Source organism: Neovison vison, chromosome 13 (assembly GCF_020171115.1).
Source record: "Neovison vison isolate M4711 chromosome 13, ASM_NN_V1, whole genome shotgun sequence".
Taxonomy (NCBI): Eukaryota; Metazoa; Chordata; class Mammalia; order Carnivora; family Mustelidae; genus Neogale; species Neogale vison.
In genome coordinates, this window is record NC_058103.1 from 97179113 (window position 1) to 97466167 (window position 287055).

The 287055-nt window shown below is 41.5% G+C and overlaps 10 protein-coding genes and 2 non-coding genes across 22 annotated transcripts in view; 2 read left to right on the forward strand and 10 right to left on the reverse strand.

Annotated features, from left to right (window-relative positions):
• Positions 1 to 15046: 15046 nt before the first annotated feature.
• On the forward strand, positions 15047 to 54300 carry RPGRIP1 (RPGR interacting protein 1). Of its 5 annotated transcripts, XM_044232073.1 has the most exons (15): positions 15047 to 15287; positions 17112 to 17272; positions 17687 to 17830; positions 18297 to 18447; positions 21125 to 21577; positions 21740 to 21891; positions 22336 to 22678; positions 23924 to 24108; positions 24385 to 24588; positions 26533 to 26671; positions 36503 to 36600; positions 40613 to 40805; positions 48069 to 48153; positions 50957 to 51087; positions 53932 to 54300. In XM_044232073.1, the coding sequence occupies exons 1-15, from the start codon at positions 15047 to 15049 to the stop codon at positions 54042 to 54044; spliced, it is 2793 nt and encodes a 930-aa protein (XP_044088008.1). In that variant the 3' UTR covers positions 54045 to 54300. The 5 variants fall into 5 exon arrangements, with proteins under 5 accessions (XP_044088008.1, XP_044088009.1, XP_044088011.1 ...); XM_044232074.1 differs by lacking the exons at positions 21740 to 21891; positions 22336 to 22678 and having other exon boundaries at positions 21125 to 21232; XM_044232076.1 differs by lacking the exons at positions 21125 to 21577; positions 21740 to 21891; positions 22336 to 22678.
• LOC122894366 (splicing factor 3B subunit 6-like) lies at positions 25359 to 25736 on the reverse strand. Its single transcript, XM_044232078.1, has one exon. It carries the CDS (start codon positions 25734 to 25736, stop codon positions 25359 to 25361), a length of 378 nt encoding a protein of 125 aa, XP_044088013.1.
• A 31-nt stretch (positions 54301 to 54331) lies between the features above and the next one.
• Positions 54332 to 93675, reverse strand: SUPT16H (SPT16 homolog, facilitates chromatin remodeling subunit). The gene is made up of 26 exons (XM_044232072.1): positions 93499 to 93675; positions 78723 to 78815; positions 76946 to 77116; positions 75517 to 75669; positions 74788 to 74934; positions 73760 to 73911; positions 72782 to 72954; positions 71296 to 71386; positions 70222 to 70295; positions 69973 to 70085; positions 68572 to 68637; positions 68359 to 68454; positions 68151 to 68266; positions 67906 to 68059; positions 67351 to 67478; positions 66709 to 66844; positions 66481 to 66607; positions 66111 to 66229; positions 65372 to 65497; positions 64901 to 65013; positions 64505 to 64580; positions 63692 to 63861; positions 57152 to 57281; positions 56379 to 56508; positions 56173 to 56250; positions 54332 to 55680 (listed from the first exon to the last, which is right to left on the reverse strand). The coding sequence occupies exons 1-26, from the start codon at positions 93562 to 93564 to the stop codon at positions 55535 to 55537; spliced, it is 3144 nt and encodes a 1047-aa protein (XP_044088007.1). The 5' UTR covers positions 93565 to 93675; the 3' UTR covers positions 54332 to 55534.
• A 1102-nt stretch (positions 93676 to 94777) lies between these two features.
• CHD8 (chromodomain helicase DNA binding protein 8) lies at positions 94778 to 157691 on the reverse strand. 5 transcript variants are annotated; one of them, XM_044231283.1, is made up of 38 exons: positions 157591 to 157691; positions 136905 to 136952; positions 134665 to 135027; positions 133560 to 133945; positions 132114 to 132228; positions 125699 to 125881; positions 125549 to 125617; positions 125139 to 125194; positions 124550 to 124667; positions 120654 to 120737; positions 116935 to 117072; positions 115616 to 115737; positions 115229 to 115472; positions 113999 to 114175; positions 112833 to 112976; positions 112338 to 112593; positions 111173 to 111383; positions 110730 to 110925; positions 110059 to 110226; positions 109687 to 109866; positions 109002 to 109112; positions 108460 to 108656; positions 108060 to 108259; positions 107799 to 107979; positions 107620 to 107709; positions 107232 to 107335; positions 105766 to 105895; positions 104576 to 104651; positions 104052 to 104106; positions 103666 to 103873; positions 103027 to 103235; positions 102216 to 102935; positions 101842 to 101993; positions 101258 to 101560; positions 99791 to 99904; positions 99426 to 99605; positions 98914 to 99030; positions 94778 to 95757 (listed from the first exon to the last, which is right to left on the reverse strand). In XM_044231283.1, the coding sequence occupies exons 2-38, from the start codon at positions 136908 to 136910 to the stop codon at positions 95191 to 95193; spliced, it is 6930 nt and encodes a 2309-aa protein (XP_044087218.1). In that variant the 5' UTR covers positions 136911 to 136952; positions 157591 to 157691; the 3' UTR covers positions 94778 to 95190. The 5 variants fall into 5 exon arrangements, with proteins under 5 accessions (XP_044087218.1, XP_044087216.1, XP_044087214.1 ...); XM_044231281.1 differs by having other exon boundaries at positions 107799 to 107955; positions 135895 to 136952; XM_044231279.1 differs by having other exon boundaries at positions 135895 to 136952.
• On the reverse strand, positions 100105 to 100191 carry LOC122894731. The gene has a single exon (XR_006381805.1). It is a non-coding gene; the product is annotated as a small nucleolar RNA U6-53/MBII-28 (small nucleolar RNA).
• Positions 105188 to 105297, reverse strand: LOC122894730. The gene has a single exon (XR_006381804.1). It is a non-coding gene; the product is annotated as a small nucleolar RNA U6-53/MBII-28 (small nucleolar RNA).
• Positions 157692 to 160573: 2882 nt separating the features above from the next.
• RAB2B (RAB2B, member RAS oncogene family) lies at positions 160574 to 178835 on the reverse strand. Its single transcript, XM_044230491.1, has 8 exons — positions 178717 to 178835; positions 178419 to 178490; positions 175165 to 175232; positions 168006 to 168088; positions 167698 to 167790; positions 163859 to 163970; positions 163194 to 163262; positions 160574 to 162190 (listed from the first exon to the last, which is right to left on the reverse strand). Exons 1-8 carry the CDS (start codon positions 178760 to 178762, stop codon positions 162083 to 162085), a joined length of 651 nt encoding a protein of 216 aa, XP_044086426.1. The 5' UTR covers positions 178763 to 178835; the 3' UTR covers positions 160574 to 162082.
• A 232-nt stretch (positions 178836 to 179067) lies between these two features.
• On the forward strand, positions 179068 to 196127 carry TOX4 (TOX high mobility group box family member 4). The gene is made up of 9 exons (XM_044230488.1): positions 179068 to 179163; positions 179371 to 179439; positions 187413 to 187655; positions 188537 to 188797; positions 189149 to 189379; positions 191527 to 191607; positions 192107 to 192850; positions 194579 to 194742; positions 195396 to 196127. Exons 1-9 carry the CDS (start codon positions 179158 to 179160, stop codon positions 195454 to 195456), a joined length of 1860 nt encoding a protein of 619 aa, XP_044086423.1. The 5' UTR covers positions 179068 to 179157; the 3' UTR covers positions 195457 to 196127.
• Positions 196128 to 196564: 437 nt separating this feature from the next.
• METTL3 (methyltransferase 3, N6-adenosine-methyltransferase complex catalytic subunit) lies at positions 196565 to 216606 on the reverse strand. 2 transcript variants are annotated; one of them, XM_044230489.1, is made up of 11 exons: positions 216358 to 216606; positions 201946 to 202163; positions 201435 to 201839; positions 200079 to 200254; positions 199040 to 199256; positions 198626 to 198813; positions 198216 to 198254; positions 197912 to 198020; positions 197722 to 197787; positions 197462 to 197574; positions 196565 to 196831 (listed from the first exon to the last, which is right to left on the reverse strand). In XM_044230489.1, the coding sequence occupies exons 1-11, from the start codon at positions 216455 to 216457 to the stop codon at positions 196720 to 196722; spliced, it is 1743 nt and encodes a 580-aa protein (XP_044086424.1). In that variant the 5' UTR covers positions 216458 to 216606; the 3' UTR covers positions 196565 to 196719. The 2 variants fall into 2 exon arrangements, with proteins under 2 accessions (XP_044086424.1, XP_044086425.1); XM_044230490.1 differs by lacking the exon at positions 216358 to 216606 and adding an exon at positions 216015 to 216034.
• Positions 216607 to 225630: 9024 nt separating this feature from the next.
• On the reverse strand, positions 225631 to 239572 carry SALL2 (spalt like transcription factor 2). Of its 2 annotated transcripts, none has more exons than XM_044230614.1 (3): positions 239212 to 239572; positions 227412 to 230254; positions 225631 to 226949 (listed from the first exon to the last, which is right to left on the reverse strand). In XM_044230614.1, the coding sequence occupies exons 1-3, from the start codon at positions 239282 to 239284 to the stop codon at positions 226542 to 226544; spliced, it is 3324 nt and encodes a 1107-aa protein (XP_044086549.1). In that variant the 5' UTR covers positions 239285 to 239572; the 3' UTR covers positions 225631 to 226541. The 2 variants fall into 2 exon arrangements, with proteins under 2 accessions (XP_044086549.1, XP_044086550.1); XM_044230615.1 differs by lacking the exon at positions 239212 to 239572 and adding an exon at positions 230643 to 230821.
• Positions 239573 to 272683: 33111 nt separating this feature from the next.
• LOC122894641 (olfactory receptor 10G3) lies at positions 272684 to 273625 on the reverse strand. Its single transcript, XM_044232404.1, has one exon. It carries the CDS (start codon positions 273623 to 273625, stop codon positions 272684 to 272686), a length of 942 nt encoding a protein of 313 aa, XP_044088339.1.
• Positions 273626 to 287031: 13406 nt separating this feature from the next.
• LOC122894642 (olfactory receptor 10G2) overlaps positions 287032 to 287055 on the reverse strand; it is a 957-nt gene continuing 933 nt past the window's right edge. The window contains exon 1 of the mRNA XM_044232405.1: positions 287032 to 287055. This exon is cut by the window's right edge and continues 933 nt beyond it. Within this exon, the coding sequence (XP_044088340.1) occupies positions 287032 to 287055 (24 nt within the window).

Sequence of the window (287055 nt, forward strand, 5' to 3'; positions counted from 1 at the left end):
GCCCTCTTCAAAGTGGAGATTCTTTTGCATTGTGGAGAACTCAAGAATCTGGCCAAAGCAGAAGGTTGCATAGGCCAAAAAATCTTACTTCTTGGTTGATAATCAAAAAGAAACCCTCAGATTCAAATTAAAACCACATTGAGATATCACCTTACACCAGTTAGAATGGCCAAAATTAACAAAACAGGAAACAACATGTGTTGGAGAGGATGTGGAGAAAGGGGAACCCTCTTACACTGTTGGTGGGAATGCAAGTTGGTGCAGCCTCTTTGGAGAACAGTGTGGAGATTCCTCAAGAAATTAAAAATAGAGCTTCCCTATGACCCTGCAATTGCACTCCTGGGTATTTACCCCAAGGATACAGATGTCGTGAAAAGAAGGGCCATCTGTACCCCAATGTTTATAGCAGCAATGGCCACGGTCGCCAAACTATGGAAAGAAACAAGATGCCCTTCAACAGACGAATGGATAAGGAAGATGTGGTCCATATACACTATGGAGTATTATGCCTCCATCAGAAAGGATGAATACCCAACTTTTGTAGCAACATGGATGGGACTGGAAGAGATTATGCTGAGTGAAATAAGTCAAGCAGAGAGAGTCAATTATCATATGGTTTCACTTATTTGTGGAGCATAACAAATAGCATGGAGGACAAGGGGCGTTAGAGAGGAGAAGAGAGTTGGGGTAAATTGGAAGGGGAGGTAAACCACGAGAGACTATGGACTCTGAAAAACAATCTGAGGGGTTTGAAGTGGCGGGGGAGTGGGAGGTTGGGGTACCAGGTGGTGGGTATTATGGAGGGCACGGATTGCATGGAGCACTGGGTGTGGTGAAAAAATAATGAATACTGTTTTTCTGCAAATAAATAAGTTGGAAAAAAAATAAATTAAAAAAAAAAAAAGAAACCCTCGAGATTATAAATATTTAAGTGCCTAAATTAGATTCCATCCTCCTGACCCCACTGGCTTTGGGCAAATTACCTGGCTATATTTTCATATACCTGGCTATATAATTCATGACTTGATTTCTCTATCTGGATATAATGATATGTAATAATAGCTAATTCCTACAGTGCTTACAACACACAGCAATGCTCTAAACACTTTACATATATTGACTTATTTAATCCTCATAACAATCGAATGAGGCAGGTACTACTTTTATCTTTATTCATAGATGAGGAAACTAAGCACAAAAGGTGAACAACATGCTGAAAGCCACATAGATAATATGTCAGAATTGGCAGGCAGGGGTCACAGAATCTGATGGCAAGGATTGAAAGCATTATTTTAAGTCAAAATGACCTATTGTAGGTCAAAATGACAAATAATGGGAGTGCCTGGCTAGCTCAGTCTGTAGAGCCTGCAATTCTTGATCTTGGGTTTGTGAGTTTGGATGTAGAGATTACTTGGGAAAAAAAAGATGACAAACAGTGATTGACTATCCACTATAAGTAAGGCTAGATATATATTAAGTGCTACTGAGGTGTATACTAGGGGCTGTGGAGGAGTAACCCTTAAAGTTGGGTGCATATACAGGGGTGTGCAGACAAGTGGGATGGGAAAAGTAAATATTAAAATTTCTTCCTATATTTAATTATTTCCCCTTTAAAAATCAGTCTTTTTTTTAAAGATTTTATTTATTTATTTATGTCACAGAGAGAGAGAGAAAGCAAGAGAGGGACCACAAGCAGAGGGAGCAGGAAAGAGAGAAGCAGGCTTCCTGCTGGGGAGCCCGAAGTGGGGCTCAATCACAGGACCCTATTAGAAGGCAGACGCTTAACAACTGAGCCGCCCAGGAGCCCCTAAAAATTAGTCTTTTTATGTTGTAATATGAGCACAGTTTATTAGGACAGAAGTAAATGCATATAATTTAAAAATAGATGTATAAATAAATATATTGAGGAGTGCCCCAAACATTTTTTACTAAGATGATTATGTAATCATTGCAATAGAATGGACAAAGAGGGACACCACAGTGTTCCCTGCCCTCCAAGAACTAATTGTGGATAGAAAATTGATTTTAAAGTATACATAACAGATCACAGTAGATAAATTTATATCACAGATCAGTTCATGATGATGTATCACCAAATCAACTGTAGAAATAATAACATAATTCACAGAAGGAGGAGCCATTCCCACTATCTCTACTTTTGCTCCTAGGATGAGGACAGCATTACTCCGGCTGACATCGATGGGCAGGAACAAGAGGGCAGAGGTGGCAGAGGCAGAGCAGCCTGCCAGACTACGGCGGAATGCAGGGTGGTGGCAACCCCCCACCAAGCACCACCGCCTCCTGATGCATGGGCTGCAACTGCAGTTCCAGCGTGTTGTCCCCCCTGCTCCCCAACGCTCCCAGCCCTGGGTCCCTGTGGGACACAGACAGCTCCGCACTGCTGGTGCGCCAGCGCTGGAGAAACCCAAGATGGGTGAGGTTCAGAACCAAGTTTCCAACAGTGCTGAAACCCGGGAAGGATTGATGTGTCAGCCCCATTTTCCTCCTCACTGCTTTATTTCACCCATCACCTCATTTTGTCCTTTTCTTCCCAGTGCTTTCTCCCTCCCTAAAATCTTGTTGTCCTGGGTGGTTTGCCAGGTTCAAAATTCTCACTTCAGCATGAAGTACTGCTGAGGAGAGAATCGGACAAGCAAAACAGGAATTTTGCTGCTTAAGTTCTGCGGTGGGCCTAGAAAGTAGATTAGAATTGACATTGATGTCCCCACATCAGTGTGAAAGGCAGCGATCTTAAGACAGGTCTCTCTCTAGAGAGCCCATGGGATCCTGGGCTAAGTGGCTGTGCCTCTAAAACTGGTCTTTTTGCTTTTGGGGGGAAGTAGACTCCTTAAGAAACTATGATCACAGCTAGGTCTCCTTCCAAGAAAAGTGCTCATAAGACATAGTCAAAACTTGGCATACAATTCCACCAGACTAGGGATGTCCAAAGTCCATTTCTGAAGTCCAGGCCTAGAAGTCAGGCTATAAGTGAGCAATTGCAATTTCTCTTCTTCTTATATTCTAAATGGCTGAGAGTCTCTGGCTGATGGAAACCCAACATTGAATTAAATAAAATGTTCTGTGTAAATTTCCTTCAGCTAGCCCACCTACCGCATTGGAATGGGGTGTCTCTACTCTGGGGATTCAGTGTTAGCTTTGTTTCATATGATTCTATATTCTATTTTCAAACTTCCTACTGGAGCCAAGCAAATCTTTGCAAAAACAGCTAAAAGTAGAAAAATTAAGTAAGTCTAAGTTCCATTTCAGTTTGACTTCAGCATTATTGAGTACCAGTTACATACCAGATGCCAGAGATAATGACGCATTAGACACACAGTCCCTTTCTTCTTTGCACCTTTCTTCTTTCTGTTTATACTCTCTTACTTGGCAGATTGTGGTACCGCTGGCTTAGTAACTCTGTAGTTGTATATCTTTGCAAGAGTGGACTGAGAACCTCTCCTCTGGGATTAGTGATCTTTATGAGGATTTCCCCCAGGTCTCAAGGCTCTCTACTTTTAGCAGTTGGTGTTCTGGAGAAATTCTGTTGCAGAGTCTGCATCTTCTGTCTAAACTTTTAGGGCCTACTGACAGGCTGAGCTACACAGCCCCTCCCACATTCAAGAACCATGAGACAAATGGGAAGACCAGAGGTGAAATATCCAGTGAACTGTGAGTTCTTTTCATTTATCCTGCACTGTTACACTTTCAGCTTTAATTGGAAATACATCATTTAGGGAACAAGTGAATGTTGGCATTTTCAAGTCTTCCCAACATAATCAGAGAAGACGAAAGTGCACCCTTGGTCAAATGTCAACTTTATTTGCTTAAAAATGGGAAATAATCGGGGCGCCTGAGTGGCTCAGTCAGATATGACTCTGCCTTCAGCTCAGGTCATGATCCTAGGGTCCTGGGATTGAGCACTGGCTCCCTGCTCAGTGAGAAGCCTGCTTCTCTCTCTCTCACTTCCCCTGCTTGTGTTCCCTCTCTCTCTGTGTCAAATAAATAAAATCTTTAAAAAAAATTAGAAAAATAGGAAATAACCATCTGTCTTTGAAGGAAAGACAAATAAGACCCTCTCCTTAATTGAAGGTATTCCCTCTCTTTCCCTTCCTATTTTTCTCCCTTAGGTCATAATTCATTTATATTTCTGTTTGACACTTGAAAGCTGTATTTGGTAAGATTATCTGTCACACATATCAAAATTACTAACTCCTCTAATTTGTCTTCATCCATGTGAGAACTCAGTTCTAAACCCCTGAAAGAGCAGTTTCTATTTCTTCTTTTTTGTGTGTAATGTTCTTAATTATAAGAGTGTAATTTCTTTCAGCAAAGTCGTAATTACTACTAAACTCATTGGTCTGTGCATGCCTAACTGTGCTCATATTATGACCAGCAATACTATGCTAGTGGAAGAACAACCCAAGTCTCCTGAGAAAATGTGGTCCAAAGACGAAGATTTTGAACAGAGAAGCTGTTTGGAGTGTGCTCAGAAGGCCACAGAACTTCGGTAAGAGTGTGGCATTCCATGCCTCAAGCCATATGAGCTGAAAAAGTAAGAGATTCTTATTTGTATCTTTACTCTGCCAGAGGAAAGGAGAATGCTTGGGATTCAATTCAGTCTTAAATTCAATCTGAGAAATAGATGTGGATTCCCATGTGGGTTAAGAAATGATGCCCCTAAAGAGAATGTTTATGTGTATTAGAAGATCTACTGTTTTATATCATAGAAGGAAAGCTTTTTTTTTAAAGATTTTGTTTATTTGAGAGAGAGAGAGAGAGAAAGAGCATGAGAAGGGTGAGGGTCAGAGGGAGAAGCAGACTCCCTGCCAAGCAGGGAACTCGATGAAGGACTCCATCCTGCGACTCCTAGATAATGATCCGAGCCAAAGGCAGTCACCTAGCCAACTAAGCCACCCAGGCGCCTAGAAGGAAAACTTTTTCATCCTCATCATCAGATAGGCATTCTAAGCACTCACTGAGCATCAGTTTTTAGAGAATATTTTTTAATAGTGACTTTATTTTTTAGAGAAGTTTTAGATTCACAGCAATACTGAGCAGAAAGTACAGAGACTTCCCATATACTGCTCATCCCCACACACCACACATTCTCAACATCCCATACCACAGTGGTATTTTTGTGACAGTGGCTGAACCCATACTGACACATCATTATCACCCAAAGTCCATAGCTTACCATGGGGTTCACTCCTGGTGTTGCACGTTCTGTGGGTTTGGACAGATGTATAAACATGTATCCACCATTGTAGTATCATAGAGAGTGGGTTCATTGCCCTAGACATCCTCTGTGCTCTGCCTTCTTATCCCTCTCTACCACCTTACCTCTGGCACCACTGATCTTTATGATTTTGCCTTGGCCGGAATGTCATATAGTTGGAAAAATACACTATACAGTCTTTTCAGATTGGCTTCTTTCACTTAGCAATATGCATTCAAGTTTCCTCCATGTCTTTTCATGGCTTGATAGCTCATTTCCCTTAGCAATGAATAACTTTCCATTGGATGTACCACAGTTCATCCATTCACCTACAAATGACGTTTTGATTACTTGCAACTTTTGGCCGTTATGAATGAAACTGTTGTAAATATTCGTGTTCAAACATAGTTTTCAATCTGGAGACCTTTTAAAACCAAGAAGACTAGAGGATTGGTGGGTGGAAGGGGTTGGTTAAATGGGTGATGGGTATTAAGGAGGGCACTTGTTGTGATGACTATGAATGTTGTATGTAAGGGAAGAATCACTAAATTCTGCACCTGAAACCAATATTACTCCGCATGTTACCTAACTGGAATTTAGATTAAAAATTGGGGGAAAAATAAAAGAAATTTTCTATTCCAAAAAAGACAATATTGAGAAAATAAATGATATGTGAGGTAATACAATATCAAACTACCACACAAAAATAATTAAATAAAATAAAAATCTCATGTATCTTATAATAATACAGATTATTTCATGTAAACAGATCCTGAAAATTAAAAAACAAACAAATCCACAGAAACCTGGACCCCACCCCAGAGATTCCTTTTCAATTATTTGGGGGTGGACTTCAAGCAGTATAGGTTGTAAAGATTTCCCCAGATGATTCTAATAAGCAGCTAAGACTGGGAATCACTGAGATAGAGCCTAATGAACCCAAATCCACCTCAATACTTAGAAATAATAAAGAAAATGTGGTCTCCTAGGTTGAGAAATAATAATCTTCCCCTGTGTTTCCGTCCATATCCATACCTTTCTGGTTTCTCTAAGGAGGATAGGACCCAGACTCAGCTGGACTTTATGAGGTTGAGAAATTGTGAACACCATAATTTTAAAAATTACTATTATGTTTTCTCATAACACAGACTTTAAGGTTGGTGGTGTCTCTGTTGAATCCCAGCTCTTATGAGGGGAAATGGGAGAGAGGAGATTATTTATTGGAGTGTACATTTGCTTCCTACTTCTGGTATGCTGTGGGTGAGATAGAAAGGCAAGAGGCGAGAGGAAGATACTCTTATTTGGTGCAGTATTGAGAGGGGAGATGTTTAATTCTGTCCATTCACAGAATGTCTTAACACTGTTTTCTTTCTTCAGAGCTTCCATTAAGGAGAATATAGAGCTGATTCGGCTTAAGAAGCTCTTACATGAAAGGAATACCTCATTGGTAGCAACAAAAGCACAGTTAACAGAAGTTCAAGAGGTGAGCTGCCAGGACAAGCCAGTGTGGGATGGCCTGGAATACCCTCAAATCTCAGACCTCTGGTGTCCTTGGTTGTTTGAGAAGCCCTGCTGGGCCCAATCAGGCATCCAGTTCCAGTGGGAACTGTCTGTTGCCAGTTTGGGGGGGGAAAGAGAGTATTATTTTCTCCATTGCATACATGGAAGACCACAACTAAGAGCAATTAAACTGTCACACAACTTATAGGGAATATTCAAATCCAAGTCTTGCAATTCCAAGTCCATTCTTCTTCCAATACTCCATTACCTCTCTTTTAGGAAGAAGGCTCAAGCTCTGCCTTCTAAGGTAGAATTAAGTGGGGTTAACCTGAACCAGAGTTAAGGTCCCAGCCAAGGGTCATACCAGAATGTAATTAAGGTGAGAAGCCAAGAGCAGGCCCAGGGGAAGGGAAGGAGACTAGTCTTTACTGAGGACTCTCCATGTGCTGGACTCTGTCCAGTTGCTTACAGTCATGATCTCATTTAAGCCTGACAACAGCCCTCAATGTAAGTACATTTAACGAATGAGGAAACTGAGACTCAAAGAAGTTAAGTAACCTGCGTAAGTCATAAAAATATTTATGTGCGCAAAGCAGGCTTTGAGTCCAGTTTTATCTGGCACCAAGGCTTATGATCTTTTCTCATTACCACATAAGAGAAACTCATATATGAATGGTGGAAATGGGGCATCAAGGGTCTAAGTGATAGATCAGCACCATTCTTTTATTGACTAAATATGTATGGAGTACCAGGAACTGCGCAAAGCACTGGGACACAAAGATTACAAAGTAAAACAGCTCCTACCTTCAAGGAACTCACCAGAGCAAGAGAACAAGATGTAAACAAATACAGCTATCCAAGCACAGGGTAGTGGCAGGAACACAAGAGACACGAGAACACAGAAGTCAGCTCTTCCAGAGAATGAGGTGCAGGATCCAGAAAGGGTTCATAAAGGAATATACTCATGAGCCAAATATTGGGATAATGAAAGATTAGCAGGTGTTAATAAGTGTGCAAGAGAGGGGAGGGTTTTCCAGGAGAGGAGAGGTATAAGCCAGGCCACAGAGGTGAAAAACATGAGGGACTGGATCATGGAAGCCTTATCAGGATTTTAGACTTTATCTATAGACAGTGGGAAGCTGTAGAAAGGTTTGAAACAAGTTGATAACATGATCAGTTTTTTCCCCAAAGAGATTACTTTGCCTTTTTTTTTTAAAGGCTTTTTATGATTTATTTGACAGAGAGAAACCACAAGTAGATGGAGAGGCAGGCAGAGAGAGAGAGGGAAGCAGACTCCCTGCCGAGCAAGAGCCGGATGCGGGACTCAATCCCAGGACCCCGAGATCATGACCCGAGCCGAAGGCAGCGGCCCAACCCACTGAGCCACCCAGGCGCCCCACTTTGCCTTTTTTTTTTTAATGTTTGAAGTTTTTTGAAATACATTTTAATAAAGAAATGGTACTTTAAAAAATAATGATTATATGGCACCTGGGTGGCGCAGTGGGTTAAGCCTCTGTCTTCGGCTCATGATCCCAGGGTTCTGGGATTGAGCCCCGCATCGGGCTCTCTGCTCAGCAGGGAGCCTGCTTCCTCCTCTCTCTGACTGCCTCTCTGCCTACATGTAATCTCTGTCTGTCAAATGAATGAATAAAATCTTTAAAAAAAATAATGATTAACTCTGGGGCACCTGGGTGACTCAGTCAGTTAAGTTTGCCTTCGGCTCAGGTCATGATCCCAGGGTCCTGGGATCAAGCCCCACATCGGGCTTCCTGCTCAGCAGGAGGCCTGCTTCTCCCTCTACCACTCTCCCTGCTTGTATTCCCCTTGCTGTCTCTTTCTCTGTCAAATAAATAAATAAAATCTTTTAAAAAAATAATGATTAACTCTGAGTAGTAGAGTTATAGAGGACTGATATAGCCTTTATATTTTTCTGAAATTTTCAACTTATTGAAAATCACAAAACCAGAAGGAAAGATCATCTGGCAGTGGAGTGAATAGTACAGGTTGGCTGATACACATAAAGTGATCAGGTAAAAGATGACTGCAGTGGTCCGAAAGAGACAGATGAGGGTCCCAACCAAGGCAGTGAGAGAGGCCCACAGAGAAAGGACTATATTGGGAACTTCCAGGAAGTAGAAGAATGGACTTCATCACCAAAAGGGTGGAGGAAAAGGGGAAATGAAAGATGATTTCTGGGTCTCTGCATGAGCAAGAAGATGATGGTGGTATGTTTCATTTGATTGGCTGCAGTAGCACTGCCCTGGTTACTTCTGTTCTAATGGGAGCAAAAGGCATCTTCACAAGGTCAACCACCAAACCTGTTTCAGAGAGAACTATGCACATGCTTTTATTCTTTTGACTTGGTTAATTTTGGTAGCACTTACAGAATGTGGAAACATGGGAAGGAAGATAATATAAAATTGTATGGACAAACAGCAACATTTGTAGGATTACATTTTTTTTAAAAACCCCATCTACTCCTTCATCACATTAAAGGAAAAAAGGAAGCAAGCCATTCTGAATCCTTACCCATGTTAGTTGTAGTGGTAGAGATGAGCTAAAATGGGGAGTAATCACCCACAATTGTTTAAAATGTACGTTTTACGATTTGTTTTTCTCCAACAGTTTGCCTTTTTAGTCATCCTTTCTCTTGATCCCTTAGCATTAAATGTAGTGGTCAGTAGCACAGACTTTGAGTCAGACAAGCTGAGGTAAAATACTGCCTCTGTCTCTTGATAGCACTGTGACTGAGCAAGTGACTTAACTCTCTGAGTTTTGTGTTTCATTTTTTTTAAAGATTTTATTTATTTATTTGACAGACAGAGATTACAAGTAGGCAAGAGAGGCAGGCAGGGAAGAGAGAGGAGGAAGCAGGCTCTCCGCGGAGCAGAGAGCCCGATGTGGGGCTCAATCCCAGGACCGTGGGATCGTGACCTGAGCCAAAAGCAGAGGCTTTAACCCACTGAGCCACCCAGGCACCCCTGGTGTCTCATTTTTAAGGTTTCAGTAATAACTATTTCTCAAATATGCTGTGAGAATTAAATGAGATAAAATATGTGAAATCATTAAAATGAGCATAATGTAACAGATAATGAAACACACAGTACTGCTCAGCCCATAATAGCTTTTGTAGTTAGTTTGATTAGTATTGCTTTTTCTTTCCTTTTTTTTTCCTTTTTTAACAATTTATTTATTTATTTGACAGAGAGTGCAAGCAAGGCAAGCAGAGGAGTAGCAGGCAGAGGGAGAGGGAGAAGCAGACTCCCAACTGAGCAGAGAGCCTGATGCAGGGCTCAATCCCAAGACCCTGAGTTCATAACTTAAGTGAAGGCAGATGTTTAACCCACTGAGCCACTCAGGTACCCCAAGTGTTGCCTTTTCTGTTTCTAAAACTGGAGAGAAAACTTTTCTTTTTAAAGATTTTATTTATTTCACAGAGAGAGACACAGCGAGAGAGGGAACACAAGCAAAGGAAGTGTAAGAGGGAGAAGCAGGTTTCCCTCTGAGCAGGGAGCCCAAAGTAGGGCTCGATCCCAGGACCCTGGGATCATGACCTGAACCAAAGGCAGATCCTTAACAACTGAGCCACCCAGGCGCTCCTGGAAAGAAAACTTCCTGAAGCATGCTGAGTAAAGGACTGCACCTACTCTGAAAATAAATATTTTTCTTGGATATTCCACCAAATGCAAAACAAATGTGAATAAATGGCCCTTCATGCTTTTTAAAAGAAATTGCATCATCTGTTATGTTCACAAACCTCCTGACAAGCTAGGGTAGGAAAAAGTAGCAGCAATTAGTAAACAAGTATACAAATTGACTTGATTTATGAGAATTTTTAAATATCTCTTAAACTAACCATTTAAACATTTGTATTACAGAGATAAATATCAAAACAAATATCAAGTTGATAAATCAGTGGAACAATATGTATTTCTTTCTTTCAGGCATACGAAACTCTGCTCCAGAAGGTACAGAAGATTCCCTGAATCTCTATTTCTTAGTCGTAAGAGGAATAAAACCCAATGAAATTAGTATTAATCTTTAAATACCATAACACCAGAATTTAGCCAAGTAAATCGAAGTTATTATGACCTAAAATTTCTATTAAGACAAATGTCCTATTACCATGATTAGAAGATATTTATTGTGGCATTTTCATTCAGCTGAAATCTCAGGTCTGAAATACATGGCATAGTATTTTTCAGCCTATTCCTAGAGAGAATTATATAGTATTTGTTCAGAAATTCCTAGGAGTATTCCTCTAGCATGTATGAGGTGATGAAATATAACAAATTATTGCATACCTTCTCTGATGTTCTTAAATGTTCAGCACCATTCACTCCTGTGAGTGGGGTGCAGGTGAAGCCAGGTGAATGACCATGATTAAAAGTTACTAAGTCAGAGTTCCCAGCATGAACAGCCACAGCTATTCCTCGCCAGAGATGTTCACCAGAAAAAATGCATACTTAACTTCTTGAGTGAACATGTCACTTTGTTAGGTGCAAAGGGAAGAGTGTATCACCCTATGAAACGTTCAGATAGCTTAGAACACAAAGGCAGCTACGAAAAGTTCACTTCACTTAGAGCCAGTGTTCAATTTGGACCTTGGGAAAATTTATGCTCCAGCTATGCATCATAGTTTCCTGGAGTGGAAAATCCTCACTAACAGGGAAACAATTATTCCTGAGAAATACTAGAGTGATAGACAACGCCAATCTACAGTGCAAAGGCACTGTGCTATTAATCAAAGTCATTCTTCTTGAGATCCACTAGGGAATGCTAGAGTTGCTGGTATCTTGAGACCATTTTTGCTGAATGATATGACCATTCCCAGAGCAACTTTCCTTTTGCCCCAGAATCAGGGAATCCTGAGTACAGCCCATGATGCCCTCCTTGGGCAAGTGAATGAGCTCAGGGCAGAACTGAAGGAGCAGAGCAAGAAGGCTGTGAGCTTCAAGAGCCAATTGGAAGATGTGTCCATCCTGCAGATAACACTGAAGGAGGTAAATAACAATACTAATTGAAAGGTGGCATCCATTATAAGTTACAATCCAATTTCATAGGTGTTAAAAAGTGTATTTTACCAACACTATGGCTATTTCATTTTTTCAAGTGAGAAAAATGAGGCTCCAGGTGGCTAAGTAATTTGCTCAAGATTACACCATTAGGGGGAAAACGGGTTTATAGTTGTGTCTGTTCTCCAAAGTTTTTGCTGTATTATAATGTTCTGCTGCTGCTTTAACAGTAGAAACCCAGACACCTTGAAAATGTGCTTCAGAGAATCCTCATTATTTCCAATAAAATTTCTATCACAGCAGTTGCTTCAACTCTTACTAGTTGAATGGCTCCTCATAGACGTGAGACATGAACATAGAAAGCTTCCTATCCAAGCCCCACTCTGCTACAGAAAGGGGAGACATTTTCAAGTGATAGTGTTACAATTTTATCTCAGGCACTCTATTGTGATTCTTAGTTTCAGGAGAGAGTTGAAGATTTGGAAAAAGAACGAAACCTGCTGAATGACAATTATGAAAAACTCTTAGAAAAGTGAGTACCAAGTTTGGGTCCCAGAGCACTATTTGTTATAAAAGACAATTATAGAAAAGTGCCCTCACATTCTAAAATAATGTCTAGTGTGGGTAAGGGAATGCTGGTACTCAATACTGTTAGTGGGAATATAAAGTGGCACAGTCTATTTGGAAGGGAATTCAGTGCTATCTATAGAAATGTGAAACATGCATAAACATGTATTTGCAAAAATAATGTATGATAAGAATGTTAATTACTACATTGTTACTAATAGTAAAAAAAAAAGTGGAAACATCCAAATTTCCTTTGATAGGTATTGATTAAATAAATAATGTTGCATCCCCACATTAAATACTATGATAGTGTTAAAAATGAGGTAGACTTATATGTCTAAGATAGATTATTAAAAGAAAAGTTGTAACAGAATATATTAACTCTGACTTAGTTTATGGGGGATTTGTGTGTGTGTGTGTGTGTGAGAGAGAGAGAGAGAGAGAGAGAGAGAATCAGCAAACCCCTCATGAGATGAAAGGATTAGAGTAGGGTGAAGAGGCACTTTCACTTTTACTTTACTTTTACTTTTACTTCTGTATCTTTTTAATTTTTTCACAACAAGCATATATTAATTTATTAATTTTGCAATTTAAAATACCTGGAAGTTGGGGCACCTGGGTGGCTCTGTTGGTTAAGCATCTGCCTGTGGTTTAGGTCATGATCCCACGGTTTTGGGATTGAGCCCTGTGTTAAGCTCTCTGCTCACTGGGGAGCCTGCTTCTTTCTCGCCCTCTGCCTGCCACTCCCCGTTTGTGCTTTGTGCTCTCTCTATCTATGTCAGATAAATAAATAAATAAAATCTTTAAAAATAAATACCTGGAAGTTTAGGGGCACCTAGGTGGTACAGTTGGTTATCTACTTGGTTATCTTGTCTCATGATCTCAGGGTCATGAGATTGAGCCCCACATCAGGCTCCAAGCTCAGCCCAAAGTCTGCTAAAGACTCTGTCTCCCTCTCTCTCTGTCCTCCCCAGCCCCTCTCAAATAAATAAATCTTTTTCTTAAAAAAAATTTATGTATTTATTTGACAGAGAAAGAAATCACAAGTAGGCAGAGCAGCAGGCAGGGAGGGGGGAGGAAGCAGGCTCCCTGCTGAGCCAAGAGACTGATGTGGAGCTTAATCCCAGGACCCTGAGACCACTACTCGAGCTGAAGCCAGAGGCTTAACCCACCAAGCCACCCAGATGCCCCTTTAAATCTTTAAAAATAAAATAACATAAAATACCTGGAAGTTTAAAAAATAGTTAAACGTGGCCTTCTGACTCAGTTAAAGGCAGTAGGAGATAGATTTGGGAGATTGGTATGGGAGCCTTCTGGGAATATCTGATGCTCTTCAACCCAGAGAAACGAAGTGGTGTAGGGATTATCCACTTTGAAGACTCTGTGTAACAAAACATTACTATTAGCTTCTTCACTTAATCACTCAGAATGTTTTCTGCTTGGATCATCATGTAATATATGGCTAGGAAGTGCCAAGAACTTTTTTTTTAAGTGGGCTACACATCCACCGTGGGGCCCATTGTAGGGCTCAAACTCATGACACTGGGGAGATCAAGAGTTGAAGACTTAATAGACTGAGCCACCCAGGCTCTCTGAGAACTCTTACTACTAGCTGAAGCAAGTTGTTTTTATTTTTTTATTTTTTAAGATTTGATTTGTCAGAGAAAGAGATTGAGAGAGTGAGCAAGCACAAGCAGGGAGAGCAACAAGCAGAGGGAGAAGCAGACTCCCTGCTTGGCAGGGAGCCCAATGTGGGACTCGATCCCAGGAGCCTGGGACCATGACCTGAGCTGAAGGCAGATGCTTTAACCAACTGAGCCACTCAGGTGCCCAGCAAGTTGTTTTTAGACCACATTTATTCAAATGAAAAATAGGAAAAGACCTCTGCGGAAATAATAGCTTGATTATCAATGTCACTTCACTTACGTAAATTATCAAAGACAGATTGTGTGTGTTTTACACTCAAAATGGGCCGGCTCTGACATCTAGTTACAGTGCTGTGTGGGGGTACAGCCATTGAAAAGGTTAGTTCCTGCCCTTCAGTGTAGTAATCTATAATCTAGTTCAAAGGCAAGTATTCTCTAAACCAGCCATTGGTGAAGGTATATAGAAGAATAGAGTAGGGAAAAGAGTAGTATTTTGTTCCTCATTTCTCTGAAAGTTTTTTTGTTTTTTTTTTTGTTTTTTTTTTTTTTTTTAGAATTTATCCATTTATTTGACAGAGAGAAATCACAAGTAGATGGAGAGGCAGGCAGAGAGAGAGAGAGGGAAGCAGGCTCCCCGCTGAGTAGAGAGCCCAATGCGGGACTCGATCCCAGGACCCCGAGATCATGACCTGAGCCGAAGGCAGCGGCTTAACCCACTGAGCCACCCAGGCGCCCCTCTCTGAAAGTTTAAGTAACCTCTGCACCCAGCATGGGGCTTGAACTTACAACCCCTCAATCAAGAGTCATGTGCTCTTCCGGGTGATCCAGCCAGGTGCCCCTGTTCCTCGTTTTTAATTCAGCAGGCCCGAGAATGTCTTGGTACACAGTACCTGAAGAAAACCCTCATGCTGGAGAAGTTCCTTGGGAGATAGATGGGATTTGGGTTGTTTGCTCAGTGGGATATCTGAGACCCAAACAGAAGTGATACTAAAGAACTCCTCAATAGGGCCCAAAAGTTCCAAGGCAGTTGGTAAATGACAGTTACAGAGAAAGCGGGGACAGAAAAACATGTAGGGGAATGAATGATGCGCTAGGCCCAGGAGATGCTGAAACTGTGTAATAAAGCCATCATATCACATACCTTTGAGTATTTATCTGACAGCTCTCTCCTCGCTCCTTACTTGCTTCCCATTTTCAGCATGTTGGACAGCAGTAATCAGCCTCACTGGAGCACTGAGCTCGCTGGAGAACAGCTACAGCAGAAAGTCTGTCAGTTGCAGGACCAGCTGGACGCTGAGCTGGAGGAGAAGAGAAAAGTCTTACTTCAGCTGTCCAGAGAGAAAGGTAGGTCATGCTGTGAAGACCTTTTCTCAAGTGAGGCATCTTCTACGTCTGGTGTGGGAGAAGGGAACTTGGGTCAGCATTTCTCCAATCCCCTCACCTGATCCTGTTTTTGTGTGGATCAGGGATAACTAGAATAAGAACATTGGCAATCAGATCAGATTTAAATCAAGAAAGCATGACATCTACCTCACATGCAGAGGTTTTTATATGTAAAGTTTTCATTTGAGAGGATGACTACTCTTAATTTTATTGTTTTTATTTATTTACTTGCTTTCTAAGAGAGAGAGAGAGTGAGAGAGAGCGAGCGCCAGGACAGAGGGGGAGGGAGAGAGAGAATCTTAAGCAGGCTTTGTGCCCAGCACAGAGCCTGAAGCTGGGCTCGATCTCACGACTCTGAGGTCTTGACCTGAGCCAAAATCAAGATTAGAATGGGTGCTCAACCAACTGAGCCACCCAGGTGCTCCTTAGATGTATTGTTTTTAGACATTCACTTTATTTATGACAGTGCCTTTTATTCTTACTAATTATTTTAGAGGTGAGTGGGAATCTTGCTTTTTGATTTATTTTGTTTTAACACCTGTTGTCTCAAACTGCAAAGCAAATTACTGCTCCTGGTTACCATTTCCATTTCCCCCATCTTAACTCTGAGATCATGGTAGATAGTTATGCTGAAGATTTTTAAATACTGTCAAAGAGACCTTTGTCTTACTTCTTTTTGCTAGGCTGGACCTTGATATCTAGTCATATCAAAGTTAGGTTTCATTAGATTCTAGTATATTCGCATGGAAGAGTGAAAGAAAAGAAATATGACATCAAGAAAAATAGAGATAGGAACCATAAAGGGATAAAACCCAGAAGCACATGCTAAGGACCTTGTAGTATGTATGAGATACAAGTGAAGTATTGTAAAGACCTTGGGATAATCTAAACTACCCCCTCTAATGCATGCTAATGAAGTGATCACACTAAACAATGATCACCTTCCTTCCCTGAAACACCCATACTCATCCACCCAAACACATGCATGCAGATATGCCCAAATGCCCATTCTCCCTCCTCCAGGTCAGGGTGGGAGTGAGAGAGGTGCCACAGGAAGCCAGTAGCATGGAGTCAGAATGGAGCTGGGGAGGAGTTGGAGAGATAACGGTTTGGCTGGTACTAGCAAAAAGTTTGCACTGTAGGGTCACCTGGGTGGCTCATTCAGTTAAGCATCTGTGTTTGGCTCAGGTCATGTTCTCAGGGTCTTAGATCAAGCCCTGGGTCAGGCTCTCTGCTTAGTGGGGGAGTCTGCTTCTCCCTTCCCTTCTTCCTCTCTTCCCCACCTCATTCTCTCTCTCGCTCTCTCAAATAAGTTAATAAATGAACTGTTTAAAAAAAGAAAAAAGAAAGAAAAGAAATTTCACATTGTAGAACTGCATGCCTGAATCAGTTGGTAGAGTATGCAAATCTTAATCTTACAGTTGTGAGTTCAAGCCCCACACTGGGTGTGGCGCCTACTTAAAATTAAAAAAAAAAAAAAAAAAGTTTCACTAACCCAGTGAAGTGGCTTTGTTTGCTGCTGCTGGTGGTTTTGGTGTGTTGTTTTTCTTTACAGTTCTGCAGGTGTTTTATGTTTTGTTTTTGGAGTCCAGTGTCAGCTCAGTTTTCTGGGTCAATAAAGCTGGAACCCCTTTGTAGAAATAAGATGGAATTGGCTTCTCTAAAGGTAAATTTATAAAATAAATTAAACATGAGTGGGAAATTTAATTTGCACTTGGTCCAGCTTTAAGCGTGATTACTGCAAGTACAGAGTTTCAACTTTCTGGATGGATTTTTCTCCTCCAGCTCAAAACAGGGATCTGCAGCTTGAAGTCACCAATCTGCTTCAGAAGCATAAGCAGGAAGTAGAGATCCTCCAAAATAAAGAGACAATTTCTCAGTCTCCTGACAGGCAATCTGAATCAGCCACTCACCCAGCTCTATTCCAAGAGACCACTCCAACAGAGGTAAGAGCCTGTCTAATCAAGTAAGTCCCTAAACAGAGGGATCCCCTTTATAGTGGGATCTCTGGCAAATATCCCTGGAAGAGATGATGCTTGAGGGCAGTCTTCGGAAGGCTGTGAGATAGCTTCATGAGCTCCACACGTTTTTGCCACCCTTTACCGCTCACAGCATTTAGAATGCTTTTTCAGACGAGGACTTGAAATGATCTGCTGAAGAGCAAACTGCCATTAGAGGCTATGTAACTTATTGGGACTACTGAACATGAGCAACTAGGGGAGAAAGCCCTTGTGAAGGGACACAGCCCCCTCTTACTCCTGCTGCTGGTATTTTATTATCACCGACAACTGCTTTGAGAATAGTTATTCCCATGCCTCTCATATTTCTACTCCCTTTTACCCATGCTTTTCTCACGATAGCCCTGTGAACCAAAAAACCAAGAAGAAAAGAAACTGTCCCAGATGTTAAGTGAGTTGCAGGTATCGCATGCGGAGACCGTGCTGGAACTAGAAAAGACCAGAGACATGCTCATTCTGCAGCGCAAAATCAACGTGTGCTATCAGGTGCAAGAAAAGGTGGTACAGGAAGGGGGTAGATAAATGGGTACTTGGGGACCACTTCCATGCTGGGAATGAGGTGAGGCCCGAGTTTCCAGGGCTGTTGCGAGGCGGTATGCTGCCATGTGCAACACAGAATGTGCCGTCGTCTTTTGAGGCACTTGAGGACTCGTGCTTGCCCATGGCGCCTTGGCAGTAGAAGCCGGTGAAGGGGCCAGCTAATGAAAATGGCAGGTATGACTCTTCTGGGTTCCAGTTTCCCCAGAATCAGGAAACTACTATCCTATGGCACCAATAGCACAAATGGTCCAGGAGAAGTATGTGGTGACCCCAGGATTTTTTCTAGTGGTTCAATTTGTCCTGTTAATGAGATAGTGGAGTCTCCCTTTACCCGAACAAGTGCCACCTTTTTATCTGGGCCCTTTGGTGCTGGGCCACTTGGATAGAAAGTTCAGACGTCATTTTGTTTCAGGAGGAACTGGAGGCGATGATGACAAAAGCCGATAATGAAAATAAAGATCACAGAGAAAAAATGGAGAGGTTGAATCAACTGCTAGACCTCAAGAACAATCGTATCAATCAGCTGGAAGGTATTTTGAGAAGCCATGGCCTCCCGCTATCCGGCAAGTCTTAGTCCTTTGTTCGCATCTTGGACCCGTCATATAGCTAATGCCTGTGCTGCTTCTGTGCACCTGCCTGGAAGGCGGCCCTTTGCGTCTCGGCATAAGACGTTTCCCTCCTGTTCTTTGTCCTGCCGTCTTTGGTGTTTTCAGACATGGTTAACGGCTTCTTTTCCTCTTTCGTGTCAGCGTCTTCCTCTGATTCCTCTGGAGAGTTTCAATAGGGTCTAGCAATTGCTGAATCTGTTTTGAGAGTGGAGAGCATATCACTGTCAGCTCCCAGGGTGGTATAACACACTCCCTCTCTCAAGATTTTTTCCTCAACCCAGGCCAATATAGAGCTTTATCATTCGTCTTTCATCATTCTTTTCTGTGGCTTGTCTCTAAAAGTCTCTGAATTCTTTGTTGCAGTTTGAGGATATTGACGTGACAGGGCAGCTGGCCGGACACTTACGCAAATTTCAAAGTGTGGTACTTCCTTCATTTAGTAGAGTCACTGTTGACCAGGAGCTGGTCTCAGTCTCACCTGTCAAGAATACTGGCTTTGTTATTAGACTCAATTTTCAGAGACCTGACTCACACTAACCAAATTCACCAAAGATCGATATTTAAATCAGAATGTTCATTTATTATTTTATAATAGTGGTTATTTCATTGCTGCCATGAGAATATCTAGAACTACTGTTCAGGGCAGCCCTCTCTCTGGAAAGCAGAATCAGGAAGCAGCTCACTTTGTGAGCGTGGAACTAGAGTAAATGGAGATGGGTCATGCTGGGTCATGATTTATCCATTCCAGGGCGAGTCTGTTAAAAAGTCACTGCCATGAGGGACACCTGGGTAGCTCAGTCAGTTAAGCGGCTGCCTTCAGCTCGGGTCATGATCCCAGGATCCTGGGATCGGGTCCCACATTGGGCTCCCTGGTCAGTGGAGAGACGGCTTCTCCCTCTCCCTCTGCCTGCCACTCCGCCTACTTGTGCTCTCTCTCTGTCAAATAAATAAATAAAATCTTAAAAAAAAAAAAGTCACTGCCATGTAACAAAGGAAATCCTCCCTTGGATTGAAATTCTCATGTCTTTCACATTCAGGGTCTTTCTCCTGGGACAGTGCAGGATAAATACTCTTTATCTACATCTGAAGACTCGTTTGCTTTAACTTATAGTTCTTTCATTCCTGGTAAGATCTAAGAGTTTTTCATATGTTTACCAGTTATTTTATTGTGTCTTTTGAGGATTGCCTGTTTCTGTCCTTTACCTGTTTCTTGATAGCATTTTATTCATTTGTAGAATTTCCTTATATGCTAAAATTATTAGCCTTGGGTCACGTACTGCAAAACTTTAAGTCTAGTTTAGTTATGTTAAGAACATCAGTTAAGAAACCATTAATCTAATCTTTGTGTTCCATTTATTTTGGGCAGGAAAACATTCTGATGTATTCAGAATAGTAGTATTCAGTAGTATTTTTATTCTACTACATTAACTCTTAATATAGGAATTTCATCATTGACACATTGTGATGATTCAGATACTCCCCACTTTGAAGCAGAGTATATATCAGAGTTTCTGACTGGTGGATATGGGAGGTAATGCACAGATTTGGTAGACTGCCTTACATATCTTTTCATCCCTTTGCCAATATTTTCAACCTATTTCCAGGAAGTTTCCTCTCCAACTTTTTACTCCATTACTCTTTACTTAAGTGGATTTTTTTCTTTTCTTTTTTTGACCACCTTATGTTGGAACCAAATTCTTTTTTTTTTCTTTTCTTTTTTTTTTTAAATTTTATTTATTTGACAGACAGAGATCACAAGTAGGCAGAGAGGCAGGCAGAGAGAGAGGAGGAAGCAGGCTCCCTGCTGAGCAGAGAGCCCAATGCGGGGCTCGATCCCAGGACCCTGGGATCATGACCTGAGCCAAAAGCAGAGGCTTTAACCCACTGAGCCATCCAGGCGCCCCTGGAACCAAATTCTTAAGAGAATGAAGATTCTTTTTTTTTTTTTTTTTTTAAGATTTTTATGTGTTTATTTGACAGAGATCACAAGGAGACAGAGAGGCAGGCAGAGAGAGACAGGGAGGCAGGTTCCCTACTGAGCAGAGAGCCCAATGTGGGGCTCCATCCCAGGACCCCAGGATCATGACCTGAGCTGAAGGCAGAGGGTTTAACACACTGAGCCACCCAGGCACCCCCAGAATGAAGATTCTTGTGACTGCTCTGGCTAGCAGGGAAATCATTTCTTGGTAGAGCCCAATGTCATGTAGGAGGCACTATGACTATAACTTGGTATTCTCTTGATCACTCACATCCCAGATTTTTGGAATTACTCCTATTTTGTGTTTCTGGTGCTTCTCTGTTGGAATTAACAATTCATAGAACCTTGATGTTAGATAAAACAATGACATGTAGATGAAAGTGTGCCTCCAGTGTTTTCCTGAACTTAGCATTTACTTTCCAATCATTCATTTTGTACCTTATCTCTAAAGCAGGGCATGAGTTAGTTGACCGTCAGAATTCAAAGCTCCTGGTTGCCATTCTTTTGCTTTTCCTTTTGAATTACATGGTGTCTCAAAATCATCAACAATGTGGACTTTCATCATGATTTTTATTCTCCTTCTGTCCAACTTATTTTACCCTAAGGAAGAGCTCTCTATGCTTTAATGGATGGGCAGTTTTCTTTTCCCTCTAGAACAGCTCAGAGATGTGGCTTATGGCACCCGACAGTTGTCCTTATGTCTGGAAACACTGCCAAGTCATGGAGATGAGGAGAAAGTGGACATTTCTCTGCTGCATCAGAGTGAAAATCTTTTTGAACTACACATCCACCAGGCTTTCCTGACATCTGCTGCCCTGGCTCAGGCTGGAGACACTCAACCTACCACTTTCTGCACCTATTCCTTCTATGATTTTGAAACACACTGTACCCCACTAGCTGTGGGGCCACAGCCCCTCTATGACTTCACCTCCCAGTATGTGGTGGAAACAGATTCTCTTTTTTTGAACTACCTTCATGGGGCTTCAGCCCGGCTTGATCTATACCAGGCCATAGCCAGTGAGCACCACACTCTTGCAGCTGCATGGATTTGCTTTGAGAGGGTACTGGAGACTGTGGAGAAGGTCCATGGCTCTACCACACTTACTGGTAAGTGCTGTCAGCTTCCCACAGCTCCCAGAACTAATGTAGAATTTCCCAGAGTCTATAGCTGCTCTTCTGGTGGTTTCCCATTTTCTTCCTCTGCTTTTATTCTTAATCCTTGCCACACCATCCGTATCCTCCATGCCTTTCATACCTTCTGCTATGCAGGAGCCAGTGGAGAAGACTTTGGAGTGTTAGAATACTGGATGAGGCTGCGCTTCCCCATAGGACCCAGCCTACAAGCAGGCAATAAGCGGAAGAAAGCTCAGGCCTACCTGTCATCCAGTGTGCTTGGAGTCTGGGAGGCCCGGGAGGATAAGGTGAGAAGAAGGATGTGCTCAAGCATCTCAGAGGAGCCACAGCCAAGCAGTTCATAAGAATATCTCAGTCTTCCACTCTTAATAAGTATTTGCTGAATGTGAATGAAGGAGAAAAACTGTCACAACCAGTCCAGATTCTTTCCTTGGTCAGGCTTGGGTTTGAAATGAAATCATATGCTTGGAGCTAGCTTCCTCCCCCTGCTGTGAACAAAATAGCTTCCCTATTGCATTCTCTAAGATAAGTCTTGAGGGCCAGCACCTCTCTCAAATAACTATCTGCCAGAGCTAGTTTGCAGGCAGGTGAAAGTCATTAGGTTTCTCTGTGACCCAGTCAGAATTCAACAGTTCCTTAGGTATAGGCTCTTCCTCATCAAGGGTGCTGGGGTTCAGCTACAACTCTTTCAGCTTGCCCTTTTCCTTCATCCAAGACCAACATCTTTCCAGTCCAGATTGGAGACTTGGAAGCATCAGAATGAGCTGCGGGTGGAAATCATCAGATGCTACGGCCTTCGGAGTCGGCGGCTGGGAACCCAGCCCAGTCCATACGTCATGTACCGCTTCTTCACTTTTTCTGACCATGACACTGCCATCATTCCAGCTAGTAACAATCCCTACTTCAGAGACCAAGCTCGATTCCCAGTGCTTGTGACCTCTGATCTGGATAAGTATCTGAGGCGGGAGGCTCTGTCTGTGTACGTTTTTGATGATGAAGACTCAGAGCCTGGCTCGTACCTTGGCCGGGTCCAAGTGCCCTTGCTTCCCCTTGCACAGAACAAATCCATTAAAGGTGGGAGTTCAAGGTTATTACATCTCTCTTTTCTCTGCCCAGTGTTGTCTTCCTATCTTACTTTTCTTTGATTACTTGCTTGCAACAGTCTCTTTAAAAACCTGCTGAGAGAGGACTTTAGAATATGGTCAAGAGCAACAGAGCAGAAGACCTGGTGCCTCACTGATCCTATGGAAACATTGGCTGCTTCTGTTTTTTGTTTGTTTGTTTGTTTGTTTGTTTTAGCAGCAAAAGCAAGATTCTTAAGTGGATAGAGCCACCAACCTAAAGTCCATTTATCCATCTCTGAAAAAACCTTGTCTGACTCTAGTGATTCCTAGTATTTGTGTTTACTTAAGGCCTGTTATTTCTTAGCCCATGATGAGATAGAGACTATAAGCTATGTCCTTAATACTCTCCCATCATTTTCTTGCTTCTTTTAAGCACAAATTAGACTTTCATGCCACATCATGAAAAATTTCTTGAACATTTTTTCCACCAATATGGAGCTGACATGAACTTAGGAAGGGTCGACTCTCTGGTTCCAGTATTGGGAGGGTGAGGCAGGGGTATTGGTGCTCTCATTACCAAGTATGGATGGGTATAGCCAGTATCAACTATGTTTAACAAGCTTCTGGATGTTCCAGAAAGTGTGTGAGGAGGCCTCCCTCCTTCCAATACCATAAGAACTAAAAAACAAAACAAAACAAAACAAACCAACACCTTTGCTCACAACTCATTCTTTACCAAAAAGATGAGGCAGTATGGACCATCTGTTAAACTGATCAGTATTACAAATCAGAAGCCTAGCATTTAGAAAAAGCTGTTTTGCTGAAATTTTCTTGGTTTTTGTTATTTTAGAAATAGGGACTACTTAAGTGTAGATAATGGTTTCTTTGGTCTACCTAAGACTTAGCAAGCATTAGGTAACAGTAATAATAATGCAGACATGTTTATTGGCTGGGTGACTGATGACAAGCAAGATATACCTTTCCATATGTCTTTTGACTATCACTTCCTAAAACCTGGAGCTACCCATCTTCCCCTACAAATATTCTTTTTTTTCCCCTACAAATATTCTAAGTGAATATTAATATTCACTGCTATTTTATGTTACTTCTGGGTGTATTATCATCATGCTTATGTAATAGATATTAATGACAAACAAAATATGATAAAATTCAAAATTGGGGAATAGATAATGTGCTGGTAAATTCTTGCCTGCTTCATGTGATCAGATCTTATTAATGTCTGTGTGCCTCTCAGGTGATTTTAACCTCACTGACCCTGTGGGGAACCCCAATGGATTTGTTGAGGCACAACTGGATTGGAAGTCTTTCTACCTACCACCAGAGAGCTTCCTGAAACCAGAAGCTCAGCCTGAGGAGAAAAACACCAAGAACAGTGTAGAGATATCATCTGAAGAGGAAAAGCCTTCATTTTCTCCCCAGGTAGCAGATCTCCACCAGTCCTGTGGAGCATTTTTGAGGAAAGCAGTATTAAAATTGTAGTAAAGAAATGCCTTCTGTGTAATGTCACATGTTTGGCAAACTTATTCTGCATCCCTCATAGTGCCATGAGCCTACCGAGGAAGAAAAACCCTGGGTTTTATTGTTGGGAGGAGAGAGAGATGGCATCTCTCAGCTCTGTGGCAGGAGAGACATGAAGTCTCATGCTAGGCTGTTAAACCCTCATCTTGTAAGGCTGTCTCTGATCCTTCTATTTAGGACCAGATGGCATTTGCTGAAATTCCCATTGAAGCTGGCCAGTATCAAGCCAAGCGAAAACCTCCACAGGTAGGAGAAAGAAAGGAAAGGGAACACCAGGTTGCAAGCTACTCAAGAAGAAAACATGGCAAAAGAACAGGCGTCCAAGGGAAGAACAGAATGGAATATCTTAGTCGTAACATCTTAACCGGAAATACACTACAAGTAAGGCCTTAAAAACTCTATAGAATTAAAGTATGGGTTTTAGGGTCCCCAGATATATTATTCTCAGGTAGAAGCAGATACCCAAAATAAGCGGTAATCATGGTTTTTTTTGTGGCCAGCATATCTTTCCTCAAACACAAATAGCTTAATTAAATTCTGAGCTATTCATTTCAGTGTAATTTAGTTTAACAGCTTATGGACCTGCAGTTTATACTGAGAATTTTACCAGTCTACTCAACTATAGTCAAAGTAAGTTAAAGAGCAAGTAGTTATTGAACAACTACTATATGCCTGATACTGTCTTTTCTTCATAGGAAACTGGAGTAAAGTTACTATGTAACACCTAAAAGTATATGAGATTGTAAATATGTATTTTATGATTAAATAAAATGATTATATATTATAATGTATACTGTATTGGTTGCATAATTACATTTATATATAATTATTTTATGAAATGATTATAATTATACAATATATATATACAGTTGACCCTTGAACAACATGGATTTGAGCTACGTAGATCCACTTATACATGAGGGTTTTTTTCAATAAATACAGTATTATGAATGTATTTTACTTCCTTATGACTTTTTTCCCAATTTTTTTATAAGTTACAAGTTTATTCCCATAACATATTCTAACACACATCAAAGTTTCAAGCAGGTCCTTTTGAATCTCAAATAAGAAATTACAACATTCAGCTTTAATTAAAAATAGGAAAAGGGGGAAGATGGTCATTTGGTCTAAAATGAAAATGCAGAAAATGTTTATTTTGGTTGATCTGTGTTGATACCATATTTCTCCTTGAGAATCTTCAGCTGCTCTTCCTTTTTTTGTGTGTTCATCTTCTGAAATGTCCTGTTGGCATTATAGTACAAGACCACCAGGTATCTGTTATAAACATTGAATCCTGAAGGGTTATCACATGCATTCTTGGCATCAAATGTACCTCCATAGACCACATAAGCTGTCCCTCTAGTTTTGGGTGTGTTTCCCACTTGGGTTTGATGAATAGGACCATATTTCCCAAATAAGTCATATATTTCTTCAGCTGTGATTTTGTATGGTGAATTTCTTATATATAAAGCCCAGTTTACTTCAAGTGGAAGTCGAATGTTCTCCCCCTTCGCTGCTTGCATTGCCATCTTGGTGGGCTGATAAGGTTGCCGCAGCAAACACTAGCATTCCTCTGGACACCTCTGGATCTCTCTCTACTCTTTTTTTTTCCCCCAAATTTTTATTTAAACTCTAGTTAGTTAACATGTGATTTTGGTTTCAGGAGTAGAATTTGGTGATTTATCACTTACATGTAACACCCAGTACTCATTGCCACAAGTGGACTTCTTAATACCCATCACCCATCTTCCTCTCTCCATCAACCCTTATTGTTTCTCTTTTGTTTGTTCTCTATTGTTAAGAGTCTCTTGTGGTGTCCTTCCCTCTCTTTCTTTCCCTTCCCATACGTTCATCTTTTTGTTTCTTAAATTCCACATATGAGTGAAATCATATGGTATTTGTCTTTCTCTAACTGACTGACTTCACTTAATATAATACACTCCAGCTCCATCTACATGTGGCAGATGGCAAGATTTAGTTCTTTTAATGGCTGAGTGATACTCTATTGTATATATAAACCACATCTTTATCCATTCATCAGTCAGCTCTTTCCATAGTTTGGCTATTCCTGATAATCCTTATGATTTTCTTAATAACATTTTTCTCTATCTTCCTTTTTTGTAAGAATATAGTATATAATGCATATAACATACAGAATGCATTAATCAACTATTTATGTTATTGGTAAGGTTTCTGATCAACAGTCAATTATTAGTAGTTCAGTTTAGAATGGGGGCCAGAAGTTATATACAGATTTTTGGTGCCCTTAACCTCCATGTTGTTCAAGGGCCAACTGTAATTTTATTTGTTGTCTTTATTCTAAAGCAGGTGAACTACACTGAATGGAAGTTCTCAGGGCTTAAGAGCTCCAGAGATGATGGTTTAAAAAATCAGCAGAAGGAAGAGGAAATGACATCATCCCACTCAGCAATGCTGCAGAAAGAAGCCCTAAATCCTATAAATGGTATTGTCTTTTTAAAATCTAATTTCCTGTTTAATCACTAGATTATTTTCTCAAGACAATTATTAATTATTTTCATCTTGCATTGATAAACTTTTCATGGAAAATGAGTACTGAAGACCCTAGGCTTAGTTTTACATTACAAGTGTGCGGGTTAGGCCAACCAAGTCTGGAGTTCTCAAAGTAGCTTTATGTATATTTCAAGTTAGTTAATTTGCCAGTTTAGTTACCTAGCAAGTATTTCTTGTGTGTTATAGTTACAAAGAAATAGGAAAAAGAGTATGGTTGGCTTATTTGTGATGTTGATCCAAATTTTTTTAATTAAGGCAAAGCTTTTTTGTGTTACAGTGAAAGGTAGACATGGTTTCAGGTTATAGTATGGGCAAACTCATAATTCAGACCAACTCCTGCATTGATGAAAACCAAAAAGGTGAAGTTAATATATTTTTTAAAGATCTTAACATTTCTTAAAAGCATTAAATAGTCCATAAGAGAGGGAAGAATTACCTAGCTCAATCAGGAAGATGACCGAAGCTCAGAGAAGTGAGCTGGTACTGCTTCAGCTCTGAGACATTTCCAGTCTCAAAGAAGTAGTGGAGAGACAGAACCATGCTTTTGGTGGACTTTTGGGGTGGAGAAACAGGATGTAGTCTGAATCTGGTGTCTGCACAGCATAGGAAGATGTCTACCGTGGGCAGAATTGCCCACTTTGGTCTAGGACTCAGAAGTCAGCACCATGCTGAGTCTCTTATGTTCTGAGAGGTAGCACTGTGCTCTGGGCACTTGCAGGGCTAGAGAGACAAGGGCTGACCCAGTGCCCACCAGGACTCCAGATACCAGAATTATCAGACAGTGCTTGCTAGCTTCATGGAGATAAAAGCTGAACTTTAAAATGTTAACAAAGAACTGGAGCTATGAAAAAAATTGAGATCATAAGTTTTTTTAAAAAATGTTGTCTTTAAAGAATTTCAAACTTATGTAAGAGCTGCATGACTAGGACAGAAAAATTCATATACATACAAATTCACACAAATTCACCAACTTCTAGCATTTTTCCCACTTTCCGCTTTATCTTTTAAGCATTGGAGAATAAGTTGTTCATCTCACCTCCCCTTACTGCTATATTTCAGCAAGGAAAAGGAAATTTTTTTAAAGATTTTATTTATTTATTTGACAGAGAGAGAGAGAGAGAGATCACAAGTAGGTAGAGAGGCAGGCAGAGAGAGGGGGAAGCTGGCTCACCGCTGAGCAGAGAGCCAAATGCGGGGCTCGATCCCAGGACCCTGAGATCATGACCTGAGGCGAAGGCAGAGGCTTAACCCACTGAGCCACCCAGGCACCCCAGGAAAAGGAAATTATATGAGCACATTCAAGTTATCAAGTTTGCAAACTTATCATAGATACATAGTACCTGATGTCCAGTCCATTCTCAGAATTTTCTGGTTGTACCAACGATGTCCATTATTACCAGTCTTTTCCCCCCTTATCTAACCCAGGGTCATACATTGCATTTGGTTATGTCTCTTCAGTTTCCTTTAATATAGAACAGTTCCTCATCTTCATCTTTCCTGACAAATGACATTTTTGAAGAGTATAGGTGAGCTGTTCTGTAGAATGTTCCTCAATTTGGATTTCTCTGATGTTTCTTTGTAATTAGGTTCAGGTTATGAATTTTTTTATAGGAATACCACAAAAGTGATATTGTGTTCTCCTCATTCTATCATATTGGGAGGTACATGGTGTCAGTTTGTCCCATTATTGGTGATGTTAACTTTTATCACTTGGTAAAGAAAGCATCTGCCAGATTTTTTCAAAAGTTGTCATTTTTACCTCTAATTATTAAGTAATCTATGAGAAGATATTTTGAGACTATATTAATATCTTTTTCCTCATCAAATGTCACTTGATAATTTTGGCATTCATTTATGGTCTTTTTGCCCAAATCACAAAGACTTTACAAAAATATGTTGCAAAATTGTAAGTGAATCAGTAGAAATTATAGAACTGGGAAGCCTGGGTGGCTCAGTAGGTTGGGCAGCTGCCTTCAGCTCAGGTCATGATCACAGGGTTCCTGGATCAGGCCCCAAGTTGGGCTCCCTGCTGACTGGGAAGTCCACTTCTCCCTCTCCATCTGCCTCTCCCCTGACTCATATTCACTCTCTCTGTCAAATAAATAAATAAATTCTTTTAAAAAAAGAAATTATAGAACTGTTCAATACAGAAATTTATCAGAGGAATAGATGTGTCAGAAACAGATTAGATACAACTGAAGTGAAAATTGTTAAAAATATTCTGAATAAAGCAAGGAGAGACAACAAGGTGGAAAATACAAAAGAGGAGAAGACAGCATAAAGGGTAAAATGAAGAGGTCTAAACTATATTTAATAAAATGTAGAAGAGAAAGAAGGGGGCAGAGGCGATATTTAAAGTAATAATGACTTAGATTTTTCTAGAACTAATAGAAAGGTTCAGTGAAATGAAATTCAATGAAAGTAGGATAAGTTAAAAAAAAAAAAACAGATATGGCGTGCCTGGCTGGCTCAACTGGTGGAGCATGTCCTTCTTTTTTTTTTTTTTTTAATTTTTTTTTTTAAGATTGATTTTATTTATTTGACAGAGAGAGATCACAAGTAGGCAGAGAGGCAGGCAGAGAGAGAGAGAGAGAGAGAGGAGGAAGCAGGCTCCCTGCTGAGCAGAGAGCCCGATGCAGGACTCGATTCCAGGACCCTGAGATCATGACCTGAGCCGAAGGCAGTGGCTTAACCCACTGAGCCACCCAGGTGCCCCGGAGCATGTCCTTCTTGACCAGAGTTATGGGTTCAAGCCCCATGTTGTGTGTAAGAATTAGTTAAAAATACTGAAATTTAAATTTAAAAAATTCAGATCTAAACATATCAGAGTCAAAATGCAGAAAGTAAAATCAAATAGAAAATGTTAAAAGCATCCATCTAAAAGAAAACAACAGGGGCACTTGGGTGGCTCAGTCAGTTAAGTGTTGAACTCTATCTCCTTTTTAAAAAGATTTTATTTATTTATTTGCTAGAGAGAGAGCACATGAGAGTACAAGCAGGAGGAGCAGCAGGCAGAGGGAGAAGCAGGCTCCCTGCCAAGCATGGAGCCTGATGTGGGACTTAATCCCAGGACACTGGGATCATGACCTGAGCTGAAGGCAACCACTTAACCAACTGAGCCACCCAGGCATTCCACTGTCCAACTCTTGATCTTAGCTCAGGTCTTGATCTCAGGGTCATAAGTTCAAGCCCTGTGTTGGGCTCCACCTCCTTGCTGGGTGTGGAGCCTACTTAAAAAAATTTTTTTAAATAAAAAATAAATAAAAGAAGAAGATAGCCATGGGTCTCTTGGTAAGATGGATAACCGATTTGTCAATAGTTGAAACTATGGCCATAAATCAATGGCAAGATGCCTTCAGTATGCCAAAAGAAAGTAATTAACTGCCAACAAAGAATTCTTTACATGACAAAAATATTCTTCCAGAATGAAAACAGAATAGACATTTAACGACAAACCAAAAGGGAGAGTTTGCTTCCAAGCTACATTTTAAGGTTCTTCTTTAGGCTGAAGGAAAGTTATCCTGGGAAGAAACACAAAGATGCAACAAGGAATGAAAAGCCAAGAATATGGGTTAGTTTAAATGACTGTATAAAGCAAAAATATCAGCTTGTGGGGCTTAAAATATGGAAAGAACCCAGGTGTCCATCAACAAATGAATGAATAAAGAAGATATGTTATATCTATATATCTATATATAGATATATATATAGGAATATTATGCAGCCATCAAAAATGAAATCTAACCATTTGCAATGACATGGATAGAACTAGAGAGTATTATGCTAGGTATAGTAAGTCAATCAGAGAAAGACGATTATCATATGATCTCACTGATATGTGGAATTTGAGAAACAAGGCAGAGGATCATAGGGGAAGAGAGGAAAAAATGAAAAAAGAAGAAACCAGAGAGGGAGACAAAGCATAAGAGACTCGTTAATCTCAGGAAACAAACTGGGGGTTGTTTGAGTGGAGGTGGGTGGGAGGGATGGGATTGCTGGGGGATGGACACTGGGGAGTGTATGTATTGTGGTGAGTGCTGTGTATTGTATAAGACTGATGATTCACAGACTTGTACTCCTGAAACAAATTATACATTATATGTTAATGATAATAATAATAATAATAACAAAAGAACAGGTATGGCAGCCTCCAGTTGATGATCAAAACTGAAGAGATCTTCTTGCCACAGTTTACTATGAGGTGATAATCTGCAGTGACAACCTCTGTAAGAAAAATCAAACCCAAAGAAAGAAATAATAAAGATAAGAGGAGAAATCAATGAAACAGAAAAGGAATAGAGAAAATCAATGAAGCCAACTTAGTTTGAAAAGATCAACAAATTTGATAAGCCTTAAAAAGAAAGGAAAACAACAACAAAAATTTCATAAGCTTTTATCTAGAATAACTATACTAATTAAGATCCAACAAGAAATTGCTCAGTAATTTGAATAGAAGTTTACAGAGTTTTGACTATAACAGGAGATTGAAATGGGTGGAGGTGGGTGACGATTGACTAATAAGAAGTAAAAAGAACTCTAAAAAATACAAGAAGAGCAGATTTAAAGAGCATCCATTAATCCCCAGAGCTGAGACAGAATACCTAAAGAAGAGATAGGTGTAGGAGACAACTCCTTTCAGAGCTGAAATCCAGACTTCTCTGGAGGGAGTGAAGTCATATTTTATTGAATGGCACAGAAGTGTGCTCTGCGTGTACATCAGAACTCCCAAGAAACTGTGAAGTTGACCTCTGGAACACTGCAAGTAAACCATTCTCAAAGAGGTTCCATGCCAGTGGCATTTCACTGCAAAGCTACTTTGGCTGGAGGATTATGGGGGAGGGAAGGTTATACCAGGAGAACTGCTCACAGGGAGGTCCCATGTACTGCAGGCCCCTGGAAACTGCTAGAACTGGTTGGTGCAGAAACCATGTGCTACTAGGAATGTGTTCTGCAGGAAACTGTTGAGCTGCTGAAGGCACTAAGTTACAGAAGCCTGTTGTAGGAGCAAAGTCCTCTTCTGCAGGACTCTGCTTATGTACTGGAACCAGGAAGAGAAACATTTTCCTCCTCCAGTGTTTCTTTTGTGCTGTCTACTGACATAATGTAACATGGTGCCAGCTGGCAAAGAAGAAAAATTTATAGGGTCCAACTCTATCATTGCAGAGCAGGTGACGTAGTTTTTATTTTGAGCTGAGAAGCAATTAATTGATATTGCTGATCAAGAAAAAAAAGAGCAAAGACACAAATGAGCAAAATCCAGAATCAATGTGAAGCCACTCTAGACTCTACAATAAATGGATTATAAAATGATATTATGAATAACTTTACAAGTTACTAGAAAGATACAAGTTACTAGAACTGACTCAAGAAGAAATAGAAGATCCGTGTTGACATATGAAAAGTACAGACGAGGGGACGCCTGGGTGGCTCAGTTGATTGGGCAGGTGCCTTTGGCTCAGGTCATGATCCCAGCGTCCTGGGATCGAGTCCCACATCAGGATCCTTGCTCGGCAGGGAGCCTGCTTCTCCCTCTGCCTCTGCCTGCCTCTCTGTCTGCCTGTGCTCACTCTCTCTCCCTCTCTCTCTGACAAATAAATAAATAAAATCTTTAAAAAAAATGAAAGTACAGACAAGAATTAGTCATTTTAAATCTTCCCAAATAAAAAAGTTCAGTTCCAGATGACTTCACTGATGAAGTCTATCAATATTTAAGGAAGAAAAAATGCTGATTCCTTCATAGTCTCTTTCTGAGAATAGTAGAGCAAGGGAAACTTTCTAACCAATTTGGTTATAAAGTGGTATTGTCTTAATAAAATCGGTTATAAAGTGGTATTGTATTAATACCAAAGCAAGCCAAAAACATAAAAAGAAAAGACAACTATAGACCACTATTCAATATGAACATAGAGGCAGTATCCTAAATGAGATATTAACAAACCAATCCAACAAAATATAAAAATAGTAAAAGGTTTGCTCACCATGATCAACTGAGATTTATTCCTGGAATGCAAATTTAGTTTAACAGGAGAAAATTGATTTAATACACTGTATTAATAGAATAATTTGATCTCAATAGAGAAAAAAGCCTATCACAAAATCCAACTCCCATTCTTACTTGTTGTTGAAGATTTTTAAATTATTTATTTATTTATTAAGATTTTATTTATTTATGTGACAGAAAGAGATAGTGAGAGAGGGAACACAAGCTGGGGGAGCAGGAGAGGGAGAAGCAGGCTTCCACCGAGCAGGGAGCCCGGTGCAGGGCTCAATCCCAGGACCCTGGGATCATGACTTGAGCCAAAGACTTAACTTAACAACTGAGCCACCTAGGCACCCCTTATTTGCTTATTTAGAGAGAAAAAGAGTGTGGGCAAGGGGAGGGGCAGAAGGAGAGGAAGAGAGAGAATCTCAAGGAGACTTCTACATTGAGGGCAGAGCCCAATGCAGGATCAATCCCACAACCGTGAAATCATGACCAGAGCTGAAACCAAGAGTTGGTTGTTCAACTGACTGAGCCACCCAGGGGCCTCCCATCTCCTATTCTTGATAAGAACTCTCACCAAACTAGGTGGAAGAGAATTGCTTGAAACTAATAAAGAATAATAAAACCTGTAGCGAACATCTTATCGTGTGGTAAAAGACGAATGCTTTTTTCCCTTAACATTGAGTACAAGGAAAGTATGTCTGCTTTCACTACCATGTCTGAACATTGTAGTAGAGATTTCAATCATTGTAATAAGGCACAAAAAACAAAGTAAAGTCATACCAATAGGAAAGAAAGAAGTAGTACTGCCTTTATTTGCAATTGACATGATTTTGTATTTAAAAAATCATAAGAAACGCACAAAAATTTTTTAAAAGCTAAAAGCAAGTGAACAACATTACAGGATATAAATCAAGATACTAAAATCAATTATATTTCCATATGGTATCAATGCACACCTTAAAATGAAATTTTTAAAAAGTACCATTCCAAAAGAATAAAATATTTAGGAATAAATTTAACAAAAGAAATGCAGGACCCGTATACAGAAAACTACAAAAGTTCTAGAGAGAAATTAAGTTTAAAATAAATGTGAGAAATGTACCATGTTTATGGACTGGACCACTCATAATTGTTAAGATGGCAGTTCTCACCCAGATTTATATAGAAATGCAAAGAATTTAGAATAACCAAAACAACTTTGTGAAGGAAGAAAGTTGAAATTTTTATACTACCTGATTTCAAAACTTAACTATAAATATACAGTAATTCAGACAGTATGGTATTAGCATAAAGATAGACTTACAGACCAGTGGAACAGAATTGTGAATCAAGAAATAAACATTAAGGGCGCCTGGGTGGCTCAGTTGGTTAAGTGACTGCCTTCAACTCAGGTTGTGATCCTGGAGTCCCAGGACTGGGTCGTACATCAGGCTTCCTGCTCGGTGGGGAGTCTGCTTCTCCCGCTGACCTTTCTCCACTCATGACTCTCATTCTCTCTCAAATAAACAAATGAAATCTTAAAAAAAAAAAAAGGAAAAGAAATAAACATTTACATTTATGGTCAATTGATTTTCCACAAAGGTTCCAGGACAATTTAACATCTGATCTTTCCATAAGTGGTACTAAGACAATTAGATATCCACATAGAAGGAAAAAAAAAAAAACAACTTAGACCACATCATATACAAAAGTTAACCAAAATACATCATAAATCTAAATATTAGACCAAAACTATAGCATCTAAAAGAAAAATAGGATAATAAACTATTTGATCTTATTAAACAAAGATTACTGAGATATGACATCAGAAGCATGATCCATACAATTAAAAATTGATAAATTGGACTTCAGCAAGATAAAAAATGCATGCTCTTCAAAGGACACCATTAAGAAAATTAAAAGATCAGCTACAGATGAGGAGAAAATATTTGTAAATCACATTTATGATAAAGGACTTGTATCCATATTCTGTAAGGAAGTCTTACAACTCAATAAAAAAACAACTAAATTTAAAATGATCAGTAAAGGGGCATCTGGGTGGCTCAGTCAGTTAAGCTTTTGGCTCTTGATCTCAGCTCAGGTCTTGATCTCAGGATTGTGAATTTAAGCCCTGCATGGGCTCCACGCTAAGTGTGGAGCCTACTTTAAAAACTAAATAAATAAAAAATAAATGATCAATAGATTTGAATCGACATTCACTAAGAATATTCTCTTATTTTTAAAGATTTTATTTATTTATTTGACACAGAGAGAGAGACATCGAGAGAGGCAACACAAGCAGGGGGAGTGGGAGAGGGAGAAGCAGGCTTCCTGCTGAGCAGGGAGCCCGATGTAGGACTCAATCCCAGGACCCTGGGATCATGACCTGAGCCAAAGGCAGATGCTTAATGACTGAGCCACCCAGGCGCCCCTCACTAAGAATATTCTTGAATGGCTAATAAACATACAAAAAGATGCTCAACAGCATTAGTTATGAGGAAAATGTAAAATAATATAGCAGTGAGATACCAGTACACACCAGCTAGAACTGATATATTCCAGAGGTCGACTGTACTATGTGTTAGTGAAGATGTGAAAAAATTGGAACCTCATACATTACTGATGGAATGTAAAACAGTACAACTCCTTTGAAAAATAAAAACAGAATGTACTAGTCATAAAGAAAATATTGATAGTTGACTTGGTTTTTTTTTTTAAGATCTTATTAGAGTGCGAATGTGCATGCATGGGGGGGTGGGGGAGGTGCAGAGGGAGAGGGAGAAGCAGGTTCCCTGCTGAGCAGGGAGCAGGAGGCAGGGCTTGATCCCAGGACCGGGGATCATGACCTGACTGAGCCACCCAGGTATCCCAAAGTTGACTACTTTAAAAGTAAGAATTTCTGTTTAGTCAAAGATTAAGCAGGCAAACTACAGAATGGAAATGATCTTTGCAACACATGTAAGAAACAAAAGGCTCAAATTCAAAAAATATACAGAACCCCTACAAATCAATTAGAAAAAGACAACCCTATAGAAACATGAGCAAAAGATCTGAAAGTCATCCTACAAAAGGGAATTTCAAATGTTTAATAAAAAATATTAGAAATATTAGGGTTACATAATGAGAGCATGTGGAACGGGGGGTATTGTTTGAGCCTGTCTGGAAAATACAATCTGCCATACCCTGATTACACTGCTTTTTTTTTGACTTGGTCATTTTCTCCAGTCCCTACCAAAGGACCAACTTTTTATTTTCTTTCCTGCCATTCTTCCTTTCTCTTTCTTTCTTCCATTCTTCCTTCCTTCCTTCCTTTCCTTTCCTTTCTTCCTCCCTCTCTCTCCCTTTCTTTTTCTCTCTCCCTTCTTTCCTTCCTTCCTTTGTTCCTTCCTTCTCTCCTTTTCTCTCTCCCTTTTTTCTTCCTCCCTTCCTTCTCTCTCTTTTTTTCTTTCTCTCTCTCTCCCTTCCTTCCTTTTCTTTCTTTCTCTTTTCCTTTCATCTTTTCTCTTCCCCTGCTTCCCTCCCTCCCTCCCTCCCTTTCTCTTTTCTCTCTCTCTCTTTTTCTCTTTCTCTCTCTCTCTCTTTTCTTTTTTCTTCTTTTCTTTCTTTCCAAAAGTGAACTCCTTGTTTGGGAAGCTTCTGAATAAGTGAATCTTCGTAAAAGAGGATTTGGTTCTTAGTAAATGAAGCCAAAACCCAGGTACTCAAAACCAGTGGCTAGAGAATAGATTGAAGAGGTAGGTAGAGGGCTAGATAGGGTGCTTGGAAATAGTTCTGTAACTGCAGCCTTTTCTCTTGTAGATAAAGAATCCTGTGAACAGGCTTCTGAAGTCAGTGAAGCACAAACTACAGATAGTGATGAAATAGTGACACCGGTATCTCTGAAATGTCCTAAGGCAGTAAGTACACCGGGGTAATCATTGAGTGTGAGACAAGGTTGTAAATAATGATACTGTGCATAACAGCCACATAGGTGAAAATAATTAATTTTTTTTAAAGATTTTATTTATTTAGGGGCACCTGGGTGGCTCAGTGGGTTGGGCCGCTGCCTTCGGCTCAGGTCGTGGTCTCAGGGTCCTGGGATCGAGCCCCGCATCGGGCTCCCTGCTCGGCAGGGAGCCCGCTTCCTCCTCGGCAGGGAGCCTGCTTCCTCCTCTCTCTCTGCCTGCCTCTCTGCCTCTCTTGTGATCTCTCTCTGTCAAATAAATAAATAAATAAATAAATAAATAAATAAAATTTTTAAAAAAAAGATTTTATTTATTTATTTGTCAGAGCGCACAAGCAGGGGGAGAGGCAGGCAGAGGGAGAAGCAAGCTCCCTGCTGAGCAAGGAGCTCACGTGGGACTCCATCCCAGGACCCGGGACCATGACCTGAGCTGAAGGCAGACACATAACCAACTGAGCCATCCAGGCACCCCAGTGATGCAATTTTAATGAACCTGATGGGAAATTAAATTTATTTAGTTAAATTTACATTGTGAATGAATAGAAGTCTCTTGATACAGTCTCTGATGAAAGGATCACTATCTTGGTTTGGTATAAATGAGGACTTGCTTCAGTAATTCTCCTTTACTTGGATCCCTTGCCTGCCTTCTTCACTGTGTGCTACAATTCATCTCCAGCCTGAGTGATGCCCATTTTCTCAATCCACCCAAGGAGAGCAGGTTTACCTTGGTAGGTAGAGGCTGGAAATGAGGAAAGGATTACTTGTGGAAAAGCTCAGAAAGATCAGTCCGTTTCTGAAGTTTTTGACCTAATCTTTAAAACCTGAAATTGCTGGGGCACCTGGGTGGTTCAGTGGGTGAAGCATCTGTCTTCAGCTTAGGTCATGATCCCAGGGTCCTAGGGTCGAGCCCTGCTGGAGTCTCTGCTTTGAGTCTACTTCTTTCTCTGCCTCTGCTCCATCTGCCCCTGCCCCCCTTCTTGTGCTCTTGCGCTCGCACGCGCTCTCTCTCACTCCCTTTCTCTCGCAAATAAATAAATAAATAAATAAAATCTTTCTTTAAAATAAGGGGCACCTGGGTGGCTCAGTGGGTTAAGCCTCTGCCTTCAGCTCAGGTCGTGATCTCAGGGTCTTGGGATTGAGCCCCAAATCAGGCTCTCTGCTCAGGGAAGCCTGCTTCCTCCAATCTCTCTCTCTCTGCCTGCCTCTCTGCCTACTTGTGATCTCTGTCAAATAAATAAAATCTTTAAAAAAATTAATAAAACCTGAAATTGCAATTATTTATTAAACATTACAGCCTCAGGTCTCTTGTGGAACTAACTGGGGATACACACACACACACACACACACACAGATAGATAGATAGATAGATAGATAGATAGAGATAGAGATATATAACTAAATATATACAGATATATTTAACAATCATTGTATTAGAATCTTGTGGGGTTACAAGTGAGGTAGGAAACAATCTCTCTGTTGATCCACTAGAATGCTCCCTGACACGTTGTAGGTGCTCAATAAATATTTGTTGAATGAGTAGCTGAATGAAAGATTGAAATTTGATTGAGGATTATGAACTTCATTAGAAACAATATAAGTGTTGTGTGACCTAGAATCAAGTGGTTAGATTATGTGATAGAAAACTCTTAAGGTTTGTGAGGATTCAGAAAAGTGAAATCATTCCTGCTTTTGTAGAGGTCAGGAAACTCTTTCTTGAAAGTTGGAACTTGTACTGAGGATTTTTAGGCAACTAAACTATGTTGGAGTGGGGAGAAGCCACTCAAAATCAGTAGCCTTAAGCAATTAAGATAGCAAATACTTAAGTCTATTTTCTTCTGAACTTTTATCTCTCATATCTTTCTTCAGCCATTACATAATTAGTATCTTGAGAAATGCTTATAAGATGGATCAGAGCCATGAGATGTTGGAACAGGAGTATAACACCTTTGAGATCATGAAGGAGAAGAAGATTAATTAATGTGTCCAGGATATAGATATACTTAGCAAAAGAGCTGATCTCCAGCCAAAGTTTCTAAATCAAGCCACCTCTCAGATGAACTTGAAAAGCAGTTAGCTGGTCAGAAAGTTTTTTAACTACACTCAGACATTACATTTAAAATATTATTCATAATTAGAGGCTCTTAAATAAGATCTCTTTCTGGAAAAACCTTGTGGACCCAAGAATGCTATTTGAGAAACTAAATATGAAAACTGAGCTTACTTGGGTGCATGGGTGGCTCAGTCGGTTAAGCATCCGACTCTTGGTTTCAGCTCAGGTCATGATCTCAGGGTCGTGAGACTGAGCCCACGCCGGGCTCTGTGCTAAGTGCAGAGTCTGCCTGAGGTTCTCTCTCTCCTTCTCCCTCTGCTCTCCCCTCTACTCACATACTCTTTCTCTAAAATAAATAAATAAAATCTTTTTTAAAATTAAAAAAATTACAACAGTGGGATTAGGGAACTTTCTAGTGTGATGGTTCTGTATCTTGATTAGGGAGTTGATTACACACTTGCATATATTTGTCAAAACTGTACATTTAGGTTTTGTATTTTACTGTGTATAAATGATACATAAATGTTAAAAGTTAGAGGGACACCTTGGTGGCTCAGTTGGTTAAGCGTCTGAGCTTTGGCTCAAGTCATGATCTTGGGGTCCTGGGATGGAGCCCCACATTGGGCTCCCTGCTCCGAGGAGCCGGCTTCTCCCTCTCCTTCTGCCCCTATGCCCCTTCACCCCCTGCTGTGTGCTCACATGCTCTATCTCAAATAAAGAAATAAAATCTTTTTAAAAAACTAAAAAATAAAAGTTAATAAAAGTTAAATAAAAAGTTAAATAAAAGTTAAATAAAAAGTTAAATAAAAGTTAAACAGATCGTCAGGAACCACCTTAGGCAATGTGATTTAAGAGTGACTCTTATATTATTTAAATGTCAGTCACTATAAGTCACTACATGTGCCCACTATAATCCTATATAAACAAAAGCTTTGAGAAACAGGACTTACCTTTATCATTTGCCATGAACTCTCCTGTTTTCTGTTCTATTCCATTCCATTCTATCCTAGCCTATCTTGTTCTTTCACTTAAAAAAAAAATGCTAGTGAAACCCACCTAACTGACCCATAAATGTCAAAACCCACATTTTGGAAAAATGCTAGTTTTCATGTTGGGGATTTTAGGAGGGCTGTGCGAGGGCTGTTGAGAGGGCATCAAGTAGCTTTCAAGAGTCACCCAGGTTGTTCTGAAGTAGATCTGTTGAGAAATACTGCCTCCTGGGCTTCCTAGGAGAAGGCCCAGGAGCTCCGCCTGCTTCCTAAAAGAGGTGAAGGTGGGAGTGGGGGTAGATCTTTGAGAAGTGAGAACATTGGCCTGGCAACCCAGAGAACAGGAGAGAACCCCCAGATGCCAAGGGAGCACTGTGCCGGTTGGGGCCATCCCGGATTGACCCCTTACTATGTCATGACAGGACTTGCTGCCACACTGGGGAAAGGGAGGACTTCACATTGCCCTCAGCTTCTGTCTTGAAACTCGAGAGATGTCTGCCCTCCCCCTGGTGTCTCTAATGCAAAATGGACCCAGACACAGTCCAAAGAGAGGATGGTGGTTGTGGAAGTAACTGCAGCAGGGCTGGAAGGACTGGCATTGCCATGGAAGGACTGCTGGAGCAGCCTGCTCTGGGGCCAGCACTTGGTGGATGTAGGAAGCTCTGGGTAGCAGTTGACCAGTAAACTGAATCTCAAGGATATGGGAGATGGGGGCAGCCCTCATAGGTCCCCTCCCTCTACTGGAGCTCTGAGCTATTGCTCAGTAAACTTAACTTTGCTGCCCATCAAATTAAAAAAAAAAAAAGACTACGTTAGATGGAATATGGCTATGATTGCTCTCTGAGGGAGTAACATGTTCATTAGATGGAGTAGGAACACTAGGAGGATCGCTAACCTATAGGATAAATAAATATTTTCCTTGTCAGGGTTCGGAGAAGATGTGTATTGAAATCGTCTCCCTGGCCTTCTACCCAGAGGCCGAAGTGATGTGTGATGAAAATGTAAAGCAGGTGTATGTAGAGTACAAGTTCTACGGCCTACCCTTGTCAGAGACGGAGACCCCAGTGTCCCTGAGGAAGCCCAGGGCAGGAGAAGAGATCCACTTTCACTTCAGCAAAGGTGAGACATCCTTGTGCTTGGCCGGGAGAGGGGTCTGAGGGGTCAGAACTGCTCTGCACTTCCAGTGGGGTGGATGCAACCATTTTATTTATCAAAGTGATATATGCATATGGTTTTACTTAAGCTTTTTGTTTTTTTATTATTTTTTAATTAAGTTTTTAATTTTAATTCCAGTATAGTTAACATACAGCGTTGTATTAGTTTCGGACATACAACATAGTGCTTCCACAACTGTAACATTACTTGGTGCTCATCAAGATGAGCATCCTGTTAATCCTCATCACCTGTGTCCCCCGTGCCCCCTGGCCACCTCCCCTACAGTAACCCTCTGTTCTCTATACTGAGGAGTATGATTTTTTGGTTTGTCTTTTTTTTTTTTGTCTTTTTGTTTTATTTCTTAAATTCTACACATAAGCGAAATTATGTTCTATTTGTCTTCCCCTGACTGACTGACATCACTTAGTCTTATACTCTGTAGATCCATCCACAGTGGCTGCACCAGTTTGCATTCCCGCCAGCAGGGCAAGAGGGTTCCTTTTTCTCCCCATCCTTGCCAACACTTGTTTCTTTTTCTTTAGCCATTCTGACAGTTATGAGATGGTATCTTACTGTGGTTTTGATTTGCGTCTCCCTGATAATGAGTGATTTTGAGCATCTTTTCCTGTGTCTGTTGGCCACCTGGATGTCTACTCTGGAGAATGTTCGTGTCTTCTGCCCCATTTTTAAATTAGTTTGTTTATTTTTTGAGTGTTGAGTTGTATCAGTTCCTTGTGTATTTTGGATACTAACCCCATACTGGGTATGTCGGTTGTAAATACCATCTTCCGTTCAGTAGGTTGCCTTGTAGTTTTGTTGATTACTTCCTTCACTGTGCAGAAGATTTTTATTTTGATGTAGTTCCAGTAATTTATTTTTGCTTTTATTTCACTTGCCTTAGGAGACATCTAGAAAGAAGTTGTTATGGCTGATGTATGAGAAATTAGTGCCCATGCTCTCTTCTAGGATTTTTATAGTTTCAGGTCTCACATTTAAGTCTTTAGTCCATTTTGAGTTTATTTGTGTGTATGATATAAGAAGGTGGTCCAGATTCACTCTTTATTTATTTTGGTGGGGCACGAGTTGGGGAGAGGGGAAGGCGGGAAGGGAGAAACAGAATCCCCACTGAATGTACACCCTGACGCCAGGACCCCGGGATCATGACCTGAGCCAAAGGCAGACGCTTAACCAACTGAGCCACCCAGGCACCCCAACCAGATTCACTCTTTAAAATGTAGCTGTTCTGTTTTCACAACACCGTTTGTTAGAGAAACTTTTTCCCATTGCATATTTTTGCCCTTGTTTGTCAAAAATTAATCGGTCATATAATCGTGGGTTTGTTTCTGGACTCTCTGTTCTGTTCTGTTGATCTGTGTGTCTGTTTTTGTGCCAATACCATACTGTTTTGATTACTTTGACTTTGCAGTATAGCTTGAAATCTGGGAAATTGTGAAACTTCTAGCTTTGTTTTTCTTTCAAGGTCTTTTGTGGCTCCATACAAATTTTAGGAATATTTGTTCTAGTTCTGTGAAGAATGCTGTTGGCATTTTGGTAAGGATTGCATTAAATCTGTAGATTGCTTTGGTTAGTGTAGACATTTTAACAATATTTGTTCTTCCAATCAATGAGCATAGAATATCTTTCCGTTTGTTTGTGTTACCTTCAATTTCATCATTGTTTTATAGTTTTCAAAGTACAGGTTTTCACCTCCTTGGTTAAGTTTATTCCTGGGTATTTTATTATATTTGTTGCAATTGTAAATGGGATTGCTTTCTTAATTTCTTTTTCTGTTGCTTCATTATTACTGTATAGAAATGCAACCAGGGGTACATAGGTGGCTGAATCAGTTAACTGACTCTTAATCCCACCTCAGGTCTTGATCTCAGGGTTGTGGTTTCAAGTCTAGTGTGGAGCCTACTTAAAATAAAAATAATAATAATAAAGAAATGCAACAGACTTCTGTATATTGATTTTATATTCTGTGACCTTACTAAATTCATTTATCAGTTCTAGTAGGTTTTTTTGGTAGAATCTTTAGGGTTTTCTATATATGGTATTATGCCATCCACAAAATAGTGAAAATTTTACTTCTTTCTTACCAGTTTGGATGCTTTTTATTCCTTTTTCTTATCTGATTGAGGGCTAGGACTTCTAGTACTGTGTTGAATAAAAACATCCTCCTCTTATTCCTGGTCTTAGAGGAAAGCTCTCAGTTTTCCATTAAGTATGTTAGCTCTTCATTTTTGGTTTTTCATATATGGCCTTTATTATGTTGAGGAATGTTCCCCCTTAAACCTACTTTCTTGAGGGGTTTTATCATGAATGGATATTGTACTTTGTCAAATGCTTTTCCTCCATTTATTGAAATGATCTCATTGATGTGTGATATATCACATTGATCGATTTACAGATATTGAAATACCTTTGTATCCTGGAAATAAATCCCACTTGATCATTTAAAAGTACTGTTGGATTTGGTTGCTAATATTTTGTTGAGGATTGTTGCATCTATGTTTATCAGAGATAGTGGCCTATAGTTCTCTTTATCTGATTTTGGCTTCAGGGTAATGCCTGCCTCATAGAATGAGTTTTGAAGTTTTCCTGCCTCTTCGATTTTTTGGAATAATTTGAGAAGACTAGGTATTAACGCTTCTTCAGATGTTTGGTAAAATTCACTTGTGAAGCCGTCTGGTCCTGGACTTTGAGAATTTTTTTTGTTTCTAATTCAATTTCATTTCTGGTAATCGGTCTGTTCAAATTTTCTATTTCTTCCTGAATCAGTTTTGGGAGGTTATATGTTTCTAGGAATTTGTCCATTTCTTCTGGGTGGTCCAATCCGTTGGCATGTAATTCCTCATAATATTCTCTTACAGTCCTTTGAATTTCTGTGGTGTCAGTTGTTTTTTCTCTTTCATTTCTGGTTTTGTTTATTTGACTCCCCCTGCCTTTTTGATGAGTCTAGCTAAAGGGTTATCAATTTTGTTCATCTTTTCAAATAACCAGGTCCTGGTTTCATTGATTTGTTCTATTGGTTTTTAAAGTTTCCATTTTTTTAGTTTCTGCTCTAATCTTTATTATTTCCTTCGTTCTACTGGTTTTGGGTTTTGTTTGTTCTTTTTTTTTAGTTCCTTTAGGTATAATGTTAGGTGGTTTTTTTTTTTTTTTTAAAGATTTTATTTATTTATTTGAGAGAGAGACAGTGAGAAAGAGCATGAGCGAGGAGAAGGTCAGAGAGTGAAGCAGACTCCCCATGGAGCTGGGAGCCTGATGTGGGACTCGATCCTGGGACTCCAGGATCACGCCCTGAGCCGAAGGCAGTCGTCCAACCAACTGCGCCACCCAGGCGTCCCTGTTAGGTGGTTTTTTGAAATTTTTCTTGCTTCTTGAGTTAGGCCTGTATTCTTATAAATTTCCCCCTTAGGATAGCTTTTGCTGCATCCCAAAGGTTTTGGACCAGTGTATTTTCATTTGTTCCCATGTATTTTTTTATTTCCTCTTTGATTTCTGGGTTGACCCATTCATCGTTTAGTAGCATGTTATTTAATCCCCAAGTAGCATGTTATTTAATCCCCATGTAGTTGTGCTCTCTCCAGATTTTTTCTTGTGGCTGATTTCTAATTCGTAGCACTGTGATCAGAAAAGATACATGGTGGGGCACCTGGGTGGCAAAACTGGTTGGACATCAAACTTTCAGTTTCAGCTCAGGTTATGATCTTGAGGTGTCAGGCTCTGCACTTAGTGTGGAGTCTGCTTGGGTTTCTCTCTTCCTCTTCCTCGGTCCCTTCCACTTGTATATTTCTCTCTCTGAGGTAAATAAATCTTAAAAAAAAAAAAAAGATACATGGTATGACTGATCTTTTTGAATTTGTTGAGACTTGTTTTGTGGCCTAAAATGTGATCTATTCAGGAGACTGTCCCATGTGCAGTTGAAAAGAATGTGTATTCTGCTGTTTTAGGATGGAATGTTCCAAATATATCTGTTAAATCCATCTGGTCCAATGTGTTATTCAAAGCCACTGTTTACTTGTTGATTTTCTGTTTGGATGATCTGTCCATTGATATAAGTAGGGTTATACGTATGGTTTTAAAATATCAAATAGGCCTAGAAAAATTTTTAATTAAAATGAAACAGTCCCTTTTTTCATCCCTTCTACACAAATCACTCCTGTTTCCCTCCCCATTCTCTGTGGTCCACCACACCCTTTTCACTTTTTCTGCTATTTCTTTTTATTTAACTCTATGTTTCTGAATAATGCTTCTGTTGCAGCTTCCTGACTCACCAATTTTAGATATTATCTGCTGACTTCCTATCGTGACACACAAAATTTCTCTCTCTTATGCTGTACCCATGTTTCCTTCTTCCCATAGAGTTGGATCATAACTTTTATTTAATCCAATCTTAATTGTTTCTATTATTATGGATATGTAAATATTAATTCTTCAGAACCAAGTAGTATGCCATAGTTAAAATCCTTTTTTTGTCTCAATTTTTCATTTGCACTATCTTCATTATGCCCACTGTAGTTCTTTTCACATCCTCCAACAGTCTTTCCAAGTTTTCAAACAATCAAACCTGTCAAAGAATGTATCAATTTTTTTTTCCCTTGAAGACCTCTCTTCAACCCACCATTCAGCTATTATCATGCTGCTGCATTTGGAGAATTTGATTTAATTCTCTCATACTGGGTTTCTTATCTCCTGGGTTCTCTGTCATCCACTGATTCACTTTTATATTTTAATGGGTCATATTTTCCAGTAGCTTTTAAATAAAGCATACACTGGGGGGTGGCTGGGTGGCTCAGTGGGTTAAGCCTCTGCCTTCAGCTCAGGTCATGATCCTAGGGTCCTGGGATGGAGCCCGGCATTGGGCTCTCTGCTCAGCAGGGAGCCTGCTTCCCCTTCTCTCTTTGCCTGCCTCTCTGCCTACTTGTGATCTCTCTCTGTCAAATGAATAAATTATTTAAAAAAAAAAGCATACATCGGTAGTACATTGTGATCATCTTGCATGAAATCTATTCTACCCATATAGCCTAATGATAATTAGACCAAGTATAGAAGTGTATTCTGAAAACATTTTTATCCAGAATTTCGAGGCAGTTGGTCCATGATCTTTGCCAGGAGTCTAACCTTTGTATGAAAACTACCTCTACCTGTCCAGAAAACTTGAGCATTTGATCTTTTTCCTTAGTATTCTTAAATTTTAGAATAATGTGTATATTTTTCCTGTAATTGTTCTAGCCATTCAGGGGTTCTGAGCTCATGGTTTTTAGTTCTGGGAATTTTCATTGCATTTCTTTGATAATTTTGTCCCCAGGATTTTCTCATTTTCTTAGTAGAGTTTTTTGATCTTCCAAATTAATCCTCTGATTTTCTCATTTTCTTTTTAAAGATTTTATTTATTTATTTGACAGAGACAGCAAGAGAGGGAACACAAGCAGAGGGTGTGGGAGAGGAAGAAGCAGGCTTCCCGCTGAGCAGGCAGCCCGAGTGGGGCTTGGTCCCTGGAGCCCCAGATCATGTCCTGAGCTGAAGGCAGACGTTTAATAACTCAGCCACCCAGACGCCCCTCATTTTTTCATTTTCTTCGTATAATCCCACTTCTAGCCTTTCTATTTTGGGAAAATTTCCTTAATTTTTTAAAGATTTTATTTTTCAGTATGGCTCAGTCAGTTAAGCATCTGACTCTTGATTTTGGCTGAGAACATGATCTCAAGGCTGTGAGACTGAGCTCCACATCAGGCTCCACACTGGGTATGGATCTTTTTTTAAAAAAATATTTTATTTATTTATTTGACAGAGAGAGAGAGATCACAAGTAGGCAGAGAGGCAGGCCAAGGGAGATGGAGAAGCAGGCTCCCCGCTGAGCAGAGAGCCCACGCGGGGAGCCCAGGACCTGAGCCCAAGACAGAGGCTTAACCTGCTGAGCCACCCAGGTGCCCTGGGCATGGATCTTGCTGAAGATTCTCTCTCTCTCTCTCTCCTTTTGCTCCTTACCCCCACTCCTCTCTCTAAATAAATAAATAAATAAATATATATATATATATATATATATATATATATAGTTTGTTTTGTTTTGTTTTGTTTTAAGTCATCTCTACATCCAGTGTGGGACTGGAGCTCTAACTTACAGCCCCAAGATCAAGAGTTACCTGCTCTACCAAGTGAGCCAGCCAGGCACCCCTTAATAGGTGTAGTCTTTTTTTTTTTTTTTTTTCTTTTAAGTAAACTCTACCCTCAGCCTGGGCTCAAACTCACAAGCCTTGATCAAGAACTTCTACCAACTGACCAAGCCAGGTAGTCCCTCAGATTTCCTTAGTCTTAACTTCCAGTCATTGAAAATTTGTCTTGGATTTCTAAGAGCTGTTTGTTGTTGTCTATTCCTTCTCCCCGACCCCTTAAGTATATCCTGTCCTTATATGAGGTAGAAGTTTATTTCTTACTTAAATAAAATGAATTCTGAGGGGGGACAGTCCAGGGCTGAGAGTATGCGATCCTACCAGGGTCCAAACTCCTATCCTGCCCTCCGATCAACCTAGCGCCTGTCTTCCATCCTTTTGGTGAGCCTGTCACCCTTCATGGTTCCCGGGGAGAAGGAAGGATGCTTCCTAGTTGAGCCTGTTAAGCATACATAACACAATAGCCAGAACCTATCGTGCTGCAGCCAAAGCTAGCTAAGTAAGAGGCTGGAAAACATATGCTAATGTATTTGAGCCTGCAGCGTTCCCATGTATAAATAAGGAGGAAGGGAGAGGGTGTGTGTTGAGACAGGCACCTTGAGTTGAACCTGCTACAAAACTCAAACCTCTGCATGGCCATAAGAAATCAGTCTCCTGGGATTTTTCCAGCTTTAGAGTGGTGGGAGCACGTTTATCTTGGCACAATGGCCGAACAGCTTTCCAGGAAGATTGTAAGGCTTCTTTTTTATCAGGGTCAACTAACTTTTTCTTAAAGGGCCAGGTAGTAAATATTTTAGGCTTTGTGGACCAGATGGTTTCTGTCACAGCTATTCAGCTCTGTCACTGTAGTTGGAAAGCAACCATAGATAATATGTAAACAAATAGGTGTTGGCTGTATTCAGTAAAAACTTCATTTACCAAAACAGGTGGCCGGCCGTGAGCCCTCGATAGCCAATCTCTCTTTTCTGTCATGGTTTTATGTATGCCACTTATGAAGGTCTTAGTGCCCATATAGCAACAGTGTATGATTCTTCTCTTATCCTTACTGCAGTGATAGACCTGGACCCACTGGAACAAAAAGGCCGAAGGCAGTTTCTGTTCGCCATGCTGAAGAAACAAGATCCAGAGCAAGGACGGTAAGCATCTGCATTCCACTTTGAAAGCAGGGAGATATTATCCACCCAGGAATTCAGTTTGGTTTTGCACTGATATTGAATATTCTAATAACTTCTTTTGTATTAACTTACTGGATGGATTTCTCATCTCCTTGAGGCTAATTCATGTTTGCAGCCACCTGATAAACTAGATGAATCGCATCGGTGTAGTTCCTCTCTCACCCGTGCCAGCCCCTGATGACACTGTTTTTGTGACAGCAAATACTTGAATACTGACAGTGCTCTGTAAGGAATGGACAAAACCCTTTGACATTCTCAGATAATTTATATCTCACACAGTACCATTGCTAGCTTACCAAATATTACGTCTTTATGATAGTAATTTCATATTTAGTTTTTTTTTTCTTTAAGATTTTATTTATTTGACAGATAGAGATCACAAGTAGGCAGAAAGGCAGGCAGAGGTGGTGGGAAGCAGGCTCCCCACCGAGCAGAGAGCCCGCTGTGGGGCTCGATCCCAAGACCCTGGGATCATGACCTGAGCCAAAGGCAGAGTCTTTAACCGACCGAGCCACTCAGGTGCCCCCATATTTAATTTTTTTAAAGAAAACTCCCAGCATGGAGCCCAAGGCAAGGCTTAAACTCATGACCCAGAGATCTAGACCGGAGCTGAGATCAAGTGCTGGATGCTTCATTGACCCTAAACATGACCCTACATGTTTAGACTTTTAAAATTATTTCTTTACAGGATTACTTTGACATAACTGAAGTAAATTCAAGACGTACTATCAATTTTAGGGATGTGTCCCTGTTATTCCTTTGGTGTGAAGAAGCCTCGATTTAGAAGCTCCCAATGAAATGTACAGGACATAGTTATACTAAGAAAATTATTCACCATTCAGCTGAAATTTGAAATTCAAATTTAAGTGGGCATCTCTTTGAATTTTTTTTTTGCTTTTGGCAAGATCTAGCAATGTTGCCTCCTTTTTAAGTTTGTGGGTAAGAAATAATACAGGGCTGGTGTTTTAGCCCAATAAATTTGTTTAATTGGCATTTACTTTGTCTCCAGTTAGTCATAGAAAGGACTGAAGAGGGAGCCACATAAATAAATAGTGCATCTGACTTCAGTGTCACTGTGTACTTAAACAGATAGAAGCTGACTGGTAACTTTTGAAAATGTAAAGCATTTTGTTTGTTTCCCTTCTGCATCAGTGTTGAATTTAGTTATTTTCCGTTTTTCTCTCAGCATTCCTGGAATACTTTCTTCCTTCATTTCCTTACAGTGGTAGCTTTTCCCCTTTTCTTTTTGTAACCTTCTATTCAATTTTAGATTTCGATTGATGTACAGCAGACAGAACATTGGTTTTTTAATCAGAGAAGCCTGGTTTTGAATCCTGGCTCTTCCACTTACTAGCTCTGTGAATTTTGAATATCACTTGGCTTGAGGGCTTCTGTAAGGATACAACTGAAATAATTAATGTAGTTTATCTAAAGCATCTTGGGGGGCACCTGGGTGGTTGGCTCAGTCAGTTAGGCATCTGATACTTGCCCTCAGCTCAGGTCTTGATCTCAGAGTTGTGAATGAATGAATGAAAAAACGAATGAATGAATGTATGCATTTGGTATTGTGCCCTGTACCTAGAAAGGTGAAAATTGTTCAGGTAGTTAGCACCGTCCCTTTGCATTGTTGTAGTTCTCAGTAAGGATACAGAAGCATCATCACAAGTGGATATTACTTTGTGAGCTAAGAATGGGTCACTTTCAGAAGAATTTCTTCTTTTTAGCTTCATTCTGTTTAGCTGTGATTTTAAGTCCTATTTTTAGTCCTATTCTTGTTCACTTAGCACTATTAGCCACCAGTATTGCTTTTAAAAAAATTAATAGGGATACAGAATGTCCAGAATAGGCAAACCCAGAGAGACAGAAAGTCAACTGGTGGTCTCCTGGAGACTAAAACACACTGTGTTCTCACTAAATTTACTAAAACACACTGAATTGTACACTTTAAAATGGTTAAGATGATGAATTTATGTGTGCATTTTATCTCAAAAAAATCGAGTAGGTACTAGTTTCTAGATTGTCGTATCCTTCTTCGCTGAGTTGAGTCAGGAGAATAATGAGTGCAGTGGACTCCGGGCTGCTCGTGGGCGCTATGCCCTGCACTCTGGTGCCGTCTCCAGACATACAACTCATAGGAATACACTTTTTGTATGTTTTGTAATTCTGTACTCCTTCTGTTTTCCTTTGCTCTGGCTTGATACCCAACTTTTATTTAGAAATCTAAGAACTCTTCTAATTCTCCTATAATCTTGATTTTTGTGCAACACCTTCACTGTCCATGACAAATCTTTCATCAGAATTGTAAGCTACCTTAGAAGCATCCTATATGAATAGGTTTCTTTTTAAAAGATTTTATTTATTTATTTGACAGAGAGAAGCAGAAGTTAGAAGGAGAGGGAGAAGCAGGCTCCCTGCTGATCAGGGAGGCTGATGCAGGGTCTAGATCCCAGGACCCACGGATCACCACCTGAGTGAAGGCAAACACTTAACCACTTAACCTACTGAGCCACCCCTATCTGAACAGGTTTGAGACAGCTTGATCAACTGTATCATCTCGAGTCTTAGTTCCCTCTTTTCCAGACCTGTCATTTCTTTAAAATACACCAGTGCCTTCTCTTTTGCCATTACAGTTATGTAAGATGAAGACCAGGGAAAACTGATTCAGGGAAAACACTGTATAATTTATGATTACCTTTATCATTATATATGTATTTTAAACCTTACAGCATCAGCAGTACTGAGTTAAATGGAATTTTTCCTTTAGTTTAAAGTTTACAGTGGTAAGTGATCCTCTGGACGATGAAAAGAAAGAATGTCAAGAAGTAGGATATGCGTTTCTGGAACTGTGGCAGATCATGGAATCAGGAAGAGACGGTGTAGAGCAAGAGCTAGAGAGTGAGTAATAAACGTTCATGCTTCGGTTTCACTTTTTTTCTAAGGAAATCAGCCTAATCACAAATTCTCTTCCGATTTTACCTTCAGTATATAATTACCACTATGAAGGTGATGATACAAACTGGATCCAAATCCAGTTTGTATATTTAATATTGAAATAACTGTAGCTGTATTTATTTCTAGATCGAGCATGAGTAGTCAGTTGTATATTTTACCCCATGTGTCTCATGACAACCAGAATACAATCTTTTATGAAAATCTCCAGTGTTTGAAATAGGGGTATTTTGAAAAGACCAATTCTTTTAATTTCAAATTTCAACATCAGAATTTCTGATTTATCGCAAGCATATAAGGTTTGTAAAGGCAGCAAACACCCTCCGCTTTTTTTTTTTTTTTTTGAAGAATGATTTATTTGACAGACGGAGATCACAGGTAGGCAGAGAGGCAGGCAGAGAGAGGGGAAGGGAATCAGGTTCCCTGCTAGCAGAGATCCAGATGTGGGGCTTGATCCCAGGACCCCGGAATCATGACCTAAGCCGAAGGCAGAGGCTTTAACCCACTGAGCCACCCAGGTTCCCCAACACCCTCTCGTTTTAATGTGCGACCCTTCCCCTAGTCTCTTCAACACTCAGTCACCTACTCCCTCACCCACCTCATGGTATTTGTTACTGAGTTTTTTGGGGTGAGGTTTTTTTTTTTTAGTTACCAAATCTTAACCATCCTGCTTCAGAAGTGTTTGACTACATCCCCACTTCCACCCCATTTCCATCTGCTACAGTGTTTCTTTACAGAAAGTTTGATCACCACCTTCTTCTTAAATCTGTTTTTAACATTGTTTGCTGCAAGACTGGCATGCTTGAAAAATATCAGCGTTTGGAGGCTGTTCTGTCCAGTCCCACTGCTCTCAATCCTGTGTGTCTGGGATTTCACATTTACCTTATCTGCAAGGCTGTAGTAGGGTCTGAAAATTACCCACTAGACCAAAGGCTTTCAAACTGCCAGTCCTTACCAACCAAATAATGGATGGTGAAATTAAATTAGTAAGTCATGACCAGAACTGAGGGGGAAAAAACTGTAGAAAATATGAGTGCTCTGCACACAGATTTTGTGACACTTTCTTATGTACATGTGTACTGAGTCATGATATAAAATTATAATGAGATTTGAGGGATACTGTTTAGCCAGGGGCTAAAGAGTTCAAACTAGCTGGTAGATAAGATTCTTCATTTTATTCCTCTAGTACCTTACCAGCTGAGGTACTGGGCAAGTCATGTAACCTCTCTATGCAGGTTTCCTCAACTGCAAAAGGAGAATAGCGTTGCTCCCTCACAGGCTTGTCCAGAGGATTGTGAAATTGCTTACGTGAAGGCTTGTGGGAGAGAAATATTTAGGACAGGGCTGGCTCCCTGGCACAGGGCAAGTGCGGTCTCTGTCACCTGTTTTTTAACTTGTACTCCCAAGTTGGATGCCTATCCCCATTCCCCAGACATGCTGCACTCTTCCTGGCTTCAGTGCCCTTTGTAGAGAAGAAACATCCCCTGAAGCCTTTTCTGGTCAGGACTTCAACATTTCTAAAGCCAACGAATATGTCTCAATTATTTTGATTTTTTTAATCATCAAAAGAAAAATTTATAGTAATTTATTTTGGCTGCCCTTCCTTCCACTCAGGCTTTAATCATGTTGGCCTGATTTCAAAGACAAAACACTGCTTTCTATCCCTGCAGCTCTCTTTTCTCTTAGCACTTTCAAACTGCTCCTTAAAATATTTTCTGTTCTGGCTATGCCTACACTGTTCAGTTAAGATCAGGTTTTCGGGGTGCCTGGATGGCTCAGTGGTTTAAAGCCTCTGCCTTCAGCGCAGGTCATGATCCCAGGATCCTGGGATCAAGCCTCACATGGGCTCTCTGCTCAGCAGGGGACGGCTTCCCCCCTCTCTCTGCCTGCTTCTGTGCCTACTTGTGATCTCTGTCAAATAAATAAAATCTTTATTAAAAAACTAATGATCAAAAAAAACCAACAAATGATCAAGTTTTCATCCAAATGCTTTATTGACTCTGTTCTTACCAATTTTCCTAACTGCCCAATCCAGTTGGTTTCCTTATTCATCCTACTTGACCTTTCTTAATCTCTAAAATTATTGCTCATTCTCCTTTTTAAATGCCATTCTCAGGCACCTGGGTGGCTCGGTTGGTTGGATATCTGCCTTTGGCTCGGGTCATGATTCCAGGGTCCAGAGATCGAGTCCCACATCAGGCTCCCTGCTCAGCAGGGAGTCTGCTTCTCCCTCTTCCCTGGGGTGCACACTCTCTCAATCAAATAAAGGAGTAACATCTTTAAGGGGAAAAAATACATACATGCATGCCATTCTTCCATTTTTACACCATTTGACTTTCCATATCACTCTATGGGGGATCCTTCTGTTTCTTCACAGGGTCTTCCACCTGGAATGCTTAACAATGGAGCCACGAAAGGCAGCCCGTATTTATACAGAGCTTCACTTCTGCCACTTCTTGTAGCTTTCTAAACTTGTCATGTTCTCATGTCTTGGCCTGTGCTTATGATACCTTAAAAGACTTAGCTCAGGGACTGTCTCTAGAAAGCCTTTTCCGATTCCTCCATCCTGACTTAGGTGCCACTTCTGTGTGTTCCCAAAGTACCCAGAGTTTTCATCAGAGCACTTCGCATACTGTACTGTGCTCTCCCTTCTTTTCCGCTAGACTGTGCCCCCTGTGAGGGAATGACTTTTAGTATCACCATCCCCACACACAGCACATGGCAGTTAGGTAAGTGTTTTCTAATTGAACAGTGCTGCCACCTGACCTGTTTGCTTTCCTCTCCCAACAGTTGTCAGCCCTGGAGATCAGGTCACCCAAATAGGAAGGCTGAAGGTGTCCCTTCAAGCTGCTGCCGCCCTCCAGGCTATTTACAAGGAGATGACAGAAGATACGCTTTCATGATGGAGCAAGTACTAGTCCATTCTAAACTTTCTGAGGGAACCATAGTAAAAAGTCTCTTATAAAGTAACTTGCTATACCATGAATTTGGTTTACTGTGCTGTCTGGTATCTCTCAACCTAATGACAAAAGCTTAGAAGGATGAAAGCCAATTTCTGTGACCCTCCCCCGACAAAGGCATTATTCTCTAACTTCTCAACTCTCTCCCAATTGAGAAGCAGGCCTGCTTTCAGGAACTGCAAAAGAATGTTCACAAAAGTGAGTTTACAAAAACGAAACAACCACCAAAAAAAAAAAAAAAACCACAGTTTATTTATCTTTTAGTTCTTCCAAAATTGAAAATATCAAGTCCTACTGCTAAGGAGAAAAAACAAACAAACAAATAAAATCCGAAGCCCCTCCCGCCCTCTTCTCTTAAAGTCACAGAACACAGAAGGAACTGCAGTGGGACAGGTGAGTGCAGAGAACCAGGAGGGGGAGGATGGCGAGATAAACTCCCCAAATACTTAAAAAGCTGTTCAACAGAAACTGTGATAAATACACGACAATGCAAGACCAGTAAAAATAAGGAGCAGCAGTGACGAGAGGCTGTGTTGTAGACGTGGCCTCCCTTCCTCTTCTCTTTTCTCATCGGTATTCTAGGCCCCAGGCATGACCTGCCCCTTCCAGATCTCAATGTTGATTCCTCTGAGCCTCCTTCTAGGTTTCACTAGAAGTAGTACGTGAGGCACAACCATTCTTCCTCAGATACATCAGAAAAGAAACAGTGGTAATTTTACTCCTACCATGGTACCATGGGTGAATTTGTGAGGAGGAGGAAACCGAGCCAGGGAGTGCCACTGCTTCTTAGGTCGTCCAAGGCAAGGCAGCAGACACACCTCTATCTGTGTGAAGCCAAAAAGCAGGAAACTCAGACGGAGTTACCAGCTGGATCGGCCTCACTAGCTCAGGTGGTATGATTTATCACAACTTTTAGCAAATTCCAACAACCTTTTCTTGAGTACTGCAAAGATGGGACGTAAAGAGATGTGAGGAAGGTCATGGCAGTAGGGTAGAATGGAGGCTCGGATCTGCTGGTCAAGAACCAAGGTACAGGTAGTTAGGGGTCACCTGGTACCAATGTCTTGGAAATACAGCTCTGAGACATCAGAGAATAAGATGTCAGAAGCCATCGATGTCCTGGCAGAAGGTGGCAGGAAGAGAGAGGAATGAAACGGTACTTATTAACAGTGGAAGCCTCTGCCCTTCTTCAAGAACACCTCCTCCCTCGCCATCTGGATGGGGCCACTGGCACGTGTCCTGGTGGGCCTGGAATTCCCCGAGTAGATTGGTCCACACAAATGGCCCCCTAAACCCATAAACACAAATGGCCAAACTTCAAAAGGAAAAAAAAAAAAAAAAAAAAAAAAAAGGAAAAATACAGTTTCTATGTCATGTAAAATTTGTAGGGGTTGGCTGGATAAAGAATGGAACTGAGGACCAAAGTTCAGAAGTTACTTCCTCTTTTTCTTGGGAGGTGCAGAGCTGTGTCTGGAACCACGGTTAGAGCCACGGCCTGAACTGTGCACAGACGCCTTCCTCTTCCGGCTCATACTTCGACTCTGTTCTTCTTCTTCCTCGTAACGACTTTCACGGTCCGCTAAATAGGAGAAAGGCATTACTAGTTAGTGACAGGTTAGCATTGATACCCAATAGTACATGACAGTATGCACCACTACAATGTGCACTCTGCCATCAAACTTAGGTTTTAATCTGTTAGTCACTTCTTGGTTGTGTAATTTGGGGCAAGTACTTAACTTTTCTGAGCCTTGTATGATGGAAAATTATTTTATGATTAAACTATTACAGGACTTAGACGTGGAAACTGGATGGCCTAATTCTGGAGCCTTTCCATGGCTATCCCAGCTATGGGTCCATGTGAAGAAAGCATCCGTTACAGAGTCACGCCACTTGGAAGAGTGTGGACGCATTCCAGAGTTTATCTGCTCCTCTGATGAGGCTGCAGCTATAACTCCACATGAGTTTTATAGTGTTCTTTTGTTATTCGTATTAGGCAAATAACATTTCAAAATACTAAAATCTGCTAAAAATTTGCGCCTCAAAAATAAGCAACAAACAACAAAAAATTTACCTTTTCGGGCTTCTTCCTCCAGTTCATCCCAATCCTTTCCACTCTCTTCTTCACTGCCCAATGATTCCTTGGAATAGTCTAAAATAAAATTGATTAAGCATTAGTCTTCAGATAGGAATGGAATGCCAGAATTCTTTCCTCCTTTTTGAGTTTCCAAAAATGACAGCAGGTTAGAAAGCCAAGAAAAATTTTTCCTATAGACTAACCTGATTCTTCAGCTTCTGATGAATAATCTTCATCACTATCCTCCTCCTCCTCTTCATAGTCATCCTCTGAAGGATTAAAAGTCTCATCCTCGATTTCAGACTCTGAATCCCCTTCCTCAGCATCACTCCCCTGGTGAGTCAGACAGCATAATACTATTTATTGGATTTTTTTTCTTTTACATTCACTTGATTAATGAATTAATTTAACCCACTTGGCACACCAACATTATTTCTTTTTTACATGAAAAAAAAAAAAAAAAGCCCTAAAACCCTGAGTGAACAAAAGAAACAGAAGGGCTAAATTACTGGTAAAGTGCAATTAGACAAATATCTAATTCTATTTCTTAAATATTCACTTCACCCTTCCTTACCCAGGAAAATTAACCACAAAAATACGCTTGTAATACTGCATTATGCAGAGATGGAAGAACCACTTCTTAGAGAACAATTTTTGCAAAATGCCCTCAAGTTATACCTGAAACTGATATTATGCTATATGTTAATTATACTTCAAATTTTAAAAAAAGTTAAAATGCGCTGAAGAATTTCTTCCCAATACCAAGAAAGAATAATTCTGCAATTTCAAAGAAATCTGAGTGACTACCAATCCCTAATTTATCATCTACCTGTAAAACTACCCTGGAGAAACAACACAGGAAGACCAAGCTCCCACTCGGTTTGGTCCCTTTGGTGTTACTTACATGGCATTTCCTAGCCGCCCGATGGTAATGGGCACCACCATGTACCAGAAAAGAAACCCCACACTCACGCACCTCACCCTCAGGCTCTAGGAAAGACCAGCCACCTTGTTCGAAGAAGCCCTCGGGGTCGTCGACAATGGTCTTCATGATCTTAGTCCAGTTGAGGGACTGTACTCCTTCTGTGTACTTTAGGTCACAGGAACTGAGAAACGGGACAGTATGAAGTCAAAATCAATTCTCTGTATTTTCTGAGAAAGTACTGTGTCATCTGTTCATAAGCATCTCTGAATGCAGGTAACCTTTTTCTAAATATAGGATAGCTGACATTCTTTTGCACTATGCCACCAGAACAGACCTTGTAGCTGACATCTGGTCTGCTAGAACCAGCCCTCACCACAGAGCAGCATTCCAACAGAGAACTGAAGCAAGCTTTGTCTCTCGAACAAAGCTCATGTTTTTGTTTTCCATTTTCTTTCTTAAGTACCGACTTCCCTATCCTCCTTTAGCTTTTTCTCCTCCTCAACTATGTTTTTCCCTCCCTGACTCTTATTTGCACGTAGTTTCAACTTATAACCATTTCTATGATTCTTACTTTCCAGCTCTAATCACTTGCACCACTGCAGTTGAGAAACAGTCCTGGCCTTCCGGCCCCGATCCCGCACTGCTTTCTTATGTACTGCTTATTTGGTGCAAGGTCTATTTGAAGATAGGGATACGTTTTTTGTTTGTTTATTACCTAAAAAGTGCCTTGTATTAAGACATTTAAATGACTTTCTTTTACCTACTTCTGTTGAGAAGAGCTCAATCAATTCAAGTGGGCAGGAAGGAAGAGAAAAGGAAACCAAAGAAATAACAACAGCGAGGATCACAACAAGAAACCTTTGACACAAAACCTATCTGCGAACCACTACCATAAGTTCGTCATAGGCACTGGTATCGTATATGCTGTAATTTGTGCTTCTAGCCATGGTGGAATAAAATGGACTAGATTTACCCCTTCACTTTAAACAACTAGAAAGCCAAATGAGATATGAAACAGCTTTCAGGGTGCCTGGTGGCTCAGTTGATTAAGCCACTGCCTTCAGCTCAGGTCATGATCCCGGAGTCCTGGGATGGAGTCCCTCATCGGGCTCCCAGCTCCATGGGGAGTCTGCTCCTCCCTCTGACCTTCTCTCCTCTCATGCTCTCTCTCATTCTCTCTCTCTCTCAAATAAATAAATAAAATCTTTTAAAAAAACAAACAAGAAAAGAAACAGCTTTCAAATACTGGGTGAAAAGCAGCACAGGATTATAAAGGAGGAAACATATAGGGTTCTGATTTATAACTGCCTAAGTTTTCTGTCTGGAGGCAGTTCCCAGGCTGCTATGCAGGGAAGGGGAACCCAATCAGAACTGAGAGAAGTATTTGAGGAGGCTGAGACAGCTATAATTTTGAGGCAGGAGTACTGGAGGAGAGTGAAAGATTTCTAGAAATGTGAAGAGGGATCCCCTCCAATCTGTGGCTGAGAACATATCTCCACATGTATGAGAGAAAGCTAAGTAGAGCTGGGCAAAGCAGCACTGGAAAGCAGTAGGCCAGAAAATTCCCAGATCTCATGCTGAGCTGGAAATAGTTCCTGTTCCCACCAGCTTCAATGGAAAGACCCTATGACAAACAGTGAATCAGAGTCCTCAAAAGAGTACTGTCCCAGCAACAGGGTAAATTAGTCCTAGAGAAAACGTTATTCTGAACCAGCACTGGTGACATTTGAGAACAACTTCTGAAAGACCGAGTGGTATCCAAGTCATTCAACTATACCTACAATGACATCTAGAAAAAAAGTTAAAACCTAGCACACAAAAATGTGCAGCCACACAGTTTGGCAGTTGATCACAAAATATCAGCCAGGCAAAAAGGCAGAAGAAAAAAATCAGCCAGTGGAACAGACCCAGAAAATACAAAGATGGTGGATGGAAGTATCAGATAATGATGTTTAAAAAGTTATTATAAATGAAGGGAGAGAGAAACTTGAAGGTGCTGAGAGTGAAGAAACGTGTAATTAGTCTCAGAAAAAAAAGAGGGGGCAAAAATATTTGAAGAGTAATGGCCCCATTTGTCCTCTCTATAGCTCTAGAAAAAGAAAAAAAAATGGATAAAACATTTCTAAATATGATGAAAACCACATACCCCACAAATCTGAGAAGCCCAATGCACACTAAGCAGAATAATCATTTAAAACACAGCAAAGTACCTAATAATCAAACTGCTAAAAACCAATGATACAAATAGAAAATAAATACCCTGAGGAAAAAAGGCAATCTGTACAGAGGTACAAAGAGAGCAGACATCTGAGCAGAAGCAGGTAAGCTGGAAGACGATGGAGCACCATCTTGTAAATATTAAAAAAAAGACTCAACTTACAATTCTATATCCAGCAAAAAACACCTTTCTACAATGAAAGGGAAATAAAGACTTTAAAGAAAAAGCTGAGAGAATCTGTCATCAGAAAACCTGTGCCTCAAATGCTAAGAAGAAGAAGGTTTACGTAGCAAAGAAAAATTAAAGCAGACAGAAGGTTGGAACCACACAATGGAGTGAAGAGCACCAGGAATGGTAAATACATGAGTAAATATTGAAGACTTTTCCCCTCATTTTATAAATTAGGAAATAACTGCTTTGGGGCAAGAGCCTGGCTCAGTCAGAAGAGCATGCAACTCTTGCTCCTGGGGTCGTGAGTTGGGAGTCCCATGTTGGGTGTAGAAATTACTAAAAAAAAAAAAATAAAATCAACAACAACAAAAAAATCACAAAACAAAACAAACCCAAACCAAAAAAACCCCCAAAAGACTTTAATATATAATCATAAAATTAATCCAAAAGGGAGCATAAAAAGAGGAGAAAAGCAATGAACAGAGGAGAAAAACCAAGAGCAAGAAAGCAGACTTAAACCCAACCATACTGATAGTTAATGATAAATGTAAATGGACTCTTTTCACCAACCCAATTAAGAGTAGAATAGATTAAACAAGTAAGACCCAGATATATGTTGTCTCCAATAAAGCCACTTTGAACACAGTCAAGAGTAAAAAGGACAAAAAAAAGACACGTCATACAAACACTGACCAAAAAGCTTCTAAAGCTGTAAGTCCATAGTAATGAAACACCAAGTAGATTATGAAACAAGGGTTAAGCCACTGCCTTCAGCTCAGGTCATGATCCCGGAGTCCTGGGATCAAGTCCCGTTATTTTTCAGGATGGAAAAATAAATAAATAAAATTAAACTGCTAGGCAAACTAACAAAAGAAAGAAACAAAAATGATCAATATTAGGAATGAAAGGGAACATCTTTATAAACTGTACAAATACTAAAACTGGTAACTTAGATTAAGATGACCAGTTCATTGAAAGACACGAGAGGGTTCTAAAATTTACATAAAACAGTCAATGTAATATATATATTTTTAAGATCTGTCAGGAGTGGGGGGGAGGGCATGACACAGGACCAGAGGAGAGCAGCAGGCAGAGGGAGAAGTAGGCTCCCTGCTGAGCACGGAGCCTGATGAGGAATTTGACCCCAGGACCCTGCAATCACGATACAAGCCAAAGGCAGAAACTTAACCAACTGGGCCTCCCAGGAGTCCCTAATACAGCCAATTTTGAAAAGGAACATATCTGGAAGACTTATACTACCCGATTTCAAGACTTACTATAAAGCTACAATAATTATGACGATGGTATAAGGACACACAAACGCCAATGCAACAGAACATTATCCAGAAATAAACCCTTTCCTACATGGTTGATTTCTTTTTTTTAATAAGATGCCAAGATAATTCAGTAACTAGGGGATAATCTCATCACATGTTACTAGAGTAACTGGCTGTATGTAGGCAAAGTATGAACCTCGATCCTATACTACGGTAAAAAAATTAGCTCCAAATAGATCACAGACCTAAACAGGAGACCTGAATCTATAAAACTCTAGGAGAAAACAGAAAACATTTGACTTCGGGTTAGTCCATTTATTAGATAAGATGTAAAAAGCACAAATTACAATAGAAAGATTAGATCTAACAGGTTTCGTGAGAATTTTGCACTAGTCTTTACTAGTTTCTTTAGTCTTTAAACGACACTTGAGAAAATGAAGAGGCACAGAAACTACTGAAAGAAAATATATTCAAAGGGTGCCTGGGTGGCTCAGTCGGTTAAGCGGCTGACTCTTGCTTTTGGTTCAAGTCATGATCTCAGGGTCCTGGGACTGAGCCCCGTGTTAGGCTCTGAGCTCAGTGGGGAGTCTGCCTGAGGATGCTCTTTCCCTCTCCCCAGACTCACACTTTCTCTAAAATAAGTAAGTCTTAAAAAAAAAAAAAAAAAAGGAGAAACCATATACAAAACCTGTATTTAAGAATATATATCCAGGGGCGCCTGGGTGGCTCAGTGGGTTAAGGCCTCTGCCTTCGGCTCAGGTCATGATCCCAGGAGGGATTGAGCCTGGAGTCGAGCTCTCTGCTTGGCGGTGAGCCTGCTTCCTCCTCTCTCTCTGCCTGCCTCTCTATGTACTTGTGATCTCTGTCAAATAAATAAATAAAATATTTTAAAAAAAAAAGAAAAATATATATATATCCAGTCTAAAGAATTTTTAAAATTTATAATTTAAAAAAGATTTTATTTATTTGACAGAGAGAGAACGTGCCCGTGCACATGCACAAGTTGGGGGAGAGGCACAGGGACAGGGAGAATCTTAAGCAGACTACATGCTTACTTACCACAGAGCGTGACATGGCTGAATCTGATGACCCTGAGTGGAACTCAAGAGAGTCGGATGCTTAGCTGAGTGAGTCACCCAGGTGTCCCTATCCAGTGTAAAGAATTCTTACAACTCAAACAAGCAATCTCCTTTTTAACATCAGCAAAAAATACAAAGTTACTTCCTCCAAGACACAGAATGACATATGAAAACATGTTCAACATCATGGGTCATCACAGAAATGCACAGAAATTGCATAGAAATGCAAATTGAGGGGCGCCTGGGTGGCTCAGTGGGTTAAAGCCTCTGCCTTCGGCTCGGGTCATGGTCCCAGGGTCCTGGGATCGAGCCCCACATCGGGCTCTCTGCTCCTCAGGGAGCCTGCTTCCTCCCCTCTCTCTCTGCCTGCCTCTTTGCCTGCTTGTGATCTCTGTCTGTCAAATAAATAAATAAAATCTTTAAAAAAAAAAAAAAAAAAAGAAATGCAAATTGAAACCATAATGAGACAGCACTACACACTGAACAGCTAACATTATAAAAAGAGACAAAAGCAAGTGTTGATCACGATGCACAGCAACAGTTCTAACATAATGCAGCCTTCTACGGGTTTTCTAGAAAGTGATTTGGTAGTTTCTTACAAAGTTATTAAGTAGAACACAGACTTAACCAAACCATACAACCCAGCAGTGCCACACTTAGGTCATCTACCCAAGAAATGAAAACCGACGTTTACACTTTAAAGACCTTATATAATGTTTACAGCGGCTGTTCATAAGAGCCCCCATATGGAAACAACTCAAATGTCTACTAAGTGGTAGTTCCGGTATAGAGTATCCGTGAAGTGGAATACACAATAATAAAAAGGATACACTCAACAACTTTCAAAATTTCAGTATCATTGAGTTAAGTAAAGGATGCAAGATACAAAGGTTACATACTGTAGGCTTCCATTTATGTGAAATTCTAGAAGAAGCCAAGTGTACAGAGATAGAAACCAGAGGTAAGATTGTGGGAAGGGGAATGACTATAAAGGAACCTTCAGAAGTGAAGAAGTCTTCTATATCCTGATTATGATGGTAGATTCAAGACTGTATCCATTTGCTAGATCAGATCACATACTTAAATTGGTGAATTTTATTACATGTAAGTTTTCCCTCAATAAAACTTGTTTTTTAAAAAGTCATATACATTTACACTTACTATTTGTGACATTACACCACTACCTACCTGCATGTTTCTTAGGAAAATCCTCAGGGAAAACACAAATTTGTATCTTTCTCATAACTTAATTTCTAAACTCTCTCAACCCACTTCTTAAGAGGAGGTTTACACTTACAGCACTTCCCATTCACAGGTAATGGGGGTGGGGGTGGCAGGCAGAGCAAGCTATACTCAAGGCTAACCAAGCCTCACCCTTTACACCTAGAGAGTAACATCTCCCGGACACAGAGTTCTCATATTTCCATGAGCAATTTTTTTAGCTAAAGTGTGTAAATATGGACGTCAAAGCCTAAAGTAAAAAGATCTCATCTATCTCATCGTTCAATAAAAATGAGAGAACTGGTAAGAGATATACCTCCCTTTTTATAATTAAATTATTTCACACGTGTTTAGATTTTTTTATACAGCTATCGAAGAGTCAAAAAAAATCTCTGACTTTGATTCTGTATGTGTAACTATACATCAACTACTGTTGGAATTTCAGGAAAAAGTTATTAACTCTATCCAATAAGATTTCAATTTTTTAAGTCCTGGGATATAACTCAACCCAAAGGCAGGTTTACTCTCAAGTACACCAGCAGATGTTATATACAACACACCACACTCATATTCTGTAATACAGGGCTCACAGGGTAAATGGGAGACTGCTGGCCAATTTACTTACTTCAACCATTCCTTGATGGGGTCTAGGGAGGCTACAGGAATGGCGTTGATCATCGTGACTTTCTTGCTGTAGTCCTTGTACACTATCACCATATCAAAGTTCTTCAGGTGAAACTGAACCCGCTCAAAGTGAATCAGCTCCACTTCATCCAAGGTCACCACAAAAGGTGGCTGTTAGGGAGAAACTGGATCACTACCACATAAATCCCCTAAAGCACCAGGCGTTTCAAATTCTGTCAGAATCTTTTTTTTTTTTTTTTAAGATTTTATTTGAGAGAGATTGAGCACTCCTGCTTTTTTTTTTTTTTTTTTTTTTTGTGAAAGACTAAAAGGAATATAACATGCTGAGAAGTCCCGGTAAAAGGATTTTTAAGATCAAAATCTTTCCTCAGAGAGAAAAAATTTAAGGAAACTATGAAGAGACTATTTAAAAACCTAAAGAGACTTTTGAAGAATCTTTTGTTTAGTAATTTATGTCTAACAAAATTATCGGGGCACCTGGGTGGCTCAGTCAGTTAGGTAAGTGTCCATCTGACGATTTTGGCTCAGGTCATAACCTCAGGGCTGTGAGATCGAGCTTGATGTCGCACTGGGTGTGGGGCCTGCTTAATTTTCTCTCTCCCTCTGTCCCTCCCTGCTCTAAAGTTAAAAAAAAAAAAAAAAAAAGTAACTTTCAAAAAATGAAAATCATCAGAAATAAAAAGGACCTAGTTTTCAAAATACCTATCTTAAAAAAAAAAAAATCAAAATACCTATCCTTCTGCTTTCTTTTCTCTAACAATTTTCTTACTGAAAGGAGGTAAGAAATACTCACCCACTCTGTAGCATTTACCAGCGCACTACTAGTGGGCTGAAGGAGGCAAGTACTCCTGTAAGGAGCGCCATTAAATCTGAAAAAGAGTAAGAAAAAAGACTCACATAAGATTGGGCCCATTGCAGGAGAAATTTGCTGCCACAATACACTTCTTTCCTTTCCCCATTCCAAACCCAGCTCCAGCATGCATACTGGAGTCATTTACAGTCATTTACAGGGGTGAGCCACTCACCCCAGCCCTAAAAATGTTCAAGAGGGAACCGATGTCTCAAAGGTTTTCAATCAAAGGAAAAAGGGAATGGTCTGTTATGCTGAGTTATTATTAAGGAAGAATAACTAATTTTTCTAATAGGTAGACAGCAACATTTCAGGCCAAAAGATGAGGAAATATGTTACCCCAAGTCCCTAAAAGGCACTTCAAATTCCAGTTCCTCCTTAGTTAGAGCCTCTACTTTCTCAATGAAATTTTTAAAGGCTGTTTTCAGTTTGTGCCTCATTTCCCGTTCCATCTGTATAAGAAAAAAAAAAAAAATACTAATTAACCATAGGCAGCACTTTACTTGTTAACAGTACATCCCTTCAAAAAGTCCAAAGTGCTTCTACAGTCCTTAATTCTCATACCCACGATGCCGACGCGGATGCTGTCCTAGAGGCCATTATAACCGTAACTACACAGCCAAGGCTGCAACTGATGCCTAATCCACAAACCATGGGCGCTGGGCCATCCCCACAAATACTCGAGTGGTTCCACAGAAAAGTTCAGGGGTGGTTCATAAAATACAATGACTACTGAACTCAGATCTGAACCACAAGCTACCTTAGTACCCTGCAAAAAAAAAAAACAAACAAACAGGAAATCTCATAGACCTGCTCAGCATAGAGGTCATCTCGGTCATGCATGTGCTGATGTTTGCCCAAGTCCGTGGTAATCTCTCCCACTTCCGTATAGAATTGCACATCTGTGTGCCGCTTCTTCCCAAACATGATGGCATTCTGCAGGCAGAGCAGAAAGCACAAGAAAGAAATCAGAAAACTCAAAAGAAGCAGACAACAACAAACAAGATGAAAAAAGAAATAATACCTATGCTGGAAACCATGGCATTTATGTAAATATAATTAAAACATTCCTGGTGTCATCATAAATAATGACACCTGAGAATGTGAAAGTCTATGAATTTCAAAAAGTACTATTTACTCTGCTCAGCAGGGAGCCTGCTTCCTCTTCTCTCTCTCTCTGCCTACTTGTGATCTCTCTCACTGTCGAATAAATAAATAAAATCTTTAAAAAAAAAAAAGTACTATTTATTACAACGGACTTCAGAGATTAGGCTGGAAATAAACTGCGTCTAAGGAACATTTTTCTACTTCAGAAACAGGAATCTGGAGAAAATCTTCTGTTTGGTGGTCATTAGGTATCACACCAAAGGAACGTACATGTTGAGCACCTTCTAGATTTTAGACACGGTGAACTTTATAAACCTTGTAACATTCAATCCTCTTAATAATCTTATGTGACAGGTGATATTATTCATCACTATTTTAAAGGAAAGAGGGTGACACAAAGATCTTGCCCAAGATCCGACAGCTAGTAAGGAGACAGGTGTACCTTGAGGTGAAAGTGCAAGACAATAATCATCTCTCCATCACACGGTTGAAACAAAGCATGCTTGATGTTATTGTACAGGATGTCCACTTTGTCTCCCCGAACAGAAGTGAAGCGGAAGCCTGGGGACAAACGAACGAAGCTAAGCATCAAGCAGCAGCATGAGGTGAGGACAGAAGACACTGCATTTTTTCTGGCTGATTTGCACAGGGTCAGAGAAAATGCCAAAAACTACAGAGGCCTTTCCTTTCCTTGTGCCCATGGAACAATGTCAATAGATTCCTCTCAGCGTTTCTCTGACATACTGTATTATCTAATCGTCTACAAACGTGCCCCAGAGACAAAGCCCAGACCCACGAGAGATTATCCATACCATTGACATGGGCCTCCAGTGAACCCTGCATCCTCTTTTGGGCAATGTTTGGGCGAATGTATAGATCTTTCAGTTTGGGATTACTCCGGTTGAGATTGATCACCAGGGAGTCCTGTTTCACAATGCCCTAAGTAGAATGAGAATCAGTGTGAATCCTCACGTAATCTGCTGTGTCTGCCAAACCCACACGTTTCCTGTTGCAGAAAGGTGCTTTGTGTGCAAGCTCACCTCCTTCTCCTTCTCTTCTGCTTCCCGGGTCTTATAGCGCTTCTGTACTTCTTTTATAATTCGGAATGCATTCTGGAGGTTCAAGGCTGGTACTGTCTGTTCTCCAGGAGCCTTCATATTTGAAGCTCGATATGTACTGTTAAAAAGGGGAAGCCAGAACATATCTAAGTTTCTTTATCAGGATGGGTAACTTGCACTCTTTACTCTATTTTTAACGGACTGAGTATCTTTCAGGATAAAAAAGTACCAGTGAATAGTAGGACAATGTCTGGAAAGCTGAAAAACATCTCCCCTTCTCTCTGAAACAGAAACTATTATAGATGGCTAATCCACTGGGTGGGAAATCACACTTATTTTTCAAATCTGGCATAGTCAATTATTCCATTCCATACCATGAAGGAATGAACTCCAATGAGGCACGCATTTCCTTATTTATAATTCTACTACAAAACATATATAATCAGTTTAACATATTTTCATGAGGACTCCAAATTGGGTTCCATCCTCAAAACATTACAAAGCTAGCAGGATGATTCTAAATAGGTACCACCAAGGGGGGACACAGCAGAGACAACGAAACATTTCTGAGAGTGCCACTCCAACCAGCAGGGATTTGGGGATGGTTTTTTCCTGGGGACTCACATTTCCTTGACGAAAGTGGCTTCTGGGTTAGGAAAGATGTTGCCCTCATTCCTGCCCAGAGCACTGCCTGGGCAATAGAAGTTGATTCGCAAGTAAGTATAATCTCCTTCCACGGACATGCTTATATTCTGCTCAAAGAAAGGAAAAGCATTAACAAAACAAACAGATTTCTTTCCAAATTAAGGATTAGTAGCTATGGGGACATAAAGTTAAGTTGCAAGTTACAAGCTGACTGCTAAACCTACCCTGTAAATCTTGATCTAGCTCTAATGACCTGTACCTTATTTTTTTTATAAGACCAAATGTATGCTTCCAAAAGAATCACTAACCTCCAAGCACCTGGAGCCACGTGTCCAACTACATGTTAAAAAATGCTTATTGCAAATGGTATTTCTAGACTAGATCACTGAACTTTCTAGCAAAGTGAAAACTGGCAAGGAAGGAGAGGGACAGCAGGGGAAGGGGAGAGACAGTGCAGTCCAAAAAAGAGTATGTGGAGAGCACAATCACTAGTTTCAGAAACAGTCTGGATGGAGCCTGACTCAACATTCATACCTTAATTGTGGCAATGTGAAAAGGCGTCGCGATACCGAACACAGGCATTATCACAGTTTCGTATTTCTTATCAATATAGATCTTCATTTCCCGAATATGTGGTTCCTTAGGCATCAAAGATGGGTTTTTATAGGACACGTTAGATTTGCGAGCTCTGGAGTGGGGATAAAAAATTTTTGTAAGAAATTTCCATAAAACCATATATGAACCTAAGACAACCTTGCTCCCCAATGTAAACTCTTTACTTCTGAATCTGTTGTTCTCCTTTCTGTTCTGTCAGTCGCCTCTTTGCTTCCTCATTCAGTTGAGCAGCCAGTTCCTTTTGATGTGCTCTTCGTTTCTCTTCTGCAGTCATCTCATTCTGGAGAAAGAAAAGTGTCAGTCCAAAAATGGGCCCTCGATACAAACCACAGGACAGACAGAGATCAATGCAGGCTGAAACCATAAACTCACTCGTGTCCTTTCTGTAAGTAATGCTGCCCGAGAACCTCTTCCCAACAGGTCCTCGGCTTCATCTTTCTCCTCCTCTTCCTCTTCTTCATCCTCGTTCTATGGGCAAAAAAAAAATCATACTCAGAAATTCCAGTTTTAATCTTCTCAGGCAACATAATTTTCGCCTTTTTACAGTGCCAAATTTCCTACACCACTTATCTTCCTTTTTCCTACCTTTAGAAAAATCCCCACATTCTTCACTTTCTTCTTCACAGAAGTGAGAACAGTAGCTGGGCCATCCTGGAATAAAAGGAAGAAGTCAGACATTCATAAGAGCATTTAAATGAGGCACTTTCACTTTCTAGCCTAGTATATAGGAAAGCAGTGCTTTGAAACTTCTGGATACTAAAATCTTTGACAATGAATATATACAGATTTTATTTTCCCAACCTCATGAGGAACTATAATTTGGCAGACAACACTGAGATAATGATTAAGAATACAGGCTTGATTTGAAACCTGGCTCAGTCACTTCCTAGTGGTGATATCTGGCTATTGACTGCTACTGCTCTGTGTCCCATTTTTTTTTTTTTTAATCTGAGGGCAGAGTATCTACTTCGTAGGGTATTATAATTCGATGAACTACTGCATAAAAGTCTTTATATAATAAGATATCAATAGTATTTGCTATTAAGGAATCAGTTCTGCTAAGTGAAAACAAAAACAAAAAACAGTTACAAAAGGCCACAAAAGCCTAGAACAAGCAAACCCTTAGAAAGTGGTTTAGTCATTACCTAGGTTTGGGGGGCTAGTGTACCAGGTTTCTTTCAGAGGCAATAAAAATGTTCTAAAATTAGATTGTAATGATGGTTGCACAACAGAAAATCACTAAAAATCACTAAATTACATACTTATAGTAGGTGAATTATATGGCATATAAACTGTAACTCAATAGAGCTGTTGTTAAAGTAAAAAGAAGAATCAGTTCCTGTTATTATCATGATTAGGGTTCAAGTCACAAAGTAATGAATGGCTTAGTTTATTTTCTTTAAAAGATTTTATTTATTTTTAAAATTTATTTATTTGACAGACAGAGATCACAAGTAGGCAGAGAGGCAGGCAGAGAGAGAGAGAGAGGAGGAAGCAGGCTCCCTGTGGAGCAGAGAGCCCGATGCGGGGCTCAATCCCAGGACCCTCTGACCATGACCTGAGCCGAAGGCAGAGGATTTAACCCCACTAAGCCACCCAGGCGCCCCTTGTTTATTTATTTATTTGACAGACAGGGATCACAACTAGGCAGAGAGGCAGGCAGAGAGAGAGAGGGGTAAGCAAACTCCCTGCTGAGCAGAAAGCCCGATGCAGAGCTCGATCCCAGGACCCTGAGATCGTGAGTAAGCCGAAGGCAGAGGCTTAACCGACTGAGCCACCCAGGCGCCCCATGAATGGCTTAGTTTAAATCACTCCCTGTATTTGGGACGACAATATCTATTCCTAGGTATATTAGGTCACTGTCACAGATCTCTCCCTTCAGCTAGCATTTGACAAACATTTTCAAGAAAAAAAACCCCGAAGAGTACAAAATGTATCTTCAATGTCAGTTCACAAACATTCAAAAGTTGAAGAAGCAATACATACCTCATCCACAAGCACTGTGTCACCAATGAAGAGAGCATAGGTTTTCTCTTCTGGTTTCTTCCCTTCCTTGTTAGTCAGATCAGAGAATCCCAAATTGATGCTGAAAACCATCCCTATAACAGCAAAAAGCAATCAGTGTCTAACTGTGAGAGAATGGAAAAGGGTAGAGTTTACACAAAAGAGGGGGAAATAAAGCTATAGGAAACTATTCAAAAAGGTATTTTCCTACTGCATGCCTGCAAAACTCACCTTTTTTCAGTTTGTACTGATTTTTACTATTAATTACTAAAGAGCCTTCACGGAATTCGATTCCCATTCCGAACCTAAAAAGAGAAATGAAGAGAAACTATAGCAAATAGACTAAAAGATCTCTAACGTGGATCGAGTACAATATATTCTATTTCAATTTTCAGGATAAGGCAGGCAAACATGTTGAGTGATCTGCCTCTGCTCATCAGTCATTTAAGGAGCAGGATTCAAGGATAGTCTTTGGGCTAACAATATGCTGAAAAGAATTTCCTAATTAAGTGCCTCATGTAACATTTATTACATCAAACCTTCTTTATTTTAATTTACTCACTCATACTTAAATTTTATTATTCTACCATGAAATCAAATTAAGAGTCTTCCTATAAACAACTTGACAGACCATTAATGGGTATATTACCAAGGCTGTAATGTTAGATTGAGCAAGGCGACTGTTAATGGGAATGTTGGTAACAAGGATACAGTAAGTCACCTGGGCCAGGACTTGGTACAGGTTGATATATTTCCTCTTGTCCATCAGAGAAATCCGGAAAGAAACTATGTATCCCAGACTAGTTTCCATCTAAAGAAACTGACCACAGCCTTTGTTTCCTGAAATGTCTTTGGTTCTGTAAGATGTTCTTAAGTATTTCTAAGTGTTCAATGTCAAATACACCTAAGAAATACTTAATTAAATAAAAATTGAAAAACAATGTAAATAGTAGAACATCTCAGAGTATTTCATTTACAAACGTGAGCTGAGGTGTTCTGAGACAGGAAATAGTCAGTAATATATCCTAACACTAATAATTTAAGCCTAGAACAACCTATTGGTATCTACTACACCAGTCTGTAAAAATCTCCACCCCACCCCTGGGAGTAGAAATGGAATCTTTCTCACATTCTCTGATAACACTATGTTTGGCATCTAAGTTCAATATTTAACAGTCCATGAATGTTGGATATTTATATGTTGGTTCACCATAAATGGTGAATCAATCTAAGAATATTTTGCCTGACCATGGCCAGTCATGAAAATTGTCTCAGAGTGACAATGTACATTTTCACAAATCTTACCCGAGATTTTTGGTAATTTTGTTCAGCAGCTCTGGTTTCTGCTTTTTAACCACGTCCATGACAGCATTATACACATCACATATCTTTACACCTAATGACAAGACAGAGAGAAAACGTATCTTTCAAGGAAAAAAAAAAGGTTTGATTTGGTTTGGTTTATCAACAGTTTTTCTCCTGTCCCCTAAAGCCAAGTTTCTCAAAGTGTGAACTAAGAATTTCAGCTGTGGCGTGCCTGAGTGGCTCAGTAGCTCTTAATTTTGGCTCAGGTCATGGGAATCAAGCCCTATATGGGGCTCCGTGCTCAGAGTGGAGTCTGCTTGTCTCTCTCACTCCTCACCTGCCCCTCCCTACATGTGCTTATGCGTGCTCTCTCTCTCAAATAAAAAAAATTTTTTTAAAGATTTGAGAGAGTGTGTGCATGTATGTGCATGAGCAGAAGGGAGAGAGAATCTCAGGCAGACTCTGCACTGAACATGGAGCCCAACCTGGGCTTATGACCCAAGATCAAGACCTGAGCTGAAACCAAGAGTTGCACGCTTAACTGACTATACCACTCAGGTGCCCCTAAATAAAAACCTTAAAAAAAAAAAAAAAGACAGCTGCAGGAATGGTAGGGATTAGAAATTTGCATTTTTAAAAACAATTCACCTAGTCATTATTATACTATTTGAGAATCACTGACTCAGGAGAACTATGGGATGCTAGATAGTCTCAGTGAAATAATTTAAGAGTAGATAAATGGCACGATATAAAATACACATTTTGAAAAACAGGACTACTGAAGGGGTAAATTACTATTAGAAGAACTCTGGCCTTAATTTTTCACTATTTAGGATATGAACAGACATTTCAAGCCAGAACAGTCTAGATATGGTAGCCTCAAAGGGGTCTTTATCTTCACCAAGCTACATGTGACTATGATTTCCAAAAGGATTTCTCAAGATTGACTTGAGATCATGAGGAAGAGCGTCTAGAAGAGATGAGGTGGGCTTACAAAGTAGCTTAAAGGTGGAACACATAAAGTCCCAGTTAGCTAACTGAAGTACGGAATTTCAAGACAAAAGAGGTGTGGTGTCAAGCACTTTGCTGCCTTTTGAGGTCGACAATTGCTTGCTTAGCAGAGCTGCTATTAGTTCTGAGACTATGATCCCTGTATCCATTTGATGTAGAATTAGCAATATACATTCTGTTGCAGAGGTATTATTTCTCAAAACCTTCTAAAGGAAAGTAATAAGGCCAAGGTATTTTAAGAGGATCTGGACACAAAGGCCCAACCAGTCACAGAAGTTTTTTGTAAACACCAATTAACACCAATGTAACTACTCATGCCTAAAAGGAGACTTAAGAATGGAATGGTAGCATGGTTCAAGGTTGGTAAAATCTGATTCTATTTTTAGTACAAGAGCCTCAGGGACAGAAATGCACATAAACACTAGAAACACTTTTGTTACATCATTTCCAAACCTTCTTTTCTAAGGCACCTCACCATGTCTTAATTCCTTTAGCAGTTCCTCTTGAAGTTGGAGCAAAAAATTGTAATTTTCTTGAACTTCCTGAGAAGGGTCAACCATCAAAGTGCGAACAAGGTTGGAGCAGTAAGATTTGAAGCGAATACCCATGGCACAAGTGATGGCCCCAAAATGCATGTGATTCTTGTCACTAGAGACCAAAGGAAGAAAGCATTTCATTATGAAAACTAACCAAGTCCTTAGTATTCCTGCCATACAACACCTGTAATCACTACCTTTTCCTGCTATATCCCAAAGATGAAGCAAGAAGGACCTAAACTTTTTTTTTAAAAAATAAACAAAGCAGGTTATAGAGGAGTAAAATTGGTGACCAAAATGCAGGATAAAAATTCAGAGAGTATGTGAGTTATGGTATCCTAAAGAGACAAAGAATATACCAAAATCTACCATCACAGTTTAACAGTACAGGGGTAAGGCATCACTTATCCACCAGCCACAATGAAATGTAGTATTCATTATGAATTAGTCCCTTCGGCCTGACCAGGAAAAACAGCATTCCCTACAGTATTTTTAAAAATTAGAAGAATTACATTATGGCATATCTAATAAGATCCTAATGGTTTTTCTCAACATGCTTTGCATTTTTTCTTGGTATTTTTAATCATCTGGAAAAGCAAAATCAAAGCTCAAGTAAGAAATGAGTACCAATGTGAAATAAAATAGAAGTAAGGACGGACGCCTGGCTGGCTCAGTCTGTGGAGTGTGTGACTCTTAAAATCTCCCGATTTTGAGTTTGAACCCCACACTGGGTACAGAGATTACTTAAAAATAAAACCTTAAAAAAGAAAAAAAAAACGCAGAGAATAATGTAGAAGGCAGACTAATGGTTATTCTGTCTCTTTCCACTTTTCTGAATTCCAGAATGAGTCCAAGAAAAAAAACGGGCTAGAAGTTGAAATACTCTGGTTGTAATATTTTGAAGTTCTCACACTTACCTCACCACACTGAACTTGAGATTATAGTTGCCACCACTTTGAATGATAGGAGGGTAACACATTTCCACCGTAGAAGGGTCTGCCCCAGCTAGGTATTTTTTCTCTTCAATGGCCTTTTCCACAGATTCAGCCAGTTTGCTGTGTCGAACTTTCTGTAAGAATGCCCAGAAATAAAACAGTATTTAAAACAGTCATCAAACAATGGCTAACAGTTTTGGGTTTGTGGATATTATTGTCTGAAGACAACATATATCCTGGTATCACTCAGGATGCTGAAAAAGTCTTATGAAATGGTTTACGTGTGAGATAACACAGTGGTATGCCTGCAAAGCTGATTTTGACACAGTATGTGAAATTCACAGCCATACGAAGAATTCTCAAATAAAATAATGAATAACCTCAAGAAGCTATAGTGTAGGTTTACCGTTACTTTGAAAGAAAGCTGGCAGGGCGCCTAGGTGGCTCAGTTGAGTGTTCAACTCTTGGTTTCAGCTCAGGTCAGATCTCCAGTTGAGACTGAGCCCTGCAAAAAGGCTTCCCGCTCAGCGGAGAGACTGCTTGGGATTCCCTCTCTCTTCCTCTGCCCCCCCCCACTGCATGCACAGGTGCACGTGAACGGTCACTCTCACTCAAATAAAGAGATCTGAAAGGAAGGAAGGAAGGAGAGAGAGAGGAGAGGTAGAGAAAGGACAGGAGAGAAGAGAAAGAGGGGCACCTGAGTGGCTCAGGCGTTAAGTGCCTGCCTTTGGCTCAGGTCATGATCCCAGGGTCCTGGAATTGAGCCTGCTCCTCCCTCTCCCACTCCCTCTGCTTGTGTTCCCTCTCTCACTGTTTCTGTCAAATAAATAAATAAAATCTTAAAAAAAAAAAAAAAAAGGAAAGAAAAGAGCTGGCACAATTACACACCACCAATTTATGTACCAAAGGCCTAATTTCAAAGGCAGCTGAACATGCACCAAAAAACACTGCACAGTAGGGACTTACTTCTCCTTCATGAAAACCGTAAAGACTTGCCCCTCTCCATTTACCTCATCTGCATCAACTATTTCCATGACTCGTTCCTTGAAGAATTTGTTGAAGACCTCAGAGGTGATGCTAGCTGCTTTCTTCATTAGGTTGAGCTCCCCATCCTCCTTTACAGCAATGGTATAGGCCACAACTGCACTGATATCTATCTGCAAAGTGTAAGAGTTTCTAACATGTAAATAGAGAATTGCTAAAGAAACGCATCTCTCCCAATTTGAGTATCATCAGTGAAGATATCTGGTTATTTAGCAAATATTATTTATTCATAATTTATTCAAAAATCACTTATTCATCAGTAGTTTACAAAATACTGAAATACTCTTTTTCTGGACTGAATAAACATTTAAAATAGCTCTTTACCAGGTCACAGTGTGTACTCTAATAGGTACTACATTAATGAATCATTTAAATGTAAATGTAAATGCTCCTCTCTAAAGGATTTTATAAAGGCTGAAGAAGGAAAATAGGCAGGACAACAGGGAGGAAAAAAATATATTTTCTGGATAAGAGATTTTCCTGTTTCTCTCTGAAAAAGCTGAACTATCTTCCCAATGTCTCACTCCTGACTGAAAAGTCAAATTGGCTTACTGCTCAGCCAAACAGAATGAAAAATAGAAATGTGAAGGAATACAGTTTTCCCAAAACAAATACTTTGTACTAATGTTATGAAAGCCTGTCACACTTTTGGTCTTCCCAATTCCCAATTTGCTTGTTTCCGGGAGTATTCTTACTTTGTCAAAGCCCTCTTTGTTGAGGCAGTCATTCCAGTTCTTCATGAACTCTCCAGGGAATTTGTCTTTGCTGAACACTCCAATCTTCTTGCCATTCTTGCTTTCTTTAATGGCTTCAATCATTTTGTCAAAGCTGCTCTTATTGCTCTCATTCTATCAGTGCCACAAAGAAAAAAAGGAGTTAATTAGTTTTAGAATTAGATATCTATGTTCTACTAGTAATAGGCAGAGACAAATATCTGGAACCACAGAAAGAATAAATTCTCTTCTCATGCCCCATCTACTTCCTTAGGACAGACTATAACACACTAAAAGTTAACACAAAATTTCTTTGGATATTTTTACATACTGAAGTGCCAGGTAAGTTGATAAGACTGTTCTTTTTCTGGGCGCCCGAGTGGCTCAGTTGGTTAGGAGAGTGCCTTCGTCTCAGGTCCTGATCCTGAAGTCCCAGGATAAAGTCCTGCATTATATTCCCTGCTCTGCAGGAAGTCTGCTTCTCCCTCTGCCTGTTCCTCCCCGCTATCGTGCATGTGCTCTCTCTCTCTCCCCCTCTCTCTCTCAAATAAAATCTAAAAAAAGACTATTCTTTTTCTTCATGAATAGCTAAAACACAAGATGAACAATATTCTGAGAAAAAATGCCAGACAGGAAGTATGACAAAAAAGATCACATGTGGGGCACCTGGGTGGCACAACTGGTTAAGCATCTGTCCCTTGGTTTTGGCTCAGGTAATACTCTGGGTCATGAGATTGAGTTGGGCGTCAGGCTCTGCACTCAGCTCAGAGTCTGCTTAAGACTCTCTCTCACGCTCCCTCTGCCCCTCCCCTACCACAGCACACGCACACATGGGTGCCTGTATGCATGCTTACATGCTCTCTCAGACAGACCTTAAAAAAAATAAATCACATGTGATAAAAACTGAAAAGGAGGTATATCTCAGTTTCCTTAAGGATTATTTAAAGTTATTTAATCTACGGGCACCCAGCTGGCTGAGTCAGTACAGCACGTGACAATCTCGAGGCTGTGAGTTCGAGCCCCACACTGGAGGCAGTGATTACTTAAAAAGATGTTACTTATTTTAATGAAAGTACTAAGATGAAAACAAAAGTGATAACTTAAAAAAAAGTTACTTATTCTAATGAAGGTACTAAGGTGAAAACAAGCTAACAGTGTCCTCGAGAAAGGACAGATAACATGAGTGTTCAACAGACTCTCACAGCCCTGCATGTTTTGCTGCAGAGCTGACAAGGTTACTGAACCTTTTTTTCTCCTAACAAACACAACAAAGATGCGACAGAATTTTGTAATTACAACCACAGTCAGCTAAAATCTTCCTCTGTGTTCTTTTAAATTCCTAGAGGGCATTTCTGTTCATCACTTTTAAACATTCTTTCACATTTATGACACATCCTTTATTGGTTCTGACCTTTTCCCGTATCAGCAGTGTGATGGCAGGGGCTCCATTAGCATTCTCATTGCCCTTAGTGTTGGCAATCTGTTTTAAAAACTCCACTTTCTTCTTGCTGGCCATAAAGATGATTTTGTCATCACAGAAAACCATGATGGTATCAGTTAGTTCATAACCAAAGAGCCATGTCTACAGGAAAAGATAACATGTGATTAACAGTATTTATAGGTTAAAAAAAATTAATGTACTTATTCAGAAACATTTATAAAATAAGGTATCTGGAATTAGCTTCAAAATAACGTAGAGATGTGGATACAAATGAAACTGGCCAAGAGCTGGCAATTTATTGGAAAATGGGTACGTGGGAGTCCAATATATTATTTTATCGACTTTGATGTTTGAAATAGTCCATAATAAAGACCATCAGTGCATTTGGATAATTTGTGTTTATAGGAACTATACTGTGGTTTAGTAGGACAGAAATGCATAAAAGAAGGGACAAAGTAGCAAATCAGGGAACTGCACATTCTAACTCCCCCAAAGACTGCTAGTTACCTACCAATTATTCATTTCTTCTCCTCAGAAAGACAGGATTGTCAGCTGGGCACAAGACTGCAAGAAGACTATTTCCCATCCTTTCTTGCAGCTAAGTATGGCCATTAAGTTCTGGCCAATACGTTTTAAGTAGGAGTATTCTATGGGACTTCAAGCAAGTCTCTTTATAAAGGGAACGAGGTCTCCATTTTTTTCCCTTTCTGCATTCTTTCTCTTAGCAAATTTTAAACCATGGTATGGACTCTGTGTATTGCAGAGTAAAGACCGGAAAAACCTTGAGTCCCTGAAGACTAATGAAAAGAGAAAGAACTGGGCTGCCTGGGAGGCTCAGTCAGTTAGGTGTCTGACTTCAGCTAAAATCACGATCTCAGGGTCCTCAGATCTAGCCATGTGTCCAGCTCCACTCTCAGTGTGGAATATGCCTCTTCCACTCTCTCTCTGCCTCTCTCCCCACTCATGCTCCCTCCTTCTCTCTCTGTGAAATAAAATCTTTAAAAAAATAAAAGAGAAAGAACTGTTTTTGCTTAATTCAGTCAGATTTTTTTTTGTTAAATCCCAATTTAAAGACTTCTTTCTTTATGTTCCATGCACTCTCCAGTATGCTTTTATGTTCCTTTTTAAAAGTATAGTTGTTTCTTTTTATTTAAGAATGTGTTTTTTGGGGCGCCTGGGTGGCTCAGTGGGCTAAGCCACTGCCTTCGGCTCAGGTCATGATCTCAGGGTCCTGGGATCGAGTCCCGCATCAGGCTCTCTGCTCAGCGGGGAGCCTGCTTCCCTCTATCTCTCTCTCTCTGCCTGCCGCTCCGTCTACTTGTGATCTCTCTCTGTCAAATAAATAAATAAAATCTTTAAAAAAAGAAAAAAAGAATGTGTTTTTTGGGCGCCTGGGTGGCTCAGTGGGTTAAGCTGCTGCCTTCGGCTCAGGTCATGATCTCAGGGTCCTGGGATCGAGTCCCGCGTCAGGCTCTCTGCTCAGCAGGGAGCCTGCTTCCTCCTCTTTCTCCCTCTACCTGCCTCTCTGCCTACTTGTGATCTCTCTCTGTCAAATAAATAAATAAAATCTTTAAAAAAAAAAAAAAAAAAAAGAATGTTTTTTGTTTTTTTTGGTCCACTCAGTACTGAGTACTTGTGACTTGGGATTGAGGAATTAAACTTTTAATGTGGCTAGTGACCACCGCACTGAACAGTGCTGTCAATGATTCAGGGACTCTCAGGGCTAAGACTGCCATAAATCCCTTACCTGTAAGGCAGTTGATTTGGCATAAACAATTTCTTCATCAACACCCACTGATACAACAATGGCATCAACGTTGGCATATTCATCTTCTCCTTTCTGGAAAGCAGAGTAAGTAATTTGGTCATTTTCTTTCTATCCTTGTAAAACTGGAATACAGACCTCAAGTATTTACTCAACAGAAATGCCAACTTTAAGGTACATGTCCGCTTGGCAGTCATTAGTTACTCTATTAAATAGTTTTATTGAAATAGAATTCATACACAATACAATTCATCCATTTAAAGTGTGCTGTTCAATGGTTTTAGTGTACTCAGAGTTACGAAACCATCACAATCTAATTTTAGAACATTTTCATCTCCCCAAAAAGAAACCCACGAGCAATATATTATACATCTCCTCCCAGACAACCATTAATCTAATCTGTTTCCACAGATTTGTCCATCCTGGACATTTCATATGCATAGGCTTTGTGTCTGGCTTCTTTCACTTGACATGCTGTCAGGGTTCACCCATGTTGTAGCAGGTGACAGTACTTTGTCCTTTCTGTCACTGAGTAACAAACTACCCTATGGATCTACCACACAGTATCTATTCATCAACTGCTGGACATCTGGGCTGTTGCCCTTTTTTAGCTATTATGAATAATGGTGCTATCAACACTCATGTACTTCTGTGTAGACATACCTGAGTATGTATCTAGGTGAAGAACTGCTAGGTCATATGTTTAATTCTATGTTTAACTTTTTGAGGTTAACAGTTTAACCAGACTATTTTCCAAAGTGTACCACTTTATATTCTCAACAGCAATCTATCAGGGTTCCAAATTCTCCGTATTATGACCAACATTTGTTGACTTTTTTAATCAGAGCCATCCATTGGGTGCGAAGTAGTAACTCACTGTAGTTTTTATTTGCATTTCCCTGACAACTAATGATGCTGAGCATTTTTTCATATGATTAGACCATTTGCCTACCTTTAAGTGTCTATTCAGATTCTTTGCCCATTCTATAAATGAATTACTGCTTTATCATTAACTTGTAAGAGTTCCTTTTATACCCAGACATAAGTTTCTTGTCAGACAGGACTTGCAAAATTTTCCCATTCAGGGGGTTCTTTAAACTTTCAGAATGCTGGTGTCCTTAGAAACACAAACATTTTTAATTTTGAAGGAGTCCAAATTATTTTCTTGTGCTTTTTCATCTCATACCTAAGAAGGCTTTGTCTAATGCGAGGACAATCCAAAGATTTACCTGTATTTCCGTAATAGTTTTACAGTTTTAGCTCTGATATTTAGATCTCATGGTTAATTTTGAGTTAAATTTTTTGAATGGTGTGGGGAAGGGGCCTAAGTTCATTTTTTTGCATAGGGATATCCAGTTTGAAAAGACTGTTCTTTCCCCCATTGATCTGTCCCAATCGAAAACCAAATTATGTATTCTGAAAAAGCAAATGATACTGGGGCATGCAGGTGGCTCAGTCAGTTGAAAGTCTTCGTTTTGGCTCAGGTCAAGATCCCAGGGTCAGGAAATCAAGGAAACCAAGGAAATCAAGTCCTAAGTTGGGCCCCCATACTCAGCAAGGAGTCTGCTTGAGGTTCTCTTTCTCCTTCTACTGCCCCACTTGATACACTCTCTTTCTCTTTAATACATACATAAATCTAAAAAAAAAAAAAATCAAGTGATACAAATGTGGATATTTGTTTCTGGATTCTCAATTCTATTCCATGATCTATGTGCCTATTCTTACACTAATAGCATGTTATTTTGATTACTGCAGCTTTGTAACCAGTTTTGAAATTGAGAAGTGTGAATTCTCCAACCATTAGCTACTCTTCAATAGCTCTACAAGACTGAAACACTGGTAATAATGGGCTAGAAGGTCAAATCTCTAACTTCCCCTATAAAGTCAAGAGAGACATCTACTAAGACTCTTCACACGTCAAGGCTTCTGGTTGCCAGTAAGAATCCAAATATAATGCCAATTGAGGTTTCTGTTCAATTTCTCTACCATAACAAAATACTTAAGACAAAGAAATTACCACAGAGAAATTGTAGGCATTCCCTCACTGATTCTCAGTGAGAAGGTATTTTCCTTCAGGTTGGTAAAGTTTTATCATTAGTTCTCATTGATGATGCAAAAGCAATGGTAGTTAACCTACTGCCTTAGCATGAATCAAGGCAGTGGAACCAAAATAATTATTCACTACTGCACACTCATGGAAAGGGGGGGAAGGGCAGTTTCTCTAAGAATGTCCTTGATGCAACAATAATGATTAATAGTAAGAAATCCCAACCCTTGAGCATGTCTTTCCAATATTGTGTAAAGAAATGGGAAATACACACAAAACACTTCTATCTGTAAACTGAAGTACAATGGTTGTCTTAAGGAAAATTTTACAATTATCTGAATAACAAGTTGAGGGAGCCATTTAAGCAGACATGGGTATCCAGCATACATTTTCTTGAAAATTAATGAAGTGAGCCTGCTGTTCCAAGGAACATAAATGATGTCTTATGTAGTCAATGATAAATATTTTAGTTTTCAAGCAAAAATTAGAATTCTGAAACAGTTGACTTGCCACTGTGAACTTAGCTTCCCTACTTAAAACTTTCCTGGTAAAATTAGTGGTGATATTAACAAACATGATTCTTTGATACCATATAATGAAATGTGTAACATTTAGAAGATCTGCACAACTGAGAGAACCAATGCATGATGTCACAAAGTCATCCATGGCGGGGAGGGTGGCTCAGTGGGTTGAGCCTCTGCCTTCAGGCTCAGGTCATGCTCTCTGGGTCCTGGGATCAAGCCCCACATTGGGATCTCTGCTCGGCTCTCTGCTCAGTGGGGAGCCTGCTATCCCCTCTCTCTGCCTGCCTCTCTGCCTACCTGTGATCTCTGTCAGATAAATAATTGAAATCTTAAAAAAAAAAAGTCATCCATGGGTAAAGGATTAAAGGTACAATAACCTGAGTATAAAAAGTGTTAATGTTGTGGTTTCAAATTTTAAATTACAATTAATTTTTGAAAGATTACCACTTCTCAAGTTTTAATGTAGTAACAAAGTATATTCATAATTACCTAAAAAGATTATTAAAATATCCCCCCCTTCGAGCTTCACATATGTATGAGGCCAGATTTTCTCTCTATACTTGATGCAACCAATACAAAGAAAGGATTTTTGGGGTAATGAATAATTTAAGAATCTAAGGGTTCTGCTATCAGAGTCTGAGAACCACTATGCTATATGATTCCTGTGCCATAGCACATTAACACTACTCTTTGCCTTAAACATTCTCTCTTCTCAATTTTGCTACGTATGCACCAATTCTTCAATAAATATAGATTTTTGTGGCAAAAATATTACCACTACCTTGATAATCTCCCAAAATTAGCAACAGGCACTTGCCTATATTTAATGCTTATGGCTTCTAGATACAGATGTAAACCCCTCTCCAGTATCTGTCTGCAAAAAATAACACTGAAATTAGTCAAAAGTCTATTGTATTTTTTTACTTGAAGTCTTGGTCTAGTCAAAATTTTTCTACAAAGAAAAAGTTATTAACATGTATAAAAATTGAAAATACACAGTAATACATTTCTTAAAAGTATATAAAGAATGTAATCATGTAACTTAATCACTAACAGTATGAGTAAATCATCCAAAGGGATCTCAATAAAACTGAAAATAGGGAGAGAAAAAGGGCCCACATATTCAGCTTTTTCAAGTAGATGCAGAAACAAACTCAACCATCCCCAGGATTTCAATCCAAATAAAATGCCTAGTTTTCCACTGCCAGTTACAAAGGTGAGAGGACGAATCCTAATTTCTCTTGAAACCCTGCTGCTCTGACCATTTCATCAAAGCTCTTGATTGATTCTTCACAAAACCAGTGAGCTCTAACCCAGGAAAGAAATGTAGTAACAGGAGATTTTAGATATTTAAAGATAAAGAATTCAGAGAAAAATTTTCTCAAAATGTGAAACAATGAAAAGGATTATAATAAAACCAAGTATCTTAGCAAAATCTGGGATACAGTTTCATATTTCAAACCTTATGAGTACAAATGCTTTAATATAGATCACATCTGAAAATAGTCTTCTGAAACTATGGGAGACTTTAAGTTATTTGCTTATAAAACGTGCGTCAGTTACCTGAAGTAATATAACACATACTATTGTAAAATATTTATATATATATAATATGTTTCCAGATTAAATTATGTCTGAAGGGGTGCTTGGGCAGCTCAGTTGGTTAAGCATCTGCCTTTGGCTCAGGTCATGATGCCAGGGTCCTGGGATGGAGCCCGGGAGCCTGCTTCTTCTCCCTCCGCTGCTTGTGCTCTCTTGCTCTGTCAAATAAATAAAATCTTAAAAAAAAAAAAAATTACGCCTGGAATATTAGAGTGGAGTGGGGTAGCTGAAAAAAGGAAAAAGAAGAAAAATGCTACAAGGCTAACAGTCCTATGTCCAACTCCAACTGCCAGCCTGGCTACTGGAGGAAGCTGGCTCTTAACCCTGTGCTGCTCCGAAATGGTCCCAGATTCCTACCTGATCTCTTCTGCTTGGGCTGATCTTCAGAACTCAGACTTGAGCCCTTGTCGAATCTGGACTTGTGATCCCTGTGCTCCCCTTTCTAGATGAACCATCTTGCACAGATTCTCAACATCCACCAAACACTTTCTGTCTCCAAATTCTGCCACCTTCCAGTCTGTTTGGTACACTTGACAGCCAAGCCTTGCTGAAATGAGTGTTTCAGGTGGGAATAATAGTATTTACTGAGCAGCCACTTTTTTTATGTGACTTGCATTTATTTATTACCTGTAACCCTCACAATAAAACCTGACATGTAGCAGGCATGACCATATTCAAAATCCCAATCAACACCTAGCACACTTAAAACTCCCACACAAATATACTAGCAGTCCTCACACTCATGATGATTTAGACTTTTTTAAAAAGTGCGGAAAACCTAATTAAAATATACATATTAAAGGTAAAATAAATAGTTTTTATTAGCACACATTTATAGAGTATCAGATAGAGTTATACTTTTCCTACCATCTCTATCTCTTTCAGTTAACTAATCAGATGAGGATTTCATTAGGATCCTAAAGATAAAATTGAATCCCTCTGGAAGGTTTCTGATTTTTATCTATAAAGAGACACACGGTCATTTGACAAACTTCTCAGGTAAGATGTTAGTACTGGTGACTTCTTAAATTTAACAAATTTCTTCAGCAACTGCAAGCAATAGGTATCAAGGTCGGCCTACTATATTTAGAGATACACTAATGCCTATGGTAAGGGCTCACTCTGAAAACACACTGCCTGGGTTTGAATACCTGATTCCACCACTTACTGTGACCTAACCTCTCTATGTTCCACTCTCCTCAATCATAAATATTGCTGTCAGAATTAAATGAGCTAATATAAATATAAATTGTTATATTTATATATAAATATTTGTTTATATGTTTAATATATAAATATTAAAAACAAAATACAAAGTGCTTTGAACAGTGCTTAGGTCACAGCTGCTACTATGTATCTGTCATCATTATTATACAAATAATAGACCAAATATAGACCAAAAAGGCTATTCGTTAAAAATTTTACTGCATACCACACCACTACAGTTACTGGTGTCAAAAATTAGCTGTCAACTGCATTAGTACAGCAGCAGAACAGACTTTCTGAAAGTGTGTACAACTCATATAGGAGATGATTTTAAGTGATCACAGATGTGGCTTTAAGTATTCAATTACCTAGCAAAAAAAAGTTACCTATTTTTCTCTTTAAATCTACTTGATCATATCAAGACCCTACCTGTTTAAGAAGATAATTACAAATGACGCATCTGTATAGTGTTAATATCCAAAATGTATAAAGAACTTACTCAACTCAACACACAAAACAAATAATCTGATTAAAAAAGGACAGATGAACCAACATTCTTCTAAACACATACAGATGGCCAACAGACACATGAAAAGATGTTCCACATCACTGATCATAAGGGAAATGCAAACCAAAACTACAATGAGCTATCATCTCACACTTGTCATAATGACTAAAATCAAAATTACAAGAGACAACCAGTGTTGGCAGATGTGGAGAAAAAGGAACACTGCTGGTGGGAATGCAAACTGGTGCAGCCACTGTGGAAAACAGTATGGAGTTCCTCAAAAAGTTTAAAAATAGAACTATACCCTATGATTCAGTAATTGTGCCACTGGGTGTCTACCTCCTCCCCAAAATACAAAAACACTTATTTGAAAGAATATATGCACCCCTATGTTTACTGCATTATACAGAATAACCAAATTATGGAAGCAGCCCAAGTGTCCATCAATAGATGAATGGATAAAGAAGATGCGGTGTGTGTGTGTATGTGTGTGTGTGTGTGTGTATGCACACAATAGAATATTATTCAGCTGTTTAAAAAAAAAGAATGAAATCTTGCCATTTGCAATGACATGGAGAGAGCCAGAGAGTATAATGCTAAGTGAAATAAGTCAAGAGAAAGACAAATACCACATGATTTCACTGGTATGTGGAATGTGAGAAACAAAACAAGCAAACAAAGGAAAAAGACAAATCCAGATATAGACTTAAAAAAAAAAACAAACCTCTAAGATTTTATTTATTCATTTGAGAGACAGAATGAGAGAGAGAGAGAGAACACAAGAGGGAGGAAGGTCAGAAGTAGAAACAGACTCCCCACTGAGCAGGAAGCCGGACGCAGGACTCAATTCCAGGACTCCAGGATCATGACCTGAGCTGAAGGCAGCTGCCCAATCAACTGAGCCTCCCAGGAGCCCCAGACTCTTTTATTGTTTTTTAAGATTTTATATATTTACTTGACAGAGAGAAAGTGAGAAAGCACAAGCAAGGGGAGTGGGAGAGGGAGAAGCAGAGAAGGGAACCAAGACTCTGAGATCACGACTTGAGCCAAAGGCAGCTGCTTAACCGACTAAGCCACCCAGGCTCCCCTAGACTCTCTCTCTCTTTTTTTTTTTTTTAAAGATTTTATTTATTTGTCAGAGAGAGAGAGCACAGGCAGACAGAGTGGCAGGCAGAGGGAGAAGCAAGCTCACCGCTGAGCAAGGAGCCCGATGTGGGACTCCATCCCAGGCCAATGGGATCATGACCTGAGCCGAAGGCAGCTGCCTAACCAACTGAGCCACCCAGGCATCCCTCCCCTAGACTCTTAACTATAGAGAACAAACTGACAGTTACCAGAGGGGAGGTGGCTGGGGGATGGGTAAAATAGTTGATGAGGATGAAGAGTGCACTTACTTTGAAGAGCAGAGTTAACATAGAGAAGAACTGAGTCACTGTATTATACATCTGAAACTAATATAATAACTGTATGTTAACTACACTGGAATTAAAATTAAAAATTTAAAAAATAAAATTTTCTTTAAAAAGATTATATTTTTAATGCTAGTCCTTAACACCTGCTACAATTTAGTAACGCTATTGCTCTTACATTATCTTTATTTTTTAACATCTACTTTTTATTTTTGGAAAGTGACAGTATTTTCAATCATAGTGATGGAAAGTATCCTTTTTGAATACATTTAGGTTTAAAGAGATCAACAGTTTTTTGGAAGATGAAAAGAGGACAAAGAGTGGGAACTGACTAAGCAGAACTGTGGTAATGACACCCCAAGAATGCCTGACAAGCATTCTCACTGGTAAGTTATCAGTAGATACGCATATCTCAAAGAGCCCCAGTGAGCTCAGAACTTAGGAGGCACCAAGGATCAGGGAAAGGGAACAGGGTACATTGTACTTGGATGAGTTCAGGACTACAGAAAGTCTGGTCAGTAAGCTTAACAAAAGGACAATACCCTAATCTACTTAACCTCCACCCAGGATTCCTGGAAGTCCTGAGACAACACCTAATGCCTCTGCAAAAATGGGCTCAAAAAGTCTACAGACTTGGGGCGCCTGGGTATCAAGTGGATTAAAGCCTCTGCCTTTGGCTCAGATCATGGTCCCAAGGTCCTGGGATCGAGCCCCGCGTCGGGCTCTCTACTCAGTGGGGAGCCTGCTTCCTCCTCCTCTCTCTCTCTCTCTCCTCCTGCCTCTCCCCCTACTTGAGATCTCTACCAAATAAATAAATAAAATCTTTGGGGGAAAAAGAAAAGGTCTACAGACTCAAATATTAGGTCCAGGAGAAGGCAAGTACTAATTTTTAGAGAATTAAATGAAAGTCTGTATTTTGAATGACCGTAATTGGGAACAAATGTCCCAAAGAAAAGAATTGAGAGGATTTTTCTTTATACATCCTCACTGAATTCAGAGAGAACACTTCAGATACTGACATTTGGGAGTTCTCCATGGAATAAGCAAGCCTATTCACGCTACAGTCACCCCTAACTAGTTGAGAGGCCCCATTCATACAGAGCTGCCAACAGTTTGTTATGATCTTTTTTTTTTTTTTTTTTGGTAAGATCTTATTTACATACTTGTCACACAGACAGAAAGCACTTGCATGCGCAGGAGGAGCAGCAGGCAATGGGAAAGGGAGAAGCAGGCTCCCCACTGGGCAGTGAGCTCAGATGTGGGGTTCAATCACTGCAGGATCATGACCTGAGCCAAAGGCAGATGCTTAACAACTCAGCCACCCAGGCGCCCCAGTTATAGTCTTATTCTTAATACAGATGAGTAGCCAAGCCTTATTTTGGTTTCTGTGAAGTCTCCAACACATAAGAGAGAAAGCAAGGAAACTCAGAGGAAACAGAGAGGACAGAGGACAGAAGATAAAAATTAAAACACCTCCTATAAAATAAATAAATACAGCACATCCATGAAACAACAACAATAACAACAAAAAAAAAGAGGACATGAAAGAACTCCTAGAAATTAAAAATAGCTGAAAAAATTGTTAAAAATTCAACAGAAAGTGGGAAAATAAAGTTAAGAAATAATACTTCAAATGGAAGACAAAGAAATAGGAAATTAAACCGAAAAATAATGAACAAACTCAAGCCAAGAGACCTAAACCTCCAGAATGGGAATTCCAGGGGAAAGAATGAGACCACTGAGGAAATGGAGCAAAGAAAGTAACCGACAATGAACAATTCTACCATTGAAGGGCACTGAGTCCTGGCCCCCTACTTCCCAACTCAATGCAAGGAGGGAGGGGGGAAAAAAAGACTCCTACCAAAGCAGTGACATTTCAAAACCCAAGGGATGAAGAGATGATTCTAAATGTTTCAGAGAGAACAGGCCATATACATTGGAACAGGAAAGAGACCCATCTGCCTTCTGAAAAACAATACTGAAAAAAGTCTGAAGACTGACAAACAATAGCTTCAAAATTCTGAGCTGAATTCTGAGATTATCAACCTTGAATTTTATTCTCACTGAGCTATATTCCTAATCAAAAGTGAAGACAGTAAAACTTTTTAAGACACACAACAGCTCAGGAAACATATATTCTCTATATCCTTTCTCAAGAAGCTCTTAGAGGAAATACTTTAACAAAGAAAAAACAAATCAAAATAAGGGTTGTAAGACATAGTGGACCCAACATTGGAAAATCCCAAGTTCAATGGGCCTGGAGTACAACCTGCACAGACAGAACAATATGATGTAAGGCTGCAGGAGGGGAATGGTGTTGGTGGTTAAAAAAACACAGAATTAGGGACACCTGGGTGGCTCAGTGGGTTAGGCCTCTGCTTTTGGCTTAGGTCATGATCTCAGAGTCATGGGATTGAGCCCCACATCGGGCTCTCTGCTCAGTGGGGAGGCTGCTTCCCCTTCTCTCTCTCTGCCTACTTGTGATCTGTCAAATAAATAAATAAAATCTTTAAAAAAAAGAAAAACCACAGAATTAATAAAACACCTGACAAGTGTGAGAATTTTAAAACAAAAAATAGGCAACATTATGAAAGAACTGCAGGAAAAATTGGGGCTAGGGATATTTAAAAAAGGAGAAAAAGTTTAGCAATCATTAGCATCAGGAAAAATGAAAAACTGTAGAGAAAAGGAGATTATACTCTATTAACTTCATCTACATGAGCATAAAAATGTAAATGGATTACTGATTTTTTAAAAATTTTTTAAAAGATTTTATTTATTTATCTGACAAAGAGAGAGAGAGATCACACGTAGGCAGAGAGGCAGGCAGAGAGAGAGGGGGAAGCAGGCTCCCTGCTGAGTAGAGAGCCCAATGTGGGGCTTGATCCCAGGACCGAGACCAGACCTGGGCCGAAAGCAGAGGCTTATCCCACTGAGCCACCCAGGTGCCCACTGATTTTGTTTTTTTAAGATTTTATTTATTTGACACAGAGAGAGGGAGATCACAAGTAGGCAGAGAGGCAGGCAGAGAGAGAGGGGGAAGACAGGCTCTATGCAGGGTTCGATCCCAGGACCCTGAAATCCTAATCTGAGCTGAAGGCAGAGGCTTAACCCACTAAGCCACCCAGGCGCCCCCTGACTACTGATTTTAATAAAAGTTGTGAAAAAAACTTATCAAGGGGGTGGATATGTGATAAAGCAAGTATAATAAAATGTTAATTGTTAACCTAGGTGGTGGGTACACAGGTGTTCACTATAAAATTCTTTCACTTTTCTGTATGTTGGAAGTTTTTCATATCCATGTGTGAGGAAGAGATTTAGAAAGTACTAAGAAAGAAGTTAGACTAAGTGTGATGGATACAGGGATAAAAAATGAAAATAAGAAAGTGGGTAGCCAGAGTAGACTATAAAAGTTGAGCATGCAAGAATAAATGAATCCCAACCTGCCTAGGCATTTACTTCCATTTAGCCCTTCTCTTCCTGAAGTCGAGAGACCAGTGCATTGCTTAAACCTGTCTCTACCTCAGGATAATAAAAGAGCCATGAAGAATGGAGATGGGTGGAAGTAACCCATTACCTTTGCCCAAAGTAGTCTGGGTACTGCCTGTATTTTAAAGAAACTTCCTCAGCCACAGACAGTAACTGCCTAGCTTTGGAGAGCAATCCAGAACATGAAACTTGTCCATGACAAAAACAGCTGAGTCAGAAACCGGTAACTGAGAGAAGGACTGACACTACAGCATACAGTTTTCTCCACGGGCACAAACTTTTTAGGGTAAGAGCCACCCACCATTTCAATTCTGACCGGTGGCATACAGACACATGAATGAATGCACTGGATCAGCATTCCTTTTCAAAACAGCTGCAAATTCTGACAGTTCACAGAATTCTTTTGGGATAAAAGACAAATGACTAAAGCCGAGGTTTACTCATAGCAAGATGCACCAAGAGGTAGGTCTCAAATGGGTATGCCTGGATATTGCTTCCACTGGTTCTCAAAAAGCTGGAACTTGGGGTATCTGGGTGGCTCAGTCAGTTAGGCATCTGCTCAGGTCATGATCCTGGGGTGCTGGGATGGAGCCCCATCTCTCAGCGGAGAGTCTGCTTCTCCCTCTCTCTCTACCCCTCCCCGTGCTTGTGCTGTCAAACTAAAAAAAAAAAAAAAAGAAAAGAAAAAAAAGAAAAAAGAAATCTTAAAAAAAAAAGCCAAAAAACCTGAAACTGCAGAACGGTGACTAACCTCCTTCACCTCATACCCCATGCAGTACTAATCATAATACCTGGTTAAAAATGATGACAATGCTGAGAAGGCTGAGAGCCCTGAGTAAGGACCAGTTAAGAGGCCAGAGAAGCCCATAGCACACTCTCATGACCTACTACTACTACCTGGAGTTTTCTAACAGAATGGACAGGTGCACCACAAACCCTTTCTGCTTGCAGCAGTTCTAATTTAACAAATAAGAGGCAGGACTGGACCAGACTCAAACATCCAGGTATAGTCATAAGACAGTAATAATTTCTGGTCACTGCAGAAATCCCGATTGTTTGTTTGTTTTTTTTAACTTTATTTGTCAGAGAGAGAGAGGGAGAGAGAGACAGTGCGAGCAAGCACAGGCAGACAGAGCAGCAGGCAGAGACAGAGGGAGAAGCAGGCTTCCTGCCAAGCTAGGAGCCCGATGTGGGACTCGATCCCAGGACACTGGGATCATATGACCTGAGCCAAAGGCAGCTGCTTAACCAACTGAGCCACCCAGGCATCCCGAGATCTCCTGATTTTTGACTGAGCCTTTTTTCTCATCTCTCGAATGACACTATTTCTCGTTGATGTTTTAAAATTTCTATTCAAACAGAAGTATGTGATGCTACAACTACTTTTAGGACATAAGTTATAAAAATTGTTAATTAAGAAGTAGTATCTTACTGGGACGCCTAGGTGGCTCATTCAGTTAAGTGTCTGACTTTATTTTGGCTCGGGTCATCATCTCAAGGTTGTGAGACTAAGCCAGGAGACAGGCTCTGCCCAGGGCATGGAGTCTGAGATTCTGTCTCTCCCTCTCCCCTCACTCATGCCCATGTGCCCTCACTCAAATACATAAAATCTTTAAAAAAAAAAAAAAAAAAAAAAGGTAAAGTACTTTCAATAGCCTCACAATATGTATCTAACCCAATCTGCAGATAAGTGAGATAGAGTCACATTAACTCCTGTTCTTACTTAAAAAACAAAACAAGGCTAATTTTTTGGTTTTCTTCTGCCCTGTGAGGCTGAAGAGAGTTGGAGCTACCACACAACCACACAGTTCTGAAAACCTTATGCTTGAAGGTATCTAAAACTAAAAAGTAGATATGGCACCCAACTAATTCTCTAGTTTGTGAATTTTTGTCATAATGGATAGTTCTTTGAAGATGGGTATAACAATGCAAAGCTTGGAACTTATACAGCTAACTTCAAGTTATTCCCTTATCTCAACGCTAGTTTTCTATTAAAAAAGGAGAAAGTGTAAAAAATAACTGTATTATGCACCTATATATTCCACTTTCTGCTACAGCACAAAGAATAAGCAAACAGAATTTACCTCATACCCTAGACAACCATGATCTATACTTATGCAGATCAGAACAGAAGTACTGTAACCTGGAAAAGCTGTGCATGCAGAAAGAAATTCTACAGGTGGGCTCTGGGCATAGTTATTAAAATTTACAGTTTCAAGAAAGCAGAAGGTTTCCTCAAATAATATTTCATAATAATTAGCCACAAATTTTCCATTTTATATGGATCTTGCTCATAACTCAAACACCATTATCATCTAACATACCTCTTCAAATGATTTAAGTAGGAGGGCCTAGATAAATTTTAATGATTTTTGAGAAACAAAAAATTAGGGCCAATAATTTAACTTCCCTGAATTTAAAGACTTTTATATTTTATATTAATTTTGCTAAACTGTCTTCAGCCCTCAAGTGTTTCCTAGTCTCATGTTTTGTATTTATCTATCATGTAAGGGAACTCTGAGCTCTAAATTAATCTCGGCTTTTGTGAATGGTCTAGAGAAGATGAAGAATAACTTGTTAACTGAATCACCATAAGTAGAAACAACCTCCACATCAAAGATGCATGATTTCAGGGCCTGGGGGTGGAAGAGAGGGCTTCTGATTAGTGTACATTTGTACTTATTAACCTCTAGAAAATAATGCAGCTTTTAGAAAGAATTTTTCTAACGTGGATTATGTTAAAATGTAAAAATCTAACAGGAAAAAAAATGTAAAAATGGAACAGGGAAAGAAACTGAAATATTCGTTAGAAATTAACCAGTACAAAATTTTTAAAATTAAAACTTATTCTCAGTATTTATCTGTATAAAGTCCTTACTTTTCTTTTTCATAAAATGCAACAAAGAATCAATTTTATTTTCAGTTATCTAATGCATTTATCTTCAAAAGATGAAACAGACACACGAATCTTTAATATGAATGGCAGGGATCTCACCAACTTTAATAGCTTGGTTTTTAGTAGAGAGTCTCTTTGAAATGCAATTTACAATGCTAAAATCAGAACTGATCATTTTTGTCAGAACGTTTTTCAGGTTTTATAAGTCTTTATTAGTTTTAGTTTCCCTGGATGACAGAGTTCAGAGGCCAGATTTAAGCTAGACAGCACAGCCTGCACCACAGGAGGCAATCAAATACATGAATTGATAAACTACTATCGTAAAAATAAATTTTAACCGTGGACGTCTTTCAAGCGGCAAGATTACCCTATCTTTAAAATACTGGATTGCAACAGCTCTTTTTCTCAACACGTGCCCTGGATACTCTACCGAGGAGGAAAACTAACCAGGTTTTAGGCATCACATCGTTTTTGCATTACTAAAGCTTGCAGGTTTTCAGCATTAGGTTTCTGTGCTACCCACGTCACGGCCTAGAACATGAGACGGTTGCGCGTGATTAGTTTTTTTTTTTTTAACTCCAGCACAAGCCCCGCAAATGATAAATACGAAAAGCCCGATTCACATCCTACCAGCCCCTCCATCCACCCTTTTCGAAGAAGGTTGTAATTCTGGCGGGACCTGGGGCGCAGTACTCGGATTCTGGAAGGACAGAGCGAGTGCGTGGGTGTGTATTAACACTGCAGGAGGAGGGCGGCAAGACGTGATCACAGAGTGGGAGGGAAGGATGATGCCTCTTCTGAAGCGGGAAGAGACTGTGAGAGGAGGCTGTTATGCATGACGGGGGCCAGCACGCGGGGAAGATGGTGGTGGCCGCAGGGCAGAGTGTTTGCGGGGGATTCCCTGTTCCGGGGCGGCGCTGGGGGCGGCCTGCGGTGAATGGTCCTGCAGCAACTAAAGGGGCGCGACACTGGACCCGGGAATTCCCGACGGAAAAGGAAAAAAGGGCGCCGAGAAATGGGGTTATTATGGGATGGCAGAGGGGGGCTCCCTAGGGAAAATTACGGGATCTATCTCACCCGCCAATTGCTGTACAGTCTCTTCACTCGCCGGTAATAAGCGTCTTTGTCCAGAGTCACAGCCATAGCCACAGACGCCGCTCCTACTCGGGTTCCGAGAATCACGCGAGGTCCCGGATCCGCCACCAGCTCTCGGCCCCGGAATCCCGCACTCTCCCAGTGACCCGGAAGTATCGACCTCAAAGATGCCCTTTCCGCTTCCGGGTCCCGACAGCGCCTGGGGGATTTTTGTTTTGTTTTTTAAAACCTCTCTCGGGAGGTTAAGGGTTTGAGAGGAAGAAAGACGGTGGGGGAAATCAACAAAATGTGCAACAGAAAATGGGTCTACATTTTCGCGGGGTTTTCTTGTCAACTTAGCAACAGCCGCACGCGAGGAGACGTCGTCACGTGACGCTCCGCCCACCCCCTACTCTCAGCCTTACTGCGGTTTCTAGGAGCTCGGATTTCAGGCCGAGGCGGCGGCTGGGCACGGTGAAGGAGGCGGGAGGCCTGCCTTGCCTGCCCCGCCCCACACAAGCCGCCGCGCGCCGCTGCTAGGGCCCCACCCACCGACAAATGAGTGGGTAGCGGAAAGAGCGGGATCTGACGTGGGACTGGAGTGGGAACTTCGGGTGCATTCCGCTTCTACATGGTAGGGAAGCAAAAGCTGCTGCTGCTCCAGGACTAGAAGGATCTTGGTGGCGAGGACAGAGCGAGCACTAACCAGGGAGGAAAAGTCCACAAAACTATTTGCCTCAGAAAGGGAAATAAAATGCCCAGGCTTCATCTGCGCGCTGGGATGGCAGGGGAGGAGTCTTAGGAAACAAATGGCTTGAAGGGCTTCACACACCCAGACTGCCCGTCACTCCCTTCCCACCCCACCCCCAGCCCCAGCCCCCGTCCAATTCTTGACACCGTTCCTTCCAGTCTCTCCCCTTGTCAAAGTTCATTAACTGATAACATTCTTATGGCTACCCCAAAGTACCGTTATTTCGGTTAATTCCAAACAAAATGTACATGGTTCCTTGAAGAAATTCTTCCTTCTCGTTTCTTCCGAGAACTTGGGAGTTTGAATCTGGAACATTTGCATCCTCTTACACAATTCCCTTGCCTTTAGCAAGCTGGATCGACTACACTTATATATCCTTTAATGGGAGTACAGATGACTTGTCTGTCCTATCCAAGGTAACTGCATTTACAATAATGAGCTTTAGGAAAGTAGTATTGAAATTACCCATTATGAATTCAAAATTAACCTTTATATTGGGTTTTAGCAAATATAGAACAAGGGAAGAGTGGAAAAGGATTAACTTAAATTTATTAATGCCAAGGGGAAGGAAGGTAACAGTTCCTGACCCTCCAGCTGTATCCACAGTTCGGCCAGGAACAGGCTCTGCCAGAGGCTAGGGCCAGCGCTACATAGTCTGTGGTTAATGGAGGGGTTTAGGGAGGGGTGAGCACATCAGCTGCTCTAGTCTCCTTTCCTTCCCCAGAAATGAGGAAGTGGTCATGTATTATTTTAGGAGTTCCCCCTGCCCACCCAATCCTCTCAAATTTGGAAGCAATCAGGTACAAGTTTTTTTCTTCCTTTTCACCTCCTGGAGTCCTGGGTCTCCCCACATCTCCCCTGCCCCTCCCACTTTTCCATAGTCCAAGGGCCAGAGTAATTGAAAATACAGCAGCCACCCAAGCAATGGGGACCATGCTGGGGCTTCAGTCATCAGCATCTTCGCTTGAGTCTGAGTTGGCTGGCATCATAGGATCATCAATGAGTGAGAAGTCCCTTTCTGAGCTATCATAGCCCTGAGATAAATCATCATCATCATCTTCATCCTCATCGTCCTCGTCTTCCTCAGGTTGCAGTGGTGGCAACCTCAAGGCAGTACCAGAGGTGGTAGTGGCTGGTGAAGAAGGGTAGCCAGGGGCTCTCAGGCCTGGATGGTGATGGTGGTGATGGTGGGGGTGGGGGTGGTGGTGGTGGTGATGAAGCATGGTGCTGGAGTCTACATGGGGGGATGATGCTGCACCACCCATCACAAACGGCATAAAAGGCAAAGATGCAGAAGTGGCACTGCTGTGACCCAGGGATGACACAGACTGCAGGCCACTACTGCTGTGTTGGAAGGTATTATGCAGAGAAAGGGCCCCAGTGCCTCCGCCCTGCATCAGGGCCATCATCTTTGAAAGGTCTGGTCGCATTCTGCGGGCCCGCTTCTTGCTGCTGTCTGGTGTAATAGGCCCTGGCAAAACCCGGTTGAACACAGTTTCAGCATGGTGACCCTAGGAGGAAGGAGCAGAAGATAGTAAAAACAAAGAAAGGAAAAAAGCAAACTAGAAGACAATAGAATCCTAGCTTGCAAGTGCTTTTCCACTGAATATCTTTAGGATAAGCAAAGCAAGCATAGTCAACAGGAAGAGGAAATACTGGATTTTACTGCTGGAAACATTCCAGCTAAAGCTAAAATGGAGATTGATACTGACATTTATGTGAACCAGAGTTTTGCTTTTTTCCATGACTACATTGTACCTTTACTCCATCCAGCCATTTCACAGATGCTTACCTTTGTTAACAAGGAGATTGGGCAAGCCAGTGAATGAATCAGTATTTGCACAGTATACTTTACTGATGGCAGGTTGTTCACATGATCTTACCATATGAAGCACAACACAACTATATTGACATTTACAAAACTATTACAGCACAGCAGATTGTGGTAAACTAAAGACAAGTCAGGTTAAGACTTCTTTCTGGATGTCTAGAACAACAAAAAGATTGTGGGTAGCTCCTCACGAAACTTAAGTGTTTTTCACATTGATTAAAAAACAAACATATCTGTTGAATTTTAAGCTTCTAAATGTTCTGTCTGTAAATTTTATTATTTTTATTTTTTAGAAAGAAAGAGAATCCAAGCGGGCAGGGAGGGGCAGGGAGGAGAGAGAATCTCAAGCAGATCCCACACCCAGTGTGAGCCTAACACAGGGCTCAAACTCATGACTCTGAGATCAATACCGGAGCTAAAATCAAGAGTCAGGCATTAACTGGGCTGAGCCACCCACACACCTCTGAATATTCTGGCTGTAAATTCTGACTAAGTATACCGAAGCTGGAACTTACTACTGTAGTGCCTCTGCTTTGCTAGACCTAAGTATAATACTGGGTACCAAGGCATGAAACTCAGACATTTGGTAACCATGTCTCTGGATGCTATTTACCAATCTAAGCTTAATACCTGACATGTGAATATACCTTCTTGATTTGGAAAAAGAAACATCTCAAAACATTGTATTTATACAGACTTTTAAACTATAACAGTAACAGCACCTAAACTCCTGCAGGTACCAATAATAATACACCATTAATTCTGTCTGCATTAAGAATTCCATACTGGGGGGGGCGCCTGGGTGGCTCAGTGGGTTAAACCTCTGCCTTCCGCTCAGGTTGTGATCTCAGGGTCCTGGGATCGAGCCCCGCATCGGGCTCTCTGCTCAGCAGGGAGCCTGCTTCCTCCTCTCTCTCTGCCTGCCTCTCTGCCTACTTGTGATCTCTCTCTGTGTCAAATAAATAAATAAAATCTTGGGAAAAAAAAAAAAAAGAATTCCATACTGGGGTGCCTGGGTGGCACAGTCAGTTAAGTATCCAGCTCTTGGTTTTGGACCAGGTTGTGATCTCAGGATCGTGAGATCGAGCCCTCTAATGGGCGGTGGGCTCAAGAACAGAGTCTGCTTGAGATGCTTTCCCCCTTTATACCTCCCCCTACTCCCACTCTCCCTCTCTTTCAAATAAGTCTTTAAAAAAAAAAATCCTATAATAGTCATATTATGATTTTGTGATGCCCTAGGATCTTTTCTTTCTTAGATTTATCAACAGACTATAAAAAAGTAGCAAATACCTGAGGCAAAAACAGGTAATACTGGAAGGAAACCCTTTTTTTTTTTTTTTTAATTCATTTGACAGAGACAGATCATAAGTAGGCAGAGAGACAGTCAGAGAGAGAGAGTGGAGGAAGCAGGCTCCCTGCTGAGCAGAGAGCCCGATGCGGGACTCGATCCCAGGACCCTGAGATCATGACCTGAGCTGAAGGCAGCAGCTTAACCCACTGAGCCACCCAGGCGCCCAAGAAAACCCTTTTTTATAGGCTCCTCTAGAATGTTAAATTCAAGACAGAGAAGATACCAGTCTTCCAGCCATCAGCCTCCCATATCAATCACTCTGCTTATTATACTCTTGGTCCCATGGAGGATATGAGGAAAAGTTAAAATATTCTTCTATGGTAACAATATTTATATGAAACCACCTCCACAATGTAAACATAATAAGACTCATAAATGCATCTCACAAATAACTATAATATACAAAGTAACAATCTCAATTGGTTAAATGCACAAGATATATATTGTCTATTTGGAAATAAATTTTGTTAAAGACATACCATGTGGTTTTACATATATATATATTATATACATGTGTAAAGATGAATATAAAAGGTCCAATGGTAGATAAGTGCAAATCATTTTTTTTTTTTTTTAAAGATTTTATTTGACAGAGAAAGAACACAAGCAGGGAGAGTAGCAGACAGAGGGAGAGGGAGCAGAAGGCTCTCTACAAAGCAGGGAACCAGATGTGGGGCTCGATCCCAGGATGCCGAGACCATGACCGAAGCCAAAGGCAGACGCCCAACCATCTGAGCCACCCAGGTGCCCCATAAATGCTAATCATTTTAAATGACTGCTTACAAAACCCTGATTTAGTATGTTTAAAAAAGACAACTACTGACCAAAGTAAGGCAAACATAACAAAGAGAAACTTTTATAGTCAGATTCTGGTGCAAAGGATTATGGGTACCTTGTCTACCAAATGGCCTATAACTGGGATAAAAGCCTAAGTACAGTTGAAAATAATGGAATAACCAAAGTTATTATTATAAACTATAAAACATGTTTTCCTGTCCTTTTTCCGTTACTGGTGTTATTATCAGTGATTCTCAACTTTCTCCATGTTGGGAAACGCTATGACTATGACTAGTCCTTGTTATGTCCCACGTCACTTCTAAATGTACAGCATCATAAAACTTTTAAGAGATTATCTGCTCCTATACCCTCAGCTTTTCAAGATGTACAAACTGAGAAATTTAAAGGATCTGCCAAAAATCCCTTAGCCAGTCAGAGAAGGCCTTGACTGTTCCAACACTTCTTACTAATTTTATGTTTTAATATGCTTAAAGTGCTAAAGTTACTTTTTAGAAGTTTATGCTCTTTTATATACGATGATGCCAAGAACTGTAAAAACACCAGTAAGAAATGACTCTAGTTTCCTGACTGGTGGACTGACGTATATTTTTGCATACACTGGTCCAAAAGTAAGTAACAGAACACAAAATTAGTTCTCCAGTCACATCTAATGTGGGAACAGAGCAGTAATGCCTCAGTCTCACTCACCTTTTTCCCATTCCTAGAGTTAGCCGTCTGTACTGGTTCCATTCCCAAACAGTTCAATTCTGCCTTATTATTTTTTTTACATCTCTGCCACTTCTGTTTTCTGCGATCCTCCATATACTGAAATAGAAAAGTATTAGTTATCCTAAAGGAAAAAAATCTCCCCGGAGTAATTATTAAGGTACTAATATTTAGTTTGACAACAAATGCTTATTGCATGGATAAATAAAGGATTAGTCCTACTGGAAAACTGCCATTAGCAGATCTCTCCCCCCCAAAATTAGGTGGTTATATAATAGTTCAAGAATAAATATCTGCCTACTATTTAGTTTAATAAGTGCTTTAACATTATTTTATTTTGATCCTCACACAACTCTGTGAGTTAGGAAGACTGAGTATTATAGTATTTGACAGACGCAGAAAAAAATGACATACTATGGCATGCTTCTGCCCTCACGCAGCTTAAATACCAAGGGAATGACTTTAAAATCTTGCTGGATGGAACTGCCACTCACCGCTAGAAATCGGGGATCGACAGCGAACTCTGGATGACCCTGTAACCACATCTCCAGTTCAGCCCGGCGAGGGGCATCCTCACCCACCAGCAAAGTACCATCCACCTTATTGATGACAGGGATCCGGGTCTCCAGGTCCACATCAAGGTGATTAGGCTCTTCCATGCACTCCACCTCCAGCTGCAAACCCAGAATCCACCCCCATGAGCACATACTCTTTTGTGGGGCAAGGAGGGAGGGGGAGCAGAGCCAATGGTAGCCATAAAGTAATTCTAGTATCTTCTAGTCCCTTAATCCCAACTTCCTTCATCAATTAGTGAGAATAAAAAACCTAATCATCATGTTAAAGACTCTCTCCCACTCACCTCAACTAGCTTCTTTCTGTTTCCCTTCTTCTTATGAAACAGAGGATGTCCATCTCCCATTACTCCATTAGCCATCAACTTGTGCTTCTGGAATGTTAACTTCAATCCTTCCTCCTAAGAAGACAACCCACCCACCCAAGATGTCATATGGCACATGTTTTTAAAGTAAATATTAAGCTTTGGGGATCTTAGGGTAAGGGTCATCCTCTGGCTCAATGATGAGAAGGAAGGCCATCTGACTTAAGGGTAGAAATTAAAAATGTATCTAAACTTACATACTTTTTCCACAGAAAGATTTTGTTTCTTGACCTAGTGCTCCTCAGGTAGACATTAGGAAAGAATTATCTCAACAACACCCCATACCTGTGTCTCAATATTAGCATGGCAACTCATCACAGGGGCAAAATCCTGATAATTCCTATCACATACTAGTTTAAGAAATTTCTCTTGGGGGTGACTGGGTGGCTCAGTTAAAAGTCTAAAGGTCCAACTCTTGATCTCAGATTAGTTCTTCATCTCAGGGTTGTGAGATCAAGTCCCATTTTTGGGCTCCACGCAGGGTGTGGAGCCTACAAGAAAGAAAGAAAGAAAAAGAAAGGAAGGAAGGAAAGAAAATTTTCTTGTTGAGTACTTAAGGACCAGCTAATAGAGTTTCAATATGGAAGATGATCAGGAAAAATAAATGAAATTTCCCATTATTAAATAAATAACACTAATTTAACTTCACTAAGAATAACTTATTATTAACTTTGTAAGGTCCATAATACCTAGGTATCATTTTTAACAGCTTTCCCACAATTTGATTTCAATCTTTAAAACTAGGTTTCTAGGATCTAGAAACAAGCCACCCAAAAGAAGTTTTGTATCAATTAAATTTTTCAAAAATATGGGTTCTTTTAATCTAGTCCTTAGGAAATACAAGATCCATTCCTTTACTGCAATGACTTTTCTTCAAAGGAGCTTTGTGAACTCTAATTTTTCTCCCCTCTCCTTTCTATTTTTGCTTACTTACTTTATTTACTTAAATTTATTTATTTAATTTTAAGTCACCTCTACACAAACAGGGGGTTCAAACTTAAAACCCCAAGATCAAGAGTTGCATGCTCTGGGGTGCCTGGGTGGCTCAGTGGGTTAAGCCTCTGCCTTCAGCTCAGGTCATGATCCCAGGGTCCTGGGATTGAGCCCCACATCGGGCTCTCTGCCTCTCTGCTCAGCGGGGAGCCTGCTTCCTGCCACCCCCCACCCCCCACCTGCCTCTCTGCCTAATTGGGATCTCTGACAAATTAATAAAATCTTCAAAAAAAAAAAAAAGAGTGCATGCTCAACTGACTAAGCCAGCTAGGCACCCCAACTCCCTTTTCATTTTTAAAGTTAACTAACCAAACAAGTTTAATATCCCCTTAGTGAAGCAGTTTGCAAAACTCCAGTCTCCTTCCCCACTTCCCAGTGCCTAAATGCTGAGCTTACATCTTTAATCTGAACTGTAAACTCCTTTTCATCCATGCCTCTGCGAAGTTTCGTGAACTGAGCTGCTGCTGTGGTGACTGCGGACACTTCCTCCTCTGCCATGGAAGCTGCGCTGCTACTTCGTGGTGTGGGAACTGGAGAGTCACCATATTCTCCTGGAGTCAATGAGGGACTATCTAGCAAGTGGTTGCTTGGCCCCAAAATTCCTCCTGTTACCATTTCCTGGCTCCGGCGGCTAGAAGGCCACTTCCCTGAGAGTACAGCCTGGCAGACGAGGTCAATACGGTTTATAAGCACACGATCCTGAGTGGGTAGAAAAGAAATCAATACTGGTTTTAGGGCCTGGGTACCAGTTATGTGATTCTGTGACAAACAATAGCACCATCATTAGGAAAATGGGTAAAAATCACAAGGCAGAAGGAGGGAAGTAATAGTATCAGATCCCTAAGTCAAACAGGAAGAGTTTCATGAAAAAAACGTGCTGCACTAAATATAATTAAGGAAAACCAGAACAATCTGTCTCCTGTTCCTGGTTTTTGTTACAGTATATTGCCAGACTCTATGTCCAGGAACAAGGCTGTTACCTTGGGCCACTCAGAAGCTCTTTGTCTTTCTTGTAGCAGCAGCAGCTCAGGGGTCATTTGTTCTCCATCTTCATTTGGGAATCCATCTTGGGACATAGTGAGGGACAGAAGACTCTCTTCATCATAGAGCTTTGAGCGGGACCGGTCAGCAGCTAGAGACCATACAGAATGTGAGCAAAGGTGGAAGAATAAAGTTATTATGTGGACTTTAAATAAAGGCCCAAAGAATAACAGATCTATTGTGGTGTTCTATCAAATCGAAATCCAAATCTCTCCCATAGGATGCATTTAGAAAACAGGGGAAATAGCTGGGTGAGGGGGGTGGGAGGGTGGGAAATAGGGAAAAGGGCCAATAGCCTGTCACATGCACTCACTTAGCTTTTCTTCCTTCTCGTCCTCACTCTCATCAGTGCTGGAGCTGGAGCTGGATGAGGATGAGGAAGAAGAGGATGATGGTGACAGCTTGCTCAAGTCCAGTTCAGAGTCTGAATCATCCTCATCCTCCAGTTTGACTGGTGGAACATTCCGGGAAACCAGAGGGGTGGTATCAGAGGGGGCTACTCGCATCTCATAGTCTTGTGGGGTTGGTCGGCTCCTGGCCACCACCTCATGCTCTAGTTTTAAAGTCAGACTCTCCAGACTGGGGACCTGGGCAGCTGTCTCCTCGGGTGGCTTTTCAACAGGAGCATCTGGGCGCAGGGGCAGTGGTGAGGCAGTGCTCGAGGTATACTGCTGGTGGAGCAGTGGCGTAGAGCAGCGTGACAGGGATGGAGCTGGTGCTCCTGCCTGATGGTTCTGCATATAATTCATACGGGCAGCCAGAAAAGAGAAGTCTGGGTCCTGCATGATGTTGCAGTCTGTTTGGCTCACCCCATGGCGGGCTGCCCCTCGTAGAAGCTCCCCATCATGCCGAACAGGCTCCCACCATTTGGGCAATTCAGGACCTGGAGGCTGACATAATGCCAGCCGATCTTCCAGAAGGGGATGGCATAAAACTTGTTCCCGTAAGCGCCGAAGTAATTCAATACGGTAGAGAGTCCGTGAGGCCCTCTCCTCAGTGATGGGCTCAATGAACAGATTAGGGTCCGGGGGCTCTGTAAGAGATAGGGGAGGGAGGAGAAATGAACCACGTTAGTTCTGTTGCCATCCATCCCCACTCACACAAGACTCTCTAGTCTTGCTTACCATCTCCAGCTGCTGGGGGAAGGCGGCACACTTGGCGACACATGGCCACAAATCCATGGAAGTACTTCGTAAGGCTTTCGTCTGTTTTTTTGTCCAGTCGGGCAAATGTACGGAAGCGATCCCAATGAAACTGCATGGTATCGGGGTCATACTCCACACCAAAGGTAGACACTACTCGATAGAAATCAGTTTGTTCACGCCTTGTCCATCTAAAGGGAAGAGGAGTCAGGCAGCAGAGAGCAGAAAAACACAGGGAAACTGGTTACTTCTTACTGTGAAAAAGAATACCTGAATAAACAAAAAATTGAAAGATGGGGCAAAAAACCACAAACCAAAACCAAAAATAACCCAGAAAACAGTAGAAGAGATAGTTAAGAGGTACTCCATAACATGTAAGATTTTAAGAATAGCCAGCTAAGGGAAAAAATACATGGGCAATAAAATCAATGAGAATGGCCATGTAAGAGACCTTCCAAGGAGCTGTGGTTTTTTTGTTGCAGAGGAGTAACAACTAAAGGCAAAAAAGATGTTCCCTCAGTAGGGAAGTCCAAATAAAGCCTTCCTAAGATGCTTTTCAATATAGGACCCATAGCCAAAGGCAAGCCTAAAGCTCAGCCCAAATTCCCAGTCATACTTTACCGTTGCTGTTTCTCCCGCCGTGCAATTTCTTTTAGCTTGAAGGCTGCCTCACAACGCCGCCGTCTCCGGTCCCCTCGTTCTGCAGCCTCTATCTTCATCTGTTCTCTCTTGTAGCTGCGCTGATAAGCTGTTACTAGGCGCCGAAGCCTAGCTGTCAGAGCAGAGCCTGGAGGCCAGAAGAGATGGCCTGGCTGCTGGGTCACCTGGGCTGTGGGAAGCAAAGCAGAATGAATAGGAAGTACAAGAAAGGCAGTAGAGATAACACCAGTATTTCAACCCAGCCCAAAAAAAAGCTCTTAGAAATCCCAGGATAGGACAGAATTCAGTAAATAATTCCCCAAACCACCACCCCACACAAAATTGTACTAGTTGACCTAGAAGTTTACCTTCATCTCCATCAATCACTGAGATCTCCTCATCCATCATCATCAAGGGATCACCCTAGAGAAGGAGATCCACCCCACAGGATGGAGGGGGGAGGGAAAGGGGGGGAAGTTGGCACTCTGAAATCACTTTCTTATGTGTGTCCTTCTATGGCACCAAAGGGATTAAGAAAAACGTCTAATGAACCCTCACAAAAAAATGGAAGCAACCAACTAAAGGAGTAAGAAAGTAGAACCTGAAAAAATCAGTTTGCTGTTAATGGCTTGAAAATAAAGGGGCTCGGGAATTTAGCAGTCAAATAATGTACTTCAACATCCAGCTTGATCCCACCTCCTCCACAAAGCCATCCCTGGTCTCCCCCAGCTGGTGTTAACAATCCTTTCCATGAATACTTTATATTCTCAAATAGTAGTTACTTTCCATCTTATATTATAAATTAATCAATATACTTCAGAATCCAGGGAATAAAAGAATACTTAACTATTTAGTAATAGAGCAAAGCTACACTCAAATGAGAATTCCTCACCTCATCATCTTGGTCCTTCGGGGGACCCTGGAGTGGTTTATATTCAGGATCTTCGCAATCCTTATCAAAGTCAACCCTAAAATTGTCCAAAGGCATGAAAAAAAAACAACAAAACAAGAATGTATCTTCTTTCACTAAGAGGAATTTAGGATGAAGATGTGGCCAAACATACAATCCAGGATGGAACCACAGTTTTCCTTCATGCTCAAAGGAATGGCAGGCCAGGTGCTAAGCTCCGAGTAAAGTTAGGTAGAGCATCCAACAAGACGAAGAATGAGAAGAAACTGACAAAGTGCCATTCTAAACTGGTTGAATCTGAAATGAAATACCTTGGCCAGAATCCTTCCTTTCTTTTCATAACCCTTTTCATTGTTTACCTATTCTTCCCCTCTTTCTTATTTACTATTATTGTACATTTGAATAGTCCATGTTTGCTTGTTTTATTTTGCTCTACTGAGTAGAAGAGTGACATAATAAATGATTTGTGATGAATAACCGAACCAATTTCCTTTGAGGGTCCTGCACTAAGCAAACCAAGACTTGATCATCAAAGAGAAATCTCTCAACTGCAGAGTGCATGGGTATTCATGAACTAAGCCAAATATTTCACATGCCCCTCAGGTCTCCACATGAGAAGTTTTGTTAAACTCACTGGCACCCAAGCTAAGGCAACATTGCCCTACTTGGTGACTCAGTATTAGCATGGCAACTCATCATTGAGGCATGTATCCAGACAGAATATATGCCTATTATGTGTCAGCCACCATTGGAAGATGATAAACCAGGGCTAAAATATCCTGAGGCTCTACCACATAAGTGACACAGGAGAGTGCATGGCTAATTATCTTTCAAGACAACCAGTTAGTTGTCCTTTCAGCTACTGTGGCTGTACAGATAAATATTGCCCAAAAAAACCAACAACAAAAAAAACTGAACAGAATATCAAATAAGGGAGTAACATTCTTTTTCACCCTTGGTTGCATCTTTGGCAAATGTGTTGTTTTAGCCTAGTTTATGGAGTCCTTTCCGCTGGTCCCATTCTTTGTTAATAATCTATCATTAATGAGTATAACCATCATTAAGAATACCGATGGGTTTAGTTAAGAATTATGTTATCTCTATGTATAAGTGACTAAGAGCCTTCAAAGGGTAGACTCAGAACATCAAGAGAACTAAACACCAATGCTTACCCTTCTACTATGTCAGAGAAATTATCCAACACTCGGTGTTCTGCTGCAATGGCTTTGTCATCTGGTCGACCAGCCTTTTCCAAGAAGCATAAGGCTGGGTCCGCTCTCATAGTATTGTATTTCTCATAGCCTAAAAAAAAAAAAAAAAGACCATAAGCCAAAGAAAAGATTAACTTCGCCTAAAGTGTGCTGGAATAATTCAAATATATGAGCTACTTTACTCATAATGCAAAATATTAACTTGGACAGCTGATGGGTTTTATTACTATATTGAATAGATCTATAGCAATTACAAAGTTTTATCACTAGTTGTGAAAGATAGGAATTTGATCAGAATATTTATAGAATGGTGGCAGATTTACATAGCCACTTAACCAGTAATTCTTCTGTTATCATTCATACTACACAGTTGGGCAAATGAAAAAAGTAAAATAATTTAGGGCCAAGCCACACATTTTCAAATAAAGGATAAGAAACACCTACAAACAAACAGGCAATGACTATGTGATGAATACTGAATGAATGAATGAGTGAATGAACACAATTCAGAATGTGTGGACTCTTCTAAACCTCCTTGTCTCAAAAGTAAATTTTTTTTCTACGATTTTATTTATTTGACAGAGAGAGATATAGCAAGAGAGGGAACACAAGCAGGGGGATGGGAGAGGGAGAAGCAGGCTTCCTGCCGAGCAGGCAGCCTGATGCCGGGTTGATCCCAGGATCCCGAGATCATGACCCAAGCCAAAGGTGGATACTTAATAACTGAGGGACCCAGGTGCCCCTCAAAAGTAAATTTAAGACTAGAAAATGTTCAGTTTTTCTTATCCATCAAAGTTCAGGAAAACATGTGGTTCAAGTGCCATTATTTTTATTTTATAGAAATAAATAAAGAAGTATCTTAAAAAAGAAATGATATTCGAATTCACTAAATCACTGAGCTGGAAGATGGTTAGCACTCCCTGCTTTTAATACCTAGGATTTGTTATTAAGCTAGACTGAAAAGGGAGTACTCCCGCTTTTTGTACTTTATTTTTTATCTCACTGTAGTTCACACTTCCATCAGAATCCGTGTTGAATATTTAGACAAACAGGACACTACATAAATAGAACACTTTCACACAAATTAAGCATAGTTATTATTAATAAAAGTGGGCATGTATTACCTCCCCTGATTTGTGAAACCTTAAATGAGATGCATAACATACAGACTGTTAACACAGGTTAGAGAACAGATGGGAAACACCCCACCTTAGGATTTAACTATCCATCTGGCCTTTCTAAACATCTATTTATAGGAACTAATTGCTTTGCTGTGGATATTTAAGAACTAGTTTCCTATTCAAACATAATTTTATTAAAGATCAATCAGAGAACTCAAGTTATTGGCCATGAGCGTTTTGCTACGTGTTCCATCTGTGGAAATCAGTCCACAATAGGAAAGGAATAAGCTAAGGAAAGGTACCCACCATGCTTAAAGACTCCAATGAGCAGGGACTTGTCAGCCTCACTGTCCCACCATGTTGTTGGAACCTCCAGCTGATCCACTACTGGGAACCATATGTCAATCTCACTAAAGGTATAAAAGAGCAGAAACAGCAAAGCAATGAAGGATTAAAATGACAATCCTTGGAAAGATTATTATAGGTATCTTCTTTTATCCAGTAATTTAAAATGCTCCTGGATCTACCAAATTCCTTCCACGAGTATCAAGCATAGGATCAAAGACCTAATACACAGATCTTAATTACCAGTTATTCCAAAGATAGTACAGACTGAAAAAAGTAAACCAATCTTTTCTGGAATAAGGCAGGGCATAAAGAGAAATACATAAAGAAAAATACAGCATAACTGTACCTGGCAATGGCACCCCCTAACACCTTCTCTGCCTGGTCTCCAATAACCTCCTGCCTCAGATAATACAGCATTCGTACACGCAATAGCACCCTAAAAGGGAGGAAGAAAAGCTGGCTCAGTAATAATGCAGAAACTCTGAGGTGGAAAATGCTTTGGTCTTTGTTAATTTCTATCCTTACTTGTTACACTGATGTTTTAAATGCTTCTTATAACTCTCATCTTGGAACAGAGTATCAGGATTATATTTCCGGATCCAATCTGCCTTATGGATATCAAAAGTGCTTTGTGACTTTACTTTTTTCCCCTTGCGTCCACGGGGCACAGGGATAGACAGACCTGCGAAAGGGGAGAAATTGAAGACTTGGATTGAGAAAAACCCTTGGACCTGAAAAAGATTAGGTAACCAATAGAAATCTGAAAAGTAAAGAGTTGATAATTACCTGAATGATTCTGCAATTCTTTTGTCTTGCCATTTTCGGCAGGGCTAATCAAGTCCCAAATGAAGCCTTTGATATTTTCATCCCCACGATAGTGCAGAAGACAGTATACAAGGATGGCCCGGCAAATTGTCTCCACATCTCGTTCAGTCATACGTCGCTTGAAACGTCCATGAGACAAAATATCTCGCCACCGTCCCCAACTAGAAAAACAGAAAACTGTAAGAATATTTTCCTGGGGACTCCCAAAAGGTAGGAGACAAAAACATCTGGGGAAAAACATGGTAACAGAATAAAGCTTTTCCCATTATTCCCTCTTTGGTCACAGCCTCCAATCTGAAAGGCAAATAGAGTGTCCATCAGGATGGAAATACACTACCTCTAATGGCAAGGTGATTCTTACCCATACACCAATAGGTGCTTTTCTACCCGAAAGCAGTCAGTGCGCCCATAGGTATGATGACGGTCATGTCGGCGAGAGCGTGGACGCTCGTCATCTTCACTTTCCAAATCAGAGAATTCCACTAGGTCATCATCTTTCAGAGTGCTGAAGTGGCGGGTCTGTTTTCGTACTCTAGGTGTGTCAATCACCAAATTATTCTACACAGAGAACAGAAGGAGAAGAGTAACTCTCTTCATGACAAGGCCATGGGAAAGGAATTAACACAATTATGGACTGAAATAGCCTTGTATATAACATTTGTAGATACTCTAAGAGAGATTTTTTTAGGACAGGCAAAATATATGACTCAGAAACGAAGTTAAGTGGTAGATATCCAAGCAGTTTTCTGGGGCTTCCCATAGAGAAAGTTTTTACAATGGCTCTTATATACAATATACCATCAAAATCCAAGGTCAGCATCAAAGAATCAGAGCTGCTACAAAGTCTCCTGAAAGTAATGTGTCTTCTATAATACTTCCTCCCTAAAAGAAAAGGAAGCCTACCTTGCTATTAAGTAGATCCATGTCCAGGTCAGCCTTTTTGGCCCACTTCTGCCAAAAGTTGGGGTCATCCAGAGAAATATCAGTCCTATTTTCAGAAGCAACAAAGCTTGCCTAGTGAGAACAAAGGAACAAAGTAAAGTTAACTACAATACTTTTCTGAGCAGTGGGAAACCAGTAACTATATTTTAAAAATATATCTCGGGTGCCTGGGTGGCTCAGTGGGTTAAGTCGCTGCCTTTGGCTCAGGTCATGATCTCAGGGTCCTGGGATCGAGGCCTGCATCGGGCTCTCTGCTCAGCAGGGAGCCTGCTTCCTCCTCTCTCTCTGCCTGCCTCTCTGCCTGCTTGTGATCTCTCTCTGTCAAATAAATAAATAAAATCTTTAAAAAAAAAAAAATAAAAATAAAAATATATCTCAATTCTAGGGGCGCCTGGGAGGCTCAGTTGTTAAGCATCTGCCTTCGGCTCAGGTCATAATCCCAGGGTCCTGGGATCGAGCCCTGTGTGGGGTTCGCTGCTCTGCGGGAAGCTGGTTTCTCCCTCTCCCACTCCCCCTACTTGTGTTCCATTTCTGGATGTCTCTCTCTCTGTCAAATAAATAAAATCCTTAAGAAAAAAATAATTTAAATTCTAGGAGACTGCAGTCTCTACCCCCTTTTCCTTAATTTGGCACAGACAGAACATACCTTGGCAAAGGTCGAACCCTTTCCTTCAGACTCAATGGTGATGGTTGTGGTTCGTCTTAACAAGATTTGGTCAATGTCTTCTTCACAAAACTTGGAGCCCTCATCATCTTCTTCCATTATGGCTGCATATGCCCCCTTTCGTAAGAGATCTTCAATCTCTTTCTTGGAGAACTGTTGGATCTGCAAAATCAAATAGAAAAATGAAAAAGCTAACAAGAGAATACTATCTATATAATAACTTAGTTCATTATGTTTTAAGAAATATTTTAAGAAATCCAAAGAAGGTGGTCATATTCCTGTGCAAAAACCAGCTTTCTCTCCCTCTATCACTATGACCAGCTACAAACATATCTATAGATTAAGAGGACTCACTCCAGTTATGTTGCCATCTCGACCACTCATGGACTGAAGCACAGCCTTATCCAATCCCAACTTGAGGCTAGCCTTATCAAACATCTCTCTCTCATAAGAATTACGAGTGATGAGACGGTACACCTTCACAGCTTTGCTCTGCCCAATTCGATGACACCGTGCCTGGGCCTGTTGAAAAAGAAATGGAAAGAAAGGGCAAAGATGACATAAAATTGGGGCGGGGGGCAGTGGCAGGAAGAGACCTGTGATTCAAAATACCAATTCCTATCTACAAAGAAGACATGAGATCAACTCAAAACCAAAAGTCAATTTTAAGATGAAATTATTGTCCCACCAAGTACACCAGGGGTCTGTAAGCTATAGGCTGCACAGCCACTGTGCATTTGGTGATATTTAACCCTACCCACTCATCTATATATGGTCTATGGCTGCTTTTGTACTCCAAGAGTAGAGATGAATAGTTACAACAGAAACTGTATGGTTCCCAAAGCCCAAAAGATCTACTATCTGTCCCTTTATGGAAAAAATTTGCTGACCTCTCATGGAGACTGCCACCCTTAAACTAAGGAAACAATTCCATACTCTTTGATGTACAAGTCTAACAGATCCTGATCCTGTTGCAAAACCACTTACTTTAGGTAGTTAGCCCTTAAGACAAAGATTTCCTCTACCTGCAGGTCATTTTGTGGATTCCAATCTGAATCAAAGATAATGCAGGTATCAGCAGCTGTGAGATTAATACCAAGTCCACCAGCCCGGGTACACAGTAAGAAGACAAAGCGGTCCGAGTCAGGCTTGCTGAAGCGGTCAATAGCTGCCTGTCGAAGGTTACCTCTGACTCGCCCATCAATACGCTCGTATAGGTACCTGTATGGCAGTTACAGAAAAAAATTTAACTAACTTAGTTAAGCAGAAAAAGAAACCGAAAAAGCAAATTAGGATCAATATCAGTAATTCCATCTCTCCAGCTGACCAAAGACCTAAACAGAAAGTTGAGAATCTTAAGTACTCCTTTTATCCTGGTCCTGGCCAATTTAATTAAACCTAGATCCTCCTACTCTACAGTTTTACGAAGCTACAGTAAACATAAGGCAAGGGATGACACTTTTCTCACCTCCTCTGGATTAAATAATCCTCTAGGATATCTAGGCAGCGTACCATCTGGGAGAAGATCAGAACCTTATGGCCACCAGCTTTAAGTTTTGGAAGTAACTTGTCAATAAGAACCAATTTGCCAGCTGAACGAACCATGGCCTGCAAGTGGAAGTCATGAGGTATAATATGGCAAGCTTCTCGAAATTCTGTTAGGATTTTTTCTTCTGCACCTACCAAAAGAAAAATCAAACTTGATGGTGAGATGGGAAGCAAAGAAAAGTAATCTGACTTGAAATAAACATTTTCCTCACAGAGAATTTCAGCACCCAAAAAATCCTAAATCGTCTTCAACTGTGTTATACAAAATACTGCAAATAAGTTAGACTTAAGATTGTAATTGGATAAAACATCTATAACAACGAGGACTAGGACAGTACATGCAAACAACTATCATCACCCTACTGGCATCCAAAACAGGAACTACAAAATGGAGTACCGATGAGGACATTTATCCAGAACACAGAATGACTTGAGTTCTTGTTCATGACATTCTACACAGCAAATCCCATAGATTATGCAGGATCAAGGGGGAAGGACTAGAGAAAAAGATTCCACATAAGAATTGTTTGGTTTTTTTTTAGAAGCGGGGTGCTTGAGGGTGCCTGGTGGCTCAGCTAGGTGTCTTTTCTTTGGCTCAGGTTATAATCCCGGGGTTCTAGGATCAAGCCACGAATCGGGTTCCCTCCTCAGCAGGGAGTCTGCTTCTCCCTCTCTCTCTGCCCTTCCCATGCTCCCCCTCATGCTTGCTTTCTTTCTCTCTCTCTCAAATGAATAAAGTTTTAAATAAATAAGTAAGTAAGGGGAGCTTGGGTGGCTCAGCTGGTTAAGTGTCCAACTCTTGATTTTGGCTCAGGTCATGACTGCAGCAGGTCATAAGACTGAGCCACACATCAGGCTCTTCACTCAGCGGGAAGTCTGCTACTCTCCCTCTCCCCAGCACAGGTGTGCTCTCTGTCTCTCTCTCAAAATTCTTTAAAAAAAAATCTTAAAGTCTTAAAATTGTTTTATAAGAAGAATCCCCTTCCCTCCCAAATCAGTCAACATATCCACTGTTCCTCAGGGCTATTATTTGCAAGTAAATGCATGTGATATAGAAATGTAGGTATTGTCCAGAACTCTCTCACCATTGATGAGATACGGGTGGTTGCAGCATTTGCGCAACTCCATCATTGTATTGAGTAGATTAGGCATGTTTGTATGACCTGCCCCTTTGGAAAGGAAGGAGAAATTCTTCTCCAGAATAGCCCGGTAATATTTCTTCTGGATGTTGGTCAACTCTACTTCTATGATAGTTTCCTGTTTGGGTGCCAGATTCTTTTCCACATCCTCTTTGAGTCTTCTGAGCATCATTGGCTTGAGAATGGCCTGTAGCTTTTGAACCTGTGCCAATACAGGAGAGAAAATAAATAAAAACTATTAGACAAACATTCCCACATTACATGGAAACATGAAGGAATACAATGAGAGCTTTCCATTATCTGAAAAATGTGGATTTTGTACAATGCCACAAATGACGTAGGCCCAAGGTTATAAGGAGTTCAGAGAGGTCCTTGTAATCCACGGCAACAAAGGTGTGCCTAGTACAAACATTACCTTTCTTGTCCAGATAGACTTCCTACCTGCTCCTCTGTCTTGAGATCCCCAAAATCCTTGAGGAACTCTGATTCTGAAGGAAACTGTGAAGGTTCCAAGAAATGAAGCAAGCTGAACAGTTCCTCCACAGTATTTTGCAATGGCGTTCCTGTGAGTAGCACTTTGTGTTCCTAGAAATGGAGAAAACAAAAATATGGTAAAACTCAAAAATATAAAGGACTTCTGGGGTTTTCTCTTAGGTATAAAACTTTAGTTTTAATTTCATTATCTATAAAATTATGGGAATGGACCAGATTACGATCTTTTCTTTCACTTGCTCCCTCTTCTGATAAACACAAAACATTAAAAACAAAAACAAAAACAAAAAACCAAAGCCTTGATATTATTTAATAAGAATTTAAATATTAAGATTATAAGCAAATAAAGAAATATTCAAACATATGGGGTTTTTTTCCAATTACATAGGCCTTTCCACACTCAACTCCCCACAGATATCCTAATATGTCCCCCTCTAGGGAATGTACCTGTGCTGGATTAAATATGGCCATTAATTCTTTGTAGTTCCTCCTATCAAGGTTCACCCCTTGAATCTGGGCTTGCCTTGTGGCTTGCTCTGACAAAGAGAATGTAGCAGAAGTGATATTGTGTGAGTTTCAGAGCGTATACCTCAAAGGCCTTGCAACTTCTGCCTTTGCCCTTTCTGGATACTACCCTGACTCTACCATGTCAAGAAGCAAAGTCTGGCCTACTAGAGGATGACAGGTCATATGGTAGATGACCCAGGAGCCCACCAATTGCCAGCAGCAGCCACATTACTGACTACAGGCAAGACCATAAAAGGGATGGCCTAGCTGTGCCCAGCCCAAGTTGCTGACCTAGAGAATCATAAAAAATAACAGTTGTTGTTTTAAGCCAAGTTTTAGGGTATTCATTATGTCGCACTAGGTAACTAATATTGTATCCCACCTCTCCACCTGATTAAGAACTGCTAACATACAACTATCTTCTAATTCTAAAGTTTATAGGACTTTTATATGACTTTCAGGTGTCCATTCCCATAGGCCATACCCACCACCCAATAGTAAGATTCTAAAGTTTTTTCTCTGCTAAAATTGTTACATTAATTCCACAGGGAATTAGGATTATTTTAATTCCAGGTGTTTCCACCCATAAGTCAACATAAAGAACTCACCAGGTCCATGTGCTTGAGGCTATCAAGCAGCTTGCAATTACGGTTCTTTAGCCGATGGGCCTCATCAATGATGACACAACGCCATTCAATCTCACGAAGCTCAGGACAGTCTGACAAAATCATCTCAAAAGTGGTGATCAAGGCATCAAACTTGTATGCGCCTGGGATGAGGCGCCCCTAAGCATGAAGGCAATAAAGTTAAAAAAGGCCTAATGTCCCCTAAGTGAGGACCTCTTCTGCATTAACACATTCTCTTTTCTATATTCAAGCAGGCTTAGTAGGAAATACAAACAGCACCACCACCCATCTCTGCTGCTGTGTATTTTCCTGATAAATAGTGCCAAATCACTGAATCTAAGATACAATGTTTCTTCAAGCTATCAGTTTCTTGGGAAAATGACAGACCTCACTGTATAAAGCTGGACACTTTCGACTCTGCTGTGTGCCTAGCTCATTTATCTCAGATCTAGATCTTTTGGTAGTTAACACTGAAATCCACAAATATTGGGCACTGTTGAGATATACAAGACAAGACTGAAAGTGAAACAGGTAATACCGTTACTGTCTAAAAATGGACAGGAGAGGGGTGACTGGGTGGCTCAGTGGGTTAAACCTCTGCCTTCGGCTGAGATCATGATCTCAGGGTCCTGGGATCAAGTCCCGCATCGGGTTCTCTGCTCAGCAGGGAGCCTGCTTCCCCCCCACTCCCCGCCACTGCCTGCCTCTCTGCCTATTGTGATCTCTCTCTGTCAAATAAATAAATAAAATCTCAAAAAAAAATTTTTTTTAAAACAGACAGGAGAATTGAATCAGTTTAACAAAATTAAAAGCACAAATGTGACTAACAAAGGATGAATGATTCAAATTTTTATTTTCAAATTTGTATAGAACAAAGGAACTAATCTGAATGAAAAATTTTAGTCTTTAAAGAAAAGAGAGGAAGTGGCTTAAGTTCATCACCTCAATACTTCTTGATGAAAACTCAATGCCAATAAAATTCTATTTAAAATGCATGTATTCATAAATAGAACTTCCACTGAATCAAAATGTCCACTGGATCAAAAGAACAAAAGTCAAAGAAAAAATTCCCTGTGCAATCTAAACAAAATGCCATTAAGTCACTTCAGAAAATCTCAATACTAGTCTTTTATTCATATAAAAGCCTCTAAAATACCAGGTACCTTGGCCTACTCTCTCTGAACCATTACATTCCCATGAACTACAACTCACCCGTGAATCTTTGCAGTACATTTCATATTGCTGAATCATCTGACGGCTGGCCAGACTGCCATGGTATACAATAGTGTTCATTTCTGTCCATGTATTGAATTCTCGCTCCCAGTTAGTAATTGTGGACAGTGGGGCAATGACTAGGAAGGGGCCATGGATGCCCACATTATAAACCTCCTGCAAGAAGGCAATGGACTGGATAGTTTTTCCTAGTCCCATCTCATCAGCCAGGATACAGTTCTGCCTGAAGATTCATCATGGAAAAAGAAAAGCATGTCAAAAGATACATCTTTTTAAAAAATACGTAAAAAGGAACTATTTCAACAGGAAAGAGATAAAAATAATTCCAGGCAAGCCTACATTTCATGAGCCTACTCTTTTCTGTACCTGTTATACCAATTAAAGAGCAGCCAGTTGACCCCTTCCAACTGATATTCCCGTAACTGGTTTCTGTTTTTATACTCATGTGACAGCTCCAACTTCTTCCAAGCACTTGCCTGTGGACGATTCTACAAAAGAGAAAATTTGAATAAATGGGGTGAAGACACTAAAAAAATTAGGCAAACTAACTAGGGAGTTCTAGGAGCCAAAATCGATTTAAAAACATTTAAAATACATCCAAATTCATGAATTCATAATAAAGTTTAAACTAAAATAAAGTTTAAGAAACTTAATAAAAGAGGAAAACCAAAACCACTGGTCACTTTTGGAGAATGCAAGAGAACTACTTCATTATTTTGATATCTGGGAAATAAAGAAAGAAAACAAAGCATTTATCTTCTTTTCCTATATCATCTGTACCTCAGAGGAACCAAACAGTACATGAATCATTATTTCCTTTTATAGGAGATTCTAGCTAATAAGTAAAAACATGATATAATTAAAATAACATCATTTTGAAATCCTTAAAGAAAAGGCCGAGGCAATGATCATAAATGACTAATAATATCACAAAAGACAACCTGATAGAATCACCTATGAAATAGATTTAGTGTCTCCCTTCCCCATTTGATCAAGCCTTTAAAAGAGTGATACTAACGGAACTATGATGATGTTTTACATCTGACACTAGCCAAATGTGATTACTCAGCATGTGCAATGTAGCTATTGGCTACTATATTAAGCACAGTGCTAAAAAGTTCCAGTGGACACCACTGTTCTGTATCTAACCATTTATGTAAAATAATAAAGAACAGAGAACACATTAGAAGTTTCCAAGAGGGGTATAACTGGTAAACTTCAGACTATGGAAAACCCTAGAGAACAAACCACCTGATTTCTTCAAGAGAAATTATAAAGTAGGGGGAAACTAATATTAAGAGATATTTGAGACACATTAACTGACAGCTATAGACCTTTATTCAAAATCCAATCCAAACAATTTAACAAAAATTAGAAGATAATCAGGGAAATATATATATATAGCAATTGGTTACTTGCTGATATTTAGAAATGGTTAAATTTTATCAGGTATAAAAGTGGTTTTACCTTTGGACATAAACACTGAAATACTTAAAGATGAAGTAAAGGAATCTAGGATTTGCTTTTAAATAATCTGGAAATTAGTAGACTATACGGTTTCTTTTACTTTTGTATATGTTTGAAAATTTCTATATTAAACGCTAAAACAACTACATAAACTTCTATAAATAAAAACTAAATCATTACCTACATGGACTTTACATTCTAATTGCAAATGTACTTACTACTCTTTTGAGTTCTGGGTGTCTCGACTGAATCCGCTTAAATTCTCGTATCTTGCCCTCATCAACATCCTCCTTCAGCTCCCACGTACTATCCTCGTAGGGCAGCGAGCACCATTTCACCAGGTAGTAAATTACAGGCTAAGAGAGAAAAAGCTAAAGCCTTAATAAACTGATTCTGTGTTCTCTGTTGTTATTAAAGGGTAAGAATTATTTTTTAAAGATTTTATTGATTTGACAGAGAGACAGACAGTGAGAACAAGAACACAGCAGAGGGAGTGGGAGAGGGAAAGCAGGCTTCACACAGGGAGCCTGACGTGGGGCTCAATCCCAGGGCCCTGGGATCATGACCCGAGCCAAAGGCAGATGCCCAACAACCAGGTGCCCCAAAGGGTAAGAATTTGACTACAGAATCAGATCACAAAGTGTTAATACCTAGAAAGTGCTTTAAAAAATAGGCTGGGAGGGGCACCTGGGTGGCTCAGTGGGTTAAAGCCTCTGCCTTTGGTTCAGGTCATGGTCCCAGGATCCTGGGATCGAGCCCCGCATCGGGCTCTCTCCTCAGCAGGGAGCTTGCTTCCTCCTCTCTCTCTGCCTGCCTCTCTGCCTGCTTGTGATCTCTGTCTGTCAAATAAATAAATAAGATATTTAAAAAAAATATATACTTAAAAAAAAAAAATAGGCTGGGAATACCAATCATAGGCTCACCTGCTGAGGCACTGTACTATTCATGGCTTGGATCATTTTTCCAGGCAATTTATCAGAATCTGTTCTAAGAGGCAAAGTTATACCCAGTAGTTTCTAGAACACTAAGCACTGAAACATTATGCTCATCAACCATGAAAATGCAAAAAATAAAATAAAATAAATGCTTTTCCAACATTATGTTGAATTAGGTTGAAACTGAAAGATAGGGCTCTGCTTCATACTATTATCCTGACACCAAATTTAATACAGTGAAAGAGTGGAAGCCAGGCTACTTTCCTAAGTGAGGAATGGATTAATCCATTAGAGCAAAGCAGAGTTGAAATCCCTGGGCTTCTGAGCTTCTATAGCTCTGAGTGCAGTTGCTACTCCAAAAAGCAGTCAAATGGTGGAAAAGAGATTTGCTTGTGAGCTAGGAGGTAACTAGGAGAGGTGTCACTGAAGACAGGTAAAAAGAGAGAAGAGAGGAGGGGCAAATACTCAAGCTCTAACTACAGTACTATGCTCTATATATGTGTTCTACTGCAAAGGGAAAGGCAGTTACCTGGGGTAAAATGGCTGTTCTCATGACTCAAATTGATCACTACCCTGGCTGCATTTCTATTTTTGGTCTATATGAAAAAAGAAGGATTAGGGGCACCTGGGTGGCTCAGTGGGTTAAAGTCTCTGCCTTCGGCTCAGGTGATGATCCCAGGATCCTGGGATCGAGTCCCACATCGGGCTCTCTGCTCAGCAGGGAGCCTGCTTCCCTTCCTCTCTCTCTGCCTGCCTATCTGCCTAATTATGATCTCTGTCAAATAAATAAAATCTTAAAAAAAAAAAAGAAAAAAGAAGGATTAGATGGGGCCTAGTGTAATCAGTAAGAATCTCTAGTACCACTTCACAGAATACCCCTATAACAGCCAGCAAGAAGTCTGAAGATTTAAGCACCTCAAAAGAATTACAGATCAAGGAATCCCTAGAATTAATCTAGTTGCTCTTTCCCCATTTCTTAATTATAGTGACACAGGTCATTTCCTACGTAAGGTCATTTGTCCAGGTAACATATTTCTGGCATCTTAACTTACTTTTCCAAGGACTTATAAATAATCCTGTATTCCACTCTTACGTCATGTAAAAGGATGACCAATTAAATTTATTTTGGGGGGGGGGAATTGGGTTCACAGAATGTTGTAATCCAATATTGGAGCACAATTTATAGCACCAGGAAACTAAAACATTTTCATCTGTCTTGCCATTTCCGACAGTCCAAAGATCAATTGCCTTTTTTTTTTGGAAGAGTTTACTTATTTGTCAGAGAGCGCGCGAGCGAGAGCGAGCACAGGCAGACAGAGTGGCAGGCAGAGTCAGAGGGAGAAGCAGGCTCCCCGCAGAGCAAGGAGCCCGATGTGGGACTCGATCCCAGGACGCTGGGATCATGACCTGAGCCGAAGGCAGCTGCTCAACCAACTGAGCCACCCAGGCGTCCCAGATCAACTGCTTTTTTAAGAGTGGTAAGTATGTTGGTAAGAGCATAAGATGTTCAAGACTGATAAGACTGAAATCCTAAAAATGACAAGAATTTAATAGTAGCTAATGTGTCCATTCTAAAAACTGGTCCATTCCCCACTCACCTCCTGCTAATGAACAATAAACAGTAACTCCCACCCCAACCCATAAAAGCAGAAAATGTGTTTTCTGAGGCATGCTTGTCAGGATCTGAAGACAATGAACTGTAATAGGCCTTGGATGGCTAAGGTTCTGAATGACCCTAAAGGCTTCTAAAATAGAGTAAACATAGAATTTTAGAGAGGGAAGACTTCTGATTCTTAGAACCCGTAAGGGTGATATATGGACACATGTCATTTAGCTTGTGAGTGAGCCTAGCTCACCACTGGCACTGACATTTTAATTAAGCTCTGTTGTTCTATACTGGTCACTGGGTAAGCAGTAACTGTCAGATGTGATAAAAACTTGATGAAATGTGGCCCTACCAAGAACTTATAGTTGAAGTGAAAAGAAAGCGATAGTTTCTAAGGGAACGGTGATTCATAGTCTAAGTAAGTTTGAAATATATTTAAAAAGACACAATGTTGAATTCACTGGTGGCTTAGATCTTTTCAACTTATTTGGAAAATGAAAAAACTGATTTATGAAACTGTATCAACAGGTTAGTTTTAGCACATGAACAATCTGCTAACAGAGCTTTAGTGCAGTGATTCCCAAATCAAACTATGTTTGACAATCTCTTGGAGAACAACTTAAAAATCCAGATCTCTGGGTCACACCTAAAGATCTACTGAATGTGAATCTGTGGGAGTGCAATTCCATAGTCTGTTTAAAAGTATAGATTCAGATGCAGTAGATTGGTTTTAATGATAAATGAAAATGCATTCAATTGATGGTAAGTTCAAAAAGTAACTCTCAGTGACATAGAGAAAGCTAGGAGTCTGTGGAGGCATTTTTATATTTATAAATATGGAGATTTGTGAAGTATCCCTATTCCTCTCCCCTTCTATAATCTTTAACTGGACGTCAGGGGTCTCCCATATAAAATCTAAGAGAAAACAAGATTAAGGTGAAGGAGTACTTGTTAATATAGCTCCTGGTACTTACAGCGCTCAATGTTTGACTTTATGAGAAGCTTTCCTTTTAGCCTCTCTCCCTATTCCCTTACCTTCCCAGTATCATTCTTTTTTTTTTTAAGATTCTATTTATTTATTTGACAGAGAGAGATCACAAGTAGACAGAGAGGCAGGCGGAGAGAGAGGAGGAAGCAGGCTTCCCGCTGAGCAGAGAGCCTGACTCAGGACTCGATCCCAGGACCCTGAAATCATGACCCGAGCTGAAGGCTGCGGCTTAACCCACTGAGCCACCAAGGTGCCCCTTCCCAGTATCATTCTAAGGAGGCCTCAGAAAAACTCAAAAATACCTTTTTGTCTAAGGGATTTCTCAGCCATATCTTCATAATAAAGGATGAGCAAGCACACCAGTAGAAATCTCTGAGACCTTCAATGTTCTACCATGCCCCAACTCACCTCCCCATTGTCTTTGTCAATACTGTGAGACTCATCCAATATCCTATCCACTTCTACATAGTCTGGATTGAAGGGTTCTTCATCCTAGAGGAGTTATGAAACAAACAGTAAGACCAAAAGATCACTGTCCAGTACACCCCACCTTCCATCCCACCTTTACCTGGTGATCTCACTTCAAAAATTTTTTTAAAAAGATGCCTTCAGAAGGGAGTCCCCCCACAATTTTCACCATATAAAATCCTTTTTAAAAACTTAATTAAATCTGCACCTATCTTGTCACCTATGACCAGAGGAAGTGTCTTCTAACAGAGGTCATTCTCTCCATATATTCTCTGGATTCTACCCCTTCTCAGCCTCTTAGGAATCTCTCTCTTGGATCATTCCCATAAACACACAGATATAGTCTAATATTTCACATCTTAAAACGACCTCCTTTATTCTTCATCTGCCTGCAACTATTTTTCTGTTCTGCTTCATACCCAAGCAGCCACTCCACTCTACCTTCCACTTCCTTCACACAACTAAATTACTCTTGTTGATGTTATTAATAATCTCCAAATTTGCCAAATATAATGGAACATTTATGTCCTCATCTCACTTAACCTCTACGAAGTATTCCACAATTCCTAATTCTCTCCTTTAAAAACCCTTGGGTTTTCTGAGACACTACACTTTTGTCAATAGCCCTTCCCCCTTTATTTTGGTTTTAGCCAATTCTTGATCACCTTCACTGGTTCTTTTTCTTCTAAATCATTGGTATCAAACTTTGGGTGGTATCTGAAAACAAATAACCAAAGACTCCAAAGAAAGATCTTAAAGAAACTTTAAGGAAAAAACTCTTCCTTATTAAGACACTTTTCCTTCTTGCTTTTCGTGACTTTGCTTCCTATTGCTTTTCGTGACTTTGCTTCCTAATCTTTCTCCTGCCACTCTGGCATACAGTTCCTTCTCCTTCACCTGGACCTCTATATTTGGGAAAAGTCTTAAAGCCTTGGTTCTGGGCTCACATCCATGCTATTACAGAAAGAACTTTCATAAGAAAATACAGAACTATTAGAATGTATAGAAATCCTTCCCCCCTCAGGTGGCTTTAATCATTATTAAGGTTTTAATAACTATTTATATGCTGATAAAATCCAAATTTTAATTGCAACCTGAAAAATCCAGATTTGTGTATCTGTGCTTACTAGAGATAGGTTAAGGAATTTTAAGGTTAACATAGTCTAAACTAAAAAAAATTTTTTAACGATTTTATTTATTTGACAGAGAGACAAGCAAGGGAGGGAACACAAGCAGGGGGAGTAGAAGAGGGAGAAGAAAGTTCCCTGTTGAGCAGGGAGCCTGATGCAGGGCTCGATCCCAGGACCCTGAGATCATGACCTGAGCCAAAAGCAGATTCTTTTTTTTTTTTTTTTTTTTTTTAAGATTTTATTTATTTGACAGAGAGAGATCACAAGCAGGCAGAGAGGCAGGCAGAGAGAGGGGTAAGTGGGCTGGGCTGCCCGCTGAGCAGAGAGCCCGATGTGGGCACTGATCCCAGGACCCTGAGAGCATGACCTGAGCTGAAAGCAGAGGCTTAACCCACTGAGCCACCCAGCTACCCTGAATGCAGATGCTTAAGAAATGGGCCACCCAGGCACCCCTAAACTCTTGATTTCCACCAATCAGCTGCTTCTAACATCTTCGATACTTTAATAGATGCCACCTCAACCCATTTGCTCAGACCACAAACCTATCTATATAAGCCACCATACCAAGCAAGCCCTGTCAATTCTAATCTATCCATTCTATCCACTTGAAACCATTCTACTTTTAAGCCATGATATTTCCTATTTAGAAATCTTCAACTGCTTTCTTACTGCTCTTCATACTTTCATGCTTACTCTTCTTCAATCCATTCTCCAAAGTCTAGGTGATCTTTTAAAAGTGATCACTGGATTATGTCTTTGACCTGTTTGAAACAATGTATTGATTTTCCTTTGCACTTAGAATAAAAATAAAATTAAAACCAGACTGCTTAAAAGGTTTGTATGCACTGCTTGCCTAAATTTCTGATCTCATTTTGGGCCATTCACTCTTTTTTGTTCAACTGTACCTTGTTTTCAGTGCCTCACCCTGTCTCAGGGCCTTCATATACGCTAATTCCCATGCCAGCAATATTATTTACATGGATTCATAGCCTTGCTCTTATTCATAATTCAATTCTCAGGTAAGTCTTCCCTAATTATCCAAAGTAGGTGTTTCCTCCCCCTCCCCTTATGTCTCCTTGTGCTCTTTCTTTTCTGGCACTTAACACAATTTGAATTATTTTTTAATATTTCTCTCTCCCCACTTAGACAGTGAGCTGTATGGTAACACAGTCCATATCTGGTTTGTTCTCCATAAAAACTAGCACATGATAAATGATGAATAAATGAATGACTGATTTGGTTAAATGGCCTACCTATATATGAAGATTTAATTGGCATATGAGTTAGTAGAGACTGGTTCAAGAGTCACAAATTGTACATCTAATATCGGCTGGAATGGTATTACAGTTTCATTGTACATTTCACAAATTATGTTTTAAAAGAACATAGATGAAAAAACACAACCCAATTATTACTTTCATATAAAAAGAAATTATAAAACTACATGGTCCTACTTGCCCTCTCCAGGTGATGAGAAATAGTTAATTTATTTGCAAACCTGGTGGTCAAGTTAGCTTTATCATATATATTCAGGCAGAACTGAGGGGGTTTTTGCTAAAACTATGCATTTAGTTCCTTCCTTCAATCTTTCTTACTAGAAATTTTTCCCTTTAGCTCTAAGAAGCTTTGAAAAAGAATCTGTCTTCTCAAGGCACGCAGTTCTATATATATGCTAAAGATGACAAACCCCAATTCAGCAAAGGCATATATATATACACAAAGCTTTCAAAGCAAAATGGACAGTTAAACTATGGCTCAAAAGACCCTTAATGCATACTCCAGTGTTTAACCAGTAGTTAAAACGGTTATGGGAGGGGTGCCTGGGTGGCTCAGTGGGTTAAAGCCTCTGTCTTCGGCTCAGGCCGTGATCCCGGGGTCCTGGGATCGAGCCCCACATTGGGCTCTCTGCTCCACAGAGAGACTGCTTCCTCCTCTCTCTCCCTGCCTGCCTCTCTGCCTACTTGTGATCTTTGTCTGTCAAATAAATAAATGGAATCTTAAAAAAAAAAAAAAAAAAAAAAAAAAGGACCCTTAATGCATACTCCAGTGTTTATCCAGTAGTTAAGAACCGTTATGGGAGGGGCGAAGGGGTGGCTCAGTGGGTTAAAGCCTCTGCCTTCGGCTCAGGTCATGATCTCAGGGTCCTGGGATCGAGCCCCCGCATCAGGCTCTCTGCTCAGCGGGGAGCCTCCTTCCCTTCCTCTCTCTCTGCCTGCTTGTGATCTCTGTCTGTCGAATAAATAAATAAATAAATCTTAAAAAAAAAAAAAAGGAATGGTTATGGGAAATTAAATCTCCTATATCACCATTTCTTGTTACAGTGGATTAGAAATTTTAGAAAATAAATGTTCTTTCCTAATGAAACGGTTGCTTATGCCTACAGAAACCATCAACTGCTACAGACTGACATTAGAAGAAGAATGCCTCAAGTGGATGAGAGGTCAATTTAAAATCCATCTTGAAAATACTTCATGAATACTGAGTAAGTCAAGACCAAAACATCCTATAAACTTATAAAAAGACCTAATTTCGACGTGGTAAAACAAAGTACAGGGCAACTAAATTAGGAAAGTCCAATGATCAAAATTAAGACTTCATACCCATGTACACAAAACAAATATGTCTTAAGTAATCAGTCAAGACTGATAACCCCAATAATTTTTGCTTCTGTGAAATAAAGGATAGGCAATACCTATTCCTAATTACCTCATGGAAGAAGTGTCTCATCTGAGCCATTTTGGTTTTGAAGCGCTTTAGTTTTTGATGGATCCTTTTATCCTTCTCTAGTTGGGAGATGGTAGCCCATTCACAGTGTAGATAGGAGCTGAAGGGGATGGAAATAGCTGGTCATGCTGTGAGAAAGGGTAGGCTAGATTTGGGGATAAGCCAGAATCAGGCACAATGGTAAGTGCTTCTTAAGACTGATTTTGCACACAAACACCTGGTCTGGGGCAGGCTTGAAAGTTCACATTTCTAACGAGCACCCAAATAATGCTAATTCTGCTGGTCCACTGACCAGTCTGAGTAGAAAGGTCTTAATGTTAAATTAAGGTATAGAGAATCACAAGGGATATTATCAGGAACCACCCTTACCCCACCTTCCTGTTGGGAAACAGGAAGAGAAACTCAATTCCCGAACTCCTCTCTGAATAGACATTTTCCTCAAAAGAAAACAACAACTTGGGCTAGGAGACTATTAAAAAGGGACACATTCCCACCCAGGATGGACTATACAGGAGAACTTTTTACAACCCTGTGGGTTTAGGGTGAAAAGCTTTTTGCACAGATCACATACTAGTTCTTGTACTTGACAAAGAATTCTTCTGCCTCAGTATACTGTCCAGAAGGAAGCTGAGAAGAAAGAAATCATAGTTATTAATAACCTTATTTGTCAAAGAAAGAAGCTTTAATTTTCACTACTCATGGTAGAGCTTCATACCAATGTTCCTAGAGTGTATTAGTGACTGAGGGATTAAAGAACTAACCTAGTACTCCAATACAAGAGATCTGATAGCTGGAAAAAATAAGTCTATCCATCTTAAACAGAAAACCAAAAGAAGAGGCAATAAGACAGTTCCTATTTTCTAGGTAACTTCCCTCCACCATAACTATACTGTACTAATATATCCTGGCATCCAAAGGTGTTTATTAAATAGAGCCTGCGAATGCAGCATTAAGGGTTGACATGAAGGGTTAAGGCCTTACCTCCTTCTTCACAATCCGCATAGAAAGCACTTTGTCTACTATGGCTGCATCTTCTTCACTGGGATTCTCCTGTAGCAAAAAAATGCAGTTAGTCAACAGAGACTGTGAGGAGCAGGACAACCTCTCATATTGCTTAAGTTCTCAGCTTACCACAAAGAACTGCATGGAAGGCAAAGTCTCGCCATCTGGTTCCTGCACGGGTTCAGGGAGGATAGGCTCAGTTTTTATTGGACCAGTTACATCCACTTCTTCTTCTTCTTCATCATCTGTGATCTTTATATCCAGATCCTCTGTATATTTTTTTCGCTTAACTTGGCGGTTTGAGCGTCTTTTCTGTAGCAGAAAAAATGGTTAAAATAACTATGTAGATATATCAAAGAGAAAAACCTTTAAAACTATTTGCCTATAGTCATATACTTATTTTACTCCAAAATCCCCACGAAAAACCAAGCCCAAAAGATAAAGAGCTTATTTACCAAATTATGTGATATCAAACCATTTTCTTTATGTACCAAATACAAATTAATTTGCCAAACTGTTTTTTCAAAGAACCAGAATCTACCTGAAAGTAACCTGGATACTACTGCCAAGAAACTCTGGTAAAATGAAACAGGACTCTACCTGAAGGGTACAATGTGCTTTCTATAAGGAGCAACCCTGAAGTGCCAAGGTGCAAGAATGTTTTGTTACTAATTTTGCTTTCTGTTTTAGTTCTAAGTTTTTTTTGTTTTAATAAATAGAAACATACTATATGATGATTATAGCATTGTTCTGCTACTTACCATTTTTTTTTTTTAAGATTTTATTTATTTGCCAGAGAGAGAGAGAGCAAGCACAGGCAGGCAGAGTGGCAGTACAGGCAGAGGGAGAAGAGGCTCCCCGCCAAGCAAGAAGCCTGATGTGGGACTCGATCCCAGGATGCTGGGATCATGGCCCGAGCCGAAGGCAGCCGCCCAACCAACTGAGCCACCCAGGCGTCCCTGCTACTTACCTTTTTGTTAACAGTACTTTTTAGGGGAGTTTTCCGCATCAATACATTTTAGATTTACATTATTCTTTCAAGTGGTTGAAAAACACTTTTGTAATATTTTATTTATTTTGGAGACAGAGTGTGCATGCACATTGCACACACACCTGGGGGAGGGAAAAAGTGCCAAGCAGACTCCACACTGAGCATAGAGCTGGACTTGGGGCTCAATCTCAAAACCCTGAGATGACAACCTGAGCTGAAACCAAGAGTCAGATGCTCAACTGACTGAGCCACCCAGGCACCCCGAGTAAAACATTTTTTAATTAAGTAATTTAAGTAATACTTTGTAGTTCATGATAAAAAGTTGGGAAGGATAGAGAGATAAAATTATTTTTCAGGGGCGCGTGGGTGGCTCAGTAGGTTAAAGCCTCTGCCTTCGGCTCAGGTCATGTTCCCAGGGTCCTGGGATCAAGCCCCACGTTGGGCTCTCTGCTCGGCAAGGAGCCTGCTTCCTCCCCTCTCTCTCTCTGCCTGCCTCTCTGCCTACTTGTGATCTCTGTCTGTCAAATAAAGAAATAAAATTTTTTAAAAAAAGATTATTTTTCAATCATGATTATATCTCTGAAAAACCCAAACAAATTAAATGAATTATTAGACACAGAACTATAGAAATTAAGCAAACTTCCCTGGCATAAAGTCAATTTTTAAAACTATCATTCTTATGTAAACTGAGCCATAAAACATAATGAAAGGAAAGATTCGAGGCACTGGGTGGCTCAGTTAAGCATCTGCCTTTGGCTCAGGTCATGATCTCAGGGTCCTGGGTTTGAGCTCTGCACTGGGTACCCTGCTCAGAGGAGAGCCTGCTTCTACCCCTCCCTCTGCTGTTCCCCCTCCTTGTGCTCTGTCAAATAAATAAATAAAATCTTAAAAAGAAAGAAAGAAAGAATTCTACATAAAAAACAAAAAGATTACTTATCTAAAAAATTAAAGTTAGTAAGAAATATGTAAAATCTATATGAAAAAAACTTTAAAACACTCCAGGAGGCCTTAAAGAGGACTTGAATAATAAAATAATAATAAAATAATAAATAACAAAATAATAAATAATAAAATACATTGTCCTACAATAAGACTTAATTCTAATTATATGCATTACATAAAAATGACAAAATAAAATTAACAGAACTTTTTATTTAGATAAGCTGATTCAAAAAGTCAAAGAGAGAAATAAACACTTAAGAATAACCAGGAGAAAAAAAAAAAAGAATAACCAGGAAAAATAGGAAAAGTGTGCTTGGCCTTACCAGATATTAAGGACACAAAAGAGCTATACCAATTAACAAAGGTTGGTACCTCTCTAAGAAAAGATAAACAGGTCAATGAAATAATGTCCAAATACAGACTAAAATACTAGGTGGATATAGAACATGATAAAAATAGCACTTCTAATCAGTGAGGGAAAAGTAGATTATTCTATAAATGGGACTGGAAACAAATGGCTAGCTATCTAGAGGTTGAAAGAAACTGAATTACATAAAAATAAAGGATTTCCAAAATCTTTTTACAAATCTTAAAAAGGGGACGCCTGGGTGGCTTAGTTGGTTAAGTCTGACTTTGGCTCAGGTCATGATCCCAGGGTCCTAGGATTAAGTCCCACATCAGGTTCCTTGCTCAGTGGGGAATCCTGCTTCTCCCTCTGCCTGCTTCTCCCCCTGCTTGTGTTTTCTCTCTCTCTCTCTCTCTGACAAATAAATAAATAAAATCTTTAAAAAAAAAAATCTTAAAAAGATGTAACATTTCTAAAAGAAAGTGTGGAAGAATTTTTTATAATCTGGCAGTAGGAAATACGTTTCTAATAAATTGATCAATTTTACCTTGCAAAAAATTTGAGATATTTACATATTATAACAAAGTTGAGAAAAATAATAAACTGATGGGGAAAACACCAAATACTCCATTTCCTAAGCACAGAGTTCTTTTGAGTAACTAAGAAAAAGATCCATAACAGAGCAGAAAGATGGGCAAATACAATGAATAGAGAGTTAGTAGGAAAAAAACACAATTGGCTTTAAATGTAAAAAGATGCTCACACTCATAATAAATTATAACTGATACCTAAATTGAGATACCTTTTTTCTTTTTTTGCACCTACCTAACAGACTGGTAAAAAGCAGCAAATCTGATCAAATACTGAAATAGGAACTTGCACATACATTGTTGGTTAGACTACACATGGGCATAACCTCTATAAAAGAAAATCTGACAATACCCTTTGGTCTAGAAATTTCACTTCAAAGTTACTACCCTACGAATAAATCTGCACATATATACAAATCTTTGTAGCATTACTTGTAACAGTAGAAGACCAGAGAAAAACCTTAATGCCCATCAATAGGAACTAGTTAAACAAATTATAGTATAATCAAAATATGGAATACTACAGAAGAGTATTCAAAAAGAATGGGTAGTTGACAAAACCAAATACTAAAGATGTGGACTGGAACTGTCATTACTGGTGCAAGTGTAAAATGACACAATCACTTTGGAAGTTGACAGATTCTTACAGAGTTATAATGTTTATATATGTAACTACTATGGTCTAGCAATCCTATTCCTTAGGTAGGAGAAATGAAAACCCATGTCCAAGAAGTACTAAAACTGTTCACTGCAGCCTTACTCATAATAGCTCCAAAATGGAAACAACCCAAATGTCCTTAAACAGATTTGTGGGGTTTTTTAAATTAGTTTTAATAGTTATTTCTTTGTTTGTTCATAAATCTACACCCAATGTGGGGTTCAATTCATGATCCCAAGATCAAGAGTCACACACTCTACTGACTGAGCCTGCCAGGCACCCTTCCACTTTGTTGTTTTTAATTGTCACGCAGTATTCTATGGTATGGATTTTCAGAATTTTATTAACTATTTCTCCTCTATGGACAATGAATTTTTGGACATTTCTGCTATTACAAATACTGCTGAAATACATATGCATCATTACATACTTTTGAAAGTTTCCTTCGTGTATAATCATTGAGTCCAAAGTCACTGACATTTTAAATTTTGTTACATATTGAAATACTGACTAGCTAGAAAGATTGTCTCAATACTCCCATCAACTGTGTGAAAAACACCTTTTCCTTAGCTCCACTGCCAACGCTGGCATTACCACTTATGGGCTGAATTATAAACCTCTAAGTTTTTTGTGCTTTTTTAAAAGTTTATTTATTTATTTGAGAGAGAGAGTAAGCAAGCGAGCAAGAGAGAGTGTGAGCATAAGCAGGGGGAGGGGAAGAGGAAGAGGGATAAGCAGACTCCACCAAGCAGGGAGCCCAACATTGGGCTTGATCCAAGAACTCTATGATCATGACCTGAGCCAAAGGCAGACAATTAACTGAGTTAAAAAAATGCCCCAGTCCCCCAAAATTCTTATGTTGAAACCCTAATCCCTAGTACCTCAGAATGTGGCTGTATTTGGAGAAAGAGTTTTAGAGAGACGATTAAGATAAAATGAGGCTGGTAGAGGGAGCCCTAATTCAAATTGAATGGCATAATTACAAGAGGAAATGTGGACACACAAAAAGACACCAGGATATATACACTGAGAAAAGACCATGTAAAGACATAGTAAGAAAGCAGCCTTCTGCAAACCAAGGAGCAAGATCTCAGAGATAACCAAACCTGCTGACTCCTTGATCTTGGACTTCAGAACTATGAGAAGATAAATTTCTGCTGTTTAAGCCACATGGTCTGTGGTATTTTATTATGGCAACCCTAGCAAACTAATACACCACCTTTTAAAATTTGTATTTATGTTATTACAAAGACTTGCCTTCAGTCTGTCTTCTAATTATTTAACAAATACTTTACCTAACCCTTTATTTTATTTAACATACACATACATAACTCTTCCTATGCTGTCTTACCATGAGCTAAGCACTGTCCTAATTGCTTTATAAATGCTTCCAGTCAATTCTCCTAACCACCCATTTGGTAGGCATTATTATCTGCATTTTAGAGATAAGGAAATTGGGGCACCAAGAGGTTAAATAAACTTGCCTGAAGTGACGATGTTAGTAAGTAGTAAAGATAAGAACCAAGGAATTCTTGCTGCAGAATTTATGCTCTTAATGACTATGTTATTTGTAGAATTTTGTTACATGTGCATAATTTTTAATTGTCAAATATATCTATCTTTCCTTTTATGACTTCTGAAAACCCCCTTAGAAAGAGAGAATTACTTATAAATACTTGAGAATGGGGCACCTGGGTGACTCAGTGAGTTAAAGGCTCTCCCTTCAGTTCAGGTCATGATCCCAGGGTCCTGGGATGGAGCCCCACATCGGGCTCTTTGCTCAGCAGGGAGCCTGCTTTCCCCTCTTTCTCTGCCTCCCTCTCTGCATTCTTGTGATCTCTGTCTGTGAAATAAGTAAATAAAATCTTTAAAAAAAAATTGAGAATTATTTAAAAAACTCATCCATGTTTTACAATAAGTTCATGATTTCAAGTTTTACCTTTGGACTTCAATTAAACTAGTATTTGTTTAAGAAGTGACACAAGAAATCTGGTTTTATTTTTTTCCTACATGGGTAGCCAGTTGTCCTAACATAATTTATTAAATATTCTTTCTTTTCATTGATTTAAAATGGCATTTTAATTCATATTCTAAATCCTCATAACCATTTGAATCTATTTCCAGACACTATTATCTTTATTAATGTTATTTCTTCTCTAATTCCACACTCCTAGTAATTATTATTTCATACTATATCTAATGTTTGTTAAATCGAATTTCTGTCTCATTTTCCTTTTCAGTTTTATCTTGGCTAGTATCTAATGTTAATTTCCCCAGAAAAACCCAAGTATCAGTTTGCCAACGTAATGAGTGTATCAAGAAAGAGGGAATGCATTTCTGAGTATTAATAACAGCAGCACTTAAGGTTTGTTTAGTACAAGCCTCCATTTACCAAGGAAAAATTCAGACACAGTAGCTAAGAAAATTGGCCAGGCCCATAGTATTACTCAGGAGTACCATGGGTCTCCCAAATCTTAATACCAGATTCTTTGTATGGTTGGAAACCAGAGACAAAGATGATACTGTAAAGCAACAATCAGAGACAGAGGACTCAACTTCTTCTGGTCCAACTTCTTTTATTCTCTTCCAGTGTTTCTCACCTTAAAAAAGGTAGGAAAAAACATTGTGCCTAAGCACCCAGTTCACAGAGTCAGAACCCTAAAGTGTAGAAAAGGTAAGGCAAAGGAATAGATGAACAGTTCTAAGAGAAACCAAAGTGCTGACATAGTCATAACAACCATGAAGCATAATTTCATAGTTGCTTAGTTTCTCAAACACTGGAATTCCAGAAAATGACTACTGCTTTTGTATAGTATGGTAATATACTTTTTGCCTAAAAAATAAAAATTTTAAAAGACACAACCATGACCAGGTCCCACCTCTTTTACCTTTTAGGCCTACCTCTCTTTTAGAAAAATTCTTGAAATATGCACAGGGTTACAGTCTCTTTTATCTATTCCTGGTTTGCCTGTCAGAATTAAACTTGATTTTTCTAAGTTCTTTCAGGATCCTTTTACCTGAATGCTGCTTTCTTCATCTTCCCGGGGTGACTGGGCAGGCATGACTTCTACATCTGAATTATCAGATGAGGTATTACGCTTTCTCTTCTTACCCACCACAGGAGTGATGGTGCTAAAAAGGAAAAACCAAATTCATTTGCAGTGAGGGTCAAATTCATTTAGGAGAAGAAAAATATAATTAATCTAAACCATCATATATGAAACTTCCTAACAGCAGTGTCTAGCTCTTCAGTCAGTAGGACACATCGTTAGGGAATAAGGTGTTTGAAAAATAGAAGATATTTGGGTTCCTAAGCCACTGGCTGGCCTTTACAACCAGATGTGACTAATCCTTTCTACTACTATACTCACAAATACCTGAAGGAAAGTGGCGTAAGACAACAGAATCCTGGCCCAAGAACTACAAGGCCTCACTTTAGTTCCAGTTCTGTCATTAGCTGGACATTAGGTTCCTTTTTTGTAATATAAATACTGATGAAAATACCCAGCCTGACAATTGCTGAGGATTAACTAAGACCGGCGATATGAAATTTTTTTAAGCTAAAAAATCCTCTCCAATTATAAACCATTATTAAAATTCCACCACAAAGTCTGAAGAATCCTAAGGGGTAGAAGCCAGGGAAAAAGGAGTGAAGCTACAAGACACGGAAGGGAAAGAGAAGATGATTGTGGTAAGCCCTGGTTCTGCCGACATTCCTTTAGGCTGACAATGGTTGTTAAAATCTTCTCTAGTTCCTAGATGAGATTCAAGAACAGGGCAGCTATACCTAGTAGGTATAGGATAGTGAGAAATCTCTTCCACACTACGGTGATACAAAATCACAAAGACATATAAAAACAGTCAACTTTTAATCCTAACCCCCAATTCAACAATTAGTTATCTTTCCTGTGCCTTGTTGCTTCTCTTTCAAAATATGCTAATTTGCACATTTCTGTTTAACAAATCATATAAGCATTGAGACAAAGAAAAGAAAGGCCTTTCTATCTTGTCACAGATAGATCACTTTGAATTAAGTGTATAGCTGCTAAATACAAGCAGATCCTAGGGGTGCCTGGGTGGCACAGCCAGTTTAGTGTCTGACTCTTGGTTTCAATTCAGGTCCTGATCTCAGGGTCATGAGATCAAGCCCGTTATCACTCTCTGCCCTGAGCACAGAGTTTGCTTGAGACTCTCTGTCTCTCTCCCCTACTCTCACTCTCAAATAAATAAATAAATCTTTAAAAAAAAAAAAAAAAAAGTAGTTCCTCTAATACTGATTTATTTTTTTAAGTTTTATTTTCCTAAGTAATCTCTATACCCAATGTGGGGCTCAAACTTACAACCCTGAGATCAAGAGTCACATGCTCTATCGACTCAGCCAGCCAGGCACCCCTCACTACTAATTTAAAAACAAGTGCACTTCCCTCAAATGTCCCAACCAATTAGCAAAGGGTTGTACTCACTTCAGCTTACTCTTGCCCTTAGTTTTAGAGGTACCAGATGTTTTGCTCTTCTTTGGCTTTTCTTCCTTGAGCCTCTCCCCACTGCTCTTTTTCCTGCGTTTCTTCTCACCTTCTTCTTCAGGCCGAACACTGGGCAATTCATCCTCATTTAGGACCCGAGGTATATTCTGCTCACCCCGGGCACGGGCCCTAGCAATAGCTTCTGCTACAATCCGATTGGCTTTCTCTTGCTTCTTCTGGTGCTCCAGCCTGCGATTTTCTTCCATTCCCATCTTGCCCCCAGTATGAGGAGCAGAGCTTGCTGGTGAAGACAAAGCCGCCACTTCACTGGCACTTAGAACTTTAACTACGGAGAGCCCAGAAGAGGCCCCTTGGGAAGAGCCAGCCTACAGAAATAAAGACACTAAAATTTCAATATGCTTGTAGCTAAATGGCCTAAATAAAACCTAGCTCTAAAGCAGATAGGATAGAAACTTTCCATCTCTAATTCCTTAAGAATCAGATTCGGAACAACTCTTACCGAACTTGGACATATTAGGGGGAAAAAAAGTGTTTTGTTCTGGTGGGTTTTTTTGTTTTTGTTTTTGTTTTTTTAAGCTGAAAGGGGATAAGAAAAGGCAAGAATTGTGCCAAAGCAAACTTCAACATTCTTTACCATGCTCCTAATGTCAATATACATCTCCATTATTGTATGACCAATCCTGATCTCTAGGCCAAAAGTAAATAAAATCAAATTCTACTCTTGGTGTACCTTTATCCCAGTAGGGGGCGGGGGGTGGGGTGGGAGGAGTGATAATCACTTGACCTCTTTAGGACAACTTCTTTATCTTCCAAATGAAAGAATACTGACAATCACTTCTACTCCACAACAATATCAGGAAAAAGATTGTAAATGAAACAGCTTGAAGACAAGTATTAGATAAATCACCTCTTATCCCAAACCTCACAGTGGCCCTCAAATCTCTTCATATAATTAACCCAAGTCTCCACAGTAAAAGAAATAAAAGCCTGCATTTCAGTTCCAAGGCATGACTCCAAGGACCCCACACTCAACAATGAGTGGTTGCCGAAGGGGACAACAGGGGGCTACCTGTGGAGGTCTCACCTGCGGCTGCAGCACGACCTTGAGTGGTACTGAAAGTCTTTGTCCTGGGCTTTGTCCTGGCCCCATTATCTGAGCCTGCTGCACAGAGGAGAGAGTCACTGGCTGAGTTGAGGGCGGCTGCGGCTGTGATGCTGGCGGCTGTGGTACAATCTGGATTTTCTGTTGTGGCTGTTGCACCTGCAGCTGGATAGTTACTACTTTGGCGGGCTGCCCCTGAGCATTCTTGGCTTGGGTCAGGGCTGCCAGCTGGTTGCCCTGTAACACTATCTTGCCTGGTAGACTCCCTAGAACGACATGCCGGTGTCCTTGGGGACCTCCAGACTGTGGCTGCTGGAGGACCAGGGTGATGCGTTTTGATTCACCCTAAAGTGAAGAAAGGAAATTGCAAGAGGTGCAACATTAAAGAATGATATACTCTTAAGTATTTACACCAGTGTTCCTCATCCTAGAACCATCAAAACTGAGAGTCAGAAGACACAGTACAATTTATTTTTTTCGTCCTCTTATCTGTCCTGATTGAGTTTTCTCTGTAACACTTCTGCCCAGTGGGTATCAGGCCTATTTTTCACAAACTCCTGATGGAAGGCTATCTTCTAAGGTAGTCATTCCATTTTCTGGCAGTCTATTAGAACAAAAGTCTTTATAATCCACCTCCTCATAGCTTCTTTCCATTGGTCCTACTTATTTTAATACCATCCCCTCCCCCACAAACTCTTTTGGCCCTTTATTCAGAGGCTAGAACCTCTACTCTCTTACAATAGAAACTAGCCTTTTCACTGGATAAAGGAGGACAATCTCAGTAATAAGAACAGGGAAAATATACACATAGCTTCTGTAAGTCTTGCAAATATAAATAAATAATGACTGTTCCCATAGCATCCAGTATTTCTCATAAAGCTTTGTATCATACAGTATTGTGAGTTCTTGTTTACTGTCTGCCTTCCTGGCAGATCGTGAGCTCTGTAAGGACAGGGACTGTGTCTGTCTTGTTCAAGACCAGCTAGGCACAGTGTAAACATGTAATAAGAGCTCAAAAAAATATGTCAACATTAACTGCTTCCACCTGGTAAGTAGCAAGTATGTGGCTGTCAATGCTAACTGATTTTTTAAAGAAGCATAGGTAGAATTTAAACAGGATTTCCTAGAGATAGGTCTCATGTGCTCTCTTCTCACACAGTTGATGGGCCCTCTACTAAACCAAAATTCACCTCCCCCTTTCACTCAAGTCACCTGAGTAGGTGTAGAGGTCAGTGTAACTGCAGGCTTCAGTGGGGGCCCTGTGGCCCCAGGGTTTCCAGCAGGAGCTGAACCCTTAACTGGTTGTAGGACCAGCTGCTTTACTGGTCGGCTGGGCTGGACAATGCGCTGAACAGCAGCCTGGTTCCCAGGGACCTTGGCGGCCAACACTGTATTACCAGAGACAATGGAAACACCTGGTCGAAGGGGAGTGCCGGTTAGCACTTTGGTAAAAGTAACTTTTCCACCATTGGCTGTGCCAGCCACCAGGGGCTGAGCTGTGCTGGTGATACCTTGGGCCTGAATTTGTGCCACGTGGGCACCAGTGACTGAGGAGCTTGGTGGGGCCTTAAGGATAACAATCTTAGGGGCTGACTGAGGCGGTTGCCCTCCGGTACTACTGGAGGAGACAGCTGTGGCAGAGACACCCATGAAAGGATTCCCTTGGCTCAGGATCTCCTGGCTCTTGGAGACCTGCAAAAGTCCTGATGTTGGCGTCGGTGTCTGTAAGACAGGTTGGGCTGGCTGCTCCTGGCTGACGGGCTGAGTGGTATAATCATGCAAAGTTAAAGATTCTGGAGCTGGAGCTGTCGATTCTTTGGGAAGTTCTGTGGGGGCTGTCTCATCTGGTGGGGGGACCAGGTCACTTGCTGATGAATTCCCCACATCACCACCTCCACCATCCTGGTTCATCTGATCCAAGGAGTCCAGAGAGCTTGGTAGTCCAAGGGCTTCCTCAATGGGGTCTTGTGTGACCTGGTTGAAGCTGTCATCAGTCAGAGAGTCCAGGCCAAATAAATTTGGGTCATCAAACAAATCCATGATGGGGTCTGCCATCTTGGGAAAGCAATGGAGGGTACTTCACCAAGGTCTAGGGAGGGAAGGGGAGGGGGGGTACTGGCTCTCCCCTCCCCTCCCCTATTAAGAAAAAAATGTACACAATGAAAGAGGACTACTCTTCAGGTAAAGAGGCAAGAAACAAGTGCATGTCAGATTGTCCTGACCTTCATGGAGCAAGATGGCTAGGTCTTCAGAGGAAGATGGTGAAACTCCTGTTGTGAGAAGACAAATGGAAAATAAGCAAAATTGGTGACCTCAAGGAAAACTTCTTCTTAGGAACTACCTTAATATCAACTGGCATCAAAATAATAAGAGAAAACGGAAATGTGAGGTAATCTGAGGACAGAGACACAGCAGAAAGAACACCCACATTTTTGCTTCAACCTAAAACTATAAAAGAAATAAACCAAACTCCTTTTTGGGCTCTTAAACACCTACACACTTTGAAGTTTCTGTCTGTCAAGATCTCCTGGCTGTCTCTGTCCATTTCTTTCTACAACTATCATTCTTAGGTAGAGATTAGGGAGTTTAACATTGACTCACTTTATTTCAGGTTAAGTTGACAGAATTTAACAATACGCCAGTAGCATTTCAATGACTGTAGATAAAGGTTTCTGGAATATATTGCATTTCATAAATTTCCCTTGTATTTTAGATGCTTTCACTTACTACTGGCAAAAATAACCACTTTTAATCAAACTCACAGTACAACCTTGCTACACTTTTTAAGATTTTATTGATTTATTTGAGAGAGAGAGAGAGAGCAGGAGAACATGAGAGATTGAATGAGGGGAGGGGCAGAGGGAGAAGCAGACTCCCGGTAGAGTAGGGAGCCCGATGTGGGACTCCATTCCAGAACCCTGGGATCAAGACCTGAGCCAAAGGCAGATTGCTTAACAGACTGAGCCACCCAAGTGCCCAATCTTGCTACATTTTCAGTGTGATTTTACCCAGAAGTTCCCAAACTTTATTCTAGCTAACATATCAATCTATACATACTATTTCTGTTAACTCCCTTCCCTCTTTCTCACATTTGAGATCAAAAACTTCCTTTGCAAGAAATTCAAAGACTGTACATTTTAGGGGTACCTGGGTGGCTCAGTCGGTTAAACATTTGCCTTGGGATCAGGGCATGGTCCCGGGATCCTGGGATTGAGCCCCACATTGGGCTCCCTGCTCAGTGGGAAGCCTGCTTCTCCCTCTCACTCCCCTTGCTTGTAAACCCTTTCTCACTATCTCTGTCAAATAAATAAATAAAATCTTTAAAAAAAAAAAAAAAAAAAAAGACTTGTACATTTTAGTTCCACTTATATTCCCAACTTTTTCTCTCATCATTTCCTATATATAACCTACATTCCAGGCCAACTAGACTATACAGTTCCCCTAATGTGATTCCTATCTGCATGACTTTGCCTATTACGCTGTAGCGTCTGCTTAGAACGTACCCTCCCCCACTCCCAAGCATCTCTCCCAGTTGAAATCTTTCCTACCCTTTCAAAGGTCTTCCTTTTATTCCAAAAGGTGAGCTCTGAAACTCTGCCCCTTAAACAGTAAAGCAATTTGTGATGACTTGGTCCTTTCACCTTCCTTAAAATACTCACAGTGACACTTGTACTTAATATTTTACTAAAATGACCGGTCTCATGTCCATATTCTCTGAAGGTCCAAATGGTTCCTTTGTGCAAATTATAAAAAGCTGCCTGCTCCTTAAGATGCTTGTCTGCCATCTACTGGAAAACTGCCATACTAAACATATTATCGATGATGATAATGAATATGTGCAATGCACACTCTGCACAACCCTGCATGGTGGTCCAGCTGCTCTTTCCCCAAGAGACAAAAAGTTCCTGGATGGTAGGAACCATATCTTAGTTATGTGTGGATCCCCAAAGAACCAGGAGGATATCACACACACAGGAGATACCAAAAAAAAATACTTAATGAATTAATATATTTGGCTGCAGTATATGGAATGAACCATTCAGACCTTTTATCCCTGATTTTAAGATGAGAAAGTAACTTCCCATCTTGAAAAACTGTCCTACAAATAACTGAAAATATGTTTACAAAATCTATATCTGAAGATTTAAGTTCGTGAAAATGTTGGAAAAAGGAAAAACTAAAACAAGGAATTAGGAGTACACCACCATATAACTAAACTATATGAAAATATGAAAGTTCTCTGTATATGATGTCTATACTTGACCATTCAGGAAAGCCTTGCTTGATAAGACCTTTTCTTTTAACTTTTAGAAGACACCGGAAGACATTTGTCAGTGACAGAATATAGACTTTACTGAAGACTTTTCCCTAAAACCCACAAACTACTTTTTCCCTTCCTCAACTTATCCCAGGTACCCTTATAAAACAATAAAATGTGGGTAAATAGCCCAGAAACTCAGATTTAAAGAGAACAGACTGATCAGTAGTTGGCACAACAAAATTACAAAGTACATGTGGCCACTCTACCAATATTGAACAAGATCTTCCTTGTTTTGGTAAATACATCCTTCACATCTCCCCCAGAATCCCTATCGCTTCCCACTTTTGGCCAAACTATTCCACCAGCTCATTCCAGCTTCTCCTAATACTTGCCCCAAAGTTGCTCCAAATGACAATGAGAAAAGTTTTATGTATTTCTTGATTCAACAAAAATCTACTCAATAATATTATGAATTTCCTCAACACTACCATCAGCTTTTTTCTAGCTATGCCCTACTTGGCTACTTATTATCTTTCATCTGTTCACTGCCACAGGAGTTACATTAAACAGATCTAATTAGGTGTCATAGAAAAACTACAATAAATGTTTCCTCTAACTAGAAGTTTATGCTGACTAACAGTTTATAACCTGTCTCTTCTTCCATGAGGCAAGAAGGATTTTCTCCTTTCCACTATTCCTTGCTATTTATTCTTTTCCTCCATAGCAGCCTGATCTCAGACAGAAATCTCACTTTTTTCATGGGAGAAACAAGGCTAACAGTTTCTGAAATATCTCCTTACCCTCAAAACAACTCAAGAGTAAGTTTCTAGGGGCACCTGAGTGGCTCAGTCGTTAAGCATCTGCCTTCGGCTCAGGCCATGATCCCAGGGTCCTGGGTTTGAGACCCATGTCAGGCTCCCTGCTCAGCAGGAAGCCTGCTTCTCCCTCTCCCATTCCCCCTGTTAGTGTTCTCTCTTTTGCTGTCTCTCTCTCTCTGTGTCAAATAAATAAATAAAATATTTTTTAAAAAGAGAGAGTTAAGTTTTTAAAGGTCAATCAATACATTTATCATTTATCTCCCTTCCCCAATTTTTGGGCCAAATTTCTACTTCCCCAGTTCAGTCTGGACCTCATAATTTAAAAACATCACCACTGATTTAATGCCACACCACCATGTTTCACCACTTCTCGGTCCCCTCACATCAACTCACCTCTACTGATCTAATTCATTTTGTACATATTTTTTAATTCCAGTCTCCTGATTCTTTTCTAACTTCCATGTGTAAGTTGTCTTTGATTCTCAAAGATGAAACCTTCTTCCATCATACCTCTAACTTTCTTCAACTCTCCTTCCATTCCTACTTTGTGGGTCATCCTGGCTATATCCACATCTGGCCTATTCTACCAAGCTCATCTCTCCCATGAATTATCTTTCTATGGTTCAATTGCTGGTAGCAACAATAAACAGATGTTAAATGGCACCTGAGGAGCTCAGCTGGTTAAGTGTCTGCCCTCAGCTCAGGTCATGATCTTGGGGGCCCTGGGATCAAGCCCACATCCAGCTCCTTGTTCAGGGGGAGTGCTCTGCTTCTTTCTCTTCCCCCTCTGCTACTCTCCCCCCAGAACCCCTTGGCTTGTGCTCTCTCAAATAAAGAAAATCTTAAAAAATAAACAAATAGATGTTAAGCTTTCAAATATATGAAGCACTTAAATATCCCTAAGTAAAACCATTGCCTAAAGAAGTCATACCAGACTTCTTTCATATTGAGAATGAAAAGCCAGTCATGGCCTACCATTGCCCCAAAAAGAAATGCACATAAATGCTCAAAAGGAAAGACAGAGTTTGAGAATTGCACATATTCACTTTCCATAATTTTAAACTCATGACAGAAACCTTAGGGGAACTGGGCAGAAGTGAAACATACCAGCCGGTTAAGGTTAGAATCCAAGGCCACCTATCTATAATCTCCGTGTAACAAGCCAGTTAATGTTAAACAATTTATGTTAACAGCCTTTCATCTCACCTTCTTTTAAAGGGAGAAGTATTCCTTCTCCATGAAGTAAGTATAAACTGATGTTCTGCAGATTTACCACCTTTGATATATTTCCTTTTTTTTTTTTAAAGAAATCTGTAAAATCCCAACTCTTCTATTTTTATTTTACCAGTCTCCTTTCCCTTGCCCATTTCAATAACAATACGTCTGTCTTGATCATAAAGGACTTCGTTTTCATTCTACTCTATACCTTCCACTGCAATCTCCCCATACCTTTCAACAAAGTAGTGATTCTCAACCAGGGGATGAAAAATATGTGTAGTTTGAAAGTGCATACTCAATGTCATAATTTTATATTTATCAAATGGAAAAGGAAGAACACACCTCACTGTTTCGGGTATTGATAGTCAATAAAACTAAACAAAATCTTCCTGGCCAGTGAGGATCTATAAAACACAACTGGGGGCAAGGGGTGGAGAAGCATGCCTGGTTTTGAAGGGTTATCAAGATCTCTGTGGTAGGATAAGATTTCTTACGGTCTCTCAAAAGGGAGTTTACCATAGTTTATTGTTTATGATGGATAAGAAACACTGCAACAGAGATTAGTCCAGCTTTCCAATAAATGAAATTATATAAACTGAACTACAGACATCCATTTTCCAGACTTCTCTGTACTGTTAATCCTCTTAGAAGATAATGAACTAAGGCCATATTGACAATACTTTTTTTTTTTTGTAATAGGCACTTCCAGAAAATACCACCCATGCCCACTTAACCTCTAACTGCTCAAAGATTCAGAAAACAACAAACTATTTTACTTCAAAGTATGAATCTTGTTATTGGAAACTGTATCCTTTCAAGAGGCTCAGCTGAAGACAGACATAAACACATGTGATTGAAACACAAGATGGTCAGAGGCAGCTTAATCTAAATAAGAAATCCCTTGAAAATAAAATAATCAGAAGGCCTAAAATGAAAATGACTAACATAATTTTTAAAAAGAATTTAAAAGCTGTACCACGGAGACATCTGTAAGACCCAAAGAGCCTCAAATCTTATAAAGAAATGGGAAATAAACATCCAAGGTGAATGTAATCACAATTTAGGGTCAGGAAGGGATCAGGATGGAAGGACACAGAGCTTAAGAAATGGAGCTATTAACTTGGAGCCACTCAGATTTCCTCAAGAAGATCAAGATCCTAGGCCATTTTCTCTATCTTCACCATTCTCACTTCCAAATGTGTGGCTACTGTTTTTGTTTTCCCAATTACTGAAGGAAAAAGCACTCACACCTCAATCAGGGGTATGGACATTTGGGGGCAAACATGGCTGGTAAAGTGAGCCTTTCTGAATAAGAGAAAAAGTAAAAAGCAACTATGAAAGCTAAAACCATGTACGTATATTCAGGGAACCAACGGGAAACTATAGAAATTAAATACTCATACGAAAGAAAAGAAGGGGAAAGGTAAGGAAGTGAGGGGTTGGCTGAGAGGGAAACGCTACAGGGGGTGGGGGTGGCGGGGACCCGGGTACATTACCTGCTCATACTGCCGGGGTTGTTGCCAGTAAGGCCCATACAGCAGAGGGGGGAGATTTCAGGCAACTGGCGCCCCCAAAATAGAAATGAGGTACATGCACTTGACGGAGGGAGCTAGCGGGGTACCCTCCTGGGTGGAGATGGCCAAGACGGGAAGATGCGGGGGGTGGGGGGGGTGTGGATGCCCGGGTGGGAGCAATGTTAGGGCGGAAGCTACAGGCTGGAAAGCCCGACAAAAACCTGAAGGAGAAAAGGAGCTGTGCCTCAACACAGCGGGCTAAGAGAGATGCCTTTACCTGCAGCGGCCGTGGGGGGCCGGTTCGCCCCTCTCGCTGTCTCTCCAGCACCAGTTCCCCCCACCTCCTGCGCAACCTAACTTGATGCTCCCGCCCGCCCCGCGTCTTCATTGGCTAAATCCTACTGCCACTCACAACAAGCGCAAGAACGCAAAACAGCGCAAAGGGCGGGACCAGAAAAAGCTTCCCCCTCCCCCGCCACCGCGGGTTAGGTTGAGATCGCACGGAGAGGCCTATCCGGTTTCTAGGGCCGAGGCGAAGCCTGCAGCTTGCTTGAAAAAAAAAGGGGCCTGGCTAGAGGCACACTCTCCTGCTGCGGGAAACTAGTCCTGGGGATTAAATTCCCTACCACCTACACTGTATTCTGCACACTGAAGAGCGTAAACGCGGAGGGAAGGTTCCACACTATGCCAACTCTGCCTCCCAATGAATCCCCTACCTTCTAGCAGCCCTGTCTATCCCTTCTCCTGTGGTAACTATACCAGATCCCACTCCCCATTAAAAGGGGGCAAATCTTCCATCATGGGAATGAGTCAGCCCAGATGCTGTTACATGGTTTCTGCCACAACCATAATGCTGGTTTGTATCTTTGATACTCCTCCAACCTTTGGGTAGCTGTATCACTTTCCAGAAAGTAATTCCAGGTGCCCTCTAGCAATTCCCAAACCCCTCCCCTCCAAAACACACATTCAGTCCTCATCCCTAAACCTGATCTCTCACCCTCACATCACTTCTCTTGAAACTCAGTCTTCTGACATACTGGCCAGTATTCACTTTGCAATGCCACTTAAGACCACTCTAATTCCCAATGAAACTAGTCAACCCCAGAATGATGGTACCCAAGCTTAAATCCCTCAAAGTAAACAAGTGTTAAAATCAGCTGCTTACCTCCTGACCCAACTAGTTTCCTCTGAAATGTAACCAGCCTCAACACTGAAATCCTGTTTTCTGTACTCTAGGACAAAACTGAGGAAGGTCAACTTGACCTTAGCTCTCCTATTTTTACAGATCTTAGCATTACCACTATTATTAGGAAGACCAATACCACTCCTTGAAACAACAATACCATTTACTCAGACTCAAAACTTCAAAGGCATTTATGAAACCTCCACCTGTATCCACCATCCAATCATTTGCCAAGTCCCACGGACTCTCTCAAAATATGTCACAAACAGATTTTGGAGCTGGCAAGGACTTTGGTAATCATATCAAGTCAAACCTCTTGTACAGTGAGAAAACTGAGGCTTAGAGAGATGTGTGATTCAACTATGAAACTAAGAGGAAAGTAAGGATTAATATATCTAACTCTTATTTCTGCTGCCACCTCTTTTGCAGTTACTTATGTTAAAAAAAAAACAAACCTCATAACTGATCCCTTCCCCTACGAATCCATTCTGCTACCAAATTAATTTCCTAAAACACAGTTAAGTTCAAATTAGTCTCCTTAAAAACTTTCAAAGGCTCCTTGTTACTTAAGATATAAATCAAGACTACATCTTGCCTTTCCAGTCTTATTTCCCACTATCCTTATAGATATACACTAGCCAAAACACACAAAAGAACCCAGCTTCCTATTGTCCTATATTTTTCTTACAGCCTAGCTAATGCTACTGTCTTCAAAGTATACTCCATCCTTATTTCATTTCTTTGCCTCAATAAAATCTTATTTATCTCCTAAGATCTGTATCAAATGCTTTTTCACTGTATCTACATTTATTGAGATTATAATACACTAACTAATGTGGAAATATTAGAGAACCAAAGGTGAATAGGACATAATCTCTACCCTCAAAGAACTCACAACAGGTAGGAGTATATTTGGGTATATATGTGGGTAGGGGTTGGAAAATAGGGATTATGACAATAGTGACAAATATAAACAATCATAATACAAGAATGATAAGTGCAATGAAATATGCAGGAGGCTATTACAGGAATACAGATGAAAAGGATTAATTTAGAAGGAAAAAGTTATCAAGAAAGTCATTTCTTGGGCGCCTGGGTGGCTCAGTTGGTTAAGGAACTGCCTTTGGCTCAGGTCATGATCCCAGGGTCCTGGCAACAAGCCCCACATCAGGCTCCCTGCTCCACGGGAAGTCTGCTTCTCCCTCTCCCTCTGCCTGCAGCTCCCACTGTTTGTGTGCTCTATCAAATAGACAAAGAAAATCCTAGGGAAAAAAAATGTCATTTCTTAAAAGATGAGGAGCAGTTAACTAAGGAAGGTAAAGTGGGCTACAAGAAAGGAGTATTTAGGCAGTAGGGATAATAAGCGCAAAATCAAAACAAAGCACAGCAACAGCAGATAGCACAAGACATGTAGAGGAAACTCTAAGGAACTCTGTAGTTCAGTCTCGCCAAAGTATAAATCATGAAAAGAAACTGGATGAGGTTGAAAGGATAAGTTAAGGCCAGACCCTTCAAGGAACCATGCTAAACTATTTTCTGATAGGTGGATGAGGAGCCACTGAAACACAGAATGACATGATCAGAACTGTGTTTTGGTTAGCAAACATTGGCTACTGAATAGAGAACACATTTGGGAAATTAAGGGTCAGAGGACACAAGCAGTTAGGAGGCTGCTGTGGTAGTCCAGAAAAAAGCTGTATGGTAGAAATTTGATTTTTCCCCCCTGCTCAGCAACAAAAGCCCCTTTCCTACACTGGAAGAATAGCTCAGGATAGAAGTCTCAATGGAAGGCTAGATCTTACCTCCCACTACAGGCTGTTAGAGGAGATGGGAAATCAGAGTGGGGACTGTAGGGAGGGGTCCCACTTCCTCTTCCTGGCAAAGACAAAGTACACACGTGACCTAGACTAGCTTAAGTGGACAGTCTTTCAGAGAAATTTGACTTTGCAGAGGTAATCCAAAAACCCAGAACCAAACAGTTAAACAACACTCAGCAGTGACAGACCCTTGAGCTCTACTACAGCACCCTAAAAACACTATTCAGTTGTATGACCTTGGACATGTCCTCTGTTTCTAACCTCCCTTTAGTTTCAGATCATTTTCTAAACCAAGCTGTCTAGCATTCGTATCGATTTTGTGAGCCACAGAATATTTTTCCAATAAATCACCTTTCTGCTTAAGTTAGCCAAAAGATGATTTCTGTTGTTTGTAACCAAGAACCCTAATAAGGTGATTAGTGCCTGAATCACAGCAATGTGAGTCAAAAGGTAATGATAAGGAAAGGACAGAGCCAAGTAACACTTCAGGGATAAAAATGCGCAGAACCGGGCACCTGGGTGGCTCAGTCGTTGAGCGTCTGCCTTCGGCTCAGGTCATGATCCCAGAGTCCTAGGATTGAGACCCACATCGGGCTCCCTGCTCAGTGGGAGGCCTGCTTCTCCCTCTCTCACTCCCCCTATTTGTGTTCCTTCTCTCGTTATGTCTCTCTCCGTGTCTCTCTCTGTTAAATAAATAAAAATCTTTAAAAAAAAATGCACAGAACCTACAGTTTAGAGAGAAAGATGAGTTCAGCCACGTTGCATCCAGTCATGTTGAGTCTGAGTTGCCTAGAGCAGGCTAAGTAGTGAAATTTGATAAGAGAATGGATGTATAAATCTAGAAGTTAGCTGGTGATAATTTCGAATTCTCAGTATCTAAACAGTAGTTTTAACAGTGGAGCTTACCCAGGGAGTATGTAGAATAGAGCAAGTATACAAAAAACTGCACCAATACTGTTGGGGAGACAAGACAGAATGTTGGGTTCTGTGAAAGACTAAAGAATCCATGACCATTCCAAACAGAGTAGCTGCTAGTCAGCTCTAGTTAAGTGTTGCCATATGGAAATGCACATCCAAGGTTGAGCGAGAACTTCAGATTTTTCAAATGCCAGAAATAGAGTTTTATGTAAATCTAGGTTTTAAATGTAGACAACTAATTAAAAAAAAAATTTTTTTTAACACTCTGCAGCCTAAACAAAACACTTAGCTGGAAACCCATGTTGAGATTTTTTGAGGTAGAGTGAGAAAGTCAAGGAGGAACCCAGGAAAACATCAGGATTTAACAATCAGAGATGCCTGGCTGGTTCAGTCGAAGAGCATGAGGCTCTTTTTAGGGGGTGGGGGAGAGGGAGAGAAAGAATCTTAAGCAGGCTCCGTATGCAGTGTAGAACCTTACATGGGGCTCAATCTCATGACCCTGAGATCATGACCTAAGTGGAAATCAAAGGTCAGATGCTTAACTGAGTAAGCCACCCAGGTACCCCAGAGCAAGCAACTCTTGATCTTGGGGTTGTGAATTCAAGCCCCAAGTTGGGGGTAGAGATTACTTAACAAAACAAAAGATTTAAGAATCAGAGTAAGCAGGACACTGGGCTGGCTCAGTCAATACAGCATGCAACTCTTGATGTCAGGGTTGTGAATTCAAGCTCCAAGTTCAGCATGGGACCTACTTTAGGGGGGAGAAGGGTAAAATAGGTGATGGGGATTAAGGAGTACACTTGCAGTGATGAGCACCAGGTGTTATATGGAACTGTTGAATCACTATATTATATACCTGAAACTAATACTATACTGTATGCTAACTAACTAGAATTTAAATAAAACTTTAAAAAGGTCGCCTGGGTGGCTCAGTAGGTTAACGCCTCTGCCTTCGACTTGGGTCATGGTCCCAGGGTCCTGGGATGGAGCCCCATGCCGGACTCTCTGTTCGGCAGGAAGCCTGCTTCCCTCCCCCCCCCGCCCCCGCCTCTCTGCCTAGTTGTGATCTTTGTCAAATAATGAATAAAATCTTAAAAAAAAAAAAAAAAAAGGGTGCCTGGGTGGCTCAGTGGGTTAAGCCGCTGCCTTCAGCTCAGGTCATGATCTCGGCTCCCAGGATCGAGTCCCACATCAGGCTCTCTGCTCAGCAGGGAACCTGCTTCCTCCTCTCTCTCTCTCTGCCTGCCTCTCTGCCTACTTGTGATCTCTGTCTGTCAAATAAATAAATAAACTCTTAAAAAAAAAAAAAAAACTTTAAAAAGTTAGGGGCACCTGGGTGGCTCAGTGGCTTAAGCCTCTGCCTTCAGCTCAGGTCATGGTCTCAGGGTCTTAGGATCGAGCCCCACATCAGGCTCTCTGCTCGGCAGAGAGCCTGCTTCCCTCCCTCTCTCTGTCTGCCTCTCTGCCTACTTGTAATCTCTGTCAAATAAATAAAACCTTTTTTAAAAAAAGTTAAATAAAAAAAGAATCAGAATAAGCTACAACTAAGTAGGCAGAAAAAGAAAAACTAGAGAAGCAAACAGTGCAATGTCACAGAAGCAAACAGAGTAGAGAATTTCAGGGGGGAAAGAGTGATGAATTCTATCAAACAAAAGCAAAAATCCTTCTAATCCTTACTTTTCATTGTCAAGCCCAAAGTAATCAGTTCCTTTTGAGCTTTCGTGGCATTTTGTTAAGCACTCTTTTAAGCATCTTCTATTTTATATTGTAGTTATACTTGTACATAAAGTTATAATGAGCTTTGAAATCAGAGGGATCCAGGTTCAAATTTCCATCCCACCAAGTAAATTAACCTTTTTGAGTCTAGTTCATTCTTCTGTACAAAGGAGAATCAAGTTACAGGGCCATTAATGAAGATTAATAAAACACCAAACACAATATTTGGCATATAAACACTATGTCCTAGGAGATACTCAACAAACGTTGCTGGATAAATCACTGGGGAAAAATTATGGTTTTGCCAGTGTTTCTACGTACCTAAGAGATGCCAGTCAGCCTTTGAGGGAATCACCAAAATAATTTGTTAATTTCAGGAGGCTAATATCTAGGTACTTGAATGAATGTGCACTCAGGCTCTCTTCCTCTATTTTAAATCAAATCTAAGGCAAACAGGAATAACTACACTTTAGATTCTGAAGTCTGAAGATTATGTTCAACTAACTGGCTCAGTCAGCCTAAACCTGCTATAAATGTACGTTCTAAAGGCATGAATATCCAACCTTGAGTGTTAACAAACCTAAATGAATACTCTCAGGGATCCAAAGAAGGTACACAAAGATCTTAGAATCAGGACATCAGAATGACTTTTCTGGTTTTCCTTCTGGCCTCTCTGGCTGCTTCTACTTTACTACTCTTCTCTTCTACCAGTCTTTCATTGTTGGAAGTTCACGAAGGTTTGGCCCTACGCCCTCTTTAACTCTCACTCTACACTTTTTTTCAAGAATGTCTAATTTACACACATGGCCTCAACTATTAGTATTTCCTTCAACAAATTATCTATACAGTTATATCTCTTGGAAAGAGGTCTATTTGCTTACTCAATGGCTTTTCTTGATAGTGTCTCCAGTCTCCTCAGCAGACCCACCTGTGTAACTCTTCCTATAACAGACTTATCTTTTTAAAAAAAAAGATTTATTTATTTGAGAGAGAAAGAGAGAAAGCATGCTCGTGTGAGTTGGGAAGGAGTGGAGGGAGTAGACAAGAGAATCTTAAGCAAATTCAGCACCGAGCGCAAGGGCTCGATCTCACCCCCTTGAGATCGTGACCTGAAGTGAAATCAAGAGTCTGATGCTTAACCATTAAGCCACCCAGGCATTCCCTCCCTACAGTCTCCTTCATTCCCACCACCACACATGCACATACACAAGAAGGGTAATCATTCTCCAGCATCTCCCATTCGGTCACAGATGCAGAGACCAGAAAATAATCCATTTTTTTTATTTTTTAGTTTTAGTTTTTTTCCATATCCATTATTTTAAAATCCTACCTTTACCTCTTAAATATCTCTCAAATGCATCCACTCTGTCTCTAGCGCCATTCTGGGTCAATTTACCATCCTCAATTCCCTGAAGTATTCCAAGTGCCTTCTAACTGGTTCCCCTCTATTCTGCCTATTTACCTCTTAGTACCCTTCAAAGCTCACTTTAACAACATCATTTCAAAGAAAAGCTTTCCCAGTTGTTCCAACAAAAAACAGCCAAATTTGTTGAGTACACATACATTTCATGCCCAGCACTCTTCTAAACAATGAAAATGCATTAACATATTTAATTAAGCCTGAAGCAACTTTTTTAACAGAGGAAACTGAGGAAACAGGAAACTGAGGCACCAAGAGATTAAGTAATTTGCCCAATATCCCACAGCTAGTGAAAATTGGTTCCAGATTCAAATTTAGGCTATGTGGCTTCAGAAGTCACATTCTTAAATAACTTACTATAATGTGCTTCAGGTTATATGCCCCTATTATAAATTCCCCTGAATATCCACAACTTTTTTAACATGGATTGAATAACTGATTATATAATTATTTGATCCCTCCCATTAGAATGGAAGTTCCACAAAGGCAAGAACTGTGTGATTTGTTGATTACAATATTCCCTTTGCTTATCAGGTGGGCATTTAATGTACTTTTCTTGAAGGAGTGTATTTTCAACATCCAGCCAAAGGTGTGTGGGAGTGGGGCTGTGGAGAGGTAATGGGGAGGTTTCTGAGCAACAGCAAGGGCTTCTCTCAGACTGTAGAGATGGTAAACAGGCAGAGGCATGTTTTCTACCAGAAACATTCAGGAGAGGCATTATAAAATCCTTTTAGAACCTGGGCTACAGCAATATACATAAGACTTTTCCATAGTGTGATAATTACTGTTAAAAGTAATGAAATTTTAGTGATTTCCTTTAGGCTCAGGACTATAAAGCCTCAGTGGTGGCCAATTTAATGCTGTGGCAAGAGACAAATAGATGACACGACACCCATATGACCCAAACATAGGGTATGGATTCATTTTCAAATCAGTCTCATTGTGGGACTTTTTTCCCAATAAAACTCTGGAGTTTTGGCCTAAGTCTGAAGATAGAAAGTAAGAGCTTCATCTTTAAGGATCACTGCCCTTAGGCCAAATTCACTGGAAAAGTTCTTCTTCACTGGCACATGGTCACCAAGGTGAAAATAATATTCTGGGTTCCAACTGAGGAACATCTAACTGGATCAATATATCCACCTTATGTGATGCCACTTGTGGGCAAGCCAGCATAAGTAACAATATATACAAATTAAGGTAACAAAGTCCTGGTCCTCCTTACGGTCCCCCACCACACACATACAGCACTCTTGCATGCCCCATTTTAACTGGGCTAAGTATATGTACATTTGTTCAGCTTAACAGAAAAATATAAATATTTACTTAATTATATATGAGGTATTGTTTCATTGCAACATTTATGTTAAAAAAGTGTATGTGGTGAAGGGAGGAGAAACATTTTAAAGCACTGTTATTATTACACTTATGCCTCCAGGCACAAAAAATGACCCCAGTGACATGAGACTAATGAAAATTTAAATTTAGTGGACTAGTTTGACTTGCATTGGCTAAAAAATAGTTATTTGCAAGACTGACCAAGTGAATTTCCTCTGCAGAACTTAAAGTATTTCGGGGCGCCTGGGTGGCTCAATGGGTTAAAGCCTCTGCCTTCGGCTTGGGTCATGATCCCAGAGTCCTGGGATCAAGCCCCGCATCAGGCTCTCTGCCTGCCTCTCTGCCTACTTGTGATCTGTCTGTCAAATAAATAAAATCTTTAAAAAAAAAAAAAAAAGAACTTAAAGTATTTCACATAATCTTATCTTCAACTAAGTTAATGGAAACAAACTATTATTCTTTTTTTTCCTTTTAACAGAGATACAAAGACAAAAATAAATCTTACATTCTCAAGGTTCTTCAACTGTGAAAGGTACAGCTATAACAGGCTACCAAATGCCTACTTGGCCTCTTGTGGTCAAAGACAGTTCCCAAAGACATAGGGGTCAGCACTAAACTTTTCGGTGGGGGTAGGCTGGATCATGAATGGGGTTTTGAAGTTGGACAGACCAGAGTCCTACTCCTGGCTAAGTTACCTAACCTCACTAAGTCTTATTTTTTCTCTTCTGTAAAATGAAGCTAACATCACACACATTTCAGGGTTACTCTGAAGATTAAAAAATAATGTACAATGTTTGGCACATAGTAGGCAAATGGAAAGCAGTTTATTATTCCCTATCCAATAATTTCAAAGTGTACCATTAAAAGTCTCTCTCAAAGCAGAATTACTCCTTAGAGACTTGGCTGTGCTGGTCTGTTAAGCAGAATGGTGGGATACTGAAATAGATGTAAAAGTTTCACAATTAGAATAGCAGGACTGCTGGGCAGGATGAAAAGACTCTGAGAAAGCAGTACAGCCCTTTAACCTTAAAACCATGGAAAAGACTTCAACTAGCCCTAGTGTCTAGAGCAACATACAGGTAATTCCATTAATCATTTTTTGTGTTTGTAGGAATGAAGCCAGTGTCTATCTTACAGTACTTCACTTATTTCACAATGCCTGCTGTGGAACATATAGGTCTCCAACTGACTAGGCTGCCCCTTGATAGTTCACATGGCCAGATCCAACCACCTTGACTCTTGACTCCCATGACTTTCAGGACAGCTGTGAACGGAAGCGACCATTACCAATACATATTTAAGGCCTCATGAAGAAGGCACCCCCCCCAACCCCTGCCAACAGGAAGTATACCTGAAAAACAGGCAAAAGCACTACATTTTATATGAGAATTGATGTGTAAATAAACAAAGAAATGACTAATGTGCTCCACTCCCCAGACAAGGAGAATAAAGAATAACTAAATACTGCATGGAAGCAATGAAGACGAAAACACTGAGTGAAGGGTTCATGCTCATGGAATTTGGTAGCCCCTGTTCAAAAATCCAGAAAAACCTTCCCATTCAGTTTACTTAGATTGATGTTTTACTGCTGTATATCTGATACCTGTACTAGAAAATTTAGATTATGTTCTACTAAGAAATTCTGTTATGATCTGGGCTCTAAATAGGCAGCTCAATTACTGAATTCATTGGTTTCTTCTAGAACCAACCAAAATGAAATTCCCATGTTACTAATGGGACAATGTACTACTGAATATATCCCAAAGGAATAATCCCCAAAGACATAGTGCATTCCCAAAGTAGGTAGTAGGAGAATAAATAAAAGCAGGATATTCCAAAGGTTTACTATAATGACCATGAAAGAAAATTTGAGAAACCCGTTAAGACTACAGCTCCTGAATGTCCTTCCTCCCGGATGAAATTAAGAATTCAGTTAATATATAACCTTTTTCAGAAAGATACTGACATAGGCTTAGGAGAATTACAGACTCTCAAAACAAAAAGGTGTTATTACAGAATTACAAATTACTAGAATATTGGGACATTACCAAAAAAATTATAACTATTACATATAAGTAACTGACATACAGGAGAGACAAAAAGCACAGTCCCATTATCACCTAGTAATTTCAGTAGTATGTCATTTAATTACCTTTTTAAAATGAAATGAACACTGAAAATATCAAATGAAATGAAACCATACACAGTAAATTTCTCCAGAAATATACAGAGGGGATAAGTCAGGGATGTTTTATTTATTTTTTTTTTTCAAGACTTATTTATTTATTTCAGAGAGAGGGGGAAGGTGTAGAAGAAGAGAAACCTCAAGCAAATTCCCTCTGAGCACAGAGCCCGACTTGGGGCTTAATCCCATGACCCCTGATCATGACCTGAGCAGAAACCAAGAGTCAGATGCTTAACCAACTGACCCACCCAGGAGCCCCAGGGATGTTTCATTCTTCAATGATAAAACCAATCTCTTCCTAATAATTAAGCATAAGAATAAGTAATTTTTTAAATTTTGGTGGGTTTTTTTTTTTTGGTACTTAGATTATGAGTGAGTCTCCTGTTCTGGAAACTCTTATCAAACAAACGAATGAGATTATACTTGAATAGTCTGAATTTGAAGGGGTTAGAACATTGTCTAGATTCCCTATGCCACTCTACTGCTTGGAATATATTTCAAAATATCCATTCCTGCTGAAGACAAATGGAAAGCAATTATCAATGCCAGTCCATTTTCTGTTTATGTCTGCTTTTTTTTATTATTATTATACCGTAACATACATTGGTAGGTAGAAATTAACTGCTTTATTTTTAAAAGCTCCTGCTGCAATCTGAAGACAAGAATTAAGATATTTTACAATCAGTCTTAAAAAAACTGAACGGGGTGCCTGGGTGGCTCAGTCGTTAGGCATCTGCCTTTGGCTTAGGTCATGATCATGATCCCTGGGTCCTGGGATGAGCCTCACATTGGCTCCCTGCTCAGTGGGAAGTCTGCTTCTCCCTCTCCCACTCACCTGTGTTCCCTCTCTCGCTGTGTCTCTGTCAAATAAATAAATAAAATCTTAAAAAAAAACAAAACAACACTAAATAAAAGGCATAGAATTATCAGTCTAAAAAAAAAGATATTTTAAAGTTGACCATTTTCCTTCATGTGACATTAAACAACCAAGAGCATAGTGAAGGATAGAAAATAGTGGATAATAAAGAGGGCAAAAGAAATGTTACCTACAGAACAGGTTCATGAGAAATCTCAGAGACTAACACATTTTGTAGTTTAAATTGAAAACATCCAGTTAACTACAAAGAGGCAGGCTTATTTTGCAACAGAAATACAATGAAAATCTTTTTTTTTAAAGATTTTATTTATTTATTTGACACAGAGAGACATAGCTAGAGAGGGAACAGAAGAAGGGGGAGTTGGGTAGAGGGGGAGGGAGAAGCAGGCTTCCTGGCAAGCAGGGAGCCCCATGTGGGGCTCGATCCCAGGACCCTGGGATCATGACCTGAACGGAAGGCAGATGCTTAATGACTGAGCCACCCAGGAGCCCTTACAATGAAAATCTTACAGGCAATATGAAAGAGTGAGAAAACACAAAAAAAGAGCACAAATACAACTTGATACACCTGTACACACAAAACAAAACAAAGGTTAAGGTGGGGAAAGGTTATCCAGGATAAAACTTAGAATGTAATAAATGATCAAATAAACCTTTAGACAATAGTAAACAGCTGTACAACAGCTTTGTTATATAAAAATACACTATCACTTGAGTACCAGATACCAAAAGAACACATCTTGAAAAGTAGGGTCTCTGCTTCTCTTTAAAAGGCCTCAACAAGGGCGCCTGGGTGGCTCAGTGGGTTAAGCCGCTGCCTTCGGCTCAGGTCATGATCTCGGGGTCCTGGGATCGAGTCCCACATCGGGCTCTCTGCTCGGTGGGGAGCCTGCTTCCCTCTATCTCCCTCTCTGCCTGCCTCTCTGTCTGCTTGTGATCTCTCTGTCAAATAAATAAATTTAAAAAATTAAAAAAAAAAAAAAAAAGGCCTCAACAAGACAGAAGCAAAAATATCACAATATCAAAACAAAAAGCAAAGTGAACAAAATTGTTAACAGAAGTTTGAAAGGAAGACCACCAACTTTGTGAGAAAAAGAATGAAAAATTAATCAAAGAAGAGACGTAAAAGGTTAAACCAAACAGAATATGAAATGACACTGTATCAATGAATCGACTGCTAATGATAAAACAGTAAATACTAGGGAAGCCTGGGTGGCTCAGTTGGTTAAGCAGCTGCCTTCAGCTCAGGTCATGATCCCAGCATCCTGGGATCGAGTCCCGCAGGCTCCTTGCTCGGCAGGGAGCCTGCTTCCCCCTCTGCCTCTGCCTGCCTCTCTGTCTTCCTGTGCTCGCTCTCTCTCCCTCTCTCTCTGACAAATAAATAAATAAAATTTTTTTTAAAAAGCTATCTCTTTAAAAAAAAAAAAAAAAAAAACAGTAAATACTAGGTTGGTCACAGTAGTGCAAGGTAGGTCATGCAAAGACCTGCAGATCAGGGACTTGTCCAAATGCAACTCCAGAAGTGGAATGACTTTTAGGAGTAAGGATGAGGGGCCAGAAAATATTTTTCTTGTTTATCCCCCAAATATCAGGCTCAATGTAGGCTCAGAAGACAACTCTTGGAGGGCAGTGGACAAACAGTATCTTCAAAACATTAACATTCATCTCAATGCTCTAAGAATGTTACAGTCCTTCCACAGATGACAATATCAAATCTCATTCTTTCAGTAAGCAAGTACAGTTCTTGGCACCCACAAATTAATCTTATGTGATAGTTTAGCTTTAAAAAAAAAAAAAAACTCATCCTTTTCAAAGGAAATGGGTACAATGATTTCTTTTAAAGACTGATTCCCCCTCACGGTCCTACCTTACGTATGGGTACCTATCAGACCCTCCATATAAAATATCGTATTTTTTCCCCTCTTATAACTAAAACTCTGCAGTCGTGGTGACCACAATGCCAAGATTCTTCCACCCCATCACCTGGTGGTGCTGCAGAGAAGGCTGTCCCAGAAAATACAAGATCTGTCTTTCCTGGTGATTCACACCAGTTCAATAAATTTCTATCTATTTCTATCATTTTCTACCCATGTCTAAATAAGTGGATTTTGTCAATTTGAGAGCTGAAAAATGAAAAGGCGAGATGTACATGATACATCAAACACGGGGAAGGCGTGAACTGTGCAAGTACCCATACACTGCTCCATCAACTCCCAGATCCCAATCCATTACTCCTTTGCTCCTGTAGCTTTAGACCTTCTGCCAGGCCTGTGTCTTCACACACACCTACCCTCTCTTTGGCCAATGTCCTTCATCATGCCTCGCAGACCCACTGGCATGCCACTCTTGCAACCCAGGTCTTCTTAAATAGAAAATGTTTTCTTTATAACTCTCTTTTAAGAGGTGGGATAAGTCCCAAAAACCACAATTTGTTCTAAAGTCTGGTGAGCACTACAAAAGAAATTCCTTAGCAGAAGACATTATCTAATTAACTAACAGAGGGCCGTATTCAAATCCCAAACTCACCGTCTAGCACCTTAACTGTCCCACACCCCAGAGGTCCTCAGCCGACTCTAAGGATAACCCAGTCGGAGAATCCCTGACTGAACCGACAGGCTCAGAACAACACAATGAGTAAATAATTTGTGGATGCTGGTGGGAGAGTAGGATGCAGCAGACACTGAAAACGCAGCTCCTATGGCTTGAATCTGGGGCAATTCCATTAGGACAAGACATCAAGTCCTTAAGTCTCCGACAACTAGCTCAATATGCTCAATCATTTAAAAAAGATTGGTCTGCTAAACATCTATACGCCCATACACCTCCACTATACACTTCTCTGAACCCCTTAATCACTTCAGGGCTGCCCCTTAAGGGCAGAAGCTGCTGCACTTGCACAACTGCTGCAATGGCTGGAAAATTTCCTGCGACACTAGAGACAGGTAAATAAAGAAATTGCATTCGCTCTGAGGCAGGGGGAGGGGTCTCCAGCTAGTGAAGAGTTTACATAATGCAACGGAAGACCAGTAAGCTCTGCAGACCTGTCAATGGAAATGCAAAGCTGAAGCTCCTCTTGTCCCACATCTATAAACATTCTTCAAAAGCCCGATCTTCCCTCCCAAAGACCCACAAAAATTATACCTAATAACCTATAACAATGTGCACACGCTCACCCCAACATTTCCTACCCACCTTTATTATTAAAATACGAAGGGGAAAAAAAAGAAAAAAAGAAAAAAACCCTAACCTCCCACTTCTGAGACCAAAGTATGGAGTAACCAAAAGGAGCCGGGGAGTTTTCTCTCCGTTGAAGGGGCAAGGAGAACAAGGAGCTGCCTCAAATCTACACCACGCCCAGTAATGCAATGACAAGCCCTAAAAACCCCACAGCGGCAGGGCAGCCCCCTTCTCGACTTAGCCCAACTCAGGCCCCGTGGCCCAGCAGCCGCCCTCTCCCCCGGCCTTTCACAAAAGAGAATGGTTCAGTCCAGAGCATCACCCAGCACCTGATCCCTCACAACTGAGGGACGCGTAAGGAGCGGGGGAGCGAGGAGGAGGATGAGTTACTGAAACCAGTTCTAAGAGCTTTAGTTTTGCAAAGACTCTTGGACCGACAGTGATGAGCAGGCGTGAACGGGAAGCCTACCTGAACAAGTCCCGGTGCTTCCTTTCCAGCCAGCGTTTCAACTCACCCTCTCGGAGAACAAGGCGCCTTCCGGCGGAGCATGGCCAGCCCTCGCCTCAATCTAGATTGCTGGTAGTCCATTCTCCCTCGGCTCCGCCCACCTACCCCGCAACCCACCAATGGCAGGGCTAATGCCCGGCCTCTTCCAGCAAGGTAGTGTGAGTGCCATCCAGGAAGTCTCTCGAGAGTAGGAGGTCCTAAAAGGCTGAGAAGGGTACGTAGGCAACCACAGATATGCCTGATTGAAAATAAAATCTGGCTGCAGCTTGCCTTTGACTGCTCAATTCACAGGCGTTTAGGCCTCTCGGCATCTTTTTTTTTTTTTAACCCCCGCCGGTGGGGGCGCTCTAAACGAAAACATTTTGTTACCTGTTTAGGGAAGCCATCTTGGATCCGGCCGGTACCTTGGGGACGGTAAAGAGGAAGGAGTATTTTAAGGAGTTTGAAGCCGTTTTCCGAGTTCTGTCGAACTACTTAGATCCAGCCCCAACATACGTTATGTAATCAGAATGGTCAGGACCATAACATACGTTATGTCCCCAGTCAGGATGGTCAGGAATAGGGCTTAATGTGGTTACAGGCAACCACCATCCCCCCCATATGAGTGAAGAGATATAAATCAAAGCTGCAACAAAAATCTTTTTTTTTTTGGAATGAGAGTGCGTTTTCACAGTCCTTTATAGACACCTCACCACTTAGAGTATCAGCATAAGACCAACGTAGGTTATATATATTCTAGATGCTTCTAATCCTAATGCTTCAGTTGCAAGTTTTCCAGTGTTGGGTTTGCCAGTACAGGGGCCTGAGAGTCTCACATAAATGAACAGGGTTTAGGGAAGACTATTTTTTAAAGACCCCAAATTAACCAACAGGCTCAAATGTGTGAGTACCGATAGAGCACATGATGGAAGCCTTCGAGCAAAGATTATAAGTGAAGAGGGTCATCAGAGGACAGCCTTAGAAACGTAGGCTGAAAGAGAATAATCTCCTGTTAATAGCAGTTACAATAGAAAGGAAATAATTTTTTTGCAGGTAGGCGACGCTTGCCTGGCTCTGTCGGCTAATGTTTGCCTTCCACTCAGGTCATAATCCCAGGATCCTGGGATCCAACCCCATGTCAAGCTCCCTGCTCATCGAGCATCCTGTTTCTCCCTCTCCCCTGTGCCCACCGCTCCCCTGATTGTGCTGTCAAATAAATAAGTAAAATCTTAAAATAAAAATTATTGTAGATGAAATTCTCTTGTGCTCAATGACACTTCCCTATATTTCCTAGTATACACTTCTACTGCGATTACAACTTGCTACAGGTAGGCTTTGCTTTTTGAACTTGTGAGTGAAGGGAGTCCTTTCAGATCATTAAAGGTATTTCTCCAGGCGCCTGGAAGGCTCAGGGCGTTAAGCCTCTGCCATTGGTCATGATCTCAGGGTCCTGGATCAAAACCCAGTATGGGGTTCTCTGCTCAGCAGGGAGCCTGCTTCCCCCTCTCTCTCTGCCTACTTGTGATCTGTGTCAAATAAATAATAAAATCTTTAAAAAAAAAAAGGTATTTCTCAAGGAATAACATATTTGCATAGTCACACATAACAGGAACTCAGAGAGGGTAAGGAATCATAGGAATCAATACTTTGTATCACACGAGTAGTTAAGACTTGGCCAAATACATTTCCCTATGTACTGAGCAAAAATCCATTGGCCAAATTTCCCCTTGGCTACTGCTATCATCATTATCAATTTGAGGTATTAGAATTTACCAAAACAATTTACCAACTGTGACTTTGGTGTTTGTCTATAGATGCATATACAGCAATGACCTTAATTACATTTATGGAATGAAAACCAGTAGGTTCTTTTTGCTTATTTAGTACAAAATAAATCTATCAAAGGAACAAGTTGCAGGCATTTATGGAAAAGGGAAAGGCTGTGGCCTGCTCTACTAATTTCTACTAAATGCTATGATCTGTAAGTAGTAGGATTTAGACTGTTTGTTATAAGAAAGATTTCCAGTGGTCCTGCCCACCCCTGCTTTTCAAGAAAAAAGACTGCTACTTTACTTTACCTGCCACTACGGGGGCCGGAGGGGGGGGGGGCGCTTGAACTTAGGACCCCAAGATCAAGAGTCATTTCCTCTATCAACTGAGCCAGAAAGGTGCCCCTGGTGCTGGCCTTTAAAAGTCAAACAATGCCCTTTTTACTTCATAACTACCATTCTTCACATGGAGGAGGGGAAACTTCCTGTAATTTTTCATGACCATTTCACTCTGAGTATCAGCAATTATCAGTACAAGTCATGAATTTGCCCAAGTATTTTTCTCATGCTTTCCTTCCACTGGTGAAACACCCAAGTACAGAAGGTTATGAGTGCTTTGCATTTTTAAGTTTAATTTTTTCAGTAATCTCTACACCCAACAGGGAGATCAAACTCACAATCCCAACACCAAGTCCATGCTCTACTGACTGAGCGAGACAGGTACCCCTCCAGTTACCAATGACAGAATCCCTGGGGCTTGGAAATTTCTGTACAGAAACTAAAAAATTATATTTAGTTTTGTCCCAGGCATTAGGGGGGCAGGCTAACCCCAAAGTCAACAGCCTCAAATCCTTTTTGGAATGAGGTAGGATTTTTTAGAAAAGCATAATCAAAGCACTACCCCAAATGTTCTCCCAACTTCCTGTGGTGTAGTGTTAACTATTATTACTATTACAGGAGAGCAAATCTATGTATCTGCACTTATGAGCATCAGGTGATGTATGAAGTGTTGAATCGCTATACTGTACACCTGAAACTAAACTGTACGTTAACTGCAGTTTAAATAAAAACTTAAAAAATGAGTGTATCTCAAAGTGGCTTCTTCCAATACCTTTGATACAATTTCCTAGAAGGAGAGTATCTACATAGGTTTAGGATAAAATCAGAAAAATCACATGAAATATGAGCTGCTTGGATACATGCATATATATTTAATAATGAAACAATTCTTCAACAAAAAAATTAGAAAAATTCATGAGACCTCAATGCTGTGGAAGAGAAAGGGACATAAAGGCAGAAGATACAAAAACTGACCCAGAAGGCTGCCTGATGAGTGAAGCAAGGCAAATTTGCTTAGCATTTTAGTAAATGCCCTTGAAAAGAAAAATGGCTGGAGGTACCCACTTATTTGACTACTTGGAAGCTGACAGCCTTACTGTATGCTGCATGGAATGGAGGCAAAAAGCCAGGAAAGGGAGAGAAGGACAAGGGGTAAGAGCAGTATGGAATCTAGGGTAAGCAGATGAAAGAAACTGAGAGAGTTACAAAGAGATGACTCAAGCCTTTTGTTTCCTCTGCAGTCTACAATAAACTTGTTCCAAGTCTTTAAATACATCAGTCAAGTCCAATGATCACATAGTAAGTAGCACTAGGCACTGTGAAGGAACAGTGGAAGAAGCAGTTTACAAAAGTAAAGGGATAACATGGTTCCTGCTCTCAAGGAGCTTACAGCCTAGATGGGAGACACATTCCACACACAAAACAAATTTACAAAGTAACATAAATATAAATAAATATACATATGAACATATGAAAGCTTAAGGGGTGCTGGGTCAATAATTATTTAGAAGTCCCTAGGTCAAAGAAGGCTTTCTGAAGGAAAAATTGGGGGACAGAGTATAATGTTAGCAGAGAATAGGACATATGCAAAGGCATAAAAGTGGAAATAAACATATTATGTCCAGTAAACAGATTAGCTTGATTAGAAAGTCTAAACAGGTCTTGTTGAGAAGTGTGGTGAAACAGTAAGGGGTTAATTTGGTGAAAGACACTGCAGTGTTAGGTCTGGTCCCTAAAACAAACAGGGAAAGAGGTTTCCTTTAGGTAGTGATGATAGTAAGTAGCCCCAGGTCCAGGAACAACTCCACTGCTCTCAAAAGTTTTATAGTTACTCTGAGACAGAGAAACTAGCAACAGGATGAGAGAAAATTATTCAGCATCCTTGAGCAGTTCAAGTTGAAGGAACTGCCTTCTCCAAGAACTCTTACAAAGTGGCAAGTGAAAACAATCAATGAAATTCCCAGATACAGGGTCCACCATCCAAATGCCAGCCAGCCAGAACACAGTAAAATCAAGTGCTCAAGCAGAATGTCCTAGACCCTTGTTACTAATTCCTGGTAGGGAGCCAATTGTGTATGCTTATAAAATAATTTATTTTTGAGCTACCATGACAATCAACTTTGATCCTAACATTTTAGAAATTAAAATAGGAGGATGAGAAGAGCCCTAATCTTTAGGGAATGCTCACGTCCCTGAAGGAGGACAAGTCAGTAAGGGCCCAAGTTCTTCCCTGGTCTTTAAGTGGAAAGGCAAAACATCACACCTTGAAAAGAGGCTTTTCTCAGCCAGAGCAAGTAAGACCTCTTTCTTTAAGCCTATTGATCTGAAGCTGTTCCAGGAAGGAAAAAAGAGTCCAGACTAGATATTCAGCAGCAGCCGGAGTCGGACCCTATTTCACTAGAGTTCCGCTGGGAGGCGCTGGTTCCTACTGATGTTGAAATACACTGCTGAGGACCAATCTTGATGCCATTTGCCTGTAAAAGAAAAAAAATCAAGAGTTCCCACCTCAGTGCTAAAGTAACTGGGATAAAAGGAATAAAAAGAGAAATCAGAAATTACATTTTCTAGAAGCAGATATGGCTTTGGCAGGTAACCATGTGCCCTAGCCAAACTGTTGTAGAACAGTTGTGGAACAATAATCTTCAACAATAAAGATGAGATAACCAGTTCAGATATAAGTATTATGGAGGACTACAAGTGACTCTTACGCCCATTTCTTTTTTTTTTAGGGAGGGAGGAGGGGAAGGGGAAGAAGGAAAGGGAGAAAGAATCTTTAAGCAGTCTCCAAGCCCAGTGCAGAGCCCAACGCAGGGCTTGATCTCACAACCCTGAGATCCTGACCTGCGCGGAAATCAAGAGTCAGATGCTTACGGACTGAGCCACCTAGGCACCTGTCTTGTGCCCATTTTTAAAGTGATAGCTGTATTTAGGTTTCACAGCTATGTGCAGAATCAGGATGAGATTAGGTAAGAGCAGGAGGAGTGAAAGAGTAGATATTAGCATATAATTCTTTTTTGTTTTGTTAAAACCCATTTGAATGTAAGATTTACCCTAACAATAAATGTCTCTGTGCTTAAGTTAAAAAAAAAAAAAAAAAAAAGGTTTTTTTTGTTTTGTTTTGATATAGAATCTGCTTTACAGAAATGGCCCAATTGAGCAGTTAAGAATTACATCACCCTTAAACACTGGGATAGTAAAAACTGAGGTTGCAAAGAAAACTTCCCATATTGTATAAACATTTTACATTACCAAGTAATCATCTCTTCAAGCATTCTGGGCCCCAGACTTGAGGAAAAACAACAAAACAGAAAATGATGACAGATTTGTGGCCCAACATTAAAAAAAAATCAAGTATAATTTGGCATAATAGCTTCAAATAGCATGATGTTAGAAAGGATATGCTTACATTATAGAAAATTTCTTGTCCTCTTTAACACAAAACAAAGTTAACAGTCAGCCCCCCCGACCCTTTCTCACCTCATTGTGGACATCAAATAAACCCTGCTGGATCTTCCTATATATTTCTTTGGCTGTGTTAATGAAGGCCTGAAAGAGACATAAATCATATTATTAGGCTCAAGTTTAGATAGAGAAATTAGAAAAAGGAAATACAAATATTATTCCCACTTGGACTTCTAAGGTATGAATTAGGAACCATTGAGACCAGAATAAAAATACAGAAGCCACCACTCCAAAGTCGCTCTTTCAAAAAGAAAACAGGGATTATATGGTATTTTGATACTGACCCAAAATGTTCCCTAGATTGGCACCTTCTCCAAACAAAACAAACATGCTGTGTTCTCAAATAATTACTAAAGATATAGTCAATAGCAGGCTTCAGAATAGCTACAGTAGAACCCATGAGACCCTCCAACTAAAATATTTACAAATAACACTGGTGTCTAATCCACACTTACTAATTAATGTTACACAAGGCAAAAGAGAAACTCCACTGTAGGAATCAAGGCAAAAAATTAAAAAAAAAAAAAAAAAGACAATTCCCTCAAAGGGAGACATATAGTCAAAGGGACCACAAGATATCCTTTCCCTACCTATGGTCTTACAGAAGAAAATTCTGAATAAAAGAATAAAAATATGATGTCATCTCCCAAAAGCTTTCCCTATTCTTTCCCAAGTAATACCTCTTCAACATTGCAGGCTGTTTTGGCTGAAGTTTCCATGAAGATAAGTCCATGCTCCCGAGCAAAGGCCTCTCCTTCTTCTCTCTTCACATCCCTACGGGACTCTAAGTCACTGCAAGAGATTAATTGGGAAGACAACTAAAAGGAGATCCAAGTAAAAGAAGAAACTCTTACTCTAAAAGAATCCCATGGCTGTTTCAACCACCAATTAATAATACATAAAAAATGTAGATCCTACATGACATTCTCTTATACAGGGTTACTGATTTCTGTAGCTTCTTGGAAAATTGTTCTTTAACTGCATGGTTGAGGATAATACCGTATTCTCTTATGGAAAAAAGGATTTATAAAAAGTTAGGCAAGCCCCACAGTTACTCAAGGCTTACTGTGCTCCATGTTTCTTTTTAGAATGAGACCCAGTGAGAGCCAAGGAAAGAAGATAAAAGGGAAATTACAATTGTTAGAAAGGAGAAAGCCCCATCCCATAAAGTCAGATGCCCCATCCCATAGCAGTGTCTTCCTCCTTTACTGGAATCAACCCGTAAGAACAGAGAATGTCAGGAATAAGAACACAGCTGTCTTAATTCTCACAGGTCTCATAATAACATATATAATAGCAGCTTGCCACCAGGGAAATAAAAGACTCAAGACAAAAATGTATAAAGTTGGGTGATATGAGGGGAAGAAAGATACAGCCACAGACTGAGAAACAGAATCAGGTATATGGAAAGACTTTATGACAAGAAAGGATAAAAGGCTTCAGATAAGGTAAGGATGGACTGTATGATTTCCATTTTTCTAACTGGAAATTTGCATTTCAGAGATTTCCAGTCTTCCAACGATTAAAAGAAATCAAAGAGTAAGCCCACAGTGGGGCGCCTAGGGGGCTCAGTTGTTAACAGTCTTCCGCTCAGGTCCTGATCCCAGAGTCCTGGGATCAAGCCCCACATTGGGCTTCCTGCTCAGTGGGAAGCCTGCTCTCCCCTTCCCACTTCCCTTGCTTGTGTTCCCTCTCTCACTATCTGTCAAATAAATAAAATCTTACAAAAAAAAAAAAAGTAAGCCCACAAAAGAACAGCAAATCTATAAAATATCTATTTATCATTCACCAGCTGTGTGAAGACCAGGGAAGGACTACCCATCTAAATGTCTACACCTAGGGGCGCCTGGGTGGCTCAGTGGGTTAAAACCTCTGCCTTCGGCTCAGGTCATGATCCCAGGGTCCTGGGATCGAGCCCTGCGTCGGGCTCTCTGTTCAGCAGGGAGCCTGCTTCCCTTCCTCTCTCTCTGCCTGCCTCTCTGCCTACTTGTGATTTCTGTCAGATAAACAGGTAAAGTCTACATACATACATACATACATACATAAATGTCTACACTAGACCAGCTGCTCCACTAAGCTCCAGATCTCCTCTATTTGTCTGTTCTTCATTTCTAGTCTGATGTGTAAAAGGCCCCCAACACATACATCAAAACAGAACTTCATCTTTTCCCCCTAACTGCTTCTGCCCCAGGCTTCCACATCTCCATTCAGCACAGAAGCTAAATCCAGGACGTCATTATTTCAACACCTTTTCCTTCTTCATTCCAAATACCCAATTCATCCCAAAGCAAGGAACTTCCAAAATGCACCTTAATATGTGTCACCATTTTCCCTCTCTCTGAGTTCACCTGAGTTCACGTCATCATTCACATTTAGACTACTGAAATGAACATCCCACTTCAACCCCTGCTCCCCTCCAGAGTGATCTTTTAAAATCTAATCAAGCCACACCTCTGCTTAAAACTCTTAAAAGCTTCCTACTGTATTTAGAATAAAATATGTAAGGACTGAAGTGCTGAATTCTGGCCCCTGCTTACCTTCCCAACCACATCTTGTACCATTCCCCCTTGATTCAGCCCAACATACTGATTTCCTTCAATGCCATGACCTTGCCAAGGTTCTTCCCAGTTCAAGGTTTTCAGTTTGCTCAACCTATCTGATACTTTTCTCTTTTTCAAACTGTGCCCACTGAACTCTTACCTATCCTTCAGATTCCAGCTTAACCATCACCCTTAATTAAAAATAGTACCCTGGTTTTACTTACTTGTGGAGCATAAGGAATAACATGGACGACATGGGGAGATCGAGAAGAGAAGTGAGCTGGGGGAAATCGGACGGGGAGACAAACCACGAGAGACTATGGACTCTGAGAAACAAACTGAAGGTTTTGGAGGGGAGGGGGTGGGGGGTGTGCCCGGTGGTGGGTATTGAGGAGGGCACATATTGTATGGAGCACAGGGGTGTGGTGCATCAAAAATGAATTTTGTAACACTGAAAAAAAATAAAGTTTTTAAAAAAATTAAAAATAGTACCGTTACTCTCTTTTATAGCACCTTTCTTTCCTTCACTGTATTTATCACAATTTGTAATTAGACATAAATCCCTTTATATTTAATATTTATGTCGCCAATAACTATAAGCTCCATAGAATCAGGGGCATTACTCTTCTTTTCTCACCTTGTACTCTCAGGATCTGGCAAATATACACTTAGAACACAGTTCAAATCAATAAGTATAATAAGTCTGTGGTCACAGCTCTCTCAAATGGTACACTTTAGGCACTACTACAAACCCACAGGAGTGCCACAGGATACTTTCTTTTTTTTTTTTTGCCACAGGATAAATTTTCGAGGGAAACCCAGTTAACACTCAACATTAAAACACCACATGAGAGGGGCGCCTGGGTGGCTCAGTGGGTTAAGCCACTGCCTTCGGCTCAGGTCATGATCTCAGAGTCCTGGGATCGAGCCCCACATCGGGCTCTCTGCTCAGCAGGGAGCCTGCTTCCTCCTCTCTCTGCCTGCCTCTCTGCCTGCTTGTGATCTCCGTCTGTCAAATAAATAAATAAAATCTTTAAAAAAAAAAAAAAAAAAAAAAACACCACATGAGGGATGCCTGGGTGGCTCAGTTGGTTGGACGACTGCCTTCGGCTCAGGTCATGATCCCGGAGTCCCAGGATCGAGTCCCGCATCAGGCTCCCAGCTCCATGGGGAGTCTGCTTCTCCCTCTGACCTTCTCCTCACTCATGCTCTTTCTCACTGTCTCTCTCTCAAATAAATAAATAAAATCTTTAAAAAAAAAAAAAACCACCACATGAGTTGTAAGCTTAAGACTGTTTGCAAGATCACTGTCAGATCAAAACAAATCCTGTTCAATATTTGCATATGTTTGTGGAACGTGAATTTTTGGCAGTTGCTATGATAAAAAGCAAGTACAAAATTGGGGTGCCTGGGTGGTTCAGTCAGTTAAGCTTTCAACTCCTGATTTCAGCTCAGGTCATGATCCTAGGGTTCTGGGATCAAGCCCCATATCAGACTCCCTGCTCAGTGGGAAGCCTGCTTCTCCCTCTCCCACTACCACTCCTACTGCTTGTGTTCCCTCTCTAGCTGTCTCCCTCTCTGTCAAATTAATAAAATCTTTAAAAAAAAAAAAAAAAAAAGAGAGTCTGACTTTGACCCTCATCATGATCTCAGGATCCTGGGATTGAGCCCCACGTGGGCTCCCTGCTCAGTGAGGAGTCTGCTTGTCCTTCTCCCTCTGCCTGCTGCTCCCCTTGCTTGTGCGCACTTTGTCTCTCTCTCTCCTCATGCATGCATTTTTTCTAAGTAAATAAAAACGTTAAAAACAAAATGGTTAAAATGAAAGTCTACCTTATGCATATTTTACCACAATTATTTTTTTATTTTTTTTAAATAAAGAGCACCATAAACTAAAAAAGTTTAGGGACCAATTAGTTCAATGTCCACAGAGCACTTAACATGACTTCTGGTCCTTATTATTTCTACAAGTAAAATTTTACCTCTTATTCCCAATCAGCATGATAACCATGTTGGAGCTGGAGTGCTGCCGGGCATCCTCTAACCAGGAGGTTAGGTGGTTGAAGGTTTCACGCCTACAGCAGGAAAGTTTAAAAGTGGATCAGAGATCCATTTCAAAATGCCAATGGAATTCCAAACACATGGGAAAGGGGAAAAGTTACATGTGTAAAAGAAAATATTAGAGAAGCCTTTCCCCTTTAGTATTCTTACCAGAACCAGAACACAGGAAAGAAAAAGATTTTGAGAACATGGGGAAAAGGCTCCCTCCTGCCTACCTGATCTGACTCACCTGGTGATGTCATACACTAGCAGTGCTCCAGCTGCTCCCCTGTAGTAGGAACGGGTGATAGAGCGGAAGGATTCTTGCCCAGCCTTTCCCACCAACATGGCAACAAAAAAATCCCAACAAAACCAGGTTATTTCCAGAGAAAGGACTTGATCACATGCCACTCTAACACAAAGGACTTAACTTTATGACAAAGACATTCTCATACATTTTCCAATATCCTCTAGGAGAGAACAACTGGAAATAAGACTAGAAACTCAAGAGCATTTCAATCCCCACATGATGCTGAACACAGCACATTAACCTATTTATATTCTTTTATCTGTAAAAAGGAAACTATTTTAGAATGCTAATTCCTTGTCTAATGCAATTGGGTCCATTCCAATGGGTCAACATAGAAAAGCAGTCAGATACAAAGCACTTAATTTGGGTATACGCTAACTGACACTTAGTGTTCCACCACTAAAGATGGGACTACCAAGGGATCTTGTCATAGCAAGTAAGAACAAGGAATAGGGAAAGAAGCCCACGGTCCAGGACAGAGTTTTCCTTTAAAAAAAAAAAAATAGTCAGGGGTGCCTGGGTGGCTCAGTTGTTAAGTGTCTGCTTTCAGCTTAGGTCATGATCCCAAGGTCCTGAGATTAAGCCCCACATTGGGCTACCTGCTCAGCAGGAAGCCTGCTTCTCCCTCTCCCACTCTCCCTGCTTGTGTTCCCTCTCTCCCTATGTCTGTCTCTGTCAAATGAATGAACAAAATCTTAAAAAAAAAAAAAAAAATTTATACTCATCTCATTTCCAAATGGGGCCAAGATATTTATAACTGAGCAATTTTTTTTAAAGATTTTATTTATTTATTTAACAGAGAGTGATCACAAGTAGGCAGAGAGGCAGGCAGAGAGAGTGAATACTAATAATATTAGTGAATAGTATTCAGTGAATACTAATAATAACACAAATAGGAAAACTGAACCTCAAAGGGGTAATTAGTCAAAAGTTATAAAATCCGTAACTACTGAATACACAATTAAACTCAGGATCTTAGTGTACCCTAGCTCCAAGGCTTGTACCCTAGCTCCAGGACCCTGAGATCATGACCTGAGCCGAAGGCAGCGGCTTAACCCACTGAGCCACCCAGGTGCCCAAAAGAAACTTTTGGGCTAATGGCTCATTGGGTAATGGCTATTACATCATACAATCTAAACCTGGGTTTGAAGGTGAGAAGAGAGCTCCAGTTCATTAATTGTAAGGTTATTTTTCCAAAAACATGAAACTCTCTTTCTATAAGAATAATACAAATGTTTTAGTGAGCTGTGTGCCTCTTAGAACACCAAAATTAAAAATTTATTGGTGGGGGGCGCCTGGGTGGCTCAGTGGGTTAAGCCGCTGCCTTCGGCTCAGGTCATGATCTCAGGGTCCTGGGATCGAGTCCCGCATCGGGTTCTCTGCTCAGCAGGGAGCCTGCTTCCCTCTCTCTGCCTGCCTCTCTGCCTCCTTGTGATCTCTGCCTTTCAAATAAATAAAATCTTTAAAAAAAAAAAAAAAAAATTTGTTGGTGGGGTGCCTGAGTGGCTCAGTTGTTAAGCATCTGCCTTTGGCTCAGGTCATGATCCCGGGGTCCTGGGATGGAGCCCCACATCAGGCTCCCTGCTCCACAGGAAGCCTGCTTCTCCCTCCCACTCCCTCTGCTGTGTTCCCTCTCTCACTGTTTGTGTCTCTCTCTCTCAAAGAAATAATTAAAATCTTTAAAAAAAAAAAAAAAAGGACTTTGTTGGTAATATTAATGTTACTTTAAGATTTTTTTTTTTTAAATGACAGTTTCTTTTTTTTTTTTTTTTTATTTTATTTATTTGAGAGAGAGAATGAGCGAGGAGAAGGTCAGAGAGCGAAGCAGACTCCCCATGGAGCTGGGAGCCTGATGTGGGACTCGATCCCGGGACTCCAGGATCACGCCCTGAGCGGGAGGCAGTCGCCTAACCAACTGCGCCACCCAGGCGTCCCTAATGTTACTTTAAGATTTAAAATATGTGGGGAACGCCTGAGTGGCTCAGTGGGATAAGCCTCTGCCTTCGGCTCAGGTCATGATCTCGGGGTCCTGGGATCAAGCCCCACATTGGGCTCTCTGCTCAGCAGGGAGCCTGCTTCCTCCTCTCTCTCTCTGCCTACCTCTCTGCCTACTTGTGATCTCTGTCTGTCAAGTAAATAAATAAAATCTTAAAAAAAAAAAAAGTTTCTTTTGGGCACCTGGGTGGCTCAGTGGGTTAAGCCGCTGCCTTCGGCTCAGGTCATGATCTCAGGGTCCTGGGATCGAGTCCCGCATCGGGCTCTCTGCTCAGCAGGGAGCCTGCTTCCTCCTCTCTCTCTGCCTGCCTCTCTGCCTGCTTGTGATCTCGCTCTGTCAAATAAATAAATAAAATCTTTAAAAAAAAAAAAAAAGATTTAAAACATGTTTTTCCTCTCTAAGAGCTCACTTACCGTTTTATTTAGTCCCAAATAGTTTTAGGTCTTAAATTATTTGATTCCCATTTTGCTTTTACCTTTTTCTTCTCTTCTGCTGCTGTTAAAAGGCCCCTCCCTCCCTGTGTTGTTCTAGGAACTAAAGGGAAATCTTGAGGGAGACCTATGATGGTTGAAGCACATGGCAGCATCTAACTTTAGCAGCCAAAAATACTTCCAGGGGCTCATCAGAAAATGCCTCTTAAAAACAGATCCCTTGGGCGCCTGGGTGGTAGCTGTCGGTTGAGTGTCTGACTCTTGATTTCAACCCAGGTCCTGGTGGTGGGATCAAGCCCATGTTGGGCTCCCCACTGAGCGAGAAGTCTGCTTTTCTCCTTCTCCCTCTGCTCCCTCCCCCTGCTTGCAAGCATGTCTCAAGCTCTCTCTCTAAAATAAATAAATAATTTAAAAAAAAAAAAACCAGTTCAGTCAGTTATGCATCTGCCTTACACTCAGGTCAAGATCCCAGAGTCCTGGGATTGAGCCCCATGTCGGGCTCCCTGCTCAGTGGGGAGTCTGCTTCTCACTGTCCCTCTGCCCCATCCCAACTTTTTTTTTTCCTCTCTCGCTCCCAAAATAAATAAAATGTATTTTTTTAAGTTAAAAATTAAAAATCAAAAACTAAATCCATTTACTTCTTCATCTCATTCTAGTTCATCAATGATATTAGGTATCTTTATCCAACCCCAATAAACAAATCTGAATCAGCATAGAATTAAGATGAAGATATAAAGTATATAAAAATAATTAACACCTTGTGAATTTCTCCCAAGTGGAAGAATTGTATTATGGTTTCAAGATACATACAACTAAACCTCACACAACATGGGTTTGAACAGTTCTGGTTCATTTACACGGATTCTTTATAGCACAGCACTGTAAATGCATTTACTCCCTAATGGTTTTCTTTTTCAATTTTTTAATTTTGTTTTAAGCCCCAATGCAGGGTTTGAACTCACAACCCTGACATCAATACTTGAGCTGAAATCAAGAGTCAGATGCTTAACTAACTGAGCCACCCAGGCGCACCTCTCCCTTAAGGGTTTTTTTGGTTTTATTTTTAAGACTTTCATTCATTTATTTGACAGAGAACGCACACAGGCAGGAGGAGTGCAGGCAGAGGGAGAGGGAGAAGCAGGCTCCCCTCCAAGTAGACCCGATGCAAGGCTCAATCCCAGGACCCTGGGATCATGACCTGAGCCAAAGGCAGATGTCTAACCCACTGAGCCACCTAAGCAGCCCTCCCTTATTTTTTTTTTTTTAAGATTTTATTTATTTATTTATTTGACAGACAGATCACAAGTAGGCAGAGAGAGAGGAAGAGAAGCAGGCTCCCTGCTGAACAGAGAACCAGACATGGGGCTTGATCCCAGGACCCTGAGATCATGACCTGAGCTGAAGGCAGAGGCTTTAACCCACTAAGCCACCCAGGTGCCCCTCCCTTATGGTTTTCTTAACGACATTTTCTTTTCTCTAGCTTACTAGAAACAAAATATGTGTTAATCGATTTTTTTATGTTATGGGTAACCCTTCTGGTCAACAGGAGATTATTAGGAGCTAAGTTTTTGAGGATGCCTGGCTAGCTTAGTCAGAATGGCATGTGACCCTTGATCTCAGGGTCATGAGTTCAAGCCAAAGCCCCACGTTGGATGTAGAGATTACTTAAAATAAATAAATAAAATTTATTTAAAAAGTAGTTAAGTTTTGGGGGAGTCAAAAGTCATATGCAGATTTCTGACTATTTATGTCCCTAACCCCCACACTGTTTACGGGTCAACTGTCGTTTGAAGTATTTATTCCTATGAGTCAGAAAGGCTCATTTCCTAAGAATCAAAATGCATTATTGAAGTAAAACACAAATAAGTTTGGGATTGACCTGTATTTTATATTAACTAGAGTATAACGCCTCCTCATTTAGCATGGGTTATTTGTACAATATGTACAATATGTACAACCATATGTACAGAATGAAAAGAGATAAAAACAATATACGGTTCTCCAGGGACATCTGGCTGGCTTGGTGGAACATGCAACTCTTGACCTCAGGGTTGTGAGTTCAAGCCCCACATTGGTCATGGAGCCTACTAAAAAAAAAAAAAAAAAAAAAAAAAAGGTAATACAGCTCTCTAAATCCTTAGCAATAACCAGAACAGTGACAACAAAGCACTAGGTAACCTGATCTCTTTAAAAATTCCCTTCATGGGGCGCCTGGGTGGCTCAGTGGGTTAAAGCCTCTGCCTTTGGCTCAGGTCATAATCCCAGTGTCCTGGGATCAAGCCCCACATCAGGCTCTGCTCAGCAGGGAGCTGCTTCCCCAACTCTCTCTCTGCCTGCCTACTTGTGATCTCGGCCCAAAAAAAAAAAAAAAAAAAGGAATCTTTAAGAAAATAAAAATAAAAATTCCCTTCATGATAATCCCTAAATATTTTCATGTAGGATGACTTTGGGAGTATGTGAGAGAATGGGGGTCAACAAAATGGGAAACTAACTTGAGTAAACAAGGAGTAGATCAGGACTGACAAGGGAAAAATGATCAGGGTTACCCAGAGAACGGCAAACAAGAAACACAATACATTATAGACAGGAATCTCTTAAAAATTTCAAATATAGGGGCTCCTGGGAGGCTCAGTCATTAAGCGTCTGCCTTTGGCTCAGGTCATGATCCCAGCGTCCTGGGACTGAGCCCCACATCAGGCTCCCTGCTTGGTGGGAAGCCTGCTTCTCCCTCTCCCACTCCCCCTGCTTGTTTTCCCTCACTCTCTGTCAAATAAATTAATAAAATCTTTAAAAAAAAAAAAAAAAAGTTTGTGGGGTGCCCGGGTGGGTCAGTCAGTTGGGTGGCTGCCTTCGGCTCAGGTGGTGATCTCGGGGTCCTGGGATGGAGCCCCACATCAGGCTCACTGCTGACCAGGAAGCCTGCTTCTCCACTTCCCTCTGCTACTTCCCCTGCTTGTGTTCTCTGTCAAATAAATAAATGAAATCTTAAAAAAAAAAAAAGAGCAAGTGTGGAATATTCAGAGGTATATGGCTAGTGCTTCCACTATTAGAGATGTAAGTCTGTTCAGAAGGGCAAAAGGTTTTAAAATACTTGCAAATACAACCAAATAATGTACAAGAGAATATGATTCTAGTTAAAAGCACCTAATAAATCAGCACACCCAGAAATGGTAACAACCATGGAGGCCACCAGAAAAAGACTGCAAAAAGGGCTTAGAGCAACTTACTTACAAGTTAACAAGTTAACTTAAAACTGCAAGTTAACTTACAGTTGACTCTGCAACAAGAGGGGAGTTAGGGATTCTGGCCACCATGCAGTCATATAACTCCCTCGTATAACTTCGGCTCCTCCAAACCTTAACTACTAATAACCTACTGTTGACCAGAAGACTTACCCATAATATATCATGTTAATCAACAAATCATTAAATATTGTATTTTTACAGTAAAATAAGCTAGAGAATAAACTGTTAAAATACACTTACAGTACCATAGTGCACTTACTGACAAAAATTAACATATGAACAGACCTGCACAATTCAAACATATGTTGTTCAAGGATCAATTGTACTTTTAAGACAGATACCTGCATGCATAGGGAGACGGAGGATGGGAGGAGGAGAAAGGGAGAAAAAAAGGAAAATCACTCTACTGCTTATAACTCTACGGGCTTCAGTTCTTGAGTTTTGAAAAAAAAAATCAAATAATAAGTAAATAAGAACAGATTTTAGCTGAATATTAAGCAACTCTGTGCTTGCTTTCTTTAAATTCAAATAAAGATGGGGTATTATTTTCCTTAGAGAAAAGAAAAGATAAAAATTAAATGAGATAATATATGTAAAAGCAATTTACGTGGATAAAACAAAATTGTACAAAGTCAAGCTAAATTTTGGGAGTACCACATTCATCAAATTTTCAAATATGCGTAAACTTTGACCCAGAATTTCCATCTCTAGGCAGGCATTCCACAGAAATTCTCAAACATTTGCATAAATATGTGGTAATCAAGGACATTGAGTGAAAATTTGCGAAAGTAAAAACTGAAAACCTGAATTTCAATCATTGGGAGGATCATTAAATAAATGATGTTACAGACTTTTTTTTTTTTTGGATGTTACAGACTTTTTAATGAGTCTATACAGTGGTTAAAAGGAATGAGATAGAGATATATGAATCTACATGAAGTATCCAAAACACAGAAATTATTAAGTAAAAAAACTAATTCACATAGCTAGTTCTACTCAGCGGTGATTCTATACAAGTAAAACTAATAAGAACAAAATCACTACCATACATTTGTACATGTATATGTATCTAAACACAAAGAAAAAGTCTTGAAGTATAACCACTGAAACATTCACATAGGCAGAAACCAGGAATGGAAGGAAGAGGTTTATGTGTGTAAAAGGGAACATTCAAATTTTACTCTATACACTTACATCATTTGCTTTTATTTTTACTAGGACAAACTCATACACTACCTGAATAATTTAAAATAAAAATACAAAGATACGGCATTCAGAATTTTAACTGTAACAGATAAAAGTGAAAATTCTTCCCCTACTCTTATGTTTACCATCATCCCCACCCTCATAGCCCCTTGCCCCTCCATCAGCCTTTACAGTTCTGTTTGGATCTTGGTCAGGGACTAAGTAATTCTGTTCTCTCTTACCGTATCCCAGATTTGCAGTTTGATTTGTTTTCCATCAATGTTGACCATACGGGCCCCAAACTCTACACCTGTCAGTGAAGAGCAAAACAAAGGATGTGATTCTCATGAACATCACCCATGTTGAAAGGTTCATGTTTTTCCCCAATATACCAACTGACTGCTTCTCTGTCTGCACTCAATACCACTAAGCCTATTACTGCTATTTGCTACAACTAATTTTGTGTTTCTTAAACTTTCATTTTCCTCCTAGAATTAAAAATTAAAATCTAGGTGATAATGACTTCAGGAATGTAACCAAAAAGCAGATATGGAGATGAAACTAATTAAGAAGTAGAAAAGGTGCATAAATTTTTAGTAATATTAATACTTAAATTTCATTTAGTTTTGTAACTTTTTAAAAAAATCGAAAATTTTTGAAGTATTTCCTGAAATTTTCTCGAAGTCATTCCCTAGTCCGGTATTTCCTTTTTTGCAATTCCTTAATTTTTTGTTTGAGAAAAGAGCCTACCTAAGAAATATGTTCTCAAGAATGATACATTTCAGATCTCTACTAATTCCCACAGTTCATCAGAAAATAGCCTTCCTCATAGGATTATGGAAACTGACAGTCTGAATAAACGTTTTAGTCTACCTGGCATTCATCTTCTTTCAAGTAATGTTAGGACAAAACTTAAAATTGAAGGTTACTCAAATTGAAAATAACTGGGGTGCCTGGGTGGCTCCGTGGGTTAAGCCTTTGCCTTCGGCTCGGGTGATGGTTTCAGGGTCCTGGGATCGAGCCCCATGTCCAGCTCTATGGTCGGCAGGAGGCCTGCCTCCCCCTCTTTCTGCCTGCCTCTCTGCCTACTTGTGATCTCACTGTCAAACAAATAAATAAAATCTTTAAAAAATTTTGAAAATACTTGATCTTAAGTCAGACAATTTGTCCTGCGGTCTATTTTCATATGGTACTTTTACTAGAGGAATTCTGATTTCTGAGTAAGAAAAAACACTAAAACTTAGCTTCTACTAAAGGGCTGATAGATGCCTATTCAGTGGCTCCACACACAACATTATCTGGACTATCTCTCTCATATGCTGCAGTTAGTAAGACACAAAAAAATGTTTCTTACTACTCTAGACTGCTTTATCAAGAACAGTGATAACTAGTGAAAAAAAATCACTAGATTTTTTTTTTCCTTTCTGGACAACAGAAATGGAATTTCAATAGTGAATTAAAAAAATAGAGCTTGTCTTCTATCCAATTTCCCCCAGTTATGCACTCAGAGATCCTTATATCTTGCATGTATTTTCTATCCAAGTATCTTATCTTGGTATATAAAACTGAATTCAGGGGCACCTGGGTGGCTCAGTGAGTTAAACCTCTGCCTTCTGCTCAGGTCATGATCTCAGGGTCCTGAGATCAAGCCCCACATGGAGCTCTCTGCTCAGTGGGGAGCCTGCTTCCCCTTCTCTCTCTGCCTGACTCTCTGCCTATTTGTGATCTCTCTGTCAAATAAATAAATAAAATCTTTAAAAAAAAATACTGAATTCAGAAAGAAACAGAGTCTACTAGCAAAAACTTGATCACTTCATTCCTCCACTTTAAAATTTGTTATTTGTAGGGCCCCCGGGTGGCTCAGTGGGTTAAACATCTGCCTTCACTTCAGGTCATGATCCCAGGGGCATGGGATGAGCCCCACATCAGGCTCCCTGCTCAGCAGAAAGTCTGCTTCTCCCTCTCCCTCTGCTGCTACCTCTGCTTGTACTCTCTCACTTGCTCGCTCTATCAAATGAATAAATAAAATATTTTTTTTGAATTTTGTCACTTACTTATTACCTTTAGCTGTTTTATAACTTGGTCTCTAATTTATTCTCCAGCTTTATTTCTTATCACTCTTCACTTGAAATTTCATGCTCCAGCCATATTAAATCACTTTCTTTTCCAAAGGTAGTCTGATCAGACATTCCTGATCATTTGCAAACATCATTCTCTTCTTGCCCTGACCACCTTTCCATTGCTACAACCCCTGTGCCAGGCTAACTCCCATTCACTCAATTTTCAGCCTTTCCAGATAGAGGTAGCAGCCTCTCCTTCCCTTTTACCATAGGAATTTAGTTATCAGCATCTGTTCCAGCCCCACCTCCTATATTGGCAGACTATAAACTACGTAAGGACAGGCACAAATTTGCCTAGTTAAGCACTATATATCATTAGCACCTTTTACACTGTGCTCACTTCATATTAACTTAAAAAGATATTTTCCTGTAGATGTTATCCTCTAAATCCTTTTCTAACCCCATTACTTATTTGGCTTTGAATAAGGTGTACAGAAGCAGAAGTAGCTTCAGATTTCAATAAGGTGGTATCTGGAAGTAGTAATATGGTAAGAATAGAAGTTAGGGATTTTATTTTATTTTTTTAGATTTTATTTATTTGACAGAGAGAGAACATAAGCAGGCAGAAAGCAGGCAGAGGGGTGGGGGGAAGCAGGCTCCCCGCTGAGCAGAGAGCCTGATGCGGGGCTCAGATCCCAAGACCCTAATCCCAGGACCCTGAGATCATGACCAGAGCGTAAGACCGAGGCTTTAGCTCGCTGAGCCGATCTGGCGCCCCGGCGTTAGGGATTCTACTCAGAAACTGCATTTGCATGGCAAGAAAGCTAGTTTCATATACATTACTCATTTGGAGTTGGGTTATGGAGATTATGGGGAAGGGATTGCTAAAGTCCCAGGAGGCCCCTGCCTTAATACAAATGTGCAGCAAATGTTTATGCCTCCATTATCACCAGTGTGATTTTGGAATTCTACTATACTCTTTTCTTTAAAAGTTATTTGTTTCATCTACCTTCTAACTCAAGTCTGGGAGGGCTCTTCGGATTTACTACTTCCTCTCCAACACACAAAAATATCTGCGTGTTGGTGGTCACTTTGAAAAACATATGTGACGTTTGCACTAACTTACCACAAAACAAGGTGAGTTTTTTAATAAACAGTTAAGCTTTCGTGGAATTTTCCATAAACATACAAATTATATTTAGGGGGTAAAAGCCCCACGGCAATGAACCCATATCTCACGCCCATCTCTGAAGTTACCTTTCAATGATTAACTCCCCATTTATCAGCACTGTTAGTCACTCTTTATTTACCATAACTTTCGACTAGCTTAAAAATAGGAAAAGGTAACTTTTCACTTGGAATACCGAAGCCAGCTAACTTCCCACTTCAGCTAGTCAGGTTTCGTTATCTCTTCTGCGACAGGTAGGTGGACCTACCTATTGTGAGGTCGTGGACAGGCTGAAACCGCTTGTCTGTAAACTGCAGGAGGAGACATGACTTCCCCACACCTAAAAAAGGAAGACGCACATTCTACCAGTCACGCGGCCCAAGAACAATCTCGAGTCCGGGCGTCCGGGGCTGGGGAAGGGGAGCCCCGAGCCCCGCCCCCGGCCGCCCCGCCCCCGCCCGCTCTTCATTTAATCGCCCAGCCCACTAAATGAGCCCCGCCCCACGCCCCGATTTGTGAACTTCGGATCCCCGCCCCAGCCGTGAGGGCAGTCGCCCGCAGCTTACCTGTGTCCCCGATGATGATGTACTTGAAGAGATAAGCATAAGTCATGGTCCCGTTTCCTCTGGATTCCGGGTCCGCCCGACTTCTACAGCCACTTACCTCCGGCCTCTCTAGCCGCGCAATCGACCGATCTCTGGCCCCTCTAGCCCAGATCACGTCTCTATTGCTCTCCCCTGAAATCCTCTCTCGGTCGGAGCGACTGTAATACCCGGACATCACCTCCAGGGACGCTTTCAACACTTCTATTTGCCATTATCCCACCAAGCTCCAGGGGGCGGTAGCTACCCTTTCCGTCTTCTCGGCCTTCCCGGCAACAGCCCCACTGCGCTCCTTCCAATCAGTGGAGAGCGACGCGCGTCCTTGAGGAAGTGACGGCAGTTCGAGTCCGGTGGGGGCGGTGGGAGCGATGAGGGAACTGAGACGGTGGTAGCCGTTGTGTGAAGATGGAGGTAGGAACCCGAGCGTTAGGAAGGCTGGAGAGAGAGCGCGGCCGACCGAGTCGAAACAGGCGGGAAGCCGGGCGGAGAGGCTGCTGATGGGAGGGGCGAAGGGAGCCGGGTTTGGGAGTGTTGTCAGAATGTCGGGGACAGATCCTTCGCTCTTGCTAGTTCCCTACTCCCCCTAACTTATCCCCGCGGTTTTCTTTTGGTTTCCAGTTTCCCGGAGGAAATGACAATTACTTGACGATCACAGGGCCCTCGCACCCCTTCCTGTCAGGGGCCGAGGTGAGCACGAGCTGGCGACGCTGTGGGGAGGGGGGGGGGCTGAAGCCGCGGAGGGGTAGGGCGGTGGGGAGGAGAGCGAGGACGCCTGGGCGGGGTGGGGGGGGCTGGGAACTAGGGGCGGCGATTGGTGTTCAGAGGACAGTGGCAGCTGCTTCCAGAATCTATGAAGACTAAGGGGAAGGCCCGGGAAGCTGCTGTCATCAGAAAAGCAGGACTTTGGAGAGAGCTAACCCATTTCAGAGTGATTCTGGATTGGAAGACAGGGTGGAATTGTTTCCTTTCATTGGGGAGAAATAACTACAACAAGGTAGGGGTGGGTCACGGCGGGAAAAGATTACTTCAGCTAAAGAAATTGGGGTAAGCGAGGAGTTTCCTTTTAAAGGGTTAACTGTGAACATGTGTTCTTCTTGGAACTATCTCTGTTGCAGGGTCTTTGTTTCACTTAAACTTCTACTCAAGGATTTTTTTTTTTTTTTAAGATTTTACTTACTTATTTGACAGACAGAAATCACAAGTAGGCAGGCAGAGAGAGAGAGGAGGAAGCAGGCTCCCCACCGAGGAGAGAGCCCGATGCGGGGCTCGATCCCAGAATCCTGGGATCATGACCCGAGCTGAAGGCAGAGGCTTTAACCCACTGAGCCACCCAGGCGCCCCAAGGATTTTTTTTTTTTTTAAGTAGTTATGTTTACCAATAGGCTTGTTTTGCTAATGACAGGATGAAAGGAAATAGTTGCTAGAAAACATGGAGTTGAGTACATGTGTTTGTTTGCCAGTGACTCAAGAGTTTGGGCAGGTATCTTCACCTTTGTATGTCACAGATTCTCTGTCAGATGGCTGTAAAAATAGTTTCTTTTGATGTTGTGAAGTAGAAGTAATGGTTATGATGAGGTACTTTAGTATCTGTGAAAAAGCTTTGCTTCAAATATTGTCGTAATATAGACACAAATAACTTATTTAGGCAGGGTGAAATAGTAAGATTTGGAACAGAAAAAATAAATTTCCTGGTCTTGAGCTTTCTAGAATTTGGGAGGTTTTTTGAGAATTTTTAGTACCTTTTTTTTCCCTAAAGTGATGTGAAACACTTGCATCAGTTTTGTTTGTTTGTTTTTTGTCCTAAGAATTCTCAGTTGCTGTTGAGTAGGTTTATCCTGTATTAAACCTTAACATTTTCATGGATGAGAATTAGATTGAAAAGGGACAATTGATAGTTTGATTTCTTTATTGCCATTATTGGTTATTGTTATTCTCTTAAGGAAGGGAAGGTGTGGCTCAAATGAACAACAAATCTATAAATTACATAAAACTTAATCTGTTTGATGCTTTCCAGTCTCATTGCCATTTTCTTCTGAATGCTATCTCCATGATTTAATTTCATTATTTGGAGTGTTACAAATCTCACATCGACCTTATCCACATGAATGTGCATCATTGCCAATTTCTTTTTTTCGTTTTTTAAAAAAAAATTTATTTATTTATTTGACAGAGACACAGCAAGAGAAAGAACACAGACAGGGAGAGTGGGAGAGAGAGAAGCAGGCTTCCCACTGAGCAGGGAGCCAGATGTGGGACTCAATCCCAGGACCCTGGGATCATGACCTGAGCCAAAGGCAGATGCTTAAGGACTGAGCCACCCAGGCGCCCCTCACTGCCAATTTCTTCTGAATCATTTAAATTTAGATTGTGGTAAATTTCACACTGGCCTCATAAAGAAACTCTCCAGGTTTGAGTCTGTCCTTTTTTGTTTGTGTTTTTATAACTTGAAGAAATTAAAAAAACAAAACAAAAACAAACAATTTTGCCAGGAAGCTCACAACTAAATTTCAATGTCCTCCTTTAGCTTAGGTCTTTGTTGTTGCTAACAATTCTTCTCATTATAACTTCACCGTCCCTTCCCCTCTTTTTTTTTTTTTTTTTTTTTTGCTTTTGACCTTTATTTCAATTGGTTTGTGGTTTTTGTTGTGCCTGGTCTCATTGTGAACCACCTCTAATATAACTTAGAACTAGGTAAAGGTGATATTAAGTTTTTCTTTTAGAAAAAGTGATATTTTGGGGCGCCTGGGTGGCTCAGTGGATTAAGCCACTGCCTTCGGCTCGGGTCATGATCTCAGGGTTCTGGGATCGAGTCCCACGTCGGGCTCTCTGCTCAGCAGGGGACCTGCTTCCTTTCCTCTCTCTCTGCCTGCCTCTGCCTACTTGTGATCTCTCTCTGTCAAATAAATAAATAAAATCTTAAAAAAAAAAAAAGAAAAAAGAAAAAGTGATATTTAGAGTTTCCTTGCAAGAAAAAAAAGATAGATGTCCAAAAATGCTAACAATTGAAAAACTGGAGTTCATTGAAATTAGAAACGTGTTTTCATCAAAAGACATCATCAAGAAATTAAATAGGTACACCATAGACTGGGAGAAGATATTTTAATACACATACCTGACACATACTCAGGATATATAAAATACTTGTAGAGTAAAAAATCCAATTTAAAAATGGGCAGAAGATTTGAACACACACTTCACAAAAGAGGGTATCCAGATGAAAGAGTGTCATCATCACTCATCAGGGGAATACCAGTTAAAAATTATAACGAGCATGACTATGTACCCAGTAGAATGGCTAAAATTAAAAACACAATTACAAGATTTTGCAAGGATTCACATAACTCTTAACCATTCTGATTGAAGTGTAAATTGATTCAGTTACTTTGGAAAACTAACAGTATCTGCTAAAAACGAACATATACCTACCCTGGGACCCAGCAGTTCTACTCCTGGATGTAAACATGAGAGAACTGCATGCGTATATTCACCAAAAACATGTATGTTCACAGCAACTTTACTCATAATAGCTTAGCACTGGAAACAACCCAAATGTCTCTAAACTGGTACATTTGTAAAAAGAGATACTACATAGCCATAAAAAAGAATATGAACTACTAATAAATGTACCTTGGGTGATCGCAAAAATATATTATTGGCATGCCTGGGTGGCTCAGTCGGTTGAGCGTCTGCTTTTGGCTCAGGTCATGATCCCAGTGTCCTGGGATCAAGGCCCACATCAGGCTCCTTGCTCAGCAGGAAGCCTGCTTCTCCCTCTGCCTGACACTCCGCCTGCTTGTGCATGCACTCGCTATCTCTCTCTCTCTGACAAATAAATTAAAAATCTGAAATGTATGTATAATATATATGTGATAGATATATATACATATATAGATATATATACATATATATACATATACATATATAGATACATATACATATACATCTATATACATATATCTATCACATATATATTATACATACATTTCAGATTTTTAATTTGAAAAAAGCCTGACATAAAAGAATAGACACTATATAAGTTCATTTTTTTTAAATAAATATAGGGAATAGATAATGTGAAACTATGGTAATAGAAATCAGAATAGTGGCACCTGTTATGAAAAGGAGAGAATATTGACTGGGAAGGAGTATGACAGAATCTTTACAGTGATGGAAAAGTTCTCTATCTTTGATCTGGGTGATGGTTAATTGGATGTTTACATATGTAAAAATTCTTTGAGCTATACACTTTACTAAAAATTTCTAAGGAGTAAGTATCCAGAGAGGAATGCTTAAGATGTGTTACAGCATTGCTTGAGACAGGGAAGTTGTACTATCTGAAGGGAGTTTAATCTTTCTGTTTTCCTCATTCTTATTGGCTCTTATACAGTGATACTGTGCTTTCAGCACTTTCAGGAAATAATATGAAGATATCTATTTTTAATTAGGAAAAGTACTTATAATATTAGAACCAGTTAATTATTTCCAGCTAAATAGTTAAAATGTTCACTATAGCATTTTTTAAGAAGAACAACAGATTATCTTAATGACCCGTTGTACCGGTGTAGTAGGACTAAATAGGTATTAGATTAAAATAAATTTCTTTAAAATGAGTAATCTACACAAAGTATTTAAAGAAATACTGGGTTGTATGTTTTGGCATGGGGAAATAGGAAAAGAGGGAAATCATGTTTTTGTTTTGTTTTGTTTTGTTTCATTCTCTAAATAGCTGAGCATCCTTGTTTATAAACTGTAATTTCCAAATTGTTTCCTTCCTTAAAAATGCCCAGTATTTTTCTTTTTTTTAAAGATTTTATTTATTTATTTGACAGAGAGAAATCACAAGTAGATGGAGAGGCAGGCAGAGAGAGAGAGGGAAGCAGGCTCCCCGCTGAGCAGAGGGCCCGATGTGGGACTCGATCCCAGGACCCTGAGATCATGACCTGAGCTGAAGGCAGCGGCTTAACCCACTGAGCCACCCAGGTGCCCCAAAATGCCCAGTATTTAACAGAGAAGGAAAAGAAGCCTGAATGAGATGGTAGCTACATCATCTTGTTTTCTCCTGGGTCAAAATCACTTATTTTTACCTGATTATCTGCTATAGTTTTATATGTGGTAGAGTATGATCTAGTTATGTAGCAGATCCACTAAAATAAAATAACTAGATATTCATTATTGGTTTTCCCCCCATAATCATTTGTGTAATAAAAGAGCTTTAGAGTGAATCTGGTGTGTATTCTAGCCTGTATTTTACCCTCTGTATTCTTGATCATTGCTATTATTTTACTTAGGGAAGAAACAAATAAGCAAAACAGTCCCCCCACCCCAAACAACTTTAAAGCTATGGATACTGAGTAACAAAGCTGTTTCCACATTCCAGGGGGTGGTGCATAGAAAGAGTGCCTTGTTAATTTGATACAATGGAATCTCTGCATGTCTGAGTTTTTAGTGTAGTCCATGAGAGCACTCCAGATGGTTTATGAAGGGTAGTCCTTTGCAGAACAGTGGTCTCTTGTTTTGGATATGAATTTTTACTTTTCCTGTTCTCTTTACCAAATAGTATCATTTTCATATCTTGGCAGAGCTGCTTTTTGTTTTGCTAAGCAGAAAAGGATAGGCATCTTTTGCTTTGTCAAAACATTCTGTATCTTATAATAATTGAAAACTAACATACAACTATTTTTTTTTTTACATTTGTTTGCATTCTTTTTTCCTTTATTTTATTTTATTTTATATTTTTATCCCCAGGGGTACAGGTCTGTGAATCGCCAGGTTTACACACTTCACAGCTCTCACCATAGCACATACCCTCCCCAATGTCCATAACCCCACCCCCCTTCTCCCAACCCCCCTCCCCTCAGCAACCCTCAGTCTGTTTTGTGAGATTAAGAGTCACTTGTGGTTTGTCTCCCTCCCAATCCCATCTTGTTTCATTTATTCTTCTCCTACCCCCTTAATACAACTTTTTTTTTTTCAAAGATTTTATTTATTTGAGAGAGATCAGAGAGTGAGAGATAGTCCAAGAAGCAGACTCCCCCTGAGCAGAGAGCCTGATGGGGGGCTCCATCCCAGGACCCTGAGATCATGACGAGCCGAAGGCAGAGGCTTTAACCCACTGAGCCACCCAGGCACACCTATCATACAACTATTAAATCTATTACAGTAAATGTTTACCCTGATCCTTTTTCCCATTCCCATAACTTGGTTTGCATGAAAATTTGGTAGAAATATTTGTTCTCTCTTGAAAAATCTCATATGAAACTAAACTGAAATTTCAGAAAGAGTCACGAACCTCAAGTTCAGAACTTTTACACAAGAATCATGAGCTGTGTACTGAGAAAAGTTCAGTTACTGGGAAGATTTTTAGTTTTTCCCATCAAGAACTGCTTGCTCCTGTTCCTTGTACCACTCTAATGTCACATCTCACATAACTACCAAATTTTTTACCATGTTAAGTAAGATAGTAAGGATCTTGGAAGAAGGAAAATGTAGAAATGAAGCAAGATATTTATATATATATATGTATCTTTTTTGTTTTTTAGGAAACTTTTTTCAGTTTGCCAATGTGATTCAGAGAGATTAGGCATTTCACAGACATACCTTTTTTCTCCCTAGTTTCTGCCAGCTGGAAATTTGTTTCTAGCAATGTCTTCATTAAAATAAAAATGGTGGAACATCTGGCTGGCTCAGTCAGAAGAGCAGGCGACTCTCTTGACCTTGGGGCTGTGAGTTCAAGCCCCATGTTGGGTGTAGAAATTACATAAATAAATAAAACTTTAAAAATAAAATAAAGTAAATTTGGTGATTTTTTTAAAAGATTTTATTTATTCATTTAAGAGAGAGCACAAGCAGGGGGAGAGGAAGAACCAGACTCCCCACTGACCTGGGAGCCTGACATGGGGCTCCATCCTAGGAACTGGAGATCATCACCTGAGCTGAAGGCAGAAGCTTAACCATCTGAGCCACCCAGGTGCCCCTAAATATGGCGATATTAATGAGACCCTTTCTGGACCTATAATAACCTTGAGGAACTTTTAAAGGATGCATTGTTTAATCATGGGGGGAAAATGTGGGTAATTACTGAATTTGGTCTGAATCAGTTGATATTTACTATACCATTGTGATAGGTTGACTGAATTTAAAGTTTCTAAAATTCTAATTATCTATAACTGATTACCAGGTCATAAATTAATAATAATTAGGATGTTGACATTATTATAGCAATGATTAATAGTTATTAAAATAACAATATAAGGAGAGTACTGTTACAACTCTCATTTTATAGATGAGGAAGACCCCTTCAGAGTCCTTTAGTAATTGACGGAGTTGGAACTTGAACCCATACATCTCTGACATCAAAGTCTCTTGCAAAGTCTCTTATAAGAGATAATGCTCTTGCTACAGATGTTGCCATTTTAGTTTTTTAGTGTCAAAAAGGAACTGTAGCATTTACTGTCAGACATTGGTCTTTTAGCTCCTTGAATGTTCACCCATTCCATATAGAACAATTCTGTTACTGTAGTTGAATTCAAGGAAGGAATTGAGTTTTATGGCTAGCTGGAGTAATCTTTTTCTTCCTCTGTTGCAGAAAAGGCTCTGTGAGAGCAAGACTAAGAAAGTTAGAGAACCAGTTTGCCTTTTGGCTGTAGCTCTTTTTTTTTTTTTTTTTTTAAAGATTTTTTATTTATTTATTTGACAGACAGAGATCACAAGTAGACAGAGAGGCAGGCAGAGAGAGAGAGAGAGGAGAAAGCAGGCTCCCTGCTGAGCAGAGAGCCCCATGTGGGGCTCGATCCCAGGACCCTGGGATCATGACCTGAGCCGAAGGCAGAGGCTTAACCCACTGAGCCACACAGGTGCCCCTGGCTGTAGCTCTTAATGAAGATTTTTCTGCTCAGTATTAACCTTGACTTTGTTGTGTTTTCCAAAAATGCTGTACAAATGGTAACCTTATTTGTTGTTAATGTCATGATTTCTAAGATGGAACTCTTAAGTGTAGATACCTTAGAAGAGGATATTGTTCCTATGACAGTACATTTTAGAATTTGTGTCAAAGGAACCTAAAAACAGTAGTCAAAAAAGTGTAATTGTCTAGTTGACAATGAATTTCTGTTGTCTAATAATTCAGGGTATAACTGCAAAATAACTGTTGTCAATTGGAATGTTTTGAGAGTTTTTAAACATAGTGGGCAAAACAATTTATAAAGACTGGGTCCTTACTAACATTGCTGAAAAAGAGTCACTCGTTAAAACAATAAGCATGATAGGACAACTGAGATGGCAAAGATAAGAAACTGAAAACTGTAATTGATTTTGGCAGCCTTGTATATGCCGTATGACCAAGGCTATTAAGAAGAAGAGTGGTTTAAGGCAGGTGGAGGGTTAGGTGAACCTGGTGGTGGTTATTAAGGTGGGTATGTATTGCATGGAGCATTGGGTGTGGTGCATAAACAATGAATCTTGGAACACTGAAAAAATAAAATTAAAAAAAAAAAAAAGAGAGAGGTTTATTTGTGAAATTAAATAGGTCCTAATAAATTGGTAACAAAAATAGGATCCAGAGGTATGCTAAGAAACTCCAGTACCCAGCCATGTTCTCCACTTAGCAATATGCAGTTCCTTCTCTTACAACTAACTTTTTTTTCCCTTTTTTCCCCCTACAGACATTCCATACACCAAGCTTGGGAGATGAGGAATTTGAAATCCCACCTATCTCTTTGGATTCTGATCCCTCACTGGCTGTCTCAGATGTGGTTGGCCACTTTGATGACCTGGCAGACCCCTCCTCCTCTCAGGATGGCAGCTTTTCAGCCCAATATGGGGTCCAGACATTGGACATGCCTGTGGGCATGACCCATGGCTTGATGGAGCAGGGCGGGGGGCTCCTGAGTGGGGGCTTGACCATGGTAAGGGGCAAGACATTATCAAATTTACCCAAGCTCCTGGGCTTGGTGGTGGTACGGGAGATAAAAGTGACTCTCTCTTCCCTACTACACTTGGATATTACTTGGTTCTCATTCTGTGTTTAAAGGCTCACAGGGGAGCCTTCAGGGGAAATGAAGTCTTCATTTCCCCTGAAGGATATTTATCATTTGAGTCAATTCTATTTGAAAAATGATTTAAAATCATGAAATGTCCAGTGTTCACCCAGATATGAAAAGGATTGTGATAGGGGAGGGTGGTTTTTTCACCTATAATTGCCATCACATCCTAAGATTAAAATGTGTGTAAAGAAAATGTGAGTGTGATAGCCGGCATGTTGAGAGTTATTCAAACCCAGGCCGAACCAAATGTATTAATTGTGAATTAGTATGTTATAAATCGGGTGTATTGGGCTTCCAGCACATTTCATCAGTAGCACATCTTCACACTATGTTTGGTGCCAAAAATCTCTAACACTGGCCTACTCTTGATTGCCTGTGTGTTGCAATTTTAAAAACCATTATTGTAGGAGAGTACAGGAAGGAAGTTTTTCTTTACCCTGTGTGTCATCACTACCTCCAGATTACTGAATAATTTATTTGTCCTTTCAACTTGTCCATAATTAAAACTTCTCTGGTTATTTTTCATTATTTTAGAACAGGCTTTTCAGTACAAAAGTTGATTTTAATAATTTCTGTACTTTACTAAAAAGCTTAATATAGTTTATATGAATATTTGATGTTTAGTCTTTAAATGATGATGCAGTCTGGGTAAGCAAAGGTTATAAACTGTCCTGAATTCAGTGGGGGGAAAGAGTGGTGTTTTTTAATATTTAGTGTTTAATTAGTCCTTCTGCTTCTCTCAGGACTTGGACCATTCTATAGGAACTCAGTATAGTGCCAACCCACCTGTTACAATTGATGTACCAATGACAGACATGACATCTGGCTTGATGGGGCATAGCCAGTTGACCACCATTGATCAGTCAGAACTGAGTTCTCAACTTGGTTTGAGCTTAGGGGGTGGCACCATCTTGCCACCTGCCCAGTCACCTGAGGATCGTCTTTCAACCACCCCTTCACCTACTAGTTCACTTCATGAGGATGGTGTTGAGGATTTCCGGAGGGTGAGGCATTCCCTGCCAAAATCAAATCTGCCATGATATTCTGGGATAAAACTCTTGGCATACAGCGCCTACTCAGTATTATTTGCTCCTGCCCTGCCATCTCCTCTGCTTTTTTCTGGGTATGGGGTCCTGCCTCTCAATCTACAGTTTATAATGCTTTTCCCAATCCCCATTCTAATTGGTCCTCACATACTTTACTAATGTCTTAATCCTATTGCGTCTTTTTAGCATTTCTGAAAATTCCATCCATGTGCCTAGTTAGTTCCCCCACATAAAAGTCCTTTTCTTACAGTTCTCCAGACATGACACTTCCTTATTTCCTTTTGTAATCCTCTGTTTTCTCCCTTGCAGCAACTTCCCAGCCAGAAGACAGTTGTGGTGGAAGCAGGAAAAAAGCAGAAGGCCCCAAAGAAGAGAAAAAAGAAAGACCCTAATGAACCTCAGAAGCCAGTTTCAGCATATGCTTTATTCTTCCGTGATACACAGGCTGCCATCAAGGGACAGAATCCCAATGCCACTTTTGGGGAGGTTTCAAAAATTGTGGCCTCCATGTGGGATAGTCTTGGAGAAGAGCAAAAACAGGTGAACAAAACATGGAGGGACTAGTGGGTAGTGAATGTCCTAGAAGTTTTTAAGTAAGGGGATAAAAAACTTAAGTTTTCTTTTAACTTTTTAAGTTCTTATTTAATATCTTTTTTTAAAAGATTTTATTTATTTGACAGCACAAGCAGGCAGAGGGAGAGGAAGAAGTAGACTCCCCGCTGAGGAAGGAGCCTGACTCAGGGCTCGATCCCAGGACTCTGGGATCATGACCTGAGCCAAAGGCAGTCACTTAACCAACTGAGCCACCCAGGTGCCCCCAGTATCAACTTTTTTAAGTAGCATTCACATAACATACTTTGCCTTAAAAGTTACAGCCATCCACTGAATCCAGAATGCACATCTAAAAGCTATTAACAATGTTTATAAAAACACTGAAATCTAATTTAAACACCACTTTTTACATTTTTACATTTTACAACATCTGTAAAATTAGGCCATTCCTTGTAAATTGCATCTCTAAGATCTACTAGCCTCAGTCTGAATTTAGACTTTTTAGTTTATGGTTTTCTTATTGTCCTAGTATAAACTTAAAAACTATAGTTAATGGGGCGCCTGAGTGGCTCAGTGGGTTAAAGCCTCTGCCTTCGGCTCAGGTCATGATCCCAGGGTCCTGGGATCGAGCCCCGCATCGGGCTCTCTGCTCAGCAGGGAGCCTGCTTCCTCCTCTCTCTCTCTCTGCCTGCCTCTCTGCCTATTTGTAATCTCTGTCTGTCAAATAAATAAATAAAATCTTTAAAAAAAAAAAAAAACTATAGTTAACTATAGTTAACTCTCTAAATTTAATATGGATTTAAAAAATAGGGGCACCTGGGTGGCTCATTTGGCTTAAGCATCCAAATCTTGGTTTCAGCTCCTGCATCTCAGGATCATGAGATTGAATCCCACCTTGGGCTCCACACTTTGTGTGAAGCCTGCTTAAGATTCTTTCTCTCCCTTTCTCCCCCTCGCCCCTCCCTCACTACTATTCCTCTCTCCTTTGTTCTAAAGAAAGAAAGAAAGATTATACCATGTAAAGATACAATACAATTAATACTGAAGATGGCTATAGTTAACATTGCCTTAGACTCCCCAGGTCTTGGATCAAAGTGAGTCTGCTACTTAATATTTGGAACAAAAAGCTGAAATTTGTAACTTATAGCTTTTATTGCTGCTCAACAGACCACAAATTTAATAGCTTTAAATAATGGCAGTTTATTGTTTCTCATGATAATGTGAATTGATTAGATGGTTTTGTTTTGTTTTGTTTTTAAGATTTTATTTGACAGAGAGAGATCACAAGTAGGCAGAGAGGCAGGCACCCTGCCAAGCAGAAAGTCCGACGCGGGACTCGATCCCAGGACCCTGAGATCATGACTCGAGCCGAAGTCAGAGGCTAAACCCACTGAGCCACCCAGGCGCCCCGATTAGATGGTTTTTCTGATGTTCTTGCCTGGGCTCATTCTTGTGGTTATAGTCAAATGACAGCTGTTATGGCAAAGTGACCTTGCTCCTATGTGTGACATTTGGTGCTACTTGTTGGCTTTCCTGCTCATTCACATGGCCTCTCATCCTTCAGAAGGCCAGACTGGCTTCCTTATAGCATGGCAGGCTTAGAGCAAGGCCTGTCACTTTAGCCATCTTCTTATGGTCAAAGCAGTTCATAGAGCTATCCCAGATTCAAAGACAGGGAAATAGGTTTCAGCCCTTGATGGAAGAAAAAGTTCACAAGATGGGAGGAATTCTTGGGGCCATCATTGCAGATAATTTGCCACATTCCTTAAGGGAGAGTATGTATACTCATTAGACACAGTGACAGGCTAAGCAGACTATTGATCTTATATAGTGTTTGGATCTGAGATTTTTTTTTTTTTTTTTTTTGTTATAAAAGTGGGCATGGGTTGGTGTTAACTCTGGAAGCATCGTTGTTCTGGCAAGACTTGCTGATTGTTTGACTTTCAGATGCATGGTCCCTGTAGAGTCGACTATGGAGACTGTCTTGATTACTAGCGTCCAGAAGTATATTCACTCAAAAGAGTTATGTCAGTATTTAACTGAGATGAACTGTCATTCGTTGATAAGTAATAGAGAATTATTAGTCTTTTCTAGGAGTATGGGGACTTTTTAAACAGTCTCTCCCTTTCCTGTAGGTGTATAAGAGGAAAACTGAAGCTGCCAAGAAAGAGTATCTGAAGGCTCTGGCTGCATATAAAGACAATCAAGAATGTCAGGTAAGAGGGCTACTTAAAGCAATAAAAAGATTTTTGGAGCTGTTTATTAGCAGTTACAAGAAGTAAATACTACCAAAAACCTGTGGGACCTGATAATTTTATGTTGTATTAAAAGCTTAAAAGTAGGGGGGGTGGGAGGTTGGGGTACCAGGTGGTGGGTATTATAGAGGGCACAGCTTGCATGGAGCACTTGGTGTGGTGAAAAAATAATGAATACTGTTTTTCTGAAAATAAATAAATTGGAAAAAAAAAAAGAAAAAAAAAAAAAAAGCTTAAAAGTATGTAACAGGTTTCCTATTGTTTCTGTCACAAACCCTACCAGTTCGTCTTTTTGAGTTTATCTCCATTATTTACAATTACTCCATTGTTTACTCCCAGAGTTCTTTTCTTCCTCCCACTCTGTGATGTATCTTTTCTTGGGAGGTGATTAGAGTGAATATGTTCTGGGGAAGAGAATAAATTTCCCAATGGCTGTCTTTATTTCTTTTGGGTCTTTTAGGCCACTGTGGAAACAGTAGAATTGGATCCAGTGCCACCGTCACAGACTCCATCTCCACCTCCTATGGCTACTGTTGACCCAGCATCTCCAGCACCAGCCTCAACAGAGCCCCCTGCCCTTTCCCCTTCCATTGTTGTTAACTCCACTCTTTCCTCGTATGTGGCAAACCAGGCATCTTCTGGGGCTGGGGGTCAGCCCAATATCACCAAGTTGATTATTACCAAACAGATGTTGCCCTCTTCTATTACTATGTCTCAAGGAGGGATGGTTACTGTTATCCCAGCCACAGTGGTGACCTCCCGGGGGATCCAACTAGGCCAAACCAGTACAGCCACTATCCAGCCCAGTCAACAAGCCCAAATTGTCACTCGCTCAGTGTTGCAGGCAGCAGCAGCAGCCGCTGCTTCTATGCAACTGCCTCCACCCCGACTTCAACCCCCTCCACTGCAACAGATGCCTCAGCCCCCCACTCAACAGCAGGTGACCATTCTGCAGCAGCCTCCCCCACTTCAGGCCATGCAACAGCCTCCACCTCAGAAAGTTCGAATCAATTTACAGCAACAGCCGCCACCTCTGCAGATCAAGATTGTGCCCCCACCCACTCTGAAAATGCAGACGACCTTAGTCCCACCAGCTGTGGAAAGTAGTCCTGAGCGGCCTGTAAACAACAGCCCCGAGGCCCATACAGTGGAGGAAACTTCTCCTGAGACAATCTGTGAGATGATCACAGATGTAGTTCCTGAGGTGAGCCTATTTTCAAGTCTTTCTCCAGACCAGTGGAAAGGTAGAATTATTTTGGTTGACCCAGTTAAAGTGGGGGTTGGTACTAGCATTTAATGTCTGGCAGCCAGAAGTTCCTGTAGTAGGAGTCCCCTGCAACTGTGACTTTAACTACCCATGATAATCTGTAGTGTTCTTGGTGAGAAACATTTAGGAAGGTGGTCTGTCCCAGACCACTTAACTACACAAAAGTCCTATTGCAGTTCTACGCAAAAGGATACAGCCGGAGCATAGAGTTATTTTTTCAGAGGGGTCTATCCAAGGATCCTCAACTTTGGAAATAGATATTCTTCAGTTTTTCCTACATCTCTGCTGGTTGGCTTAATGTTTTAGGTGGGGGATGGACAGGTTGAAAAAAAATGGTTCATATCATGGAGTCTTTCCAAAGAGACATAAACTGATGCCAGTTACCCTAGTTTTAATCTACATGACCAATAGTCTCTTTATTTAAGATTTTATTTATTTATTTGACAAAGAGAGAAATCACAAGTAGGAAGAGAGAGGCAGGCAGAGAGAGAGGGGGAAGCAGGCTCCCTGCTGAGCAGAGAGCCCAATTCGGGGCTTGATCCCAGGACCCTGAGATCATGACCTGAGCTGAAGGTAGAGGCATAACCCACTGAGCCACGCAGGCAGGCGCCCCACCAATAGTCTTTTTAAATAAAATATGGGCCTGCTTTGAGACTCCCGATCCACAATTAATGAAGCAATCATTTAAAGAAAAATAACCCCTGTCAACTGGAAACTGTGACCCCCCCCCAAGGTCTTTTTCCTTTTTTCTAATGGTGCATTTTATCTTCTCTTAGCCCTTCCAATCCTAGTTGAAGTAATCCAGCCTCTACTCACACCATACTTTGGACATTTTCAGGAGTATTATTCAAGTTTGGAATAAAGTCAGTAATAAGATTAAAATTGAGGAGTACTGGGGCATCTGGGTGGCTCAGTGGGTTAAAGTTAAGGAGTACTAGCTAGCATTCCTCCAACTGGAAGAATCTTTGTCAGTCTAAAGCTGCATATAGAGGGGGAAACCAGGAACTCTTTTATAAAAAACTCTGCCCCCCTGTGATCTCTGGATGACTCAATTGGTTAAGCATCTGCCTTTAGCTCAGATCATGATCCCAGTGTCCTGGGATTGAGTCCCATGTTGGGCCCCTTGCTCAGCAGGGAGCCTGGTTCTCCCTCTGCCTGCTGTGGCCCCTGCTTGTGCTCTGACAAATCACATCTTTTATTTATTTTTTTTTTAGATTTTATTTATTTGACAGAGATCACAAGCAGGCAGAGAGAGAGAGGAGGAAGCAGGCTCCGATGCGGGACTCAATCCCAGGACCCTGAGATCATGACCTGAGCCGAAGGCAGCGGCTTAACCCACTGAGCCACCCAGGCGCCCTCCACTTTTTTTTTTTTTTTTTTTTAAAGATGTGATTTATTTGACAGAGACAAATCACATCTTTTAAAAAAAAAAAAAAGTGGAGGGTGCCTGGGTGACTCAGTTGTTGAGCATTTGTCTTCAGCTCAAGTCATGATCCCAGAGTCCTGGGATCGGGCCCCACATTGCACTCCCTGCTTGGTGGGGAGCCTGCTTCTCCCCCCCTCTGCCCCTGCTTGTGTTCCCTCTCTGCCAAATAAACAAAATTTTAAAAACCCAAAGTAAGTAGCAATCTAATTTGTCTTTTTGGTGCTCTCTTCCTCTCATAGGTTGAGTCTCCTTCTCAAATGGATGTTGAATTGGTGAGTGGGTCTCCTGTGACACTCTCACCCCAGCCTCGATGTGTGAGGTCCGGTTGTGAGAACCCTCCTGTTGTGAGTAAGGACTGGGACAATGAGTACTGCAGCAATGAATGTGTGGTCAAGCACTGCAGGTGAGCTTTTAGTTTCCCCTTCTTACAATTCAGGTACTCCTAAATTAACTGTTGGCAAAAAGGGTAATCCTGAGTATATAATCAGCATCACCTGACCTTAGGTAGACTAGATTGCTTTATGTGTATCTGATTATAGAGACTAGAAAAGCTTCCTCTGCTTAAAAAGAACTTACATTTGCCTCATAGACAAAGATGACATAATCAGCAGTTTTTGCTTTTTGATTACATTACATTCAGTTACATATGCTCTTTTAAAAATATTTTAACACCTTAAGCTGTTAGTGACTATGGATATTAGCTTAGCTTCTCTCCTTAGCACAAATCTAGCTACTCAAGGAATTCGAATTTGAGCAGGACCATTATGCTAAGTGTGACAGGAGAAGGAAGGGGTGGGTGGTAGAGGCAAGAGAAGTTCTGAAGATTTTGCCCATCTCCCCAGTTTTCCTGGAATTTACCTCTATATATGAAAGTATTGGTATTTTCCCAAGTCAAATCTGCTTCAGTAAATCAGGATTGCTAAACTTAAGACCCACTGCTCTTAAATTCATACTGAGTGATATCATTTCATCTTAATGGAGCTATTTAATATTTAAGACAGAATTCCAAAAGACTAGGATATAATTCTAAGTTTATGTGTATCTCTTCTCTCTTAGGGATGTCTTCTTGGCCTGGGTGGCTTCTAGAAATTCAAACACAGTGGTATTTGTGAAGTAGTCCTTCCTGTTCTCCAAGCCAGTCAAGACTTATCTGCTGGAAACATGTCTAAGAGCCTCTTTTTAAAAAGAAAAGCTGGGCTTCTGGTAGTGCCTGATTTCAACCCATGATGGTCCTTATGCTTCTTCCCTTTTCTGTCTCTTCAGCAGGGGCCATACTTTGGAGCAAAGCTATTGAGTTAGCTGTAATCTGGAACTGCTTTTTACTTTAAAGTACAGAGATACCAGTGATAATAGGAGAGAAAAGGGTGAAGGGAATATGAACAAGCAAAATATAGGTGGTGCTGGTGGGGGGTTGTTTGAGGAAACGGGATAATTGTCATAGAACATGCCTAAACAATTATTAAAATGATGGGAGAATACTCGGTTTTGAACCTAGGCTAAAACGCTGTGTGCATCCATTTTAAAGGGGATGAAAAACTGCATTAAAGGTTATCTCTTAAACAGGAACAACTGCTATCACACATAAACCTGCTTTGAGAACAAAAGTTTTCAACAGAGCAAGCACCCAGGCTATAGGGAAAATACCATCGCCTGGGGGGGGGGGGTTCTTATTTATTTCTCTTTTCAAATAATGTTATTTCTGTAGTCCATGATCCTCCTTGGATTTATCACAGTTTATGAGTGTAAAAGGCAGAAGTCTATATCCTTAATACAAGAGGTTTTACCAAAGTCTAATGAAGTTGTGTTAGTTTTGTTTGATGAAATATCTTTTATAAAGTCTAGAGGTGTTTTCACTTACATAATGTATATGCTAATTCTCTGTACACCCTAGGGATGCATTTTAAAAAAGGAAAGATAAGCAAAGCCACATAACTGTAAAAGAGTAAATAAATATTTAGAGCATGTTAGCCCTAATGATGATAACCTTAAGTGAAATCAAATCTTACCTTAAGAAAAGCTGTCCCAGAGAACCCCCTTCTTGATTATGATGTCACGTAGTACTAACTGCTAACCACTTTGATCCTATATAGTATAATCAACATTTTAATGCATTCCATGCACTTATTTAGTTTGAACTCTTAAAATAACCCAATGAGGTAGGTCACATTCCCAGCTTACATATAAGAAATCCTACTGAGAGATAGGTTACACAAGATCACACACGGTTAGTGGCACGGCCAGATTTTGACCTTGAAATCCCAACTACAATACAAACTTTTATTTAAATAAGGGGGGGGGGAAACTATTGTACAAATATTACTCTTCAGATGCAGCCTGCAGAGCCATGGGTTTAGGTGCTTAGCTCTATAAGGAAGTGCTTCTATAGATTTTTAGGCTTAGAGATGATACCATCTGGATACCTTTGCTTGAACCGGGCAACCACATCTGGGTCTAATAGGTGAATCCCATCCAGTTGGTTTCCAAGGGTGATCCTAAATTAAGGATAAATTAGGGGCAAACCAAAAAATCCAGGAATTAAAGGCTTAATATTGTTAAAAGATGCATATCTTTTATTAAGGCTGCCTATCATCTAATATTCATGCCAATTCCTTCAAGAAGGCCTTAATAATTAGAATAGTATTGGTAGTATGATTAGGAATTGGGCACAGATTTTGGTGTTCAAACAGGCTGGATCTGTCTTACTGAAGGGTTAAGAACGGACAGCTAACCAAGTGTACTTCACAAAGTTGCTACCAGTAAGTATTCTTTGGATAAATAAAATGCTAGCAACATGTCTTCCTTCTACAAACACTCTAAGATACTGAAACTGTTGACAGATTAAATGGATTCTTAACCACCAGGGGGCAGATTCAATACATCCCACAGAATAACTGAGGAAGATCTTTAGTAGAGACCCTCTGGAGAGTAATGGTTTGAGTCTTAAAACCTTTTGGGTCTCTAGTAAATGTTGCAGAGCTCCATAAAACAGTTTCAGTACAAGCTTGGGTGGCTTATGAATCCTCTGAAGTGCGTTTTTAGACTACTCAAATAGGAGGTAAAGCTCTACTGTCATCCATCCTTGACCATTAACAGGAGGGCTGTTATGTCCTGGTCCACCTTACCAGTTGGGCTGCACATTGTGTGGTCGTCCAAATAACTCAATCTTGCGAGTGCCAGGGGATAGTCTCTCAATCATGCCATAGATTTCATCTGGTTTATGACTGGTAGAACGAACCTAGGAAAGTAAGGCTCTAGTTACTTTTAAATTACCAAAGATTCTAAGTCTAGCCCTTTCCATTTGTATTTATGATCAAATGAGATAACCTGAAACACACCTGGCTTGAATAGTGTGGAAGGTTTGGATGCCTGGGGAAGCACATACCTCAGCTACGATCACATCGCAATCCAGACCTTGGTTGAAGCCTTGGGGATTTCCTTTGACACCAACCTGCTCACCACAGAGAACAAATTATCTTATGGAACCCCCACAGCATTTGAACTTTTTCTCAATAAGAAGTCCAGCAATTCCTCTTTCTGCTCCACCTACTGAACTGGGCCCCACTGCTGCTCACCAAGCAGTGTTCCTTCCCATGGTTCAACCAGTGACCTGTACGGCCTGTCCGAATGATGCGCTGCAGTTGATTTGTCTTCACCCAGATAATTTCATCTACCCGTTCATAACTGTGGGACATAAGAAAGAGAACTAGAGCTTTAATCAGGCTAGAGCTTTAATCAGGCTTTCACAGTTTAAGGGTAGTAATGTCTACAGAGGAAAAAACAGGGAATACTCTGGGAGAAGAGAACACATCTTAACTACAGCAATTATGTTTCTATTTCCTTGGGGAGAAAAAAAGCAACACAATGATCACTACTTACCCCCAGAGGTTCAGACATTCTCTGCCCAACTCCATGGCCCTAAAAAGAAAAGGGTTAAACAGCTACTTTCATGTCCATATTTTTAATCTCTTTAAGATACCAAAGTGTTTTCATGAGACATTCAGTGAACATTTACATGCAAGACACCACTAGGGCACGAGGATGGATCTAAGAATGAAAACATAAAACAGTATCTATTACCAATAGCCTTACCTTTCATAAGGAACAAATATAAAGTTAGAATTCAGGTATCAGTTGTGTTATAAACACTCATTACGTCTCAGTAGCAAAAAAGGCTGACTTAGTCATACATTTAATAGCAGGGCTAGCAAAACCCAGGATTTTATTCCCACCCAGTACTCACTCTGTACTACATCTGCCCATACCTACATATCTTGGAACTGCATTACCTGCCTGTGACCCAGAGGAAGAGAAAGCCATCATCCTGCAGTACTGGTATGTTGAGCCTGCGCATCTCATCATCTGTCAGGGTCCCATAGGGCAGCTCCATGTGAATATCCCAGGGTGGGTCAGCCATCACAACTGCAAACTTGCCCAAGATACTGACGTCCAGGTAGCGGATATCACAACAGATCCACTGCATGAGGTGGTATTTAGTCATCTTTCCTTCCTTCACTCTCAGATTCATGGCCCCAGTCCCTCTTTTCCATTTGATTTTCCTAGTCCCTTATAAGTATGTATAGCCCACACCATTCCCAATCACCAAGGCAGACTGCTGATTATGTCTGCTTTCCTACATGTATGGCTGCCCTACTCAGATATAAGTCCCTAAGTTGAAATAAGTTTTCTGAGCAGACAGGTACCTGAGGAGGGAAGAGTCGATCTGCATTGGAGTCCCCTCCAACACTCTGTGTAAGAGCAAGCTCTTGGCTAGGTGTATGGTCTTTGCTCCCAGGAGCCTCAGAATCCATGCAAGCATCAATTTCATAGTGAACATATTTGCAGGTGTCCATGTGGAAACATGTGTTAAGGAAAGAGCAGTCACCTAATGATTCATCAGTGTGTTTATTGATAATTCGTCTGGGAAAATAAAAAGGGAGAATGAGAATCAAGATGGTGTTCCAGAGTTAGATCCCATAGTTGAAGTTCCAAACTGTCTCAAAATTTTGCCTTTTATTACCCTCTCCTAATTTTATCTTTAGAGCTTCCTCCAAGAGTTTTCAGAGAAAGGAAGCAGGTGACATAGAAAACAATAATTCACACTGAAGAAGAATTTAATTCCTCTCTGAGCAAAGACAACTTTCTTAGGATAGGAAAGAAGGGCTTGCTGGTTAAAGCTGAATGAAACACTGACCTAAGAGCCCAGGTTCCTAGTTCTCCTATGATCATCCTTCCAGGGAATGTAACTTTTTTTTTTTTTTTTAAAGATTTTATTTATTTGTTTGACAGAGAGCTCATAAGTAGGCAGAGAGGCAGGCAGAGAGAGGGTGGAAGCAGGTTCCCTGCTGAGCAGAGAGCCCGATGCGGGGCTCGATCCCAGGACCCTGAGATCATGACCTGAGCCAAAGGCAAAGGCTTAACCCACTGAGCCACCCAGGTGCCCTGGGAATTTAACTTTTACTGGGCCTCAGAGAGAGATGTCTTGCTAATGCAAGAAGAAAGGGACATTATTTTAAAAAAAAAATCTCACATCTATTTGGAAATGCAGTCTGTATTCTCTCCCACAGAACACTACTTCAGAAAGTACACCTTGAGAATCTGAAGGTCTAAGACAAATCATTAAAAACATTTAACAAGAGATCAAAGACAGAACCCCAGTGACAAGAAGGAATGTAAAGTATGCTTCTGAAAAGTAATGAGTGCTCTGGGAGCCCCACCCGACTTCTCTCCCTCCCGAGACACCTGAAATGCAGCTTGCGGCAAGGCCGGTCGGCATCACTGGCTTTCATGCACTCCTCCTTGGTTCCATAGTCACAGAACTCCTGTACTTGGGCCCGACCTCGTGATCGAAACTTTTCAACAATGGACTGTTCCTTGGCTGTTGTTGTGTTTAATAGCTCTAGGATCTCCTGACTGACCTGTGACAAAAGAAGCCTTAGACTTAAAAGGTTTGCAGATAAAATAAGCCCTAAACCACCTCCCTAAATTCTACCTGACAATGTCCTGTTGTAAGAGGTGAATGAGCTAACCTAATATGGGAAAAGTGGAGTCCTAGAAGAGTTTTGTCATGGGTTCAGTCCCTTCTTACAGATCTGCATTTGGGATGGAACTGTAAGAAACCTGGTTCCCACTGCCAGGCATTAAGCTAGCCTCCCCTCCCCAGGAAAGCAATCCTTCCCACCAAAACCACTTATATTTACATAACCAAGACACTGAAGTACAAAGCACTTTACTGTTTCTTTACAAAGAAACTGTTTCTTTACAAAGCACTTTACTGTTGCATAGCTGAGTCTATGCAACAGTTCTGTAAAGGAGGGTACTCTGGTTATCATCACCTAACAGATTAGAAGACTAAGACTAAAGAGAAGTGAAATTAACTTGTTCATATTTACACACCTAGAAGTAGCAAATGGGTAAGTATTCATGAGTCCCGTTACTTATATTCAGAACCACAGTTAACTGCCAATTTACATTGTTTAATCATCAGTTTCTATAATTAATGGTCCTTGTTACTACCTTCCAGGATTCATCTCCATTCATCTCCCTCTATTCCTATACTTGGGCTCCTCTTCCACTTACCTGATGATTCTTCCAATAACAAGCATCCTCAAAACTGGAGTTTCTTCACACTGGCATTAGTGACATTTGGGGTGAAGTATTTCTTCGTTGTGTGGGTGCTATCCTACTATAATTATAGGATACTTAACACCATCATTTGCCTCTATGCAATGGATGCCTGTAGCACTCCTGTGTTGTGACAATCACAATGTCTTCAGACATTGCTATATGTTCTCTGGGGGAAGGTAGGGAGGACAATAATCCCCAATGAAACTGAAATTGAAAACCAGTATTCTAAACCCTCAACCCTAAGAACTGCTCCTTGCCCTAGGGGTAAATTCCTCCCCAACCAAAGCTGTAACTAAAAGTATACATGTAAGGAGCGTCAGATTGGTTCAGTTGGTAGAACATTCAACTCTTAATCTTAGGGTTTTAAGTCTGAGCCCCATAATGGGTGTAGATTACTTAAAAATAAAATCTTAAAAAAAAAAAAAAAAAGAAACAAAGTGTATGCATGAAGGCATTTCCATCTACCCCTACCTTCTTGCTCTGTTGTTCCTTAGTAGACTGTTGGTTCAGAAGGCTCTCTATCTCCAGATCAACATCCGAGGCAGCATGTTTCCTCGATTTCTTGGTTGGCTCCTTGGCTGCTTCTGATGCTGAAGAGGCCAGGCCAGAGGCCAAAGAGCTAGCAAAGGCAGCTACTGTCGCTGAGTCCTGCTCTGCACGCCGCTTCTGCCCTGTGATAGTCCCTGTTACCTCCCCAGGGCCCTTCTTTTCTGCCACAGCGCCCATCATGGCAGAGAGCTTGGAATGATCAGCATAGGTCACAAGAGTGGGATGTGCGTCATCTTGTAAGAGACCTCGTTTTACCTCAATCAGCTCCTGAGCTGCAAACTTCTGTAGGAGGCTTTCTACCCCATCTTGAGTGGCAGGGGCATCTGGCTAGGGAAGGAAGGGAGGGGAGGGGAAGACAGTAAGACACTGACCGTGAACTGAAGCAAAGAAGTGGTATATCCCAACCCTGTCTTATCAGGTCATAGGTCATTACCGTGGAGATGGCAAGACGGATGGACACAGCATCAGTGGGCAATGTTAAGGCCAGATCAGAGAGGTGGTGTAGCAATTTCTTCTCTAATTCAGGGTCTGTAGCTAGCTCAGGAACTGCTGAAGCTGTGCTGGGCTTAGGGCCACCAGAAGTGGGTGCAGTAGGCACTGGGCTGTCACTGCGGAAGGTGGGAGACAGTGCTGCCTCTGGATTTCGTAGATCTAAGAGTAAAGAAAAGTGAAAGAAAGGATAAAGGGTAACCACTGTAGGGCTATCTATACACTCTTCAGAGGAGTCAAGTTCTCCAACGGTCACAACATGTACTTTCATTTCATGCAGAGAATTCTCTGACCAAATTTAGCACTAGATCACCTTTCCTCAGTCATACTCAAGCATTCACTGCTTTGCTGATTTTTTTGGATTTTCTGGGAACCACTTACCTTTTCTCTACTGAATAAGGTGTTTTCCTAATTCCTGTCCCTGCTGTGTTTCAAAGGAAATTAGCAGCATGGTAGATTTAAATGTCCCTACCACCTCCCTTCAGTCACTCTAAATGGTAACTGAAATAGTCAGCCCATATTTATGGGTGCCTGGGTGGTGAAGTTGGTTAAGTATCCCAACTCTTGGGGCACCTGGATGGCTCAGTCGTTAAGCATCTACTTTTGGCAGGGTCCTGAAATCAAGTCCTGCCATTGGGCTCCCTGGTCAGTGAGAGGCCTGCTTCTCCCTCTCCCACTCACCCTGCCTGTGTTCCCTCTCTCGCTTTCTGTCAAAGAAATGAATAAAATTTTTTTTTTTTTAAGAGGAGAAAGAGTTTTTTTTGTTGTTGTTGTTGTTTTTTGTTGTTTTTTTGGTTTTTTTTAAGATTTTATTTATTTATTTGACAGAGAGAGATCACAAATAGGCAGAGAGGCAGGCAGAGAGAGAGAGGACGAAGCAGGCTCCCTGCTGAGCAGAGAGCCCGATGCGGGACTCGATCCCAGGACCCAGAGATCATGACCTGAGCCGAAGGCAGTGGCTTAACCCACTGAGCCACCCAGGCGCCCCATGAATAAAATTTTTTTTAAAAGATTTTATTTATTTATTTATTTGACACAGAGAGAGAGAGAGAGAGAGATCACAAGTAGGCAGAGGGGCAGGCAGAGAGAGAGGGGGAAGCAGGCTCCCTGCTGAGCAGAGAGGCCAGATGTGAGGCTTGATCCCAGGACCCTGGGATGCTGACCTGAACTAAAGGCAGAGGCTTAACCCACTGAGCCACCCAGGCACTCAAATCTTTAAAAAAAAAAAATGCATCCCAACTCTTAATTTCACCTCAGGTCATGATCTCAGGATCCTGTGTCTCGGGCCTATGGTGGGCTCCTGGCTTGGCGGGAATCTGCTAGAGTTTCTCTCTCCCTCTAACCCTCCCCCAACTTGCTTGCACATATGCATGTACTCTCTCTCTAATAAAGAAGTAAACCTTTAAAAAAATTTGTAATAACAATTTTTAAAGTCAGAAATATTTTCAACAACCTAATCTGTGATTAGCTCTTCTGAGGAATAGTTTGAATTTTAATGAATCAAGGCCACTGCACATCAGAGGGTATGTAAAATGACAGTATTAAGGATTAGAATAGGACCATTTTATTATTTTTAAAGATTTTAAGTAATCTCCACACCCAACATGGGGCTCAAATTTACAAGCCTGAGATCAAGGGTTGCACGCTCTACTGAGCCAGCGAGGTGCCCCTAGTATGTGACCTTTAAAACTCAAATACAAAAATCTTGTAAAACTTTGCAGAAGCCCTGGTCACCAAATATACTTCCTGACTGTATTTTTATCACTTACCCTATTATTTCACAAGCTGGTACCCACTGTAACCTTACTAAGACTTAAGAGCTCAAATTAGAATAATGTATTACCTTTTTAGAAAGCTTAATATCAAGGATTATTTAGTTAAAATACAGAAGGGGGCATCTGGCTGGCTCATTGGGTAGAGCATACAACTCTTGATCTTGGGGTTGTGAATTTGAGCCCCATGGTGGATACAAAGATTACTTAAAAATAAATCATTGGGGGGGGGCACCTGGGTGGTTCAGTGGGTTAAAGCCTCTGCCTTCAGCTCAGGTCATGATCCCAGGGTCCTGGGATCAAGTCCCGCATCAGGCTCTCTGCTCCGCATCAGGCTCTCTGCTCCGTGGGGGGCCTGCTTCCTCCTCTCTCTCTCTCTCTGCCTATTTGTGCTGTCTGTCAAATAAATAAATAAAATCTTTAAAAATCAATCAATCAATCATTAGGGGCACCTGGTTAAGTGTCTGCCTTCGGCTCAGGTCTTGATCCTGGGGTCCTGGGATCCAGTTCCTCATGCAGATCCCTGCTTAGTGCAGAATCTGCTTCTTCATCTGCCCCTCCCGGCTTGTGCTCTCTCTTGCTCACTCTCTCTCTCAATAAATACAGTATTTTTTTATTAACACATAATGTATTATTTCCTTCAGGGGTACAGGTCTGTGATTCATCAGTCTCACACAATTAACAGCACTCACCATAGCCTATACTTTCCCCAGTGTCCATCACCCGGCCACCCCAACCCTCCCACCCACCTCCACTCCAGCAACCCTGTTTATTTCCCGAGACTAAGTCTCTTATGGTTTGTCTCCCTCTCTGGTTTTGTCCCATTTCACTTTTTCATCTCTTCCCCCACGATCCTCCACTTTGTTTCTCAAATTCCACATATGAGACCATATGATAATTCTTTCTCTGATTGACTTATTTCACTTAACATAATACCCTCTAGTTCCATCTACATCATTGCAAATGGCAAGTTTTTTGATGGCTGCGTAATATTCCTGTGTGTGTGTGTGTGTGTGTGTGTGTGTGTGTGTGTGTGTACACACACCACATCTTCTTTATCCACTCATCTACTGTTGGACAGCCAGGTTCTTTCCATAGTTTGGCCACTGTGGACATTGCTGCTATAAACATTGGGGCACATGTGCCCCTTTGAATCATTACAATACCCAGTAGTACAATTGCTGGGTCGTGGGTCATAGGGTAGCTCTATTTTCAACTTTTGGAGGAACCACCATACTGTTTTCCAGAGCGGCTGCACCAGCTTGCATTCCCACCAACGGTAGGAGGGTTCCCCTTTCTGCACATCCTTGCCAACATCTGTCATTTCTTGCCTTGTTAATTTTAGCTATTCTGACTCGTATGATTAAATAATAAAATAAAATAAAAATGAAATATTAAACTCAGGACCTGTATCAAAATTCTGTTAAATATGATAAGATACAGGGGCGCCTGGGTGGCTCGGTGGGTTAAAGCCTCTGCCTTCGGCTCAGGTCATGATCCCAGGGTCCTGGGATCGAGCCCCGTATTGGGCTCTCTGCTCAGCGGGGAGCCTGCTTCCTCCTCTCTCTCTGCCTGCCTCTCTGCCTACTTGTGATCTCTATCTGTCAAATAAATAAATAAAATCTTTAAAAAAAAAAAAAATGATAAGATACAGGGAGCCTGAGTGGCTCAGTAGGTTAAGTGACTGCCTTTGGCTCAGATCATGATCCTGGGATAGAGTCCTGCACTGGGCTCCCAGCTCTGCTGGATCTGCTTCTTCTTCTGACCTTCCCCCCTCTAATGTTCTCTCTCACTCTCTCTGTCGCTCAAATAAATAAATAAAATCTCAGGGAACCTGGGTGGCTCAGCAGGTTAAGCCTCTGCCTTCAGCTCAGGTCATGATCCCAGGGTCCTGGAATTGAGTCCCACATTGGACTCTGCTCAGGAGGGAGTCTGCATCTCTCTTTGCCTGCCGTTCCCCCCGCTTGTGTGCTCTCTGTTGAATAAATAAATTAAAAACAAATATTTAGGGGCACCTGGGTGGCTCAACAGGTTAAGCCTCTGCCCTTGGCTCAGGTCATGATCTCAGGATCCTAGGATCCTGCCCCGAATCGGGATCTCTGCTCAGAAGGAAGCCTGCTTCCCCTCCACCCTCTCTCTGTCTGCCTCTCTGCTTACTTGTGATCTCTCTCTCTCTGTCAAATAAATAAATAAAATCTTTAAATAGGATAAAATAAATAATATCTAAAAATAGATAAATCTTTTAAAAATATTGCAAGATATAAGCAGGTCACTACTTTACATTTAGAAATATTTTGGTTGCTTAAACACTTTTACTCTAATGGAATTTAGTAAAATTTGACTTTAGTAAAATTTGACTCAGAAATCCCAAGGAATTAAAGCTGAACTATACCAAACACCTTGCTGGAACAGTTACATTTTATGAAAATAAGTTAAACCCTATTTGGAAAATAAACTGCACAATACCATACTAGCTGGAAATGTTAAATAACTGATAGAACTTTCTTCAATTTGCTTATGATTCCTTTATGTTCTGCTGAATCTTATGAGTAGAACATTTGCCAGATGAACTGATACAAGTTTCTTGTTTTGTTTGGCAAAGAGGTACTGTATACGTGGAGGGATCCCTGAAGCACTTTCAAGGTCGGGAGGAGAGAATTCAAGAGCAACAGACCCAAGCTAAAAATATATAAGAAATGTAAGTGACAGGGTGCCTGGGTGGCTCAGCTGGTAGAGCATCTGCCTTTGGCTCGGGTCGTAATTGCAGAGTCCTGGGATCAAGCCCCACATTGGGTTCCCTGCTCAGCAGGGAGCCTCCTTCTCCCTCTCCCTCTGCTGCTTCCCCTACCTGTATTCTTTCTCCCTGTCAAATAAATAAATAAAACCTTTTAAAAATATATGTGACAATTATTACTTAGCTTACTTGAAAGACTACACGCAAAATTTCTGCACTGAAGAAGACAGAATGATGACTACTGAAATCCTCGCAATTCAGAGATTTTAGGAGTCTAATAACTTGAGCTAAAATACCCCAATTACAGTTTACACTGGGATAAAACTCTGAGCTTTAAAAAAAAAAAAAAAATCAGTCAAGTTTTAAATTTTTTTGAAGTAATCAAAAACTTCTTTAGAGGTGCCTGGGTGGCTCAGTCATTAAGCTCCTGCCTTCAGCTCTGGGATCCAGCCCCATGTTGGGCTCACTATTCAGCGGGCAGCCTGCTTCTCCCTCTCCCACTCCCTCTGCTTGTGTTCCTTCTCTTGCAGTCTGTCAAATAAATAAATAAAATCTGAAACAAAACAAACAAAAAAAACCCCAAAACTTCTTTCATTAAGCAATTAAAGCACAATCAATAACAAATATCATTAACGCAGAAGAAACAAGGTACTTTAAAATTTGGATTTCAGGGACGCTGAGTGGCTCAGTTGTGAGCATCTGCCTTTGGTTTGGGTCGTGCATGATCCCAGGGTCCTGGGACTGACTCCCACATCACACTCCTTGCTCACCGGTGAGCCTGCTTCTCCCTCTGCCTGTGCCTCTCCCCTGCTTGTGCGCATGCTCTCTGACAAATAAATAAACAAAATCTTTTTTAAAGAATTAGGATTTCAGGGTGTGGCTGGGTGGCTTAGTCAGTTAAGTGTCTGCATTTGGCTCAGGTCATGATCTCAGGGTCCTGGGACGGAGCCCCACCTCGGGCTCCCTGCCCAGCAGAGAGTCTGCTTCTCCCTCTCCTTCTGCCCCTCCCTTCTTGCTCTTGCTCTCATATACATGCACACATGCTCTCTCTCTCTCAAATAATTAAAAACTCTAAAAATTAGGATTTCAGGCATTATACCCACAAATTGTTCTATATATTATATACTGATATAACTCATTAAACGTGTGTTTGTTTTTATACATTATATACTGATATAACTCATTATATATCTTTAACTCCTCCAGTATGCCAAAGGGAATAAATCATATTAGCTATTAAAAAAAAGATACTGATAACAGAAAATGGGGCTAAAGGAAGATGGGGCTAAGTTTTAAGTCCATATCCAGGATACAGGTCCTTTGTTGTGCAGCTCTGAATTTTTTTACATTTTAGGTAAGCCATGAATTATCCACTCCCCCTTAATTCATGTTCAAACTTTGGGCCAGGTACCTTACACATGCTGCTGCCATTAATATGAGATTTTGTTTATTAGAAAACCAGTTATGGCACTTGGGCAGCTCCGTAGGTTAAGCATCCAACTCTTGTTTTTGGCTCAGATCATGATCTTAAGGGTCCGAGATGAAGCCCCACATCAGGCTACGCACTCAGAGGAGAGTGTGCTAGAAGATTCTCTCCCTCTGTCCCTCCCCCCACTCACTGGCAGGCCCTCCCTCTAAACACATCTCTACTTATTTATTTTTTTAAAGATTTTATTTATTTGACCTGAACCAAAGGGAGAAGCTTTAACCCACTGAGCCACCTAGGTGCCCCTAAAAACTTTTTTTTTTTTTTTTTAAATTTTATTTATTGGGGCACCTGAGTGGCTCAGTGGGTTAAGCCGCTGCCTTCGGCTCGGGTCATGATCCCAGGGTCCTGGGATCGAGCCCCACATCGGGCTCTCTGCTCAGCAGGGAGCCTGCTTCCTCCTCTCTCTCTCTCTCTCTCTCTCTCTCTGCCTGCCTCTCTGCCTACTTGTGATCTCTCTCTCTCTCTATCAAATAAACAAATAAATAAAACCTTTAAAAAAAAGATTTTATTTATTTATTTGATTGCCTACTTGTGATCTCTCTATCAAATAAATAAATAAATGAAATCTTAATTTTAAAAAAGATTTTATTTATTTATTTGACAGAGAGAGATCACAAGTAGGCGGAGAGGCAGGCAGAGAGAGAGAGAGAGGAGGAAGCAGGCTCCCTGCTGAGCAGAGAGCCCGATTCGGGGCTCGATCCCAGGAGCCTGGGATCATGACCCGAGCGGAAGGCAGCGGCTTAACCCACTGAGCCACCCAAGTGCCCACCGCTAAACACATCTTTAAAAAATAAAGGCCTACGGGTGCCTGGGTGGCTGCCTACCACAGGGGTTTGACCCTACCTGCCTACCATGGGGGTCCTGGAAAAAGCCCCGTATAGGGCTCGTTGCTCATCAGGGGTGTCTGCTTCTCCCTCTGCCTCTCTTGCTTCCCATGCTTATGCTCTTGGGCTCTCTTTCTCTGCCAAATAAATTGAATCTTTAAAGTAGTATTAATATCTAAATAAAAATTTTAAAAGGCCTAAGCTCCCCATAGATAATACCTACCCACCTTTCTTTTTTGTTTTTTGTTTTGTTTTGTTTTTAAGATTTTATTTTATTTATTTGAGAGAGAGAGAGACAGTGAGAGAGAGCATGAGCGAGGAGAAGGTCAGAGGGAGAAGCAGACTCCCCATGGAGCTGGGAGCCTGATGTGGGACTCGATCCCGGGACTCCAGGATCACGCCCTGAGCCGGAGGCAGTCGTTTAACCAACTGCGCCACCGAGGCGTCCCTACCCACCTTTCTTTTTAATCACCTTAAGGTAAAATAAGTAAATAAAATAAACAAACCACTTTAAGGTATGACTGACATGTAAAAAGCTGAAATGGGGTGCCTAGGTGGCTCAGGCAGTTGAGCGACTGCTTTTGGCTCAGGTCGTAATCCTGGAGTCCTGGGATTGAGTCCTGCATCCAGCTCCTGTTCAGTGGGGAGCCTGCTTCTCCCTCTCCCTGTGCCTCTCCCCCTGCTTCTGCATTCGCTTTGCTCTCTGTTGAATAAATAAATAAATCTTTAAAAATATAAAAAATAGAGGCGCCTGGGTGGCTCAGTGGGTTAAAGCCTCTGCCTTTGCACCCCGCATCTGGCTTTCTGCTCAGCAGGGAGCTTGCTTCCTCCTCTCTCTTTCTCTGCCTGCCTCTCTGCCTACTTGTGATCTCTGTCTGTCAAATAAATAAATGAAATCTTTTTAAATAAATAAATAGATAAATAAAAAATAAAAAGTCGAATATATTTAACAGATATAATTTGATAGCTTAATGAGTTTGTAAATAAGAATACACACCCATGACACCATCACTACTGTGAAGGCCATAAACCTATCTATCACCTCCCAAAGTGTCATTCCACAGCCTTTATTATTATTTTTGTTTGTGTTAAGATCACCTAAGTAAGGGGCGCCTGGGTAGCTCAGTGGGTTAAGGCCTCTGCCTTCGGCTCAGGTCATGATCCCAGGGTCCTGGGATCGAGCCCCGCACTGGGCTCTCTGCTCAGAGGGGACCCTGCTTCCTCCTCTCTCTGCCTGCCTCTCTGCCTACGTGTGATCTTTGTCTGTCAAATAAATAAAATCTTAAAAAAAAAAAAATCACCTAAGTAAGAGCTACCCTCTTAGAAAAAAATTATCGTTTATTTATATTTTTAAGTAATCTCTACACCCAGTCTGGGCCTGGAGCTTACAGCCCCGAGATGGAGTCACATGCTCCAAGGCTGAGCCAGCCAGGCATCATCCCCTACCATCTTAGAAAATTTCAAGTATACAATACAGTATAGTTAGCTATACGCAGTATGTTGTATAGTATATCTCTACAACTTATTTATCTTGCATAACTGAAACTTTGTACCTTATTACCATCACCTCCCCATTTTCCTACTCCAGTCCCTAGCAATCCACATTCTACTCTCCACTTCTGTGATTTTACTATTTTAGACTCTGTGTCTCAAAGATGATCTAAATGAGATTATACAGTATTTGTTTTTCTGTTTCTGACTTATTTCACTTAGCATAATGTCCTGCAGGTCCACCTATATTGTCATAAGCACCAGGATTTCCTTTCTTTAAGGCTGAATAATATTCCATTGTATGCATATTCCATTTTCTTTATCCAATCATCCAATGATGGATGGTTAGGTTGTTTCTGTATCTTGTCTACCAGGATTTCAATTCCTTTGGATATCTCGGATTGAGAGTGCTGGAAATACAGTAGTTCTATTTTTTATTTCTTGAGGAACCACCACACTGTTTTCCATAATGGCTATACCAATATACATTCCCACCAACAATGAATCAAGGTTCCCTTTTCCCCTTGCCAATACTTACGTTTTGATTTTTTAATAACAGCTATCCTAACAAATATGAGGTGATATCTCATTATGGTTTTGATTTGCATTTCCTTGATGATTAATGATGCAGAAGAGTTTTTCATATACCTGTTGGCCATTTGTATATGTCTTTTATGGAGACCTATTATATCTCGACTTTGTATATTTTGCTTATTTTTTGCCCATGTAACTTAAAAGAAAATGAGAACATTGTCCCTCATTAAAATGTAAGTCGAGGGGTGACTGGGTGGCACAGTGGGTTGGGCATCTGCCTTTGGCTCAGGTCATGATCCCAGGTTCCTGGGATCAAGTCCCACATTGAACCCCTGGGACTGAGATTCCAGCTGAGCAGGTAGCGTTCCTCTCTCTCTCTTGCCTGCTGCTCCCCCTGCTTGTACTCTCTATCAAACAAATAGATAAAATCTTAAAAAAAAAAAAAAGTTCCACTAAAGATACAATATTAGCTTAGACATAAAAATATGGCCAGCCTATTAATATAACACTGTAGGGCGCCTGGGTTGCTCAGTTGGTTAAACAACTGCTTTCAGCTCCGGTCATGATCCTGGAATCCCAGGATCAAGTCCCACAAGGGGAAAAAAAATCCCTGCTCAGCAGTGAGTCTGCTTCTCCAGAACTCTGACCCTCCCCCTTCTCAGGTTTTTTTCTCTCTCTCAAAAACAAAACAAAACCAAAACCAAAAAAACTTTAATAAATAAAATTTAATTTAACACTGTAGGAGCGCCTGGGTGGCTCAGTTGGTTAACTTTCTGCATTTGGCTCAGGCCATGATCTCCAGGTCCTGGGATCAAAGTCCTGCATCCAGCTCCCTGCTCAGTGAGGAGTCTACTATCTCCCTTGCCCTCTGCTCCTCTCCCCATTTGTGCTCTGTCTCCCTCTCAAATAAATAAATAAATAATCTTTAAAAAAATAAAAAAATAATTTTAAAAGGCTGTACTTCTTCTCTATGGAAAACAATTTGGTGGGAATGCCTGGATGGCACAATTGGGTTAGGCATCTGACTCTTGGTTTCAGCCAGCTCAGATTGCACTCTCAGGGTCATGAGATGGAGATTCAGTGCCAAGTCTGCTTCAGACTCTCTGTGCCACTGGGCCCCCCACCCTAGTGCACCAATGCGCACTCTCTCTCTCTAAAATAAATAAATAAATCTTTTTTTTTTTTTTAAGTTTTTATTTATTTATTTATTTATTCATGACAGAGGGAGAGAGGCAGAGGCAGAGAGAGGCAAAGGGAAAAGCAGGCTCCCCGCTGAGCAGGGAGACCCTCGCAGTACTCAATCCCAGGACCCTGCCTGAGATCATGACCTAAAGGCAGACGCTTAACTGACTGAGCCACCCAGGCGCCCCTAAATAAATAAATCTTAAACACCCACCCAAAAAAGTATGGTGGTTCCTCAAAAAACTGAAAATAGGGGGAATCTGGGTGGCTCAGTCGGTTAAAGGACTGCCTCTTTGTTTCAGCTCAGATCATGATCTCAGGGTCCTGAGATCCAGTCTTGTACTGGGCTCTGTGAGCATGAAGTCTGCTAGAGATTCTTTCCCCCTCCCTCTCCCTCTGCCTCTCCCCACAAACCATGCCCACCCACAGGCGCTCTCTCTAAAACAAATTAATTAAATCTTTAAAAAAATTGAAAATAGAATTTACCGTATGATCTAGAAATTTCACTTCTGGATATATATTCAAAAAATTTGAAGCTGGATCCTGAAGAGATATTTGTACACTGATGGTTATAGCTGCATTATTCGTAACAGCCAAAAGCTGGAAGGAACCCAACTGTCCTTGACAGATAAATGAATAAACAAAATGTGGTGTAAATATGCAATGGAATCTTCCCCGGCCTTAAAAATAAAACAAATTCTAACACAGGGATGCCTGGGTGGCACAGTCAGTCAGGTGTCTGCCTTTGACTTGGGTCATGATCCCAGAGTCCTGGGATGGAGTCCTACATTGGGATCCTTACTCAGCAGGGAACCTGCTTCTTCCTCTGCCTACCACTCTGTTTGTGCTTTCTCTGTCTCTCTCTATGACAAATAAATGAAATCTTACCAAAAAGGAAAGAAAGAAAGAAAGAAATTCTGACACATGCTACAATAGGATGAACCTCGAAGACATTATGCTAAGCGAAATAAGCAAGCCATGAAGGGACAAATACGTTATGAATCTGTTTGTATCTAGAGTAGTCAAACTCATGGAGACAAAAAGTAGAACAGTGGTTGCCAGGCAATGCACAGGAAAGGAAAATAGAGTTTCTGTTTAATGTTTATAGAATTTCAGTTTTGCAAGATGAGAAAGTTCTTGAGATAGGCTGCAAAACAATGTGAATATACTTCAAGCTACTGAGCTATACACTTAAAAATGGTTAAGATGGTAAATTTTATATTATGTGTATTTTGCCACAATTGGAAAAAAAAAAAAAAAAAAAGCTGTACTTTAAAAATGCCAAACTGGGGTGCCTGGATGGCTCAGTGGGTTAAGCGACTGCCTTTAGCTCAGGTCATGATCCCAGGAGTTCCGGGATCGAGTCCCACATGGGGCTCCCAGCTCCGCAGGGAGTCTGCTTCTCCCTCTAACCTTCTTCCCTCTCATGCTCTCTCTCTCAAATAAATAAATAATCTTTAAAAAAAAAATAAAAATAAAAATGCCAAACTAAGCAAGGTCTTCCAAAGATTCTCTGTCCATGGTATCTGCATTCATCAATGATACGAATACATTTTAGTCCACTTAATACCCTTGTCTTTTCTCACTGAGCTTTGTAGTAAACAATTAAGTATCAGATTTCAGTAATGTTATAAAAATCAAGAGGTAGTAAGAAAATTTTTATTTCCTTGGGGCGCCTGGGTGGCTCAGTGGGTTAAGCCGCTGCCTTCAGCTCAGGTCATGATCTCAGGGTCCTGGGATCGAGGCCCGCATCGGGCTCTCTGCTCAGCGGGGAGCCTGCTTCCTCCTCTCTCTCTGCCTGCCTCTGCCTGCTTGTGATCTCTCTCTGTCAAATAAATAAAATAAAATCTTAAAAAAAAAAAATTTTATTTCCTGTAAGAAAAGAATGGAATGATCTAAATTATTAGTATCCCTTTAATTTTATCTTACATGGAAACTTGATTAATAAACTAATAGAGTGTGTCTCATGTCTTCCTAAGAATCCTAATGCTCAAAGAAATAGATTCTTTGGAATAACCAAAATAATTCAAGGAAAGAACAGTGACAGGCTAATTTATTTTGTATATTATCTCTATCTATTCCCATAGTACCAGATGGGCCAGCCATAGCTCTAGGCCAGAAGACAATATACGTTTAAGCACAACCTTAAAAATATTTTTATATAAGTCTTAACCATATTCTTTAGGTAGATGTACTAGGAATCATAACCATGTATTTATTAAGTGGGTCAAAAGATTAAGTCTAGAAATATTTCTATCAAGGGGCGCCTGGGTGGCTCAGTGGGTTAAAGCCTCTGCCTTTGGCTCAGGTCATGATTCCAGAGTCCTGGGGATTGAGCCCTGCATCTGGCTTTCTGCTCAGCAGGGAGCCTGCTTCCTCCACTCTCTCTGCCTGCCTCTCTGCCTACTTGTGATCTCTGTCGGTCAAATAAATAAATAAAAATCTTAAAAAAAAAAAAAAAAAAAGAAATATTTATATCAAAAAAAAGAGTATTTACATTCAAGGAAGAATACAATCTTGTTAAAATTATTAAACATTCTTAGCAAGAAACTCTATGAAGTATCGACATTAGTAGTTAGGTTTGAACATGGCACAAAGTTTGGTTAATACCAAAGTGTGGTTATTACCATGGAAAAGTGAAATGGAGGGGCGCCTGGGTGGCTCAGTGGGTTAAGGCCTCTGCCTTCAGCTCAGGTCATGATCCCAGGGTCCTGGGATCGAGCCCCACATGGGGCTCTCTGCTCAGCAGGGAGCCTGCTTCCCTCCCTCTCTCTCTCTGGCTGCCTCTCTGCCTACTTGTGATCTCTGTCGAATAAATAAATAAAATCTTAAAAAAAAAAAAGAAAGAAAGAAAAGAAAAGTGAAATGGACCTTAAAATTGAGTACTAAGTAATCCCTGATTGTAGGACTTGCACTACTTCTTCCTCTACTTGCCCTGCACTCTTAACTTCTCTTTATTTATCTAAGTACTACATAGCCATCAAGATCATATCACAAGTGCTAACTCATGATGCCTTTCCATCTATAGCCAATTCTTATTACTTTTCCCTTCCCTGTCTATACTTACTGTGGATTCATTCATTCAGCATTTTATATATATCATATTGTAGTCCTAAATTTTTATAAGCATCAATCCTTTATCCCCAAATAAATTTTAAACTGGCTGAGAGCAGGGACAATAGGTTACTTATCTTTGTCCATCTAGACTTATGCACTGTAAATACTCAACAGTTGTTTATTATGGTGTGGAAGTCCTGACAGAACATCTTCTAGGTTCCAGGGGCCAGAATATGAGCACATGGAGCTGGTATGTAGCAAGACAAGATTTAGAGATGGGCTCCTGTACACAGGAACAAACTACCCCAAGGATGATATGGATTCATGATCTTTGTGGATCTTTATAACTGATTTGCCTTAAATAATCCAGGGTTTGTGCTGGGGATAGGGGTAGGTAAAAGTGGACAATCATCCGAGGTTCCTTCAAGTCTTCTGACTGACACAGGGGGCAAGGGGAGGGGAGAAGTTGTTTAAAAACATAAAGCAGGGGCGCCTGGGTGGCTCAGTGGGTTAAGCCGCTGCCTTGGGCTCAGGTCATGATCTCAGGGTCCTGGGATCGAGTACCGCATCGGGCTCTCTGCTCAGCAGGGAGCCTGCTTCCCCCCCCCCTCTCTGCCTGCCTCTCTGCCTACTTGTGATCTCTCTCTGTCAAATAAATAAATAAATAAAATCTTTAAAAAAAAAAAACATAAAGCAAATATTTTTCAGATTTCTGACTAGGACGTAAATCGCTTAAGACAATGCCAGTTCTGCTACTCATTTAGCAACTCTGTGTGGGTCACTGAGCTGAGCATTGTAGATATAAAGGTTCGGTCCTTGCTCTCCTGTGGCTACAGTGGCAAAGAAACGACCACTACAAAGCACTCGCTATAACGGAAGAAAGAACAAAGCGCCATAGCAAGAAAAAAAAAAAAAGGCGGGGGGACTTAACTGCTTCAGGGGATGGGGGGCGGAGAGGCCTAGCAAAGGCAACGTTCTCGCAGACTTAAGAGGAGTCAGCCAAGTGACCAGGGGTGGGGTGGGATCGCAGGGACCAGGCTTCTGCCCTGAGACAGTGAACTGGAGGAACCAAGGCCCGGGGTAGAACGAACTGCAACTATGTAGAGGAGGACGAAGAGCCTGTTTGCTGAGGATGAAGAAGAGAGTCCCGATGTAACAAGTATTAAAGAAATGGCCTCTTGGGTAAGGGTGCTGACTTGGGAGCTCTTTTTCTCCAGGGTTCTCTCCCGCCCGCCCTGGCTAAAACACCGACCCGGACAGCCGCGCGCCTCACCCAAGTGCCCGGAGTCCTGCTTCCGCCTCCGCTGCAACCTCTCTCGCAGCGAGTCTAGCTGCTTTTTGTGGGCCTGGATAGAGCTCCACGTGTCCGACATCCTAGTCTCTCAGCTGGGACACCTCTCGAATTAAGCGCGGTGGACTAGCACCTCCCAGCCCCGGCAGCATGAAATCTCCAACTCTCACGCGGACACTCCCGGGCTAACCGGAAAGAGATCCCGGGAATGTGCTAGCCTGGAAGTCATTTTCCGTTTCCCGCTCGGTTTGAAGCTCAAATGAGAGTCACCATAGGTGTTGGCAGGATGGCGGAAATGTTTTCAGTAGGATCTCTCTCGTTCTTCCGGGCGCAATGAAGCTGTGGTTGCCATATTAGTGCCTGGCAGAACAGCCATGTTGCTTATAGAGGCGCGTGCGGCCATGTTGAATATAAGGAGATGAGCCCTGGGAGTTGATACGAAGTGTTAAGACAGTACTGATAGGGGCCCCTGGGTGGTTCAGTGGGTAAGCGTCTTCCTTTGCCTGGGGTCATGATCCCAGAGTGGTGGGATCGAGCCACGCAGCCAGTTCTCTGCTTAGCGGGAAGCCTGTTTCTCCCTCTTCCACTCCCCATGCTTGTGTTCCCTCGCTCGCACGCGTGCTCGCCCGCGCTCTCTCTCGCTCTCTGTGTGTCAAATAAATAACTAAAATCTTAGGGGGGGGAGAAAACACGTATTGCATGGACTCTGGTTGAGGTGCATAAACAACGAATTTTGGAACACTGAAAAGAAATAAAAATAGGGCGCCTGGGTGGCTGAGTGGGTTAAAGCCTCTGCTTTCGGCTCAGGTCATGATCCCAGGGTCCTGGGATCGAGGCCCGCATCGGGCTCTCTGCTCTGCAGGGAGCCTGCTTCCTCCTCTCTCTCTGCCTGCCTCTCTGCTACTTGTGATCTCTGTCTGTCAAATAAATAAATAAAAATCTTAAAAAAAAAAAAAAGAAATAAAAATAAAATGGAAAAAAGAAAAGATACCACTAATACAGCAGCAAGCATAGTAGAGATTTCTTTTAAGTTTTTCTTTCTTTTTTTTTTTTTAAAGACTATTTATTTGACAGAGATCGCAAGCAGGCAGAGAGGCAGGCAGAGAGAGGGAGAAGCAGGCTCCCTGCTGAGCAGAGAGACTGATATGGGGCTCCATCCCAGGACCCTGAGATCATGAGATCGTGAGGTATAGGCTTAACCCACTGAGCCACCCAGGCGCCCCTTAAGGTTTTATTTATTTTATCTTTTAAAGATTTTATTTATTTATTTGACAGAGATCACAAGTAGGCAGAGAGGCAGGCAGAGAGAGAGGAGGAAGCAGTTTCCCTGCTGAGCAGACAGCCTGATGCAGGGCTGGATCCCAGGACCTGGAGATCATGACCTGAGCCGAAGGCAGAGGCTTTAACCCACTGAGCCACCAAGGTGCCCCAAGGTTTTATTTTTAAGTAATCTTTACACCTGATGGGGGCTTGAACTTCCACCTGGAGACAGAGTTGTATGCTCCACTGACTGAGCCACTCAGGTGCCCCTGGAGTACAGTTTTTTGGGGTTTTTTTTTTTAGATTTTTTAAAAAATACTTTATTTATTTGTTTGTTTGACAGACGGAGATCACAAGTAGGCAGCCAGGCAGCCAGAGAGAGAGGAGGAAGCCGGCTTCCCGCGGAGCAGAGAGCACATGTGGGTAGGGCTCAATCCCAGCACCCTGGGATCAAGACCTGAGCTGAAGGTGGAGGCTTAACCCACTGAGCCACCCAGGCACCCCTGGAGTACAGATTTTTAAAATGAAAAACAACTAATTCCTTTTGACAGATACTATCATATCCTTTCTGCTGTAGGTATTGCAGGCTTATGTTTTCATGCATTCATTTATAGAGTTATGGCTGGGGGTTCATGGGTGGCTCAGTGGGTTAAGCCTCTGCCTTAGGCTCAGGTCATGGTCTCAGGGTTCTGGGATCAGTGCCCCATAGAGCTCCTCATCTGTCTCTCTGCTCAGCAAGAAGCCTGCTTCCCCCTCTCCTGCCTGCCTCTGCTTACTTGTCATCTCTCTTTCTGTCAAATAAATAAATAAAATATTTTTTTAAGATTTTATTTATTTATTTGACAGACAGAGATTACAAGTACGTAGAGAGGCAGGCAGAGAGAAAGGAGGAAGCAGGATTTCCAGTGAGCATAGAGCCCAATGCGGGGCTCGATCCCAGGACCCTGAGACCATAACCTGAGCCAAAGACAAAGGCTTTAATCCACTGAGCCACCCAGACGCCCCAATAAATAAAATCTTTTTTAAAAATAAAGATAATGCTATTACATTAATTTACAGTCTATGGGTGTGTGCCTGGAGGACTGGGGCACCTGGGTGGCACGGTTGCTTAAGCATCTTAGGTTCAGGTCATGATGCCAGTGTCCTGGGGTCTAACCCCATGGCTAGCTCCCTGTTCAACAGCGTGTCTGATTCTTCCCTCACCTCTGCCCTTCCCCTCCTCTTGTGCTCTCTCTCAAACAAATTTTTTTTTTAAAAAAACCACATTATTTTAAAAATTAAAAGGAGGACCAATGATGCAGAGGTGTTGTTTGTTTGTTTGTTTGAGATTTTATTTTGGGATGCCTGGGTGGCTCAATCAGTAGAGCATCTACCTTCGGCTGGGGTCATGGTCCCAGGGTCCTGGCATCCAGGCGTGGAGCCTCCTTAAAATAAAAAAGTTTCAGGCTTGGGACATCTGGGCAGCTCAGTCTGTTGAGCATCTGCCTTCCATTCAGGTTATGATTCTGGGATCCTAGGATAGAGTCCCACATCTGGCTCCCTGCTCAGTGGGGAGCCTGCTTCTCCCTATGCCTGCCACTCCCCCTGCTTGTGCGCTCTCTCTCTCTCTCTTTGTTTCTGACAAATGAAGAAAATCTTTAAAAAAAAAAAAAAACTTAAAGAAAAAAAAGGTTCAGGCTTGAAATGACAGCTAGGAGACAGATGAAGCTATAGGAGAAGACTCCAGGCTGAGGGCATGATAAAAAGCCAAGATCTAGACTTAGGAAAGCATGATGTCTGTCCTGTCAATTCAATTCAACTAGAACAAAGAGAATTACATTAGAGAACTTGGGAGGTTATTTATGTTTCCATGTTTGAGGCCAGATGGAAAAGGGTACATGTTACCTTAGTAAAGAAGTTGTAATTTATTCAGAATACAGCAGTGAACACTTGAGGGTTTGTGAATAGGTGGCTCTTTAAAGATTAATCTAGCATTCTAGTTGTATTGAGATAGGGAAGAAAGAGATTTTAGAGACAGGGATAATAGTAGCCTTTTTGTTTGTTTGTTTGTTTTGTTTTTAAAGTAGGCCTATGCCCAAGGTGGGGCTTGAAACCACAACCCCTGTAAAAGGGTCACATGCTCTACCAGCAGAGCCAGCGAAGCACCCCAGTTAGTAGCTTATTTCAACTAGTGTTTGGTGATAGGGACTTTAATTAACTCCGAAGCTAGTTATAGGTAGTAATCGAAAGGAATGGGTGAATATGGGGGGAGGGACTATTGAGAAGAAAGATGTATGTGTATTGGAATGTGGCAGTTTCATCCATTTACTCAGCAAATATTTGTTGAGTGACTACTATGTTCTTGATACTGTGCAGATTCAGTAGTGATCAAAATATTCATTTCCAACCTTTTTTCTCAATTTAATATACTTACTAGGCAATTTACACTATCTTTTGAGATGGATAACTTTGTGTATTTGTTTTTTGTTTGTTTGAAATGCATGACTTTATATGTGAGCCTTCAAGCAGAGGACACAGAAATGTTTCCGGGCTCACATGAGGATCTCAGGATTTAATTTTCAGGATTACACTTAATTAAAAGGAAAATGTCATCTTCTTCAGCTGAAATACTCTTGGTAAAGTTGGTTGATGTGAGATCAAGGAAGACTACTCAAGGGGACTGCTCTACCTAAAGATTTTCACTTCCTTTAATGACCTGGGTCTAGCAACTGCCAAGAGAGTGGATAAGGGATGCTTTTGTGCTTTCATTTGGGATGTGTCCTCTGTGGCCCTATGTTTAGACACATGTTATCATTCCTGAAGTAAGATAACACCATTAATACTATATTATAGATTTTTTTTTTATTTGACAAGAGAAAGAGCACAAGCAGGGAGAGTGGCAGGCAGAGGGAGGGAGAGAGGCAGGCTTCCCACTAAGCAGGGAGCCCGACCCCGACATGGGGCTCAATCCCAGGACCCTGGGATCATGACCTGAGCTGAAGGCAGATGCTTTATCAACTGAGCCACCCAAGCTCCCCTATATGACAGAATTGTTAAGAGTTCATTGTTCAGGGGCACCTGAGTGGCTCAGTGGGTTAAGCCGCTGCCTTCGGCTCAGGTCATGATCTCAGGGTCCTGGGATGGAGTCCCGCATCAGGCTCTCTGCTCAGCAGGGAGCCTGCTTCCCTCTCTCTCTCTGCCTGCCTCTCTGTCTATTTGTGATTTCTCTCTGCCAAATAAATAAATAAAATCTTTAAAAAAAAAAAAGAGTTCATTGTTCACAAATCTGAATCTCCCACTTATTATAAGATCACTTTCTTTCAGGATCCTTAACACTTAGAAATAAAATATATAGAAATTCTATAGCAGTAAAGTTAAATAGTCTTGGGGGAGAGTATTGGACATAGCTGTGTAGAAGAAAGGAGTTGATTCATCTTGAAGATGGAATTCCATAGGTTAACCCCTAAACAATATAAACAATTTTGTCTAGGACAGGAAGGATTTTTTTTTAAAGATTTTATTTATTTATTTGACAGAGAGAAATCACAAGTAGATGGAGAGGCAGGCAGAGAGAGAGAAGGAAGCAGGCTCCCTGCTGAGCAGAGGGCCCGATGCGCACTGAGATCATGACCTGAGCCGAAGGCAGCGGCTTAACCCACTGAGCCACCCAGGCGCCCCCAGGAAGGATTTTTTAATGGAAGAGATTCGGTCTCTGGTAGAATTCAAGTTATCTAAGGCCTGTATTGCCTCCCCTTACCTACAGAAGAAGCCAAAGAAATAGCACAGATATTTCTGGAAGTCAGCCAAATCAAGGTCACCTTCCAGAAGTCTTTGCTTTCACATTCACTTTGGGTAAATTCCTACAGTAGTATATCAGGCAGATTTTAGGAGCACATTCTCTGCTTATAGGGTGATTCTTTCTAGACTCCTCATGACCAGTTTTCTACCCACTCTTAGCCAATCTGCATACCATCCTGAGCAGGGCACGGGAAAGGAAACTTATCCAGACCTCTTCTAGTCAAGACAGAGTGCAAGCCTAGTTGTGTGCAGATAAGTGCTGCATGCACTACATTAACTTTTCTTCATCTCTGCTATGGTAGACTTCCTAGAATTAGTCCCAATGCCTCCCATTATGCCTTTATGCAGGGTGACTTTACCACTCTCCCTTTTAAGAGGTAAAGTTTATTTTCTCTCCTCTTAAATCCAAGTAGGACTTCGACTAGTTCAGCCAACAGAATGTGGCAGAAGTGATATTAAGTTTCAGAGCCTCGGCCTTAAGAGGCCTTGCAGCTTGTAGCTTCTGCATTTATCTTCTTGGAGACCTGGGCCTTCGCGGGAGTCCTGAGAGACAGAGAGAAAAAGATATCCTAGAAATCAAAAGACTTGAAAAGGAAAGAGGCCCAGAGGATGAAGACAAGAAAGAGAGGCTGAAGTGCCAGAAGTGAATGAAGCCATCTTGGATCCTCTAACCCAAATCAGAGCTGCAAATTTTATTTTGCAGGAATATATTCCAACCCTCACTGCATGGAATATATTTTTTTCTTACTCATTTTTAATTATATGATCAAAAGCAAAGTGTCCACTAAGGCTAGTCAATCTGTTATTAAATTAAACATTAGAGGGCCACCTGGCTGGCTCAGTCAGAAGAGCACGCAACTCTTGATCTCAAGGATATGTGTTCGAGCCCCATGTTGGATATAGAGATTACATTTTAAAAATATTAAAAAAAAAAAAAAGTTAAGGGCACCTGAGTGGCTCAGTTGGTTGAGCATCTGGATCTTGATTTTGACTCAGGTCATGATCTCAGAGTCCTGGGATTAAGCCCAGAGTCAGGCTCCTTCATCAGCTGGAAGTGTGCTTGTTTCCCTCGACCTCGGCCCCTCCTCCCATTCATGCTCTCACTCCCTCTCTCTATTAAATAAATAAATCTTAAAAAAAAAAAGAAAAGAAAAGTTAAACATTAGGAAAAAAAACAAAGAAAAGAAAAGTCAAAGTTGGGTCTAATTGAGAGTAATACTAGTGAAGTCTGTCTTGGGAGTCAGGAGACAACACTCCTTGGTTACTAAAAAGTTCCAGGGATGGTAACCAGAGCCTCAGGAGTAGAAGTTTGTGAAATGTGCCAATAGAGTCCAGGCCTTTCTCATGAGTGACACAGGTTGAAAACTCTAAGAAGCAGACGCAAAGGTAGAGTTAGGATTTCAAGAGTTTTAACGGGCATTAGCACCTGTAAAAGGAAAAGGGAGTGAAAGCAGTTTGGTGCAGGAACAACTGTCAGACTATGAGGCAGACCTGGCCGTCTCAGTGGGGAATTCCAGAGCAAAAATGTTCATTAGAGTCCCATGTTCCATGGAAATGGCTAAGCTCCTGTACCACTCACTATCTTGCTTAGTCTTTGACCAGAGGCTGAAGAGTGGAGCAGTTGAAGGATGTCAGTGAATCAGGCTTCTTGCCGTTAGGTAGCCAGTTCTTTCTTAGAGGGGAACTTCTAAAGCAGCACATCTTTGTATCTGCCAAAGTGGAGACTTGGAGTATCTTACAGGTTCTTGAATGGTACCAACTGCATTGGTCTTTAGGTTGTCATATGGATTATCAGTATATCTGAGTGGTTATTATGAAAGCTGAATTCAAGAGGGGCGCCTGGGTGGCTCAGTGGGTTAAGCCGCTGCCTTTGGCTCAGGTCATGATCTCAGGGTCCTGGGATCAAGTCCCACATCGGGCTCTCTGCTCAGCAGGGGGCCTGCTTCCTCCTCTCTCTCTCTGCCTGCCTCTGCCTACTTGTGATCTCTCTCTGTCAAATAAATAAAATCTTTAAAAAAAAAAAAAAAAGAAAGCTGAATTCAAGAGAATTGCACACTCCCTCACCATTCTCCATCTTTGCATTGAATTATTTCCCTCTCTGGGAGCCTGCAGGCCATTGTTTGCATCTATCATACAATTTACTGGCACCGTATATTGATAGGTTCGTATTTTTCTTCATCCTAGACTGATCTCCCATAGGGGCAGAAGTGTCTTACCTGCTTTTGGACCCGCCTAACACTTAGTCTCTGAAACAAAATAAATCCTCAGAAATTAACTGAATGAATGAGCAAAGCTGCCTTAAAATAGTGATGCTTTGCATCCATCCAGTTTGAACTGGATCCACTATATTTATTTGTGTTTTATAAGATGCATTTATTTACATTCTCATTCCAGCAGGTTAGAGTTAATTCACCTTCCCCCAAAAGATGATCAAATGAAAAGTGACTGAGAGTGAGAAATGGGAGGCTGAGGGTGGGGATTGGGGGGGGGGGCTATAAAAAGGAAGAAACTAAAGGCTCTAAGAGACAGAATAAATTAAAGGTGACGAGAGAAAAGAACAAAAAAATTAAAGCTGTCAGGTAAGAGAGGTCAGCGAAGAAGAAAAAGCAGGACAGGAGAATAAAAAAAATGAAAAGGAGACAGAAGGGAAAATAAAGTAGAGCAATGAAGGAGGGGTGTGGGGAGGAGTCAGGCACAGAGCATACCGGCCCAAGGAAGTACCCAAGAGTTGAAGCTTTACCAAGAGCTGTTACCATAATGGGAACTGACATGTAAAGTGAGGGCAAGTCTACTTTAATAAGTTAAATGGCATTATCCATGTCCAGTGGGGGTAGGGGAGGTGAATGGAATAAGATTGGTGACCTACCTCCTTCCATAGGCTGAAAGGAGAAAAAGATTTACAAAGCTTTGCTAGGAATTAGAGGCAGAAGCTGTTTCTTCCCCAGTTGACTTCACAAGATTTCCCATGTATTCCTGTTCATCAGGACCTTTTAAAGGGGACCGGTACTGCTCTGGTGGGGCAACTAGAATCAAACATTGGTTCTTTACCTTGAATTGAGCCAAGAATAGGTTTACTAACCTCCTCTTTCAGTCTTCCCGCCCGTCTCATATCAAGAGTCTTTTTTTTTTTTTAAGATTTTATTTATTTATTTGACAGAGAGAGAGATCACAAGTAGGCAGAGAGCAGAGAGAGGGGGGGGAAGCAGACTCCCCGCTGAGCAGAGAGCCCCATATGGGGCTGGATCCCAGGACCCTGAGGTCATGACCTGAGTCGAAGGTGGAGGCTTAACCCACTGAACCACCCAGGTGCCCCTCATCAAGAGTCTTAAATGACATAGTAGGAAAAAAGCACTGTCCCTGATCACAAGGGAAATACACTAATATCTCCCTTGTCGGCTCTTTGTACTTTACTGTTAGGAAGCTCTGGAGCCTATACCTTTGGAGGATCACTGGTGGTGGTACTAAACTGGGATCCTGGATCCAAGTCTGCCAATAATTGGCCAAGTGACTCTGGGCAAATCATTTTAGCAGCTCCATCCATGTAGCACTAAGATTCAGTGATATTGTAATCCTACAAATGCAAACAAAACAAAACAAAACAAATTCTGGGACTCTACTCTGAAAAAACAAGGTTTTAGAGTCATATCTAAACCTCACCAGGTTGTGGAGAGACAAGGTAAAAAATTTGTTTCATTTCACCCCCACTCCACACATACTTCCTCTGCTAAGAATCTTTCTTGAAATTATCCTGTTAGTAGAAATTATTAGTGTTGAATTACTTCTTTGTCCTGTTTGTGACATCAGATCTCAAGGATCACAAAGATTAATTCTTCTTGGTTCTGCAGGTAACTGATGTCAGGTAGGCTAGCCTGGAATTCAGGAAGGACAAAGAAACAGCTTCCAACCTCCAAACAAAACAAACCAAAAAACCCACAAAAGCCTGGTCGTGGAAAGTTCTAGGCAAAGAAAAAATCTAGACAATGACTGTACACAATGGACAAATCCTTTACTTTTTGAGAACATAAACTCCATTTCCACAGGGAAATTACATCCACTGGAGGTTGTCTTAGGACAAGGCTGAATGAATTAAGTATTTCAACACCATATGTTCAGCTTTGGCAGGAGATGTAGGTGGGAAGGGAATCTCAGTGTTAGGGAGTGCCCTTATCACACCCCAGCTGGCTATTTAGTCATGAAATAAGGAAAAACACACAAATATTTGGTTAAAACACTTTTAATGAAAAGGGAAAGACACTAATATCTCCCTTGTCTGCTCTTCACATTTTACTATGTTAGGAAGCTCTGGAGCCTATACCTTTGGAGGAGAAACCATCATTCACATCAGTCTGTAGCAGAACTCTCATTCTCTCCTCCTCAGAACTCCTGTTCCAAATGATCCTATGTTAAGAGTAAATACTACATCTCATTACAAGACTGAGAGGCAGGGAGAACACCACCTAGAGCTCATCTCCCAAAGCCTGGGACTCTAAGACCCAGACCGTGGCAAAGACGTAAGCCCCGGTCCATAGACAGGCAAACTGGGGAGGAAATAGGCCTTGAGAAAGGAAGACGAGGAAAATCCAAGGGGCCAGGGACTAAAGGAGGGAGTTATCTAAAACTAGAAGCACACTAGTGCTAGGAAGTTCCCTATGACCTAGAGTGCAGTGCTGCACACCAAGTCACTAATAGTCCAAAAGAACATTCATGAGACTCACCCAGTCAAGAACTGGAGGTCCCCTCCTGCACACCATGCCCCTTTCTTAATCTCATAGGTTCCCAGCAAGCCCTATGCTTCAGCAACACTCTCCAACCCTCCATCACTACTCTTTCAACTCCCCTCACCCATAATGCTTCTCAAAGATACGAACCTCACACTTCCCAAAATATTCCATGGGAGACCTGTTGGCAAGACATCTGCTTGCTTCCTAACATCTGAGAGGCCACGATGATGGAATAGAAGCTGGAGGTGTCTTGGCATATTGAAGAGCCAACACCTTGGCCTGAATGGGAGTGTACTGGGAAGAATGTCCTATATGCCCTTTGTTTCCCCCAACCCCTACAGCTACAGATATGGTGGGTCTTCATCGCTGGCACTTCTGGAGCAGGGAGTAGCAGCAATGTACATTTTGCTACTTTTCTTCCATGACGGGCTTCTCAGGCACTGCCTTGGGTGCAGGAGACCGAAATAGGAAGAGGGGGGCTCTCTTCTCCTTGGCCTCTCTGGATCCCATTGTTGGAGGCACGTTCCCAGGCACATTTCCCGGGCCAAACAGCACTGGTGGTGCCAGGCTTAAAGCGGTAGTGGAGGTGGAGCTGGAACTCCGGGGCTTGGTGGGCAGGTCACGTGACAGGAAAGCTGTGTACTGGTTCCAGAAAGACAGGGGACCTACCCTCACCAGTTGGGCAGGAATGTCCTGGGACAGGAAGTCCTGCAGGTTGACCTGGTCACCAGAGAGGAGTGGCACTGGGCCCTCCAGAGATAGCTGCCGGCCCCTTCGGGCTGGGCTGCAATTCCAAATGTGGGTGCTCAGGTGCACCTGCCAAAGGGAAAGGGAGAGGAAGAAAGGAGAGGGGAGAAGGGTCACCCCAGGGAAGTTGGAGAGGGTTCCCCTTGGGAACATGAAAGCCGTAGAGAATCTATTTTCTTCAGGTACAGTGAGTGAAGAGGGAAGAAAAATTCATCAGGGGGCCATCCCCCTGTGAGCACAACTATTTCCAAGCTCGGGGACCGAGAAAAGCCACTAGGGATGTATCACAGAAGGACTCAGAGAAAAAGACAAAACAGGGCTCACACATCTTGGAGGTCCTTCTACAGAGCTCTTGGTTTCTGCTCCCTGGGTCAAGGAGCAAGCGGATACAGAAAAACAGGCTCATGGGATCGTGGGGTCATCTTTTCGGGGGAAGGGGGAGATCCCTGGGGAAGCGATGGAAGGTGAGCAGCCTGGGACCAAAGAAAGAGCAGCAATATTCTGAGGGCCATGGGGGGCAAAGGGTTGTACCTGGTGGTGAGCCAGCAGCATGTGCTTCTTGAGGACAGACCGCTCGAGAAAGCTCTGCCTGCAGAAAACACAAGTGAAGAGCGGCCCCTCCTTGGGGTGGGTCTTCTGATGCTCCTCCAGGGCTGCCTGGGTGGCAAAGGTCTGACCACACACCTCACAGGCCTTTCTGCTACTGCTCTCACCCGGCTCCTTTCTCATGGACTCCTGCATGCTCAGCTCCTCCACTGAGCAGCCACTGCTGCCTTCCCCTTCCCGGCTGAGTGCTACCTTTGGGCTCGAGCTCCTCTCCGCTTTGCCCCCCTCTTCCATGCCTCCTGTGACATCACTGGCCCCCTGCTCCATGGGCTGTGTTTGATCCAGGCTGTCGGGGGGCGGTGGTGGCAGGGAAGGCTGTTGAATCGCTTTCTCGTTGCTATCCATCTCCTTCCCAGCTGTGGCTGCTGCTGCTGCTGCTGCTGCTGCTGCCACTGCCGCCATGGTCCCCACTTCCTCCTCCGCCCCAGATGCCTCTTCCGAGTCACCTCGCACAGATATTGCCTTCTCGCCTCCGCTCTCTGAGCCTCTCCCTGCCAGGGAATCTTCATCAGTCACATCTTCCTCCTCCTCCTCCTCTTCCTCCTCCTCTTCAGACAACTCCTCTTCTGGGGATGGCTGCTGGGACGGCTGCTGGGGGAAGCTCCCGGGCCCAGAGACTGTGGATTGCTCTGAGCCATTTTCTTGGGCAGCTCCCCCGCCTTCAGAGAGTGTGGTACCGCCATTGGGGATCTGGCCCCCAAGGTGCATGCGAACATGCTGCTGCAGAGTAACAGCGTTGGTGAACTTCTTCTGGCAGATGGGGCAGGAGTTCTGGGCCCGGGCAGCTGGACTGGCCTTGTGGCCCACGAAATGTGCACGCAGGTTGCCCCGGGTGGAGAAAGCTCTGCCACACACTTTGCATTTGAAGGGCCGCTCACCTCCGTGTTGGCCATAATGCAGGCGCAGCGCGCGAGGACAGCTCAGCACCCGGAGGCAGATCACACACTGGTTAGGTCCCGACGAGGCGGAAGACGAAGTTGCCGGTGCCGAGGTGGTGGGGGCTCCCGAGGTGGTAGAGGCCACAGCCACAGCTCCTTGCCGATCAATCTTTTCTACCAGCTGCTGCAGCTTTGAGGTCTCAGAGGGTGAGGCCCCCAAGGGCTCCAGCACATAGGGGAAGGGGAAGCTACCTGTGGACTTAAAGTGGTTGGTAAGCAGCGCCCAGCTGGGGAGTGAAGTCACCAGCTTGCTTAGCTGCATTCGGGTTGCCGTGCCACTTTCTGCCACCCCGGCAATGGCCGAGCCCTCACTCCCCGGTGGGGTATTTTCATCAGCTTTACTTTTCGGCTCTACTGCTTTCATGAGGACAAACTTATTGAAAGCAGGGAGCGCAGGAGCCGTGGTTGTGCCTGCACCGGTGGAGAGCAGCGTCAGGCTCTCCGTGGCACTAAGTGCTGTGGTGGAGGCCACCAGAGGCTTGCGTTCCACACCTCCACCAGGCACGGCCACCTCCTCCTCGGCCTTCTCTGGTGGCACGGACATACCATAGGGCAGGCCGCTGCTAGTGATGACGTAGTCTAGGTGCTCTGGCACTGGGTGAGGGTTCATCTGCACATGCGGGTACTTCTCACGATGGCGGTGGAAATGCACTTTGAGGTTGCCACGGGTGGTAAAGCGGTTGCCACAGACATTACACTTATAGGGCCTCTCACCCGTGTGGGAACGCAGATGGATCTGCAGGGCACTGTCACTGCCAAATACTTTGGCACAGAAGCGGCACTTGTGCCGTCCACCGGGCTTCTCCAAGGGACCCATCACTTCTCCGTATCCCAGCTCACCACTTCCATTCTTTGGCTTCAGGAGCCCTGGGGAGGCAGCAGCCTCGAGGCCTCGGGCTGCCCCAAGACACTGCGCTGCCAGTAGTCCCGTGGTGCCTGGGAATGCCAGATGAGGTGAGGCCATCAGCTGATCTGCACTGCCAGGCAGGGCTGGGGAGGGGGTAGGGGTGGGTTTGTGGCTTCGCCCAACCCCTCCGGCAGAAAAAGGGTGCTGCGACCCCAGTGGATGGTAAAGATGGAAGAAAGCCTGCTTGGGTGTTTCTGCCCCCGAAGAGGATGAAGAAGAGGAGGAGGAAGGTGCCAGCGTCTTGCCAGTTTGGACAGGCTTGATGGGACTGAAGAGGGGAAGCAGGGGCTTGGTGGAGGAGGCAGTTCCCGTCCCAGGTAGCTCTGAGGGACTGGCAGGGGTGCCCACCGTCTGGCCTAAGGAGCCAAGCAGCAGCACCTGGCGGCAGATTTGCTCAGTCATCTGCATCTGGTGAATCTGGCGCTGCTGCAGCACCCGAAGCTCTTCCAAGATCAGAGGGATGTTCAAGTGGCCGCTGCCTACTCCTGGGGGCGGGGGTGGAGGAGGAGGAGGGGGGGGTGCAGGGGTAGATTCCGGAGGTAACGGGGTTGCGCCCAGTTTGGGACTGGCCAAGATCAGGCCCCCGCCTCCCCCAGCTGCTGTACCTGTGGCAGCGACCAGGAAGTGCCCCGCAGACTCCTCTACTCTCCGCTCTGGGCCCCAGGAGGGATCTGTGGGCACAGAGGACCCAGAATCCGGGGGATTGCTGTGCTCGGCCTCCATGACCTGGGGACTATTTTGGCCCTCCGCCCGGGGTTCAGAAGAGGTCGAAGAGTTGTTGGGGTTCTCCTGGCCCCCAATTATCACCATTACAGGGGGGTCAGTAGAACATGCATTCTGGTGGGCGAGGAATTCGGTTGGGTCAGTGAATTGTGCGCAGCACTTGGCACAGACTTGGGGGTGGTCCTCCTCGCTAGCATCACCTAGGGAGAAGACAAGGAGAGAGCGTGGGTGGTGCGGTTGGGACGGGCATGCGAAGGCTCTAATTAGCAACGAGCCCAGTAACCGCTTGTGGGGGTGGGGAGATGAGCTCACCCTCAGGCCACGCAGCAGGCTAGAGCTCAGTCTTGACCCGCCGGGACGTGGAACACCCCAGCGTAAGGGGTGGGGAAGGGCAGGCAGGCTCAAGCTTCTGCCTTCCCCAGTCCGTCCCCCACCCCCCAACCCGGGGCCACCGCGAGCGCAAGAAATGGGCGTGAGGAGAGGGTCCCAGACAGAGAATCGTGCATTTTTATCCCGTTCGCGGAAAGTCCATTAGCTCGCGCGCGTCCCCTCCGCCCCCACCCCTGCCCCGGCAGGGCCCTACCGCACCTCCAAGCTCCGCCGGCTCCCCGCAGGGCCCCCCAAGACGAGAGCTCCTCCCGGTTTCGTGCGCCATGGGTGTGGGGGAGGTGGAGGGCCGGGTAGAGCGGGAGACAATAGGTATCGGGATTGGGGGAGGCGGCGGTAGCCACCGGGGCTGCGGCAGCCTCTGCACCCAGCGGCCCAGACTGCGGAGATGGAGATCGGCGGCAGCGGCGGCGGGGGCAGGGAGCCGCGGAGGAGGGGGAGGGGATCGAGGAGGCGCGGAGGAGGGGAGGAGCTGGAGCGAGAAAGCTGGGAGAGGGGAGATGGGGGAGGAGCTGCTCCGGAGCCCGGCGGGAGCGGGGAGTGGGAGGTGGGTGTGTGGGGCTGGATCCCAGAGCCTAGCAGGTTTCCGGAGGCTCAGTGACAGGTGCTTGTGGGGCGTGGTGGGGGTCCACCTTCCCTTGCCCTCTGCCAGCTCCCCCCATCTCCAGATGTCTTTGCCCAGACCTGCCCCCACCTCCCTCGGGCTCAAGGGGGCACAGTGGGAAGGAGAGCCCGGCTCAACAGAGCAAAGCGATAGGCTTCTCTTATTTTTCTTTGGATAAAGGATCCACTGAGCCTGGAAAACGTGCATTCCGGAGAGGGTGGTCTGATTTCAGAGGTCTGAGGGCCCGAACGGAGAGGGAGCCCAGAACATCCATCCCTCATCAAAACACGCACTCCCAAATACCCCAGGTTTTGTCCAGTCTTCCTCACCTTTATTCCCACCCTACAACCATCCCTCTCCACAAAAGAAGTTTCTCAGGATGGGAGGCTGCAAGCTAGAATTTCCGAGGAAGTCATTTCAGGACCCTTCTCTGCGGAACACTGAGCCCCTTTACTCCCTGCCCCTCCTCCCACAGAATAGCCGAATGCAAGTTAACCCCCAGATCACTCGGCCCACACCTGATTTATGGAGTTCGTGCTCATTCAAGGAGCCATCTCCTTTTAGTACTCTCTTTCCTGTCCGTCTTCTTCCTCCATTGCCCTTCTCTTGCGACAACACACCGCTCGCTGTCACTATTAAGGACTGCTGCGGGCGGGGAAGATACTGGCCAGCAGGGGCCTACTGGGGCCCACCTAGCTCTAACCTGGGGGGAGGGGAATTCCTGAAACAATGGGAAAAATGCAGTGGGAGCTACCAGACAGCCTTTCAATGCGGAAAGCCCTTTCAGCCCCAATCTAGTTTGAATGCCTAGAAATGACTTAACACCACCTCACCCCACAAAGGCCACCTCCCCTTCAGAGAAGATAAGAAGGGGTGAGATGGCTCTTAGACCAGATACTCTGCATTCCCTTTCTACCTTAAAATGTGTCTTAATAGGTTTTCCACTTCCTGAAGGAGTTTATCTTACTTACATGAAAGTGACCCCAAGTCACTTAGTTTTGTAGTTTGCCTGGGCACCTTGTGCTAATCCCAGTTCTCGCCTTGCCTGACTGGTATATCAAGGTGCAGTGATCACTCATGCAACCATTTTCCTTTTTGTAAAGTGGTAATATTGTAGCTGTGTTATCTTTCTCAGAGAAATACTGTGGTGACAAAAACTTGAAAAACTGGACGAATCATGTTAATATGAACATATGGGACTTTAAATATTATGGACTAGAGAGTTGACATTGTCAGTGGCAAAAGAGTCAAAATAACCTAAAATACACATATACTAAAACAAGATCAATGTTTCACGTTCCTTATTATCCTTATTCATTTCTGAGGTAAGAAGTTGGCTACTATAATTGGCACATGACAACATTAAGGAGACTTTTTTGGATGGAGATGAAACTACTTAATACTCGCAACACCCACTTCACTATTCAATGAAAATTTTGCCATCTTTTAAAAATAAGAACATTTTACTGAATTATGTTTGGAAACTTCAGATAATCATGAGGATCTTAACGTTATGAATGATGACTGAAACAGATGAGCCTGACCCTTACAAGGAGGGAAAGGGGAATCTATTTCAAAAGTGGAAGGTCACCGGTTAGTGCAGTGTTGTTTTTTTTTTTTTTTACACGTATTGAAGTCTGGAGAGGTGAAGTGACTTTTCCAAGTTCACACAGTTAATTCAGTGAGGCAAACATTCAGAATTTTTACTCCTATCCAGTGCTTTCTCAAGCACAACAACATTGTCTGGCTCCTCTCATGCTAGAGAAAGGGCTTTGTGTAGTTCCTGCCTGTCATTTGCTCTCTGGCCTCAGCAAGGGAGAGGGAATCGGAGGCTTTCTACCGAGCATTTGTTAATTAGCATTGAACATTTGATATCAAGTTGCTGTTTTGTCAAGTCTTCCGACAAGAAAAGAAATCCTTTTCTTTTCATCTTCTCCTGGGAAACACTGTCCCCTTTCTTGCTCTTTAATGAAACTTGCTTTCTGATGCGTAATTTGATCTGCACTCTTCTTTAAGGTAAATTTAGTCCCTGCTGAAAGGTGACGGATCAACAGCCACCTGTAAGAGGAAACTTCTCTTTCTCAGCACTTTGCACTCACTGCCTATCCTGAAAAGGGGGGCAGGATTCTTAGGCAGACACGAATGAAGTCATAAACACAGGAATAAACTAAGCTAGTAATGGTGTCCCTAGATAGCAGATAAGGTGAGGTAAGCTATCCCAGGTCGCACACAAAGTCCGGGATGGACATTGGGACCAAGACCTGGACATGCTGGTTTAAATATACAAAGAGCCAAAATGACAAGGAAAAAGGAAACCAGGTAGCTCTCTGAACTGCTGCTCTAGGCTTGGGAGAGCATGGCTAGGGAGGACAAAGAAAAATAGGTGTGGAGTGCACAGCAGGAGGACAGAGTTGAACAGTTGGTTCTCAAACTTTGCTGCCCATCAGAATCACTGGCAGAACTCAATCCCAGGACCCTGAGATCATGACCAGAGCCGATGGCAGGCACTTAATGACTGAGCCACCCAGGGGCACCATGGGACTACCTGCTCAGCAGGGAGTCTACTTCGCCCTTTCCCACTCCCCCTGCTTGTGTTCCCTCTCTTATTTGTCTCTCTGTTAAATAATTTTTTTAAAGATTTCATTTATTTATTTGACAGACAGAGAGAGAGAGAACAGCAGGGGGAGCAGCAGGCAGAGGGAGAGGGAGAAGCAGGCTTCCCACAGAGCAGGGAGCCTGATGCAGGGCTTGATTCCAGGCCCTTGGGCTCATAACCTGAGCCGAAGGCAGATGCTTAAGGACTGAGCCACCCCCACCCCAATAAATAAAATCTTAAAAAAAAAATTACTGGCAGCACCTTTAAAAATCCTGATATCCAGACCACACCCCAGATCAATGAATTTAGAATCCTGGAAGGTGGCATCCAGGTATCAGTATGTCATAAAATTCCTCAGGTGATCGCAATGACCAGCCAAGGATGAGACCCACAGTACCTTTCAGGCGACTGCTCTTCCCAGCAAACTTTCTATCCTGCTGCTCACAAATCTTACCTGCCCTCAACCTGGCCAAAATCAAGACAGTGGCAAAACCAGTTGCTCCATGCCAGATCTTTTTATCAGGCTCCCTCTCTCCTCTGCCTACAGCCGCAGGTTAGCTCTCTTGTATCCAGCTTCCATGGACAGAATTTTTTTTTTTTTTTTGGAAAGGAGATAGAAGTTTATTTATTTATTTATTTATTTATTTTGAGATAAAAGTTTATTGAATACACCACAAGAGAGCAGGACAGCACAGGACAGACTGCCTGACAGAATTTGATATGATTTACACCTGACTGTGAACTTAAGTGACTATATTGCCTTTCCCAGGGTACGTGCATTCCTGAGCCATATTTCTAGTTTTAAGATAAAGGCTTGTTCTACGCAGAGTTCAAGCATCGTCCAGCTATTAAAGAAACAAAGGACCTGCCTAAACTTACTGTTAGTGTTGGCCCAACACTAATAGTTTCCATAATTATGAATTGATTCTGTAATCACTGCTACTGTTCCTGCAGACTACTTCTAAGGGAGAAGGTTGCTGCTTCTCTGCATCATTCCTCTCTCCTAAAGACATACACATACTCACTCCTTTGCTACCCACACCTAGTAATGCACCCATGTCCTATGCAACATTGTAGGCAAACAGGTGTGCTGAGGTACATGTATGTGGGATGCTAAGTGAGAAAAATATATTTGTTTCTAAATCAGGAATATCTTAAATCAAACACCAAAAAGGTTTTTAAAGGGACATTTTTATGACATTGAAAGACTCAGCATTTAGCAAGGAATTTATACTTTTTTTTTTTTTTTAAGATTTTATTTATTTATTTGACGGAGAGAGAGACAGTAGGAGAGGAAGAAACAGGCTTCCCGCTGAGGAAGGAACCTGAGGTGGGCCTTGATCCTAGGACTCTGGGATCATGACATGAGCCAAGGCAGAAAGCAGACACTTAAGGACTGAGCCACCCAGGTGCCCCAGGAATTCATACTCTTTTGTTGCTAGAAGGGACTTCAGAGATCTGACCCTCTGAGCACACAGATTAAGATTGCCAGCTCTGAAGCAAACAGGCCTGAGTTCTCATCACAGCACTTTCTAATCTTTGTGATTTTGGGAAAGTTTCTCTATTTATCCGAGGCTTGGATTTCTCTTTAAAATGGGGGTATATCGGGTGCCTGGGTGGCTCAGTTGGTTAAGTGACTGCCTTCAGCTCAGGTCATGAACCCGGAGTCCCAGGATTGAGGCCCATATCTGGCTCCCAGCTCCATGGGGAGTCTGACCTTCTCCCCTCTCATGTTCTCTCTCTCACTCGCTCAGATAGATAGATAAATCTTTAAAAAAATTAAATATAACAAAACGGGGGTATATCAGGGCGCCTGGGTGGCTCAGTCATTAAGTGTCTGCCCTGCATCAAGCTTTCTGCTCAGCAAGGAGCCTGGTTCTCCCTCTCTCTCTGCCTGTCTCTCTGCCTACTTATGATCTCTGCCTGTCAAATAAATAAATAAAATCTTTTAAAAAATAAAAAATACATAAGAAATAAAAAATAGGGTCACCTGGGTGGCTTAGGTCATGATCCCAGAGTCCTGGGATCTCTACATCAGGCTCTCTACTTAGCTGGGAGTGCTTCCCCTGCTTGTGCTCTCTCTCTCCCTACAAATGAATGAATAAAATCTTTAATAAATAAATAAATAGATAGATAAACAAATAAATAATAATTAAATAAAGGCCAAACACTGAAGCCCTGGAAGAAGAATGGACCCGCCCAAGGTCACCTAGCTTCAAGGTCTAAGCTGGATTAAAAAGCAAGTTTTCTACTTCCTGATCCAGTGCTCTATATCGCACCCCACCTGAGTTACTTTCTATCTATGCAGAGATGTTTTCTTTTTGACCCAGGGATACCTAGACCTGAAAGGCTTGAGCTCAATACCCTAAGGGATTATGCTCCCTACTTCAGATATAAAGAGAACAGAGCCCTCAAAACTCTCTTTTTGCCTTTCTTCTCTTTTTGCTGCTCTCGATGTCTGCCAACTTCCATTTCTCCCTCTAGATCTGTTTGGCTGTTGTCCTGGTTTCTCCTTCTCACTAAATATCTGGGTTTCTGATCGTTTCCTTTATTTCCCAGATGTACTAGTTTACATTTTCCCTACTCACATCCCTTATGTTCTCTAATCTAGATTTCTAGACTCTGTAGGGGAGAGAGACAATTTTTTTTTTCTCTCCAGAGTTTTTTAAGTAAATAGACTATTTCCTTCTCATCATTTATGTGCAGTAACTATTCAGTTAGGTTTTTGGTGTTCTGGTCAGGGAAGCTGAATAAAAACAGGGCTAGAAAACAGGTTTTTCAGATTGTTTCTTGATGAACGTCTTAGGGCACTGCAAAGATGAGGCTTTTAAAAGGTGCAACAAAGGCTCAGCATTTGCTTGTCACATATGGTAAACATTGCTTGAAAGAAGGCAAGGACTCCCGAAAACCTTGGTGGCACCCTCGCCTGCTAAATAAATGTCTGCTGATGTTCCTGAGGGTGCCCATAGTTTCACAGGGACACCAGAAGACGTACATAGAGTCGTCCCCCCCACACACACACCCCACCTAATTTGGGTGCATGTAGAACAAGAAAATGTCTTCTGGGGTTGAAGGAAAAAAGTCAGGAGTCTGAACATCACATAAGCAAATAAGAACTCTACCAATGGAAATGGAGGGAGTGGGAAATCTATCTTGTAAGAGCAGGAAGGAATTTTAGATTTGATCAGATATAGCCACCTCATCTCCAGATGTGACCCAGTGGCACTCGAATCTTTCACTCTCCGAATTCTGATCAGAAAACCCTTCAGTGTTCTTAAGGGAGACCTTAGGACGTTACTGCTGCCTCTTGCTCCTTGCATTTATGTTTCTGACTTTTATGGCTCAAAGGCAAAATTTCAGCTGAAATTTGTTACTACCATTGGATTGGAGCCCGCACTGTTTCTACGGAGGGATGACTCTGTAGCAGCATCCCCATATCCCAAGTGAGAGCTGCAGCTCAAGGGGCTTAAGAATCCATCTCAGGGCAGTGGTGAAAGATTTTTGACTCCCTCCCTGGCTCTTCATCAGCAGAGGTGCCGGGAGTGGGTGAGCAGACTTGGGAGGTATAAGGAGAGAAGAGGAGAGGTTGTTTTTTGGGGGGGCGGGGGAGGCTGGGGTGTTTCGGCATTGTTCCACAATCCAGGCAGCAGGGGAGCGGGACTGTGAGGCATCTCTGAGGCTCTACGGGAAGTCTCCTGTAGAGCCTGAGGAGGAAACATCCGGGACTGCAGCGGCATTAAGGAGGGCGAACGTCTCCCAGGAGGGAAGGATGCTACCACCATGAACCTCTAAATATGGGCACAGTGGGATCCCAGCAAGGCAGTGACTTGAGGAGAATGTGTTTTATCCAAAACACAGTATGTCTGTTAAGGCTGTTCCATAGCACATGGAGCACTGGTTTAATCTCGGGTCTTTTTTTTTTTTTTAACAACAGGTGGAAAAGTAAGTTTAATCCATAACTTTGATTTAGTCACTTCAGATACATTATCCTAGAGCTTTTCAAGGCAACATCTCCTAGAGAAATACTAAAGCTTGCCAATAAGTTCCTGAGCTTTGGTCATATTTCAGCCCTTGCAGGAAGTGCCACTGTTCTCACATATGATAACAATACTCACACGTATTAAGTACTTATTTCTGCTAGGGACTACCATACCACATATATGGAGCACTTATTTATACTATTTATTTTTCCAAGTGCTTTACAGGTATTAACTCATTCCAATTCTCACAATCACCAAAGAGGTAGCTAGTGTTTTACAGATGAGGAAACTGCACAGAGAGGAAGTAAACCAAGATTGCACCGCTGAATGGTGGAACCAGGATTTGAATCCTGAAAGTCTGACTTCAGAACCTTTGTTCTTACTACGACACTACACTGTCGGGTGAATCGACTGTTTGAGAAATAGTTTATCCCTGAGTTTATTCCAGACTTTCATAGCCTTAATATATATAGCCATAGCAGTATGTCCAAAACTTGCCTAAGCCTAAAACTACCTGAACCTTTACCTAACCCTAACCCTAACCCTAACCCAGACTCTAGTCCAGATTGTGGACAATCAAGCAAGTTTGAAAAACCCTAATTTATTAGAGTGAGCACCACCAGCCCTGAGCATTAAGAAACCTAGGTTTTGTTCCTAACAGTGCCTCTGTTTCTGAGGCTTTGGGCAATGTCACTTTTCAATACCTTGTTGCTCTGCTATCCACCTGGTCCTGCACTGTTCCAGGAATACATGAAATATCCCTCCCCTCCATAGAGAAAACCTGTTACTCTATTTTTCAAGTTTATTTAATTTTTTAATGTAATCACTACATCCAATGTGGGACTCGAACTCACGACCTCAAGAGCAAGAGTTGCATGCCCTTCAGACTGAGCCAGTCGGTGGCCCCAGAAAATGTTACTTTAAAAACAGATACAAATATGTTGACTAATTTTTTTTTTTTTTTTTAGCTTGGCCTCCCCTGAAGCACAAACCTAAGCCCCTCATCCAGCCCTCTCCTCTGGTCTCTACCCCAGGTGACAGGGATCCACACCCCAAACCAGGCTGCATCTGACCGACATTAGCTCTCTCCCTCTGGGAGCTCTGATCTGTTCTCAGCTCAGCCCAACAATGAGAAACTTTTTTCTCTTCTCCCTCAGGGGAACCTTCACGTTTATCCAATTCATTCTCTTGCAACCCAACTCTCCAGAAAGAAAAGGGGGGAAAATCCCACCCCTAAGAGACGGCCTCCAGGTCTGAGGAGGTTACTTAGCAACGGCACAAAGACCAGTGAGCAAAGGGGGACCTGAGGAGAAAACTCTTGGGTGGGGAGACAGAGCCAGTTTGAAAACTCCATTTCATCCAGAGAAAAACAAGGAAAACACAAACAGAACCAATCCTGAGAAAAGCCAAGCGGGGGGCTTCTCCCCAGCACAGGTCAACGCCTTCCTACTCCCTGCATCCAACTCCTTCACACCCCCAATGACCAAGTCCTCCCCTGGCTTCACCCGTGGCCCGGGTGCCCTCCCTTGCCCTGGCCTGACCCACACGGGCTGGGACTCAGGGCTCCCGCACCCCTCCCCAGTCACCCACCGTTCTCAGACGCGCTGGGACCTTCGCAGTCCGAGATTAACTGTTGGGGTTTCCGCTGCTTTCGCCGAGACATTCCCTGGTGGAGGTGGGGTAGGGAGGGGCAAGGCTCACTGAGTCCTAACCGGGGTGACCTGGTTCTGGTCTCTCCTTGGGTCTGAAGCCAATGGATGCCTCTCCTCCAGTGCTAATCACTGTGAAGCAGAGACGTTCTCCCTTCCCAGAGACAGACAGACAGACTGGCCGTGCTCTCTCTGATTCTCTGTCCCTGACTCTCTCTCTCTCTTTCTCTCTCAATCTCTGCAAGTCTTTAAAGGGGAGACGCCCCCTTTTTTTTCTTCAGCTTCTTCCCTACGCTTCTGCAGCTCCCATTGTAAAAGCAAAAATCCTAATCTTTCCGCACACTCTTTTCTTTTGTACTGCAGAGGGGAAGGATTTAACCCTCTCCTCACTGCCCGGGCTCTGGCCTCTCCCTGTGCTGTCTGTTGAGAAAATGTCCCTGCTTGTTTCTCTAACTCTTCATCCAAAGTCCTCAGGTGCTTTTTGGTTCTCTCATGATTCTATGCCACCTTGTTTGATGATGCGACTATGTCTGGGGTATAAAACTGAAATAAGAACTTTCCCGGATATCCTGATTATGAGGTCAAGAAGTCAGGTACCTCGAGTCAAAAATGGGGATATGAAAGGCTGGCAAAAAGATGAAGATGGACAGTCATGACAATAAAACTTAATACAGGGGTGCCTGGGTGGTTCATTTGTTAAGCGTCTGCCTTCAGCTCAGGTCATGATCCCCAAGTCCTGGGATCAAGCCCCACATCTGGCTCCCTGCAGGAAGCCTGCTTCTCTCTCTCCCACTCTCCCTGCTTGTGTTCCCTCTCTGTGTCTTTCCCTGTCAAATAAATAAATAAAATCTTAAAAAAATAAAATAGGGGCACCTGGGTGGCTCAGTGGGTTGAAGCCTCTGCCCTTGGCTCAAGTCATGATCCCAGGGTCCTTCCGGCTCTCTGCTCAGCGGGGAGCCTGCTCCCCCCCTCTCTGCCTGTCTCTCTGCCTACATGTGATCTTTGTCTGTCAAATAAATAGAATCTTTTAAAAAATAAAATAAAATAAAAATTTAAAAAACAATACAGGGAGAGCTCTTCATAACTTATAGGATATTTTCATGTACATGACACATTTTGAGTATTACATCTCTGAGATTAGCACAGCAGGTTTGACTACTCCTATCTATAAATGATTCTCTTTATAGGTAAGCAAAAGGTTCAGTGAGGTTAAGTAACTTATCCAAGGTTGCACAGCTCTGATATAATAGAGACAGGCCTAGAAATCAGGTGGATCTGACAGCAAGATAACATTTTTTCCCTCTGTATTATTAAAAGTACAGTATGCCACTAGACTTCTAGCATGGGGGAAAAAAAGTGATTGAGCTTAAGGAATCCCAGTTAAAACAGCAACAGGATTCATAGCTTTTCTGTTTCTCCCACTCCTGTCCAGCTCCTCCAGCTGAAGGGATGCCAGCTCTGAGAAGATGATGTAGATGATTCCGATGATTCCATGGGGCTTCAGACTGGAAGCTGCAAGGATGCATCCTTCCAGCTCACTATGAAGGAACTTTCTAATAGTGTAATGGCCTCTCTGGTGAACGGGTGAACTCTCTGTAATAAGTTCTTGCAGAGGCTGAAAACCACCATCAGGAATTCTGTGGAAACCATTTCCTTGTGGATATCGCATTTGACCTTTAAAAATGTCTCCATCTCTAAAACACATCATTTGGCAACCAACCAGGTCTCCCCCGCTCAGCCTGCACATTAAGGGGGATTCATTTATTGTTCTTTAACTTCTGGCCATACTGTGCTCCTGGGTGTAGAATATCCAGATGTGCCCTATCTCCTCACTATGATGTACAAGTCCTCTTCTCCTGGACTTCTTTACCTTTTACTCTCCTGGCTGTGATGACAGAACATCTGAGACACCATCCGTTAGGAAAGTGGAAATTCTTTTCCCTTTTGGAGCTCAGGGATGTAAACCTTGGATGGCTGCATCGTCAGAGAAGAGTGAAACAAAGCTCACTCACAGTGTTCTGTGTGAACTGGAAGCTCCCTTGGTTTCTTCCCTGACCAGGGTCTAGGCTGGTGTGACAATACAAGAAAGGGAGAGAGAGACAACAGATGGTTGGAAGGTTTTGCTGGTGAGAAACAAGGCAGGTACCCACATCTGAAGGGCTTTGGTAAGCACGCTGATCTCTGCTTTGGAGTTCCCTAAATCTCCATTATTTTCCCTGTCCTTCGGGGTCAGGACCCTGGGTGGCTCCCTCATGTTCCACCCTTGGAACTCTTGCAGACATTGTCTAATTCATCCTGTTAACTTCTCTGTGCCAGACAGGCGCAGCCATCACCAGGCTGTTGTGGGGAAATAAGAACACTGAGGCCAGGGAAGCTTCTAATTTCTCAGTGAAATAGACTGGGTCCTGTCTCTCTCAGCCCACTGTTTCCATCATTTACTTCTTTTTGAGGATAAGAAACAAGAGAAAGAATATAGCTTTCTGCTTTTCTCAGGAGTCTCTGATGTGTGAGGGCAGATTTGCGAGTCCGAAATTCATGTCCTTCCTGGGTCTTATCTGTCTTGTCTTTTCCTATTTTTTCCCCCCTTCTTCTTGCTGGCCTTATTGTGAAAGGAAAGGCTCTTTCCCCTCCTCTCCTTTCTTCCGCCCTCCCCCATTTACCATTTTTTTCCTTTTACCTCTCCACTGTGGCCTCTTGACCTCCCCACAGAGTTACAAAAGTAAAATCCTTGAAGAGATGCTGCTGTGGGAATGTTAATGAGCCTTCCCCACAAAGGGGCAAAGACTTTACTTCACTGAGTTGGAAAAAAGCCCCTTTGAAAAGGGGTTTCTGTGTGTGGTGAAGTGGAGAGGGGAGGGGAAGGAGAGAGAGGGAGGGAGAGAAATAGCGAGAAAATGAAAGGAGGAGAGAGAAATGAGACAGAGAAAGAGAGAGAGACAGAGTGAGAGACTGACTTAATAGCAGAACAGAATATTCAAATAACACTTTTCATTCTTCAATTGATTATTTAATTTTTGGAAAATGTTCCATGGTCTTTTGACCTTGTAAACCAAGCGCTTACATTCCGAAGAAATTGGAGAGTCACTTGAGGGCACTGAAGATAATAAAGGATAGGAAAAAGGGACTTATCCTGGCACCTTACCCTCAGTTCCTTCCCATGTGTAGGAGCCTGGGAGGCTCTGGGGGGAATAATCTGGATCGGCCTAGCTGGTGGTGAAGATGGGCTCTTTCTTCTAGCTTTGTGGTTCCTTCTTATGCTATTTTCTAATTTTATCAACATTTTCTATATTGGCTTTTCTGTCGACTATTAGCCTAGTAATTTTTCTCTCTTCAGGAATAGCTTAAATTGCTGTTGAGGTGTTTACATCACAGAGCCAATTTTCAAGCCAGCCCACTTGAGTGTAATCTCTGTATCCTTCATTTGTGAGCACAGGTTACCTCTGAATTAGTTAAAATGGATGTGAAGGTATTTTTAGTGTCTAAAATTAAGTCCTCAAAAAGCAAAGATATGTTGTTGCTCTTTAAGGAAAGTTAGTCATCCTGTTGGACTCTCAGAGATTTTCCTACACTATTGTTTCATCATGTCAGCACAACACTCCAGTTAAAGAAGCCTTAGTTTTAGAAGCAAATAAATCCTTCTCTTGTGAAGGTGGGTGAGGGGTGGGGAGAAGAGCCCTGAACTCTGAGGAACAAAGGAAAGGTGACTGGAATGAGATCCTTGGAAGAGAGAGGAGGAGCCAGTCAGGAATGCTAATTCCTAGAGCTGTATACACTCCTTAGGGCTCACTGTCATCACTTGGGGAGTTATGGAGAATTCATATTCCTGGTCTCTATCCCTGAGCTACTCAATCCGAATCTCTGGGGGCGGGGCCTAAGGTTTTCAATAAACTTTTAAATGATTCTTTTGCAGAGTCAAGCTTTAGACATTTGTGCTTGGCTGGTAGTTTCTAAACCATGGGCTCCAGATTCCTAGGGAACTGCGGTGTTGCAGGGGAATCCATGTTACTCCTGAGGCGAGCCCAGCCTGTGGCCAGAATAGATACCATGCCTCTCAAAAATATATACTTCTGGGGCGCCTGGGTGGCTCAGTGCATTAAGCCTCTGCTTTGGGCTCAGGTCATGATCCCGGGGTCCTCCTGCCTCTCCTTCTCAGACTGCCGCCCTGCACACACTTGTGTTCCCTTTCTTGCTGTGTCTCTGTCAAATAAATAAGATATATTTTTTAAAAAAGTATATTGGCCAAATGTTTGTTGACGTTGTTGGGATTAATACACTTTTAAGTCAATTAGAAGTGTTTAAATCAATTAGAAGTGTTTCTAAACTCAGTGGCTTTTGTCCTAAAAATACAACTATAGTCATGTGGCGGGGCGGGGGGCTATCAAATTTTTGGCATTTTATTCAAGTCCTCTTCTGTCAAGACAATACACTGCTCTAAGCATTCCTCCCTTTTTCTAGTTTGTAGAAGAGCAGGTGTTATAGAAGCAGATCCTCTATCTTCCAGAGAATTAGAATCCTATGAGGAGTTTGATTTTAGTTGCAAGAGAACTAAACTCTGAATCTAGTAAGGAATGTAACATTCCTTTTTATTTTTTCTTTATTTTTTAAAAGATAAAAGGTTTGGGGCTCCTGGGTGGCTCAGTGGGTTAAGTTCTGCCTTCAGCTCAGGTCATGATTCCATCCTGGGATCAAGCCCTGCATTGGGCTCCCTGCTCAGCGGGAAGCTTGCTTCTCCCTCTCCAACTTCCCTTGCTTGTGCTCCCTCTCTCACTATGTCTTTCTCTATCAAATAAATAAATAAAATATTTTTAAAATATATAAAAGATAAAAGATTTATTTATTTATTTTAGTGCAGGGGAGGAGCAGAGGGAGAGGGAGAGAACCTTAAGCAGACTATGTGCTCAGCTAGAGCCGGCTACGGGGCTCAATCTTACAACCCTGCAATCACAACATTAGTAGAAGCCAAGGGTCAGACATTTAACCAACTGTGGAACCCAGGTGCCCCTATTTTTTTTTATTTTTTAAGGCTTGAACTCATGACCCTGAGATCAAGACCTGAGCTAAAAGTCGGACACTTAACTGACTGAGCCACCCAGGTACTCCAAAAGGCACATAACATTTCTCTTAATAACAATAATCATAGTTTAAGTGCATTCTGTGTGCCACACCCTTTCAATACATAATCTCATTTAACCCTTAAAATAACTTTTAAAAATTATTTCTTTATTATTTATTTATAAATTATTCATAAAATTATTTATTTATTAATTTAAAAATTATTTATTTTAGGGAAAGACAGAGAAAGAGAGAATGTGTGTGTGAGAGCATGTGAGGAGGGGTAGAGGGAGAGGTAGAGAGAAACCCAAGCAGACCCCCACTGAGCACTGAACCAGAGAGGAGGGCGGGCAGTTGATCCCATGACCCCAAGATAAAAACCTGAGCTGAAAGCCAGAGTCTGCTGCTTACCTGACCTCGCCACCCAGGCACCTCAACCTTTAAAATAACTTTGTAAAGAAAGCATTATATAATTATCATCTCAGACATGCACACCATTCCATTTTACAAATGAGGAAACTGAGGGTTAGTTCATAATATAGCTGATAAATGGGAGGTTGAAGTTTCCCCCAGCAATGCCTGATTGGCATTGCCTGTGTTTTGGTCACAATGACACTGATTTCTGCCTCTGTTAGAGATCTCACTTTTTCTTTTCTTTTCTTTTCTTTTTTTTTAAGATTTTATTTATTTATTTGACAGAGAGAGATCACAAGTAGGCAGAAGCAGGCAGAGAAGGGGAAGCAGGCTCCCTGCTCCCTGAGATTGTGACCTGAGCCAAAGGCATAGGCTCAACCCTCTGAGCCACCCAGGCACCCGGAGATCTCACTTTCTGGCTGCAAACCTGGTGGATAACTTAAACGTCTAACTTCCTTTTTTTTTTTTTTTTTAAGATTTTATTTATTTATTTCACAGACAGATATCACAAGCAGGCGGGGGTGGGGGGCCCACGTGGGAAGCAGGCTCCCCACTGAGCAGAGAGCCCCATGCAAGGCTCTATCTCAGGACCCTGAGACCATGACCTGAGCTGAAGGCAGGGCCTTTACCCACTGAGCCACCCAGGCGCCCCTTCAATGTCTAACTTCTAAACAGAATTTCAAGACCTATAAGTAAATATCTACAACAAATTATAGTTCCCATAACTCCATATACTACCACGTGTTCTTTGTCTTGCTAGATTCAGGGAGTAAGGCAATAAAGAGTAAGAGAAAAGCACCCTTTGCAAAAACTGACTGCATAAGAACACACCAGCAAACAACCTCTGGTCTTATTAGAAGATTTCCACCTGGCCTCTTTCAGGTGGCAGTTGCCTTGTGTTTTAGGGGCGAAGGGAGGGAGTGAAGATCAAGGAGTGTTGTTCAGACTGAGGCTTGTCTGATGTTCCTTTTCAGAGTTCATTTGCAATGGATGCCAGGAATTTAAACATTCATAAGAGGAAGCATAGAATTTGTTCTTTTTGCTCTCCTTCATTTCTCCATGTTACCCATGTGAGATGGGGGAGAAATGGAGTTTGTGAAGAGGACAAGATAGAGGAACATGAAAGGGAGGTTATGGGGGAAGGGCCATGAGACTAACAGTGGAAGGTGGCTAGGGTGGGGCTGGGGTAGACTGGGAGTGTGCATGTTTTCCAGGAAGAAATTATAGGCACAATTTTCTAAAGTTCTGGAGATCCTGAGGTTGGTCATTTGAAAGAAAACCAACAAAGGGTGGAGATCAGGTAAAAACAGTATGGCATCAGGGGAGCATGATGAGGAAGGCCAAATAACTATATATTCCCAGGCCATGAAGAAGGAAAACAAATCAGAGTGATGGGAAAGAAAGAGTTAAGTTGTAGAGGCAAGTGTTTAGAAAAATAAGCAGTAGGGATCGGGATCGAAGTACATCAGACAATAGAGGTAACTGACAACTTATGATAGAAACATGGTCAGAACCTTCAAGAAGAACCTTGAAGAAGAGCAACAAGTACGCTTGCAAGGACTTTGGGGCTGGAAGGGGCCAGAGGGTTCATCTCCAAATCTCTCACTTTGCAGATAAGGAAACTAAGACCAAGGGAGGTTAAGCGGCTTTTCAAGAGGTTCTCCAGGCCAAGTCTTAGCTCAAAGAAGTCCACTTTCCGGGGCGCCTGGGTGGCTCAGTGGGTTAAGCCTCTGCCTTCGGATCAGCTCATGATCCGAGGGTCCTGGGATCGAGCCCCACATTGGGCTCTCTGCTCTGCAGAGAGCCTGCCTTCTCCTCTCTCTCTGCCTGCCTCTCTGCCTACTTGTGATCTCTGTCTGTCAAATAAATAAATAAAGCCCTTAAAAAAACACACACACAGAAACGAACCAAAGAAGTGCACTTTCCACAGTGCCAGGGAGCCAGAGAAGAAAAGAGGCAAGAATGTGTGGGAAGCCAAGCACAAGTGAAGTGTTTAAAAGGTAGATCTTGGGACACCTGGGTGGCTCCCTTGGTTGGGCGGCTGCTTTTGGCTCAGATTCATAATCCCAGGAACCGAGATCCAGTACCTCATCGGGCTCCTTGCTCAGTGGGAAGCCTGCTTCTCTCTCTCCCTCTGCCTGCCACTCTGCCTACTTGTGCTCTCTCTCTGTCACATAAATAAATAAAGTATTTTTTTTTTTTTAGATTTTTATTTATTATTTGACAGAGAGAGAGAGAGATCACAAGTAGGCAGAGAGGCAGGCAGAGAGAGAGAGGGGGAAGTAGGCTCCCTGCTAAGCAGAGAGCCTGTTGCCTGTCTGGATCCCAGGACCCTGAAGTCAGAGGCTTAACCCACCCAGGTGCCCCCCAAATAAAATCTTAAAAAAAAAAAAAAGATAGATCTTGGGGTGCCTGGGTGGCTTAGCCGTTGAGCATCTGCCTTAGCCCTGGGGTTGTTGTCCCAGGGTCCTGGGATCCAGCCTCCTGTCTGGTTCCCTGCTTAGCAGGAGGCCCGTTTCTCCCTCTCACACCCCGCCTACTTGTATTTCCTCTCTCAATGTGTCTCTCTCTGTCAAATAAATAAATGAAATCTTAAAAAAAAAAAATAGATCTTAATTTCTCCCTCCTCCAGAAATTTCTTTCAGGAACTTGGGTAATTTTAGAAACTAATTCCGTTCCAATAACTTCATACTTTAAGTTATTTAAGTCAGATAATAATCCTTCCCCACTTTGTAGGCTGTTCTCAGAGAGGGGATCCTTCAGTGACTAATTTAAGTACTGAGAAAATTTTTGATGGCGTCTGATTAATTTGTAATTATATCTTAAGTACAAATCCTTCAAATCTGCCGTTGGTAGAGTTTATTTATTCACATTCATCAAATACTTTTTAAGCACCTACTATGTTCTAAGCACCTAGTAAATAAAACAAATACTATTCAGTTTATTGTTATGCAGCTGTTTTGTAATTGTTTGGACTTAAATTATTTGGTCATATCTGTTATTTATTTATTTTTTAAAGACTTTAGTTTTATTTATTTGACACAGAGAGAGAGAGAGACAGCTAGAGAGGGAACACAAACAGAGGGAGTAGGAGAGGGAGAAGCAGGTTTCCTGCTGAGCAGAGAGCCCCACAAAGAGCTTGATCCCAGGACACCAGGACCATGACCTGGAGCCAAAGGCAAACGCTCAACAACTGAGCCACCCAGGCACCCCCGAAAGCTGTCTATCTTTATTCAGTCAGCTTGAAATTCCCGTACTGACTTTTTGTCTTGAAATGCAAGAAGGAATACACCCCTCTCCCCCATCAAGATACTTAAAAATAACCTCAGGGAAAAAAAAAAAAAAAAAACTCAGGAAACTAACTCAAACTCACATTACATACTTAAAAGTCTTGAAAAAAAAACCAAACAAGAAAGCATCATTATCATTATGGTACCATGAAATCCTTTTAAATTTAAGATCCAGGGGGCACCTGGGTGGCTCAGTCGGTTAAGCCTCTGCCTTCCACTCAGGTCATGATCTCAGGGTCTTGGGATGAGCCCTGCATCAGCCTCCCTACTCAGCAGGGAGCCTGCTTCCCCCCTCTCTCTGTGTGCCTCTCTGCCTACTTGTGATCTCTCTCTCTGTCAAATAAATAAATAAAATCTAAAAAAATAAAATAAAATTTAAGATCCATTTAAAATAAGTGCAGTTAGGGATGCCTGGGTGGCTCAGTTGGTTAAGCATCTACATTCTGCTGGGGTCATCATCTTAGGGGGGTCCTGGGACTGAGTCCCACACTGGGCTGTCTGCTCAGCAGGAAGCCTGCTTCTCCCTCTGCCTGCCACTCCCCTGCTTGTGCTCTTGAGCATATGCTTACTCTCTCTCTGTCAAATAAATAAATTAAATCTTTAAAAATAAAATAAGAGCAGTCAAGGGTGTCTAAGTGGCTCAGTCGGTTAAGCTGCTGCCTTCAGCTCAAGTCATGATCCTGGAGCCCCAGGACTGAGCCCTTTGTGGGGCTCCCTGCTCAGTGGGGAATCTGCTTCTTCCTCTTCCTTTGTTCTTCCCCCTGATTATGCTCACACACTCTCCCTGTGTCTCTTTCTCAAATAAATAAATAAAATCCTGGTGCGTCTGAGTGGCTTAGTGGGTTAAGCCTCTGCCTTCAGCTCAGGTCATGGTCTCAGGGTCCTGGGATCAAGCCCCGCATCTGGCTCTCCTCGGCGGGGAGCCTGCTTCCTCCTCTCTCTGCTTACTTATGATATCTCTCTGTCAAATAAATAAATAAAATCTTTAAAAATAAATAAATAACCAAAATCTTGAAAAAAAGCACTTAAAATATGTAGTACAATTTTCACAATGAGAAGCACACATATGAATTTTTTTTAAGATTTAATTTTTAAGTAATCTCTACACCTAAAGTGGAACTCGAACATATAACCCTGAAATCAAGAATCATATGCTCTACTGTCTGATCAGGTCCCCTTCCATGAAATTAGTTTGAGCATTCTCTGATGCCCACTGGTTTTCCGCTCTATGCTACCTGGGCATAATGTATGTGAACACACCTTCATATCCTTTCTATCCTCTAGGAACTTATATTGAAAGCCTACTTCACACACACACACACACACACACAAAACTAACACGACACACGTTTCCAGTTTTTGTTTTTTTTTTTAAGATTTTATTTATTTATTTGACAGAGAGAAATCACAAGTAGATGGAGAGGCAGGCAGAGAGAGAGAGGGAAGCAGGCTCCCTGCTGAGCAGAGAGCCCGATGCGGGACTCGATCCCAGGACCCTGAGATCATGACCTGAGCTGAAGGCAGCGGCTTAACCCACTGAGCCACCCAGGCGCCCCACGTTTCCAGTTTTATTGGAGAAATCGTTGCCATGGGTCCTAGTCAGTTTCTTCACTTCCTAGTTAAATCACCTTGCAAAAATGTCTTTACCTCCCTCGGCCTCAGTTTCCTCATCCACAATGATGTCGTTAGACAAGACAGTTTTGTCACCTAGCTATAACCTCTGTGCTTTGTATGTGAATATCTATATCAATCAACAAACTGTCTATGGCAACAATTTCCACATACAGATTTGCAATAAAAAAAAAAAAAATCAGGGGCGCCTGAGTGGCTCAGTGGGTTAAAGCCTCTGCCTTTGGCTCAGGTCTTGATCCCAGGGTCCTGGGATTGAGCCCCTCACCGGGCTCTCTGCTCAGCGGGGAGCCTGCTTCCTCCCCTCGCTCTGCCTGCCTCTCTGCCTACTTGTGATCTCTGTCTGTCAAATAAATAAATAAAATCTTTAAAAAAAAAAATAGTAGGAGTTAGTTTCTAAAGCCATCACTTAGGATAAGTTCACATAGAGTCAAAGCTTAAAACTCCCCAAGGAAGGGACGCCTGGATGGCTCAGTTGGTTAAGCGGCTGCCTTGGGCTAAGGTCATGATCCCAGCGTCCTCAGATCGAGTCCCACATCGGGCTCCTTGCTCTGCAGGGAGCCTGCTTCTCCCTCTGACTCTGCCTGCCACTCTGCCTGTGCTCGCTCTCGCTCTCTCTCTGACAAATAAATAAAATCTTAAAACAACAACAACAAAACTCCCCAAGGAAGACTACACCAGAGACTGGTTTGAAAGATGATTTCTCTGGCTGAATATCAAATGATGTCAGAGGCCTGCATTTAAGAGTTGGGTAGAATAAGAAATATGTCCTTAACAATACTTTTATTTATCTCTTTACTTATCTATCTATTTATCTAAGTAATTTCTATGCCCAAACTGACGCTCCGACTCACAACCCTGAGATCAAGGGTTGCATACTCTACTGATTGAGCCAGTTTGGTGTCCCTGCATTTTTTTTTTTTTTTTAAGATTTACCTATTTATTTGAGGGAGAGAGAGCATGCATGGTGTGGGGGGGTGGTTGGGGAGGGGCACAGCAGAGGAGGAAAGGGAGAGAGTGAATCTTTAGCTGACTCCCCATGGAGTGCAGAGCCCAACTCAGAGCTGGATCCCAGGACCCTGAGATCATGACCTGAGCCGAAATCAAAAGTTGGACACCCAGCTGACTGAGCCACCCAGGTGCCCCCACTGTTGTTGCTGCCTTTTTCTTCTTCCTCTTCTTCTTCTCCTCCTTCCCCTCCTTCTCCTTCTCTTTCTCCTTCTTCCTCTCCCTCTCCCTCTCCTTTTCCTTCTCCTCCTCCTCCTTCTTCCTTCTTCTTTCTTCTCCTTCCTCTTCTTCTTTTTTTTTCCCCTCTAAGATTTATTTATTTGACACACAGAGAGAGAACATGAGCCAGGGGGAGAGGCAGAGGAAGAAGGAGAAGCAGACTCCTCCCTGAGCAAGGAGCCTGACATGGGGCTTAACCCAGGAACACTGTGATCATGACCTGAGCCAAAGGCAGCAACCCAGGACTGAGCCACCCAGGCGCCCCATGTTTCTTCTTTTATAATACGCACTTAAAAAAAAAAAGATTTTATTTATTTATTTTGAGAGGGAGAGAGCACTAGAGAGAGAGACAGAGAGGAAGCCTGAATGGTGGGCAGAAGCAGAGGGAGAAGCAGACTCCCCCCTGAGCAGGTATCCCGATGTGGGGCTCGATTCCAGGACCCTGGGATCATGACCTGAGCTTAAGGCTTAACCAACTGAGCCACCCAGGTGCTCAGTTGCCCCTAACATGCACTTTTAATATAGAATCATATTCATGATTATATTAAAAAGGGACAAGACACCTGAGGCTCACTCAGGCTCACTGAATGAAATGCCAGTTTTGAATGACTGCATTTTTTTTCCAATTTATTTATTTTCAGAAAAACAGTATTCATTATTTTTTCACCACACCCAGTGCTCCATGCAAGCTGTGCCCTCTATAATACCCACCACCTGGTACCCCAACCTCCCACCCTCGCCACTTCAAACCCCTCAGATTGTTTTTCAGAGTCCATAGTCTCTCATGATTCACCTCCCCTTCCAATTTACCCAAAAGCACATACCCTCCTCAATGTCCATAACCCTACCCTCCTTCTCCCAACCCCCCTCCCCCCAGCAACCCACAGTTTGTTTCGTGAGATTAAGAGTCACTTATGGGGGCGCCTGGGTGGCTCAGTGGGTTAAGCCGCTGCCTTCGGCTCAGGTCATGATCTCAGGGTCCTGGGATCGAGTCCCGCATCGGGCTCTCTGCTCAGCAGGGAGCCTGCTTCCTCCTCTCTCTCTCTCTCTGCCTGCCTCTCTGCCTTCTTGTGATCTCTCTCTGTCAAATAAATAAATAAAATCTTAAAAAAAAAAAAAGAGTCACTTATGGTTTGTCTCCCTCCCTATCCCATCTTGTTTCATGGATTCTTCTCCTACCCACTTAAGCCCCCATGTTGCATCACCACTTCCTCATATCAGGGAGATCATATGATAGTTGTCTTTCTCCGCTTGACTTATTTCGCTAAGCATGATACGCTTTAGTTCCATCCATGTTGTCGCAAATGGCAAGATTTCGTTTCTTTTGATGGCTGCATAGTATTCCATTGTGTATATATACCACATCTTCTTGATCCATTCATCTGTTGATGGACATCTAGGTTCTTTCCATAGTTTGGCTATTGTGGACATTGCTGCTATAAACATTTGGGTGCACGTGCCCCTTTGGATCACTACGTTTGTATCTTTAGGGTAAATTCCCAGTAGTGCAATTGCTGGGTCATAGGGCAGTTCTATTTTCAACATTTTGAGGAACCTCCATGCTGTTTTCCAGAGTGGTTGCACCAGCTTGCATTCCCACCAACAGTGTAGGAGGGTTCCTCTTTCTCCGCATCCTCGCCAGCATCTGTCATTTCCTGACTTGTTGATTTTAGCCATTCTGACTGGTGTGAGGTGATATCTCATTGTGGTTTTGATTTGTATTTCCCTGATGCCGAGTATGACTGCATTCTTTACATTGTCGTTTCTCCCTTTCTTTTGGAGACCTTGATATAGTTACATATTGAAATTTAATTTGGATTATATTAGTTTAAAATATTAAAGTCCATCAACAGCCCTGAGACCTGCTGATCTCTGTGATCTCCAAGAATACGTCCAGTTAAAAACCAAAGCAGCTTACAGGTTTATGATTCTGCATTGCCAGATGGCAGAATCACCTCAGGATTTAAATCCAAGTCCAGACCAGAGAAATCCTCTCCTTTTGGGATATAGGACCAAGCTGGGTCTGTCTGTCTTTCTTTCTTTTTTAAGATTTTATTTATTTATTTGACAGACTGAGATCACAAGTAGGCAGAGAAGCAGGCAGAGCAAGAGAGAGGAGGAAGCAGGCTCCCTGCTGAGCAGAAAGCCCGATGTGGGGCTGGATTCCAGGACCCTGAGATCATGACCTGAGCGGAAGGCAGAGGCTCTAACCCACTGAGCCACCCACGTGCCCCAAGCTAGGTCTTTCAATTAATCATACTCTCTACAAACATTTATCAAATGCATTTCACATTTCACTCACTGGGCATGCATTTAAGGGGGAAGTAGAATAAAAAAAAATACACTTTCTCAACACAGAATCATCCGCACGGTGATATTAAAAGAGGTACAAGAGAACTAAGGTGCTGGGGTTACCTAAGAAACGGACCCTGCCTCTCCTTGAGAAAAGGGGCAATGTTAAGCATAAAATATTAAAAACATATAAAAAATAAATATATGAGAAGATTTTGTAGAAGCCTGGATAAAGTTCCAAGGGAAGAAGAAGAGAGACTTGATTTGGACTGATTGTCCACATGTGACAAATAACCCAACCTTCCATTCCTCCCTCCCCCATCTGTTCATCCACCCACCCATTAAATAAATGTCTGTGGTTAGTTACTACATCTACAGCACTGTGCTAGAGATTCTAAATGCAAAGAAAATAAAAACATATCCTTCTGGAAGGAGTGTAAACTTTGCATAGGGATGAAACAGATATGTATGGAATGTTAAGTCTGTTCAGGGCCACTTTGTGACAAGGCTATGTGGGGTCTTTACCTTGGATTCCCTCTAACAGTAATCTTGTGAGGCAGGCGTAGTTATCCCCATTTTACCTGTTAGGAAATTGAAGTTTAGAGAGGTTAGTCATTTCCCGAGGGTCATGCAGTTGTGCATTATGGAACTGAGGCTCTAACACATTTATTTTATAACAAAGTCTGTGCTCCAAAGACTGGGGATTCTGTGTGACTTTTTGGGTTTAAATAGACTTCACCACCTATCAACTGCATGATTTTGGGCAGGTTCGTTAACTTCTCTGAGCCTCAGCATCCGAATATAAAAATGAGGTTAAGGGACACCTGGGTGGCTCAGTGGGTTAAGATGCTGCCTTCGGCTCAGGTCATGATCTCAGGGTCCTGGGATCGAGTCCTGCATCAGGCTCTCTGGAGCCTGCTTCTCTCTCTCTCTCTCTCTGCCTGCCTCTCTGTCTACTTGTGATCTCTTTCTGTCAAATAAATAAATAAAATCTTAAAAAAAATAAAAATGAGGTTAATTGTATCTACTTAATAAGACTGGAGTGGAGAGCTAACAAAACTCAGTGAAAGCATCTGTCCCCACTGTCTGGCCAATCTTTCAAGCTCAGTACATCTGGTGGCTAATATTACGCTGTCCTATGTAGGTAGCAAGTGGTCAGTGCTATGGAGTTGGGGATCAAACATGTATACACTCAGAAGGAAAGGTCACTTGCAATTGGAGAGTGGGAGGGTGAGTAGATTAAAACAGGATCAGGAAGAATTCAGTTGGAGTTTTCAAAAAGAGGTAAGACTTGAACATGTAGACTCTAAAATTTCAAGTAGAAGTCTCTGTGAGGAAGGCAGTAAGGAGCTTCTTGGTACCTTTGGGAGGTGACAAGCAATAGAAATGAAAGCAAATAAATTAGATAATTACAGAAAGTGGTAATTAAACAGGGTAATGGGAGAGAAAGTGAGGAGGGAGGGTGGGGCTGGCGGGTCCCAGAAGAGGAGGGGAGACTTGATTAAATCTTTAGGTGGAAGGCTATTCATATGTAGATTGGCTGCTATCTGTGAATGGATACAGAATATTGGCTCAAACTGATGGAAATGCAAATACTCTTAGAAAGGACTATTAGTAATGCAAATGTGAAACACCTGTGATGTAAGCAGAAAAACAACAAAACACCCTCATCGATCTTTGAATTGATCCTTGAATGAAGACATTTACGTCCTCAAGATTTTGATGAGAAAAGACAATTTATTTTTATTGTCCTTAATTTTTCTTCTTTCCAGCCAAAACTAAGATAGATTAGTTAAGATTGTCTTATTTTTATTGCTCATTTATTTAGTCACCTGTTCAACATGTATATTCCCGAGAGCTTACTCCGCGCCAGCTGCTATGCCCCGCGTGGGGCATACTGCGTATGGTCTTTTCCAGAGTTCTCCTCTCTTGTTCCAGAGCTCCAGAACTTTGGGAACCAGACTCTAGAGAAGAAACCCAAGCAGGTTCTGACACATGACTGCAGACATGTTTTTGGATAGAGGCGGGAGAGGACCTGGTAACATCCAGGGCTGGGAGTGTGCCCTGAGATAATCTGTTGGAGAGAAGACAAAGGACACTTGACTGAATTGGTTTTGAAAAGATATTAACGTCCCGAAATTTTATTTGAACTGAAACAGTTGTCTGCCTTTCCCATTCCTATGAGCACCTCAATCTATGGCCTACCTCATCACTCCTCCGCTACCTGTCCTCAGCTTTTGCTGTCCAAATTTACTAAACAAATCTTCTCTTTCTTTCCACCCGTTCCAACTCCTGCTGTTCTTCACAGCGCGACTCTGGGCGCAGCCCCAAGCCTTGAGGGGCAGTCAATGGGTTCTGAGTTGCTGCTCAAACACAGATCCCCATGGAAACCAAAGGACTAAGAAAACAAAAAGAGTGGAAGAGGCAGCCACTGCCTGACCTTTTATGCTCACCCTCCAAATTCTTTTCGCTCTTGGGCATGAAGGCAAGTGCTTATTTGTATAAGTACTGGAAGGAAAGAACCTGACCCCTCCCCCAGACCCCAATTTCTTTAGAGCCGCTCTTCTCACCGATAACTGAAAAGCGGTAGGACATCTCCACCTGGTGGTAGAAGTGCCAAATTACCACCAAGAAGAGCGTTATGAGGGACGCCTGCAATGCAGGCTGGTAAGTAGCTGCAACAGGAAGAGGATGCAAAGATCTAAGGCGCAGGCGCCACTCCTGGGACGCTGTTTAGCTGTAACGCATTTTGTACTTGCTCCTTTTCATATATATAAAAAATATATAATATGTATTATATATAATATATATTTTAAACATTTTATTTATTTATTTGACAGAGAGAGATCACAAGTAGGCAGAGAGGCAGACAGAGAGAGGGGGGAGGCAGGCTCCTTGCTGAGCAGAGAGCCGGATGTGGGGCTCGATCCCAGGACCCTGAGATCATGACCCAAGCCGAAAGCAGAGGCTTAACCCACTGAGGCACCCAGATGCCCCATCACATATATTTTTAAAATAATTAAATATCATCTTCATGGTGATGACTCAGGGTGTTTTGGGTTTTCTTTTTTTTTTTTTTTTCTTTTTTTTTTTTTTTTTTTTTTGCATCTAGTCCAAATACGTATATGAGGTCTAGTCTCCTGTCTCTGGTTTCCATAGTAGATGCTTCCTATTCGAATGTCTTGCCTCCACAAATTCACCATAATCACGGAGTGGGAAGGTGCTCTTCTCTTTCTTTCCTTTGCCTACTAGAAGGTAGCCTTTGGCAGCTTACACCAGAGAAACCAGGAGGTTTATTCTACTGTCTCTTTCTTACATCCTCTCTAGTCCTTCCAAAGCAGTGATTGTTTCTGCGGCCGCTAGAGATAGCCCGCACCCCCCTTTCCCAGTAGGCGGTCGCCCTCTCTTCAGGAGTTTCAAGGACATAGGGAAGGGCAGATCCATTGCTTTCCTCCTGCTGCTTGATTCCCTCAGCCTTCCGAAGACAATTATGCTGGAAGAACCGTGATGTTCTTAACTGGAAAATTAGGACAATTTCAGAAATAAATTATGATGTAGGAGAGATAAAAATTGAACTCCTAGGTAGCCTGCATTTTTCCGTTCACTGTGCACAGAAAAGTACCTCAAGACCGGGATCTTCAAGGGTCTCCCCTCCATTCTTGACTTGCCAGTGGACTGAGTGAGGCTCCAGATTCTGGAGTTAAAATTTTTTATTTTTTTGGGAGGCACCTCGGTGGCTCAGTGGGTTAAAGCCTCTGCCTTCTACTCAGGTCATGATCTCAGGGTCCTGATATGGAGCCCTACATCAGGCTCTCTGCTCAGCAGGGAGCCTGCTTCCTCCTCTCTCTCTCTGCCTGCCTCTCTGCCTACTTGTGATCTCTGTCAAATAAATAAAATCTTTTTTTAAAAAATTTATTATTTTTTAAAAATTATTTTTTATTTTTAAAGATTTTAAGTAATCTCTACACCCAAAGTTACAACCCCAAGATTGGGGCGCCTGGGTGGTTCAGTGGGTTAAAGCCTCTGCCTTTGGCTCAGGTCATGATTCGAGGGTCCTGGGATCGAGCCTCACATTGGGCTCTCTGCACAGCAGGGAGCCTGCTTCCCCCTTTCTCTCTTTGCCTGCCTCTCTGTCTACTTGTGATCTCTGTCAAATAAATAAAAATCTTAAAAAAAAAAAAAAAGAATGTTTACAACCCCAAGATCAAGAGTTACTTGCTCCACTAACGGAGCCCACCAGGTGCCCCAACCTTCTGAGTTCTTTAAATCTAATTTTTTTTTTACCAATGAGAGCTGTGGGCTTGCTGGTTCTTCCATCTTGACCTATTAAGTAAGCACATCTTTCAGGGTTTCTTATTTATTATTATTAATTAAGTCAAAATAGTCTGAATCCATACTGAATTCCGGGGTTCCATACCGAACCCAGGTGAGTTTGCTCCTTGGTGAGTCACAGATACACCAGGTGGAGTTGTCACACAGAGTAAACCATTTGCAGCAAATTAGGAGATGACCAGAAATAACTTCCAAAGCAGCGAGACCCCGACCAAGGGTGAACGGAATTCTTTTATTTTAGGGTTGGAATGAATATTTAGATAAGGAAACCCTGACATCATATGTAGCGGAGGGCACAAGGCCAGGCATGTGCCTTAAGGAAGGAAACATTCCTGTACATATACCGCATATTATGTAAATGAGGCTTATACTCCTTTTGGGTGGAGATTTTAGTATTATAATGAGTTAAAGGTAGTTGTAGGTCATTCTAAGGGTCATTCCATTGTCCATCAGCATAGGCACAAATTTTGGGTGTTAACACTCAAACTTGTCTGGGCGGTCTGGACTGGTTGGAGATCTTGCTGGCATAGCTGTTATCACTTGGGTGGTTCCTCTTTCCCTCTGCCTGAGTTAAGAGATAAGCTGGAAAAGAAGAGCTTAAGGAAAAATGTGGGATACAGGCCAGTGAGTACAGGCAAGTGGGCAATAAAGGTCAGGTCTTCGGGTCCAGCTGGTGACACTACTTCCCTTTTGGCAAAGCTCTGGGCCTTATCTTGATTCAAGGAATATATGATGCCTTCTTACTCTTCTGGGAGGGCCTGGTGGCATTATAGAAACACCTTGTACCTTTAGTATCTCTTAGTCACAGTGGGTGCCAGGCTGACAAAAGTCTTGATTCAGAGTCTCTTTGATGGGAAGGGTGGGGATTGGTCTGAAAGAGTGGTTTGCCACCCATATATCAGCATATCTAAGCCGCACCTAATTACCTTCCATAAAATAGCTCTGGCCTCCAACCCTACCTCCCCTGTAGAAGGCGCTCTGGTTCTATTAATTAATCAGGCTTTCCTTTCATGTTCTTTCTTCTTCCTTCTTCAAGATTTTATTTATTTGACACACACACACAGAGACTTAAAGAGAGGGAACACAAGCACAGGGAGTGGGAGAGGGAGAAGCAGGCTTCCCGCCAAGCAGGGGCTCCATCCCAGGACCCTAGCTAGGATCATGACCTGAGCCAAAGGCAGATGCCCAACACCTGAGCCACCCAGGCACCCCTACAAACTGTATCTTTTTTTTTTTTTTTAAAGATTTTATTTACTTATTTGACAGACAGAGATCACAAGTAGGCAGAGAGGCAGGCAGAGAGAGGAGGAAGCAGGCTCCCTGCTGAGCGGAGAGCCTGATGTGGGGCTCGATCCCAGGACCCTGGGATCATGGCCTGAGCCGACGGGAGAGGTTTTAACCCACTGGGCCACCCAGGCGCCCCCAAACTGTATCTTAAATATCACTTGCATCATGTTGTCCCTTGTCTGTCCCACATCTCTTAGCGGCTCTGAAATTGCTACTACAATAGTAGCATTCACTCATTCCTGAGCCCTCATGCTTACCAAATAGCCTCACTTCCCCCTGCCCGTTCCTTCCTCTGCACAATTTGGCCAGGCCCCTCCTGGTCCCACATTCCCTCCCAACTCTCTCTCCTTATGTCCCTCCTGACTCCTCCAGACTCTATGGAAAGCTGCAGTACCTTTAGTATTCGGCCACAATATAACATGGAACATTTTCTGCTGTTCTTTGCAATGTATATTAGTTTTGGCTCTCTAACTAGTCGTTCAAGTCACACAGGAGGTCAAGGTTTCTCTGCACCTTCTATGGTGCTGAACACACTGTAAGTTCTCAGTTAACACTTTGCCCATTAGACTTTCCACGTGCAGGCAAGTCTCCCCTGACCTCGTCTTTTACTGTATTTTTTTTTTAAGATTTTATTTATTTATTTGACACAGAGAGATCACAAGTAGGCAGAGAGGCAGGCGGAGAGAGAGAGGAGGAAGCAGGCTCCCCGCTGAGCAGAGAGCCCGATGCGGGACTCGATCCCAGACCCTGAGATCATGACCCGAGCTGAAGGCAGTGGCTTAACCCACTGAGCCACCCAGGCGCCCCATCGTCTTTTACTGTATTAGCAAAACACATTGCTATATGAAGGATTATACCATTTACTATAGTTTCCTTTTTTTAAAAAAAATTTTTAAAGTATTTATTTATTTATTTATTTATTTATGTGGCAGAGAGAGAGAGAGATCACAAGCAGGTAGAGAGGCAGGCAGAGAGAGAGAGGGGGATGCAGGCTCCCTGCTGAGCAGAGAGCCTGATTCGGGGCCGATGCCAGGACCCTGAGACCATGACCTGAGCCAAAGGCAGAGGCTTAACCCACTGAGCCACTCAGGCCTCCCCGCTTTTATTTCAAAGATTTTATGTATTTGAGAGAGACAGACTGGGAGAGAGGAGTGCCAGCAGAGGGCAGAGGCAGAGGGAGAGGGAGAATAGTCCCATGGGGCTCCATCCTAGGACCCTGAGCTGAAGGCAAAACTTAACTGACTGAGCCACCCAGGTGCCCCTATAGTTTACCTTTTATCAAAGGTGGACCCCATACCTATTTCCTGGGCTGCACTGGGAGATCTTCGAGCATAGAGAACACCCTGCATTTGTTTTGCACTGTTCATAGCATTTCACAGAGTGCTATAGTAAGAAGCAGCTCAATGCCTCCCCCCCCCACCCAGCATGAGTATATTATATAACGGAGGGAAAACAAGCCACCTATTTTTTTTTTTTAAGATTTTATTTGTTTATTTGACAGACAGAGATCACAAGTAGACAGAGAGGCAGGCAGAGAGAGAGAGAGAGGGAAGCAGGCTCCCTGCTGAGCAGAGAGCCCAATGGGAATCGATCCCAGGTCCCTGGGATCATGACCTGAGCCGAAGGCAGCGGCTTAACCCACTGAGCCACCCAGGCGCCCCAAGCCACCTATTTTTAAAGTAGGCTCCGCACTCAAGGTAGCTTAAACTCATGACCCTCAGATCCAGAAGAGCTCATGCTCTACTGACTGAGCCTATCAGGCACCTCCAAAGTCTTTCTTGTCTTTTCGAAATTTTATGCACAGAGAGCTAGTATTTTGTCTTTTGTCAGGTAGATATTGTGGGAAATCCTTTCAGGGGAAATTCACTTAGTCCACTTAGTCGGTGAATCCCATATCCTTCCAGTACTGTCATAGACCCTGAGGCTGTATTTTGGGATCAGGCCATCCTGGTTTGAGCAGGTGCAGCAAGAGTGAGAACCCTGGCTACATTTTCAAGGTTGGTTCCAGTAGAGCTGCTGGTGGTCCACCTTGGTTTCAGAGGTACAACAAAGCAAAAGGCCAACAATTTTTTAAATTATATCAAATTTTGGGGGCACGTGGGTGGCTCAGTGGGTTGGGCCTCTGCCTTCGGCTCAGGTCATGATCTCAGGGTCATAGGATTGAGCCCCGAATCGGGCTCTCTGCTTGGCAGGGAGCCTGCTCCCACCCCCACTCTCTGCCTGCCTCTGCCTCCTTGTGACCTCTCTCTCTCTCTGTCAAATAAATTAAAAAAAAAAAATCAAAATTTTCATGACTCTATGTGGTTCTTCCTTCAGGATACTCTCTTCCTAATAATGATAATAACAGTAATAATAAAAATAGAAGCTAATGCCTATACATAGGCATTAGCTACTATATATATATATATTTCCCTTAGTCTATGCCAAGCACCGTTCTACATGTTTTGCTCATTTAACATTATTTAACATTTCATGACAAGCTTATGAGCCAGGGTGGGACTAGGGGTGAGGCTAGAGAGCCATCTGAGGCACGGACTTAGGGTCACACAGGTGCACTTTTTTGCCCTGGGTGATTGTTTTGCTCCATGCTAGTCCTGGCCCTGCTTATGAAGAAATTATTATCTACATTTATTTTTTTTTTCTACTGAGTAAACTGAGGCAATGAGAGATTAAGTAACTTGCCTAAAGTCATACAGGTGACTAGTGGTAGAACTGAGATTTGAATCCTAGCAGTCCTAGAATCCTCCCAATCTGCTCTTAACTAGTCCCCTACACTTGCCTTTTAAAACGGTAGGTTGGGGTGCCCAGTTTGCTCAGTCGGTGGAGCATGTGACTCTTGATTTTGGGATTGTAAATTTGAGTCCCATGTTGGTTGTAGAGATTATTTAAGAATAAAATCTTTAGGGGCGCTGGGTGGCTGAGTAGGTTAAGCATCTGCCTTCAGCTCAGAATGTGATCCCCGGGTCCTGAGATCAAGCCCCGAGTTGGGATGTGTGTGTGTGGGGGGTCCCTGCTCAGTGGGGAGCCTGCTTCTCCCTCTCTCTCTCTCTATGCTCTCCCTGTCTCACTCTCAAATAAATAAACTCTTCAGAAAAAAATAAATAAAAAGTACATTTGTTTAAAAAAATTCAAACTTCTAAAATCTATTTTTTTAGAAAGTACTAATATCTGAAGATATATGATTTGGATATTTATTTCAGCTTTGTTCTTAGTAGCAAAACCTCAAAACAATCTAAATATCCACCAAAAAATGAATGATTAAATAAATTATGGAAACCCATTCTGAAGAATGTTGTGCAGCTATTCAGAAAAAATGAGTTGGATCCATATGCATTGACCTGAAGGAGTGTAGATTATATATTGTAATGTGGAGAAGGGGAAAGAAATTGTAGAGTAATGTGTATAGTGTGATTCCAAACTTGAAAAGGAGAAAAATCTATACATGCTTATTGGTATTTCTATATATTTCTGTAAACATAAAGGCTACAAGCCTTTAACATAGTTACCTCAGGGGATGAGATTAGAGGGGATTTAATTTACTTTAAAAAAAAAGATCTTTTGTATTTTTAAACATGTTACAAAAAGTATGTACTACTTTTTTTTTTTAAGATTAAAAAAAAATTATTTAACAGAGAGAGATCACAAGTAGGCAGAGAGGCAGGCAGAGAGAGAGGGGGGAGCAGGCTCCTCGCTGAGCACAGAACCCCATGTGGGGCTCGATCCCAGGACCCTGAGATCATGACCTGAGTTGAAGGCAGAGGCTTAACCCACTGAGCCACCCAGGCATCCCTAAAGATTTTAATTTTAAGTAAGCTCTATGCCTAATGTGGGGATTGAACCCTTAACCCCGAGATCATAAGTCACATACTCTACAGACTGAGACAGCCAGGCACCAAGCATGTTCTATTTTTATAATTTAATATGCACAAATGTGAGAGATATTTAGAAAAGAAAAAGAAAAGTGAAATTAGAGGGTGAATATGTTCATGAGTGTGCAACAAAGGATGCTTGGCAGGGATAAAGAAGAGTAAATAAGTTATACAGAGAAAGAATAATCTGGTTGCCTGGGTGGCTTAGTTGGCTAAGTGTCTGCCTGCCTTCGGCTTGGTTCATGATCCCAGGGTCCTGGAATTGAGCCCTGCATCTGCTGGCTTTCCCTCCTGCTTGTGCTTTCTCTCGCTCTGATAAATAAGTAATAAATTTTTTTTTTAAATTAAAAAAAATTTTTTTTAACAGACAGAGATCACAAGTAGGCAGAGAGAGAGAAAGAGGAGGAAGCAGGCTCCCCGCAGAGCAGAGAGCCCGAGTGGGGCTCGGTCCCAGGACCCTGGGATCATGACCTGAGCTGAAGGCAGAGGCTTAACCCACTAAGCCACGAAGGCACCCCTCTTGTACTCTTTTTCTCTCAAATAAATAAATAAATAAAATCTTTATTTAAAAAAAATTCTTTTTAAAGATTTAATTTATTTATTTGAGAGGGAGACAGTGAGAGAGAGCATGAGAGGGGAGACGGTCAGAGGGAGAAGCAGACTCCCTGTGGAGCTGAGAGCCCCATGTGGGACTCGATCCCAGGACTCCAGGATCATGACCCGAGCCGAAGGCAGTTGCTCAATCAAGTGAGCCACCCAGGTGCCCTATTTTTAAAAAAAAAAAAATTAAAGATTTATTTATTTATTTGAGAGAGAGAGTGCAAAGTGAGCAAGTGAGAGAGAGAAAGAGAGAGCACAAGCCAGGGAGAGGGGCAGAGGAAGAGGGAGAAGCAGGCTCCCTCTGAGCAAGAAGCCAGATGCAGGGCTCCATTCCAAGACATTGGATCATGACCTGAGCCAAAGGCAGATGCTTAATGGACCAAGTCACCTAGGCACTCCAAGAAATAGTTTTATTTTATCTTTTATTTTTAAAAAGATTTTTAAAATTTATTTGTCAGAGAAAGAGAGATTGAAAGAGTGAGCACAAGCGGAGGGAGTCACAGGCAGAGGGAGAAGCAGACTCCCCACCAAGCAGCGAGTCTAATGTGGGACTTGATGCCAGACCTTGGGGTCATGACCTGAGCCAAAGGCAGATACTCAACTGACTGAGCCACCCAGGTGCCCCTATTTATTTTTTAGTAATCTCTATACCCAACATGGGGCTTGAACTTACAACCCTAAGACGAGGGGTCACAGGTTCTATAGACTGAGCCAGCCAGGCACTCCTGGCATCAGAGTTTTAGTTTAGCAACACTGGATGCCAGATGGCAACTAAAACCAGGTCTTCAAAGACAGACAGCAGTGAGTTTCAGCTTAGAATTCCGTACTCATCCAAATATTTAATTAAGTGTAAGGGTAGAATAAGGACACCTCTTTTTTTTTTTTTTTCTCCCCGAAGTAAGCTCTATATCCAATGTGGGCCTTGAACTCACCATCCTAAGATCAAGAGTTCCTGGCTCTACCAATAGAGCCAGCCAGGAGCTCCATGGACAGTTTTACACAGAGGCCCCTTTTAAGCAATCAGGCTTGCATGCTGGAATATAGTAAAGGCCACTGAGACCCCCCCCCACCCCTTGGCTGAATACAGAGAGGCCCAACAGGCACCCACCTCAAAATCTCCAGAGGCCCTCACTGACCAATGGACTACTTATAACAAGGCAGAGTTACCAAACAAGGGACAATTCCATACACCAAATCCTCCCCACCTTCCCCTCTTTAAAAATAGCCCCACCCACCGTCCCCCCTCTGCTGTCCTCCTCGCAGCTCCCTTGCAATGTATGCAGTAAACCACCTTCTTTGTTCTGCCTCAGGTGAATTCTTTCATCTCCGAGGCCATTGGCTTCCACCTGATCATGGCCCCACATTTGGGGGCCCCCATCCTATCAGGAGAGACACCACTTTAAGACACCACATTTTAGATATTAGGATTCAGAAATTTTACAATCTATATACTGTTTCTTAGGAAGTTATTGTAAGATCCATTCTGTAAAAATGAAACATGAAAAACAAAAGAGATTAAGACATAGAATTCAGGTAACTGGGGATCCAATCCATAAGAAAGACCCAGTGTTGGGTCCCCAATGTTGGGTCCCCCAATAATGGGTCCATGGTCAAAGGAGCGAGACTGATACAAAGTGAAGGTCAAGCAAAGTTTTATTTCGTGCCAAGCATCAAGAATCAAACTGACCCTCAAACAGAACGGTCAGGGCCGGCCCTTACAGAGAGGGTGACCCCTCCCAGCCTCACAGACTAACTTTTATAGAGCAAAGGCCATGTGGTTGGGCCTGGCCACACACAGGTGGCCAATGAGATTGTAACACACAGAGAAAGCTGCACAGTCTTGCTAGGTCCCACACGGGTGGCCAATTCACCCCATAGTAGCTATTTGAACTAGCTTATCACCTTAGTCAGAATTGGCGCCCAAAAGGCGGGGCCCATACTCCTTGGTAGCTAGGGAGACCGTATGCATGCTCTACTGATTGGATGTCTCCACCTGGCCTGACTCATCCCTGCATTCGGAGGGTTATCTCCACCTGACCTGACCCACCCTTGTATTTGGGCTCTGTTACCTGGGACTGGTTCTGTGGACTTGCTTTTAACTAAGTTTCCCTGGTGGGGGAGCAGGGTCAGTTTAAGTTTTACTGCATAAACAACAAAATGGCTGTTCAACCAAGGTCGGTCTGCTCTGGCTAAATAGGCCCTTACACCAGGAGGAGAGCTGTGACAGACCATGAGAGCAACCAGCTGAGATGCAGGGTGGGGACTCAAAGGGAGTTCTCTAGGGGAAAAAGAGAATTCCTTAGGATAGCTGGAATGATTAAGAGTTTGTCAAAACTTGAGGATAAAGGAATGGAGAGCAAGAAAATAAGAAAGATAACCAATTAAAATGTGTAGTCATACATTCTTAACAATATTTACACAGTCATAATGTAATACTCTTTAGGTAAATGCTTTTTAATGGTTTTCTGTATTTGGAATCACCATAGAGTAACAGAGGTCTACTGAAGGTTATGGAATAGAATATAAATATTATCAATTTGACAAGTTAATAAGTACAGATGACAGAATTTGGGTGGCATAAGGTAAAGAGGAAGTGGAGGGAAGGGCAAGATTTCTGTTTCCTTTTATAAAGTGAAGGGGCAAAAGATCTAACTATATTCATTGACTAATTCAACAAGTACTTACTGAATGCCTGCTATGTTCCATACACTTTTTATTTTTTTAAAGCTTAACGCCCAACGTGGGGCTTGAACTCAAGACTGAGATCAAGAGTGGCTCTACTCATGGAACCATCCAGGGGCCCCTCTAGGCACTCTTCTTAGTGCCAGTGATTCAGTGGTGAACAAAACAGACACGTATCTTTGCCTACTTACAAAGGCAATGATGGAAGAGTTACACTGACAACTCTAGTCTTCTGTGGACAATGGTGGTAGATTGGTAAACAGGGCATCCCCAAATTGCAGAGTGGAGTACATCCCATGTAAGGCAGTCATGGAGTTGCCACCGGGATCTCTCTTCTAGAAAGAAATAAGCAAGGCTCTTGACTTCAGCTCAGGTCATGATCTCAGGGTCATAAGATTGAGACCCCTGTTGGGTTCTGTGCTCAGCGAGGAGTCTGCTTGGGATTCTCTCCCTCTGCCCCTACACCTTTTTCTCTCATTCTTCCTCTCTCTAAAAATAAATAATATATTTTAAAAGATTTTATTTATTTATTTGAGAGAGGGATCACAAGTAGGCAGAGAGGCAGGCAGAGAGAGAGGGAGAAGCAGGCTTCCCACTGGGCAGAGAGTCTGATGCAGGACTTGATCCCAGTACGCTGAGATCATGACCTGAGCTGAAGGCAGAGATTTGACCCAGTGAACCACCCTGGCACACCCTAAAAATAAATAATATTTAAAAATATGCTAATATATACCTCCCAGTGAGAAAATAAACCTTCCCTCTTCAGAAAAGGAAAGAGGACATTGAGGTTCCTATATGGCCAGGTATTTTAATTCAGATTCTGCAGGAAGTAGACTCTAAGATAGAATCAGAACAGCAGGCCCATGGGGCACCTGGGTGTCTCAGAGGGTTAAGCCTCTGCCTTCAGCTCAGGTCAGGGTCTCAGGGTCTTGGGATAGAGCCCTGCATCCGGCTCTCCGCTCAGCGGAAAGCCTGCTTCCCTCTCTCTCTGCCTGCCCCTCGACCTACTTGTGATCTCTTTCTCTGTGTGTGTGTTAAATAAATAAATAAAATCTTAAAAAAAAAATAAAAGAACAACAGGGCCAGAGAAAAGGAAAGAAGATGGGGTAGGAAGAGTTTCAGCCCACAGGCAGTTATGAGAAGGTCTTAGGCAGCCCAGTAGGAGCTCTGGGGCTGACGCTGACCGAGGTGAAATTGGGCAGAAATGGCCTGAGCCTAGTGCCTGACCCATTACCTTCAGTCACTGGCTGGGGACAGCCTGGTTTCAATGCTGCAATGTCCCAAGACTGGTGATGGCACCTCTTCCAGCTGATTTCTTAAAATCATCCATTTTATCCTACATGAACATTGAGAAAGTTGAGAAGCTTTTAAGCATCTGCCCAAGATGACTTCCTAGATTAGATTTTTGCCCTGTGGTGTATTTACTTACTTCCAGTTATTCAATCAAACACAGTCAAAATTTCTTCTAGGTGCTGATATAAAGGGATTTTGCAAATGTAATTAAGGTCCCAAATGAAATGATCTTAAAATAGGAAGATTATCCCCTGTGGGCCTAGATTAATTGGGTGAGCCCTTAAAAAGAACTGGGTTCGGGGCGCCTGGGTGGCTCAGAGGGTTAAGTCTCTGCCTTCGGCTCAGGTCATGTTCTCAGGGTCTTGGGATCGAGCCCCGCATCAGGCTCTCTGCTCAGCAGGGAGCCTGCTTCCTCCTCTCTCTGCCTGCCTCTCTGCCTGCTTGTGATCTCTGTCAAATAAATAAATAAAATCTTAAAAAAAAAAAAAAGGACTGGGTTCTTCATAGAAAGAGAGATTTGGGGGCACATGGGTGGCTCAGTAGGTTAAGCCTTTGCCTTTGACTCAGGGCATGATCTCAGGGTCCTGGGATCAAGTCCCGAATCAGGCTCTCTGCTCAGCTGGGAGCCTGCTTCCCCCTTTTTCTCTCTGCCTGCCTCTCTGCGTACTTGTGATCTCTGTCAAATAAATAAAATCTTAAAAAAAAGGAAAGAATAAAAGAGAGATCTGAAGCACGAGAAGGATTCCGGGTGAGGGAGAGTCTGCTTTTGGCGTTAACCATGGAAGGGGCACCTTGACAAGGAATTTGGTTCCTCTTGAAGCGGAGAGTGCCCACTAGCTGACAGCCCACAAGGGAACAGAGACCAAAGTCCCGTCATGGCAAGCAACTGAATTCTGCCACAACCCTGTGAGCCTGGAAGTGAACCCTGACCTCCAGATGAGAAGGCAGTGCAAGGACACCTGGGTTTCAGCCTGGTGAGATCCTGAGCAGAGAACAAAGTCAGGCGGTGCTTACCCTGTGGACTTCCAAAACTGTGAGCTAATAAATGGGCTTCCTTTGAAGTTGCTGCGTTTGCGATCCCTTGCTCTGCAGCGATCAAAAACTAACTAACATGTTGCCTATCATAGTAGATTAAGTGCAAACTTATGTAGTTTCCAAGGTTTTCCATGACCTGACCCTTGCCTGCTCCAGTGCTGAGACCGTGTACTCTCTTCCCAAGCACTACTCTTCAAAGACGTCCGCTTTCCTTTCAAACATGCCAAACTCTTTTCCACCCCTGAGCCTTGAATTGTATTAGCCTTTCCCTCTACTTGGAAAACTTTTTCCTGAGATTTTCAAAGCTATGGCTTTCAAAGAATTTTTTATTAGGGACACTTCCAAGCATACATGAGTAATGGGAGTAGCAGAATGAAACCTATGTTCAGCCAGCTTCGATGAACATATGGCCTATCTTTTTCATCTGTAGTCCTTCTCACTCTTCTCCCACTCTGGGCATTATTATCTTTTTATTTTTCACATACACCATTTCCCAGCTTTACCGTTTTTAAGCGTACAGTTCAGTAGTGTTAGGTATATTCACACTATTGGGCAACCATCTCCAAAACTCCTTTCAACCTGCAGTGCTGAAACTTTTTTTTTTTTTAAAGATTTTATTTATTTATCAGAGAGAGAGAGGGGGAGAGAGCAAGCACAGGCAGACAGAATGGCAGGCAGAGGCAGAGGGAGAAGCAGGCTCCCTGCTGAGCAAGGAACCCGATGTGGGACTCGATCCCAGGACGCTGGGATCATGACCTGAGCCGAAGGCAGCTGCTTAACCAACTGAGCCACCCAGGCGTCCCTGCAGTGCTGAAACTTTATACCTATTAAATAACTCCCCATTTCTCCCTTCTCCCCAGCCTCTGGCAACCACCATTCTCCTTTCTGCCTCTATGACTTTGACAGTTCTAGGTATTCATATAAGTGGACTCATACAGTGTTTGTCTTTTGGGGACTGGCTTATTTCACCTAGCAGAATATCTTAAAGATTCATCCATATTGTAACATAGGTCAGAATTCTCTTATTTATTTATTTATTTTAAGATTTTATTTATTTATTTGAGAGAGAGAGAGCACAAGCAGGCAGAGGGGCAGTGGGAGAGGGAGAAATAGACTCACTGTTGAGCAGGGAGCCCGATGCAGGGCTTGATCCCAGGACTCTGCAATCATGATCAGAGCCGAAGGCAGATGTTTAGCCCACTGAGCCACCCAGGCATCCCATAATTCCCTTCTTTTTAAAGGCAGTGTAATATTCTACTGTATGTTTATATCACATTTTGCTTATCCATTCATCCATCAGTGGATATTTAGAAAGAAAAATGGACCCTTGTGTTGCTTCCATCTTTTGGCTATTGAAAACACTGCTGAAAATAGCTCTTTGAGATCCTGCTTTCAATTCTTTTGGATGTGTACCCAGAAATGGCATTGCTGAATCAGTTGGTAATTCTACTTTTAATTTTTTTTAGGAACCACCATACGGTTCTCCATAGCACTTGCATCATTGTTCATTTTTAAAAAAAATATTTTATTTATTTATTTGACAGGGAGATAGAGAAAGCACAAGTAGGCAGAGTGGCAGGTAGAGGGAGAGGAAGAGAGAGAAGTAGGCTCTCCACCCAGCACAGAGCCCAGTGCAGGGCTCAGTCCCAGGGCCCTGGGACCATGACCTGAGCCGAAGGCAGTTGCTTAACTGACTGAACCCAGGCATCCTTGGTCTTTAATTGATTTTTTAAAAAAATATTTTGTTTATTTATTTGTCAGAGAGAGAGAGAGAGAGAGAGCGCAAGCAGGGGAGCAGCAGGCAGAGGGAGCAGCAGGCTCTCCGCTGAGCAAGAAGCCCGATGTGGGGCTTGATCCCAGGACCCTGAGATCGTGACCTGAGCCGAAGGCAGAGGCTTAACCCACTGAGCCACCCAGATGCCCCCTACAGTGATATTTTAAAAAAGATTTTATTTATTTGAGAGAGAAAGAGTGAGAGTTTGCAGAAATGGTGGGGAGGGGCAGAGGGAAAGGGAGAAGCAGGCTCCCTCCCAAGGAGCCGGACTTGGGACTTGATCCTAGACCCCAGAATCGTGACCTGAGCCAAAGGCAGACACTCAACCTACTGCCCCCAGGCTGTAGAGTCTTGAAACTAACACTAGCCTTTCCTGCAAGCTCCTGTCCTGGGTAACAGCCTCAGAGACATAGGCAAATGTAAATTCCTGATATGCCTTCCCCAACAGCCCTTGTGATCAACAGTCTCCCCTGCCTCCTAGAACCTTACCCTCCTGTAAGCTTTAGATAAATAAGACTCTTCTGCAATTTACTAAAATCCTGCTCTTTTGGTTTGGATTGCTCAATCTGGCTATCAGATGAAGATAATCCCAAAGCACTCCACCTACAGACCCGAATAGAGACAAGTGCCCCAGGTCATGCCTTTCTCTGCACTCTGCCTTGATCTCCCCATGAGGTCCTTGAGGCATGCAGAGTAATTCCTCCAGGTCCCCTGAGAAATAAACTGCTCTATTTCAATTCCTCTTGTAGTCTGTTATACTACAACCTACCCTCCAGAACCCTGTGCTCCACTTAGAGCCCAATCTACTTTTTATTTTATTTATTTTTATTTTTATTTTTTTTAAAGGTTTTATTTACTTGACAGAGATCACAAATAGGCAGAGAGGCAGGCAGAGAGAGAGAGGAGGAAGCAGGATCCCTGCTGAGCAGAGAGCCCAATGCGGGGCTCAATCCCAGGACCCTGGGATCATGACCTGAGCTGAAGGCAGATGCTCAACTGACTGAGCTACCCAGGCATCCCACTTACAGATCATTTTAATATTGTTTGGTTATTGCTAAGACAACAGGTACGATAGCACTGTGTTAAGCACCTGGGAAAATAGAAACAAGATGTACAATAGCCCTTGGAAATATTTTTGGTTTATGAGCTATAGATTCTATAGATTTAAGTTTATTTTTGTAATTCATGGTTTAACCATTTTATTTATTAAATATTTTGAAAGATTAAGATATTTCATAAGTAATGTTCCAGTTTAAGGGAGTTGGTATCCAGTACATTGTTTCCTGAACAAAATATTGAGAAATTTTGTCAGTCAGCTTCATCCAAGGGTGAATGGCTAGTTTTTTAAATCTCTAATTAGGTGACCTTGAGTCCTTTGGAAATGAACATTTATAGGACCAAACTACTGATGGTAAAGCAACCATCCAACATGAAAAGCTGGAGAATGAGGCAGAATCTTAACAGAATAAGATTGGAGGTGCTAAGGGGTTGAAACAAGAGATAATGCACAAAATTTGCCCACATTGATTAGGCCCCGGCTGACTTAATGAAAGCTTGTAAAACTTACAAATTTAAATTGATATGAAATACTAATTAGGGCACATTATTCTGGTGCCCTAATTAATTGCCTTATGTTTTCTCTTTTTTAAAAGATTTATTTATTTTATTTTAAAATTTTATTTATTATTTTTAAAAGATTTTATTTATTTATTTGACAGACAAAGATCATGAATAGGCAGCGAGGCAGGCAGAGAGAGAGAGGGGGAAGCAGGCTCCCTACTGAGCAGAGAGCCTGATGCATGTGCATGTGCATGAGTAGGGGGAGGAACAGAGGGAGAGAACCTTCAAGTAGACTCACCTCTGAGCACAGAGCCATGTGGGTCTCCATCTCAGGACACATGAGATAATGAAAAACCAACAGGGAGATACCCACAGACTGAGCCTCCCAGGCCTGCCACCTTATTTTCTTCTATTGGGAAATTTTATATTGAACTTTACTTTTAGGCTTGGGGGAAGTTATTACTGAGACTTTTGAAAAGACTTTATTGCCTTTTTTGGGGGAAGGATTGTTTAATTTGGTTTAGTTTGTGAAAGCACCAGTTTAAAAGAAGTGTTATTTTTTCAGCAGGCAAGGTAGAGTAGGCACTTGAGTTCCTCCCCACATCCCATAATGGCTTCAGGAAGTCCCCAGAACAAGGCCCGTTAACATGTACACAGCAGGGCAGCTGTAATTTCTCATCAAACACTAGCTCCTGATGTATATATCCAACTGGAACAGAACAGAACAGAAAAATGTTCTCCCATCAAAAGCTCTACAGTCCATCTTACGCTTGTCCAATGTAAACCTGGAAGCTGAAAAGCCCATTAGATGCTTTTGTCCTAGTAATCCTCTGGATGTCTAAGTGTGACACCTATTGCTATCTTCTGGGTGACTGTGGTCTCCCTTTCTGTTGTTGAAGCAGCTGAGAGTTGTTTATCTGAAGGGGACACCAAGGAATTGCTAGAAAGCAATATTTCACTTAAAACTGTGTTTGATTTTATTTTATGGCTATTATGTGGCTACATAAAAGAAAAAAACAAGAAGAAAAAATAAAAACCTTGCTGAAATCTAAGCATTAGAAAAAACTGTAGACACTTTCAAATGTTACTCTTCATCCCAGGGGCTCCTATCATTCTCTTCAGGGCCAGCTTTACGTCTTGGTTCCGCAGTGTGTAGATGAGGGGGTTGAGGAAAGGCGTGATAGCTGTGGGAAATAAGGCAGCTGCCCCATCCAGGGGGCTGTTGGTTTCAGGCCGCAGGTAGATGAAGGCACAGGGCACATAGTAGATGGTGACCACGGTTACATGGGCTCCACAGGTCGAAAAGGCCCGGCGCCGCCCATCAGTTGTACGGATTCTCAGGATAGCCTGAGTGATCTGTACATAGGAGAGGAGGATCAGGAAGAAGCAAGTGGCAACCACCACCCCAATGTCCACAAAGGTCACCTGCTCGTTGACTGTTGTGTCAGCACAGGCTAGCCTCAAAACCGCAGGGATGTCACAGAAGAAGTAATCTACCTGGTTGGGCCCACAGTAGGGCAGACGGAAGGTTAGGATGGCTTGGATAGCCCCGTGGATGGAGCCAGCCACCCAAGCTCCAGCCACGAGGATGGTGCATAACCTCCCATTCATGAGCACGGGGTAGCGCAGGGGCTGGCATATTGCCAGGTACCTGTCGTAGGCCATCAGGGTGTAGAGGAAGCACTGGGTGCTGCCCAGGAAGTGATAGAAATACAGCTGAGCCACACAGCAACCAAATGGGATGGGTTTAATGCCTAAAGTGAAGTTCATCATGAGGCGAGGGACAATGATGGTAGAGATGCCCATGTCAATGATGGAGAGAACACCCAGAAAGATGTACATGGGACGGGCATGGAGCTGCGGGTCCACTGAGACAACGACTAGAATAAGCAGGTTTCCCAGCTGAGTCAGGATGTAGGTTAGCAAAAAGAACACAAACAGGAATGTCCTTAGCCTGAGAGGGTAGGGAATTCCTGTGAGAATGAACTCAGTCAACAAGGTGCTGTTGACTCTCTCCATCCTCTGTAGAGACCTTACCTAGAGAATGGACAAAACAAGAGTTAGCATGGAAGTGAGAGGGACGTGAGGAAGGACTGGGGAAAGAGACTGTAAAACCAGGGACAATGGCAGAGTTTTTTTCTTTTTTCTTTTTTTAAAGAGTTTATTTATTTATTTGACAGAGAAATCACAAGTAGAAAGAGAGAGACAGGCAGAGAGAGAGGGGGAAGCAGGCTCTCTGCCTAGTAGAGAGCCCAATGTGGGGCTTGATCCCAGGACCCTGAGATCATGACGTGATCTGAAGGCAGAGGCTTCTCTGAGCCACCCAGGCACCCCTAGAGTTTTTTCTTATGTGGAGAAAAGACAAATAAGAAGAAGTATGCTCTATGGCAGGAGTTGGCCTGTTTAGTAAATTAAGTTTTATTGGAACACAGCCATGCTCATTTACTTGTGTATTGTCTGTAGCTGCTTTGATGCTATGATGGCAGAGTTGAGTGTTTGGGTTTGGCCTGCAAAGCCTAAAATATTTACTCTCTGGGACTTTACAGAAAAAAGTTTGCTCCTCAGAGTTTGCACCCGGAACACTTTTGCTAAAGACTAAGGGTTTACTGGAAAGGTGTTGTGTGGAAATGTTAGATGCTCCACCAGTTCAGAAACCTGGTGAGAGCAAGCCCCATATCAGGCTCTGCCCTCTGTGTGGAGCCTGTTTGAGGTTCTCTCTCTCCCTCCTTCTCCCTCTGTCCTTCCCCTTGCTCATGTATGCTCTCCCTCTCCCTAAAATAAATGTACTTTTAAAAATAAATAAATAAGGGAAAAGAATGCCCATGAGGCTGTAAGCATATAGGTAAATTTGTTGTTGGTACTTGGTGCTATGTATTCCAGTATCTTTGTATATAATAATGTAGCCTTGGGACATGGTAAAGGAAGAGAGGAAAAAAGGAAGCAAAGAGGGATGGCTGTAGTGAGACATCAGAGATGATAGAAAAAGCAAGGATGATGGAAAGGAGCATAAATGGCTAGAGTAGGGCTCTCAGTGTGTAGGAGTTATTTTAAGTTTTTGGTCCAACCTCTTTTTTTTTTTTTTTAAAGATTTTATTTATTTATTTGACAGAGATCACAAGTAGGCAGGGGGCAGGCAGAGAGAGAGGGGGAAGCAGGCTCCCCGCTGAGCAGAGAGCCCGATGCGGGGTTCGATTCCAGCACCCTGAGATTGTGACCTGAGCGGAAGGCAGAGGCTTAACCCACTGAGCCACCCAGGCGCCCCTTGGTCCAACCTCTTGATTGGCATTTCACCACCTGCAGACAAAGTTTGGTTAATGAACTTTTAACTCCCCTTAGTTTTATGATTTTCCAATATCTAAGCTCATGGCTTGAGGTACAATGTCAAAGACACTGAGATGGATAGATTGATTTTGCTCTGGAATGATTCCTGTCCACTCAGAAGGAAGAGAGTGAGATTAGCAGAGAAGTCAAGAGTTTCCTTCCAGCTTCACTCCTGTGCTCTGGCTCAAATGAATGTGAAGAGCAGGGAAGTGGCAACCTTGAGTAAGATATCATAGATAGATGGTCCTGCTGCTGGCTGGAAACCCTAAATGTGAATATTGTAATGGAACTCTGTCATCAGCTTGCCTCTTGGTTCTAAGAATGTTTCACAGCCCCAGTGGGTTTTCATTTCCTTATTGAGGTTGTGAGGATGGGGAGTGAAACTCTGGACCCAATTCTGGAAAATTTACCAATAATGGGTAGTTCTACTCAATCCTTGAACACCTAACTTTAAAACTGCTGGATTCATGCCCTGTCAAAGCTTAGCTCTTATTATTATTTTTAAAGATTTTATTTATTTATTTGACAGAGAGAGATCACAAGTAGATGGAGAGGCAGGGAGAGAGAGAGAGGGAAGCAGGCTCCCTGCTGAGCAGAGAGCCTGATACAGGACTTGATCCCAGGACCCTGAGATTATGACCCGAGCCAAAGGCAGCGGCTTAACCCACTGAGCCACCCAGGCAACCTAGCTCTTATTATTTAACTATCTCTTATAGCACTTTAAGAAGACAGCAGTAAATCCTTTCACCTGCGTTGTGGTTTTGTTTTTTCCCCCAAGTGAATGGAATAACAGTTTTGATTAAAAAAAAATATTTTAGTTGCAGGAAATCAGTGATGGTTGACCTTCAGAAAGTTGACCACAGAGCTCTTCTGGATGCCAGAGCTACAGATACAGACGTCTTCACCTCCCAGCTTCAGAAACTTGCAGGTTTAAGCTGCCATACAAGTTGCTTGAGACATTCGTGACTCCTCAATAGCAGTCCTGGCCTGAATGAGCTTAGGAGGTTTCTCCAGTGGTTCTCATGGGATGCTATAGTTTTCTGGGTTCACAGAGGTCTGATGTTAAACTCTGTGGATTTAGAAGCCTGATTTGATCAGGTCTCCCTAGAGGGATCAGGCTCTGGGAAACCAATTCACATTATTCAATACCTGAGAGAATGACATGTAAACCAAACAACCAATTTGTTAATTTACAGTGGGAGATCTCATTCCCATGACTGAAATAGTGTGTTTACTACCCAGGGCAATCACTTACTAATATTAAGGTCTCTGGAAATCAAATTAGGAATCAGATGCGTATTTCTAAATTTTGAATCAGAGCAAAGGAAATGTGATGGGACACACTTGATTTAGGCTGTGATATGTATCAATGAGTTATGCCTGATAAGTTACACAGCACATTCACCTAGGGGGATTCTTTTTTATTTTTTTAGAACTTTTTTTTTTTTAAAAGATTTTATTTATTTATTTGACAGACAGAGATCACAAGTAGGCAGAGAGGCAGGCAGAGAGAGAGGGGAAAGCAGGCTCCCTACTGAGCAGGGAGCCCAATGTGGGGCTCGAGATCAGGACCCTGGAATCATGACCTGAGCTGAAGGCAGAGGCTTTAACCCACTGAACCACCCAGGTGCCCCCATCTAGGGGGAGTCTTTAATCTTTTCTTCAGATACAATATACTTTTTCTTCTGGGAAGTAGTGGGGTTATATTGACAAAGTTTTACTCTTTTTCTTCCTGAGTTTAATTTCCCTAATCATTTTTCCTTACTTGTTTTCCCTACTGTTTCCCTGTTTGTAATAGGAAATGTTCTCTGAATCAGTCTCTAGGAACTGTTATTTCTTTGGGGGAAATTTGCTGTAGATAGGGAATTCCAGTCCACATGGAGTGTGCTGATTCTTGTTGCACTCAATTAGAGAGAATAGTATTTCCTAATCTTGCCCTTAGATTTTAGATCCATCTTTTTTGTTCTTCCATTTTTTTTTTTAAAGTAAGCTCTATATCCAATGTGGGGCTTAAACTCCTGACCCCGAGATCAAGAATTGTATGCCCTACGACTGAACAAGCCAGATGCCTTGATCCATCTTAATGGGAACAATGAGGGATAGGATGTAGTTTTATTTGTACTATTGTCCTTATTAGGTGTGATCTCATTCCAGTTGCAGTTAAGTTTTCCTCCATTTTTAAAATAAGTTTTTCCACATTTAATAAGTTTTTCCTCATTTAGCTATAAAGGTTAATAGGATGACTTCCTTTTTGCCTCTGATGTGTTATGACCATCTTCCTTGTGGTACTGCCATTATCCTAGATCTCCAAGTGTGAAGCTTGGTATTCACTGGGTGAACTTCTACTTACTCGGAGTCATTAATAACCCAGATGTAGCTCTGATATGCATTAAATCCTCTTAATAAAAAAGGTGCACAGAAAAAGAAGAATTTGGCATAAAGAGAAAGGAACAGGACGCTGATGAAAACTTCATGGACTAGGGTGATAGGAACTCACAGAACGATGACATGTTACTTTTGTGTATATTATCATGATCCTTAGAAGAGTTAAATGACAGAGGAGTCCCACAGCAGTATAGTGCTAAAGTAAGGACTCCAGGTCCTTTGGTTTTATGGTTTCCAGTTCAGTAGTATTTACATTTTACTTAACAAATAAGCCAAAATGATTGAGTAAATCATGTTATTTCAGGATGCTAAATCATTAGATGTTTTCAGAACTCATTGGCATTATTAATCCCCAGTGTCCTGAGGCCATAGCTTTGTCTGTGATCTGAATAACAATTTTAAGAGTTTGATGGTTCATTCTATCAAAGATTCTAAACTGGTGTTGCTGCTCCATTTTTAAACCTAGATATAAAATTAAGTGTGAATTTTAAAATCAAACAAGAGTCAATATTTGTTACTATGAATCTGTGAAGTAGACCATCTCCTTTCCTTGTCAGACATTCCAGCACACTGAACCTTTCTTTGGGAAGTAGACCATTGCCTGGGGACATAGCAGTATTTTTATTTTACAGAGATTTAGAGTGTGAAGGTGTTTATACAGTATGTTTTTGAATTGTGGTAGGATAGTAAATATAAAAAGTTACCCCAAAGATACAGATGTCATGAAAAGAAGGGCCATCTGTACCCCAATGTTTATAGCAGCAATGGCCACGGTCGCCAAACTATGGAAAGAACCAAGATGCCCTTCAATGGACGAATGGATAAGGAAGATGTGGTCCATATACAGTATGGAGTATTATGCCTCCATCAGAAAGGATGAATACCCAACTTTTGTAGCAACATGGATGGGACTGGAAGGGATTATGCTGAGTGAAATAAGTCAAGCAGAGAGAGTCAATTATCATATGGTTTCACTTATTTGTGGAGCATAACAAATATCATGGAGGACAAGGGGTGTTAGAAAGGAGAAGGGAGTTGGGGTAAATTGGAAGGGGAGGTGAATCATGAGAGACTATGGACTCTGAAAAACAATCTGAGGGGTTTGAAGTGGCGGGGGGGTGGGAGGGTGGGGTACCAGGTGGTGGGTATTATAGAAGGCACGGTTTGCATGGAGCACTGGGTGTGGTGAAAAAATGAATACTGTTTTTCTGAAAATAAATAAATTAATTTAATAAAAAAAATAGAAAAGTCTACTAGTATAAGCACTTTTAAAAAAGATGTGGGAATAATTAGTGGATCACAAAAGGATTATATATACCTATAAAGTTGATCATTAAAAATTTGTTAGTGACTGATCTGAGCAGGGGATCAGGTACTTTTCAAATGAGGCAAAGGGAACATTGACACTTTGATGATTTTTGCTTAATTCTGGTCCCAAATACATACTTAACCCCAGTCACCTATCTCTCAAATAGCCATGAAGTAAATACAAACATACAAACAAAAGAAGTTTTTTTTTTTTTTTTAAATACTATTGACTCAGTAGACTCTCTTTTAATTTATAAAAAGCATCTCAGGGGCACCTGGGTGGCTCAGTTGGTTAAATGTCTGACTTCAGCTCAGGTCATAATCTCAGGGTCCTGGGATTGAGACCTGTGTTGGGCTCCCCATTCAGCAGAGAGTCTGTTTCTGCCCTCTGCCCGTGGCACTGCCCCTCACTCAAGTTCTCTCTCTCTCAAATAAATAAATAAAATCTTTTTTTTTTAAAAAAAAGCATCTCAAATATTTGGAAAACTTAGATGATCTATTGCCATTTTCTGAATTTTCTAATAAAACATGTAAACTGGAAAATGATGTAGAGGAATAACATTAGAATGAATATATGTATATGCAACGAAATGAGAAAAATTTGAATTACTAAGTCTGAGAAATGAGATAAAACATTTATATTAACATGTAAAACCCTTGTTAGAGCAATGAATTTGACATGTCTAACATATTCACTAACATAGAAAGGAGATTACAATTTTACTCTTATCCATCCTGTCTGACAGGTAGGGGAAGGGAGCCAATAAAGAACAAATAGCAAGGAGCAGATATGAAACCACCACAGAACTCTAGATAGTCTTACCTTTTCTGGTTGGTATGCAGTCTAGGCAGTGAATGAACCTCTGAAAAAAGGTAGCTTTGGATAAATATGTAACCAATAAAAGTCTTGTGGAAATAAGGTTATCTTGATATAAAGTAGCTACAAGTTAGCTGCATAGTCTTAACAGAGTAGTAAAGAGAATTTCTGTAAGAGCAGGAAAAAAAAATCTATTGAATAGACAAGGAAAGACATTGAGAGCTGAAGTGACTGAGAGGGAAGAAACCCTTTGCACAGTGTATGGACCCAACATTTATCTATATCTGAAACTTACTCTGTGTTCATCAATATTTGGGAGTATCTTCTTCTTATCTTCCTCTCTTTTCAGCTCTTCTTCACATCAGTGATCAAATCCTGTGGGTGATGATGGATTTTGGAAGATGGGACAGGACAATGGCAAGTGTTACTTGGGGGAGAGAGAATCCCCTTTATCTTCAGGTGTCAGTATCCACAGAAAACCCTCTTTCAGTCTGAGAGAAGGGATATAAGTCTGTTCCTAGAGAGATTTCAATGGTTTTGGATCCCACAGGGTCAGCAGTAGTTGTTGTGAAGAGCTCATGGCAGGAGACCTAATTAGGCAGTTCTGGCTGGTTCAAAATGGAGGACCAAACTACTGAAAGTTGATTTATTTGCTTGTTTATTTGTAAACATCCTCCTCCAATTGCCTTATGCTTGGGGAAGAGTTGTGACCCCTGGTGAAGGTAACTGCTAAGGTTGGTCTCCCTTGTGTTCTGTTATTTCTTTTATTTTCCCCAGAGTTGATTAGGGTATGTGAGACATGTAGCTGGGGGAATATTGTAATGGGACTCCTGTGAGGAGACAAGATCAAAATCTTGGTTTGTTTCCTGGGATACTTAATTTTTAGCTTTTTCCGATTTTGTAACATCAGCTGGGACAAAGTCTGTGGGGCTCATAATGCTTGGGATGATTTCATACCTGTGATTTCTTTTCTCTTCCAAAAAAGAAATTTGAGAAAAAAACAACAAAACAAAACAAAACAAAGCAAAACCCCCCCAAAACTAGTGTGGTTGTTACTAGTCATGGATGTCTTCTTATTGCCACATTCACATGTTCTGAAACTTACCTTGTTTTGGAACAATAAAAGATAAGGAAAGAGAGGACTTAAACAACAATAGGCCAATTCGACCTAATAGACTATACAGAATATTCTACCCCAAAACAGAATACACATTCTTCTCAAGTGCACATGGGACAGTTTTCAGGGTAGACCATATATTAGGCCATAGATTAAGTATCAATGTATTTGAAAAAGATAGACACTGCACAAAATATGTTTTATGATCATAATGAGATTGTTAGAAGTTAGTAAAAGGAAAACTGTAAACTGGAAGATTCACAAAATTGTTGAAATTAAGCAACACACTTTTTTTCTTTAAGCAAACTCTATGCCCAATGTGGGGTTTGAACTTACGACTCAGATCAAGAGTCGCATGCTCTACAAACTGACCCAGCCAGGTACCCCCAAAAAATACGCTTAAAAAAAAAAAAGATTTTATTTATTTGTTTGTTTATTTATTTATTTATTTTAGAGAGAAAAAGAGAGAGAGCCTGGGAAGGACAGAGGGAGTGGAAGAGAATTGAAGCAGACTTCCTGCTAAGCGTGGAGCCAGATGCTAGGAGATCATGACCTGATCCAAAATCAAGATTTGGACACTTAACTGACTGAGCCACCCCGGTGCTCCCAAACAAAATTTTTTTTTTTTTTAAGATTTTATTCATTTATTTGACAGAGAGAGATCACAAGTAGGCAGAGAAGCAGGCAGGGAGAGAGGAGGAAGCAGGATCCCTACTGAGCAGAGAGCCCGATGCAGGGCTCGATCCCAGGACCCTGGGATCATGACCTGAGCCGAAGCCAGAGGCTTTAACCCACTGAACCACCCAGGTTCCCCTACAATACACTTTTAAACAACCAATGGACCAAAGAAGAAATCACAAAGGAAATTAGAAAATAAAGGTGAATGAAAACAATATGAAATACATCAAACTTATGGGATACAGTGAATGTAGTGCTAAGGGGAAACTTAGAACTATAAATGTTTACATTAAAAACCAAGAAATATGGTGCCTGGGTGGCTTAGCCATTAAGCATCTGCGTTCCGCTCAGGTCATGATCCCAGGGTCTTGGGATCGAGCCCCACATTGGGTTCACTGCTCCGGGGGAAGCCTGCCTCTCCCTTTGCTGCTCCCCCTGCTTGTGTTCTCTCTCTCGCTGTGTCTCTGTCAAATAAATAAATACAATCTTAAAAACAAAAACAAACAACAAAAACCCCCAAGAAATATGCCTAGCTGGCACAGTGGATAGACCATGTGACTCTGGATCTCAGGGTTGTGAGCTGGAGCCTCACATTGGGTGCAGAGATTACTTAAAAAAGAAACACACACACACACACACACACCCCCAGCAAATCAAATCAAACCCAAAATGAGAAAAATCTCAATTAACAATTTATTGGGACATCTAGCTGGCTCAATTCGTAGAGCATGCAACTCTTCTTCTTTTTTTTTTTTAAGATTTTATTTTTATTTATTTGTTAGAGGGAGAGAGAACACAGCAGAGGGAACAGCTGGTAGAGAGAGAAGCAGGCTCCCCACTGAGCAAGGAGCCAGATGTGGGATTTGATCCTAGGACCCTGGGATCATGACCTGAGCCAAAAGCAGACATTTAACCAGCTGAGTCACCCAGGCCTCCCAAGTATGCAACTCTTGATCATGTGAACTCATGAGTTCAAGGTCCATTTTTGGTTTAGAGAGCACTTAAAGAAAACTTTAAAAAATTAATTATAAAAACAACTTACCTTTAAAACTTAAAGGACGCTTGGGTGGCGCAGTTGGTTGGACGACTGCCTCCGGCTCAGGGCGTGATCCTGGAGTCCCGGGATCGAGTCCCACATCAGGCTCCCAGCTCCATGGGGAGTCTGCTTCGCTCTCTGACCTTCTCCTCGCTCATTCTCTCTCTCACTGTCTCTCTCTCTCAAATAAATAAAATAAAATCTTTTAAAAAAAAAAAAACTTAAAGGATCTAGAAAATGAAAAACTAAATACAAAGTTAGCAGATGGGAATAATAAAATATTAGAACACAAATTAATGAAATAGAGAATAGAAAAACAACAGAGAATGTCAATGAAAAGGATAAAAGAAATTGACAAAGCAAAAAAAAAAAGAAATTGACAAAGCTTTACACAGATGCACTAAGAAACAAAGATGGAACACTTAAAGCACTAAAAATCAGTGAAGAAAGTGGGGATATTACTATCACTTTTATAGAAATAAAAAGGATAAGGGAGTACTATGAACAACTGTATACCAAAAAATTGGATAACCTAGATAAAATGAACAAATTCCTAGCAATACGAAACCTCCCAAGACTAAATTGTGAAGAAACAGAGTCTGAAAAGACCTATAACTAGTAAAAAACAAGTAATAAAAAATCTCCCAACAAAGAAAAGCCTTGGTCCTGATGCTTCACTGGTAAATTCTACCAAACAGTTAAAGAAGTACTATTAATACCAATCCTTCTCAAACTTTTCCAAAAATTGAAGAGGAGTGAACACTAACTCATTCTATAAGGCCAGCATTACTTTGATATCAAAGCCATATAAAGACTACAAGAAAACTACAAACCAATGTCCTTTTTTTTTTTTTTAAAGATTTTATTTATTTATTTGACAGAGATCACAAGCAGGCAGAGAGGAAGGCAGAGAGAGAGAGGGGGAAGCAGGCTCCCTGCTGAGCAAAGAGCTCTATGTGGGGCATGATCCCAGGATCCTGGGATCATGACCTGAGCAGAAGGCAGAGGCTTTAACCCACTGAGCCACTCAGGCGCCCCACCAATGTCCTTTTTGAACATTGATGCAAAAATCCTCAATAAAATATTAGCAGCAGAATTCAGCAGCATATTAAAAGGATTGTACACCAAGACCAAATATAATTTATTCTTGGAATGTAAGAATGGTTTGACATATGAAAATCAATGTATGTTACATCAAGAAAATGAAGGGGAAAAAAACACATGATCTCTCAATAGATGCAGAAAAAACATTTGACAAAATTTGGTACTTTTTCTTGATTAAAAACACTTAAACTGGGAATAGAAAAATAACCACCTCATCATAGTAAAAGCCATATGTGAAAAACCTATAGCAAACATCGTATTCAATGGTGAAAAGCTGAAAACATATCCTCTAGGATCAGGGACAAGACAAGGACCAGGAACAAGGTTTGTTTTCACCACTTTTATTCAACAAAGTACTTGAAGTTCTAGCCAGGGCAATTAGTAAAATAAATAAATAAATGAATAAATTAATGGCATCAAAATTAGAAAGGAAGAAGTAAAATGATTTGTTTGCTGATATGATTTTTAATATTTAAAACCCTTAATATTATACACACACAAACACAAATGGTTAGAAATACTAAAAATGAATTCAGCAAAGTAGCAGGATACAGAGTCAACACAAAGATCAGTTGTATTTCTATACATAATGCACAATCTGAAAAAGAAATTACAAAAATGATTCCATTTAAAGTAACATCAAAAAGAATACATATTGGGGCCCCTGGGTGGCTCAGTTGTTAATCGTCTGCCTTCTGCTCAGGTCATGATCGGGGGTGCTGAGATTGAGCCCTGCATGGGGCTTCCTGCTCAGCGGGAAACATGCTTCTCCCTCTCCCGCTTTCCCTGCTTGTGTTCCCTCTCTCGCTGTCTCTCTCTGCCAAATAAATAAATAAAATATAAAAATAACCATATTTCGGAATTAAAACTTAACCAAGGAGGTGAGAGGTTTGTACAATGAAAACTGCAAAACATTGTCTAAAAAACTGAAGAATTTTAAAGAAATTTAATTAAATTTAAATTTAATTTCACAAATAGATGGAAACACACACGATGTCCATAGATTGACAGACTTAATATCATTAAAATGTCAATACTGCTCAAAGTGACCTACAGACTCAATATAATCCCTCTCAAAATCCCAAATGACAGGTTTTTTTTTTTTTTTTTGCAGAGCTAGAAAAACTCATCTTAAAATTCTTAATGGAATCTCCAGGATGCCTGAAGAGTCAAAGCAATCTTGAAAAATGTTAGAAGGTGGAGGACGGTCGGTAAAATATCCTCCATCTGAGAAGTCACTTTAAGACTGAAAAACGAAGTAAGTCATAGAATTCTAGTCAGGGTAACTTACTGACAGGACGTGGTAGGGAGGGAATCCATAGGGCTGGACGATCCCGGTAGTACACGGTCATTCTCCACCCTCATCTTCCACTGCTATTCTCTACCCAAGCCAGAACTTAATACCATTTTTATAGAGAGGGGCATGGTGGTGAGGTCACAGGGTAGTTATCCAAAGTGGAACCATCTCTATGACTTATCTAAAGTGGGGTCTTCTGTGCATCAATTGTCTCCACTAATTACCTAAAGTGGAGCCTTCTGTGTGCCTCTTTAGGAATGCTCAGAGCAAGACTTCCTGGATTCTGGTGAGGGCATTCATTAACCTCCATGGGGCTGGAATCTGTAGCCCGTAGAGGGGTCATTGAGCAAGCATGAAAAATTCAGAATCACTGTTGTCAGCATTCCCACAAAAAAGAATGAAACTGGAAGATTCACATATTCTGATTTTAAAACTTAACGACAATGCTACAGTAATCAGAAGTGTGTTTTTGGCATAGAGACACACAGATCAATGAAATAGAATGAAGATCCCAGAAATAAACCCTTGAAGATGTAGTCACATGATTTTTTAAAAAAAATTATTTATTTATTTGACAGAGAGAGACACAGTGAGAGAGGGAACACAAGCAGGGGGAGTGGGAGAGGGAGAAGCAGGCTTCCCGCCAAGCAGGGAGCCCGATATGGGGCTCCATCCCAGCATCCTGGGATCATGATCTGAGCTGAAGGCAGATGCCTAACAACTGAGCCACCCAGCCACCCCTAGTCTCATGATTTTTTTGACAAAGGTACTGAGACCATTCACTGGGGGAAAGGACAGTCTTTTCAACAAGTGGTGCTGGGAAAACTGGATAGCGACACATAAAAAAAATGAAGTTGTGCCCTTACCTAATACCATATGCATAAATTAACTCATCAAAGATCTAACTGTAGTGACTTAAACCAATGCAAGTCTTAGGAGAAAACTTAGGACAAAAACTTCACAATATTGGCTTTGGCAATAATTTTTTGGTTATGACCTCAAAGGCACAGGTAGCAAAAGAAACATAAACAAGTTTGACTTCGTGGAAATTAAAAATGTACATTAAAAAACACTATTAACAAATAAAATCTTTAAAAAAATACTATTAACAGAATAAAAAGGCAATCCATAGAATGAGAGAAAATATTTGCAAATTATATATCTGATAAACAATCAATATCCAGAACTCCTAAATCTCATCAACAACAAAAAATGAAAAATCTTATTCAAATATGGGCAATAGACCCAAATGGACATTTCTCTAAAGAAGACCTACAAATGTCCAACAGGCGCATGAAAGGATGCTCAACATCACTTGTCATTCAGAAATGCAAACCAAAGCTACAATGAGGTACCAATTCAGACCCATTAGGATGGCTGTTGTTAAAAACAAAACAAAACAAAACAAAACAAAACAAAACAAAACAAAAAACAAGTGTTGGTGATGCTGTGGAGAAAAGGGAAGCCTTATCCACTCTTGGTGGGAATGTAAGATGCTGCAGCCATTGTCCTTCATTTTCTTGAAAGAGCTTTTCACACTTGCTCTTATATTTTAAGTGAGTCCTGTCTTCCCAGCTTTTTTCAAGTATTGTCTTGTTCCTCCAATAAGACGAGGACAGGTCACAGTGGGTAAGTTGGGGTCATTTCATATCACACTGGCCTGGTCAGAGGGATGTTGTGTGAGTAACAGTTCCACTGAATGACTGACCAGATGCCTTCCAGATCTTTGACTATTTGACATTATGATAACTGGCCAAAAGTTTTTCTGGATACTTTGGAAAATTTAGATGTAGTTCAGAAGTCTTTTCTGGTGCTGCTTTAGCTTAAAAAAATTGCTGATTGAGTGAATTATTAATTAGGATGAGATAAAGATGCTGTAATAAAGTAATCCAATTATAAATCAGTGCTTTAAAGAATTAGAGGTTTGTTTTCCTCTCATTTAAAATTCTGAAGTGAATGTTCCAGATTGGAAGGTTACTCATCTCCTTGATAGGAGCAAAGCAATCCCAAATGCCTAGAGGCTTTGGGAAAACATGAGTGAGGCAATGGATGAAGGGTGATGGGGCAGCATTATACTGGTTTCCCCCAAATTTTCCTGGAATAATCCCCCTCCTCCTCAGTAGAGTATTTATTCCTCATATTCATTGTTTGTGTAGAATGTGCTTTCTCCTGAGAGGTGGGTCAGAAAAGTAAAAAACAGTTCTGGCCAAGTTATTGAGGTTAAATATAGCACTGGAAGCTTCTTCCTAGAATTACATTCAGTCCAGCTTAAGCTAGCATCTATTTTGGAACGTTTGTCACACACAGCAGTAGCTGAAAGGTGTGGTAGCAACCGCGAAGCAGGTAGTCCCTGACCCTGTAGTTACTTATTTTCACTGGCGGCCCC

Coding starts and splice junctions, on each gene's coding strand:
- RPGRIP1 (XM_044232073.1), top strand. CDS start 15,047: ATGCTGAAACTGTGTAATAAAGCCATCATATCACATACCTTTGAGTAT. Junction 21,892..22,335: donor GGGAGGCCCGGGAGGATAAG/GTGAGAAGAAGG, acceptor ACATCTTTCCAG/TCCAGATTGGAGACTTGGAA. Junction 24,589..26,532: donor TAACCGGAAATACACTACAA/GTAAGGCCTTAA, acceptor TTTATTCTAAAG/CAGGTGAACTACACTGAATG.
- LOC122894366 (XM_044232078.1), bottom strand. CDS start 25,736: ATGGCAATGCAAGCAGCGAAGGGGGAGAACATTCGACTTCCACTTGAA.
- SUPT16H (XM_044232072.1), bottom strand. CDS start 93,564: ATGGCTGTGACTCTGGACAAAGACGCTTATTACCGGCGAGTGAAGAGA. Junction 68,267..68,358: donor TACTTACAGAAAGGACACGA/GTGAGTTTATGG, acceptor TTCTTTCTCCAG/AATGAGATGACTGCAGAAGA. Junction 65,498..66,110: donor TCTTGCACTTTCACCTCAAG/GTACACCTGTCT, acceptor CTCTGCCTGCAG/AATGCCATCATGTTTGGGAA.
- CHD8 (XM_044231279.1), bottom strand. CDS start 136,737: ATGGCAGACCCCATCATGGATTTGTTTGATGACCCAAATTTATTTGGC. Junction 133,946..134,664: donor AGGTCGTGCTGCAGCCGCAG/GTGAGACCTCCA, acceptor TTATTTCTGTAG/GCTGGCTCTTCCCAAGGGGC. Junction 104,652..105,765: donor TTCTCTGACATAGTAGAAGG/GTAAGCATTGGT, acceptor GGACAATTTTAG/GGTTGACTTTGATAAGGATT.
- RAB2B (XM_044230491.1), bottom strand. CDS start 178,762: ATGACTTATGCTTATCTCTTCAAGTACATCATCATCGGGGACACAG. Junction 163,971..167,697: donor ATGCTGATTGGGAATAAGAG/GTAAAATTTTAC, acceptor AATCTCTTGCAG/TGACTTAGAGTCCCGTAGGG. Junction 162,191..163,193: donor TATTTGATGTCCACAATGAG/GTGAGAAAGGGT, acceptor TTTCTTTTACAG/GCAAATGGCATCAAGATTGG.
- TOX4 (XM_044230488.1), top strand. Junction 188,798..189,148: donor GTGTTGAGGATTTCCGGAGG/GTGAGGCATTCC, acceptor TCTCCCTTGCAG/CAACTTCCCAGCCAGAAGAC. Junction 192,851..194,578: donor TCACAGATGTAGTTCCTGAG/GTGAGCCTATTT, acceptor TTCCTCTCATAG/GTTGAGTCTCCTTCTCAAAT.
- METTL3 (XM_044230489.1), bottom strand. CDS start 216,457: ATGTCGGACACGTGGAGCTCTATCCAGGCCCACAAAAAGCAGCTAGAC. Junction 201,840..201,945: donor TCCGTCTTGCCATCTCCACG/GTAATGACCTAT, acceptor TTCCTTCCCTAG/CCAGATGCCCCTGCCACTCA. Junction 200,255..201,434: donor AGGAACAACAGAGCAAGAAG/GTAGGGGTAGAT, acceptor CTTTTGTCACAG/GTCAGTCAGGAGATCCTAGA.
- SALL2 (XM_044230614.1), bottom strand. CDS start 239,284: ATGTCTCGGCGAAAGCAGCGGAAACCCCAACAGTTAATCTCGGACTGC. Junction 230,255..239,211: donor TCCCAGCGCGTCTGAGAACG/GTGGGTGACTGG, acceptor TCTTCTCCCTAG/GTGATGCTAGCGAGGAGGAC. Junction 226,950..227,411: donor TGCTGCTGGCTCACCACCAG/GTACAACCCTTT, acceptor TCCCTTTGGCAG/GTGCACCTGAGCACCCACAT.
- LOC122894641 (XM_044232404.1), bottom strand. CDS start 273,625: ATGGAGAGAGTCAACAGCACCTTGTTGACTGAGTTCATTCTCACAGGA.